Genomic DNA, 288,358 nt, shown 5'->3' on the forward strand with positions numbered 1-288,358 from the left:
ATATTCGTTAGACATGTTTCCCATACAAGGTTTTCCTCTAGATACATAGATACGCACAACCATTCTTTGGAATCAACTCCCAGCAGCAGTATACGACATCATAACCTTCAAGAAGAGAGCATATTTCTTTTTAAAAAGCTGGCAACACACCTGCAATGCTTTTGGTGTTGTGGGTGCATATGGGCGGCGGTAGTCACTTACCATCAGGTGAGCCGCATGCTCGTTTGCCTACTGTATTATAAAAAAAATGTAAAATTTTCTACTTTTCAATAACTGTAATCGACTGTACTACATAAAGTAAATCATTATTTACTTTCTTTTTCAGTCTGGTAATAAGTAAATTATACGTTATAATAGACTTTTTTTATGTACCTACCTGCAATACAATATAATACAATTAAGTGTACTATAAAGTTATAAAGCTTTAGGTGAGTCTAGCGCTAAATGATACAGTGCATTATGGCTGCGGCATGGCAATTACAATTTTTATAGCATGATATGGTATATTTTTATAGTAAATAATGCTAAGTGATAGTGGCAATAACCTTAAAATATTGTAATTACTCAGACATCACGTGCAACCCTACGACCGACTAAATTCTAATTAGTGACAGTTCACCTAAGTCATCTAAGGAGATAATGTATACAGTTTATTATCTATAAATATTTATTAAAAGGCTTACTAATGTTTTAATGATACCGTCCATAGTTACTCGTAAATTAAGTTAATTGGGTACTCTTTTCTATGTTCGTAATGTTTCAAATTCCATCTAGGAGCAGTTAGGAAGCCACTAGAGGTACTGTCTAGTGGCACACAGATAAAATAATAGTAGATATATCTCGATCTATATTAACTATTACGGTTGCAACACCTTGAAATAAAAACACATTTATTGCTTAATATTATATTTTTGTTTACAAATCAGTACTTAAAAATCTAATATATTACAAACCCATGATGATGCCATCACAATGTTGTAAAATCTTTATAGGAGACTCTGAAACAATTTATATTATTACCAGATAGTTTTAAGCATAACAAACTTTACAAAATACTATTTCCTTATATTTGAATGGGTTTATTAAGAGAGATTTCTATAAATAAATAGCACGAAAGCATAATATTTTAGACTTCAGAGATGATAACGTAGGAGGAGAGAATGATACCATAGATATAATACTTAATTTTGTAATATCCATGGTGTTATTCATATCTATAGGTGAGGATTACCACTGTCCACCAGAGGGAGACTTTGTACAAAACTCGATTGGTACCTCTGTCCCATTCGTGTTTCAACTGTGAAGCAGTTGTGTTTGCATGGCTGTGTTTCGGTTTGAAGGGTGGGATATGGCGTGAATTGACTGGGTACAGAGGAATAACACCTGAGTCCTCAGGAATGGCAACGCGTGGGAGATATCATGGGCGAAACAGTATACTCTGTTATGTCCATGGTACCGCTCATGTCTATATGCGACGGTTACCACTTTCCATCAGGTGGGCCGTCAGCTTGTTTGCCATTCTAAGTTGTATAAAAAAAAAAAGCTGGACCGTCAGCTTATTCAATATTCTAAGAATGATAAAAAAAAATAGTTTTGGTAAGATCAATAGGTAAGAGGCATGTAGTTTAATAGTGTAATGATTAGTGTTCATACAAATTGAAGTACTACTTCAATTTCTGTACAAATATGCATCACTAATTCACTTACCTCTGGGCCAACGTGTATGGCCAGTACAATATCGTATTCGGTGGCACCTACAAAGATGTTCGCTCGGCCATCACTGCCTACCGTCACCGATTTACCCTGACACGTGTTGTTCACCTTGTCTCCTGATATCACATCACAATATGTACCAGCTGGGAGACAAGTCTGAGGATATTAGAAATTAGAAAAAAAAATCAAAATCCTTTACATCACTTCAGAGTGGTCAGTGTTTTAAAGATTTACGTCACTAACGACTTTACGTCTTCAACAAGTTTATATGAAAATCGTAATATTAGAAACCATCCGTTAGAGGTGCAATTAAGTTTTTAGTACAAGACAAATTTAACTAAATATAAAATAATGCAATTGTTCCTTTCTTTCATACACAAAACACAGACACACTATTAAAATTTTTATGAGATGTAGTGATCTCTTTTAACATGTAAAAGCTAAACATAAATGTTATTATAATTAATAGCTGAAGGAAAGGTGCGCCGCATATACATGTATATGGGAACTTATATTTTTACTGATCATCTTTTATAATCACAGACATAATGAATACTAATTGTATAACACATTCTATAATATCGATTTTTAAATTGCTACGATTAGATATGATACAATACCTGAAAAAAAATTAAAAAGTTACGAACTCACTTGTAAGTTTTGATTCAGATCCCAGTAATCATTGTTAATGGCGATGAACGCATTGCTACCGCGACAGAAAGCTATTTGGTTGCTTCCGTTATCCCACCAGTTATTAAGGCCCGTGCCAGAAGCCACATTCCTGAACGCTACCATGGCGTAAATTTGCCTCCAGCGGTGCTGGCATATCCATCCGTTGCCACAAGAACCATCCTAGGTACAAATAAATAATTATTTAATTCTAATTTTTCTAGATAAAACCTCCCAAAGCCAAATATGAGAAAGTAGTGGCCCACAGTCTTTTGGTTCAAGACTGTTTCTTATGGTAGTCTTTAGGGGAGGCCTATGTTCAGTAGTGGACAATTAACGACTGATATAACGATGATGATTATAACAAGTTATTCCCTCCACTTAAAAATAATGCACAAACATGGCACTGATATTAAAATTTTCTATAAAAATTTGCTATAATTTTTAAAAGTATCAAAAGTTTCTCTAAATCCTGATTAGAATATTATATAAAAGAATGTTCGAATTTCTGAACTTTGCTTCAACTTACTGAATTAATGGAGGGCGAGATGATATTTCCTTGTGCGTCCATCGGTGGGCCAACCTCGGAGTCGACAAACCCAAAACTACTCATAATCTGTGGCTCTCCATACGGATGAGCCAATAAGAAAGCAATCGCCGCTTTGTAAGGTCTTGGTTCTTTGTATGTAAGAATTCCACCACCACCGCCATGACCTCTTTCATTATCATGATTGTCAATAAAAATTAAAGCGTCTTCATGGGCCAAGAGACCCCATTGTGGACCCCAAGACTCCAACCACTTAAGTTGATTATTTCCCCTAAATGCATTACTAAGTTCCATGCCAACTTTGAACTCCGTAACAGCACCTATAGGAGTATATTCATCTCGGCTTACGGCTTCACCACCGTAGTCAATAACTTCTTGGTAGATGTACGGTCGAGCGTTTTCTGGGAATCCGTGATCAGTGTTCAAGTTATGAAGCCGATTGTAAATAATCCTGAGGTCTTCTGGCCACATATGTTTAGCTGCGTCGATTCTGTAAATACGCTAATGTCAAATTAAAATTCTAGACTTACACAGTATTGAAATTTAGAAAATCAATTCAGGAATATGATTCGAAGTAAGATATTCTACAAAACGGAACACTGAGCTGTTATTTCATGATAGAAACACAACAGTAAAAGCAGTACGAGACCAATCGAAGCACGCCCCTACTAGTTTTACCATCCTAGTATAAAAGAGTATTTAACTTTTTTTATGACTGATAATGGAATGGTAACCACGCCTGCGCTATCGCGATACACTGACGAGGCACCAGTGAGGGATGACAGATGAGGATGAAAAGACAGGTCAGTTAACCCATTGTGACGAATTCTACTAGAATTAACTACGACGATTTCCAGGGGAGCCGCGTGGAGGTCGACCTGATAGGGTGTATTGCTAGCAATGGGACAATTGGACCTTACTAACATTACTAACAATCCCTTTCCCCCCTATTTAACTTTATTAGTAGCTTCAATGACCAACACATAGAGGTATCTATTACCTGAAACCAGCAACACCCAAGTCTATCAATTTATTCATGAAGTCTACTATCATATTCCGGACGTGCTCGTCAGTTTGATTCAAATCCTTCAATCCGACGAGTTCACAATTTCGTACCTGTAATACATAATATGTAAAAATGTATACTTATTATTAATAATAACGAATATATTTATAAGTGGATTTGTCACCTATTGACATTAAAGGCATCATGCACCATTGACAGAATGCCATGTAATACCCGTGATATAATAATAACCTAATATACTGATCATGCCGTTGTTGATAATATGGTTATATAAAATTTATACTCAAGTAGGAAAATTTAAATTTTCCCAGTCAACAAGAAATTAATAATCAGTAACGTTGGATATTGTTATTTTCATCTTTGAGCTAAATGCCTTGATTTTCATTATTGCGTCGCATTTTTACTACATGGTATCAAATTTTTACTATATACTATATAATTTTACTTGGCATGTACGTGTACTAATTAAAAGTATATAAATGTTCACAATGTTTACCCTAAATGCGTTATTCACGTAGTCCATACCATCGATGACGCAATGCGGCCAGTTGAAGTGATCCCGTGTGTATGGAACCCCTGGATAGTACCACTCTCCGAACACTGCTGTGCTGCCTGCGGTACCCACATTCTCAGGAGGCTCGCCAGTCATATGGTTTATTACCGCATCCACGTATATCCTGCAATAATAGCCTCTTTTTAAGCGACTTCTAAAAGTAGGTTCTCGATTTTATCTGTATTTTTAAAACTTTTTTAGGAGGTAAGGTGTAATTAGAAGAATTGGTGCTATTGGTTTCCACAAAGACTTCTCCATACTTGAACGGATCTTTTTTCTTTCTTTCTAATTATTCATCATCATCATCTCAGTCGTTATTCGTCCACTGTTGAATATACACCTCCCCCATAGACTGCCATGAATGGTCCTGAGCCACCTGCACTGCATTTAATTATTCGTTATTAATAATTGTTGCAATGAGATAACAATTTGGTAAGACCAGGTGAATATAATATTCTACAGATATTTATTCGGATTACTTTAAAGTAATTTAATATGATGAAGTATGACATTCTCGTTTGTCCTATATTGAAGCATCCATTCAGAAAGCAACCCCAATTTACGTACATACAAGTACATTCGTGAAGAATAAACGAGCAAGACACACGCACAATAGTCGTTTGTCACATATCTACTCATAAAAATGTGGTCGAGCCATAATAAACTTTAGCTCTTTGACAACAAAATACCGTCTAGTTAGGTATAATTAATTTAAATATCGCCGTGTGGTCCCAGTATACAATAGGCCACCCCTTCCTTCTCGTGGGTGTTATATGAGGCGACTAAGGAAGTGCGAGGGATAAGCAGCAGTGTCCCTTTTAAAACATCGCCAAAGCCTAGTTGCGGTTGCCATGCGTGGCAACTACTGACAAACCTCCCCAAGGGGGAAGCTTATGTTCAGCAGTGGCACAATTAAAGGCTGATATGATGATGATAAAGATATAATTACCTAACTCCAGCAGCGTTACACCGTCGCAACATGTCAGCGAACTGGTGTTCATTTCCTGATCGTGTCACCAGCTTATACGACATGGGTTGGTAGCGTTCCCACCACGGACGGTTATACGTCCATAGTACTACGTTTTCATTCGGTGGTGAAATCTATCCAAAAACATGTACTAACTCAAAAGCTATAGAAGTATATAAAAACAATAAAAGTCGTACATTTTTATATGTGTGTATAGATCCTGCTTTGAAATTTTGAATCATCGAATGTAAATACAGCTTCAAATAAGAAATACCGTAATAGATTATCGGTAAGTCGAATTTTCAGAAACGAACTTTTCTAAATTACCTCCGGTCAAGGTATTTTAGACATAAACTTAGTATAACGTACCTCGTACTGATTTTAGAAGTGGCCATAAACGTATTGTATCGTATTGTAAAATCTTTATTGTACATATTTTACATTGGACACATTAACAATTGAACGTTTGTTGTCTCATCGTATTTCAGATTGAGCACTAGGTATGCCTAATTGAAATAAATAAATAAATAACTTTATAAATATTAGAAATAGGTAATATTTTGTATTAACAGAATTTTCAAAATAACATTTTGATTTTTTAAAAATTATCATCATTTATTTCGTGCTCTGGAGGGCACGTATACCGATTGTCAGGTAAGTGGCTTCGTGTACAATGTAGACAACTTAGACACTTGTTACACAAAATAATCCTACTCACATCAGCTAGCGTATACCGTTAGTGCAATTGGGGTTACCATTCCATTATCATCCATTAAAAAAACCCCTAACCACATGAGTTACAAGTACCTATATGTAATTATAAGCTAACCTGTATACCGCCATATCCCCTAGGGCCCAGGAAGCGCTCGCACTCATCCGCGATGTCATCCCATTTCCACTCGAAGAGATGCACGTTGACTGACCGCCCGTTTTCATAGTGTGGATTCTTATAAGCTGACACCACGGTCAACACGGCTGTCAAGGAAACAAAGATCGTTGCCTCCTAAAAAATAAATTATGTAGTACTTACCTAATATTTTATTTGTTATGAACATTATAGGTATATAATAAGGAATAGTCGTTCTTTTTTTTTTTAAATGTTTGTTGTAATACAAATATAAAACAACGTCTAATTTATTTTTAATATTTTTTTTTCCATATGAAAATTAGGTATGTACCGTGCTAACCATGGTGGTAACCAAAATAATCAGCCACTTAATGGGTTGTACTAATTAATTATGTCTTAATCATTAATATTAACATATAACTGAAACACAAATCTGATTACAAAACCCCACTTATGGAATCTATGTAATATGATATTTGTATTGTTATTGTAGGTACGTACTATCACGTAGATACCAACTAATAATCAGTATTTAGATATAGATACATAAAAAACCAATGGTGGTGGGGAATTGTACGTTGACCACTTAGCAACTGTTCAATGTACCTTTACAAATAAATCCATTTATTGAGTACATTTTATTTATTTATTAAACATTGATAAATTTTTACTGACTACTTTAAATACTTATTCATACTTCAGATTCTTAATTTATTGACCAATAAAACATGAAATAAAAACGCGAGTTTAATCCTTTTTTTATACAACTTAGAATGGCAAACAAGCTGACGGCCCACCTGATGGAAAGTGGAAACCGTCGCCTATAGACATGAGCAATACCATGGACATAACAGAGTATACTGTTTCGCCCATGATACCCCCCATGCGTTGCCATTCCTAAGGACTCAGATGTTATTCCTCTGTACCCAGTAAATTCACGCTATATCCCACCCTTCAAACCGAAACACAGCCATGCAAACACAACTGCTTCACGGTTGAAACACGAATGGGACAGACGTACCCAAACAATCGATTTTTGTACAAAGTCTCCCTCTGGTAATCCTAATGGCATTCTCTACAGGCCAAGCATTGGAATATACCTACAAACCACAGTATGGTGTCAAAAGTTACGAACACAGTTTAAATCAGAAAGAAACACAATGTAGACCGCAAGTCAACTATATAGGAGGAATCACAAATAGAAGAGTTTTTTTAAAAAGTACGAATGTAATTGTCAGGCGCTGCTCTCCAACAGCCTATTTATTGGTTAATTTGAATGGTATCTATCGGTATACGCTGGCGGGGCACCTGTAACTGACGATAGGTTAGGTAGATAGGGATTGGTTGATTATAGATAACAAAGTACTTCATCAGGTATTAAAAGGAATAATTTCCAAGGAAGAGACCGTGTGAAGGTTGTCCTGGTATAGAGCAATATACTCTATATTGCTAGTAATGAGACTGTCGGACCCTATTACAAACAATTTCGTTTCCATATTTAAATTCACAATTGAAACTTAACAGATGGAAATTTTTGATCAACTAATCCCTCTCTCTTCGGTAGTCTTAGACGAAAAAAATCAGTGTCGAGCTAACTAAAATGAAGAAAACTTAGATCAATAATGTAAGTCATCACTTCGCTAACCGATCTAAGTGTTTACCCTATTACAAAAACAAATATCTATTATAATCAATTGGATAGGAGTTAACGGAAGGGAAATTTTGCAATCTATTGATAATGTAGTATTTCCAAATTCAAGGTTACACAAGGGTTACGCCTTTAAAATATTGTTACCTATACATATAAAAGAGGATGCTAATTAACTGACTGAAATATCAATGCAAACACGTTCTTTAGCGTAAGTAAAAGATTTTTCTTATTTTTACTATTGAAGGATCCCATGATTAATCACGATCTCACCTGATCGAAAGTATTAATTTACTCTAAAATAAAGCTCGCAGACTCACAATTAGCCTATTCCCATTTGACTTAAATTAGTCTAGATTATATGTAATAGGATAGGAAAAATATAAACATATAAATATTTTATACTATATATTGACTGTGTACAATAATTACTACGAATTCTCTTTTGTCACTTGATCTCATATAGCGCTATTTGTAAAGTGATTTAATGTTTGTAACAATTGGAAAGTAATTATACCATGTAATTATTTTTATTTATTGGCAGCGCTTGCTGTTATAGAGAATTAGTCATACTTTATCAATTGCATAATTTAATTGATAAAATTTTATTTCAAATCAAACGATTAATCGAGTAAAAATCAATATAAATTTGATATCCAATCATTATTTTTTTGGCAACACTGTCATAGGCTAAAGTAATATTTTACAATCTTCCTTCCAGGTATGTATCACTATGAAAAAAATAATTCTCTATTTTGTGTAACCAGTGAAATAAGTTTGCAATTTTTTTACTTTAAAATAATTAGATACTTTACAAGATTTATGAACGTAGATTTTCAAACAGATGTATATTAGAGATGAAATATTGTAAAATACGGTATTATGAATATTTATTTATTGTTTTGATACTTCTAAATGATTGCATAGATTTATTTTCTAGAGTCAACAATATAACGATAGTGTCGAGTCCTAAATAACGTAGTGATTGATTTGATTAGTTATTTTTGCGTTCTTTACCTCCTCAACTGACAAGCTTCAGTAAACATTTTGTTTTATTCTGTTTTATACTTCGTTTCCAATTTACTACGTAATATATGGTTTTTATTCTGTTTTATATATTCCACCGGAAATGTTTTATTACTAATTATCAACAAAGTACTACTTCTAAAACTTTCTTATAATTATTACCAAATTGTAAAATTTCTATATTTCTCGTATCAATCTGTATATTTTAGAGTTTACGAGTTTGTAATAATTTGAGATTAGAATGGCTTCTAAATTTTATTTGATTTATGCATTTTTATGTGTTATACCTGTTATTTACGCGTGCAACGAAGCAATATGTGCTAGTGTAGTGTCCAAATGTATGTTAACACAATCATGTAAATGTGATTTAAAAGATTGCTCTTGTTGCAAGGACTGCTTTAACTGCCTCAGTTACTTGTATGATGAATGTTGCAGCTGTGTGGGTAAGTTTCATTCTAATATTTATTATTAAAAATAATATTTTTTAAATTTACAAAAATCAATCATTTCACATTTTTATACCCATATTTTGTGTACTTATTTATTTTGTACTTAGTTTATTAATTGTCTTTATATTTATTACTAGCTGTTCTTCATGACATTGCATAAATCAATATATAAAGTACCTTATCTGTTAGGGATAACCTACCTGTGTACCAAATTTTATTCAATCAGTTCAGTTGTTTAAGCATGATTAAATTACAAGGTTACATTATTATAAACTTTCATATTTATAATATAAGTAGAATTTTGGCTTTTTTTAATAGGTAAAAATGATATGGTATCCTCACCTGTGCTATCGATATACGCTGGTAGGGCACCAGTGAGTGTTGATAGGTGAAGATAAAAGTAGATCAGCCCATTATGTCCATTATGATTACATCCACAAGAATTAAACATGATGGTTTCTAGTAGAAACCATGTAAAGATCAATCTGTATATATTTGTATACTTTGTTTATAATTTGCATATTATTAATAGTTACTTTATATGTATGTTAGTAGGTATATAAATTGTTATTTGTTTTACCACATACAATAATAATAGATTTCTTATTGTGTACAAAAGAGATTTATATAAGGACTTTTTATATAGAATATATAAAAGGCAGCCTTATCGCTAAAAGCAATCTCTTATAGACAAACTGGTATAAATAGTAAATAGGTACAGAAAGGTGGATAGTACAAGTTAGACACAGTAAATATAAAAAAAATATTATTCTAAATATCATGTATATAAAAATAAGACTAAATTACATAAACATATATATATATATATATGTTTATGTAATATACTCAACAAATATCAAGGCAAATTGGAGAGATAAGGACTTAATGAGATTTTACCTGCCTCTTAAATTAGGGGTAAGAAGTTCCAGAGATGGAATATATTTATATATATACTTTTTATAAGACTAATACTTGGGTTCCTTTGTCCTAAGTGTTTTGTTATTTTGTGTAGTTTCTGTGCTTGCATTACTGTATTTTGGTCTGAAAGATGGAATAGAGCAATTAAATAACAGGGTATGGAGGTATAACAGGATATTCCTCAGGAACGTTTAGATAATCAACAAATGTCTTTAACTATCAAATTATAAATTTTGTTTGTATATACATATATATATATTTTTATTTGCTACAGACATGTGTCCAAAACCAAATGATACACACACCGAGCTATCCAAATCGTCCTATGTGGAGGAACTGGTTGATGGTGTGCCTGGACTCTTCTCAGCTTTGACAAGTGAAGCCGATCCTCGGGAAAGGTGGTTATCCATAACTTACCCTGTGGACTTTGACCTGTCAAAGTTCAGGCCTGCTTCTGAAAAACAAGTGGTGTATCATTTGCGTAAGTAATTTTATTGTATTTTTCTTGTATTTTTCATAACTTCGAAAAGAGAGAAGCTTCTCAATTTTGTTTAATTTTTTAGTGTTTATCTTATGCATTATCAATTGCAATTTTTTTTTATAAAAAGAATTTACTCCTTTAACAAAATGTATAATTTACGTAGATATTGTTTTGTAAAAAAGTTTCTGTCAGCAATAATAAATTTCCACTAATTTATAAACCAGTAACTAATTTATATCAAACTTTTCTAGAAATTGCTTCTGTTCATCTGAAATGAAAATGGAGGATTTTTTTCCAATTCAAACATTAGTATATTTTTTATATGTTATACAATACAAGTATTTTTTGAACCCTGAATTCAGTTTTGAAGACTATAGGATCAAAATGAGCAAATTGATATTTACAAAATATGTTTAAATTGTGTTAAGTATATTAAATTACTGTCTGCCTATTCAACAAGAAGCTTGGCGTGAAGTTAGGTTAAATTACTGTTAAATTATATAATTTCTCTTCACAAGCGATAAATTGCAAATTAAGTAATAAATTTAACAAAATATCAAAAGTGACTCAGTGAAATAGTTGCAGTCAAACAATATAGTTCTGTGTAAAAATATAACAGTTGATAATGCAAACTAATTTCTCAGTACTGATAAGTTATAGATAAACTCAACAGCTGCACTGTTACATCTATTATGCCCTAACAAATACGAAAGCTCACATCATTGGCAGAAAAAGAAAAAATCAGTGATTGAATATAGGCACCACAGAGTAGAGTGAGTCATTCTTTGAGAATTTATTACCTGCTCTGGGATGGGTTTAACAATACGTTATAATCTTGTTCCTGTTCTAATTTTAGAGTTGCAATTTTATAAATATTATTAAAATGCTATGAGAGAGACTACTATATTAATATAGAAAATATGAAAGTGAATTTGTCTCTTGCTTCTTATTGTGTACACAATTCAAGCTATTTTAATTTAGTATACATCATATTGTGTGCATATTTTTTTCTTACAGCTCATATCCTGGTCACGCACTAATAGATATATAACAATAGATTGTCCCAAAATATATCCAATAAAGATGTATAATAAGCTAAATCATATTTACTTGTATTATTATTTCACTTCTTGATCTCTTATTTAAGACCATATTTCTCAGGAGTACCACTCTCTTTCTCAGGCACATTCTAACCTGTAGTATTGTTTATGCCTAAAAGCTATGAAAGATTTTATTATATATCAATGACATTATAGTGGCGTGATTTTATCAATTGTAAAAAACATTAGCAACTGTATGTTGAAGCTTATTAGATCTTTAAAATCAATGATTATGAAAGCCCCCAAACAGATCGACCGTGATTTTCCATTCCGACTATAAGTAGTCATTATCAATAGAATTTAATGAAAAGCTAACCAAAATTTGTAGAGATTGTCACAGAAACAGTCTCTAAATGAAATTAGTATGAAATGGAAACATTCAATCCTTAGATTTATATAAATAGAGCCTCAAAAACGGGTAAATTTTTATTAGCTAATTGTCAATTAGCTGACATGTTTTATTTATCAGTATTCTATATTTTTACGCTTAAAAAGTATCCTGACATATTATTTAATAAATAAAATGAGTGTTTAGGTAATAAAAAGATACAGAATTTATAAGACAAAGTAAATATAGAAGTTATAAAGGAATCCTCATAACTATTTATCACGCAAAATTGTATGAAAAAGTTGACCCGTTTTACTCGAAGTATTTCTGTAGAGACACTCTTTTTATATAATCTAAGATTCAATAATTTAATCTATCTTTGATTTGTACTACTATTGGATATCAGACCATGTTATCTTCGGTTGAATATTCGTTTGTTTATGTTTTAAGTTCTAGAACAAACTATGATATAATTACGTGATGTTTAATAAATAAACAATCATTGCAGAGAGTATTGAACAAGAGCCGGAGCCAATCAGCCGCGACATCATCACACTGAACTGCACTGTCGCGTATCTCTCGCAGTGCATGTCCAGTGACAAATGCCGCGCCTCATGTCGCTCTATGGGCGCCAATAGTTTACGGTATATGTACAAATATTATTGATATTTATTATTAGTATCTATCCAATATCTATATATATATATGTAATGTGAAGTTAATGAACTCACTATGTTTTTGTTGTTTCCGACAATTGTTTTGACTTCAACCAGACGTGACTTCAGGGGGCGTTTAGCGCCTTGCGTCACAGCGTCTCACCTCGTCTTAGACATCGAATAAAAAATGAACATAAGTTTTAAAAATAGTGTCTATCCAATTCTTATTTATTATTATTTTTTTATATTAAATAAATCTTATTTATAATCATACACAAACAATATAAACGCGAAAGTTTTTGAGGATGTAAGAATGATTGTTTGTTACTCTTGCATGCAAAAACTACTGAACGGATTTAAATGAAATTTAACACATAGTTTAGTATATAGGTTATATTCTAACTTAACATATAGAATAATGTACTGTTTAACACAAGCAAAGCCGCGGAATTGCAGTATTCCTAGTTTTTAATAAGTTTGTTTGTTACCTTTTGGTGCCTTAACAGCTCTATTAATGAAATTATAATTACATTTATTATATAAGTACTATTTGAGATAGAGAAGGACATATGTTATTAGTTATTCCGATCGATCAGCGTATCTTAATCACGTGGGCGATGTTGCAGGTAAAGGCTACTAACATAATAAATGTGAAGGTGAATTTATTACCTCTTAGCACCTAAAGGGCTTTTCGTTTTGTTGTCTTTGAAAAAGCCTTTTTAATTTGAATTGCTCATTAGATGGAAATTTAAAAAAAATAAGGTTATCTCTGTCCCATTGATGTATTTAAGATTATTCTCCAGGGCGAGGCCTATCCTCTTAAATAAGGCAAGGTACATATATACGCTTAAACATATTTGCAAAGCTTCGCTCGCATCTCTCATCTGAGAGTGGGCACCGTACAATTCCGGGGTGGGTATAGCCTGTAGCCTAATGTTATATTTGAATAATTTCAGATGGTTCCATGATGGATGCTGCGAGTGTGTTGGCGAGAAGTGTTTATATTATGGCATTAACGAAAGCAGGTAAATAAATATATTTCATTATCTAAATAATTATTTTAATCGTATTATTATTATTTATTTATATTTCTACCGCCACGCTTGCATGTACAATGTTGTCTTTCGGTTTTTTCTTGTTCATATGTATAGAAGATTGTTACTACTTTCCATTGATTTAGCTGTTAGTTATTTACCGTTCCATGTTGTAGAAAAACATAAATATATACGTAATTATAATATAAATTATGAATAAATATATAATTAATTATCTTTTACGCGGATGAAATGACGTCAGTGTATATTTATTTATTTAAATTGTGATACAAAGGTAACAATGGATGGTAAAACAAGATAAGTCCTCTATGATCAACCCCATATAATTACATTATTTGTTGTTTTACACACAATTAAATGTTTATAATTATATATATGTAATATTATTTATAATATATATATATATATATATATATATATATATATATATATATATATATATATATATATATATATATATATATATATATATATATATATATATAAAATTTGTTGTGTGTTAATAAGTAGAAAATAATTCAATCTGGTAAACTTGCCAGTAATAGTATAATACTAAGTATAATTTGGACCATAATTGTGACAATCTTATTTGAAGAGTAAAAGTTGTTTTAACATACACGTTACCGTAATAGAAACATTAAATATCGATCTCAAAATATCTTGTTTATCAGTTAGCCGGTACTGCGTAAGTGAACATCTGCTTCGTCTTAAATGTACTACAAACATTACCTATATATATAACTGTGTATATATATATACGCGTATGTTTTGCACGTACACTATTTATTGATTGAATGTTTTCTATCGATTTATCATCTAAAAAAGTCGGAAGATTGAATCAAGCTGTTGCAAAAATTATATGACAATTTAAATTTCTCATTCGACTATCTAAAGATAATTAACACTGTTAATTAACTAAATTGGAAAGAATCTCAGAAATAATTATAAGATCGTCCCCTAATACGTTGGATGTAAAAGTTTGATAAAAAAAATGTGGACGTATGAAACTGTTCACAAAATGGTTCTGACGTATCTCAATATAAGCGTTAACATATTTTAAGCTATAGTAATATGTTTTAAATATTACGTGATATTATAAGGGTGTTCACGTAAGGAAGATTTTACCACTGATATATACTATATTAGTCCACATTAAAAGAATTTTAATGTAATCGTATAATATTGCATGCGATTACAAACAGGTATAGGCACCTGCGAGACGGCCTCTACAGTCAGCAGTGGTCATTAGCATAAATATTATTAATATAATATTAAGTGTTCACTGATCACATATCAAATAACTTGCACGTGTTATAACAATGCAAATCATATTATAATTACCATTTATTACGGATATTAATAACATTACCGTCTTAACATTCCTATTTTAACTATTAGTTTTTTTTTTTAATGATAAATTCTCAATTACAGGAAAAGTGGATTTTCTGTAATTAAAAATTTATCGCAATAAACAAAACATTTCATAACAATTTATGAAGTCTTTGACATTGGTTATGAATAAGGAAGACTTGATTTTTTCAATATTCCATACTTCTAAGTTTATTATTTTTTATTTTGTTTGAAAATATGTTACATAATTAAGTCATAAAGTCGTTCAATGCGCCGCATCGCGGTTTTGTATTTTAGATACTGGCATTGACTTAATTATTGCTTCTATATAAATTCTCTAAAATGCTTTTTGTGATTATCATTGTATCTAATTATTTATACTTTGTAAAAATTTTTCCACATTCTTCTTGGCTGATATTATTGCATTCCGAATTGTACAGTAGAATAACGGAGAAATATAAATGACTATTCAGAAATGGTTAAAGTTTAATTTACTTGAATAAATATAATTTCTGTTATTATAAAAAAAATATATCGTATCACATGTTTCATATGTTTGTTTCTATTGCTTTCAGGTGTCTGGCGTGTCCTAACGGCAAGGGGTCGCCAAGTCTCATCTTGGACGACGACCTCAGCTACGACGACCTTGATTACGGCGAGGAAGTAGACACCCAATCTGTCTAACATTCCCTATTGTAATATCTAATTTTTTTCTTCTCAATGAAATCGTTAACGCTTTAATATACATAAACATAAGCATATGGTCACTCAGCTGTTTAGATACCACCGTTATTCACACTACGAATCGTTATGAATGCTAATCGTTTTCATGAACTTTGACCTTTTTTACACGCATGTAAAATTATGGATACTTCCGCCTTGTCCAGCAAGATAAGTCGTTTTTACTTTTTATATTAAAGGGAAATATAATACGTAATTTTTAAACACTATTTCCTTTAGAAATTCCATTAAATTATAAATTAATTTACTCGTAGAACATTAGATCTGGATCAAGAAAGTTATGATTACACTCATATGTTGTAGCATGATGCAAGTGACAGCTTACAGTTTCTACAGTAAAGAAACTGTATTGAGTAAGATTTTTGTAGTAAAGGTCAATGTAATAATCATAACTGATATTTCAAATCAATTGAGTCGAATATAGTGAATATATATTAATTGTGTTATTAATTATAACTACTTGATTGAGCTGTTCTTTGATATCGATAGGAACTAAGCCGGACATGTATTTGTAAACTTAGACTTGGCTTACAAGATGACAGCTTTACATACCCTCCATGTAACAATCGTTTTTAAATTAACTACTTAAATGTTTTTTTTTTAATGGTTGCCATAGAGTATAGTAATAGTAGGATCAAACCAACAGCAATTATACCTTTTATAATAGTACTTCCTCTAATAGTACTCATGAAATTGGACAATAAACAACGATGGCATTTTCATTGTGAATGTAAAATCGTGTATCTTTTTTTTTATTTTTAATCATTAAAATATTTCTTTGCAATTAAGCAGAATTTGTTTCAAAAACTATCATTCATAATGAAATAATATAACTATAATTAAATAACCATATAAATTTGTTTATAACTATTGTAATAATAAGTTAATATTAGATGTAACATCACAAAATGATCTGCCATATTTTTTAAAACAATATCATGAGCCGTGCATTTTAAGAGAAAAATATTTACACAAATTGCTGAATACTTTTAAATATAATATTAATATATTCTACTTTTATACATATAAATTAGTGTTAAAGCTAACATAAGTCTTCCATCTATTTAATCTAACGACTACAAGTTTAGAGAATGACATCAGAATCTATTATTTTTTTTACAAGTAATAGATGCTGCAAACTGTATTATTAAAAATTGCCTTATTTGTCTAGAGTTAATTAATAATATAATTATAAGTATAATGGTTAATTCTGAGGTGTTATTCCCTACATTTATCTCTCAAACTAAAATTTTAATTTTGGTATCACGGATCATCAACAACCAGATATAAAACAATTATAACTGGATACTGTTGCAAATATAGTGTATTACCATAACAATTTCAACATAAGAATAATTTTTAATCAAGTAATTTAAGTATAAGCAATTTTTAAATTATATTTCTTTTTTTATAATTCTACCATCCATTCAGGATACCATTTCAGCTAAGAAGAATGGGCAAGAAACTAAACTGTAGCTTTTTTCAAATCTATCAATATCAAGGTCAATAGAGACGAAGAATTCTTTGAAATATTATTAATGTAATATCAAATGAAATTTTAGTTTTAGAAATAGGTAATGTAGACATTTGAATTCAGAATTGATGCTTTAGTTGTAATTTTGTAACATGGTAAGGGAAACTTAATTTAATAGGAGGTATTTAGCAATTTTAACAATTATTATGCTTAAGTTTTTTTTATACAATTTTTGAAATTATATTTATCTACTTATTTTTAACCAATATAATCGTAACATAGACTTTGTTGTACAATTAAGAATCATTCAGTATTTTAATTTATATTTCTAATATCATGAATAGTTTTCAATTTATAATAATGTGAAGCAATGACATTATATGTGTTGGGTAAAACCTGTGGCGGCTGTAAATTTCCTTAGAAACTATAGTCGTAAAATTATCTGTTTGATCAAGAGAAAGACCACATACTATGTTACGAATAATTATATATCAAAGAAATTGTATTTAAAAGAATGTCAGAAATACAGAATTGGCTGCCCGATCTGCTTATAGCAAGTCGAAGAATGCAGGTGTCTCAAAATACTTTCTTGTGGTAGTCAAAAAGTGTATAATGAATTGTTTAATTATTTTTTCAATACTCAATAACAAAATTTCCTTTAAACTTATTATTGGTATCCGTCCCTTTCATACCTACTAAGTCGGTATTAAATTATTGAGATTACATCTCTTGTATTGTAATATTAGATAGATATATTTAATATTAAAATTTAACGTATTATTAGATAGAAATAGTTAAACATAAGTTATTGTTCTTGCTGAACACTAGATAAGAGTAAATACGCCGCGCATATTGCGGCAAGGTAGGAAATAATCCAGTCTCAAAGTGCCAAATGTTCGAACAAAAGTATTGCCAGTTTTGGTGGCTTCTAATGACATTGCAAAAATGAATTATTATGACCCATTCTCATTAAAGCTCTTCTCTCATTATGTGATAATTAAAAAAAAAATTGTGTTAAAATATATTAAAAAAAAACAAAGTCTGCACTAAAAAAAATTCGACATTGTCGCGTAGAAACAACGTGTATATTTTTATTTATTTATTTTTGATAATCAAACGTTACATAAATCTTATATATAAAAATCTCGTGTCATGTTGTGGTCGAACTCCTCTGAAACAGCTCGACCGATTTTTATGAAATTATCAGGTATGAGAATAGGTCGTAAAGTATATTTCATATCACCTAATGATTACAGTATCCTTATCCAGAAAAAATAATTTATATGGCAGGAAAATGTTTGCCTGATCAGCTAGTAACATATAAGTAGTTTAGACATATTGAAGCCATTAATAAGTTGCAGATAAGTTTATATCTAGATGATCTAAATCTAGATCCATGAACACTTCAAATACATAATATAAATATAAAATTGCTGTATATTCATATATTTGTGTATTCATTACGATCACATACTGATTTAGTGTTGGGGGAAACATCAGGTGGTTATGAGTCAAATCAGCTCCACTATACACTGGCTTACTGTGTAGAAATTTTATTCAGCTTCTTAAGTTTTAATGTCTTATGCCACAGTAAATAAATAAGTAAATAATAATGTAACCATTTTATACATAACAGTAATAATGTGATACCACAAAACCCGCACGATATCTTTAACATATACAATGTATTAGATTATATTAGCAGAAATTAGAAATACAGTTTGTTGATATGAATGATAAAAAATGACGGTTTAAAAGTATTTGTACAAGTTTTATTTTAAGACTTGCTAGCACGATATTAGCATTCCTATTTAAGGGCCTCTTAACGTGAATTGACTTCCTCACTTGAGATAACTTTGGAGAACGTCTCAAAATATATTTAATTGTTTGTCAATATTAGTCACCAATGCGATTTTAAGGTATCGTGTTGAAACAAGCGGAATCTCAATTTTGATATTGCCATAACATTATTATACAACTTATGAATATAGTGCCTTATTTATGATATAAATTTTTCAATAACTTTTAGCTTTATAAAAGGAAATATATGTTTTTTTACTCTATGGATTGTTTTATTTTTATACCTTGTTTTCGTAGATTTTAATAATTAGCAACTAATTTCGGTTTAATTTACTGCATTCGTTTATTGTGTTCTTAGAGTTTATCGCGTGAAATATGACTGATAACTTTTATAACTCAGTCCAGATAAGATCTTATGTTAAGAATATGATTGCAAAATGCTGGCCCTGAGGTGAGAAATGATGTACTCAGAATTTATATACCACAGAGGACAAATCTCCCAAATTTATGAGCATTTTATATTTTATTTTGGTCAAAAAAAGATCTATAATTGTAGTATCTCGTTTGCACCACCTTATTCCACTTACAACTTACCTATTTTTTAAAAAACGGTTAATAAGATCCTGATATTTTAATTCTTTTTTTTAATATGCTTATTCTAAATTTATTACCTCGATTGAGTAATTTCTGCTTTTTAAGCAATCTTGATTTTTCCAAAATATGAATGCAATATTATATTTTTATAATATTTTGATATTTGTTATAACAAACGGCATGCAAAAACTATTGGCTTCTTTCTTGAGCAGCACGTGAGTACGTCACACTATGTTTATGTTTCCTAGAAAGTATGAAAACATAAAATGTGTTATTTTCACCAACTGCAGTTATAAATCATTATTTTTGATTATAAATAGGTACTTACGTCCCATTCCCATTTATCGTTTTTATTAACACGATATTTATTAGCAATTTAAATCTGTATTTAAATATTAAGTGTATTTGGGTTCATTGTAATCACTGGCATCAGGGCCAAAGGCGGGCATTCATTACAATATTTAAATACCATCGGGAAAGGACATTCTACTTTTTTATTTCTCTTGTAGTTTTTATAAGGGACTTTGAATATAAATAACATGGAACTAAGCAGTACCAATTCCAGTTCCCGTAACTAAATTGGGAATTTGAAATCATTGAGAAAATACAAATAATTCAGCCAAACACATGTATCTTTGTACAGAATTTTTTTTTATACAACTTACAATGACAAACGAGCTGACGGCCCACCTGATGGAAAGTGGTAACCGTCGCCTATAGACATGAGCAGTACCATGGACATAACAGAGTATACTGTTTCGCCCATAATACTCCCCATGCGTTGCCATTCCTGAGGACTCAGGTGTTATTCCTCTGTACCCAGTAAATTCACGCCATATCCCACCCTTCAAACCAATATAAATAGGTACCTATGTCTACAGTATAAACATCAATTAAATCAGGGTATATTACTAGCTATGGAACTGGTAGTCAACATTACTAACAATTCCCCGTCGCACCACCATGGCTGTCAAATAAAATGTCTACTTCACATAATATAGACTAAACACATGTTTAGGGCATGGAGTTATTATTATCTCATATGTATTAGGTAATAAAATTAAATATTATCTAAATAATTCAGAAACCTATTAATAGATTATGCAAAGAACCTTCGGTGTATGAACATAAGAATAAATATCTACCTACACTTTACACTTACTCGATTTTTTTTTTAATTGACGTCAAAAAGAAGAAGGTTATCATTACAGTTGCGTATATTTTTTGCGTTTGTATTACGTGATATTTGTGAATAGATTTTGATGATACCAAAAGAAGTGAAAAAAAGTCACATAATGCATAGGTAGCGCTGTTGCGACTCGTGTTTCTGTTGTCAAAAAGAAATTGACATGAATTTATTATAAAATTTCCATTGCATGGGTCGTCAACTTGTTTGCAATTCAAGTTGCATAAAAGGTCCTATATTTGCTCATATTCGAAGTCATGTGTTCCAGATTCGTTCTGACAAACTGTATTAACTGATGATCTTGGCGGTTGAATGGCTTAAATTACCGCTTTACTTTCCAATGGTTGCGGATTCGATCCCCGCACAATACTGTTTGTATAAGCATATAATATTTGATTCATGAGCATGTTTGTTCGTATTAGTTTGGATATTTTCTATAAATAATTTTTATGAAAAAAAAAATATTACAGATAAGCTCGCCTTTATACATTATATTTAAAATTAATCGTTTTTAACATTATGTTTGTGTACCATAAAGAATAATATATACGTATTTACAAAAGAAGGTAGTATTTTTATTAGTTATATGGTGCGTTTTAACTAGAGGGAGACTTTGTACAAAAGTCGTTCCCTTGTGCATCTCTGTTCCAATCGTGTTTCTACCGTGAAGCAGTTGTGTTTGCATGGCTGTGTTTCGGTTCAACGGTGGGATATGGCAGTGAATTTACAGGGTACAGAGGAATAACACCTGAGCCCTCAGGAATGGCAACGCATGGGCGAAACAGTATATTATGTTATGTCCATGATAATGCTCATGTTTGTAGGCGACGGTTACCACTTCATCATTCCATCAGGTGGGCTATCAGCTTGTTTGCCATTCTAAGTCGCATAAAAAAAACGTATAGTAGTATATTATCTGTGGTATTATACTTAGTACAGTCTCTTTTTAGTTTGGCGCTAGATGGCGGTGTGTAACATCCAATTGCATTTATATATTATTTTATTTATGAAAACAGATTAAATAGCTGCATTCAATTATATCTAATGGGTAATTTAAATCAATTAATAATACGTTTATTATAATTAGTCACAAACAAGTAATTAAGGCTAAATCTATTAGGTAAATTGATATTTTCATCTAATTAGAATATCAATAATGAGAATGACTTTGAAATAAATTTCTATTTTATTCTTATTAGTACTTAATTATAAATAAGTAGTTTATTTTGATAGAATTTGTACTGATTGAGTTTGCGCTGTGGTTTTGTTATAATAAACATCACATAAATATTTTAATTTTTTAATAATGGTCAATTTTAATTATACTCGTGTTAACTATTTTACCAAACCAGAAAGAGAGATGTAAATTTTTCTAAACCAAAAAAAAATATAGACAAGACAAATGTTACAGAATATATAATAACATATTTAATGAATATACAGAGGCAAAATCACAGTTTTGTTAAATGTTCTTGTTAAACATGATCATAGATCGATTATCCCAAAACACTAGTACAGCTGCTTTGTGGTAAAAATATAAGTAGAACACCCATAGACAGTATTTTCAACCAACTTCAAAAAGAAGGAGTTTCTCAATTCTGTTGTATTTTTTATGATAGTTACCTCAAATTTTATCAAAATCGGCTGAGTAATAAAGTCTCTTTCGGATAAAATATACCATACCATATCATATCATACAAAGTCTCCCTCTTACCAGAGGGAGACTTTGTACAAAAGTCGATTGCTTGGGTACCTCTGTCCCATTCGTGTTTCTACCGTGAAGCAGTTGTGTTTGCATGGCTGTGTTTTGGTTTGAAGGGTGGGATATAACGTGAATTTACAGGGTACAGAGGAATAACATCCGAGTCACACTCAGGAATGGCAACGCATGGGGGGTATCATGGGCGAATCAGTATACTCTGTTATGTCCATGGTACTGCTCAAGTCTATAGGCGACGGTTACCACTTTTCATCAGGTGGGCCGTCAGCTTGTTTGCTATTCTAAGTTGCATAAAAAAAAAGAACATAGGTCTTTCCTATAAGACGGGTTTTGCCAGTAATTGCCACGCTTGGCCGGCGGGTTGGCAACCGCAGTTAGGCTTCGGTGATGTTTTAAGAAGATGAGCATTGCGCAGAATATAAGGATGCTGATGGGTTGATTGGTTGATTGATTTTTAAATGGAATAGTGCATAAGCAAGTTGGTAAGACAGACTGTATAGATGTAAAAATGAGAATGGGACTATCAGTGTTACGTTGACACGGGCATCTGAAAGGAATATTGAATAAAAGAATGAGGAAAGTATACTTTGTGTCTTATATTTCAAGAATCTACTGTAAAATACGATGTTACAAACAATGCGAAAGTGAAACGATGTAAAAAGATGTAACAAAAAATACAATTAAGGATTAATTACAAGACTTTGGCACTCGAATCGGTTATTTTTGTTTACCCTGTAAGCGACTGGACATCAGTATAAAGTGAAATTAAATACCTACTACTAAAATTGTATTATTTTATTCAAATTTCGAACATAGTCGCTACTAGTTTGTTCTGATATTGTGTTGGAATCCTTTATCTAGCTCTAAATTAGTACAGTGATAAGACGTTTAGTTCTATTATAATTATATTTTTAAGATAACCACATGACAACGTCTAAACATTTGCCGATAAAACTTCCAAAGTGGATTTGATTATCAAATGTACAATTTCTGCAAGTCATATTACAAAATTTTGAGTCCGGTCCGTTCAGAGTTCATTATAATTTACCTACTAATTAGATATAGGCACAAAAAATATTCTTGGAAAATAGTAAGTTTGTCAGTGTATTGGCTATCTATGTGTCTAATTTATCTATAATCAACCCGCGATCGTGAATATTATATAAGTATTGGAGACATCAAGATAACTTATCTTTACTATGAAAAATTTGTAAAGGTCCAAAATCTATAAATATTTTTTTAGAATATTAAGTGAAAAAATAACAGAAGTCAGATCAGCTATACGAGTTTGGAAACACACCACATCTTGGCAGTTGTCAAGAGATGATTTTTAATTCGTTTGAATTTTTTGTGTATATATTACGCATTTATCAATTCTAAGCCACCGTCAATAATTCTTTTTGCATTCAATGGGATTTTATTCCTATTTTGGATCCATATTAATTTTGCATGTATAAAATATGTAAACTAGAGATGTAAATATTGTGGACATAATATACAGCATATTAAATTAAAATATTTTAAATGTAATATGTCATCAAATATTTTATCGACTGCTTAAATGCTCTAAAAACACGCAATAAGAACAATTAAGAGTAGATAAACTGCTAAATGCATAACCAAATCCGAAGCATCGGTATTACGACTAAGAGGTAGGACACCGTGGGGTTTTAACTAGTAGAAGTCCGATAATATCCACTCGTATCCGCCGGAGCGAGTTCATGACGAATTTCTCCATGAACAAAAGGGGTCTTACAAGATTTATATATTACACAATGACACTTTTTTTTAAAGAATTTTGCAAAGAACCACGGGAATGGAAAAAAACCGAGGTCCATGCCGCAATGCCGCTACTGTTATATAAAATTTAAATTACGCAAGAAGACTGGTTCAAGTCTTTTATTTCCAGATCTACGTATTATACCTAGAACTGCAATCTTACATTATAATTACCGCTTTTAAGAAGAGGATAATATTTAGGAAACTAGACGACTGGAACAACATATACAAATAAATCTGTTAACACTCTGGCAATAACAAATTAACAAAATGTCAACCGCAAATTATATCAGGGAGTCAATGGATGCAGGTGGCTCTGAACTGTCCTTTATTGAATTCTATGGGGAAGGCATATGTTCAACAATGAACAAATAATGACTGAGATGATGATGATGATGATAATTTCAATCACAACGGCGTAACAGGGCCCGTAAGTATTTAATGAGAATGGGGAAAAATTTATTTGTAACTTGAAATTTTTCACGCCAGTCTACATTATGTATATGAACAAATAACACGTAGCTGTGTATTTAACGCTATCCAGCGACTCAATCCACAGACGGCGCGATAGGTTCGTGGCTCGGTTGTTGTTCAGTCGCACATTTGATTCAAATACGTTATTATGCTAGATAAACTGAGAACTAATTAACGAAATGCTAAGTTTATTTTACATCAGCTACGAACGACTAATATCTCAGATTACTCTGTCTGGGATTGCGGTCGTGAGCATATTTTAGTTATAAATTTTAAAAGTAAATTTTATCCCAATCTAGATATTAACAAGCTTACGGTATAGGGCCTCTTAAATTACTTGAGTATGTGAATTTTAAACATGTAAATATGTTTTTAAGAATAATAACAATGATTAGGTATTTACAACGGTATAATCATGTACACATAGACCTTGTGTACCTAAGCGTTGATGCGTTTGTTTAATAAGACATTGATATTTATCCTTTAGTATAGGTACAAATTTAATCAATACGATGGATGCTGTGACATCTGTGCGGCCCGTAATGGACACCGTTTTATAGAGTACGATTCCGTCAAACTGCATCCAAATATTTTCGTATATTTATAGTGGGCGAATCAGCTGATGGCAGCCGCGACGACGGGCGCAACACGACGCCCGCTGAGGGCAGAGACATAACGCGGACGAGTCCGCGGCGCGCACGCATTTTCTCGCCGCGTTATCATTCAGAATAATACTATATGTCAACCGCTAATAACCGGCTTGTTGTCCCGTTTACGTTGTACGCGACCGCACGATTACGAGACACGCCAAATTGAACCGACTTGCCTTAGTATTTACACCGACAACTTTCAGTTTAAACATTTTATTTATCTGTGTTTTTGTGATGTTACTAATAGGGAACTTTCATAATACAACGAATATTTTAAGTGTGAAGTTATTGTGTAATATTATTTTAAAAGTTATCGCACAAACAAAATAATGTACGTCCATTAATGTTTCGGATGTTGTAAATTGGACTTAAATTGTGTGCCAGTAAGTGCGATCATGAGGAGCGACATGTTGGCACCCAGCGAGCTGGAGGGGACCGACTACCTCCTCTCATCTACGATGAGATTAGAGGACAGCTTTCTGCAAATATTGGGTGCGTATTGTATATTTATACTTTTATTTATTTTAAGAATTTATAATTTTGTTGCGTAAAAAAAAAAAACAACTGGAATAGTGTCAAAAATAGTACGATACAAACAAGTAAGTAAACTGTATCGATTGCAAAAAACATTCAACGAAATCAATGCAAAATTTACGAAGATATCGCGTTACGAACACGAAAATACAATTTAATATAGAAGCCCATATTTTTCTTCTTTTTTAAATTGGTTGAAGATTTAGGTAAACTCCGCTTTTAAATATAATATTTACAACTTTTGCAGAACTTCATCCGCTCGAACTTGTTCTTTGAATAGGAGATCCATTGAATTTCAATACCTAAAGACAAAAAAAAAAGAATATTTAAAGCTGCTAAATTTTCATCACATAAATGATGAATTTTAGATACTTACTGATATACGTATATGATTCAATTAATCCTAACTTCGATTATTAAAACAAATACCGATACTGGTATTTTTAAAGTACCTTCGCTTTTGTTAAGCAAGCGTAGTGGTTATATCAGACCCATCATTGTGGTAATGATAATGCCGATGTTGCTATTACCCGGTAGTAAGTCGTGTTCTAATGACTATGAGGTTTAGACAGACGCCCACAATAGAATTGCTACATGTATCGTATTTTACTTGTTACATGGTTTTTCAAGTTATGACAATAAATACATAAATTCATTTTTGCGACGATAAAGTACTGGATAAAGCCGCTTATTTATTACATATTCAGCTGGGACTGGTGCCATGTGTGCTTCCATTTTGATAACTTATATTAATAAAACACTTCTGTCTGCTGCTCCAAAAGAAATACGTTTTAAAAAATTTAAAACCCATATTTTTCATACGTAGTGGCTGTTAGTCTAGCTCTCGAAAAGTGTTTTATATATCTCGCGTAATCTAAACCTGCCTAGTTGCAACACATCCTTTCTGGAGGGAAGGAGATTATTATTAATGGAGACTAGCATTCCATTGCTAGCAATATACCTGTCAGATAGATTTCCATATTGCCTCGTTTCGTCATGGTTGGTTAAGTATTGTTAAATTCATCAAGATGGGCCAACTGACTTGCTTCCATCCTCATATATCATCACTTACTGGTGCCCCGTCAGCGAATACCGATAGCGTAGGCAGTGTTACGTTTCCATTACTTGCAAAATATATTCATTATCATCATCATTTTAATCTTTAACTGTCCACTGCTGAACATAAACCTCCCCCTTGGGGGGTTTTGCCAATAGTTGCTGCTTGGCAGGCGGATTGACAATCGCAGTTGGAGATGTTTTAAGAGGGACGATGCTGTTCATCCTTCGCCTTCTCTTAGTCACCTCTTACGACACCCACGGGAAAGGAAGATATTAATATCTATAAAACTAATGTTTAAATAGCGGAACCAAACTTAAATATTTCATTTGTGTTAGTAATCCAAGTTTCGGTTGTACGAATTACGTAAGTTACGTCATATAATGTAAGTGGATACGCAAAGTTTAGGTACACAATTAATAGCAAGAAATCTAAAAAAGGTTTATTGTTTTCAGTGTACGTATGCCTTTTACGAGGTCTGTCCGGAAAGTTCGTATAAAAGTGTTCTGGAATGCGAGAAAGAGGAGTGGGGAGGCCAGGTAAGCGCAGGACCCCTTCCTTATGTCCCTAACAATGCTTCAGTTCTGGTCTGCGAGTTCTGCGGTGCGAACTGGCTTGTCACGCCATCTGTGAAGTTACCTCTTAACGAAACCCCGTCGGCATGGAGCCCGCTTCCGTTGAAGAGCAGCGCGTCGTAATCAAGTTTCTCTCGAAACTCGGCAAGAATGGCCGTGAAATTTTTGCCGATCTCAGAACAGTTTATGGGGATGATGCTGTGAAGGAACCAACCGTCCACAAGTGGCTAAAAAGATTCAGAGAGGGCCGAGAAAGCGTTCAAGATGACCCACGTTCAGGACGTCCTTCCACTTCACATTCCGACGAAAACGTGGAAAGAATTCGAACTTGTGTTAATGGGGACCGTCGTTTAACGGTCAGACAGGTGGCTGAAGAGCTTAATTTGGGCAAAACCGTGGTCCACGAAATTCTAAGAAACGAACTTCAAATGAAAAAAATTTGCGCCAAGATCGTTCCGTGAGTTTTTGAGTAAAAATTCCATTACGGTGACCGAAAACACCCCCTATTCGCCGGATTTGGCCCCGTGTGACTTCTTCTTGTTCCCAAAAACCAAATTGGTACTTCGGGGGCGGCATTTGGGGGACATAAATGAGATAAAAAAAGCTACGACGGGGCAGCTGAGAAACCTACAACCAGAGGACTTTCAAGGAGCCTTCTCACAGTGGAAACGGCGTTGGCACAAGTGCATTATGTCACAGGGGGAGTACTTTGAAGGGGATAAAATTGATTTACCTGAATAATTGTAAAATAAAATTTTTAAAAAACTTTTATACGTACTTTCCGGACAAACCTCGTATTGTACATTCAACAATAACACTACCTTTTTGACTTTGACATACATGTATTTACATGGTGTTTTTACGTGTATACATCGACCGCGTAAACTCGTTTTTCTCGTTCTTGTATTAATTTCAGATATATAACGTCTGTCTTATATTATCTAAAACGTATAACTTCCTTAGAACTTTCATACAAAATTATTAATATTACTTATACGGTTTAACATACGTACACGTTGACATTTCTAACGTTGATACTTCGCTACTTTCCTACGTTTCCTTGGTAATTTTAGGATACGCAATGTTTTTATTATTATTATGAGGCGTTAATTGTCCACTGCTGAACATAGGCCTCCCTAATAGAGGGGTTACTAGAAGTCGCCATGAAGGCAGGCGGGTTGACAACCGCAGTTTAGCTTTTGGTAATGTTTTAAGAGGAACGCTGCTGCCCATACCTATACCATTAAGTTCCCTTAATCATCTTTAATGACACCCACAGAAAATGAGGAGGCCACCTTATTCTATGTCAGGACCTACACGGCTATATATTACGTAAGAATACGGAACTCCCGTACAAAATTATATGCCTCTAGGGTCACCTATTATAGCTGTCACAGAGTCTTAATTGATATTTACGGATCTACACGAGCCGCTAATTAGTGACGGAGTGTACATGTATGATTACAAATCCTATTTATTGTTCGTTTAACACTCTGATCACGATGTTCTTTTCCAATTAAATAATCCAGTACGTATTGTGTAAACAAATTATTAAATGCATTAAGAGATTTACACTGGCATAGACATATTTAAGGAGTGTTCAAGTTCAAGGCCGTGTCCATTTTAAGATCAAGAGCGCAGCTTTCAGCAAAAGCAAGGACATATCTAAGAGCTCTTTTTCATGAGGCCAGACGTCCAAGCCTCTGAAAAATTATTTCAAATGGCGTGAATGTCTGGTCCCATTTTAAATACGTCAATGACCTTGGTAAGAATCTCACCGCCACGATTAAAGATGAAATTTAGCTTATCATTGGAAAACAAGTAATCCACTATGCTAAAAGTATATGCAGTAATAGTTTTATATGTGGGTTATTCCAACATGGAAACGTATTCCTCCGGAGGAAGACAAATGGATACTCCCAAACTCATGTTGATAAATCATCACGCTGTTTATTACGTCATATTGTCAGGGTCACGGATCCTCTTCTGAAAACAAACATGAATTCAGCAGCGATTTCCGTCCTCTTCACGTGGGAAGAACTGAAGAGTTGGAAAGCTGTCTTTGTCTGCTCTCCACTTCTCGGTCTCCTATAATGGTAGGATTCTTACTCGTACATATCATTCAAAAAGGGCGCATTAAAGTTTCTTAAGGGTCAACAACGCTCGCGTGTCGACTCTAGTGTTACAGGCGTCCATAGACTACGATAACCCCGTTAACTCTCAGACGAGCCATATACTTGTTTGCCTGACTTCTAAAACTAAAACAATCGATCAGCAACGAATTAACTAATAATATAACTAACATTAAATATTACTACACACCTGCAATTTTTACTGCGGATTATAAACCATTTATGACTTCTGCATTATCGGAATAACTACTTAATTGCATTGTATCATAATTAATTCATAACTATTAAGTAACTACAACTCTATATTAGCTGTGACTTCGAGTTATTTCCGTCCATTCGTTGCATCTATCTTAGTTATTTACCTATAATATGAATATGTACATAATAAAGTTGACAACTATGGCGGTGTAGCAATTCACTGCTTCACCTTCCGGTTGCATGTTTTATACCCACACAATACGACTATATATATATATATATATATATATATATATATATATATATATATATATATATATATATATATATATATATATATATATATATATATATATATATATATATATATATATATATATTACAATATTTAATGTTTAATATGTCTATATTACACACAGAATACCCATACCATTTAATGCAATCATTTTCATTCATTCATTCAATCAATTTTTTCATCAATTTTCATCAATTTTTCCTAAACACAGGTGTGTTTAGGAAAAAAGAAGATAGGTACCTAATTAATTATACTATACAGGATATCACAAATTTAATGAAATAATGTGTTAAAAAATATTATTATATTTTATTATATTATATTTTATTATATCTATCAACTGTCTTGTGTTCTGTGTGGTGTTGTGTTTCTGTTTGAAGGGTGCAATATGACAATTAAATTCAAGATACAAAGGTATAACACCTTAGTCCTCAAGAATGGCAACGCATGAACATGGGCGACATAATATACTCTGATACGTCGGTTAGCACTTTCCAACAGGTGGGCCATCAGTTTGATTGTCATTCCATGTTGCATAAGAAAACACCATAAAACAAGATCAATTTACTAACTGGATGACACAAATTAATACGAACGTAGGTAAATGCAATTTTGCTCCGCCAAAATCATCGGCTTCAATCGTGATAAAATTAATATAGGGTGCAACACTGATAAATCCTGTAGATTACAAAAAAAGAATAAATGAAATTGTTCTTTTTCTAATTAACTAACCTGCCTTTTCATCCTCACCGATCATCCCTCACTGATGCCCCGCCAGTGTATACTGATAGCGCGGGCGGGGTTACCAATTCATTATCATCCATTAAAAATAGAAAATATAACCGACTGATAATTCAGTCTTTTCTCAATAAATGCTGAATATCATAAGCGATCGGATTATAAATATAATATCGGTAAATTATTTTTAAATCTATTTTGAATGTTATTATGCGTTATATATATATATATATATATATATATATATATATATATATATATTATTTTTGTTTATATCTCAATGTGCTCAATGTCATCAACCATGTCAGTACATATAATAATAGAAATAATAGACATAATTACAAACATAAGCTAGACTAACGCATGACCGCAGGCATATATGGAATATTATTACCTAAGTATTTAATATAAGCAAAGTCATGGTTGGAGTCACCGAAAAGTTAATTATTACGGATACAGTGGTTGAACAAGAGACCGTTGGCATAAGGTGGATGTTACACATACCGACCGAAGGTGTTTACGTTGGCAAGCAATATGTGCATTCTTAAGTAGCATTTCAATTATTCTAAAGTACATACTATAAATAGCAATTAACATAGCGCTATCAAGAGTTCGACATTATTAGATGTGGCCCTGTGCGATATGTCATTCTTTAGATCCAGTGCCGGCTTTAGGGGGTGGCGCAGTGGGGTAGCGTTCGGAGGTGCCGAAATTATAGATAATAATAATATAGCTGTAGTAATAAAGGGACGCCGAGATCAAAGAGAGGTGTTATATTATTAGTTGATCGCATCCAATTCGACGTTGAAATGAAGATCGTGGATTTCTGATTATCTTTTTTTAACGTGGAGCGCCAGTTAGGCTACTGTCTAGATAGCCGGTACTATCTAGATTCTTATTAATATTACAGATAACTTAATATTATCTAATATTTTAAATATGAAAGTGAGTTTGTTTCGTTACTATATGGCGTCTTAATGACTCAACCTACATTTTTTTATGTTCGGGGTGGAGAAGGATATGAGTAGGCAACATTTTATGTGAGACAATCAGGTCATCAAAGTCGGTTAAAAAGTAGTATATCTATAAAAAGTAGAGAATGATTCGAAAATATTTAACAGTATACCCATACAGAAAGGGTGTGATGATCTCTGTGGCATCGACTGCCGTTTCAGGTTCGCTCCTCAATCAGTTCTTTCAATAATTTAGTAATTTTTTTATAACTAACTTTTACCTGCAATCTCATGGATGCGCGTAATTTTTGAATATAGGGATACTTAAATGAGATTTTAAGTCCGTTCTTCAAATCAACTGTAAAAATTAATTCAATTCGGTGCAGTAGTTTTTACGTGATGCCTAAACAAGCATACGCTACTGACAATAATTATAAAAAGATATTATTTTGGTTTATATTGTTCTAATTATAACCCTCAATAATTTTTCATATAAGTTACTTATGAATGTGTACCAGATATAATCTAGTTACAATTTTATTATATTAGTATTTGAGATATATACTTAGATTATGTTATGATTACTTATATAAATATACCTGCAACTATATTATACTAACAACTAATGCCAAATGAGAATGACACTAGTATAAACAGCAAAAGCTATACAGATATATAGATTTACAATTGTGCGTCGTTTTGATTTAAAAAAAAATTGGACAAGCAAATAAATTGAAATAACTATTCAATATGTTACGTTCAATATGTATACGTAGAAAAATATATGCAAGAATTCGAACTTATACATATTACAAAAGTTTAAGAATATCAGTATAAAAACTGAATAGGTAATATTTTTTATTTAATGTAAAATTATTATTACAAATGTATTATTTTCAAACCTTGAGAGCGCTGGCCTTAAACAGGGCGCTATCAAAATATTATCCAGGGCGCCAGATAGGTTAAGGCCGGCCCTGTACAGACGGCATCTAATATAAATCATTGTTTGTGTTATGACTTTTTGATAGAACTTCATTATATCGATTATTTGATATTATTTAAAATTAGCTTTTTGCGCGCTACTCGTATGCGTGGATTTCGGAAGTAGAAAAACCAGTGAAATAAATCATAAATAAATATCAAGATAAAACATATACCAACTGCATCCAGTTTGATGCAGTAGATTTTGCGTGATATAGACAAAATTTGTATAAAAAACATTGTATTGGTTTTATTAAGACCTCTATATTATTATTTTTTAAATTTTCACCTTGTACAGACATCATTTAGTTACAATTTTATTATGTTAGTTAGATAAGATATTTGTAGGTACTAAATAATAAAAACATTGTAATATAGATTATACTTACGTAAATAACAACAGTGGAACTATAATTTGTTTTCCTATAGGTATTTGATACAATTAGTAAACAACCTCAGCTTATTTGTTTTTATCTGATCATTTAAAAATAATAGATGTATGAATTAAAAATAGTAATAAACAAATATTTCTCATAATAATATGCTACATGTATGTCGCTTTTAACTGACTGAATTTATCAAAGCTTGATATTTTTCAGTACTGCAAGTCATTCTATTAAAATAACGCCTAATCAAGTGATTTAATTTAAAAATTTAAATTCGGAATTATTTTTCACATAATAAGTATAAATATAAAGATGTACGAGTACATATTCGATACAAGTTGAATACATTTTATTAAACAAAATAGCCACATTATATTTTAACTAAACTCTTTCTAAACAGGTACGTGGAAGGAATATATACTACCAATTATGTATGTAATATTACACACTTTCCACGTAATTAGGAATAACTATACATTTCAGTATCTCTATTCACGCATATGTGAATAAAAAAGTTTTTACCCATATCGATACTACTACCCGATGATATCCGCAGAAGTATAAAACTGTGTTGCGAATATCAACGCCCTCCTCCTCATTGCAGGATTCCAAAACAGACATTTAAAATGTATGGTAGCTATTTACATCAATGAAAACATTTTGTTATATTTAGCAACCAACTACAATACTAATAAACTACAATAATTAAAAAAATATGTATATAATTTAAATACAGTAGCCTACATGTTAACTTAAAAACAAAAAGAAAAAAAAGTGTGTGTGCGTAAATGTGTGTGTGTGTGTGTTTGTGTGTGCGTGTGTGTGTGTGTGTTTGTGTGTGTGCGTGTGTGTGTGTGTATGTGTGTGCGTGTGTGTGTGTGTATGTGAAATATGTGAAAATTTAATAAGATCTTCTGTATCATCATAAGATAAGGACTGGAGAAATTTTAAACATTTATCTTTGCATTTATGGTGAGATAAGGGATATATAATTCTTTCTAATATATATACATCGACTGACCTCACCTGTTTATTTAGTAGATTATGCCATTTTTCTACGAAGGGTGTGATAACACTCAAGAAAGAGATAATTTGAGATAATTTTAGATTTTTTTTCTAAACTTAACGATTTTCAAAAAACAATTTTATAATCGGTTCTACAAATCCCAGTGTACGCTCTAACGTCATCAAAAACACCACTTCAAATAAACTCAGTGCACTGTGATGACGGTGCAGTATCAGATACGTAATTTTAGTGCTAACTAATAAGTTCTTTTTTACGAATAATGTAATGTAATAACAATTTAGACTCCCATTTCCGTTTTTTATTAGTAAATACTAAACGTAATGTTTTAACTACGGCATATTTCAAAAAAAAAAGGTTCAATCTTTTTAACTAATAATACTTGATACTATGCACTTACTTATATATGTATTGTATATGTTTATATATTATTATTTATTATGTTTTTGTGCATATACATATATTTATTTACAATTTTTGTATGCTTATTTTGTTTGTGTTCTATTTACTTTGTATTTACGCTAAGTTCCTTTTTTTCTTATACGTTTCCTGCACTAAATTACCCCCTAATCATTTTCTCTCTCACTACACTGGGTTGGCTGAAAGACATCTCTTACAGAGATAAGCCTACTCTTGCTTAAGTCGTTAAAGTAAACGCTGTATCTTTTTTTGCAAGTGCAATAAAGATGCCTCTAACTTGCTGGAGTTTCGTCGGATGACCACAAAGTGTTTGTATTCTGAGATTTAAAACATAGATATTATTCTTGTTATATGATTTCAATGTAATTAATATTATTACATTATAATTATACATACATATTACTGTACTGATGTTTTCCTGAGTGAGCGTATTGGGAAACTGTAAAGCTCACTCAGTTGGTGGAATAAATAAATATATACACACGTAATTACTGCATTTAATTTTACAAACTGTGGTACGAAGCGATTAATAAACTGAAGCCAATAACGCTATCTATAAATAAGTATTGCAATATTACAAGAATTTAACCCTCATTAAATAATAAGGAAGTAGCAATCGGTGTTTCTCAGTATCTTTGTCCCAAGCCAGTGCTATTATTACATAATATTGATACAGATTTGAAAATAATATATAAATATTAAATAATATATTGTCTTCTTAACATTTTATTTCTGGGGGGAAAGGGATTGTTAGTAATGGAGACCGAGTATCCCATTGCTAGCAATATACCCAATCAGGTCGAAACTATCATGGTTAATTCCTGATGAATTCATCATGATGGGCTAACTAGCCTGTTTTCATTATCATCTATCACCCTTCACTGGTGCTCCACCGGCGTATCCCGTTACCATACCATTTTCACCCATAAAAAAAAACACTTTGTTTCTGAACTTTCATTTAGATTATTTTATAAACCACCACAAACTAATTACATTTATAGTATTGTAGTTCTGAGTTAAATCTATTATAAATTTAATTTGTACTGATCTTTAGTATGAATAATTTCGCTATAATTTGACATCGAAATTTTTATTTGAAATATAAAGAAAAGCACTTCAAAAAAAATTCGTATGATATCAACCATAAATTCTAAGTTACATTAAGTGCTACGTGGGTGTGTCTGATTAAATAGTCACATCGTTTACACACGGTCCTTCGCTGATAATGAGTTAAATTTGTGATGTCAGATTAATTACGAGTATTATTATTATATAAATTATCAATGACAAGTTTCTAATTAAGAAGAACTATCATCATTGTTAGAAATAGATTTATCTTTATACAACTATAAACTACTGGCCGGTTGTAAATTAAAAGGATATGATTTTTAAAATTAAATGCGCACAGGTATAAAATGTTGCTTTCTGTATTTGATCTTATATTAAATTTTATTGTATTTTTATATTGTGTTCAACCAGTTCTCTTCCACTACGAAAATATTAGTTCGTGTCACAGGCTAAACACCAACAGATGCATTACCTATTGATTTTAATTCCGTACTTACTACGTAATTTTTTATTATGAAATATTAATAACTTTTTTAATATCTATAATTATTGAAATAAAATATCATCATTCATCATCTCAGTCATTATACGTCCATTGCTGAACATAGACTTCCCTACAATAAAATAAGTAATTTAAGTGTAAAAAAGGCTTTTTAATTAATTTAATATGTATTATTTTCTGTTTTGTTTCGCTTTTGATAAAAAATAAATAAATAACTTTTCGTAGTAGAGACATTGTAAATGCTTAAGTGTTTTAATATTACTTGTCGGATGCTAGTAATTTTTTTACTACTATGGTGGCAAACAAATATCAAAATTTACATAAAATTCAACAATAATATTTTTGAACCAATTTCAATATACCAAATTTGTAAAAATATCTAGCTATATTTCATAATTTCTATTTTAAGATAACATTTATCGACAGTTCAAAATGTTTATCTGTTTATGTATTAACACAAGGAAATATATATATATATATATATATATATATATATATATATATATATATATATATATATATATATATATATATATATATATATATATATATATATATATATATATATATTTGTTTGATAAATTTCACGAGATTACCGATATTAAAATTTGCGAATAAATCAGTAGGTTTAATATTATCGAAGATTAAATTATTAGGAACCACACACTAGTCATCCATATATATATAAAATAAACTTAATATCGTTATCACATATAATACCAATATCGGTTTTAAATGTGACTACGATATCGAGATATAATTTTATATATCTATTTATTATGTGTCTACAATTTTTATTTCATTTTAATCGACTTTCATCGTCATTTCAACTGTTAACTGCCCACTATTGAACATAAGCTTTCCCCATAAAGAACTTCTGCGAGTAGTTACCACGCTTGCGACTTACCGCGGTTGGTAACCGCAGTTTTTTTTTGATGGGTGAAAATGGTACGGTAGCCCCGCCTGCGCTAACGGGATACGCTGACGGAGCACCAGTGAAGGGTGATAGATGAGAATGAAAACAGGCCAGTTAGCCCATCATGATGAATTCATCAGGAATTAACCAGGGGTTTCCAGGGGGAACCGCGAGGAGGTCGACCTGGTTGGGTATATTGCTAGCAATGGGATTCTCAGTCTCCATTACTAACAATGTCCCTCTTAATACATCACCAAAGATTAACTGAGGTTGCCAACCCGCCTGCATAGCATGGCAACTACTAGCAAATCCTCTTTAAGGAGAGAGGCGTAGGTTCAGCAGTGGACAGACGGCTGGCTTTGTGCAAGCATTTTTAGTTACTCGAATACATTAGCGAATAATCAAGAGTATAATCCTCGTTGTTCTTGTGTTGCTCTTTTATTCGGAACTATTTATATCCCGGATTTGAAACAAGAGGGAGAGAAGTCTGCCTTGTTTCAAAAGCTTTTATTTATTAAAAATTTTCTATATCTTTGAATCTTCTCAGACCACGAACACAATAGCTACAAATTAGGGTCATGTAGGGTTATTTATCTGTATGACTAACCTTCGATATGTCAGTGATATCACCAGTCATATCATAGTTACCGTCAGCGGAACAACGATCTTCTGCGTTGTTGCCCAATAGTTGTACATAATTCAGATGTTCTGCCATGGTAACTACGCTTGATGTGTCGTTAACTTAGTATTTTTGAACGATACATTTGGCACAACATCGACAGAACTAATTAATAGAGTCCTTACTAATTGGCACGTCAATAAACGCAGTTAGTTAGCTTAACGTGAAGACAGTTTGATTCTATAGATTATAGGCCAAATCTCTTGAGTTCTTGTATTCGAAATTCAATAATTTAAAATTCCGATCAATTTTAAACAATGATACGGAGGCATATACATGAAACTACTAAACTTGAGATCAATTAAATAAGTTTTTTTTCTTTTAGGATTCCGTATCAAAAAGTTAAAAGGAACCCTTATGATGCAACTTCAACCATCTATCTGTCTGTCAGTATGCTACTTCTGTAGCTATTGCTAATGCTATCGAAAAGACATAGCTTACATAGTTTTAAATATTGTTGCTCTACCCTCATTATAACAAATAGTAATTAAAAGAGATTTTTCTCTTTCTCTTAGGGTTTAATCGGAATGAATTTTCCCTTTTTCTATTATTAGCTTTGGAAATTTGTGAAAAAAGTAATTACGTATTTCATATAAGATACGCAATAAACAATCAGTTCCTCTCATATCTATATAAGTAAATTTCATCTTAAGAAAACTAAAACCTTTTTATTGATTACTTTATCTACGAAATCCTTGTTATATTCGTTAAAGACTGAATTTTTTGTACAGTATCTTTGAACAAGTAAAATCAGAATATAATGTGTTCTACGCAAACAAAGACGCGAGATGTCTCTCTGGCTGGAACGTTTAATATTGATTGACTTCAGAATCGATGTTTATAGTTTTATAATGATTGACCATAACAGCTCATACGTAATGGATATCCGGGTCACGGCACGCTTGTTACCCACTGCCTTATCTTAGTTTCATAACTTAAACATACATGTATAGTTACACCACATTAGTATTCCTTTTTGTTTTAATATAATTTCAACATAGATTCAAAAAAAATATTAGGAAACATTTTACTGGTAACTACTTTAATTCCATTAAAATTTATATGAACAAATAGAAGCGTACTTAAATCCTATCGAATTCAAAAGTATTATATTAATCAGTTTAGAATAGGCGAAAATATCTCGTAAACTAAGCTAACATACCTAATAAGCTACTAAGCTAATATACATTATGTCTTTACCAGAGGGAGACTTTGTACAAAAGTTGATTGCTTGGGTACCTCTGTCCCATTCATGTTTCAACCGTGAAGCAGTTGTGTTTGCTTAGCTGTGTTTCGGTTTGAAGGGTGGGATATGGAGTGAATTTACTGGGTACAGAGGAATAACACCCGAGTCCTCAGGAATGGCAACGCATGAGAGGTATCATGGGCGAAACAGTATACTCTGTTATGTCCATGGTACTGCTCATGTCTATAGGCGACGGTTACCACTTTCCATCAGGTGGGCCGTCAGCTTGTTTGCCATTCTAAGTTGTATAAAAAAAAATATATATCCACCCTTTAACACACATATACAAATAATACTGGCGGCATCCCTTTTATTATTTTCTTCTAATGAATATGTCAGCCAATTTTATATTTTTACATAAGGTATACTAAAACCATAAATGTAATAAATATAATATAAATGGATAAATATAAATGGATATCGATTTTAATAATGACTTCTTACCTAAAATTGTAAAATATTACAATATTTACGATTTTATTATATTTTACAATAGTAATTTTGTTGCCAGCATTTATAAATATGGCCATATGGTCCCGGCATAGAATGGACCACTACTTCCTATCCCGTGGATGTCGTAAGAGCCGACTAAGGAAGGGCGAGGGTTGGGTAGCAGCGTCCTTTTTAAAAGATCTTTAAAGCCTAACTACGGTTGCCAATCTGCCTGCCAAGTGTGGCAACTACTGGCAAAACTCCTCAAGGCTGATATGATATGATGATGATGATTTATAAATAGAAATTATAAAAACATTACCAAAACATTTGGAAAAACACAGACATATTGGATAGATTAGATATATCTAAATTTCTATCGGGAAATAGAACTTATTATAAATATTTTTAAAGGTATGATTACGATAAATTATATAGATGTCTATTATACTATTATAAGTAGTATTTAAACAACAAAAGAACAATAAAAGCTATGACCTCAGCATAATAGGTAATAATTGTTATTTATACCGATTGGCTGTTACTAACTTATGTTTAATATCTTATCTCTACTTGTTTATATTCAATATACACTGGGTGAATTAGAGTTGCAACATATATTTTTTTTTCCTGTTTAAAACTAAAACTGTTTCTAAAAAAAATGTAAATCTAAATTGACAATAAATTTACGATCCTGTACTAACTTGACAGCTAAAACGCGCCATAGTGTTATAAGTTTTTGGCCTTTTTTCGACCGACCTGTTTCTTTAAGAAAAATATTAAGTAAAATGTTAAACTAAGATTTAAAAAATTAAATTATAATAAAAAAAAAAATATTTAAATATTAAATTATTTCGATTTTACCACGTAGATAGTCTACAATTTAGGGTATAGCCAGAATTTTATTCAGGGCTTTAATCTAAACATAGAGTTTAAAAAATCAAGGTTCAAATTTTACATATTTAAATAGGTAAAATTATTATGTTATTTATTCAAGTAGTTTTAATTTCATTTAAAAAGAAACTGAAAGACCGGCTTATCGAGAATAGCTTCTATAGTGTTGAAGAATTCTTAACATATAAATAATATCTAATGCTTAATTTTATTAATGTAATAACAATTTGCAGTGCCGTGATTATTATTATTATAAATTACTATTACTTTTAAACACTATTATTATTATTAATATAAAAAAAAACGCTATATTTTCAAAATTAGAATAAAATATAACAAACTTGCAGTGGGAATGACATAATTAATTGAAACTGGACTTGTAATTTTGAAAATTATGAACAAATGATCTGTGTCTGTATTTTTTAACTTTAATTATATTTTTTTTATATTTCTAAGGTGGCAAACAAGCATACGGCCCACCTAATAGTAAGCGGTTACCGTAGCCTATGAACGCCTGTAATACCAACGCGCTCATTGCCGATCCTCGCGCGTTGGCGACCCTATTATATTATTAATCAGCATTTTATTATTTATTGTTATAGTAATTGTACTTTAATGAGCGCTTTTAATGTCTATTAATTACACTAATAAATCGAGAGCAAGAAGTGGTTTCTATTGACTTTAATTTGCCGAGACCAAAACACTTCACTAATTTGTTCTATCACATCTAGTTTTAAAGAAACATTCATTTAAATAAAACTCTGATATTGATGTATTTAATACGTACTTTTTTTTAATTACTTCTATGATTTAAATTAAAATAAATATTAAAATTACCAACTATTTGTTAGATCGCTTTCTCATCAGCATTCATTCACTGAGCTTTGCTGAGGTCCACTTGCCTTATATCTTTTTTCCATCTACACAATATTTTGGTGTAACTTCTCACAGACTCATCAGACACGGCAGTAAAATTTTCTAGGAAAAATATCTAAATGCGAATACCAAATATATATTTTAAATGATATACGAAAAGGAGTTCTAGTTGTTTATAATTTTCACTCTTTATATTTTCAACAAAATTGTAATATATGATTATAAAAGCTACCCTTACTCTTGTGGGGGAAAGGGATTGTTAGTAATGGAGACTGAGAATCCCATTGCTAGCAATATACCCAACCAGGTCGACCTCCTCGCGGTTCCCCCTGGAAACTATCATGGTTAATTCCTGATGAATTCATCGTGATGGGCTAACTGGCCTGTTTTCATTCTCACCTATCACCCTTCACTGGTGCTCCGCCAGCGTATCCCGTTAGCGCAGGCGGGGTTACCATACCATTTTCACCCATCAAAAAAAAAAAAAAAAAAAAAAAAAAAAAAAAAAAAAAAAAAAAAAAAAAAAAAAAAAAACACCCTTACTCTTGTTTTTTATCGACTGACTTAAATTTGAATAATTGGTGATTTGTCTTATTTGGGGACTAATAAAATATGTCTTCCATCAATTTGACCTCACTTATATGTGAAAATTTACCTTGCAAGTATTTAAATACCAAAACTGGACGTGCTAGTTAAATTATATTTACATATTTGAATCCAACGTGCCTATATTTGTTTTATAATTGATTTACTCTTATTTGAATGCCGACCAGTGTTGTCTATTAGATTAACTGCAAAGTCATAAAATACTCTATCAAAACTGCCATACATGCACATAAAGATATTGGCTATAAATATGTTACGACTACAATGTAGTTGATGTACAGAAAATACAAATTGCATCTTATTGAGAAACTAATAGGACTGAATTACCAGTGTCAACAAAAAATACCAATGAGACGGTATTAATATCTGGATCCCAACGTTGCAGGCATGTGATTTAGCTGCCAGTGCTACCTATGCCAACTGGGTCTGGTTGTCCACACATGTGCTGAATGCAACACAAGTCAGAAACTGATAATTTTTTTTTAATTAAAAAACAAACAAGGCCTCATTAAAAAAATAAAAGTTCCTATATAAAGATTTTCTTTACGCAGAGCCTATTTATTTCTTTAAAAATCCCGAACACTGAATACCAAATAAATATGGGGAATGCAGATAGAAGTGAACATAGGTACCTATTAGTAAGTTTTCTGTAATATACAAGTTTAACTTAAAGTCCTAAGGTGCAGTTAAACATAAAATTTGTTTTGTCAAATGAAAATTAATTTATATAAAATACATTCGTAACCTTAAATAAAATTATCGAGTATTATACTTATCATATTCGTTGCTCGTTTCATTTCTATCGCGTGTAAAGATAAAAAGTTTTTTTATTATATTTTAAAATACCTCTGTGATACCGCATTTGACAGCAACAATCATCCTTCATCATCATATCAGCCTTTAAACTGTCCACTACTGACCATAAGCCTCCCTCCCCTTGGGGGGTTTCGCTAGTAATTGCCACACTTAGCAGGCGGGTGGGCAACTGCAATTAATCTTTAGAAATGTTTTATGAGGGACGCTGCTGCCCATCCCTCGTCCTCTTTTAGCCGATTCTTACGACACTCACGGGAAAGGAAGAGGTGAGCTATTCTACGCAGGGACCACACAGTCATACACACGGACAACAACAATAATATGACAGAATCTATATAGAAATCTGAAAATAAAATAATATAGACAGATAAACTAAAAATGTATTAATGTAAAAAATTAACTCATAGAAAAAGCACTTACCTACTGGCATATATCGACGAATACTTATATAACTATTTATGCAAACAAAAAATTCCGAGGTCGTAATTATACTTATTTATCACGTATCTTCTCGTATTTATGATCGGTAGGTGTAACTACACTACAAACATAGATAAAATTAAATGATATCTCACATCGCGAAGATAATGATGGTGTAGGTAGATGTTCCATTGTTTTTCAGTTAAAAATTCAACTGAATTTATTATTTTAACAATATTTCTCATGCATAAGATATCAAAATGTCGTTTACCTTTTATCCTGAAACATACATCAATGTCGTGTCGTGATATTGAATAGCTTATAACCTTCCTCAAAAAAAGATAAGAGATTCCTCATAAAAGGATTTTTTCAAATCCACAACAATTTTTTTTAATCCGAGTTTAAGAGATTAGCGCGTTGCTACAAATTAGTTTTTTCAATTTGTTATATTAAAATAGATTGTTACGGTTATTTTCAATATAAAAAATAAATGATATAGAAAAATAATAAACTCAATTGAACTTATTTATTTTTTCCTTCTATAGATTCTCTATTTTGATATTATCCTCGGAAGAAGAGATATAATCTTTTATAACTGTGCTCTGCAAACAGTTTATCAAGTATTAATCTGTTTTATTAAAAATTCTTAATTACTCTTCATTTAGTCACCTTTATTATAATCTGAGGATAAAACAAAGTAGTGACACGTATTTTAACTGCGTCACCTTACGATTAATCCACCCACAGATACTAATTGTAATCGCGTTCCCAATTACTGATACCAACTCTATAAGCGTTAATCGTGCAAGATAATACATCTTCTACACATGTATTATACCTATATATCGAATAATGAATAATAATTATAACACTTTAATATGTCTTCAATAAAATTATTTGTTGCTGTAAATTTATATACTTGATGTCACGTTTAGTCGTAGATGGAGCGTGTTATCATTTAGTGACAAATCCTAAAGGAGCAATTAGACAGTCTCATTTGTAGACATAACAAAAAACACTAATTTCAAAGTAAACATATTTATAAATATTTGTACTACTATGTAGTTACTGTATACAGTAAATAATATTATTATGATTACTTTCATTTATTATATAATTTCCTTCCCTTCACTTACTATTAGGCTTTTAATGGAAGACGCTTTAATCCTTTGAAGTGACAATTCAGTACTGAATCGTAAATATATTTTACTCATTATAACTATATAATTTAATTATTTTAATGATTATCAATAAAATAATTAAAATATATCTTTTTTCACTGCTAAGCATTGTGTTGGTGAATTTACCAATATGATAGGTCACATGTAACCAAAACTATTTGTTACTGTGTATACAATAAAGAAGACAATAGGAAGGAAAAATGTATCGTCACCATAACTATTCAATTAAAAAAGACCTCTGCCCTCTAAGTAACTTTATGAAGTTACTTACAAGGAAAAAGTCAAGTTATAGTTCATAATTTGCTCGACTTTTCAGTAAAATACACCACATTTATTTATTTAAATACACAATCGAGACTTTTATAGCAGGAACTCGCTTGTAAATTAATTCTTGAAAAGGGTCCCCTGTTGCGGATTAGATGCATAAATTCGAAATAAGAACAATTTTAAAATTACATTATAAATGATCTAAAATACAAATTTTAAGCTTCGTGCTTCAGGAAATAGCGGTAATATCTCTAAAACCGAATAAACAGGGCGAAACTAAAGTAAGCATTAACATTAATACGGGCCTGGTTTACGATAAAAACGTAAAAAGAAGTATTTCTAAAGTATGATTAACTAGATATAGAACACACTAAATATAAATAAATATTAAAAATATTTATGCAGACTAAAAGTAAACTATAGTAAACATATGCATATTCAATTAAAATGCAGCTACTATGCTCCACGATGTCAGTGGTCAAGGTTCCAAGGTCTGTGCTATACGGTAGAAACAGTGCGGCGGTGGATGACTGTCGCCTGTTACGTAATTTTATATCTACTTATGTATGCTCGTGTGTAGGGCATACCTATATAAAACATTACCTCATTAAAATTATCTTTTCTCTATTCGTGTATAATGAAACTGAAGGGAAAATAAAAATGAAGAAAAGATGCTTTTTATATAGGCGTATACAGAAACGATAAAGTAAAAAGAAAAATTAAATTAAATTATTTATTGTATATCGAATAAATTAAATAACGAAAAATATAATTAAAGTAAATATGAAATATTGATTGAAAAATATAGTTTTTGTTTATTGTTAATTATATTAAAATAATTATTTACCATATGTGCATAATATTTTAGAGAAAAAATGACAATAATAAAAATATTAATAAATAAAAATGAATTTCTTTTAATTTTATTGGGTATTGAAGTATTCTTCGTTATCAGTCTGGGACGCAGGGCATTGATCCACTAATGACATGAATGTACTCGTACAGTGTCTATTGTTCAATTTATTGCAGTTAATAAGCATTTTTACGGTTTATTATAGTTTAAATAAAAACAAAATGTTTCTTCCTACCCTAATCGGAGAGAGGCAAGACAATTATGTATCTATGTCTATATGAAAAAAATTCAATGTAGGCGGGGTTCGAACCCGCAACTCCTACGCTATGCTTCCAGCAGCAGTATTTCCGAACCGATACAACATCATAACCTTCGAGAAAAGAGCATATTCCTTTTTAAAAGGCCAGCACCATACCTGCAATGCTTATGGTGTTGTGGGTGATCATGGGCGGCGGTGGTCACATACCATCAGGTAAGCCGCAAGCTCGGTTCCTCGTGTTGTAAAAAAAACGCTGAGGCAAATACTCTTGCCCTTGTGGTTATTGCTTCATCAGTTACATATATACACTTATTTGTTTATTCACTTATCTATGACAATCTACAATATATAAATCTATTTCAACCGTAAAGCAGTTGTGTTTGCATGGCTGTGTTTCGGTTTGAAGAGTGGGATATGGCGTGAATTTACAGGGTACAGAGGAATAACACCTAAATCCTCAGGAATGGCAACGCATGGGAGGTATCATGGGCGAAACAGTATACTCTGTTATGTGCATGGTACTGCTCATGTCTATAGGCGACGGTTACCACTTTCCATCAGGTGGGTCGTCAGCTTGTTTGCCATTCTAAGTTGTATAAAAAAAGAAGAAAATCGTACCCACCCCAGAATTATTCTTTTTACTATACACAAAGAAATATGTATAACCGTCTTCAATTGTGTCAGTTTTATTCAAAAATTTTAAACAACGGTTATATAAAATTTCTATGGGACCAATCTGTAAGTATACCTTTTCAGAGAAAAAAAAATGCAAATCCATTAACCACTGACGGAGTTAAGAGGTAACAAAGATAAAAAAATACGACCGAATTAAGAATCTCCTTTTTTTTTTAATCAGTTGAAAAGTATGTAATGGCTTTATTTCAAGGTAGCAAGTCCCCCTGCAAAGTAATCCTATTAATATTCAGCGAAATGCTAGCGCACCGTGAACGTTATAGAACACACTGCCTGTATACTGTGGCTTCATCCTCGTTAATCAGTAGATAGAGTCTCCTACGTGCTCAATTAAGATATGACCTACCCGTTTACCAAATTTCATCCAAATCCGTTTAGTAGTTTTTGCATAAAAGAGTAACAAACATCCGTCTATCCATCCGTCCTTACAAATTTTCGGATTTATAATATTATTAGTAATAAATATTTATATATTGATGCCCAAGTAAAAAAAATAAAAACAAATTATATTGGTATTTACCTATCTCTGTTTGTTAAATTATCTATTCTTAAAGTTGGCGTTAAACATTTGATGTTTATAAGATACTGGTTTGCCTTGAAGTAACTAAACAAGTGAATATTATAGATATCTACATAAGAACAACAAAATATTAATATTTAGCAAGGAGTACTCGATGATTTATTAATTTATCTATTTTATAATTAATTATCTAACTAGCATAACGTAATCCACTGTATGGTCCAGGTTTGTTAGCAAGGGTAAACTTATCTCTAAAAGAGATCTCTTCCAGTCAACCAATGCAGTTGGAGAGAAAAAAATTTGCGGGTAATCTAGTGCAGGAAAGATACAGCTAAAAAGGTATACAAGGTACATAGAATACAATTAAAATAAACATACACAAATCATACATGCGCATTAATATAATAAATAATGATATACACACACATATATATACACATATTACACATATTTCTTGTAAGTGCACAGTTACACATACAACATAAGTTACATATAGTTGTAAGTGCATTATTATTATTAGTCAAAAAGTAGGATTTCAATCTTTTCTTGAAGGAAGTCATAGAGGGACTATCCTGTATGTTAGAAGGTAGCCTGTTCTATAGGTAATAGCATCATGAAATGAGAAGGAGTTTCCAAAAAAAATGGGTCTTACAAGTTCTAATACTTTGTACTGGACCAGGGTGTAGAATTCGAAACCGGGAGCGGAGGTAAGATGGAGTGTTAGAATCATTAAGTATATTATAAAGAGTGGAGAGTATGTGCATATCAGGTCGAAGTCGGATTGGGAGCCATTTTAACTGAACGCGAAAAGCAAAGACATGGTCATTCATATCTAGACCGAAGACAAATCTGATAGCTAAATTTTGAAGGCGCTCAAGTTTCTTCAGTAGCTTCTCTGTCATATCCAAGAAACTAACATCAGCATAGTTCAGAATAAGAAGTAGGATAGATTGACCCACCATGATTTTGGTTCTGATAGGGAGGAAATATTGAATCAGTTTAAACAATTTCTTACTAAATATAATTTTGACGTTTATAAAATTTTCCAAACAAAATTGACAATATGGGGATTCAGAGACGTCATCACATACACGTATCAACTCATGTTCAATATAAAATAATGACCTCCGACGCCTATTTATTTATCAGTGTATGCTATCTTTATTTTACTATTTCGTAATAACAAAGATTGTCATATCTTAATTATTGCATGATACTATACAACGATAAGTCCACAAGATATTTTATGTTTTAAGTTTTCTAATTGAAACACCAATAAGACATATTTGGTATCTATTGAACCAATATCTAACCATGCCAATAACGTATCGAATACGCCTAAATAAGATTCTATAGCTACGATATACTAAATAGGTAATTAAAAAAAAAAAGTCAAATTTAGCTTCTTGATAATGCATTATTGATAATGAAATAATGCCTTACATTCATATCATTATAATTACATACTAAGCATAAGGAATGTTTTAGAGTATATAATTATAGGATACTTCTATATAATTTACTGAAATTATAAAAGAATTTTTTCTTTACACAGTTCTGTGAAGAGCAGTTTACAATTAAAATTTAAAATAAATCAATATATTAATTAATTAAGATATTAACAACATATAAAAAAACAGCTGTCTACGTTGTTATCTTTGCTTTCATATAAGTACACCATAATTGTGCTTTTAGGATAACATTAAATGAGTATAATATAATTATTATAGCCGTGTGATTCGTGATCTTTATATTACAAGGCTCAGCCGCGTGCCAAAAATATCTCCGTCAATACCTTTGCTTCCAAGCTAGCCATGTTTCTGATTGCGGAGAGAGAAAGATAAGGCAATGAAATTACTGTGTAAAGTGACTCAAATTCTTCATCTCACTAGATTGGTAATGCCTGTTTCACACTTTTTTTTATTCAACTTGTAATAAAAAAACATGTCGATGGTACGCAAAGTGTCATCAATAGACATGAACAGTACCATGGTCATCTCACAGTGTACCACGTCTGTAATACCCCTCATGCGTCGCTAATTCTGAGGAGAGCCGTGCCTCCTTGCCTAGTTTCACATATATCCCATAACCACCAGCTACACATTTAGAAGATATCTAAACGATTCCCTCTATTCTATTGAAATTCTTCTAGTGTTATAATACTTAATATCCGGCAAAATGTATGTTAATTGCCGTCCACGTTGCATTCTTAAACCCTCGGCATTAGATCTCTAGTTCTTCTGCAGGTGACTCGTGGAAGCCGTGGACAGAGACCTTTCGGAGTGGCATCGGTATGAATGGATCGCGTCACAGTGACAACAGCACTGGTATAAATGAACCGTGTCATTGAACGACCGATGCATTCGTACATCGTGCCAACTGATGGTGCTTGGGCACTGCCAATATCGACGTGACGTCACTATATACCTATCTACTTGTGATTCATTTGTATTAGTTACGTAAGAGCACCTGACTAACGTTTTTAACAACATGTTGAGATAGGCCATTAGATAATAATTAAGATTGGCTTAATTTCATCTAAATATAAAATACCTAACATACTCATTTTTATAATTCTTATTTAGGTGATCATACGCATTTAGATGGAGCGTAGTGTTAAAAACGTCCCATTCAATAATTAACCAGCTATAGACTGATACGTTGTCTATTGTCTGTAAGGTTTTAAATGTTTAGTAACTTGTCAAATTAATATTCATAAGCAGAGAATCTCCCGGCTCAGCACTGGTGCAAACACTACATACAAATCTTCCATAATAAAAAAAAAATATTTAAATCACAATAAAACCCGTAATAAAACCCATTGTATGATTTAGAAATAAACTAAGTAACAGATAATCGTGGATAGCAATATTTTGTAACCATTAAGAGATAATCATAATAATATTACGATAATAAGTCACCTGTTACAAGAGTAACACAATTTTAAAAGAGCGTCGTAAGAAAAATACACAAATATTTATAAAAACACTCCACCTACAGCTACAGCACAACTGTACAAAAACAACTAGAAAAGCTCTAATCGAAAGCTGTTTGTAGAATCGCTATGCGTTGTTTTTGTAATATAGAACATATTTTTTTATCTACTGTTAGTGTCTACTTTATATTTTATCTAGAAATATTTATGAGTGGAAACTTAATTTAACAGTGTATATAATTACTGTTAAATTGACCTTATTTAATTACTGTTTTTCCAATGACATACAATTCAAGTAAAACGTACTGTCACGCCCATGACCCCCTCATGCGTTGCTACGTCAGAAAAAAAAAACTAATTTATATCGTACAAATATCATAAACACAGTAAAAAGATTATAATGTGTAAGTTTTTGTAATATAACTTGAAATGGTAAACAACCTGACAGTTTACTGGACTGAAGGTAGTAACCGCCGCCTATAGACAGCTCTATGGATACCACAAATTACACTATGATGCCCTGGTACCTACACCTCGTGAATTTACTGGGTACAGAGGAATAACATCTGAGTCCTCAAGAATGGCAACGCATGGAGGGTATCATGGGCGAAATAGTATACTCTGTTATGTCCATGGTACTGCTCATGTCTATAGGCAACGGTTACAACTTTCCATCAGGTGGACTGTCAGCTTCTTTGCCATTCTAAGTTGTATATAAAACAAAAAAACCATTACTGAGGTCTTAGTTGCTATGCCTTCTTAAAGTTTTACCAGAGGGAGATTTGTACAAAAGTCGTTTGCTTGGGCACCTCTGTCCTATTCGTGTTTCTACCGTTAAGCAGTTATGTTTGCATGGCTGTGTTTCGGCTTGAAGGGTAGGATATGGCAGTGAATTTACAGGGTACAGAGGAATAACACCTGAGTCCTTAGGAATGGCGACGCATGGGGAGTATCATGGGCGAAACAGTATACTCTGTTATGTCCGTGGTACTGTCTGTAGGCGACGGTTATCACTTTCCATCACGTGGGCCGTCAGCTTGTTTGTAAAGATTTTTGATAATAAAAATGTTTGCTACTTAATCACACATAAACGTCTTAACGAACTAGAATTAAATTTGATATAGATATAGATAGGACCATATTAAATATAAACACATAGTATAATTTTATCTGTAATTCATGGGGGCTGCAGCTAATTGTATTAGTGAATAAATTGTTTTTATATAGTTAGCATAATTAGTAAACAATAATTAGAATTTATTTTCAATCTACTATAGTACTACTTGTTTAGATATATCGGCTGATATAAATTCACCTAATACTTAACAAATACACAAATACCACGCCTAGATAATAAAACCCTGTCTGTACCTGACTAACCAAATATCAGTTCGTTATCTTGTATTGCGAGAATTTCGACTGTGTGTATAGTGTAATATAAATAAAATATAATGTGACTATTTCAATGGTGTCACTGATCTATTAATAATTGGCCACTACAAGTATTTTAGGGTTCCGTAAACGTAGATGTAAACCGTTACTGTACAACAATGACGGTTTTTACCACTGAACATTCTGTAGTTTTCTTTTAACTTCTCAAATGTTGACTGTAAGAGATTCCTCTATAGAATAAGTCCGCCATTGTATATTAAATCTGTTTAATGTATCCAATGTAAATTATGTACAATAAAGATTATATAATACAATACAAAACAATGGTAGTTCGTTTTCTTCTTTGTTGTGCAGGTCTATGAATCCTCTATTTCCACTATTTAGTTCAGGTGTCCAATCAAAAGACCTTTTTCTTTTTTTACTTAATAAGTTCAAAATAATATTAAGGTATAATATCTATTGGAAATAGAAACGGAATCGCTCGGAAAAAATCGGTTATGTGCCAATGATTCTGGAGTATTATTTTGAAAATTTCGAATAGATACTAAATAATAGGATTTTTTATGCAACTTAGAATGGATAGATATAGATACCTATAGACTGTGTTCCACAAAAAGAAAGAATTTCATTGTAACAGAGCCAGTTATTTTGTTTTAAAATCTAAACTACTGAATCTTTTTTTATAAAATTTCTATGGTACCAGTCGGTAAATATGTATATCCTTTCCGATTTTTTCGAAAAGAATTCCCCAAATCGGTCTACAACTGACAAAGTTAATAACAAACATCTTTCTCTTTAAAGTCGGTTGAAGAATGTTTATAGCGATTTTTAAATTCCTAAAATATTTACAGGTTTATAATATAAATAATGCACCTAAAGAACTATTACAATTAAACACAATATGAATTGGTCATGGATGATGTAGTTTAATAACAAATTACTATTTTTTTTCCTCTATTTATCTTGCCCTGAGAGTTATCTACGGGCGCCAGTTCTAACACGCACTTGACCTATATTTGTTTGTCTTTACTCAAGGGATTCGAGTATAATAATTTTAATATGTGCATACCTATAATTTTATTTATTGCCCTGATTCCTGAGCAGACGTAGAAGAATTCATATTGTTAAATTAGATATATTATTTAACAATCTCCATAATCATTTTTGCAACGGATATAATTTATTCTTATATTAGTCTCGAAATAATTTTATCACGATTGAAGTGCTGTTAGTTTTTTTATAGAACAATGTTTTAAGATATTTGTTTACTTTTAAATTAGCTAATTATCATTATATTAACCGTTATTATATTATATATATATATCCACTGCAAAACATAGACATCCCCCATAAACTGTCATAAAAAACGAAGCCATTCCTTATGGCAGTTTACAGTTGGGCGGAATTTGCTAGTAATTATCACCCTTGGCACATAAGTTGACAACTGCAATTTGGATTTTGGATTTTGGTGATGTTTTAAGGGAGACGCTGCTTCCTTAGTCGCCTCTTACGTCACCCACGGAAAAGAAAGGGGTTGCTCACACTATACTACAACCACACGGCACTATAGTCTAGCCAGATACATGCATGACAAGAAAAAATATCAAATTATTATCTACGAATAAAAAGTATTATTCGAAATTTATGCATTTGAGAAAAAAAAACTAAGAAAACATGTCAAGATAAAAGTAGGAATGTTTAAGTATACTTTTTTATAACTATACAACTAAAAACACAGACAATAGTTATTTACATTTTTTCTAAATAAAATAACATGGATTTATTGCTGAAAGCAATCTTTTCAAGGCAAACTTTTATGGTTTAGTTTGTCATTTGTTTATGCTTATACTTAGACTATATATATTTCATAATATTATAATTTTTAATCATTTTTTGACTATAATTTATCTAGTTGGTAGGTAGAGACCACAGCATGGGGTTCTCCAAAGACGGGTAAAGTGGTTTCTTCAGGGTTGACAACGCACGCGTAATGCCCTCGGTATTGCAGGCGTTTATGGGCTACGGTAATTGCTTACTGCGGTGAAATGCATATTTGTTTGCCACCTTAGTGGTATAAAAACTCTAATTGTTAAAAACGTAATTACATAACAAATAATAAGCACGTATGTAAGTTTTATTATATAATACGGATGGTTGACACTCGTAAAATCTCCTTGACTTGTTTAATTAAAAACACATCTACAATAAAAAATCTTATATATATTTCATGTACAGAAATAACAGTATAGTTTTATCTTGGATGAGTTCCATCTGTAAACACGTAGGCAGTTTACGATAACGCAATCTACAATAAACAGCCCGTTATCGATTAATATCACATAAATAATAATTTGCAAATAGGACTATATTGGCTTGTAAAAATTGACAAATTTGTGTATGTTTATGTATGTATTTGTTTATGTATATATATGTATATACATATATATGTATATATATTTGTTTATATATAATAGTACTAATATAATAGTGCGCCACCTACCCTTTATTTTTCTTTGTTTTCTCAATGTTCTCTACCCAAAGGTTGTCTGGAAGAGATTGCTTAGCGATAAGACCGCCTTTTGTATCATTTCTTATTACAGTTAAATGTGTTCACTATTCTATAAATGGTGCAATAAAGTGTATATAAATACATAAATAAATTCCGACGTATATAGTAGGCTAATAATAAACAGTTCTACCAATTGTGGGGAAAGAACTACAGTTCAATACCTCGAGCCAATAGATAAAAGATTCAACTTTAAAAAGATAGTAAAGAGAAATTATTGTTAAAAACGAGTACTAGCAGTTCTATTGCTGCGAAAATACTGGTAATTTTTTATAGGATTCCCTCTTGAAACCATCCAAATTAATTCCCGGTGAATTCGTCACGAACGATCAACTGATTTGCCGTGTGATAAAATGAGCCACCACTTCCTTTCCTTATCTTACAGTTTCTTTTTCTTGTTGAGGTATTATGCTATATCATGTAAACATATTACACATACTGAGGATGTGAAAAAATTTTAATATATTGTATTACTCTTATTACGTTAATTTCTACATCGTACATCTAGGTTATGGAATAGGCTCCCATCTTCATACATACATATCTGTCACGCCTGTCTCCCATTAGAATAGGCAGAAATAATGGAACGCCAAATGCTTCGATTCAAACAAACCTCTTTCGCTTCTTCCACATTCATCAAGCTTTTTATACACACTCGCCGGTTACGGGTACTTTTAATTCCCATCTTCAGTTTTCTCTTTACAATATGGGGAATTTAAAAAAAAACATGCCAACAAACCATTTAAAAGATCAGCATCGCACAAGCAATTTCTCTCGTTTTGCAGGTGTTCATGGACGACAGTAGACGCTTTTCATCAGGTGGACCGTCTGATCGTTTGCCTCCCTAACAATAAAATTTTTTTTTTATAATTTTTATAAAAATTGGCAAAGTTTTTTTGCCTGTTTGTTGTTATGAAATAGAGTATAAAGGATTGATATGCCGAACAAAATAGCGGTTATCATCTTCAAGTACTTATATAAATAATATGAGTAAAAAAATACTACTTTACTGTTACATGTTTAGTCAAGCACGCATTGGTTATCTTTGCGGGGGTAGTGAATTTAATCTGTTTCCACAGATTACACTAATACCTTAAACCTTCAGTATCTGTATAATGCACACATCTTCAATGATAATCGATAAGCATTGAGGTTATCACTGGGTTCTATTAGTTGATGTACTGGCTTGAAAAAAAAGAATTACCTCTTGGGGTTTATCATAGGAATAAATCCCAATTGCGGGTTAAGTTCTGTGTTACTTTGAAATCAGAAAAAATCTTAAATATTTTTAATCGATTTCAAAAAAGAGGTCTTCAATTCGATTGTAAACCGACTTTTTTATAGGTGTTGAACGAAAACTACTCACTTTTTGTAAAGAGATTTTGGAAATTAATAATCTCTTAAACTCTTTTAAATTTCATTCCAACAAATAGGCCATAAGATGATGTTCTTAATTTGATTGTACGCTCGATTTGGCAGTTGATCAGAAAATAAATATCGCCTCAATCTGAGAAATCTGATTTCACACACGAACAAATATATCGCATCTTATTTGTAAATTCTAGTTGCAAATTATTTAAAATTTGAGCCATTCACTAGATCTCTATATAAGCATTAGTAAAAAAAAAATTCATTGTCTGTGAGTATCAAAGCAATTCCATATATGATATAAAAATAATGAAGCTTATAAAAAACTTTCAGCAAAGTAACATACATCTGATGTTTAAAAAATATCTTCTAAATAACAGAATAGCCTGTTTAGTTTAGTTAGTAAAATAAGTCTTATCTAGTTTCTACCTTATGACAGATATACTCACAAATACTAAACTGAAAGAATTTTGTAAATTACCAAAATAATGGAAAATTACTAATATCAAGCTGTTAAGTAGAAATGTAACAGATACCTATACTTATTATTCATGATTTTGTTACGTAAAATTTGTGTCATCGGAGCGTAAAATGAACCAATATTATGGACTGACCCTTCCAATTTCGGCTGCGGACGTGAATGTACACACGCACTGGACCTCAAGGGCTCTGTTGACCCTACGGAGTGTAAAGATAGGTATAATAAATCGGAAAGTAACATTACATAAACCAATGTATGTATTACGTAAGTGACTTATGTATATTTTATTGCCTATTAAACTTCATGTTTACTATCACAATTATGGCTTATTAGCAGAGAAAGAGAGAGATAAAACTGTATTGTGTAATTTTTCTTCATGGGTACCATACGAATATTCGACGGACAGAGAGATAATCTCCATTTACTGGCAAATTAAGAATAAATACAGTAAGTGAAATTAGTGAATACCGAGGCCATAACATTTTACTCCTCAGAAATGACAATAAGGAACACACAGGTATCAGAATGTCTCCTAGAAAAGACCGGATTATACATTAGACAGAGAAAGGCACTGCCAAAAATGTTTTTGATAAAGTTTCTGTTACTGAAAATTACATTTGAAAGTTTGCATTTAATAAAATGTCAATGAAAATGTTATTGCCTTGTTTTTTTTTTATTTATTGCCTAGAGATGACGACATGGTTAATTCAGATTTGTTTCTAGGCTATGATGCTACATGTTCATAAGCATAATTTATAGGTAAACCGTTAGCTTGACTATACGTCCAAGCGATTTTTGTTCTAGGCTTTTACATTTTTACTCTCTATCAATAAATATATTCTCATTATACCTATTTGTGACAGAATTTATAGCTTCAAGTTTAAATGCTATACTATGAATAATAAAATTCTTTGTAAATATATTTACCTTAGGAATTACTTATGGTGTGACTAATTAGTTAGTTTCAGACTCAAATTTAGTGAAAACACGACTAAGTAAGAAGATCGAAGTAGTTATATACTTACCATATAAAATTGAAATGAACGCATATCAAATATAGAATAGACACGTAACAACTGACGAACAGAAGTTACACTTCTTTTATCTTACTCAAAAACCAAAACTGCCTTTTTTATGATACTTAGCGTTATCCTTGTGCGTTAATATTTCCCGAAATTATAATGTTATGCCTACGTGTCCTGTAATTTCACTGCAATATCCCGATTTTCAAATCGAAACACAGCCATACAAGCGTTAGTTACAGTTGTAGTACTTAGTTTATTGTGATGAATTTAAGAATTAATCACTATGGTTTCCAGTATTTTACTTTATATTTTAATGCTTTAATAATTATATAATATTATTTGTGATTTCAATGTAATATGTATATCATTTAAGTAGTTTAAAATAAATATAAGTATTTCTTAATACATTACACTATACAGTTCGCAGCCTTACCTAATGAGGATGTAACACCTTTGCATTTAAAAATCCTATGGAATCACGTAAAATGTACTTGACACCGATTCTCCCATCTATAAATGTCATATTCACTGTTTGTGTAATCTGTGATGGAAGCAGATACAGGAATAGATCTCTATTTTAATATGCGTCTGGTCTTGGGACACTTTAGGCAGCCCGCATAAGGCCTTACTCAAACATAGGCGGTAATAATCAAGGAATTTAGTATCTACTTAAAGATAACATCGTTGCGTAAAAATTTCACGCAATCAGGGCTGGCCTTAGCTTACCTGGAGTACCTGATGCACTAAGACATGATTTTGTATGGAATCGTAAGAAAGATAAAACAATTTTGTGTTCAGATCTTTATGATTTTGACGACCTAGTAGTTTTATACATTGCTTTACCTTCCAGTAGTGGCGAGTTTGATGCCCGGACAACACCATTTCGTCTTCATCAGATATAATTAATGTATACCAAATATCATAGTCATTAGTTAAACAATTAAATTGTATTTTCCGCACATGAACCGAAGCCTTCATAACCCATTAATAAATCCAGCACTATTTGCTGTAAAAATGTATTATCATATAAACATGGAAGTTGTGCGTTCATATTTAGTTACAATAGGAAATTAGACTTACAAGGTAAGTACTTATCTCAGTAAGATCAATTATAACAACACTATAGAAGATAATTGGCAATTCTCGAGTTCAACTTGTTATTAGCTAACACGTGCACAAGATTGTTGACAAGTGACACAAGAGACGCAAAGCAATAAATGCATTTTGTATAGGTTTCATTGTGACCTAGTATTATTTAACTGTGGACTTACATTAATCTCTATATATTTTGCAAGACCTACAATAAATTGTAATCATAGATATAATAGTTAACTTTGTAGCATCTGTGGCCGTGACCATCCGTCTAAGATTTTGATTTCTACAATAATTAATTAAAAAAAAAATACTATTAGACGATGTACTCCAAAATGATACCACTTTTATAGTTCCACTAGTGTTTTTTTATATTTATTTACATAACAAAATATAGTTACAAAACATTACATGAAGAGTTACAAGAATGGTATGAAAAAAATTTAATAATTCTTTTTCTTTTTTCAAATATACTATATGGCTTCTTTCCAGCCATGACCAACTATACAGATATCAAATAAAGAAGCAAAACTTTTTCTTTTTCATATATTATTCCTATCTGACTGTGTAACTAAGAAACTAGACTAAATTTTAGATTTAGTATAGTAAATGATGTAAAGATGTCAAGTATCTAACTGAAAATAAGTCATGCTCACTGTAATATCCAAACTTGAGGCGCCGTAGTAGGTTGAGTGCTTGTAAAAACAATTCCTTCTTCTTCTTCTTTCGAGTCAATAGGCAATCTAAATATATTTGGACTTCCACAGCACAGTTACTTGCCTTATTCAGGTTCTCTTTCGTGCAAGATGAAGAATATAAGAACAGCACAGAAGGTAAGATATGGTCTGCGATTACACTCTACAGTCGCAGGCCTCCTGAGATATAACACGCCATTTCACCAGAATGTAACTGCAGCGGCAAACCTGGGTTCTCAATCTTTTAAAAGATTTCCAGAATGGCCACTGTAAGTCACCTAAGCAACTGTAAAATAAAGAGATATTTTGTAGACAATATAAAGTTATTTAGTATATTTTGGTACAATAAGTGTAATTGATAAATTTTCTTAGCATTTAACAACATTCTGGACCCAGCATTGGAATCATAAAAAAGTGACGTATGTAAATCGTCACTTAAAAGTTGAGTTAAAATATAAACAAGTCTCTATGTACTGCTTATGTCCGCCATGAAGCAATAATCCACGAGTACATTGCTTTTTCGATCGGCAGGACTATTTCTGATGCAAAATGTTTTTTTCCTGAGAAGCGTCAGTGATGTCAGTGATGGAGAGGTATCATGAAAGATACGAAAAATAAAAAGTGAAATTGAAACCATTAACAACCTTTTAAGAAAACTTTACTTTTTCTCAACGAAATACGAGATGAAAAACGACGAATCCTTTTCTCAACGGCATAAACCAAAACTAAACTAACTGGAAAAAACTGCATAATAATCTTGAGCCTTCCTTACTAATATAGCACCGCTTTCAAAATCGGAATAATTCCGATTTCGCTTTTCCTCTGTAGGTATATAGGTACGTACACGGTAACCACAGTGGTTACCACTTACCAATAATACCTTCCACCCTGTTTTTATTGTTCATTTTCCCTTGTTATACATACATTACTTCTAAAAATAACTAAAATCTTATATAGAATTCTAAGTAATAATCAGAGTAATTAGAAACTTTGAAAACTAAGCGAGGCTCAGTTAAATTTTCAACATAAACGTAAACGCAGTCGTATGTCTTTATATAATAAAAAAAAATACTTAAACCGAAAGGTAAATATAATAGATAAAACTACTTCATACAAACACTGAAAAATGCATATACTTATTGCTTCGAGTTTGTGACTATGAACGCCATCTATCGAATAGATTATGCACTAAAAAGAAATTTCTATATTAGCAACACCGTGTTATCATTCGTACATTCGATTATAGTCGATGACAGCTGTCATATTGTATCTAATTGTACCTAGTATAGAATAGATAGATATGAAATTAGAAATGTCATGTCTCAATAAAAATTTGTGTTCAAGAAATGATATCTAATTATTAAGAATCCCAAAAGAAATTAACTGTAGAAGAAACACGAAACTAAAATGGGACTTTGTAATGAAGGTGAGTAAATAATTTTGTCGTAAAATAGCTTTGTAACCGCCCACGTACATAGAAGTAAACAAACTAATTACGAATGTATATAGAACTTATTGGAAGACTTCTATCCAACGTAATTCCTTTATAAAGTGCCGCATCAAATTCTAGATGCAATTTATTAATTAGCTTACTGACGTTATTCATTGAAATTGATGTTTATTTATAAACCAAACTCGTTTAACTTGTCCCCTTGTTGTGTTGAGCAACAAAGTTATTTTTTGTTTATTCAACTAAATGTATTTACTCTAACACTTATTATCCTTCTACGCCGTTGATCGCGGAACTAACAGAACTGTTATGACCTCTACATAATGTTACTAAATCTGTGGAAGTATATTGAAGGGTTATCTGACCCTGTTTTATAGGTCAACAAAGTGATACTAGTATGTTAACATTTTTGTTGACAAATGAAAATTTGTCTTTGATTATACTAACAAAATAAATTTAGTCTTAAGACTGATAGTGTTTTATATACATCCTATTGAATTAATTTTAAAGCATACACCATCTGTCCTGTTTCAAGCCCTTTACACAGTGATTATCACCTTTTTATATGAATCAACTTTTAGATTAGATAATAATGGAAGTTGTTAATGTATTTTGAGCTAACATAATCATTTAAAATAAAATTAACTTCAGTCTTCATAAAATGTAATAAAATATATAACAGTAAATACATATTATATAAATTACAAAATAGTACAATAAAATTTTTGATTTCCCTTTTTATAAAGATTTAAAAAACAGGAGATACTCAATTGAAATGTGTATTTATCATTATTTTCATGATTAATATATTATGCAGTCTCTATGCTATTGTGAACTGCTTCATTATTATAATTTTTTATATTGAAATGTAGAGGGCATTGTGTTAATCTGAATATATCATTTACAGTATTTGTCTACTTTTATATTTAAATGAGCTAGTATACTTACCCATTGTTTTAAATCAGTTGAAATCCTAATATGTAATAATGTAACTGTCCATTTAATGTTTCTCAATATTAGCTAGGATTAAACTTGCTACATCATTGTTTTAAGTCATATTAATAAACCACTAAACTAAAAATGCTTAATTTGTTCAATAAGTTTTACATTTTTAGGAAAATTTAATGGGACTTTTTGGAAATTTTAGCTATATTATTGTTTTTTATATAGTATGAATATGTATTATAAAGTTTTTTTTATAAAACTATATATTAACAATATACATCACAGAATACACTGTAATACTCATAGTACATATTATATTTTTCTATCTAGATATATCAAAAATGGAAACTATGGATAAATATCATAATATAATAATGGGAATAAATAAGAGGTATTGTGCAAGTAACTATGTAGAGTACACAATTAATTTCAATTGTGTGCTACATTAGACCCAGCAATTGAGTTCAGTCTATTTATTTTCTATCACATAAATGTATACATAGTGTTTACTGTAGGGCGACAATGTATGTATGTTATGTTACATGTATTGACTAGGCAAGTATAGTTATGTAAGTTTCGCATTGGAGAAAGAGATATAGCAGTGAAATATCAGGGTACGGAGGCAAAACACATTAGTCCTAAGAAATGGCAATGCATTCCTATATAATTTATCTGTGATATTCATGCTGTTCGTGTCTATAGGCGACAAATACCACTAACTCAGTCTCAATTAGCACAATATATAAATATACAAAATAAATATTAATCATATGCATATTTTGCTCTTTTTGATAAATCATATGTGTACGGAATAAGGTTCAATTTGACGTAATTTTAACTTGTTTATTATATATTATTGTTTGATTCTGTACTTTACTACTCTACTCTATTTCACTTGAATTTTTTTAATAATTTAATTGTCATTTTATATTTTTATTTCACTTATCCCTTATCTTGAACTATTCTTAACACAAGGGTCCTCCCATAGCCTTGACATCGTCAAACCATCTTTTTCTTGGTCTCCTTTTGCTTCTTTTTAAAGAATTATCAAAAAAAAATCAAAGAAATATAGTAGCCATAAATTGTCAATAACTTACAAAATTTAACAGCCATGCTTTTTTTTCAGTCTTGTCCACTATTTATGAAATGTAAATTTAAATGTGCATATTTTGCAATGGAAACTGTGCTCCACTAAAAAATTTTTTTACCTTTTTAGTTTTGATTTCTTATTTTACATTGTAATACAGAGAACGGTATGCGAGAATGATTCACATCTGCCCCACTTTTAACTGAACAATATTTGGGATTTCTATATTGTTTCAATAAGATAGTACAGTTATTATCGGTTAAATTTACCCTTAAGTAAATATTCTACTGCTTGTTTATCTGTGGTACATTAATAAATATTATACATTCTTTACTACTGTAATACAAATCTTATGTCATTATTTCATGTAAGATAACTAAGCAACAGATAATACATGTAATTACAAAGAAAATATAATTTTTCCAATATTGTAAAGACATGCGTACTTATAGTCAATAATCTTATTTAGTTTATTTGCATATAATACAAATATTAGTGTATTAATTTATAAAGAAATAAATTAAATTTACTTATAAATTTTCTAAAAACAACCATCATCAATCGTGATAAAATTAAAACTACACAATAGACCAATTATTATGGGTTAATGTAACATAACAAATGATATAAAAAAATCATTAATTGAATACTTCCTACTTTATAAAATCGTTTTATGTGTCACAGGCGGTCCTTTATGCTGAGATTGGTTTAAAACCGAAGAGTCGGTCGCTCACACAATCCTGGATTGTGTTTCTAATTGATTGATAAATGTTACATTGAAAAACTTTAGTGTTAAATTTTGCCCATTTATTTGTCAAACTTCTTATAAACCTATTGAAGTGCTTTATCCTTTTCTTTTGCTATAATTTCTCAATTTAGAAAACAGTAACGAAACACTTTAATAACTAAAATGGATGTCTATGTTTGAGTTTTTTATGAATAAAGGGATAATATTATAAAGAGGAGAGTTTTGATTATTTGTTTTTGTATAAAAGATAAATTCAAAAACCTTGTATCCACCTTAACGAGTTAACAAATCACTATAAAATTCTACTTTCTTGTTATCACGGTCAGTGAACATATCCCGGTCACGTGGACGTAGTCGCGGGTAAAAACTAGTCTTCATATATATTGATGTACATGCTTTATCTGTCTCTCTTTGTCTGTGACTGTGATCACCATGACAAACATTGTTATTGTTCACTTAGAAATCTCGTATGACAGTAATATTAAAATTATTCTCGGGCCAATCATCGTGTAATTGCATAAAATTATTTCTTGCGTGTCACAGTGACTCGACTTGTTTTATGGTACACCTCCGGTAGGTACGAGTACATAATACTTATTCAGATTACCTATTAACTGTTTAAGAAACAAAAAAATAGTTGATCATATGTTAAATTACCGTATAACCTACGTGTGGTGACGAAGTAAGAATACTATATGTCAAAATGGAATTTCATCCTCCTTTTCGGAATACGGGCGGAAGGTTTAACCTTCTTACCTTCGGATTTCATCCTTATTATTTAATGGTAATAGTAAGCTATATTTTTGCTCAGCATCACCTGTGCAGCACATTAATGGATTGTTAGATAAGTTGAAATTATAACTGGTGCATGCAGCTATAGATAGCGCTTAACCTTTTTTGGATAAATTGGTCCCATGCCACAAAATAAACAATTATGTTACATTTACTATTTAAACCGATTTTTTATTAATAATTTAATTTATTTAATTTACAAAGTAAAAATGGAATTTAGATCACACTTTCCAAATTTATTATAGAATCATCACAGGAGTAAACTCAGATCGACGGTTTTGACTACAAAAGTAACACTTTATCAACATTTTACTGATGAAATAAAAATTATTAGCATCCTTTTAAGAGATTCTTCTACCCGTAAAATTGCATTTTTTTTTTTCATATTTTTGCATATTCCCTAATAAAGAAATTAGACAAGAAAAAAAATTATTTCCTAGACTTGCCTTATTAGTATGAGAGGTTTAAATTTTTCTAAAGCCTAAATAATATGTAGTTCCACAAAAAAACACTTCAATATAATGCTCAAAAAACAATTACAAATATTTATTGGTATATATTATTATTGAAATTCTCTCTTTTTAAAGTTGGTTAACCACTTACATAAATCATTTTCGTAGACCTTACAATATGATTGTATTATCAAAAATATTTATATCATAAGTCATAAAAAACAATCGAGTAATTAACTTACACGTACGTGTGGACTTTGGCCGATCATTATTGGACTTTGCCCCCATCTGCAATCTTATACATTCGCTCTGTTAACAAATTAATAAAAAATAAACCGTATGTCTATAGCAATACAGTTGAATAGATAGTATACTTTACATTGATTTATTTTCTATCCAGCGAAGGTACAAAGTCCAACTCATCGTGACACAACAATGATTACGCATCTACTCTTATATCACACAACACCTTTTTAAAACTTGAAAGAGTAATTTAATAATTTCTACATATAATATATAGGTACTTAAATCCTATAAACCCATTTTATTAAAATCACTTCATTACACTATATTTTTTACACACAAAAAATAAAAAAAAAATTATATAGACTTTAATGTGACCGTTATCACAAATATTATGACTTCTCAGTTATAAAAACAATGTAGCAATTAACGTGCGCGTGGACTTTGATCACTCAATGTTGGACTTTGCCCCCATCTGCAATATACAAATTTAATTCTGTTAATAAACTAACGTAAAATGTACCGTATGGCTAAGGCAACACGATTAAATAGACAGCACAGTTCAAAACAGCATAGTTTCAATCCATTGAAGGTGCAAAGTTCAACTCATCAATGACACAACAATTATTACTAATATCTGGAACTATGTATCTAATTTCAAGACGTTTACAATTTTAGATATATAAATTCTTAGCTGCCTTTTATAAAATAATCTGTAATCTCGGTGGCAGAGGTCTTCTATCGTTATATATTATACGAAGGCCTCTGTCATGACCTATTGAAAATAGTTTTACTTATATGACCACTACCGGTGCCTTACGAAGCGTAATGCATAATTTCATTCAATCATAATCATAATAAAAGCAATTAAACAAGAATATAATCCAACATTAATGCCGTTAAATATATATAATGAACGATTAAAAATGCTGATCGAAATAAAATTTTATTCAAAAATTGCCAACAAACAGATAACATATCATTTCTTATCTTTCCACTGCTTTCATGCCCTACATGTTAAAAATTGCAAACCACATATTATTATTTTGAAGTCCGTATATAATTTATATATCTAGCCCCACATCACATATGCAATCGTCTAAACGTGATTCACAAGCCAGGGATGGACTTAACAAATCAGAGCCAATCTAGATTCCAATTGTAAATTAATTAACTATGCCTGTGACCTCGTTTTTTTTATACCACTGAGGTGGCAAGCAAGCATACATCCCACCAAATGGTAAGCAGTTACTATAGCCTATAAACGCCTGCAATACCAGGGGCATTATGCATGCATGGTGTAAAGAGGTTTAGTTTAGAGGAAAAAAAACCACGTTACACCTTTTCACAGGGGTAAATAGAATTTTCGAAAATAATATGTAGCACATATTACTCGCTAAGAATGTAGCTTTCTATAGCTTTATAATATTAGTATAAATATATCTCGCTAAATGTATCACTAAACATAAAACTAGAGAATGGCTGGACCAATTCAGCTTTTCTTTTAAATAGCCATTGAAACAAAATAGAAAAACGTAACAACCCCATATCTTTTTCCAATATTAACTGTTCCTAGTTGCTTATTATCTTTAATGATTCTTTCTGCAAGCCTTCATTTTTAGTGCATTTTTTGGATCCAACTTTCGCGAACTAAACAAATGATAATAATTAGAACATTAATAACGTATTCGTAGCACTCACCAATCTAAAGACATCCGCCCTGTAGTTCGGCCCTGTATTTTCTACTACTATCAAAGTCCAATACTAGTTCTTGCCGAGGTGCAAAGTCCATTTCGAATGCAACTGTAACTGGTTTACTTACTTCTCGAATTCATGTAATATTTGCATTATTTGGTAACACCTAAAACTACGAGAACATCATATTGGGCTTACACAATAAATATTTTGCTGGAATTGAATATCAATGCAAAAATAATAACCAAAAACTCAAAAACCAGAGGGAGACTTTATACAAAAGTCGTTTGCTTGGGCATCTCTGTTTCATTCCTGTTTCTGTCGTGAAACAGTTGTGTTTACATGGCTGTGTTTCGGTTTGAAGGATGGGATGATATGGCAATGAATTTACAGGGTACAGAGGAATAACACCTGGGCGAAACAGTATACTGGGCCGTCAGCTTGTTTGCCATTCTAAGTTGCGTAAAAGAAAATCATAACTCTGAAAGCGTCATGTACAGCGCCATCTAGGCTTAAACTAAACAGAGTTTGTACTAACAACATATACAGCAAAATATCTATAATGAATAAGCAAACAAAACATGTGTTAATGTGATTAATTATTGCCATAAAACCTGTAAGTAATAAATTTTGCTCACAAATTCCGTTTAGAAACTAGTATTAATTTCTTCAGAAAAATATTAATAGATACAATTAAAAAAATATTATTTAAATATTAACACATTGTTTAAGTACAAGTAACACTGTACTTAATAAATACAAGTTATAGTAAGAGTAGTTTAAAACAAATCTTAAGAAGTTAAACCGTAAGGAATTCTCTAGAAATGTATAGGATTAAAAAGATCTATTTATTACTCGTAAGTATGTGACCCTAAAAACATAGTTTGCATAATTAACCCGTTTACCTACAGTAACCAAATGAAATCATTTTCATCTGATTATTGTAAATGGATTTAGGATTTACACCTTTATGGCTGGTCCTAATAAATTATTTCTGAAAGTCGATAAGATAACTCGTTGGTAGCATTTGATAAATAGGTATTTATTGGTATTTGGTGATAGAATTTTATACGACTCGTTGGTATACTACAACATTATCTTCAATTTACGATCCGTACGATACGTGTTGTTACCTCTCGGCGGTCTAACGCCTTAACTAAGGAGGGAATGGGATTGTTAATAATGCGGACTATCAGTCCCCATTGCCAGTAACATACCCTGTCAGCTCGACCTCCACGTGGCCCACCCTGGAAACCATCGTGTTGAAATCCAGGTATATTCATCACAATGGGCTAACTAACCTGCATTTTCATTCTCGCCTATTATCCCTCACCGATCCGCCAGCGAATACCGTCAGCGCAGGTGAAGTTCCATGCTATTCCGTTCCATTATTATTCATAAAAAAACTCAACTAATTATGAAATTTATCATTCATATTTACTATTCAGCATGGAAAAATCTACTTTTTATTCCAGTTGCGGACAGGTCTAGTAGCGTATGTAATAATTTATGTTTTTTTTTTTTCGCTAAAAACATCAACTTAAAAAAAGATGTAAGAGCCACAAAGTAATTAAACCCAAACTGACTAAGATGTCATGATGTCGCGTAACACAAAAATATATTTAAATAAATTATCCCAATGGTAGCCAGATAAATAGCCAATCGTCAGTTACAGACATTATATAGTAGGGGTCGTGAAGAAATTTAATAAGTCTATGACAGTTTTCTTTTATCTTCAACAGTTTTTGTAAGAAATAAAAAAAACAACGTTTAGAGGACACAATTTTGAGTAACAGAGGGCGTGTTACTCAACTTAGATATGATGTAAACCTACACTAAATCTAGAGAACTTAACAACGAAATAAACTTGAGATAGATATAGAATAGAATAGAAAAAATATAAAACTACCTAAATTATGCTGTCTCATATATCTGTACAGATAATATTTTCAAAATTTTAAATTCAATACATTATTAAATATTTTATTATCGCCACCTGTGACTGACATTTTGGGTATACTCAATTACGTAGACGTCGCAAGCGCAACTCAACATAAACACGGTTGCTACGTCACAGTACTCACAGCCACATTAACCTCGTAACTACCGCAATACAAAACCCGTATAGATGTCTCTACTGTTTTATTATATTAACATGTAATGGCCATAAATTGCTCCGTGTATTTCCTCTGCTTTTATGTAGCTCTAGATCTTTGTAGTCATGGAGAGATAATGTTTTATGTTACATCTATTGCTTATTATAAAAAAAAAATTGTTATTCTTGCTAATATATAAAATTAAATTTGTTGTTTGCTAAACTACCAAGTTTTAAGGAAATCTTTAACAAAATTGACTGAATCTCAAGGTCATAATGTTACATCGTTATCAAAAATTTCTTGTGGACAAGTTCACAGATATCATCTAGTTATCATTTTCTATCTTTGTCAAGATTTTTTCCTACTAACGATGATAAAATCGGCTAACGGCCAATAATGATAAATATTAAACATCTCCAATAGATATTAAATCATGCCAAAGAGGGGTAAAGACTGCAGTGTATGGTGACTATAGTGCTGTTTCTACATTTCTGAAAATGATTATGTTATTATGTTTATGATCACGATGTAATAATCTATTAGGTTCATATTATTCTTGACTATAAGCGACAATTACCACATTTGATTTTTTTTTTTTATTTAGTATTGCAAGGTCTCGTGATTGACCACAATCTTTGCTGAGAAACGATGATATCGAAAGTAAAAATCTCGAGCCCATAACTATCAGACAGAGTGTCAACTTCTTTACTATTATAATAATATAAAAAAGATTATGTGAAATAATAATTATTTGGCATACAATTACCATTGGCTACAAGATTGAGAAACGCAGAGGTTCCATCTATCATGTCAGTCAAACTCATTTTTCAATTCCAGTTTCTTTGGGAATAAAACTTAGTTTCATTGGTAAAACAATTCCTTTAAAGTATAGTATGATTTCGATTTAAATTTGTTTGACAATAAAGTTACCGCTAAGTAAAGATGATCTGAAATACCCACGAAATGGTATTCAAACAGTTAACAGTAATAGATAATGGTAATAAACTACGGATTGTTTTCACGTATATGATTCTTCTAGTATGCTATGTACATGTACATACACAGCAACCTGTTTTCCTCGGCGTCACATATTTTTGACATCTCGATGTCAAGGTCTAGGTTACGGAGACGTCATGGCCATCATACACACATAATTTATTTATTGTAAAGTTTTACCTGCCGGCTTATGCGCTTGACGTCAGCGCAGCAATGACTAGACAACTCAACGACTCTGGTTGTTGTTAAGTTGCCACATTGAGTTTGTGGTAATACAAAATTATTTACATGCTATCATTTTAATAGTTCTAAATGTTATTTACTATTATTTCTTGACATTTCAATTATTTTTTATTTGATTTAAACAATCAGCTCCCCTAAACAAGTGGCACACGAATTTATCAGTAGATATGTTATCGCTACCACGTGTATGAGATAGAACGAGATAGCAAGGTTCGGCGTCTTTTTTTATCTCATGCGTTTGCTAATAACAATGTTGCTGTTACTACCGATGGATTCGTTTACCATTTGTCTAAAAGAGCAAGCCAATAAATGACAAGCTATACTGATGAAAAGTGGTGACCATCGCCTATATTCCAGTGAATACGAATTACACCATGTATCACACAAACAATGTGACGACCATAGTTTAACGTTCCTAAGAACAAGTGCAACAACACATAAGCCTTATGACACTAGTCCTATGCCTATAACTCTAGACTGATGTCTATAAATGATGGTTACTACTTTACATCTGGTAGGCCAACTTGTTTACTAATCTAAATACTAGTTAATTTTTTTTAGTTTTTTTTTTCATCGCGTAAAGTCCCAATTATGTATTTAATATATATAAGTATCATAAAAAAGTATAAGATTTTTTTGTCGCATAAATTCTCATTAGAACTTTAAGACAAGTGGGGTGTAAATGAATCGCTCTATGGATATATTAATACTGCTACATACATGGATAAGAGTTATTTATTATTATTATTATTTAAATTTTTACAAAATTCACATCTCCCCTCTCAAGGAGAGAAGATGGCAACTTATTATTATTATTATTGATATAGTAACCTCCAGAGATTTGTATTTTTTTCTTACATAAACTGAAACATAAATGTCGTGACCGAAAGGTTCTGTTACCAGTCTAAATTAACTTTTCTTGTTTAAATCAATATCAGACACATAAATTGTATTAATGTACCTAATCGTGATTTTAACCATAATGCAATTATGCTTGGCAAGAAACGTGCTTTGTGGGTTTTCCTTGTTTTTATTATCTGTAAACGTCTGTATTAGTAATATCCCATCTCATTGTAGGTAAATATTTTTTAGATGTTATGCTACATATGTATACAATATAGTAACGTATGTATTTAGTGACAAAATAAAACTATAATATGTCTAAGATTTCCTAAAGCTAGACTTCTATTAACATGCTACAATACAAATCATCTAACCAACGCGGCAGTAGTAAGCTATATCTATTTCTTTTTTTTTTCACCCAACTTCCGCAAGCAGCATCCGTTTACGAATATGACGGATAAATACGTTAGGGATTTAGTTGACAGTCAACATTTGTTAAATAAATGCATTCCTCACATTTAACTTGCTGTTCCTATGTAAGCCAAAAAACTATGGTAGAGAAGTTGGAACATTCAGATTATAATTCAATGATTCACTACATTCCCGGATCCCGGTACGTCATACCATGTTTTATGTCTGGAATTGTATTATTCTATTAATTTATTTAAACTTTAATGCACAATGGAATTGTATGTACATTTGGCGGACTTAATATTGGATGGTATTCTCTGCCACTCAACCTTATACGATATACCAATATTTATATGATTTTTGTTATTACTAATATTCAATAGGCTCTCAATATTTCACCTATCACAAGTGAAATTACATATGCTACGCTAAATCACGGGAGCTACGTCACTTCACAAAAAGTACTACAAATCACTCTAAATAGAAATAACTACCTGTGATTTTATCACAGGTAGTTGTTGCGTTTGGATTTATTCGCAAATCATCGGCTACGCTCGGTTAGTAGTGAAATGAAATCGTATCAAACTGCCGATTGGGCCGTATAGAGCAAGCAATAGAGGCTTTGTCTGTTTGCTTGCTCTTCTTATAAAAATTGTAATTAATATCTTTCAATAGCAAACGGTAGCAACATTGTGTTATTGTAGTAAAAATCACTTAGTGATTTGTTACATGCGATATTACTGTAAATAAAAATAATAATATCACTAAATGATAATGAATTCAATATACAAATTCAATCCTTCAAAACCACTATTTGAATGTCGCATTTGCTTTAGCATAGACTCCTAGTTCTAAATTGAAAAATTATTAATGAGCTCTTAAATTTGATGACTTTTCTATACAAAAAGTAATATCTTCATAACATTATAACTACTAGTTAGCTTCTCAGTATTTATGGTCTAAGAACCGGTTTCACAGCGGGAATTTCCTTTATATATCTACATGATTGTAACATTCAGCCTTGATGCACGCCCAGATTTATTCCAATTACTCACAAAAAAAATCAATTCAATGTAAAAAAAAGTATGTAAACACGTATTAAATAAGATCGAATACATTAATTATGTTCGATCTACTCGTATTACGATCGAAATATTTTACGAAGGAAAAAACTTCGCTTTTGGACATTTTCACTTTTTCCGCGAGGAACTAATTTTTACCAAAAACCTGGATTTTGTTTATATTACATGAGAAACTTTTGTACATAATTTAAAATTAATACAAAATTGTATCCAAAAAGTCTTTTTAGAAAAAGACTTTTTATAGACTAGACTAGGAAATGGGTTTCGCTTAGAAGTAAAACCCATTTCCTCTCATGATAATCATCTGAGCTAAATTTCAAGCATGTACTCGTATTTCGACGCAACTGGAACAGACTTTGTACAAAAGTCGTTTGCTTGGTCACCTCTGTCCCATTCGTGTTTTACCGTGAGCAGTTGTATTTGCATAGCTGTGTTTCGGTTTGAAGAATGGGATATGGCAGTGAATTTACAGGATACAGAGGAATAACAACTGAGTCCTCAGGAATGGCAACGCATGGGGGGTATCATGTACGAAACAGTATACTTTGTTATGCCCATAGTACTGCTCATGTCTGTAGGCGACGGTTACCGCTTTCTATCAGGTGGGCCGTCAGCTTGTTTGCCATTCAAAGTTGCATAAAAAAAAGACTAGTCTAGTCTGTTTTTGATTCGTGTGTGTTATAAGAAATTGCTACATTCGCTTATTCTAAGGCGGAAGTGAATTTATTTGTTAGAATTTTTATCTCAGTCTATCAACGTATCCTGGTCATCCGAACGGTGTCGCTGGTAAAAACTAGTATTATATATAATTAATAACTTAAAATAGCTTGGTTTTGATTGTAAATTATACTTATAATGCGTTGAGATTGTGTACATGAAACGCACGAGATACGCAATACACGAGTGACCCGAGGTGCCCCGGCGCGCCGCCCCTACTGATAGTACGGCCCGACACTGTTTGTATCTTATATCTCAACAACCAAACAAAGACTGAAGCTATATAAGCATATGATTATATGTACAATCTGTATTCTATACTTGGTTCAGTTAGTAAACACTCTTGACATGTCTTTTTATCAAAACAGTGCATAAAATAAAGATATAGCAATTATTTTATGTATATCAGAAGTGATACTTCTGATTATAAAAAATAAATTCATTTTTTATTCTATATATTTACATATGTATAATATATAATAAATAGATCGAAATATTTTACTTTACTGACGTTTTTTCTTATTATAATTTATATTTAATAATTTAAGAAAAAGTTGCTAAAATATAAATACAAATTGTGTCACAAATAAAATATATGCTGAGCATCATTTAGCAAAATTTTATTATTTTTCGCAATGAATGAACAGGGTTATTAATAATAGAAATATACCATTCTAAAAGTGTGATCATTATTTATAACTTATTCATTATTATCTCATAATATCGCACCCTTATCCTTCGAATCAAACATATAAAGTCATAGGCGTATTTATCCGTACCTACCCCAAAATTGGCTGGCGCCTACTCTAGGATACGAGCGATATATGTATGATACTTACCCCCAACAGAAAATAATCATTAATATATAATTAATATATTTTTTTTACTTTTCATACAAATCGTACTGTCACATGATATGAAATGGCATGCTATGGTGTGATTAATATAAAAAGTGAAATTTCTTTTCATATTTTGACTATATTTGACTCCTTTTCTACTATTAATTGTTGATTAAAAAAGATTAGTTTATCGTGACCCAAAAAATCCTTAAAGGTCGTAAGTACATTTTACTTAATAGTAAGTTCGGATTTGGTCAATATAATGTCCTTCAATTTCCAATCAACTCTCATGGTAATTATTGATTAACCTAATTAATCCGAAAATAGGTGTTACACTTGCACAATTGATTCCAACCATCATCATTTTCCTGCCCTTGTTCTAATTATAAGTCGGTATAGTATGTTTTTATTTATTGTACCCAAGATTTTGACTCTTAGTTTTACTATTAGCCGCATGCATGACGTTAACCCTTTTCTGGGCAATGAAATTTCGAATTTGGATTCTAAAACGTTTGGCAAAATATATCTAAGTATTAGCTATATTATTTAAGTTACATTAACCGTAAAGATAACATTCAATAGTGTGGGTGAATCTAATATGTCAATCTCGAGCCTATCTCTAAATTTTAATAATTCAATAGATAAAGTTAGATAAAGATATTTAAAAATATGGTAGGATGAAATCTAAAACATTATATCTTATTTTAGATATAGATTTAGAGAGAAACTACAAACTCCAACCCGAGTAGCGACTATACGAAAACATACCGGCCGCCTACAGACAGGTAGTAATGGAACCTAACGATAAATACGTTATCGCTACCATGAAATACAAAGAGACAGCAACGTTTTGTGTTTTTTTTTTTTATACGTACGCTAACGAAAACTATCCATAGATAGATTGGTTTAGCTTTTATCTGGGGGATTGGTAGGACAGGACTATAGCCTATTACAGGCTCATACTTCGTAAAAACTTTCAACTCATTGTATAGAGTTGAAAATTCACGAGACATGAATCTGTTTGTATCATATTCTAGATATAATTTTAATGTAAGTTTGCAAATCAACCCCAAAAAACTGCATTCTATAAATATATTAATACGTACTTAAGTGCTTAATCATTAGCATTAGTAATAGGAGTAATTTACTTCATTTTCATGTAAACAAGTAATGTAATACGAAACTAAAGGTGCCTAGTAACAAAGAGACAAAGAGTGTACACGAGACAATCAATTAGTCACCAAACATGTATTGTTTAATACTATAATATGATGTTTATGGTAAAAGCTTCGATCGTCAGCTGCTAATGAGTCGTATGATACAAGCACATTCGATACATCCGCTGCATTTCCGATAACGGGTGAGTCAGCGCAGCGGACTAGCATTGCTACTAGCGACCACGCTGCACTCCTCGATCCTGCTGATCTCAGTTAATATCGAGCGGGTCATTCATACGCCTCGTAATCGCGCACTCAGCGAGTTGTCACTGAAACGGATGTTGTTAGGCATTGTGGTCAACACTCGTCCGTCACTCAGTCGAAGCCGCAGCGCGTACGAGGAAGGCCGCGAAGCAAGTCGATGCTCGCCACCCGAAACCGGCGTGACTGTCCGCAAACAACACTATCGCAAACTCGTTCCTATACAATTAGTGATAAAAACGAAAACATCACCCGGAAGACTTTCAGTTACTGACATCGGTCGCTCGTCACCGCTTTTCACTTGTGATACTCATAGCACGATACAGTGACATTACGTGTATTAATCGAAATTGATAAAGATTGTGCGATAATATTTATTTTGGGCAAATTAAATCACCTGCACCCTAATGTGAGAGTTTATCAACAACGCCACGACGCTATCGAGGCCTCGTGTCAGTTGTTACGGTCAGTAGTCGATAATACCAAGTCGTAACACATCGTCACGTGGCCAACGGAAGATGCCGGTATTTGGCTACGAGAATATGTCGACTCAGGAATTGTGCATGATGGGTTTCTCTGGAGCGCCACAATACATGACACCAGCGCAGCAGTTCCACAATTGGGACAAGCCGGCTGCGAACTCGTACCCTGGATATGAACAAAGGAGCCCACCAGAGACCACGGACGTCCCTATGGCACAAAGTGGAGAAGGTTTGTAAACAACACTTATTCTCGTGTTGCCAGTTTTAAATTTCCCTATATTTGCGTTTTTAGCAATAAAATGTATGTTATGCTAATAAATCACGATTTTACACATTCGTGTAAGTACTATCATTTTATTTTATGAGTATCAGCGAATAATGACGATAACAACTTCGAATATATCTTACGTGTATTATTATTGATATTTTTTGGGTTCCATAGTCAGTGGGAAAAACATATTGGAGAAACTTTAGATGTAATATGAATTTTTATGGAATGATGTAAAAATCGACCTAACCATTGACATAGACATTTACAGAATAAATTTCTTTGGATTTATAACATCACTTTTTAGAAAATAGGTTTTTACTTTTACATAACATAATAAAAAATCTAAATTAAATCTTCACTTTCAGTATACACAATGTGTATTGAATATTTTCATTAGTAATTAGAGGTATGAGCAACAGTTTTAGTGAATAAGTTACAACCTTTCAATATTTTTACGGATTACTATATGTGCCGATACGCTCTTAACCGGATTTCTGTTATCTAAAACATATAACTTGTTACATAGGTACACGTAAGTAAGAAGCTAAGAGAAACTCTGGTTATCTATCCGGCGCCACAAATAAATAATCGGTAGTGACAATTTAATATAATTTTCAGTTTTAGTGGCCTAAGTATGCTACGATGTCGTGTCTGTCATTGAAATTACATCCTCTCTCTCTTTCTCTCAGTGCAGTCCTAACATGAAGATAGAAAGCCAAAAAATCCCCCCCCCCCACACACACACACAAATGTATAACCAATCCCCCTCCCCCACCTCACCTCCATCTCTGAATCAAACCCCAGCTTGACTTTATTTTTTACCATTATATAAGTTATTACTACAAATTAATCTAATTATTATACACTTCATAAATTTATATTATTCATTATTTTATTATACCGATGTGGCCATTTTATGACTGAGTTGTCATATTTGACCTCTCACTTATCTGACAGTAGAGCTCATATATTTGTATACACGAACAAATAATCAAAATCTCTTCTTCATCAAAATTGAAACGTTAGAAATCCTTATTCCAAATGTATCAACAGTTAAGGTATTTTCTCATGTTGTTAAAATATTTTGTATTTTCGATTATTCTTTTATCTATTCTAATCGACAAATAACAATCTTTATTCAATTTTAAATTGGAACTATATTGCACTGTTGCATTACGATTCCAACGCAAAAACCCGTAGCTGTTGCGGCGCAATGGTTGATATTTTTTTTATCAACCATGAAAAAGTATTGTAATATCCTTCTTTATCCCATTAATGCATTTTCGCCCAATTCCCTTCTATTGATATAAATAAAAAAAAAAATACTAAGTATCAGTATTTGTTTACATGATCTTTAAAAATGTAAATATAAAACTATGTAAGTAAAAAAAAAAAATGTTGGATAGAAGTTAAAAAAAGGTTTGCGATATTGATGGCAGACGATTCAATTTCACCCACACATTATGCCACATGTTTTTACGTACGATAAAAATAACTGAATTAGTATAAATACATCTATGTACATCGAGAACAGGTATTTTCTTGTATTTTCATTGAATCTGAGATAGACAATAATCTTGTTATTGGGATATTTGAGATCATTATGATCCCAAATTGCAATAATTACAGCATCAAATTCTGTAATTTTATCTTCAAGTACAGTTTGCTACGTAAAAATTAGGAACACATCGATGAAATATTTCGTAAACACTTTTAGATTTAAAATATTTGAATTTTGGAATTATCGGGGTTAAGTGTCTACTAATTTTTTTTTTTTTGGTTTATAACAAACAGTTTTTTGCTCCGCAAAGCAAAAAACTTCATATCAGATATTAATATGGGACTATCAATTGCAAAAATAAGTAACGAAATCAATTCAATATTGTCGACTTGATCAAGAAACAAACCCACGGAAAAAAATAATCGAATTAAGCCTTTTTAGCGGTTATATTATAACCGTTAAAAAGAAGACAAATATATATATATATGACTACAATTGGGAGTTATTCTAAATTTACCACGGTCACCATTGTAAAGAACATTTTCACCTATGAACTTGAACATGTATGTATAGGCACTTACATTAGTTCCTTTGCCTCAATACAATATGACCTCGCAAGTACAAATGACTACAATCTTAAAATTATTTTTACTGCAATAATATTCAATAAATTAATAAAGATGAAACAATTTCCATTTTATTTTTATTTGACAAAGCTTACAATTAGAATCCACAACTTTGAAAACATAAAGGATCTAATTTGCCAATGAGGAAATCTAAACGAGAACGAAATACAAAAGTATAGTGTTATCATATGTAGCATAATACATATAACAGCTTGATATCAGCAGGGATAGCAGGGACATCATCTATCCCTTTAAAAGAACAAAAATAATAAAATGTCTTAATGATTTAAACAGATTCACTTAGTTTTTATTATTATTAGTAGTATTTTAAGTAGCAGTTATTTTAAATCAGTTGAAATAAAATATGACAAGTCTAGGCGCATTCATTTAAAGTAATGGAACAACTGTAAATCTTTCTTATTACCACATATGCGAGTGGATTATGATACAGCGGGTCTACCACGAAGTGAAATTCCGAAATTTCGGACTCAATTTCGTGTTCTTGTTTATACCAAAATCGGACCAATAAATGGAGTTTAACATTTCTTTCACATACATCCTATCATAAAATTCCAAAGGAACAATATTTTAACATTTTTAATATTTCACAACGGCATGTATTATGTAATTTTAACATCAAATTTCTGTTTCGTTTGGCTCCGAAAATTCGGAAAACATTTCATGGTAGGCCCTCAGATCTCATTCGATCTGTGCTCTATATTATTTTAAAACAAATTATCATCCAGCAAGTGTTTTTTCGTCAAATAAGACTTTTCGAAATAGTGAGCGAATTATGTAGTCTACAGATTTAGCAAACAAACTCTCCCAATCTATAAAATCACAGTCCGGTTTAGTATTTTGATGTTTGCTGATTATTGTTCTTCAGTCTAAATTTTGATAACCTATATTAATCTTGCACTAATGGATACTGATCTCTTCTCATAGGAGGAGTACATAATCTATTACCAAGCATCTTGGTGTATGATAATATTTCAATTTTTTCTTCTCTTGCACTACTGTATTCTAACTGGTTTCCTTAATCGCCTCTTACAACATCTTTGGGTTGACAAGAAACAGTGACACGTTGTATTCTTACTTTGCTACCATACACATAATTTAATTTTTGTTATTTGTTGTTACAGACAGTGATATTCAACTAGAAACAAGTAGTAGTGAAGCTAGTGCGGGAAGTTCTGTGTCACTCTCACAACATTGCGCAATATGTGGAGACCGGGCGACAGGCAAACACTACGGTGCCTCCTCATGCGACGGCTGCAAGGGATTCTTCAGGCGAAGCGTCAGAAAAAACCACCTATACACATGCAGGTATATCGTCAAGTCTGATCCTATTGTTGTTATTTAAAACACACACTTTTATCACATCATTTACTCCTATCTTAAATATATGTTTGCTAAATGATTTAATAAATGTAACCAAGCACTGGTCTCTCTACAAGATGAAGGTGTTAACCTACTATTACTACGCTGCCTAGACGTCGTAATTAATTCTTTTAAAATTTTTAATTCCTTTTAAATACGATGAAGCAACTGTCCTGACTTCATACTCATTGTTTCGTTCTTTACTGATGTAATGCCATTATACACCATTGGCATAAGGTCTACCATTTACATCTTCATCCATTACAAAAAGTATAGCAATTTATTTCGAGTCTTCGAGTATTGGTTTATTGTGCTTTATGCCCTTAATCCCCCTTTGTGATATCCTATGGATGACCCAGATTATCGCAAAACATTCTTGATTCATAACCACAAAACGTTTCTATAATTCTTCAGTTTAGAATATTCTTACTTTGCATCGTTCACTTTAAAAGTGCCTATGAAGTCTGAAATGATTGCTTTGGTGATTCGTTATATTCGATTCTATTGAAACAATTATCATGTTCTTCTAATCTAATTGTCAGACTGCAAATAGAGAAAAATGGAAGAGAAACAACCTCAAATAATAAGCTAAAGGTACAAAGATGATAATGGTGCTCAGTTTTCAACGGTAGTCATTTAAAATGTAATCATTTATATCTCTTGCTGGTAATGGTTACGTCAAATTGCAGTATTGTTTAAAGTCAAACTCCTCTAAGTGGCCCCTTACTAGCACTGTTTTTGCAGATTTACATAGAAAACCTGTCTAATGTAATTATTATGATAACTACGGTGACTAATAAAATTATTCCGAGATTAAATTAAATGTTTGGGTTAAAACTATTATATAATTTTTTTATTTATTTTTTTATGCTACTTGGAATAGCAGATTTTCCGTCAGATGAAAGACACAAAATAATAATAATTGCCTATAGATTATATGAAATGCACCAAGAACAACAATTAATTTCAATTGCCACGGTATTCTGCATGCACTGCCATTTTCAGGTGTCATTTTTCTGTGCCCTAAATTTCAGTGGCACATCCCAAGGTTCAAACCGAATCAGCCATACAAACAGCCACTTATTGACAAATATACGAATGGTATTATATACCAATACAAACGACGACTGTATAATTTCTATTTTCTAATTTCTCTTTGATACCTTATGAAGAAGAGCATTTCATAAAAATATATGAAAAATTGTCACTCGAAAAACCATAGATAATACAAATTAAGCTGTCAAAGATTCTTGAAAAAGTTCAGAAATGTCCAGAATTTAACCTCGACTAGCACGTAATATGTAACCTCGTTATATGACTTGTAGTAAATACAAACGCATTGAAATTGTGATTATAAATAAATTAGATCTGCTTTGATACCTATATGCATTAGAGTTAGCACAATGGCGGTCGCCGTTTCATGTGAATACCTTCTCAATTCACTATTAAGTGGACCGTGCTTTATTCGCTGTTTTAAATGATTATAGAGATTTTTTTTTCTATTTCAGATTCAGCAGAAATTGTGTAGTAGATAAGGACAAAAGAAATCAATGCAGATACTGTAGGCTAAGGAAATGCTTCAAAGCCGGCATGAAAAAAGAAGGTAAGAAGACATGCTATTACACATAGACTTAATTCAACTACCATCTACATTATATTCTATTTGGCACTTTTTGAGGCATTTGTAGGCAAAATATAACATCTCAGCATCGTCGTTGTCTTGCCTAAATATACTTTAAAATGATTTCCTTTGTCACTGATTCAGAAACAATAGGAACGTAATTTTTTCCAGTAACCAATATATGGATTTTCCATATAAAAAAGTGTGTTAAAACTGCTTAAGAATTGGCGACATAATCGTGTAACGTAGTTGCAAAAAATTCAGACCAAATGAGAACTTCTTTCTTTTGGGATTCGTTTGAAACAACTTGCCCTTTATTTTTCAATATTTAATACTGTTTAATAAACAGTAACAAAACAAAAGGGCTCTATCAAATTTTATCTACATTAATCTACTGGAAATATTTACTAAATGTTTATTATTACTTTATTTAATAGATAAGATTATTTTATAAATCCTATAGAGAATTTGCTAATAGATTGTACTGTAATACTGTATTACACATCACCTGTAGTGGATACCTGTTAAGTTTTAAACATGGATTAATGCACTTATTTCATAGATAGAATTTTTTTACAAAACATAATTTTTTCTTTTACGTGCAAGTTAGAATTATTTCAATGGCGTGCGCTGTATCTATAGCTGTATTTTCTTAATATTGTGACGTCACAATGCACGTCAAACTGTCTACATAATACATTTTATTGATTTATTCTTGTATCTATTCAATCTATAAATGATATTTAATCTTATGATTAAATATGTTGTATATCTACATTGTACGTTTCAGTGCTTTTAAATCTTTAGATAAGTAATATTTGATAAGTCGGGAAAATTTTTAATTAAATAAATAGCTGCATAATGAAAAAAGAGCTGCATATGTCATATGTCATAATTGTATATGTCTATGATACCAATGTTCTAAAATGAAAAGCATAATTAGGCATAGTATAACATTCCAAGTTTAAACGCTACTGACGTAACGACTGTTTACCTAGCACATTATACGAGCATAATAATCACTTAATCAGGTACCTACATAATGCGCTACACAATCTTTACATTAAACAATGATAAATTATATTTTCGTTTATCTATGTTCATCACGAGTATCGGTTATAAAATAATATTAATCGCGATGTTCAGAAATACCTAAAAGATACAATACTTGGTTACAGAAACGGTTTATTTTTATTTTTTTCTCTATATATGTTATATTTTAGAAATAGATCCTGATCCCAGTCAATGTACGTACACTATATATAAAAAAGCGAATCCTAATCATATTCGGATTTAACACATATTTTTCTGGTACAAAATTAATTTAAAATAAATACTTGCAAGACAAAAATATACGTAATGGTACATCAATGTCATGTTGATTGGCATTTTAGATATAACGTGTAAAGTAAATAACTCTAATAAGTGAAATTATTGATGATGATAATTTACATGATTCTTCTTCCTTTTATATTTTAATAGCAGATGACATAAGCAATAATATAAAAAATAACAAATGTTTAATGCAAATAATCTATTTAATAAATTAATTTTGTTCTATTTTTTTCCATAATGCTCTTATTTTGCTGAGCCCAAAATGAAATAACTGTTGTTTAGATATTTGTATAACTACGTCACTAAAATATAGTATTACAAATACAATTATTTTAGTACTTTAACTTAATTTTAGAGTTACAATATTTGAATAGCCAAGATATCAATATGGCGAATAAGCAGACCTATCGTTATTTTGGTTACTTACATTGAAGTCATAGTAAGTCTCTAAAACCTCGATCAGTCATTATCATAAGTAATATTATCGCTATCAATTACGGAAATTTTCCATTTACTAATAAGTATCTATACTTCTTTATTCGATAAAAAAAGGTCAGCCACACCCACCCACATTTTTTCCGGATTTTTTCCACTATTTGGGATTAGCATAGCATATTTTAAGCTTCCATTCTGATTATTGTTCAGTTATTTCGCTTGTGGCATTGCTTTGTTACAAGCAAATGACTGAGCACGCTTGTTAAAAAAGATATTTTAAACGTGATAACGCTTGTTAAAATATCTTTTTTCACATAATCCGTCTATCTTTTTTTAAATTCTTTTATTATTTATTTTAATATCAAGAAGACAAAAAAAAAACTGACAGCCCTTAGAATAGAAAATGGTATAAGAATCTTATTACTTTATTAATAGTATCGTGGAAACGGTCTAAATAATCATTCGCAAATACAAAAAGTGACAATATCTATTGCAGACATTGTGACTTTACTAGGGTACTGTACTATACCAAACTATTATAATAAACTTGCAAGTAAATTACATTTGAAATATATTTTCTCAGGTTATTTCATCTTTATACATTTATATATAATATATCACTAAACTCAATATGGAAAAGATAATAATACAGTATTTGAAGATAATTTCATTATTTTTATCGTAAAACAATAAATATGATTACTTATCGTTTATTTATCTTATCAATAAAAAACAGCTTTACCACCTACAGCTGACCAAGTTACACAACAATCTATATAGTACGTACGTACCACTAAGTACCTACCACCAGCAGTTTATTACCTTGGTTGATGGTTTGATTTCAATATACCTATTCAAAATATATCTAACCTCAATTTCTCTAACAGGGAGGGTACACAACGGAAATTACCGAGTGCCTAAGATCTCTATCTTACATATTAGTTCAATAACTTTAATAACATTTTATGTATATACGCAAATTCTAGACTCTTGATTTTTTCTTCATAACACGTGATTTGTCTCGTCATGATAGGTCGTCATAGATGTTGACCAATAAGCACATAACATGCAAATAACTATACCTACATATTTCTGAACACAAAATTAATATCAGACCGTCCTGAAAATAATTCTAAGAATAAGAATCTTGCGAATCAGCCTAGAGATTTAAAGAAAACTCAGTGTTCGTATAATTCTGTATTCAGTTTTCTTTTTTTTTTTTTATTTAGAGTCGTTTAAATTAGTCATAGAGCAATAATTATCTGATTGCTCTATGACTAATTTAAACGACTTATTGATTAAAATACAAAACTATTTTGTTTTGTTGACTATTATTATCTAATGCCGGATAACAGAATTAGATAATAATAAGGTTGGAAAGATAACTGGGTTAGATAAATACATAATATCTTTATTCGTCAATGCAACTACCATGAGTAACCAAATAAATACTTGTTAGAGGCATACCTCCTTATTCATAAAAACAAACCTAATGTAGCATAAAAGAAAGAGATAAAACAGCTAATAGCTAAAATAAATTAAAGTAAGTTTAAAAGAATAATGATATAATAAAAGAAAAAAAAACAAAGCCTACAGACGATGCTAATTAGTAGTAGTACATTTGCATACACTTCCGCACGAATGACTAGCACTTATCATCTTATTTTTATACTTATTGTTGTAATCCATTCCTTTTGAGTTAAATGTCAATATGATGGAATGCCTATGCATACTGTCGCTGTATTCAGAACTTTTATTCTGTTTTCTGATATGTGCTCAGAAAAAAGAATAAAATTAAATATTATGTATTTTCTTTAAAAAGAATTATTATATAGAAAATATTTTATTTTGACCAAATCGTGTGTGTATTTTAAAAACTAAGAATTAAGAAACAGATTAAAAAAAAGTTCCTCTCAGAGTCAGTTAATAAATAATATTAACAGCATTTACTAATAACGTTGACTTAATTTAAATTTAATTATCAATTTTAATTATCTTTAACTAATATCTCATTTATATTAATTTAAATGAACAAAATTATCAAATATATTTAATAAATATATTCATATTTATATGTTCTATTGCCTTCTAATAGTGAATTAATCAAAAATTGACGGCAATGAATTTTCATTATACAGATAACAACATATTAACAGCATTTACTAATTACATTGACTTAATTTAAATTTAATTATCAATTTTAATTATCTTTAACTAATATCTCATTTGTATTAATTTAATAAATGCAGCAAGTACGACGTTTAATTTCAATAAATTTCAAACAGTACGAAGATGAATTGCTAAACAAAAACAACATAATCAGAAAAATCTGACTTGTTTGCATTTAATTACCGACTTTAATACATTAAATGTCAAAATTATTATTATTACAATACTTCTAATTGATCTCAGTACGTAAAAACTATCAATCAAACCAATAATAATATGTACAGTGTACACAGTTGTCCAAATATCATTCACTCTACTTTCCAATCATATACTCATGTTGTTATCTGTATAATGTAAATTCATTGCCGTTAATTTTTGATTAATTCACTATTAGAAGGCAATAGAACATATAAATATTTATTTATTTATTTATAGGATTACCAACATAAGATACAGCTAAACATTTTAGTACAATACACTGGTAGATTAAATCTAACTGTTCTTACATTTGTAGGCAACCACAGCATGCCTTGTGTTTGACAAACATTAAACATTAAATATGAATAAATTTATTAAATATATTTGATAATTTTGTTCATTTATTCCGTCACTACCTGTATAATAGATATCTACAAGATGTTTATTATTATTATGTATCTACATATTTAAATTACGTCCAATTGTTTACCAATAGAATTCTCATAAATGATAATGATTCTCTATAATTATAATGACAAATGCTTGTGTATTTAACATTCATAAATGAATGTTAACCTTAAAATTAAAGTAAATAATTAGCGAATTTAAGGAAATAATTAATAGTGATAAAATTACTAGCTGTGATGTGAAATATATTAGTAATACATAATTATAATTTATTTCAATAAAACTTAATGAAAACGTAAACAAACGAAAAATAAACCATAAGTAAAGAGTTATTAAAATTGTTTCAGAATTGATAAGATATCGACTATCTAATATGCATAGAGAAAGTTCTTTTTTATCTAAAAGGAAATACAGATTGGTCCCATCGGAATTTTAACAAAATCAATTCAGTAGTTTAGTTTTTGGACCAAAATAACTGATTTTGTCACAGTTGAAGTCGGTATTTTTTTTTTACACAATCTAATAGTTATTCTACAAAGTAATAAAATTAAAATTGTCGTTTTATACCATTCTTTAACAAATGTTAAATTTTAATGGTAGGATTTCGCACTGCATACATGCAATATAGTAAGTGTTGTAATTATAGATTGGTGTATGTTACTCTTATATCTCATAATTTGTTCCAGCCGTGCAAAATGAAAGAGATCGCATCAACTGCAGAAGGCCATCATACGAAGAGCCCTCACAAGCAAATGGTCTCTCAGTGGTGTCACTGCTCAACGCTGAACTACTAAGCAGGAAGGTCGTCGATGAGGTTGGTATAAGTAATCGATTTATTTTCATATTCAAGGATGATGTGATTGGATATTTCTTTTTTTTTCCTCGGGTTTAATTGTTTTGGGTAAAATAGTTTGTACTCACGAAATTTTGGAACAATAAAATTATTGAAAATTAGATTTGGAAATAAAATTAGATATATAAAATGGATGTGGGAAAATCTAGATATTTTATTGACATAAACCCTATTTGTGATTGGATAAAAGTTAAGGAAATCGTATCAACTTAAAGAAGTAACATTTCAAATTTAGGTAGAAATGTAAAATCGCATCTGGCAACTCTGTTCCCAACAGCGCCCCGTAGATAAATCGCAAACGAATCTGCCGTAGATACTTTATCTCTATCGTATCGTGCATTAGATAGAATGAGACAGCAACATCCGGGATCTAACGATAGATTCCTTTGCCTAAAGGGCGGAGCCTGTAGATAACAACGTTCAATAGCAATATCATCAGTAGAAAATCCCAAATATTTTTAAATGAACATAATCTAATGTTTGCGCGTAGGTTCTGGAGATTTATAAAAGGGGTAAATATTTATTACGCAATCAAATATATATAGAACACACTGCACGAATTAAATGGAACCCTAAATATGTATGTCTCTTACCCAATGTTTCTTTTATTTGGGTCAAAAATCAATCACATGGTAGATAATATACAACAATGGACATTTAAAAGTTAATTAATCGTTAATTTATCGACATTATTTAGATAACGGCTAATATTAAAGATACCCTAAAAATTATATGCCAGTATGACAACGCAGCCTGCCAAAAAATATCGGGCACCGTTTTAAGGCAATGGCCGACATAATTATTTTATCAATGGTCATGCAATTGAGAACTTTAATTAATTTCAATGTATCTGATTTATTAAAAAATGCAAGAGCAAATAAATGAAAAACTATAATTTTACATGAACGTATCAGTTTTTAATTTTCAACCAACTTCAAATAGAAGGAGGTTCTCAATTCGGTTGTAATTTTAAACCGTCAACTTTAAACTGATTTGGAAAATTCCTTTTTTATCTGAAAAGGTTTACTTTCAGATTAGTTATTTTTTATTATTTAGTTTAGTTTTAAAATCAAAATAACAGGTTTTGTCACAATTGACGTCGGTTTTTTTTTGTGGATCACAATCTTATATCTGCTTAAGGTTTTTAAAATCTTTAATTAGTCTTACGTATATACATATGTATCTGTTACGCCTGTCTACCATTACTTTGGGTAAAATAATCAGTTTCAACAACAGAAAATTCCAATAAAAAGATGGCAACAATTTTGAATACATCTATATTAACGAATACAATTAATTAACACAATGTACTAGTAAAATATTAAACAAAGCACATACATAAGACCACATTAATCATATACAATATGTAATTGTTGACTTTTGATCTGAAGAAATAATATCATTGGTTAGTTTACAATAATTTGTTTACAATAATTTGATAACTTTAAATGCTAAGATAAAACGAAACTTTGCCTCCAACATATTTACGATCCTGTCACTAACTATCTTTATGAAGCTGACTGTACTATAAAAAAAAAACGTTGTTTGCAACAATTATATGGCGACTATTTTATTGTAAACACAACTATAAATGTTATAGCTGTTGATATTGTTTTATGTCACATTATAATGATGGAGCATTACAAAATGAGCCTAGATGGTCGCGTACAACGCAATTTCTACATGATATGTCCACGAACGCTCAGGTTATAGAATTAACTCACTGCCAAGGTTTTTCCAAGAGACTATAGCATGGGATTCTTCAAAAATCACCGAATCGAACATTTATATATTATCCACCTCTTAGCCTTGTCACAATTGTGTTGAGCTAGGCACCTATTTATTGTCTATATTTTTTACTTTAAATATATCATCTGTGTAAACACATAGCCATCTAGTCCTAAACTAAACAGAGCTTGTATCAAATACCAGATAACTAATAGATTTATTTTATTTTAAATACACATTTTACATAGAAAAAACAAACTTTTTCTTTCCACTTTATCTATATATCTTATCACTGATTAATATTAACAGACGATCAACGTAAGCGACGCCGAAATCAACAACAGAAAGTTGGCGAAGATCAACGACGTGTGCGAGTCGATCAAACAACAGCTGTTAATTCTTGTAGAATGGGCAAAATACATACCCGCATTCACAGAGCTCCATCTCGATGATCAGGTCAGTATCTAATGCATTATATATATATATATATATATATATATATATATATATATATATATATATATATATATATATATATATATTTTTTTTTTTTTTTTGAATAATTTTAAAAGAATAAAAAAGTTTCATTAACTAATTCAATTAGAATAGCAAGAAATTCATCTGCATGTTTATTTATCTATCTCGCGTATTATTTTTGCTGCCATCCAGCTTATTTGCACTCTGTGTTCTGGTTAGAAGAATAAATATAGCAATAAAATTACTAGGTACTGCGATTCAAAGATCTTATCACCAAGGCTCCAGTGGTGATTTCCCTTCAGACAAACTGCATGCTTGATTACGTCATTTAGTTGTAAAAAGTCTTTTGCCATCTAAAATGATGTACGTCAATGAAGCATAATACTTTAAAATTTAATATGTATAATATCAATTCCTCTCGTTTGTCACAAACATAGAATGCACCCTGCTCCATGCATACACACATTTTGGCATGTAAAAACATCACATGTTTTACATCTTTTTATATATGTATACGAGTATGCAGTCAACATTAAATAAAATTTTCAAATTATGAATAATTCTATAATTGCTGCATGTAATGTTTCATAAAAATAATTTATATTATAAATCATTTTATAAACATGACTCAAGTAGGTAAATTGAGATTGTTACCTAGCTAGCCGACTCATCTGTCTGTTACATTGACCTATAGGTTATTTTGATAAAATGCCTATGACACTAATAAGGTGACAGTAAACTCAATAATTATAATAAATCTTATTACATATACGCACAAAATTCTAATTATGATAATACTTACATATAGTTAATGCGAAAATAACTGGCTGTATATTACAATGACTGAACTACTAGACTGATTTGGATGAACTTAAGCAAATATTTGGCCTAATTCCAAAGATAGACATAGTTTTGGGGGTGTCGTAAAAGATTTCCCACTGTTTCCTGTAATAGATATTAGGTACCTACCCACTTTACTATTAGCATGAGTATTTATATGTTTTGTTACATCGCTACCCAGGCATATCAAAACGGCTGAAATAATTTCCATAAAATTAGATACACAAATACATGCGTCATCGATAAATCGATTGAATTACAAATAAACCAAACAACTTTACCAACTTTCATTTGTTATGATGTAGCATTATTTGGCAGAGTGAAAGACGGACACCTGTGTTTGAATAGGTATCTAATGTCTACGAATAATCAATCCATGCAATCCAAGGACGCCCGAGAACGTAATCATGTTATATGAAAATAAAAATAAAAAAAAAAATTGTCTGCACACAGGTGGCGCTACTGCGCGCCCACGCCGGTGAACACTTACTACTCGGGTGTGCGCGTCGCTCACTCCACCTCAAGGACGTGTTATTGCTCGGGAACAACTGCATCATCACTAAACACAATATTGGTACGTTTCTTCTGTTAAGTCATAAACAAAATTCAAACGTTTTAAAGGTGTATCTGTGTGTGCGTGTAAAATGTGTAGAGCCTGAACTTGAAGTATGAAATCGAAATCATTAGATATTACTATAGAATATGTTACAATAAGGGAGCTTATGGTGGAGGGATGCGGAGCAGCATCCTTCTTAAAACATCACCAAATGCCAAACTGCGGTTACCAACCCGCTTGCTAAGCGTGGTAACTACTGGCAAAACCAGACAGACAGTTAACGGCTGTTACAATAGGTTACAATAGAAATTTAGTAAATAAAAAATTAAAAAACGACAAAGTTGAAAACAGCTGACCGCGCCGTTTAGTTGTAGTTGTAGCTTAAAATTATTTGCTGTTTTTCGATCTATGATTCTTTAATGAATATGATTAGTTTCACTGACAGAACACTCCCTTAGAAGGTAGCTACTGATTTTAACTTGATCCTGTACGTTACCTTTTCTTACAATTTTAATTTTTTTGCCCCAAAATTAATATCGAATTCAAAATAAGTAAGTTGATAATTCAAAATAACATGGTAAAACGTCAATATTATTTTGATTGACACGACGTGTAAGTACAAATGTTTAATGAGGATCTCTAAATAACTGTCAAATACATGATACTTCCTGACTGAATAATTGTCGTGTCTTAAGAATTTGTTGTAAAGAAAATGTTTCTAACAATATTTTTGGATAGTCTACATAACATCTTACAGTTCAGTTTACGCAGTTTATGCAAATAATTATGTAAATACATATTTATGGCTATTTATTTTTATATTTATATGACTCGCGACGACGAGAAAAAATTGTTCCAATAAACTGAGGGCCTACCATGAAATGTTTTCCGAAATTTCGGAGTCAAAAGAAACACATATTTGATGTTAAAATTACATAATACATGCCGTTTGGAAATATTAAAAATGTTAAAATATCGTTCCTTTGGACTTTTATGATAGGATGTATGACGAACGAAATGTTAAACTCTATTTATTGATCCGATTTGGTATAAACAAAAACACGAAATTGAGTCCGAAATTTCGGAATTTCATTTCATGGTAGACCCGCTGATTAGTAAGTTAATTTTTTATTTTTCCCCATAATCCTCATATTTATTAGATTTTTAGAGATACTGTACAATGAGGGCCTTAAACATCTCAAAAAGTTATAACTCCAGTAGTGAAGGCCATATTGAATATTTTTTAACATATTCAAATTTATTAAAGTCCTCTAAGATTATGATATACTAGCATTCCGGCCTATATACGTACGAGAAGAATTTTCGAAAATAATACATAACCTATGTTGCTAGCTTTCTATAGATGAAAAAATTTTTAAAATCGAATAGGAAAGATTTGTTTGTTTGCAATGAATAAATTCAAAAACTTTTAAGTTTTTTCATTGCAAACAATCAAATCTTTCCTCTTTATAGTATATATAATGTGAAGCCAATTACATCGTTATACATATATTTCTGTCATTGAGATTCTGAGATATTTCTCTAAGCTTATCTCTTAACTAAAACATTATAATTTAATAGTTTCGCAAAATTACTGTTTTATCTCTCATTACTCTACCCATCATAAACTAAATTTATAATAATACTAACTTAAGTCTATTAGAATTTTTATTCAAACTCGTCTTTTGAGTAAAGATTTCGCTGTAATATTAAATTGTTATTTTAGACATAAATTTAGACAAATAATGCCTCAGAATCAAATAGAATAATATTATTAAAATATAAAAATCATATTTCAATTGAATTATTGAATCATGGCTGATTTAAAGCGTAAACGTATTTATAAATCCATTGTCACTTGTCTACAAACTACCAACGTATCATTAGATAACATTTGAACAAAGACGGAAAAATTCCTTTTTTTTCTTTACGATATCTCGACTTGGCAATAACATATAAGTCACGTGATTGATTAAGCCGTTACGACATTACTTTTTTTCCCACTTTCAGGAAGTCAGCTTTAATTGTTCATAATTAATTGTTTATAACTTTTTTTTATATACTTTTGTTGATAAAATGTTTAATTGGTTACAGACGGCCGCATGGACATAGATATCAGCATGATTGGTGTGCGTGTGATGGACGAGATCGTGAAGCCTCTGCGAGAGATCGATATTGATGACACGGAGTTTGCCTGCCTCAAGGCAATCGTATTCTTCGATCCCAGTTAGTAATCCTTAATTTTATTTATATATTCACAACTTGGTCCACGTGGGGGGGAAAGAGAATGTTAGTAATGGAGACTGAGAATCCCATTGCTAGCAATATACCCAACCAGGTCGACCTCCTCGCGGTTCTCCTTGGAAACTATCATGGTTAATTCCTGATGAATTCATCATGATGGGCTAACTGGCCTGTTTTCATTCTCATCTATCACCCTTCACTGGTGCTCCGCCAGCGTATCCCATTAGCGCAGGCGGGGTTACCATACCATTTTCACCCATCAAAAAAAACTTGTTCCACGTGCCCGAGATAAATAGCAGCCTTTCCTTCTTCATTCCAAACTGTACGTGTATATCAAACTTAATGACTATTGGTTGAGCCGATTTTTCAATCGGATCGTTTTAATGATTCATTTCTTATGATACACTAACTAAAATTTAAACTCCGCAGATGCAAAGGGCCTGTCCCAGCCACAGAAGATCAAGCAGCTCCGCTACCAAATCCAAATCAACTTAGAGGACTACATAAGTGACCGGCAGTACGACGGTCGCGGACGGTTCGGGGAACTCTTGCTGTGTCTACCGCCCCTACAGAGCATCACCTGGCAAATGATCGAGCAAATACAATTCGCGAAGCTCTTCGGGGTCGCACACGTCGACAGCCTACTGCAAGAGATGCTGCTCGGTGGTAATAACTCCAAAATATTTTGGTACTAGCGTTTCCCGCGGATTTCGCGGCATATATCGTGATACCCGTTTGTCAAATTTCACCAAACATACAAACATTTTTGCAAAATTTCTCATCCTAGTTATAATACACATGTAAAAATTTGTAAAGTCATTTGGATGTTTGTTAACACATAGGATACTTTGTGTATTATTTATTTTATGTATTTATAACCGCGGGAAACGACTAGTTAATAAGATTAGATTAATTCGCAATATATAAGACTGGTTAGTGCTGCAGTTTGAATCTGACAAACACTAACTTTTGTAATTTTAATTCCCAATTCTCTGACAATGGAAGAAATTGTTAAACTCAATTATCACAGACACTTGTTTAGACTCACCTCTGTTATGCAACTTTTCTGACTGCAACATTATGAATAAATGAAAACTTTATTGTTCCCTTTAAAAAATGATACAGATTATAAAGATTAACAATTCCTACACAAAATGAATGCTTAATTACATAAATGCAAGGTAAAGAGGCAACGATTCGGGACCTTATGGCGAGGCGAGACAATAATTCGTTCCTATGGTTGCCGAAATAAATCCCTATTTAGTGATTAAGGCCACCCATTGTTGCTCTTTGTCTTGCTCCATCTTGTAATGCCTTTTTTCTACTTATGTTAAGTACTTTTTTTGTAAGAAATAATAGTTTTTATTCATTCATCATTCGATATCTCAGAATTCAGTAAATTATAATAATGTTATTCTTAAACCACCAGGAGCATCCACAGACGCAAACATAGAAGAGCAGCCAGCGGAGATGGCTGCGGGCGGATCCCCTATGTCGGCATCATCACCACCTCTAGTGCCTCAACTACCGTTACCGGAGCCCGCCTTCCTGGAGCCAGTGCCCTTCAAGCAAGAACCCAACATGTGAGCAGACTTGCCTTCCGGGTATAGGGACTAATAGAGCTCACGGTTGTTGTAAATTGACCATCACAAATTTTGATATTTGGCCATTGTGACAATAAATGTGCCTTTTGACAAATCGTTTATTATAAATGACGGTCGCAATACTCGTATAATATATAATAGTATGTGATATCAATTTACAACACTAGTTCGCAGCAAACAACTTGACCCATAAAGAATGTAATTCGCGCAGTTCCATTGTACGTAAAATGTTATTACACAAGTCGCATTGTGTTAGAGAAATACTCAAGTTTTTTGCTCGCATCTATACATGCGTTTAGTTTAATTCTCTAGGAAAATCACTGGAATTTGGGACTTATTTTCTCGTAATTAATCTATCCAGTAACATCATCTATCGACAAAATATATTTTCCTGTATCATTTTATTTACTACTATATTATTAAAAAATAATATGTTGATTATAAAATGGAAGTATACCAACTACATATACAAGCTGTATGTGTAGTTAATACTTATTGCATGCATAGAATTATTAATAGAGAACAGACTATAATGTGTGCCTTAATAATTAAATAATGTATTTAGGCATATTTACGTTTGAAAGTAAGACTGGATTATCCAATGTTTGTGAAATTGTTTTTGAGTGAAATATGAATGACCTAATATATAGAGTAAAATTTTAATTTTAATTTTAAATAAGTCAATATTCCTGAGGTTCCCAAACTTAACATTGTAGTCAACCTTATTTATTAGGCTCTGTTCTTTTTTTTCTTTCTTTTATTCCAAATATTACTTTTGTTTATAGAACTTATTGTTGTTTGGGTTAACCTTCTGAACTGTTATGAACATTGGCTGCTAATTTTTATTGCCGATATTGTTATCATAGTAATTTTATACTTGATTACAAAATTATGAACTATGGATTTTTACAGATTTTATAATATATATTTTCATTATACATTCATATCTAATGATGCTAACAAAATGACTTTTATTAATGGACCTGGACCCCGTTTGACATAACTACAATTGCAATCTCAAGATTTTCTCTACCAAGTTTTTAAGCCTACGCATATAGTGTAGTTTCTAATAACATATATAGGCAAAATTTCATGACAGATTAATGACAACAAGTAATAATATTGTAAAGACTGTATTTCTCACAGCATACCTGACGACAAGAGATTTTATAACGAAATAATTTAAATTGGTATTTTATAATTGATGTATATTTTAAAAATAATAATAACAATTTATTTAAATAATAATATAAAAATGTTAACTATGGGTATATACCTGAAAATAAAGAGATTTATTATTATTATTATTGTTTGTGACCATCTATATAGCACAATACTGTACCAAAGACGTTTTATTCGTCTTTTTATAATTAACACAAAAATACGTATGTAATTTTGTATGTGACGCGATGTCGCTAATTCTTTACCTATTTTCCAATTTTGCAATGAATAAGTTACACCCGTGTTGGTCCCATATTGTCACAATTGAAAGCGATTTGGCCACACACATATTTTGCGATATAAAATTTTAAATAATTAAATGTTATCGTATTTATATAAAGATCTGTAATTTTTACTTCGCTATAAATCTACACGATAATGAAAGGCCACGAATTGACAAACAATTCTTAGTTTGACTTTATTTTATCAAACGGGGTTCCAGTTTTCGTAAGTGCCACATACTCCACTGTCTTCCATTTCAAAGGTGACCATAAAATAAGGTGATAGTAATCCCATAATCATCACTGTAATGTAGATCTCATTATCATTAGTCAACATTTTGTAGGTACAGTAAACATTGTATACCTAGCCACCTACTGCAATGGTCATAGGTAACTAAATGACACATAAAAAATCATGAACCATTACCTTTAATGTTTAAATATATAAACAAATCTTACGATAATTACTGCATAAAGTAATTATCATTATTATGTTATGATAATTAACATATAAAAATATTATCACTATTTAATAAATTATTTAACTACTAATATGCACTGGTGGAATATTCAAAACTGTGCCCTGGCATATTGTCAGTGTATTCTGGCATACAGTTTCCTAACTTCAAGATCTACAGGATTAAAAAACTGCTTTACTGTAATAATAACAGAAAATAAAATAATAGAATTTCGTGTTTACAACAGATGAACTTTCTAGTTTCATCTGTAGTTATATACTGTTAATATTATTCCCAAACAAAAGGCTTCTAATTTCAGCGAGTTATATAAATAATACAGAGTATAAAGCGGTTTTTTACGCCTTAAATAATCTATTATAGGTGGAATACTTATAGTTTTAAAAAAAAGTACTAGAATATTCTGCCAGAACGTGTATGTTATTAGTTAATTGGATTTGGGTTCAATATGGAATTATAGTATAATATTATATTAATTGTTTCTGACCAGGAGCCCTGATCCCCCAACACCAATGAAGAGCGCCGAATTTATGTCGTTATAGTGAAAACAAGGTGACTTACGTTTGGTAAATCTTCATTGCGTCCAAATATATTATAGTATTAAAATCATTGTATATTACGTACATATCAAATCAGACTGCTTTTATTATTTGTCAATTTAAATTATATAAAATTGCATTGGCAATTTCGAATACTAAAAGATAATTCGTTCATTCGACGACACATAATTATGATGTACATACCAATGCCATAATTCTTTAGCATTTTTGTATCACATCGAGTACTAGAAAGTTATATATCTGTCACGTCTGTCTCCCATTAGGGTAGGAACAAAACGCGAAACGCACGCTCTGGTGGGCAATAAATACACTCATGTCTTTTTCTTTACAGCCACCATTTCTTTCGCTTCACCATCCCACCATACGTCCATTCTCGTCTTAACATCCTTCGTCGTCCAACAAAAATACCTACAAATAAAACCAAGTTCAATCGTATCCAAAGAAGTCTAGGACTCACAAATTCAAATTCTTTAACAGATTCATTCATTCTCTCTGACAAAATTAGTTATTGACTCCAGACCAGTACCCAGTATATCAGTCATAAGTAGGAATCGAGCAGCCTTTCAGCAACTCTTCTCTCATTTATCATCGCAATTTGTCATTCCTTTGCCATCTTTTTACCATTTGGGGAAACAGGGGAGACTGACGTGACCAGTGGCATAACGCAGCGCCGTCTAGAAAGTTACATTTGTATATAATTTTTGGTTGAATATATTTATCCTTGTATATTTATTATTTTGTTTAAAGTAACACAACCTTGTCTTGTTTGTATTATTCGCCGGTTTTGTAATCATTTTTACCGAAGTGCCTATAATTATTGAAAGATATATATATATATATATATATATATATATATATATATATATATATATATATATATATATATATATATATATATACATACATAAGTGTAGATATAAATTTGCCAATTTATATTGTATATTAACTATGAGAGTTATTTATACAAAAATTAGAAATAAGTTTTAGGAAACTTGTAAGTGTAATCACTTCCTTTGGCTGTGTGAAAAGGAAATCGTGTAGTAAGAAAAATATCATTTGCCAACCTGAAAAGTGAACTTTTTACGAGATATTTGCAATTGATACCGTTTCTATTGTATCTGTAATCATAATATTTTGTGTTTGTATATAGTATTTTGTATTTCTAAGTACGGTAACGGTGGTCTTTGAAATTCATAGTCGACTAAATAGTCTTAAAGTTTTAGTTACCAAACGTATAACGTCGTTTTGTAAAATGTATTTTTTGTTCATACGTTTTTGTATCCATATAGGTAGAATGTAAATTTTTAGGCATTTATCCAAATGCGCGCCTTTACTCGCACCGAGATTTCTACGTCCCACGAATGAGCGTGTAATTTTTAAAGTGACAATTTAATTAGTTTAATATTATAAGAATTTATTTACTATCAGTTTATATGATTATTGTAACGAAATGCTCAACCTTTACAGCTTGTTTGATGTTATAAATTTACCATTGTCGGTGAAAGTTATTTAAATAGTAGATAAGGAATTGGTATGTTATGGGTTTTGTAAAGTTGAAAGTTTTCATATATTATAGATAAGTCTTAATAGGTGCCTTATTTTCCTACATTTTGTAGGCTGGGTGTATTGTTGACCTGTACATACTATGTTATGATTTTTAGTAGAATATATTTTAATAAATAATATGTTACACAAGCGTGTTTATTTATTTATAAATTAATTTTAACGGAACACCATTAAATATAACTTCTACAGATCAAAATACGTACTAGAACATATTCCTTAAATATGTTGTAATGAAACAACTTTCATATTGCACATTTCAAAAGTCGATTGCTTGGGTACCTCTGTTCCATTCGTGTTTCAACCGTGAATCAGTTGTGTTTGCATTGCTGTGTTTCGGTTTGAAGGGTGGGATATGGCGTGAATTTACTAGGTACAGAGGAATAACACCTGAGTCCTCAGGAATGGCAACGCATGGGGGGTATCATGGACGTAACAGTATACTCTGTTATGTCCATGGTACTGCTCATGTCTATAGGCGACGGTTACCATTTTCCATCAGGTGGGCCGTCGGCTTGTTTGCCATTCTAAGTTGTATAAAAAGAAAAAAAGACATTTCAAAGCTAAATTACGTATTTATATTAGAACAATAGCCAAAATAGGATCAAATTCATTACTCGTCCGGTGTTAACTCGGATGGTTTCTCTGTCACATCCATGTAGCCTTTTCTTCTGTTGACGCGGTTCTTGCAATACAAAAATATTACAGATAACGCCGATACTGCTGACATCGCTAATATCGGTATGTACAAGGAAAACATGTGTATATTTTTTATTTACCTATATATATAGTTATTGACTAATAGAATCGGTTTTGTTTAAAAAATAATTACATTAACATTAGTACTTATTACAATGTCATGAACTGATAACGTTAAATGATATGACATTCATGACACAGATAACTCATAGTACCTATTTACTGATAAACGTATGCAAAACATCTTTTTTATCGTTGAAATTGAAACTAAAGAAATTAAAGCATAAGTCGTAAACAAACACGATGCAATTATAAGGCGATAAAGCGAGATGCCAGACATACATTAGAACATAAATGAACTCCAGTAAATTTCTAGATTTACCAGTTTCCGTTTCTTATTGTGAGAGATCCTTTGCATTTAATTTTTTTTTTCTTTTTTTTTTATACAACTCAGAATGGCAAACAAGCTGACGGCCCACCTGATGGAAAGTGGTAACCATCACCTATAGAAATGAGCAATACCTTGGACATAACAGAGTATACCTATTGTTTCGCCCATGATACTCCCCATGCGTTGCCATTCCTGAGGACTCAGGTGTTATTCCTCTGTACCCTGTAAATTCACGCCATATCCCACTCTTCAAACCGAAACACAGCTATGCAAACACAACTGCTTCACGGTAGAAGTACTAATGGGACAGAGGTACCCAAGCAATCAACTTTTGTACAAAGTCTCCCTCTGGTAAGTCGATCAACGTTTAAGAATGGGTTACGAAGAAAAACAAACAATATATTTTACATATGTTTATTATAATGTAATAAAAATAACAAAATAGGTACATAATATAAAGTAATATTGCATACATTTAGCTTTCTTGTCGTGATATTAAACTCGTTCAAACGGTCAGTTACAAAATGTCTCTAACAATAAAAAAGAATTTTATGATACTATTTCACCTGTACTATAGTGTCTTGTATAAAATACTATATATTTACTATTATTAGTAAAGCTAACTACCAATACTAGTCATATTAAAAGACTCTGTATAGGCCAATGGCTATATACTTCTATAACTGTATCTGAACACAGCATTCTAGAATTAAAATATAAAAATTATACTTTTATCTCAACAGATTTTAAATCCGTACCTATCTAACGTACGTAATTTCTCAACTCATTTAGAGATAGATAAATTTTGTGCATGCATATTATTAATGATTTATCACTCGCATTAATATAATAATTTTGACTTATAACCACATATACTCGCATATACAAAACTATATTTTTTCTTTCCGTCTTCCAAATAACAAATATCACAGTTAACCAACATTTTGCCAATTGAAATTTTTTGGCATCGTAATATTTTACAAATAAGTACAAATATATTTCTATTTAAAATTTTTTTTAAATAACTTTTCAATTTAATTTATGGCAAACATATTTAAATCAGCAAACGTTTTTCCTGCTACCACCATCTAAGTGAATCAGAATCTGTTAACTATCCTATCTTTCAAGTTAAAACAAACAATACACATTTCAAAATTTCATTAAAACAGGTTTGCGGTTTTAGAGGTTAGCGCGAACAAATATTGTGACATGAGAATTTTATATATTACATAAACATTTTTGCACATTATCATATTAGCTATTTATTACTTTAACTGTCCATAACGAACGATAATGCTCCCTTATGCTCAAAGCGTTCAGGAGAATAAAAAAAAATAATAGTTTCCAATAAGAACAAAATTTTCAAAATCGGTAACAAGTATATACAAGCCTTGGCCACAACTAGGCATTGATGGACTCACGTATGTGTGCCTCGACTACGCGTCGGCCCACATTTGCACGTTCGTCCATCAATGCCTCAGTTGCTGGCTGCTGCAGTAATGTACTATATATATAACCAAATATAGATAATATATTTGGTTATTAAAAATATCCACAAAGCAAATGATAGGCGAAAGAACTTCTAATGAAACCCTTCCATAGATAGAAAATTATAAAAATTACATTCAATAAAAATTACAATATTATTATTAAAACCGGACAATCAAATATACTGTTAATAACATTGTCAATGATTAAAAACAAAGAGCATCACTAACTTACATATTATACAGATCTTTAACCTAAACCACAAGCCTATACCTAAAAGTATTCGAGTATGTTTAATAAGATTTTTTTGTTTTATAAATTATTAGCTGGCTCTAGATTTACTCCTAGTGGTGTTAACTCCAACATAACAGAACTCAGTCTCAATACCGTTTTGTTTCAGATAATGCATCCACTGTATCTGCTTCATAGACGGTTTGTCTGTATCTGTTTTCACTTCCACGAACTTAATCTGTGTTGATGAAAAAATGAGGTCAAGCATTTATTATAACAATTCATGGAAAAGTACAAATGTATTTGTAATAATATTTATTTATTATTACATTTTATTTTGAAAAAACAAAGAGGTATGAGTAATATCGGTACAGCTCCATTAGCTATATATAAAGTTCTTCAAGACAGATGGAAGAAAAAAAAAATGTTATATATTCGATAGCCGATATTTAATATATCCCTTATTGAGCCAATATATAGATATTATAACCACAACATATAGTTATTGCAATATATTACGCACTTTTACAAAAAGTATATAACAACAAGAACATTCGTAATAAATATTACGATTAACATAACCGATTAAAGTCTCTAAAAAGAGAAAGAATATACCCAAATATTGTCAGACATTTTTTTTTTATACAACTTAGAATGGCAAACAAGCTGACGGCCCACCTGATGGAAAGTGGTAACCGTCGCCTATAGACATGAGCAGTACCATAGACATAACAGAGTATACCGTTTCGCCCATGATACCCCCCATGCGTTGCCATTCCTGAGGACTCAGGTGTTATTCATCTGTACCCAGAACATACAATAGATATATATTTATAGAAATCAATAAATATTTTATTGACTAAACAAAAATGAAGATAAACATATCAAAATTTAAATAACCTAGGCAATGGTTGGTTTCCAAGAAAACCACATGGAGGTTGACCTGAAAGGGTATAAATATATATATATAAGCTATCAATAGAGCTGTTAAACCCCAATACAACAATTCCTTTCTCCTTCCTCCCACGAGTAGGGGTGGGTACTTTTTTGAAACAGCTCTATTGCTCCTTGGGGGGAAAGGGATTATTAGTAATTCGAACTGCCAGTCCCACTGCTGGAAACCATCGTGCTGAATCTCAGGTGTATTTATCACGATGGGCTAACTGACCTGCCTTTTCTCTCACCAATCAATTCTTTCAATCTCACCTGTCATACCTTACTGGTCCCTTGCCAGTGTATACCGATAGCGCGGGCGGGACTGCCATTCCATTATCATACATTAAAAAAAATACCCCTCCAGGCCGACCTTCACCCGGTTCACCCTGGAAACCTTTGCGGTTAATTCTTGTTAAATTCGTTACGATGAGCTAACTGGCCTGTTTTCATCCTCATCCAACATCTCTCACTGGTGCCTCGCCAACGTATACCGATAACGCAGGCGGTGTCACTATTCCATTTTCACCCATCAAAAATACCTTTACTCATGAATACAAATGTGTATGGTGGTATTTGCGCGTACCTGGTTGGTGTGCACGTTCCACAGCGTGAGGTCGGGGAAGCCAGCGCTGCAGTAACGGTAGTGAACGGCGAGGCGTTGGCAGAGGGCTGCCGCGCCGGCCGGCTGCAGCGCTCGTGCCGCCGCCGTACACGCCGCCCGTTCCGCACCAGCCAACCACACGCCCGACACCTCGCCTCAATACACATGGCTCATATAATACGGCTTCACTTTATTATTTTTGTGCTTTAAATTGCCATTAGCCATTTTTAAGTATAATTAAAAAGCAGAGAAATCTACGCGAAACAAAACAGAAGCGTGGCTTAAATTTTTTAAATGTTTAGAAAAAGGATGAACTTTTCAATTCTGCGTTGCCATTCGTGAGGACTAAGGTATTATTTCTCTGTACCATGTAAATACCATAGTCCACCCTTCAAATCGAAACACAGCCATGCAAACATAACTGCTTCACGGTAGAAACACGAATAGGGATAAGACAGAGGCAAACGATTTTTGTACATAGTCTCCCTCTGGTAAATATTATTATATATAATATTTAGATAATATTGGTCTTTAGGACAAAGATTTAGCCGTGATATCACATATAAATTTTACGGATAAGTTTAAGGAAATGGCTTCTTAGAATCGACGACAATGTGTACGTATGTATGAAAAATTTAACCACCCACCAGGATCTGTAACAGCGTTTCTCAACTATACGATCCGAATGAGTTTTCTTGTACACCACGGAACACTAGCGAGTTTAGGTGGCAAATAAGCTATCGGATTACAATCAAATCAGTTACCGACTCACTCAATAAATGTAACGCAGCCTTATCATCGTTACTTGGGATTTCACCGTGAATATTGAGGTTTTTAACCGACTTCATAAAGGAAGCTCTCAATTCGGTTATTTTTTTGTGTTTGTTAACTCATAATTCCCTCAGTTTTAAAACTGATTTGGAAAATATCTTTACATTTGGAAGGATATACTTACAGACTGGTGTCATAGAAACTTGTTTAAAATTGATTCAGTAGTTTAGTTTAACAATCAAAATAAATGGTCTTGCCTCTATTGAAATCGGTTTGAAAGTGTTACACAATCTTTTATTACGTATAAACATTATGCCAAACTTGTCGGCGATTAAATATATACTCGTTAGGTATGAGCGCAGCCTTATGATTGTACTTTGAAATTTCATTTTTACTCTTCGATCGATCGACTCTTGAGTTTTTTTTTTTGTATATAAAACTTTGACCTATTAATTACAGGAATTTTAATTAATGCAAAGATAAGAAAAGAGCCGTCCCGGATCGAGACCGACCCGTATAGCTAGTTAGTAATAAAAATAAATAGTGAATAAAGACGAATAATAATATAATATATAAATAAAAAATAAATAAAATAATACTCTCGAATAATAAATAAAAACAAAAATTATATTATTATATTATTTTCTCTTCATTAATACATATTACCATTAGTGCTAAGAAATGTTTTAAGAAAAGTAAATTAAAAATAAAACAAATTAACGGATGTCTGGAAGAGATTGCTTGACTGTATTTATTATTTTTTTACTTGATGTAATAAAGTGTAAAATAAATAAATTAAGAAAAGCAAATGTGTTTAGTTACTTTTACCGCTTGTCATCTGTAAATTGGCCGTAGGCTTAAGTCAGCAGGTTTTATACATTTATACGACATACAAGCACGATGCACATTTTGTCACTTAGAAAATAAGAAATATCTGAGGGTCCCGGTGGCTTCGACTAATAAATTTGAGGATTTTTTTAGTTTTTATGGTTAAAAGTAAGCTCAAGCGTGACGCAATTTATACAAATTGCGTCTTTACCAGAGAATGTACAAAAGTCGTTTGCTTGGGTGCTTCTGTCCTATTCGTGTTTCTACCGTGAAGCAGTTGTGTTTGCATGGCTGTGTTTCAGTTTGAAGGGTGGAATATGGCAGTGAATTTACAGGGTGCAGAGGAATAACACCTGAGTCCTAAGGAATGGCAATGAGGAATATCATGGGCGAAACAGTATACTCTGTTATGTCTATGGTACTACTCATAACTATAGGCGACAGTTATCACTTTCCATCAGGTGGGCCGTCAGCTTGTTTTTTTTAACGGTTGATAATGGAATGGTAACCCCACCCGCGCTAACGGTATACACTGGCGGGGCACCAGTGAAGGATAATAGGTGAGGATGAAGCAGGTCAGGTAGCCCATCGTGACGAATTCAATAAGAATTGTTTACGACGGTTTCCAGGGGAAACCACACGGAGGTCGACCTAATAGGGCAAATTGCTAACAATCCCTTTCCCCCCTCCGTCAGCTTGTTTGACATTCTAAGTTGCATAAAAAAATGATTGATTGTGGAATACATACTGTGCCGGCTAAATAAATGAAAAAAGACATAAGAATGATGATGTATAAAGCGATAGATACACTTACCCTCCGGTCTGCTGTCCCAAGTGCAATTCATGAGATTCAACATATCTTCTGTAGTGCTGTGCTTTATCAACTCCAGTCTTTTGTCTATCAACGCCTTTCTATTCATATAGAAACTGTCACTGAACATATCCAACGGGTACATTTGAAAGCGACTCAGGAATATGCCCACTACACCACGTGGCTTCGAATATATGATGTCCCAGAAGAGCAAGAAGAAAATGGTGATGGCAAATCTGCCTTCCCAATGTTTGCCTATAATACAATAAAATATAGAATTAGTTTTTGTTTTAATCTCATTTGTTCTCAGTTGTTTTTCATACAGCTTTAAACGGAGAACATGGGGCTTAACTTTTTTTTTTTCTACTAACATAGTTTAAGTCAATTGTTACTAACAAAAATGGATCTTTGTAATCTATAAATAAAGAAATATTATTATTATATTATTAACGGATGGTAAATAATAATTGTTACCTATAAATGTGAACAGCACTATGGATACTATATTACAGAATATATCACACATGCGTGGAGCCCTAAAGTTCTAAATTAGTTTCTCCATCATCTTAATATTTCTCTTGTCATCACTAAATTCACAAAGGAGAAGGTTGTTAATTCGAACATACTTTTTTACGTTCGACTACATTTTAATTTGTAGTCTTTTATCGACATTGAAAATTATTAAATATATATAATATAATTACCGTGCGTATATTTTCCACTGTCTATGTAATGCGTTATGCAGTAATCCTCGGCATCCTGTACCGTCAACTCACCACCCACACGAGTCTTAAACTTCAACTTGCCGCGTTGTTGAGCACGTCTGAAAACATACTCTTTTATTTATTTACTCTTTATGAATGCAATGTGATGAGAACATTGAACTATATACACTATGTAACAAGTACTCTATTCGAACAGCAGCACCACGCAATCCCCCATCAAGCAATACTAACAAACTGTTGTTGTGTTTGCATGGCTGTGTTTCGGTTTGAAGGGTGGGATATGGCGTGAATTTACAGGGTACAGAGAAATAACACCTGAGTCCTCAGGAATGGCAGCGCATGGGGGGTATCATGAGCGAAACAGAACACTCTGTTATGTCCATGGTACTGCTCATGTCTATAGGCGACGGTTACCACTTTCCATCAGGTGGGCCGTCAGCTTGTTTGCCATTCTAAGTTGTATATAAAAAAATACTACAATCAATGAAGTGCGCACTCTATCTGTCACTTTCGTCACCAATTGACGACCTTAGAATATAAAAAGATCAATAAAAATACTTCCTAGGTAATCCTAGGTAATAGAACAAATTTGGAAAAACTGTCATGAATTCGGGTTGTAAGATTTTAAACATTAAACTATAAATAAATAGAAATATTAAAAAAACATAAATAGAAATATTTGTAAGATCTTGTAACTTGTAATTTAAATATGTCTTATCTATTACAGTGTTACATGTATAAGAATAACAATAATGATTTTACGCTACTATTATATTTTATTATATATTTTAAAAAGTGTACAATATTTGCATGATACTTATACCATTGTCATTTTAACAACCCAGTCAACCATGTGCGCTTTCCGCGGAACGCAGTCGGTTAAGCTCTAATTTTACAAAACGTCTATTCTACTGCATACTGATACGTGCATATTGAATGCAGTCGAGTTTTTTTTTTTTAAAGTGGAGATGTAATATAATCCCCGCCTGCGCTATCGGTATACGCTGACGGGGCACCAGTGAAGAGTGACTGATGAGGATGATAGCAGGTCAGTTGGCCCATAGTGACCAATTGAAACAGAATTAACCACTATGGTTTCCAGGGAGAACCGCGTGGAAGTCGACCTGATAGGGTGTATTGCTAGCAATGACGTTGATAAATTTCATTACTAACAATCCCTTTTCCCCCCAATACAGTTAGGTTAATGCGTATTTTGCAGAATGCCAAGAGCTATATGCGCTTTCAGGCACACCACCACATCAGTCACTGCGACCTCATTTCGTAGATATTCAATAAAAAATACTCAAGTCAATTTCTTTTTCAGACGAATGGAATCGAATGTTCGCATATCCATAAAAATCTACTGAGAAGCTTAAAGATTATAGTGTCTGTGTAATAGGATTTTTTGGGTCTACCTTTAATACGTTTATTAACTGCTATAAAAATAACACTTTTTGAACAAAGCCTATTACGCGCTAAACGATTTTTTTAATGGGTGATAATGGAATGGTAACCCCACCCGCGCTATTGGTATACACCGGCGGGGCACCAGTGAGGGATGATAGATGAGGATGAAGCAGGTCAGTTAGCCCATCGTGACGAATTCAACAAGAATTGTTCACGATGGTTTCCAGGGGGAACCACGTGGAGGTCGACCTAATAGGGGCATATTGCTAGCAATCTCGAACTCCATTGCTAACAATCCCTTTCCCCCCGCGCTAAACGATTAGTTACTTGAATGACAAATATACATGATGTTAGTCGATCATGCACGGGCTTTTAACGACCATGTAAGACATAGTACATTTAAAATAAATGCACATAATGTTAACAGAGATTTAAAAGAGTAACTGTTGAGGCTCTTCTCAACTGATAACAACTTTCCGAACCTTGCATTCATAAAAAAATTACTATTTAAAAGTGCTCGTAAATAAGTCTACAAATATAGGATAAAATGATGCAAAATACTCAGTTTTATCACAGAAACAATACTTACTCCATTGGTTGTTTGCAGATATGATTGGCAGGCAGTTTATTCTCTAATATAGTCTCTTTATCGGCTTGTCGCAATAGATCAGACTTTAACTGCTGGCTAGCTTGGTTAGCTATATTCCGAGCTCGCGGTCGTAAACTATCTTTAGCATCTTCTGGAAGATCTGAATTAAATCCTTGTAATAATACTTCCGCCGCCTGAAAATTATGAATTGTATAAAATTTTCAACGCCACTAATATATATATATATATATATATATCTTTGTTGTCTTCTTTGCAGTAGTAACAAGTATAAATAATACTTAAATACATATTAAGTGTCATATATATAAAGAAGATGGCCTACATCTTTTGACATCAAAGAGCTACTCCATACCTTCACACTAATAATAACATTAATAATGCTTTTCAATATTATCATAAATAAATGATCCAGGATATGTTAATGAATACTTTAAGAACGTACCTCATCATTCCTACCTAGATAACGTAATATTATCGCTTTCTCCATGTACCATTCAGCTTTTTTGTGCTGTCTAAAAGCAATCTGTGATATAAGTAAATCGAGAATTTCCACAGCAAGCTCATAGTATTCTATCGATTTGTGTTTCTTTAATTCTTGTATTCCAGCATCTAATATTTTCACGTATATATTGCTAGGTGTAAATCGACGCAACCACGGTGGAAGCGACTTATAGCTGTAAGGAAGAAAGTATATTAGATAATACAGAAAGTTCTTTTTAATACATACACATATTTTATGATAACAATGTTATGTTTTTTTTATACAACTTAGAATGGCAAAATTGAAAAAAATTTCAAGCTGACGACCCACCTGATGGAAAGTGATAACCATCGCCTATAGACATGAGCAGTACACGTAAGATGTAGACATAACAGAGTATACTGTTTCGCCCATGATACCCCCTATGCGTTGCCATTCCTGAGGACTCAGGTGTTATTCCTCTGTACCCAGTAAATTCACGCCATATCCCACCTCTCAAACCGAAACACAGCCATACAACTACAACAACAACAACTGCTTCACGGTTTAAACACGAATGCGACAGAGGTGCCCAAACTATCGACTTTTATACAAAGTGATCTGGTGAGGGATAATATATGACATAAGTAAGTTTTTCATTATTAATCATTATTACAATGAATCAATTCTTTTTTTAAGTAGGTAGTTAGTCTGTATTTGAATATAATAATGTGCTTGATATAAATGGAAACTTGACAAATATTTGTATTTGAGATTTATTTTTGGGGTTTTCTAGTTATGAATTTGACCCAGACCACAAAATTAAGTCTAATTCAAATATTCGTCTAACTCTCTATTAACAACAGAAATATTAAACAATTGAAATTAATTATAAATTTACAGTATGAACTTGCTCTTGTGCTACATTAAATTCTAATACCGTTGGTGAAATATGGACAAGTAAAATAGAATAGAAATAATCTTTTTATACAAATATAAATTTTTACAATTCTATCTACAGCTTGAAATTTTACTTGCCAGGAAAACGCTCCAAAAAACAAGAGTAATGCAGCAATTTGTTAGCTTAATATTGTTTGTTATAATAATAGTTAACCAGAATACTAATCAATTATTGCCATTGTGTTTTAATATAATAAAATAATAGATAGATAGACAGATACTCTTCATTGTTTCCTTCAAAAGGTATATTTTATTATAAATAATTAATTATCAGTACAATGCTCTCTCTCTGTCTCTATTTAAATATCCCAACAAAAAAATTAACAGGGAAGATGCATAAATATATATTATAATTATATATTGTATGCATGTAAGTATGTACTCACCGTAAAATTTCTTCCTTGGAAAAATCTTTGTATAAGCTATACACATTTGTAACAATGGCACACTTTTCATTCAGATCTGTTTTCTCCAAAAAACCTTCATAAATTAAATGAGCTACCATATAACTAAAACAAATATAATAATATATAATAGTAAACAGGTACCCAACTTTCAACTGCAATCAGTCATTCAAAAATAAAAGAAATACTACAATATATACTGACTCAAAACACTATTTGCCCATGGTTTGAAGTCTATTAAAATATTTTAAAACTTACAATGGCAATAAAAAGCAGGGAAATCATCTAATAAAAAGTGCTAACCATCACGTAAATGTGAATCACAGGATACACTGTGCTGTCAGCACAGGACATCTCATGATTTATCACTCCTAAAGACTGGCTACTATGCCTCTAAGTAATTTCATACTCTTTTAAAACAAAAGCTAATCATACAAACATTTTGTCTTCGCAGTCAAAACATATTTCCACAATATTTAATTAAAATCTCCCTATAATAAAATTATTTGACGCATTCTAATCATACTAATATCATCAATATGTAAATATAATGACATATATAACATAATATGATACTATTTCAGCCATTAACTGTCCACTGCTGCTTCTCAATAAAAGGAGTTTTGCCACTCTTGGCAGATGGGTTGACAACAGGAGTTAAGCTTTTAGAGATGTTTAAGAGGGACGCTGCTGCCCATCACCCGCCCTCCCTTAGTCACCTCTTACGACACCCACGGAAAAGGATAGGGTGACCTACTCTATGCTTGGACACACAAGGTGAAGAATATGATATACACAATAATAATATATGGCATAAGTAAATTTTACCTGTCAAATTGTTGTTTACTTTCAAAAACAACACTAGCATCATCCAATGACATATCTGCATCCACAGGGTAAGTTTCCCTTTTTATTTTGTCATTTATAAGTAACAGTTCTAGTTTCTTGTCCCTTATATGATTGTAATCTATGCCTAAGTACATGAGAACATACAGTCGGTACAGTGTACTCCTAGTAAATTCTGACAGTCTATAACAAACTCCTGCCTTTTCATTCATACTGAAAAGAGAATAAGCTTGCTCTTTTATTCTATTTATTCAAGGATTTTTTTTATACAACTTAGAATGGCAAACAAGCTGATGGCACACCTGACGGAAAGTGATAACCGTCGCCTATAGACATGAGCAGTACCATGGACATAACAGTTGTTTCGCACATGATACCCCCCATGCATTGCCATTCCTGAGGACTCAGGTGTTATTCCTCCATACCCAGTAAATTCACACCATATCCCACCCTTCAAACCGAAACACAGCTTGAAACAAATTGAAACATGAATGGGACAGAGGTACCCAAGCAATCGACTTTTGTACAAAGTCTCTCTCTATACAAAATTTACAACTTTAAAAAAATTTTGCAATATAATAATATTGATACTCATTTTATATTTATATTCAATGCTAATCTTCTACCTCATTGTATTTCTGAAAGTACAGAATTAATTCTAAAGAAAAATAGACATCTGCACTATAGTAATGTCATAATTTATTAAAATAAATTTGATAATGTTTTTGTTAGTTAATATTAAATATTACTAATTATACAATCAGTGTGCTAATATATTTTTTTTAATAATATTGTTATATTTTGCTTCAAATTCTACATGGATAGTCAATTGTCATAGATAATGTAAAAGTAAACCTAATGTAGTAAAAATCTATACATAAAAAAACAATTCCATGCAAAGCAAAAATATATTAATATGTACTTACATTTGAATAACTCTCTTGGAGTTTGTCTTTAAATTACCTGTAAAATAGTTACTGATAGATTGTGATTGACAGAATTTCTTAAGCATATCCACAACATCCTGTTTTGATTTTGATTGTATTTTCAATTTTAACTCTTTACATATTTGTTTCAGTTCATCAGCTTTCAATAGAGATATAAAATCATCAAAACTGAGACCAGATTCTGTAAATAAATTGGAAAAAATATTTACAGAAAAAATAGAGTACAAAAAAAATTATTTCATGCATATATTAACTTTATCTTTGACATTGCAAGTTATAAGACTAAAACTGGAAATATCATTAAATAAAAATTGATATTTTAAATTAACGACAAATTATACAGAATAGCATTATATTAATTACATTGTTATTATATTATTACATTACACAAATTTAGATGATTACAGGAAACATGTTATTAGTTTGTTTACATACCACCTGGTATATTTTGATCAAGTAGACCAGCTGATACCAGTGAATTAATCATCACCTGAAAACTGGACTCATCCAACTGTTTAACTTTTAAAGTCATATCTTCAATTTGTTTACTCCTGTACCAGCCTCTCTTTCGCCAATATAGACGACAGACTATCATCATTCCAGGCTTTATAACTTTCATGCAACTTGAAAGAAGAAGCTGGCTTTCCTCCGACAACAATCTTTTTAAAGATTTATTGTTAAGGAACTTGTGAATGATCTCAAGAAGAAATATAGCTGAAAATATATTAATGATAAAGATCAATATTAATGTTCTCTTATATTAAAAAAAAAAAAGATACTTTGAAGACTGTGAATAAAAACCGTGAATAGAATTTCCAATTTCAGACAGAAGACACATACCCATCAAGTTTTCTAAAAAAATATTGTATAAACTACTTTTGTAAGTTGAATAATTTATAATATTAAAGCTTACTTTTGTCATCCATGCCATCACATGCTTTAAAATAATCATCATTATCAGTAACTTGAGCAAAATCTTGATCCAACTTTCTCTTCACAGGACTTCTTTTGACAACTGTGCGTTTTTTAGTAGGTGAATAAAACTTATTTTTGGAACCTGGGCTAGAAGTACTGGAAGTTGTTGGAGTAAGGATATGACATGCAGGAGTTCTGGTGGGTGTAATTGGAGACTTTGTAGGTGTAATTGGTATTTTACTAGGTGTCACAAATGTTCGATCAATAGATTCAGATGAGATATCATATATTACAGTTCTCTGTGAGGATTCAGACACAGCACTATCACTAGCACTCGATAATTGTGATGAATTTAGTACACATTCAACTAAGTCAACTGCATTCATAAGATCAGTATCTTCATCGTCACTAATCAAATTCACAACATCAACATTTTCAGTTGGAACCCATGTATTTGTATCTGTAGTCATATTAGATGATTTGGAAGGAGTTGTAGGCTTTTTTAAACTAAAGCGGTTTTTCTTCATTACACCACCATGATTAATACCACTAAATTGTCCGCTTACTCCTCCGTTTTCTTTCAAAACATTTGTATTCGTTTGAATTTTAGAAAACTTAAAGAATGTATCTATTGATAATTGCTTACTCATCGTTAATTAAATATTAATGAAATTGCTACTTTCATAATTTACAAACTATTAAAAATTTTGGTATTTACGAACCAAAACAAAGACCATCACATGTAAATAAAAACACAGGTTCGGTCCGGCTTCTGTCACTAGTGTAGAGTACTAATAGATAGATAAATAGATAGCGAGCCCCTAAAATTGCCAACGCGCAACGGCCGCGAGTACTGATGATGTATCTTTCGTCCTCTTTTTATTAATTACGTTTACATAAGAAGAAAGGAGGCAACCATATGATTTACAATTTTTATTTTATCATTCCTTCTATGTATTTCCTTGTTCTTAGCACGTAATAATTATGTCTGTGATAGACTTAGTGCATACTTAGTATAACGCTATTATACAACACTAGCTGTCACAAAAAGATTGACATATAGCTGGCGATAGCGTCATTATTAAATATCAAACAAATGTCAACAGAACATAAGTATTATTATTATTATCATAATATTTATAACTTATTCTATGTCTCTGATGTATGAAAAACATAGACAAAGAATGACATGCTATTTAAAACCTATATGTAACCAATGCTCAAAAATAAATGGTTTCTATCATACAGCTATATCTAAATGACGATAAGATTCATACAACAAAGACGTGACCACATTGAAGCGGTCAATTGAAAAAAAACTGACATATTACTTGCATGTTATCTGTGAGATGTTTTGGGGGTATATAAAGATCGATATGAATCATATTAAAGAAATAGACAAGGAATTAAAAGTTAAAAAACTTTATGATTCATGAACAAAGCTTATTTTGTCTCATATGAGAGACCTGTACATGATTTGCGCAATTTCATTTGAGGATTAAAGGAGTGCTAATGTTGTTATATGCCATTATTTGTTTAACAGTAGGTAAACAAATAAAAAGGGTGAGAGAGATGATCGAAAAGCTGCGTCCTAACTTACTACGTCCTGTGTGATAACTTGCTTTATTGCTTCTCTTTTACTTACGATGATAGGTAACTTTTAATCAGCAAGTGGAAAACATACCCTCATATTATCATTATCATGATCAGATCGAATAAAATAAATGTAATATTTTGATTTTAATTTATTTTATTCTTAAGTTATACAAATTTTCAGTGTACCTACCCTACATATTAGTTAATTTCTCAACCAGGACCTAAACCGCGCCAGATCACAATTATTAATTTACTTAATATGCCCTAAAAAGCCCAATACCCTAACAGGGAACTAACAGAGTTGATTCTTGTCCAATTCATCATGGTGGGACAACTGACCTGCATTCATTCTCATCTATCATCTTCCACTGGCGCCTGTCGTCGGTGTATACCGATAGCGCGGGTAGAGCCTACCATTCCATTTTCACCCATTAAAAAAATAGCTATATTAATCTAAAAAATCACGTATAAAATACTTTAGAACAACCGATCAGTTGAATTAGCTAAAACTTTTTGAAGATAGATTATATATCATATTTTAACTTATAGGATATTTTATATATCGATTCATTTTTTCCGCTAATATATTTGTTACCTCATAATTCTGTCGGTTCTAAACTGATTTAGAATTATTTTTTTAAAGACAACTCGATGGCTTTGATTTTGACAAAATATCGAATTAAATAACGTCTGTACTATTGTTCCCGTATAGGTACAATTCTGTAGTAGTAAATACCTATACCATTAATTCATAATTATAATGTCTAAAGAGTACAGAAGGTTTTCAATCAGAAGCAATAACCCACGGCAGATGATCAACAGTCAGAAACTGGTAACTACGTCAATGAAAAAAACAACAATACATATGTATACAAAATACAATTCGGTTTCAATACATAATTTGTACATACAATTACACGCAAGCATGATAAGAAGACGTCTGTATACTATGATAAGTCCGCCTGTGTACCTAAGTACTTGCTTTGTGGGTCTTTTCTGAATCTGATATCTATCTTAAAATGTACAAAAAAAAATTAACTACTTACGAGAATTGTTAATAAATTATTTTAATAATAACTTTTTGCAACAAAATAAAATCCGGTAAGAATTGATTAATCTACTGTAGCTAATGCTAACTACTATGCTTATGGTCTCATTTTGGTGAGAAGGGATTGTCAGTAATAGGGAATAATAGTCCCATCGCTAACAATATACCCTGTTAGGTTGACTTCCGCGTGGTTCCCATGGATATCATCGTGATTAAAAGGTTATAGTTATAAATTATATTAAATAGATGTACCTATTGATATTGGCCGTATGGTCCCGGCATAAAATAGGCCACTCCTTCCTTTTCTGTAGGCGTCGTAAGAGACAATTAAGAAAACTTAATGATAGAGGGATTAGCAGCAGCGTCCCTCTTCTCAACTAATTGCGGTTGCCAACCCGCTTGCCAAGCGTGACAACTACTGGAGAAACTCCCCTTATAGAGAAGACTTATGATCAGCAGTGGATAGTTAACGGCTGAAATTATGAAAAAGATAAAATGTAAAGAGGTACCTGAGCACCTCTAGATCTTTATAGCTATAAAATAAAGCGGAATTCGTATTGATCAAACTAAGTTGACAGTGCTCTGTGTAATCATTTTATATCTAATTTTATTATTCTTCCTGAAACGCCTTTTAACGCGAGAATTGCAGACGCATTTAATCTTTTTAAAATCAAGTGCACATATTTAAGAAATCTAGTTACATAAATACTGGACAAGATGTCGGAAAGTAAACCTACTGCAGCACCTCCGCCGAAACAGGTCACTCAAATATTATGGTTATACTGCATATATATTTGCTAAATTGATATTAACACCGTTAACATCACATTATATAACAAAATTGTCTCCTTTCTCAATTATCGATTAATATTGCTGGTGTCAAAAGGACCAAATTTTAGCCAAGCAGTCAGTTCACTATAATGTTACTCGTGAATCAAAAATAAAGCTTAGTATTATTGTAAAGATTGTATTTTGCTCTACGAAACGGTTTTAATTATTCTTATGTATTCTAAATCATTCTATTCTCTTCTATATCGGATCCACATTAATTTTGTTAACTACAACAAAATCCTATGATTCCATTTTTACTTTTATTTCTGGTTTTCGATTTTAGCATATGTACGTACCTATACCAATTTACTCCATACTTCTATTCTATTCTTTCTAAAATTCACCTGCGGTTCGGGAACTGATACAAATAGTATAGATACAGCGCACGCCATAGACAGAACCCATGTAGTTTTACTCACATTTATTTCTTAATTAGGTCAGAACTTACCAACCGACTTATCAACTCAATCCTAAGAAGCGTTTCGACGCGGAACAAATACAGAAAATATTGCAACGAGTGGTCTCATATGAACTCAACGAGGTCGAATATAGCGAGAAACAAATTCCAGAACTTTGTCTCAGCTTGGCTGAAACTCTACGTAATGCTATCAAAGAAGAAAATTATAACAGGTAGGTAATATGTCAATAATATCGGCTTGGCAGGTCCTTGAGACATACCTAAAGCATTGATAAAATCACTCAAAATGTAACACGATTAAAAAATGCTGGAAGTTTTGTAAGGAGTATGATGTACATTCTGCCTTTTATAGCCGGAGTATCGGCTTTATCAGCTTTATACTGTTGTTGTTTTAAAAAAAAATGCTAACAGCTATATACAATTAGGAAAGACTCGTTGGAATATGTATGATCTTGGCCACAATTTATGTATAGTAAGTTGTAATTATCGACTTGGTTCAGATTTCTAAAAAAATTCTCAATTCATCGAATTTTGTAACTATACGATATCTTCGCCAATTCTGAGTTGATTTTGATAATTCTATAATAAATTTTTCGTCCCCCATGTTTTACATTCTGTTCATTTTGTCGCGACCGAAGTAACTATTTTTTACGCGATAGCTGTTTCTCGCTGTTTATTCTTGTGCATCAGTTTATAAAGATCCTGTCTTAAGATATAACATCCATATAACAAATTTAATTTAAATCTATTCAGCCGTAAAGCGTGATTGAGTAACAAACATTCATCTATTCAAATATCTTCACAAACTTTTGTACTAATTTATAATGATAATAGGACAATAGAAAGGATAAGATAAGTAAGATATTTATTACGGTAAATGACCAAGTAACAATTCAATTCAGGTACAGGATAATAGTGATGGTGAGCATTGGCCAGCGACGGCAGCAGAGCGTCCACATATTCCACTCGTTCCTGTGGGATCACGAGCGAGATGCCTTCGCTACGTTCAATTACGAGAATTGCCATTTATTTGCTAATGTCGTCGTCTATGGTGTGTATTTAGATTAGATGTGATTAAATAAATTTTAAATTTAATTATTTAAGTGATTTTCTTTGATAGATAACGTGAACGAATGTAGGTATGTTGTTTAGCGCAGTTAGCTATCTAATAATATTCTTATTAACTTTCATCTAATTTATTAGGTAACATAGAAAACTACCAATCGCTTTTACTTCTTAAATACAATAAGTAGCATAAAAATAGGATTCTATCCACTTTTTAATATAAAGAGTGCTTCGATACGGAAAACAGACTTTTCTCTTTGCTACTTATAGTAGAGGTGCTCCTATAAATTACAATAAATTTTATCTACCTACATAATTCAGTAAATCGATCTCAGCTATATTACTACCTCTAAATTCAAAAAGTGGTAGAATGAATCATCCTCTCCACTGTTTAATTATAATTATAGGGACTGTAGGGATAAAGGTTAAGAAATAATAAACATCAGTAAGCATTTTTACAGATCATACATATTTATTTATCCATTTCATAGTATAGATATCACACTGGCCCGCCCTTATAAAAATAAATGTGTAGTACAATAACGACTCAGAATACGTGGAGTCCGCTGGCGTGACGGCACTGGATCTTACGACCACTTCGATGTTTCCACGAAGCTTCTAAATATTGGCATCAATTTATAGACACTAAACCTACAACAATTTGGACACAATCACAACGGCGCGGTCACACCAGCCCTCCGAATCACTATTGGAATACCATCATTAAATTCTTATAGGTAGAAGAAAATTCAAAGATAATTCTAAACCATTATACAGGTCGATATACACAAGATTTAATATATGTTTTACATTACAAGAAATTCGCACATATTTGACACACAAAGCGAAAGAGATACCGATAAGAAGACTAAAGTAGCTTTAAGATATTGGTCCGAGACACTGAAGCGAGTTGTATCCGCGTACAATATGAACTAGCACCAAGCCACTGTACGATAAACAAAGCGCCTTACATAGTATCCTGCCCTGCAACTGCCACTCGTGTTATAAATTTAATAATACAAAAGCTATCTACTTGTGTTCACCCCACAAGGGATGCAGTCTGGTCTTCAGGTGCTTACCTTACCTTACGTACCTCACAACCTATGGCAGACGGTACCTACTCACACTGGGACATGGTGACCTGTGACACGTTGGTCGGACGACGCGCACTGTGTGTACGCAAGACGTGCTCTATCAAAAATGTTCCAAAAGGTAAAAAGTTTATAAAAATCCTAAGAATCAAATGAGTTAGGCATGTTTGGAGCACACATTGCGTCCGCACACTGCTTAGTTATTTTATTTGAGCAGTGTTTAGGAAGTAAATTATCTTTTTCACTCCGACGATGCCGGACTACTTTCAGCCTCACAGGAATACATTTTACATCCGCATGATATGTGTAATACAGATAAAACATTTAATTAGTACTGTGTACATATATACCTATAACCATACTGTACACTATGGCGGTAAACATTACTTACAACCTTACGAAAATAAACGTAGACAAATATATGCTAGGTATATCAAAAAGAAATGCAGTGAATATTGGTATCAAAATATTATTATTATTCCTAGTACATATCGTGTGAAAATGCATGTTAGATTAGATATGTGATATTTGTGTTTATAAATACAAAAGCTTTATTTATACGAGATAATGTTATAGTCATTTGGTATATAAAAATATGACTTATTATATCGTGATTGTCATCGACTAAGTATATATTGAATATGAATGACCTTAAAGTTAGCCACAAAAATAGTTCACAATTTGGACTCAATAAGCTCGTCCAGTTCAGGCCCAGAATCCAGTCAGAGGACGCGTTCGAGAACACGATTCCTACATCGACACTGTACCACACAATGACTGGTGCCTTCAAATCAATTCAGGAACTTTCATCCTAACTAGAAAATAATGTACAAAAATTCTAAGTATAAAAATATAAAATAATTGTATATTTAAGCTCAAATAAAAAAAAATATATCATGTATAGGCAGCATAAAAATATCTACTGCAAAACATCTAGCATACCTACTACAAAATATCACACGTAAGGTTTATCGTTCGTTTGTTTTTGTTTAGATTAGGTAGTTTGGAGAAGGATCGCAGCGAGATGTGATGTGAGCGAGCGCTCGACCCGAGGGCGGGTGTGGGTCTCGTGGGGCCAAATTTTAAACATTTACTAATAAAATATTAAAGCTTAACATACATAAAGATTAAGCATCTCTGCACCTTAGATATATAATAGCCATTCAAAATAACTGCAGATTAAAATATCTCATCTTAAAAATAAAGTCTTAAACATTAAACTATAATAAAAGACTCGTAAGTTTAGAAACAATTACTAACTTAGGCCAAATTAGGTAATGTTTATAAGAAATGATTAAAATATAAATTCATTGTAATGTTCGCTGTCGTATATCAAATTATTTAATTAAATTATGTATTTCTGTCACAAAATATAAAATGTAATGATCGTCAAAAAATAAAAACTATAAAAAAGACGACATGGTTCGATCCGTAATAAGGTATCTAATAGTTACATTTAAAACATGAATAATAATGAATGTAAGTAAATGAGATCGAACGACATCGTATTCAGACTTAAACGAAACATAATAAAAACATCGGGCAACATAGTATTATATGCGAGCGGCGCCGGCGCCGGCGTGGTACGAAGCGCGAGCGGTGTGCCGGCGCGGGCGCAGCCGCTACGGTAAAACGAGCAGCTTCAACTCTAAAATAATCAATCGGCGGTGGTTTATCTGGTTCAGTTCTCAACGGAAACAATTCAGCTAGACTCCTTCTCCTTGTCCTTAGACTCTGGAAATTGAAACAACATATTAAGCTTACATAGTATATATTCAAAACATATAGATAGATTTATAAATTACCTCCTTAGGTAAGTGAAATTCAGAATGTAATAAATTAAAAATAACAAAATTATTTTCACCTAGAGTTACCTACTACTTTCATATTTTTACTTAATATATAGATAAGCCATGAATGTGCCTAAAATACAGGCAATAAAATTTTAATACAATTTATTACCGATGTTAACTATACTAGTAAGACATAATGAATACATTAAAAATAAAATTATATATTATAAAAATACCGAGATATCTGAGATTCTAATAAAAATATGTTAAATTATCTGTCACATATTATAATTAAAACCGTAACTACAATAAAATAAAATAAAAATAATATTTTAATAAGATTAATGCCGCAAACTGTGGTTTTATATGTGGCAACGGCAGTGCATTGTGGCTAGGCGGTTACGTAATTTTTGTCCTAATGTATTTCAATTTCAGTAAAATACATCTTTTATTATAACACATATAGTTTATGTACATAAAAGCGTAAATACTGTTATGGTAAAGTCGACTCACTAATGATTTTCTAGTGAGGTCTCAGACCCGACATTTTATGACCAAGTTGGCTAAACGTATATTTTGTGTAGCAACCTCTAGACTTCGTTTATATGTAGTCTCCTTCATGACAAATTCACATTATCTCACATATAAATTGTAAATATACAAAAAATCCTCAGATTGAAATCCTGTTACATTTTAGTGTTCCAAATTAAAAAGGTACCCAACATTTCAGCACGTTTGACTACAACCATTAATGACTGATTCCAAATGGGTGCATATTTTGGGTCAACGCATTCTACTTTTAGTGTATCTTTTGTAAATCTTAGACGTTTTTGTATATCAACGATTTAAATTTTATAAAAAGTAATATAGTTAGTAGTAGTATATAATAGGGGTAGTAGGTAGGCAGTTCATTTCTATTATTCATATGATCGCGTTAGCCAAGCGGCTTGATATAGGGTATTATTTCGATAATATTATCATATTCGCAAAATGAAAAGCCGTGATCTATTATATTCTCATTTCATCATTATACAGAAAAACTTATACCAATAAGAATGTCCCTCAAAATAATTAAAATATTGTTCTTTATAAGCAAGTAGGTTTACGTACTTTTAAGTATTTATAAAATATCTGCATATAATATCTAAAAAGCGAAGGCTTATGAAAATGAAACTGATAAAATAAAAAACTATCCCCGCGCTAGCAGAAAGTAGAATGTAAATAAAAAAAATATTTATTAAGCAACAAGTCTAAAGGCTGCGTTGATATGAATATGTATAATTTTGATAGATATTAATATACTCGTAAAATACAAACCATTCATTTGCAAAATCAAAACATTTTCAAAACCAAATGCGTTTAGCCTTTACGCGTGCGTAGTTACTTTGAATATCAAATCCAAGCAAAAAAATTATACTTACGTATACAAAGTAAAGTTAATTAAAAAAGATCGGCATGCTAATCATTTTTAATTTTTATTATTATATTAAAATAAATAACTTTTATTTAACTCTTGCATAGACAGGTGTTCCTCTGCGATATATTGTTTTCATGCAGATGTAAAAATTTAGAATTAAAATCAAAAGTCATGAGCTTTAGAACATATATTTTTCAGTTCTATTCTATAATTATATTTCATTGCATAACTATAGCGACTTAGAGCAAAAAGCATGCCGACATTCTTTAAAAGACCTTAATCTTTGTACACTCAATGGACAAACGGAAGCAGCTACGCATCTATGCATGCCTGGTCACAAGAATTCCGAGACTGACCTTCATCGCTGTTACCATTAGTGAGTGGTTCTTCACCGTTCTTCTCACCATTTTCCTCTGGCTTTTTCTCCTCTTCCTTTGTCTCCTTATCCTTCTTCTCTTCTGAACTCTCTTTGGCTGGTTTCTTCTCCTTCCCCGACTTGCCCTTAGCAGGCGTGGCTGGCTTCGGCTTAGGCTCCAGTGACGGGTCTAACACGAGTTTCCCAATGTTCTTGCGTTCGTGCATCTTCTGCATTGCCTCGACAACCTTAATAAGAAAACAACATCTAAAAATTTATCTGTGCTCTAATAACATCTGTGCTAAATAACAATTGGAAAAAAGAACTTTATTATAGCCAAAACAAAATTTTTGTGTAAATTTCGAACTCTTCTATTGTAATTATAGACGCTCTATATAGACCACAATGAGCTTAATAACACCACTACTTTCACCAAGACGACTACATTCTCAATATCTCTCTCTCTCTCTTTATACCTTTTCAAGGGGATCCAAGAAAGATAAAAAATTAAAGTTTAATGTACAAAATTGTTATATTAAAAAATATAATTGCATGCACATTGCACGCAATGATTTCTAGGAGGAAGCCTAAGTCCACTAATAGGCTGATATAAATAGACTAATAATAATAAATAGGTAATGTGGCATAAACTTTACTGCAAACATTATTTATTAGGTAGTAAATAAACATAGAATACATTTTAAGTTCATCTATGATCAATTGGTTTGTTCATTTTAGTTTGCAACATTGTCTTTTATTTCTGTCTGTTAATTAATACAGTGAATGAAGTGACTTATTAAGATAACAATACCACTACAATGAATTTATTTTATGCTCGGTTAATATCAATGACCATTTAATACTGATAATGGATGTAAATACGTTTCTTTATACATTAACTTATATACACTTTCGCAACTTGTACATTACAAAGTAATTGTGTCACTTTCGTTTGATATTGGATGGTAAAATTAAACGAACAAACAACTAGGACTATAATAACATATAGTCAATAAATTATTGCAAATATCTAACTAAAATACTAAGCATTTGAAATAACTTGACCTGCCAATTTGAGAAGAGTACACACATTATTAGGTTTCTCAATCTTAATATAGCAATAATATTACGGCCTTATTTAGTTTAAAATGTTTTTAACATCCCTTCGGAAGTATTTGGTCTTTGGATAGATTGGAAGGGTGGTCAACTCATTTCTAAATAAAATAATTCTTCTCTACACAATACTGGAGTACATAATTATTTATTATTAGCAGGTTATACCTACAACTGTGTAGGATAAATTGATTGACAGGGAAAAGTAACTTAATTAACGCATGTGGCAAATACTATACGCCAACTTTCATAACAATTGCGGCACAGAATGTTCCCAACCCCCTTCCTTTTCCGTGGGTTTCATAAGACGCGACTAAGGGAATTTAATGGTCAAGGGATGGGTAGCAGCGTCCCTATTAAATGTATCAAAAGCCTAACAACGGTTGCTAAACCGTCTGCCAAGCATGGCAATTACTGGCAAAACTCTTCTTATGGATGAAGCCTATGTTCAGCAGTGGACAATTGAGGGCTGGTATGATAATGATGACGATGGTAACAATTCCTTATACGGTGATGCCACCACCAACAAATAAACTCGCTTTCACACTTATATTTATTACTAGGTGTATATCTGTAGTGTATGAAGTATCCTATGTTCTAAGGTACAAAATATTCGCGTGCCAAACTCCATTTTTATTCATTTAGTAGTTTTTATATGAAAAAGTAACAAATGTTCATCCATACGTCCTCATAAACAGCATTTATAGTAGTAGTAAAATAATAGGAATAGATTATACTTACATCTTCCAAAGCCCATGTGGAATCAACCAGGGGTTTGACTTTCCCTTCGCCCCACAATGCGAATACGCGTTCGACAGCGCGGCGAACATAGTCGGCGCGTCCGTGTTGGAAGAGCAAGTGTCGCAGGTTCAATCCCGCTAGGCTCTTGTTTTCGACGAACAGCTTCACTGGCGACACCTTGTCTACTTGCCACCACTGAGAATTAAAAAAAATGTATTCTTCTCATCGCCATCATTTCAATTCATTAACGTCCTTCTAGTGGAACGGATTTCTGCATCATAGTATGCTAATATCATTCGATATTGGCATACTAAATAATTTTATTTGTTATTTATACTTTTGCATACATTAAAACATGTCTACAGGGCGGAATTAATGCCTGATAGCATTCTCTACCAGTCAATCGTTACGCAAAATTTAAATGTAAAAAAAAAAACAAATTCAAGACGTTCATGTAACAAAAAATGCAACGTAATTTAGGCCAAAGTTATTATTAACAGGAAAGTAAACCCTATCGATTGCAATAACAATCATCAAAATCGCTGCAAAATCAGTGGAAATTTTACAAAACATACACAAAAAAAAACAGATTTACTATATTCTGTTATCTTTTAAAAATATTAAACTAACAAACAATGCAAATATATACCTCTTGCTAATATAAATACTTATTTGTATTGCAAATATACCTATGTACCTGTACAATAGCTGTTATGCCTTGTTTACTTTTAAAATTCATTAAATATTAGACAGATGAGTAACTTACGGCACGCACTGCACTGAAGAAGCTTCGTGTGTCACCGGTGACGATGTTAGATGAACCTGCGATAAAATACCATTGTTTTACAAACGTGTGAACATGACATGCAATGTAGCTGTTGAATTAAACTTTTAATATCTTATAATTATATAATATTATTTAAAATACTTGTACTCAGTTCCACCGTTTTATTATACAAGACTTTTATTATCCATATACGCAACTAGTTTCGAAACGCCATAAGTATCATAAGTTATTTACTTAAGTTTATTACATATGCCACATGCCTGTACATAATATAAAACATAACCTCGGACCCTCGGTATTGACACCATGAACAAACCAACAGAGAGAATAAATAAACACTATAATGTCAGACCTTCAAACTAAGTAGGATACTTTAAGAAATCATAGACAATAAGTATATGTGCTCGTATGTCTGTAAAGACATAACTCATTTTTTCATATGGCTCGAAACTGGGTAGTCTGTCTTCGTACTGAAAACGTGTTGGCTCCTCTGATTTTCTTATCTCTAATAAACGGCACACTAAATTAAAGTCTTCTTCTTCTTCTTCCTGCCCGTTTCCCTTATCTATTTAGGGTCGGTATAATATGTTTTCTTCTTTCATTCATCTCTATTTGCAATCATCTCAATAGTCATTTCCTATCTGGCCATGTCATTTTTCACTAACTTGTAACCTATTTAGTTCTAATTATAAATTTGTAACACGGTTCCTTCGTTGGAAGTTTTTAAACTAAATAAACAAATCTATACTCCGTTGAGTTCTTTTTGCTACATGATTACAATTCTTAGAGTACCTATTAAACAGTGGATGACTAACTACTACTTTTAATGGCAAGACATAATAAAAATATAACTGAAATTTATCGATTCAACTGAATCTATAATCTAAAATTGTAACTTTAACTCCTGGCAGAAAAAGAAAAAAAATCGTATTAATCACGTCTTAAAAGATGAACAGTAACAACAAGCTACATAGAATATAATCAAAATAATGGAAGTACTTACCATAAAGGACATATCGGCCCATGGTCTTGAGAAGAGAGTACCCGCGGTTGCATTCCTCTCCGCAGAGACAATCCAGCACGATATCCACGCCTTCGGGAGATACTCTGACAAATAAATCAATTGTTAAATAAGTTCTGAGAATACAGTGAGGTTTCTTTAGACATCGAGTCATAGATAGAGAGTTATCAATATTATCATGAAACTATTCGAAAAATTCAGCCTAACTTATGTGTTGTGGTTAAAATGGTGCACTTTTAAATAATTATTAACTTTTCTTACACAGACGGTCATTCCATAAACGTGTACATTATCAATATTATACCCTCAACAATTTGTACATACAATTCCTAAAGGTGTTGGTATTATTCATATTTAAAGCAAAGGTTTATCATTTTTATGTTTATGAGCTATCACGGAAACATAGTTGCTTATAGTGAGTTGCTTCATATGATTACTTAAATCTACCCCCATTAATTAAACTCACCATATGGCTATAACAACCAATACTAAAAAATAATGTAAGATAAGGATTCTAATGTCCAATTAAATTCATTGTCCCAATGATACTAAATCAGGCAACAATATTTTTTATTTTTTTATTGTTAAATTCCAATGTTTAATTTATTTCCTTACTTTCTTTTAAATTAAATATTTTAAAATAGATTATTTAAAATCATTTCTTGATAATAAAGATGTTGGCTAATATTATGCGAAACAAGTTTTTAATAAAATCAAAGTAACATCTATGAAGAATTTTTTTTATTTAGGGCTCTTCTTACATAATACTATGATAATTTAAATGTATAATAAATAATATACTCGTATTATTGTTAACTCTATATTATTTTTAACTTATTATGCATGAATAAATGTGTCTTAAATTACAAATTCCGAAGTACATATCCGCCCACATTTATTTACATTGAACTTGTGTGGTTCCACTGTTTACGCGGCGAAGAACTCACCCGATATAAAAATATCTTTGTCTATTTATGAGAATTAAATGCCGCTGCTGTTACGAACCAGCTGCCCTAAGCAGCGGGTTATAAAGCGAACAATTAACGCGCGATCCGACCAACGTAAGCTGACCATAAACTAGTACCGCTCAACCTTACAATACCAGCGAAGAGAGAGTCGAGAAAGATCTTCTTACACTAGAAGATTTTGTATCACACGAGTCAGGCTTGCACTGAAATATGTAACTGTAATAACCGGCAATTAACAAAGCCCGGGATAGAGAACAATTTGGTTTATTCACTGAGAAACTGGAGTGAGACGTGCATCAAGATAGTGTTAGGTATTAAATATGGCGGATTCGATTTATGGATCGTAATTTTATAGTTCAATTGACCGTTCATCTTATGTCTATTTTATTATTTATGTTTCCTTGCACATTTTATAATAGTGTTGTTGTTTAGTACCCACAGTACAAACATAGACGTATTTTAGAGGGGACCAGGAAGGCCCCACTCTAAAATTATCTGATGCCCACCCAAGGATACGAACAGAGATTTTTACTGTATGCAAAGACATGTCTGAGAATAGGTAATGTGAGTTGTTTTAAGGGTCATATTCCCGCTGGAAAATAATCTTAAATACGTCAATAAGTAAAAAATTTGAATGACTCTAGGAGACGCTGTGTGTTATCTAACTATTATTATTTAAACATGACAAATAAGGTTAAATTAAGATTTTGTTTCGAAAAAGCTACATTAATCTTGACCAAATTAGTATGACGTTTCATAACATACAACAACATAACACGAAAGTGTAAACTGTTTCAATAAAAATAATAATCACTAAAATCGGCTCACAGTTACAAACAAATGGCATAACATATATTTATACACATGTGAAATGAAAATTTCATCTTTTCAACTCGATGGATAAAAATACAGATTAAATATACAGAAGATAAAATATAAGCACATAAACATTAGAATTGTATATCTCAATAAAATTCTTAATATAAAACAAATATGCGAACGATTTATAAAATTTCGTATGGTTCCGTAATGCGTGTGAAACGTAAACAAAGATACCTATTAAGAAGACGAAGGGCCGCTGAGTAGATGTATTTTTAGCGTTTCTAATACTATGATTTCATCCCTACATTTATAGAATTCCACGGCCGACCGTTACCGTGCACCGTTACGGGTATCCTTTTATTTATCCTATTCATTTAGAACAAAATTAGACGAAGCAATAATAATATAAGAAAAAGGACGACAAGAATGACACCAAATTTTATCTAATTAGTGGTTACATCATAAGAGATCTGGCGTGAATGTACATAAATGATTTATAACCCAAATATTATAAACAAACTTTTTGCCTGCTACTTCATACGCATGGATTTCAAAAGTAGGAAAACCAATTCTTTTAGATAGCGTATGAGCGTTTAGGATAAAACGTACATCAGGTTTTAAGTTAAACCTTCAGGATTACAATTGTAAAAACCATTTCCAATTTGGAGCAATACTTTTTGCGTGATGCAGGAGCAAACGTATAGATTTTAATACTATTATGTATGTGCATTTAAAAGGCTTTATTCGCAGTCAAGTTTCCCATAACATCAAGTTTAAACTTTGTATTTAAGCTTGGATAATTCATTTGATTACATATTATTAAAAAGAAATTAATGAATTCACTGTAGTTATAGATGGCATAGTCAGAAGCGAAACATATACACACACACAATAATAAACTTGTTTTATCGACAGCGGATTTGTTAACTCAGCAAATACTTACTTCCTAACTTCACTGGTGTAGTCGCTTCCCCTCTCGAGCAGATGATCAATATTGTTATTGTTGGCCTTGAGAGCCTCATGTTTGCTCTTGGAACAGACACCAAACACCGTCACGTTGTCCACAGTCTTCGCTAACTGCGCCACAGCTTGGCCCTGTGCGTGATTGTAATAATTAATTTGAGACGCAGTAGTCATATTGATCTTTACAAATAATTTATACTGATTGACAATAGGTTTACCTCAATCTGGTAAACATACAATTATGAGTAACATCGCGTCTATGGGTACTTCTGCCACGCCTAATTCCGCCAAGTAAGCTTGCTTGCATGCTGAGTTTCAGGTTGAAGAGTGAGATATGATATTGAAATTAGCGGAAACTATTTATACCGCAAGGATTAGCAATCCCTCTGGACATAATTCGCGCATTACTCATAAATGAAATAATCTGATAGCAAACATTCATGGGTTGCAGTCTACCCTCGTTATACGTCTACTGCTAGTAATATCCCACGAGGCCTTCTTCCACGCGATTCTTACTGAAAACCATCTGGATTAATTCCTGGTGAATTCATCACGATGGGCTAATTGACCTGCGTTTATCCACGCCTATCATCCCTCCCTACATATACTGATAACGCACGCAAGGTTACCATTTCATTATCATTCATTTAAAAGAATCCTACCCTTGTATAGCGAGAGTGGCAGTGTAATAAAGTTTAGCTTCTAAGTAATGGAATAAAATTACAATCCAAATCTCAGTGAGTGCGCAATTTGTGTTCTTGGATGGATACCATCAATTTCAGTTTAACTACTAGAAGTTTTGCAAGTAGTTCCGCAACTATGTAGGTAAATACCTGTACTAGTGCTTTTATATCATAGATATATATTTTTTGCATTGGCGGATGTAAGGTAGATTATAGGATTTATAAGATAGGTACATAAAACAAGCTGAACTATAGTAATTATACCATTCACAATACAGTTAAAGCTGGTATACGTATATTCGTGGTGTACGATTCCTTTATTCACGTTTTCACTATTCGCGAATTAAAAAATTGCGACCCAATTCCTATATTCGCGATTAAAGATTTCTGTATTCACGGATCTAATGGATACATATTATTTAAAAAGATTAGATATCCTTTGTAAACAGACTTTATTACAACTACGCCTAAAGTATGTTGACAAATGCTATTGCTGTATAAGTGGTTCGGTTTTTCATATTCACGGTTTCTGTATTCGCGGCATATTTACAGAACGTATATACATCGCGAATAAAGAGCTTTTACTGTAATAGACAGTTAATTCTTCAAATACCCGCCAGTAGCAAATTAATTTCCTAAATATTTTTACGATTACTTACATTTATTATTATTTATTTTCAAGAAAAAAAAAACTTTGATTTTATAAGCTATCATCCTTAGATCTGAGTTATGGTGGCAAATCAGCATCAAAATGTAAATGTGTGGAAACTGCTAACAATACCTGTTGATATTTACAGACTTGCATGTCAATACATACAACTGTAGAATTTCAATACAGCTCTTTTAAGTGACCTCTTTCCACATTTACCCTACCATTTACATAGATGTTTAAATAAAACCAAATCATACTATAAAAACAAAGCAAGACTTTTTAATATACTTTTTATATTTATATACAAACCTGAATCTAATTAAAATGCATCAATCAATATTTTAATATTACAATTACAGTTCATTGACCACAACGAGGACGACTGACATCAGAATCGGAAACATAGACTGCGGATTCCAGAACAAACAAGTTTTTCTCACCCAATCTATACGACAATTAGTAGCCTCGTTACATAGTTAACAGTCTCATTATGAACTAAACGTTGTTCATAATCACACAGAAACATATAGTCAGACAGTTCTGAGAAGCTTTTAGATGTGGATACTTAACAGTGCTTTGTAGGGTCAATGCTACTCCGCATGTATTTTTAGAGTGGTGTTACACATTGCCCGCTCTGTGTACATATCATCCGATGCCAACTTAGCGAAGATTAATATTAATAATATCGTTTCATATTTGGAATATCAATCATAAATTTTTGAAATAGGTACATTTTTTAAATAAATGATAATGAAATGTTTCTGTTATACACAAGATTTATTTATTTATTAAATTTTTCTTTAGTACAGGTATATGTACAAGGCGAAGTTAATGCTAAAAGCATTCTCTCCCAGCCTACCTTAGGGAAGTGTTAGAATTCTTTTTTAAGATTTCTTAGCAAAAACATCCTCAAAATAAATAATAACAGGAGATCGCGAAGTCACATCGCGGGACCTCTTAGTAAAAATGTTATCTTTAATATTTTTATACACATATATAATATGAAACATAACGACAGAAGATGGAGACGTTATCTCGCGAGACTTCTTCAAAATGTGAATGTCCTCAATTTTTTAATTAAATAGTATATATAATGATAGAAGATCAATCATGTCGCGATATTTCTCAGTAAAGATGATTTCCTTAATATTTGTATAAAATATAATAAAAATATGAAATATAATAACAACTCACCACGCCACCACCAGCGGAGTGCACCAACAGGCTCTTGCCAGGCGTTAAGTTGGCTATTTCGAAGAGCAGCAAATAAGCTACCACGTAGTTTGTAGTGATAGCCACGGCATCTAATGCAGTCATCCCGGAAGGTAGGGCATATACATACTGCGCCGGTACCGAGACCAGCTCAGCCCATGCCTTGTACTCGGGAAGAGCCACCACCTGGTCCCCAACCTGTGAATTATAATAAGTTTATTTAGTTACAGGATTTGTAATTACTATTTTATTTGGTTACTAAATGAATCAAATTATGTTTTAAAGAAAACAGTTAGTATATAAAAAGAATAAATAGTTTGTATCAGCAGTGTCTATCTACAGTCTACGATCCAACTACCTACAATTTATAAATTGTAAAATATTCATATTATTTAAAAAAAAAACAAACAATTTAAACTGGGTAACTATCGAAGCACCTATGTAAATTAATAGTATAAAGGTACTATAAATTGAAATTGAGTTAATCGTGTTATTTCCAAATTATTAAATTAGTTTAGAAATTTAATCAATCGTACCGTCCTTCCAGATTCAATTACTTCATTAGATTAGAGGTGAAACTTATAATTAAATTTAACAATAACGAAATTGGTTACAATCAGGAGATGTTAAGTTAAAGGAAAAAAGAAACTGGTTCTTAGATTTATAGTTTTTAGATCATAACAATAAATGTCAGTAGAGACTGGATGTCTAACACTATATTAGGCATGAGTAAGCACAAAGTACCTATATTGGTACTACTTAGCTACCATTATACTGTATCATAAATTGTAGAAGTTACTAAATTTGTTTGAATGTTTGTAACTCAATAACTTAATCCGTTAAGACGAATACGAATAGAAGTTGGTACACAGATGGGCCATATTCTAAATTAACACATTTTTATTTTTATATACAAATTTAAATGGAATAGGACATAATATTATCAGAAATCAGTGTTTAGACGTTTATATCAATCGATACACATCAATTTATGTACATATACATAGGTAAGATGTATAGATACGAGACTTACTTTTTCGGACTTGAAAACCAATACACCGTAGATTACGAAAATTACCCTATTATAAGGTCATTGTTTAATATACATAGGATAATAACTATATAAATCTATAAGGTAATGTTCCACTTTTAATATTACTAAAAGGTAGGGGTTGTATATCAGTTTTCAACTTGTATAAAAACCTATCTAGTTCATAATTATAAACATATGTACATAATTATGCAATAACCCTTTAAAATATTAAATTCCTAATACCTTGAAATTGGTCACACCCTCGCCGACTTGTTCAATCTCGCCGGCGCATTCGAATCCAAGAATGAATGGTGTTTTAGGCAGCGAGTCGATAGCCACTTGACGCACGATCAAGTCTTGGAAGTTCAGCCCACTGTAACAACAACGGAAATTCAATGTTAAACAACGATCATTGAAAACGAAACGTATGAAATGTCTTCCGGCAGTTAAAATGTATTACTGTAGTAATCTCTAATTAATATAATCCTACAAGCTTTAAATAAGTTCATTAGTAATATACAAAATAATTATATTTTAAAATTATGTTAAAGAAAAACGTTTCATTTCATCTATCAATCAATTTAAAAGATATCTTGTAATATAAAAAACAATGTAGGTAAAACATAAAAAAATATAGAGTTGAGAATCTCTTCCTTTTAGCAGTCGATTGAAAATAACGGTATGTACGAGTAGTGTTAAGAATTTTCCGAAAGACAAATTGTATATTTATAATTCACTACAGAAACAAACCATATCTTATAAAGACAGGCGTGAAAATATGTAACGAATATGATTATATATAATCATGTCATACAGTTTGTTATTACTAACAGTTATAGACGTTATTGCTGTTATTACAGTTGAAATATCGTATATCATTTCGCGGTAAGTGTGTACATCTTTATATTTGCAAAGTCGTATCTACTGAGATATCTAACTGGATTTAAATTATATTGGAGCTATAAATCGCGCCGCATTTTTACTTGATGATACGATAAAAATCATCCTATCAAGTTTGACGGATACGAGCACTTCAATAATATTATTTGTAGGACCGCAGCATCACAATAGCCAATCCGAATATTGAAGCAGTTAGAAATGTAACTAGAATATCGAGCACCGTCTGCGCATACGCAACAAACGATTCGTAACGAATCAATAATCGAAATTTAATTAACGATAGGGTGAAACTAAACGTGAGTTGTTTTTATTATCATTTTATTTTATATTAATTAATCGCTTACAATGCCATAAGTCGTACAATCAACCTACTTTATTAAACTGGAAGATATCTAATTAATGTGGTGGGGCACGGAATGCGGTAGTCATTTGTTATGATGCTATGAACGAACGCATGGACAGCATAAAGAATCTCATATTTAAATATTTAAACATGGTGATGTACCAATCAACAGCAATACGTATATTATGGTCGTATGGTGCCCCATGACGCTGACAAATGCCTCTCTATTGTTATGTACTTAACGACCCACAAAGGAAAGATTCGATAATATGGGTTAATTTAAAACATTTGTCATGTTCAGTGGTCAGATTTGTCTCGGGCTTCATTTCACATTCATTTTAAGCATAACGTCGATTTTACGTTATAACTACCATCTATAGGAATACTTATTTAACGTAATGTATTTTATAAAGATATCAAGAAAGAAATATACGAAGATCAAAACCAGATAAGTAATGTACCTATGTCATAGGAGTTTTTGTTGATTGAAAATACATTAATATCGTATTAACAATTATAATAATAAATAAACCCATACAAACCTCACGTAAAAAAAAATAGTAAATATGAAACAAAAACCATAAGTAAGCAGGCTGGATTATTTAATCTGGTTTTATTTGTCTGTTTCTTAAATTTTTGCAGACGATAGTACCTGATAAAACCCAAACTAAAATTACAACAGAAACATACCTAGAAACTCGTACCTAGAAGTGTACTTGTACATGACCAATACATAATCATATGATGTGTTCGCAGACTTGATTTTCTGTTTAGAAAATAATAGCATTATGCATCATAAAACTGATGTTGAATTGTATATAGCCGCGAATACAATATAATTAGGCAGGTATGTAAATCATTTGGTACGTGCTCGAGTTACAAAACGGCGCATTCGTTCGCAAGTGTCGTCGTGCCGGCCGTCCAACCGCTGTATAATCGATATTTTGCGATCACCCTTCGATGGTAGCATAATAGACACAATCATTTTGTTAACACAATAGCTGCTCTTTGTTATGCAGATATGATAACTTCATATTTAACGTGTAGTCAAAATTCCCTAGTAAAAGCATTATCTGACCGGGTTTATCATTTATGAGAGGATACAGGTGCAATCTTAGTTGTTCAACTTAAAGAAGAATTAATTAATTACATTTACGAAAGTATCTAATCACACTTATATTTTTAGAGATTTCAGAGTTGTGACTTTTATTTCTTTCATTTCAAAAGTGACCTGCATGATGTTATTTTATTTATACGTGACGATTAGAAGATGAAATGCTGGCTTTCCTCAAAAAATATGGCTTAATTCAATTTCATAAAATATTGGATATATCAATTTACTTATAATGTAATTTTTTTTGCACTTTGAATATTCGAAATACCTGTTTGAAAGCTCATAAAAAATAATCATTATAAATATCTCACTGTAGTAATATAAAATTATATTTTAATGTAAGCCTGAGCTAATAACCTGGAAACTCTTAAATAAATCTTCATAAATTGTAGCTAAGAACCATATCAATCATGTCAGCTTTGAAACAAAAAACCGCATCATAATCGGTTAATTTTTTTAAGACCTATTATGCCACAGACAGAGACACAGACACGTCAAACGTATAACACTCGTCTTTTGCGTGGAAGGTTAAAAATAATGCAATGATTTAAATTTACTTAGAAAATAAAAAAAAATTATAAAATACTCGCAGGTATTTTTCGTTTGTTTTTTGGTAAACATGAATTTTTTTAACTTCAACTGTCAAGAGGGAGTCATTAAATTCTAGTATTAAACAACGTTTTCCGAGCCTATCGTATATCTAAACAAGGAAATGCCATTGAGTTAGCTAAAACAACGCCGAAAATACTCGTGCCTTAATGCAACAAACGTTGTAAACCCGCTCATTAAAACAGAGTAGCACAACATTAGAATTCTACACCAAATTAAAAGCCTCTATTAAGTATGAAAGACTATTTATTACATATTACATTGCATTACTAGAGACATACTCCCGTCTAAGCTATTTCCATCAAGTTTCTAATATATATAACGATATTCCATACATCCAAATATGTTTTAGCATTTACATGTCACGATGGAACAAAAAAAATACATGATATGAACACTGAAAATATTACACTCCTTTTTTGGGCACTCGTGTAAAAACTACGGAACTCTATTGGTGTAAAAAGCTTCCGAGTTGTCCAATTTATTTTGAAACTACATGTTTACGATCAAATCACGGTACTCTGCTAATGGAGAATTTTGGGGTTAATTCACAGTAAACAATAACTCCACTTGCCACTTTTGTAAGTGCCGGAATTAATCAATTTCTTTTAAAACCAACTTTAAACAAAGTTTAGGATGACCTAATTCGTTGTGTAATAACAGCCATAGGATATTATATAACAAGAAATAGAACAGTGGTTTCGAAAGATTTATAATCTTTTGGATTAGGCTGTTTTGCATAAGTCTATCACTAGTTCTATGAAGTAATGTGTTTAGTGAACGGAACTAATTCTATCATTATTTAATATTATTGTTAGGAAAGTCCACCAGCAATTAGTAGAGACCCCGTATACATATATTCTGACCACCTAAAATGCTATTCACACAGCTGCGGGTCTGGGTTCCGACAGTGTTTGTCAGGGACGGGGAATTTGTTTGCATATACATTGCATGAACTTGTTTACATGCATAGTGCAGAGTAAATTGAATACAAAAAGACAATACACGAAGACTTATATTTGCAATGTTCAAGGACAGTGTGATATGTTCACACTAAAACTCTATAGAACAAAACATTTTTTTTGTTAATCAAAAACTAAACGATTTGTTTAATAACAAACTCACCATCCATCTGATAAAAAATAATAACTGTCACCTACACCTAGATAGAGATATAACATACACCATAACGCCCATGGTACTCGTCATGCATTACCAATCTTAAATCCAATGACTGGGGCGTTATGCTTCTAAAATAACATTATTCAAGTTTGTACTTAATTTAATAAATCTTTATTTTTTATAAAAACCACTTTAAATAGTATTAATATTTTTTAATACTAATAATATATAAATAATATAACTATAAAACTACAAATGAAAATGATTATATAATATCAACAACGAATATTTATTGAGCAATCACGGAAACCTATAGATATTTCCTCGAATCCCTTAGGTACTATTTTAATTTTATCTAAGTTTTACTTCTTTATTGTCCATCGCCTTTTTTGTTTTACATTTGTGTTGTAATTGTGCTTTAGTAATAAATTTATATACCTCTATTAGTTATTTTTTATTACTATCATTACAGTCCCATAACTACTTAGTAAATTAAAATAAATATTCAACTGGGTACCTTCCCAGTTGATTCAATCGACTTCAAAAAAGAAATTTTACGGCTGTATTTTATAAACTGTTTTAATTATTCTGTTTTTAATCAAGAGGGTCTGCTTTTATGATAGTCTCATATAATTATAACAAAATTTAAGATGTTTTCTCTTATTTCACAAAAGTCACTAAACTTATCTGTCAAAAATTAACAACACATTGTGCGGTGTGAATCAGATTGATTGCTCTGCGTATTTGTCGACTAATTTATTCATACGCTCTAACTTCCTGTACATTATGCACATACCTTACAATGAATGAATCATAGCCGCTCAGTTTAGCATGTTTTAAATTGTTTACGCATTTGTAAATTGGTAGACTATGGGCTTGTAATGCAACGGGGTTGAAAAGAACGGCGTTTGGTTCCCCGCCGGGCGAGGCGACCGACACAATGCCGATATTAATACATTTAAGCCCCGTTATACTGAATAATTACAACGACATGGGAATGGGAGTGGAATGAGTCTATAGTCGCCACGGTGTCGCCCGACGCCCGCATACGTTTTATTGGATAAATTGGGCGCGGGTGATATCGTTTTATTAAGAAAAAAGCTTTGTCCTACATTACCAAGGACCAAGGAGCGCTCCTGGAACCCATATCGGTGGAAAGGAATGTTAATCCGAGATAATCTGTACCCACAGAGTTCGTGTAACGAATTTTACGCACGCTACCTGACCGCTTATTCAACAAACTTAGATGGTTTCCATTAACAATGGATTGTTACGTGAGCTCTGAGCAGGTAGGTGAAACGTTATTTGTATACACACACTTATCTATTTCATAAAATATACTTTATATAAAAATTAGATCAAATTACAAGTTGTAAGCTCTAAGCCATTTAACTTATTTCAAAATTACAGCTGTGTTCTTTTGTCTCGTATTGTTTCTGAAAGTAAATAGAGGAAATTGTTAGTAGTCTAACCTACCAGCACCTACTACGCATTTCCCCTTCCCCTGTAAACTGTCGGGGTCCATTCCTATTAAATTCGGCACGATAAGCCAACTCACTGATTATTATCATTACATCAGCATTAAACAAAAAAAAAAAAAACAAGTGGAATTACCGATCCACTTTCATTACTTAAAAAACCGATTTTTGCAAAGTAACTAAACAAGAATGCAAATTGTTAACCCTGTCCTACTTTATTTATCTTACCCTACCTTCCTTATATTGACCGCACGTGTATGCGTGTGCGTACATTAAGAGTGCCGAATGAATTTCATGTTCTACAGAGGACACGAATTAAAATCACGTTTCACCGCGGATTTAGTGCCCTTTTCGATGGTAAGACGGCAAGGGTCGTAATACAAACAGGCACACCCCCACCAAAGCGTTAATGCGATTAATGCATTACATACAGTTTCCATTCACGCAATTTAAATAACTTTTCGGTTTAGTGAACAGCAGCCGAATGATATGTTGAGAATAAATTTTAATAAATTATTCTCAGTATTACAGATCACCCTTTTACGTGTCTACTTAACATTTAGTATTGGACATTTCAAATGGACGAATGATTGAGTGAATAGAGTACACCCTCAGTTCGAGGTAATTTTAAATTGCATCGGGGTTGGAAATGGCGACCTGATGGCGCGGCGTCGCGACGCCGGCGGTGACGCGGTGTCGTGTAGCTATATAGAATAGTGTAAGTTATTAAACCTACGTGACTACGTAGACAGTAGTAAGTTCACTAATGACTAAACCAAGAATTCAACTACCGTGCCGAGCTGCTTAGTAACAGTCAAGAAATCGATATGACAATATTGAACGCCAAAAATCCATAAAGCTAACCACAGATTCCGGCTCGAACTTGGTACTGAAGGTGATAAGAAATAATAAATTACTTAAGAATATTTAATAGATAGTCACAGACAAATGGTTATTTTAGGTTACACATTTATAAGGATTGTAACAACACTGATCTATTAAATTATACTTTAGTAATATAAATACTCAGCGGTGTGAGTATGCAGATAATTAAAATAAGTTATAATAAATCAAGTTATTAAATGAAAACTTCAAAATGTATTAAAACAAACTACTCTAAACATAGAAATTTAAATCAATTATATATATTTTTTTCTTGTATTTAATTTGATATCATCATCAAAATGCCATAAATATTAAAAATACAGCCCATAGCCTAATTTATCCTACCTTGAATGTTTCTATTTAGCCTAAACATGGTGCGACTATTTCCGACCATAGGAACTTGCTCAAGAGTCAAGTAGGAAGTCAGCCGACACGTTTCAGTGACTTTAAGTGAAATCCACGCGGCTAAAGAATACCTAATAACACAATGACGCTGCGCGTCAAATACCTTTAAAATTTGTATTTTTGTCATTTTCGCTTTCGTTAGCTATGTCAACGGGAAGTTTAAATTGCTAAAATAAACAAGACCCATGTACATTTGTAGATAATAAAATATCTAATCGAAAATATATTATTCTCAAGACCCGTATAATTTAAATGCGTTTTGAAACCTTGAGGTAAAAGTTTTCAAAACGCATTTATTATATATATTTCCTATTTTCAATATATAATTAAATTACATTTTTATACTAATTTTGCTTTTAACAGTATAATCAAACAAATTAACACTATCTCATTTTAAGCCTCTAAGGTACAATTTTTTTTCAGCATTTACGAGTAGGTACTCTTAAATTTAATTAAAGGACAATTATAATAATTCCAGAACAATGACATCAGAAATAGTGCATTAAACATACCTTTTAAGAAAACAAAATTGTCATTGTAATGCAGGGAGTGTTCCGCAGGGTAAGTAAACTCCATTCACGCGAGCTCATATTTCATATTCCGAGACAGCCTCATACTGAGTAAATGACTCAAAAACTGCTCTTTTATCTCATATATCCTGACATAGACGTCTGATGTTCCAGTGAAATCATATCCTTATTATGTTCCCGATTTCATATATTAATTTCGATCACGTTTCAATACAAAAGTGGACAATGTATAATTATATATTTCAAAATCTACGTGCAGTTATTATAGTGTTACTCAGTAACTTACAAAAACAATGCTTCTTCGTAATAACATTTCTAAACTTTTAAAGTCATTATTTTAAAAACATGTGCCATAGACGAAATATTAATGCCATAGACAAATAAAATGACTTCGATAAATACATAGGCAGAATTTTTCAATTATCTCAAACGCCAAGAATTCATACTAATTAGGCCTAATTAAGCGTTAAAAATGATGAACAGGCCATGGAATTTATTTGAGAGCCATTTATTCGCTCATTGTTATATTAATAAATCTGCACAATCCTGTGGTAAATTTGTAGTTCCAAAATTATACCGAACGTCACGCTTACAGAATGCGGGTAATAAGCTGGGCATGACGAATTAAACCGCAGTTATTTTTACAACCTCCCTGCTTACAAAGCGTTTTCGTGTCCTTTAGCGTGAACCACATTTACAACATTGTAAGTTCCCAACAAAGTAATGGAAATAATATAAAACTTAATCGTGTCTGATCAAAGTTGGATACTTTATAGTAAGTGGGTATCTATTCATATTTAATTTTACGAAGAGAGCATTAAAAATATAAAATTTATCATTTAATATAAAAGTATAAAATTAAATTTTATTGGATAATTTTACGGTAGTATTGTTATTTCGCCTTATAATTTTTAATGATTATAACTAGCATGATTATGAAATTATTTTTTTATTAATCTGGAATTTATCTATAAAGATATATAATATATAAAAATACTTTACATATAATAGTTCCAGCCCTGTTTAGATTAGAAATGGATGACCGTATGTGGTATCTAAAATATATATCACACAAAGCCATTTATATTTATTATAATAATACAATAATAAATAATAATCATCACTAGACATAAGACATAGCGCCAATCGGCTATAATTAATTTAGAACTTGCAAAGATGCTTACAACTTGTAAATATACTTAGCATACTAATAAAAATAAATATTCGTACTTTGCGGGGATGAACTACGTAACCATTGAATAGTTAGGCAGTGTGTTAAAACCACTATGCCCATAAAATTCTGTAAAACTTAGCTGCATATAACCAAGAGGTATTTTAAACCACTCTGTACCTATAATTGTATGCTTAGCTCTTACGAGTATTCGTATTTACAACTGCTAGCGTGACTAGTGCTATCAATCGTTAACCCAGTGGCTAATTGCAATATGAGTTTCTACATTAGTCATAAACTTCGTAGTCATAGAATTATCGACCTATTGCCAATACGAATGTCTCATTATGGCATTAATTCATACACTATCAGTACATTTGTACTCGATGGAATTTCCTCATTCGCGGAATGAATCACTTATATTTAGTATTGACACCTATTCAGCGAGTGAGTGAGGATACAGGAAACTAGGGGCATAACCGATAAATATAATAAATGTTTTCTCTATGTGTTATAAATACCATAATACCGATGGATATTGAACGCAATACTTCATTATGTATCATACAAATGATTCATGACGTGTTCACTAGCAATGTCAAAGTAAAGTAAACTACATTCTATGCACTTTAATGTTTATCGCGTTGTTTCAAAGGAATGTGTCCAAATATGTATAATATGAAAGCAAAACTAGTTAGAATCTTGTAAGCCAACGTAACTGTAGACTATTTAGTGGTTACTAGAAATGAACATCCAATCCTAATTAGTATTTCTAAAAAAATTAAGATTTAAATACGTAAAGAATTAAACGGATAAACTGTTCCTTAATGTACTTACTCTTATTACATGACCATAATATATGCCATATTAAGTTAGGAGGCATTTTATTAAGTGCGTATTAAGTACTATTGGCTGAATTTCAGTTATATTAAAATACATATTTATAACAAGTACCCAAGTCAAACCCAGATTAATACTTATTGTATTTAGGTCATTCCATTTTCCAGTCCTAGAAAAAATTCAATGTGAAAGTTTGTAAAGAAAGTTAACTAATAATAATATTTATGTTGATTATAAAACTGTTTAATTATACAAGGCGTTCCGCGACTTTGCCAATGTAAGTTAGAATAAAAGAAACGAATAAACATCTTTTATGCTTAACTAGGTATATTCGGCGGCGTTACCGGTGTAAATCAATACACAAAGTATCCTATATGCTAAGTTATCATAATTATCATCTACCCATGTACCAAATTTAAATCAAATCCGTTTAGTACTTTTTGCATGAAAGAGCAACAAACATAAAATTACTTAATAAAACAATTGAGGCAAACTATGTTGTATAAACTCTTCAGATAAATTATATTTAAAGTAAGTCATTATAAAAATAAAAAGGAAATATATATATATATATATATATATATATATATATATATATATATACTCGTATATTTATCGTTCATCCAATTGAGCTTTTTATTTTCATATTTACCTATTTCCAAAATCCTACTGTTTACCTACTCACTAAAGGGTTGCTAGAAGGAACAGAACTCTAAATGAATCCTCACTATTTCATTGAATGAAACTTAGAACAAATTCAGAATTTACTCCTTGACTCTTATGTGCACATTTGACTCTATTCTACGCCTATGTCGTCTCTAAATCCTGATTTATGACCGATGAGCACGGCGTGGCTACGCGACAACGCGACGTGCGATTAGGTTTCGGGAGCAACAATGCATTGCTTTCTATAAAATGCCCGACAATATCCGGCTAGCGGTCCACAGCACCGGCCAGTGTTAATAGTAATACAATGACACGCACGTATCGGCTTCCGATCTGTCTGCCGTGATTAGCCATAACGGCTACCGACCATATACTTATAAACCGACGGCGCCGACGACTGTCTATATGCGGCGTTATTAAATGTGCTTAGTGCCATTAAATTAAATAGCCATAAATACGACTATACGCTAGTAACATAATATAAACGCATTTTCACTAAGCACGCTCTTATTTTTAAACCATTGAAATAATCCTCGTATATATAGAGATCCTATAGGCCCCTAAAATATAAATGGGAGATGGTGCATCAATTACCCTTAATCTGAGAATATGCTCGACTCTCTTATAATAATTAATGAATCAACAGAAATTCGCCTTCCGGTTTATCAACGCAACACAGTAAGTTGAAGAGACTGCAATTTCATTTGAAACACTAATTTCCGATATAAATAATTTCTGTCATAATGAACCGAAGATATTTGACAGGTGAATCCTAACATGTAAAAGACCTCTTAGTAAACTAAGGCAATTACGGAGTTACACACTCGAAAAATATAAAACGTACAAAATGAGGTCTTGCCACACAGTGTGAAGTAGCACAGCTAAAACCAAAAAATAAAAGCATTAACTTATGGGATGTTAAACTAACCTTACACATCATATTTCTAGAGACAACAAAATGAAACATTCAAGTAAACTCGTTTAAATCTTTTATTTCTATATATTAATAGAAAATACTATATGTCTAAAACACAGTCTTCATTAAGTATTTTATCCAAACTACCTAAGTATGAATCATATCGAGATAATAGGCTTCCCGTGTTAACCCTTGTATTACAGTGGTCAGATCGCTGTATTAAAACATCTGGCAAAATTATTAGTAGCCATTCGAATTGAATCACGCAAGAATTCTACATGATGTACGGACTGGCGCACGCGTCGCGAAGTCATCCTCTGTAATTGTCCACTCAGGAAGTGAACTTGCATTCCACAAATAGCCGTAGATACGTTTAGTTTGGGGTGCCTGAATGGCTTAATGAAACCAGTCAACACGAGTCATTCCCCTCTATACGTAGTGAACAATGAGTACACAGAACATTGTTAAGTACACTTTACAATGTACGAGTAATATAAAACAGACAAGAATTCGATTGATAACCGAGTAATTATCGCGTACGGAGGCCAGAGGCACGATCTTCAATAATAGCCCTTGATTTTGTAGCGGGACTGGTACAAATAACTTCTCATTCGTATCTACTTAGAAGCTTGCGTAAGCTTAATATTGCTTTTTGTGTCTTATATTATTTTAAATTTTCTATGTATTTCTTTTGTGAAGCTAATGGAAGTAAACTGTAATTTATGGGATTGAATAGTCTTTTGCAGTAATTTAAAATTTTGTTAGCGCGATCGTGATAAAAGCGATCTATCACGTTTCTATATAATTTAAATTGTTAATCGACAAAAAATATACAGGAGAATAAATTTTATCGGATATGAAAAAAATATTTACAAAATGAGTTGAGAATTAACCAAGATATCACCTCTGACTAACACATTAAGGATTTACAGTTGTACATAAGTTGTAAACATATTTGTTTTCGAGAAGGTTTTTTTTTTAATTAACTATCACTTAAAGCTTTAATAATAGTTTACACTTGTTCGATTCCTACACTTATGAATACCTTTTAAGTGGACGTAGGTACTATTAATAGATATTTATACAAACACTATATAAAATGTAAGTAAATACCTTTTGAAATAATAATATTGGATGGAAATATATTAACTCAAACTTGATCGAATACCTATACCGCAGTTATTCTACAACAATGATCAGCATCATATATGTAGGTTATTTTTTGTACCTACTACCAACACTCACATAAAAGTCATTGTACAAATTGATGATAAACATTATGTAATATCATTATTATCAAGTTCTCCGAAAACATACTTGTGAGAAATATTTTTTGCGCAAAATAAAAGGAAAGCTTTTGTTGTTGGTTTACAAGTTGTGGACATTGGGAGGTTTACATACCTTGGGTCTGTTTTTTGAAAATACCCATCGTTTGTCTTATCAAAGTGAGATAAAAGAATATGGGATGTCGTCGCTCAAACAGACGCTGGAAATAATAAAGTTATCTACTTATCGAAGAATGCGTTTGTGGTCATGCTTCAGATTATTTGTACAATAGAATTCCGTCTTCAGCTAGTTTCGTTATCGAAATGTCTATAACAAAGCACACTATTTCAAACTTAATGGTTTTATAACGATTAAATACTATGAACGATTTCAAAACATGAAAATATATTTAAACATTTTATTATGTTGGTAGTAGATGCTAACTTTGATTACTTTAAAATTGATTGATTTTAAATTTAAATACTTTTAAAATATCTATTAGAAAGATTAATTAAAGTACACTAGCTATTATCGCCATCACATTCAGAAATGAAAGCAATGAAAATAGCTGAATAATACCGTTAAAACTAAGCTAAACCCGAAAAGTCTGCCACTGATTCAAGGATACAAGTAACAGTAGTCGGGCCCTCATATTAACACATGCGGGCGGCAAAAAAAAGTAAACAAAAAATACCCTGAGTCGCGCACTCGGTCTTAAACAGAACATTATTAATGAAGTGGGGTATATACCTATTAACAGTGTATCGATAAACATTGAAATATAAAACAAGAAAAATATGCTATTAAAGTTGTTATGCTTATTAAATCTTAAATGTTCTGTGTGCCTTTTTCTTCCTTTTTATTTGTATTATTTATTTTACTTTATAACTACAATGAATTTTAAATACCTATGTACCTATATAAACAATTATCAATAAAATTATACGGGGGAAATTTAAAAAAACATATGTGATATGTACTCTAATGAGCGTTAGAATAAATAAACTTGTGAAGTTTACCCATTAGTGAATTTTGAATACCTATCACTATTATTATTTATAATTTACTTTTTAATTTTATTATTATTTAAAATACGAAATCGAATTGACAAAATATCGACTATCGAGACTAAAAATTTTATGTCGCATCACTACACGTTATTGGATGCGGCAAATGTTGGGAAGAGCAAAAAAAGCAGCGGAACACTGGAGTATTGAAGGTGACAGGGCTCGAGCAAGAACGAAGCACTCCAACGAAGCGGCTATATCACAATAATGTAGATACGTAATATTACAAATATATAGATAAAGCATATTGCATATTATTATTAACCTAGCGTGCGAACCTCAACCTTAATTATGACCAAATTACAGGAAATAGGAGTATCTAAATTTTATCAACAATTAACGAAGATGTTACTTAACACTTCACACAAAAATATAAGCGAATTGAAAATTTATTACTTTATTGACAAGATAAACCCACAACATAACTAAAGCTGAGACAGCTATACAGAAAGATACTAAAAAAAATCTTAAATAACACAATCGAGGTTTTCTTTAAAAAATTAAATAAATTCATACATAATCTAAGAAATTCATATTAAGAATTAGATTTTGTAGACATTTTATAGACCTATACTGTACAGCTGTATAAACAGAAGTTGCGAAGAGAATGAAAGATGATTGTCTGAAGTATCTGATTCTTCAGACAATTCGTTTACGAATATAAGACATCACAGCAAATCTATTTATACAGAAGCTTAATACCACTCAACTCACCTTCATTTGATTATTGCCAGATTTTAGTTTACAAATTAGAAATTAGTTAAGGAAATTTCCTGAACCGTAACGCCTACAAAATTTATATTATACTAGTACATGTTAATTTTTACAAGTTTCGATAAAAAATTACGTCTCGTTAATGCATCTCAATGATAAATACAATGCAAATAATACTAACGTATTGAATAAAAATAAAACAAGAATCACATAACGCGGAATACCAGGGTGTTATTGACTTAAAGTTTAAAATGACAGAAAGTGAAAGACCCTAGTGGATCTTAGAGTATTACAGAAAATAATCTGACCTTAGAACTTGATACAGAAATTGTGTGAAATCATAAATATCTTCAAGTTCCCATCCACAATCTTATTAATATAACAAATGCGAAAGTTTGCAACGATGGGTGGATGGGTGTTTATTACTCTTTTACGCAAAAACTACTAAACGGATTTGAATGAAATTTGGTACAAAGGTTAGTTATATCCTAACTTAGTATATAGGATACTTTATATACTGATTCACGTGGGTAAAGTTGCATGATACAGCTAGTAAACAATAAGTGGAAGTACACATTATGTACATAGAAAAAAAAATAAAAATGTTAGTACAGTAAAGTGACTTCTCAGTATTATTAGCCACTACCACTATATTTTGGTGAGTACTTATAATAGAAGAGATTAACCTTCGTTTACTTTTATAAACAGTTAAAATCAAGTGGTCAATGGTCACATAATTATAATTAATTTCATTGACTTCACTCTCGAGCTTACAACGTCAATAGCGAAGAATATTTTTTGCAATTTAAATGCAAAATAGGACCTCCACATACTTATTAAGATTCACGAGACACTTCCGATTATTCGCGCATGACATAGCATAATCCTTTGACAAATATAGGGTTCTCTAGTTATCACATGTAAAACAATTCATACCTATATTAACTACGTTGTAAACCTTAACTTTGCTTGCGCAGGTTAGGTGCCGGTTATAAAATTTCATATTATTAGTCTAACTTCAAAAACTACAGAAGTTTACAAACTTAATCTATGCACACATAAGAAAAATATTTGAAATTTAATCACAATAAAATAAAAAAAAAATCTGTGCATTTATCAAAAAAAAAATCATCTATGTTTATTCAGTAGTCTGGCCAGCCTCATGTTTTGTCAATGAGAATTAAAATAGAAAATTGATTTTTTTTTTGTTTTATCACAATACTTGATCTTTGATAGCTAGCCACATCTTATAGCCTATTCTATTTATAGGATGGCTTTAAAATGTAGCTAGCTAGCTATCATAGACGGTAGATCACCAGCGCTCCAGCTGGTAGTCTTTCACACGTGTCCGGTGCTCTGATACTTTTATTATAATTTTATTCTTCCCCTGAAGAACCCTGGTCTTGAATAAAAGAACAATATACATAGATGTCGATTTTTTTTATTTTTACAAAAATCATTTTATATTATATAATAAAATGTAAATATCTAACGATTGTCATTATGGTGAAAAAACGGTTCAACCGCAAACATCAAGTACCGTCGTCATCATTAAATTCCAATACCACTACGTTTGGTACCTACGCCTCGCTTCCCTAGCGATAAGTAGATTTGTTTATCGCTATATTGTTGGACATTTCAACCCTCGATAAGATTTCAAACAGTCAAATTATTTGCGTTGGCCCTTCGATAGCAGTCAAGTCAAACCGTAGAACACACAAATATTAAACAAAACCTTTAAAAAATACAATCTGAAAATTGTGCTAGAACGTCGAAAACATGGTTTTATTCATTTATCGGAGAGCATGTTTAATGGGTGCTATAAAAAAACAAGCATTGGCGTCGAAAGACGTAGGGCCTGCGGAGATTGGACAGGCGGCGGCGGCGGTGGCGGCGGCGGCGATGCGGCGCGCGGGTTGGGGACGTGCCGTATTGATCTGGCGTGCCCTTCCCCCCGCCCGCCGGAGCTCCGCCATCGCGCCAGACATTACAGAAGCACTCGCAACCCTCACCCCCGTCACACAACTACCCGACACCCGGCCGTAACGCAACCACACCCCTTTTTCATGCGAGGATCGAGTCACGGGATTTTCCAATTCAATTTATCCATCGATTGAGAAAGCAAATAGATTATTAGAACGTAATGAAACAATAATACGAAACGCAAGAATATTAGTCACGATACTATGAGACTCAGAACTAAACGATAAAATAATAAAAACTATATAAATAAGTACGTAAGATGGAACGCTTGTATTTCAAAATGTGGGAGCTGAATATTCAGGAGATTTGTGACTTGTCATGCTCGTTTCATTGGCTAAAAAAGCAATAAGGTTTGCTACATGTTTACTGCCATATAGAGTAGCGACTTGATTCGATTATGGGCACAATAAGCGAAGGAACATTTTCGTAAGTTCATTGACTCTGCGAACAATGTGCCCGCAAACGGCTTTCGGACCGGGCGCCAGGCGGGACCCCGCCTGCCGCATCTGCTGTCTGATGAAGGATTTTATACGTACTCTACCACGGCATGTCTCCACAGCTTCCTTTATGTATATATCTATTCCGACTAGCGTTAACTGTCAACGTTACACAATATATTTAGGTAGTCGTTACAGCTGAAAATAATTATTCTTTCAACTAAGTACTTATTAAGAGTGCATTTTTATTGACGCATATAGTAGCAATAAACCCTTTTTATTGCGTCTCACTGATAAGCCATTAATTGTGATCACTCAGTGTGACTATCAATTTATGTTGTACCGATGACAATGAATGTTTACTATGTTATCGCTGCCACCCTCGAATAACTATAGAAATATTTAGAGATAAGCTAATTGAAAATTAGTAATAAAAAGAAATTGCAGTTTTAAAATAACCATTACTAAATACTGTTAAATATTAACTAACGCAAAATATTTTTTTACTACATAATACTCATAGCAACTCTAAAATCCTTGTGCAACAATATTCGATCAATTAATGCAAGGAAGTTGCAAACGCAATCAGAAAATGAACAAATCAAATTATATTATGATCGAAAAGTCTAAATTATCACGATATAAATATCTTAAATGCGTTGTAAAATATAATGCTTTTAAACCTATACCTATACATAAAGAACGTATTAATGGTTTCAGCCATTGTACAATGAGTCATTGGCGATAGCCCTACTTGGTTACTCATCAAAGCCGACTGCAAAATATTCTATAGGAATAAGGTCATGACGCATCGTTTATTGTCGTACTAATTGTAAGACAACAATATCAAACCATAAACTAACAAACGTAACTCTAAAATGAAGGGGAGACGCAACTAGTGTGCACATACAATAATATTTCATGATGATTCCAACCCAAGTCCAAACACGCTTGAGCTGCCAACGTGATTGATTGATGGATGGATACACGGATAGAAGACCGTTTCAAGTAGAGATCAAGTTAACGATAACATGTTATTATAAAAATATTACAACTGACATTGTTATTGTAAATTGTTTAAGACAAATAATATCTACACAATTTAGTGAACATCTGAAATACATTACTCAATTTATTTATATTTTGTATAGTTAATTAGATAGGTATAAATATACAAGAAAAAATTAAATCAAGTTATAAATACTTCAATATTCTTGTGAATTCAAAATGTGGATAAATAAGTAGGTGCGTTGGGTACATATTTTAATGGAGATGTTATTTATGTTGAATAATAACTTCATTGAACTATGAATACTATGATTGACATTCCGAAGAGCTCTACAAGCCACAACGTGGCAGACAAACTGAATATAAATTACTTGATGCGTTGATATTTTTATATCACACCTAATACAACTTACAACTATTATTTCACTGGGGGGAAAGGGATTGTTAGTAATGAAGACTGAGAATCCCATTGCTAGCAATATACCCAACCAGGTCGACCTCCTCGCGGTTCCCCCTGGAAACTATCATGGTTAATTCCTGATGAATTCATCATAATGAGCTAACTGGCCTGTTTTCATTCTCATCGATCACCCTTCACTGGTGCTCCGTCAGCGTATCCCGTTAGCGCAGGCAGGGTTACCATACCATTTACACCCATCAAAAAAAAAAACTATTATTTCACTTTATTTATTGAACTATCCCGTGATTCTCACTAGCACGCACATAATTATTTAATAATAAACAGATATGTGCATAAGTGGATGTTTTTTTTAAACTTAGAAAGGAGCCTCATATCAAGCCATTTACTTTCATTTCAGTAAAAACACTACTTTCTTTTTGCAACAAAATTATATGAACCTTAACTGATTTTAGTGCCAAGTGATATAAAAAATTTACAATTAATTATTACAACAATAATTCTGACCTATCATTTTAAAGTTAAGGGCTACTTAAGAATACTTTGTACTGTGTGTGTGCAGTAATACAGGGAACCCCCAGTGAGATTCATACTCGCCCTTTTCATTTCCCTTACACGCTTTCTAACAATATTCTTTTCAATGCATTTAATTCGACCCATTCAGCCACTCAAGCGTGTAGTTATTTCAACAAATAGCCATCATTTTCTTTACTACTATGTATAAAATTGACAATTTACTTAAAAGCCGTGTTGAAACAGTTATTTTTATTCAATATACGAGTATATCTATCGAAATATATCTGAATAATCCTAATTTATATTAGAATTGAAGGAATTTATCCTTTGGAAAAAAAATTATGGAAACCTTTGAATAACCATTGACTAAATTGAATAAAACATAATATACTGGACCATCAAAAACAGTTTACTATTAATTGCATTTGTGTACGCAATGTATTACAAAAATAAAATATTTAATTATTACATTCAGAAAAACATAAAATTAAATAGATAACCTTTATTTGTAGACATGTTCCTGGAGAGTCCACCCACTCAATTGTTGCAATCAGGTACACCAACGAAGCGAGATATTCGAATCGAGTTAGCTTAAGAACATAACTTTCTAGTGACTCATAGGAAGAGACCTATCTCGCGCAGACGCTCTCAATAAGGAAGAGGGTAATAAACAAATTCATCTCTCCCATCTTATGTGGCTTCGGAGCCCATTAAAATGCACAATACTGCACTTTATACCATGAGCTTGAGCTCAGGGCTCGAGGGGCGCCGCTATTTTTAGGTTTTAAATTGATACATCGACAAAGGAAAGGATGTAAGTAATTAACACACACTTTCAACATAAAATTAAATGCAATTATATCACGGATACTACTCTTATACGTACTGAATTGTGCATTTCTCGATACAGTTCGTGAGAATGCTGAATAGTGTCTGCTCAGATTGCATGAGCTTAAATTCTGGCGTGCTACCAGAACTAAAACATCGAACATCTGTCATCACTATACCCAGAACCAGTAATCGAAACTGAATTAAACCGAACCAGTGTCTACTGCCCACCACACATGCTTCATAGCCGGCACCTCATCAATGGAAGACATTGACAAAAGATGAACCTATAATATTAAAATTAGGAGTAAATTATTATATTACTTATAAAATCGTTTATTCTGATTATCTATCAACACACAAACAACTAAGTCTAGAAAACTAAAATTTAGTAAATAGGTTTATTTTATAACGTAAGCCTCTGCTACAAAAGAATTTTCGAAAATTTCCATTTAAAGGGGAAACAACACTGCCGCGGGCAACATCTAGTGTCATATATAATTATAAAAATACTAGAAACACAATATTAACAAAACAAGTTTCGTTATGTGTGATACTACTAATGATAATCTTTATCAATCACTCTTCTCTTGGACACCACTCGAAAATATTGTACTTGGGTATGGGGCCCACAAAAAAATAGACCGCCCATTATATTTCTCATCTTCCGCTCATCTTTACATATAATTAAGTACTCTTGGTATAAAAAAGAAAGCCACTTATAAGAGGCGTGAGTACTTCGATTGTTCTCGGAAGATGTCTGTTGCCGACACTGACTTTGACCTAATTGATAATAATGGTGCTTTATACATTCATCCAATCCCTGGTGAAGACTTTCAACAACGTTAACCATTCCACTGTTACACGCAACATTTTTGGACGTAAAAAATTATACATAATATAGCATTGTTAAGTAAAAAGACCTTCTCTATCATAATATCTAAAGAAGAGAGAAAGATATACAATTATAATAAATTGATTCGCGGAATAATGTTAACTTTCTTTGTACGCGTATTAATCGACTTTAAAACGAAAAAGGTTTGTAATTTGACTGAATTTTTATAATATATTGTACCCAATTACGATGTTATTTTATAATATCAAATTGATTAAAACTTCATATATCAAAGTTACCTATATTTTAATACCAAAAGAAATTCCGACGTCATTCGAAGTCATGGTGATCCTAGCCTCACTGCGTGACTGCCACGCCACGCTAGACAGGTATTATTTCAAACATTCGGCGGCCTTACATAATGACCATTTAATTGTAGGTCAACACACTCTAAAGATATCTAGTCTGTTAAGTTCAAGTTTGAATAGTGCGTGATGAACATAATACGAGTATTATATTTGTAACATTAGATCTATTATTAGATAAAGACGATCTCGTAGCACCTCTAGGGCAGTGGTAGGTGTGTCGCTTTATGCATATGAGATCCCACAGGTTCAATCATCAGTCGTGCCATATTTTATTAGTCAAGAAAATTAAAATATTTCTTATGAATACCTACTTTATATATTATTAATGACATGAAAACTGAGCGTCTAAGTAAGAAGAAAGTGAATTTATTCGCCACATTTTCACATAGGGTTGTCAACTTTTTTTTTATATAGAAAGAATTGTTTTTAATAATGCAATTTTAGCTTAAACTTAAACAAACGACTCGTCTTTAATAAATTTGAAGATGTTCTGTTTCTATATTCTCACTATTTTGTAATACATAAAAAATAGTTTAAAAATATACAGTGGACACTGCGGGAACAGAATGCATAAGAAAGTTGATATGAAATTAAGTATATTTTATGTACTTAATTCCTAAATATTTATACAGATAATGATATGAAATAAGAGTATGTTTGACAACCCTATTCACGCCCCCAACCAATGATGTATATTCGATATTACATATTCATAACAACGGTATGCTCACACATCATGCAAAATAATTTAACCATTTTCTAATGAGTTTTCACTAATAAAGAGTACTTGCTTCAGCATATAAACAGTATTTATATACCAATAGTACTAAAAATAAAACAAAAACCAATAGTAAAAACTTAAATTACAAAAACCTCTTCTTATTAAACTAGATATACTACTTATATTTATTGATATTTTTTCTTTATCTGCTGTATTGGACGAAACGTGAAAAATCACCTATTCAGTTAAAGATACGGTAAATAATAATTTAAAGTGGTTATATAATATATATATTTTTTTTAACTAAATTAGACGTATGAACCCCGTTAAAGTCTTTTATTTCCAAATTTAATATCATCACGCTACGATGCGCTACAACTAGGTTACTACAAGCATAGCTACTAGTTTTGAATACTAACCAAGGACAGTTTATCTCGCATGCTAATTTAAACATTAGCAAATTATTCTTATGAAATATATACTAGTCGTTGCCCGTGACATTCACCGGATACACATTTTTTTATTATTATCTGCTCAAAATTAATTTCTTTCCGTAGAACTTTCGAATAATTCGTTCTTAGTCGTCTTCACCCATTATAACCTTAGAAAATTTTACTGTCAACGTACTTTAAATATAAAGTACAAAACAACTTTATACAATGGAGAGGATCAAGCTGTAGGTAGCTCATGATATGCTTGACTGATTCAAATAAAATATACCTATTAAGTTTTTAAGTTGAACCAAACATATTCAAACATATAGTTTAGTTTGACTCGGAACAGCCATTTTCTCGTGTTAAAGTAACAAACTGACATAATTCTATTTTTATATTTATTCGTAATGAAAAAAAACAATGAACGAACAGATATAAATTACAAATTTATTATAGTATACATATTAGACAATACACACGGGAGCAATGAACGACGTAAAAAAATATGTAACACTCGAGATCTATTGAAAGTCACGAACAGATGTTATTCATATACACATGCCTGTGATGTGAGGGAGTTATCTACCGCGATTGTAGAGTCAATTCACAAATCTCTAGTTATAAACGACGCAATAGACGATACAGGTACCTACCTCAATTTATATCAAAACTACGCGCGTCACTATAAAACTTGCCGTCATATTACAAAAGCTATTTCATAATAACGCACCCCTCCTACCTAAACCCCTCCGAAAATACCATGTATAATACTGATCTTTAAACTATTTCAAATCTAAGACCAAGTATTATACGCACTGTGCAAGTAGTTGCGGCGTCTATTAAAATCCATATCTGTGAGTCAATCCGATCGTAGCTAGAGCGAGTGTGGGCGGAACTCACACGTTTTTGCATTGCCAGACTAGCAGAGGGAACTTGTATCTTGTACCGGTCGAGACGCAACCAGTCAGTTTATATTTCGCGGCAGCTGGCATCCAGTATGTCGCGGTCATTTACATAGTAAGTCGGAGATAAGCACACTATATTTAGCACGACCGGGGATGCGCCCTGCACACCTCTCGTTGCACCCACAGGTTACACGCACCCCGGCTCGTTTATCGTGACCGTTTGGAATCCTATAGATGTGATATTAAATCAATATCGGTATTTGGAAAAATATTTGAAAATTTATTACTCATTCACTTATTTGGAGAATATTATACAGTTTTATAAATACTTTCTCTTTTTCTGATTTTGACTTATTACACTTTTTCTGCTATGAATGAATTCACAAGTACAAAATTCTTAAAGAGTATCTTAAAACCAGCTATAATACGAGTCATGAAAGTGATCAACTATCATACTCATATTTAAAAGCGTTTTGAAAGATTAATTATTAAAGCATTTAAATATCCTTGCTAATATTACAATTACAAGAGCCGACTGTCTGTCTCTCCGAGAGTCTATTTGATAGTATAACTTGTATATTACTAAACTGATTACAATAAAAAATACCGAAAAATCTATTATCAAGAGCCACAATTTGACGCTCAAAAACAGACTATAGCATATAAGACGTCGACGAAAAATTCGTGATTCTCATCTAAAAGGTATATGATACAAAAATAATGCCTATTACAACACTGATTAATATAATTTAATGAAAAATAATTTCAACGGCAATTTTTTAACCCATAAGTACCTAATAGAGAAAGTGAAGAATGACCTAACGGTGACGATTTATAACTCTCATTTATTTAAAGCCATAATAAGGCAAAGAAACAAATCTTTCACAGTTAAGTGACAGTTTTGTTATGCCTGCAACAGAGAGCAGTTAACTTTAACGAGAAAAGTGGCAGATAACTCATGTGTCGTCGCAAGTAGCGTGTTGATGCGACTCGTCCGCTCGTCTGTATTATCTGAAGCACTGGAGCGATAAAAACGAACAAAGAACAATGTCAGTCGGCGCTTAACTCCCTTTCGCACGAACCGAGCTCACTCCGGTTTCATATGACAAAATAACATCAATTTGTTGTAGCCGTCCATGCAGCAGCAGCGCAACTCCGCGCTTCGGTGCACGCATACATGCGTGAACGCAACTTTATCGAAAACAATATTCCATATTCTAATGAATAAATAATGATCTGGCGAAATCGAATGATTCGACACGACAACGTATAAATATTAACAGAGTTTTAAAACGATAAATAGCTACGACACTGGTGGGTGGGTGGCTACGGTGGTAATTGCTGGAGTGTAAATCCGCTCAGGGCGTGTCGCACGACCGGCAATGGAAGTGAGTGTGCGTGCAGAATTTTCAACCCGGTCTTTGCATTAACACATTGAAATGAAGCAGATAAATTTCAATAAATTCTTCTGCACTCGTCCGATGTTGTTTTGGATAGGCAAGGCTCTGACCGTATCAGACTAAATCAAACAAATTTAATATCCACTTGTTACATTAAGATTTATATTATGCCCATCTTGTATTTCAATAGGGCGATTACGATTCAGACTTTTAGAAATGCATACTAGTAAAAATCAGTATTATAAAATATTGCCCATACCTAACAAAAAAAATAATAATTAAAAAGTATATTATTTTATGTAAATAGCACATCGATATTACTGATGTTATGATTAAATACTAGTCTTCATCGAAACTTATCTGGACACTTTCCAGTTAGTTTGTGACTTATGAATCCTCGAAAAGGATATTTAAAAATGAGGGTAGTGTAAAATAAATTAAAAAGGACTTACCAGGCTTTGACTCGTATGAGAACTTCGCCTTCTCCAACGGTGGGCACGGGTTTCTTTTGGATTTTGACAGTTTTCAAACCGACATAGCCTGTGAGTACGACTGCGCGCATTTCCTTGGGCGGCTCTGCCTCCTTTTCTTTTTCCTCGGTTGCCTTATCTGGAGTCTCTTCTGGGGGTGTCTCAGTAGTGCCATTCTCGGTGGGAGTTTTCTCAGGCGCGGCAGCCGCGGGGGTGTCCGTGCTTTCCGTCATGTCTAGATCGGTTAGGGTGTAATCGGAGCGGTGCGGCTAACGGACACGGTGAGAATGAGCTTGGGTGAATATAACGGAAGCCGACCGGCTAGACGACGCGTCGCGGAACGAATGAGTGGAGGGAAGGGAGAAGCGCGCGCAGCGAGTCGACAAGGGTGCCGGGCGCGAGGCGCGCGCGGGGCGACAAGACGACCGAGGGGGTGATGCATCAGCGAAAGGGCGAGGGAAGGAGAGGGGGCACACGCGCGCCACCGCGCGGCGAACAGGTGGCCACCGCGCCGGCCGGTTTCCTTCCCTCACGCCGCTCACCCCGCCCGATATTACACTACATCACATGCGAAGCGACTACATGGGACCTGGATTAACTTTATTACTCACATGCCGATATAAAAAGCAATATTAGTATAAATCAAACCATAGCTAGCACGTTCTATACTCTTATCCGATACGGAGTCCCCAATTTTCTCTAGACGTGACTTGGCAACTAGATCGATATATATAAAACTCCAGACTGAATCATATAATATCACAAACATGTACACATATTTTTTATAAATAAATATATGGGAAATATATAAATGCCAAAGTTCTGTGTTCACATGCTTTTACTAGAAATTTTTCAAGTACAACTTTATAAATAAAATATTAAAAAAAAAACTACTTACCTTCTTAACCTTCGAGACTTTTTCTATTACTTATAATGCTTTTAATTAAAATTAAAACATATTGAAGAAATTTAATAATTTGACATGGTTCGATAGAACCCTATTATTGTCTAACTATTGATTAAACTATTGATTAAATGTCCGTCTGTTTGTCTATCCCTGATGAGCATCTATTCAAAAAAATTAAGATACCTAACACGATACGTAATCCTTTTAAGTAGACGATGAATGTTTTAAAAGATTTGAACTATTTACAAAAAAGTAAAATTTCAGTTCCCTAGCAGTCAAGTTATAATAAGTATAGGAAGCTCTCAATTTTTTTTTCATTTCTCGACCCATGCTTTTTGTGATAAGTATTCAATTTCACTGAATACCTTGAATATGTGTATTTTAATACACATTAGTGTATAATACACATTTAAAAGGATGTCACGAATTTTATTCTGTACATTTCACTTAAATTTCATATTTTATACACAATATACAGTGTAGACATATTGACATATCTATATAGGTACGAAGTAAGATAAAGATCTGCTATAAAAATAGATGCTCCAAAATAATAAAGTCATTATTTATATAATCAAATGGGAAATATTTGTTTAAATATTAAATGTAATTCAATTAAATAAGTGCTACAAAATAAATTGAGAATAGAAAAAGTTATTCAATCCAATATTTCTGTTGAACCTGTTTTATACAAAATATTTATTAATTTTAAAGATTTTTTACTATTTAATTACATTTTATTCATAATTAAATATTGTCTATATACATGCACAACGGAATCTTTATGAGTGTTTGTCATTTCCGACAATAAATATAAAAATAATTATTACAAATACAAATAAATATTATTAAATATTACAAATATTACCCTCTTATTTACAAAAACAATCGTAAAACCTCTCATAAATTTCTCTCAATTTGAAACAAAGTAAAGAGGAATAAGGGGGTAAATGTTTAATTTTATTCTATTTTATTGAAATTGCTACGATATGATGCTCGAGGCGCGAGAATCACTCGCACTTTACCAAATTTTATTTTTATTCGACCATGTTTATTTTACTGTGCACCGGCGCACGCTTTTAGTTTATTGATAACATTGTATGTATGATGTAAATGGCGTTATTATCAATCAATATGACCTTTATTTTAAAAATAAAGCTGCCGCGTATTTTATTGTAATTTTCTTTCCACAACAGTTAGTATTGAGTGAAATCGAGAATTAATTGTAAAGCAGTTCTGACGCAAACAGTTACAATTTTTGGAAATACTAAATGTTATTGATGCTATTTTTTAAGAATTATCATTTCGTTATAATTGAAATTTTAATTTTAGAAATAGATAATAGTGCTTAAAAATCTATTGGCATACTTTTAAAAGCATATACTATCTGTAATAAAACATTTTAGACAAAATTGTGTCCAGATGTCATGTTACTACGTGAAGTTAGAGATTTTTTGTTGACTTTCTATTCTATTCGTGTTTCTTAGGAAAAAAGTTCAATTTTTCTCGTAGATTTTTCAATATGTATACTGTATAGTATCAACAAGTAGCAATAACACATGGAGTGATGAATAATTAAGTACTTATATATTTTTAGTTATAATACAGAAATTTATTAATATTGGATTACTTAAATTCATTTATGTCACTAGGCAACGGGAAATAAACTTACTATATTTGCCGATTTCGACATTTATTTCAACTTCATTCGAAATCTTCAAGGTGAGTACAAATGTAGCTAACTTTTAAAAAATCGTAAATTTGATTTTTTTTTTTATTTATGATTAGACTTTGCAATTTACTAATTGGGATTTCATGTAATAATATTATGAATATATGTAAATTGGAACTTGAAAAAATGCGAAGTTAAATCATTATTGATAGGGAAGGCCTCTTAACAAATACTTCTACTATGAGTGAAAGTACTTGTCTACGTAGTCAATGAATTGACTCATTACAAATATTTATAGATTTTACTTATGATTCTACCTACCATCCTACTTACTCATATATTTATCGGTACAATAATACTTATTACTGAAGTCATTGATCTTTTTATATTATTATTATCGATCGATAAATCAGAAAGTAAAAGTATTATGTCTACTTTAAACGGAAGGCAATCTAGCCCCTTTACACTAGTGGCAACGAATCTACCTAAAGAATCGTTTTCTAGCGTGTTTTTCTTACATGATATGTAAGGTAATGCAAACATATCAATAGATTCGTACTACTTGTCAAGGGGGGCAGCTTTTTTCTCTGCAGATTTTACTTTAGACATTTTTATTTATCAACTTTATTGCTCTTTCCTTTTCTCTATTAATCTTTACTTATGCTCTATGAATAAATATGGAAATATTGTCCTGCATAATGAAAATATAACTAAATAATTGTAGAAAAAATATAAGTTTCTCTTTAGTTTCGTGAAATATTGGTCATCTTACCTCTCTGTAATTTATCGTACTTTTCTACTAACTTTAAAATGCTGTTGTTATTATTGTTTTACATTTTTATGTCTTTTTTATATTATTCTGTTCCATATACTCGTATGTTTCTTGACACTGTTTTCTGTGCAGTTTTCCTAAACATACTTCAAGAAGTATTTTAAGTTTTATTAAATAGGGACCTTTCAGCTACCACAGAGATTACCAATTGTATATGTTTAGCGTATGACACGTGATATTTTCACTAAATCTAAATCTGAACTGAACACGATGCTCTTTTTAATCGAAATATTATCATGTTGGTGATGTACTAATTTCGTCAAGACTAGAGGATTTCTGTGGAACATAATTTAAGACTTTATTCTTAATAATAGAGACTAAGGACCCTATTGCTAGCAATACAGCCAACCAGGTCGACCTCCACGTGGTCTCCCCCCTGGAAACTATCGTGCTGAATTCCAAGTGTATTCATCACAATAAGCTAACTGACCTATCTTTTCATCCTCACCTATCACTGGTGCCCCGCCAGCGTATACCGGCAGCGCAAGCGGGGTTACCATTCCATCATCACCCCATTCAAAAAAACTGGTTTGGCCAAAATTGAAGTCGATGTTTTTAAACAGACTTCTTTTTTGTGGAACACAATTTGAATTATTTTAAAAAATATTGTCTTAATTTAATAAAAATTATTAATATAATTATTAAACTACTAAACCGATTATGATAAAAATCCAAATATTAATTTTTCCACGTTCGAGGTCTCTATATATACTCATTGATGACCAAAGGACCAAAATTTCCTTATATTAGATGTCATATAGTAGCTATGTAAATTCAAATTCACAGTATCAATTGACCTAAAACAATCAGTCTTACATATCCTATGCCAATTAATGGGTTTTTCATGTCTCTGTTACAGTCATTTTCCCCTTTAAAAATAACTCTATACCTATGGCAGGACAAGACAGGACGTTTAGAAACAAAGGGACTTGCCCGAGAATTGTTCTTGGTAGTCTTATGTCATTGTTGCCTATCATAAATTATTACTCCATTATTATAATTACAACACTATTAATTATTATTACTTACTTTAACTAAACAGTATTCCGTAGCTTCGCCTGCATAATCAATCATATATAATAATAAAATAATAAAATTCTCGTGTCACGGTGTTTGTTACCAAACTCCTCCGAAACTAAGGTAAGGTAAGGGTAGGTCTAAGAATCGGCCAACATCTATTTTTTATACCCTTCAATGATAAGGGTGACTCTCCCCAAAAAATTTTTTTTTTATTTTTGTATATATATATGTATGTATGTATATATATATATATATATATATATATATATATATATATATATATATATATGTCGGAGACGTGTTATTATAATCGTCATAGTACATATTGTTTACTTTATAATGTAGGTATTTAGATGTATGAGAAGAATGGGCAAGAAATACAGCTGTTGCTTTTTCAAATAAAGGTTAAGTTTACGACAATAAAAAATATTATGAGTGGATTATTACTATCACAAACTTTGTATTGATAAAAAGAAACAAATCTATACTTTTAATAAATCTGTAGAGGTAAATTCTGTACATGAAATATATTTCCAAAATAACTATCAGGGGGTGATTAGTGATCGTTACTGGTGCCAAAAATGCAATCAGTTAAATTTTTGTCTGTCTGTCTATCTGTATGTTCGTTATAGAAACAAAAACTACTCGACGAATTTTAAAACTTGGTACAATTATTCTTCATACTCCTGGGCAGGTTATAGTATACTTTTCATTACGCTACAATAGGAGCAGAGCAGTGAAGGGAAATGTTGGGAAAACAGGAGAAATTACTCCATTTTTAAGCTTCCGTCGTGTGTGCAGCGCTAATGGCCACTTTTTTAAATATAAAAATATAAGCTGTAAAACAATTGGATGTCGCGAAATTATAAAAGTCACGCTATTAAATTCTGTAAAAATTTGTCAGTAACATTTAAAAGCAACATTTTTGCGATTATGCATGTATTATTGTATGATATTGTATAACAATTTCAGCTACAAACATTTATACAGCCACTAAACTATCAGTTTCCATTTATTTTTAACAAGAATTCTTAGCAACCAAATTAGATAGACCAGTCGCCGTTTTTGTTATTAGGTCACATGAATTTAAGGGACAAAAAAATATATAGCCTTATAAAATGGAAAAAATAAAAACGGTTATTTAAACATGAAAATAGAATTTATTAATATACTAATAAACAATTATACGCTAGTGTGAGTGTTCTTTTCTGGCGGGATACTACTGTCGTTATATATATCTTCGGCGTCATTGTAATAATCATCTTCGTCTTCGAACTCTTCGTATGCGTCCTCGTCATCATCATCACCTTGTACATCTGAGAGCTGCCAGGCCTCTGATTTACGCAACTGTTTATGAAGCTTGTTTTGTTCAATCTACAAATATTTCAAATAGTCACATGAATTGGTTGCATATATTTAAGGATCCATTACACTATCAAGACATAAATTATTATATATAAGGTCATATCATGATCATCCAGTTTCACTGAACCCATGACAGTATTTTCAGATCCAGTGTCTCTAAAGTTCTCTTCACCGCGATTATTTTTTTACAATTCTATTACTATATAAAATTCTGATACTTTAATACTATAAAAACAATTTTAATATACCTAAATAAACTTAAAAATACCGCTCAAGAATACCTAAAATCCTACAATTGTAAGTAAATCTTTGACATACGACATTACTGACTTACTCCATTTCAAATACGACACTATAAAAAATAATAAAAAACTTTATTTAAAAATTTTGCACATACAGAGTATAGATCAGTAAGACAAATCGACTGTTGTTGAGCGTTGTGACCAAATATACTTTATATTCGACTTACCCATATTTGGGAATTCGCCGAGCATATTGAAATTCAACGTGACTGGCGGGAGGCTTACCGCCGTCACAGGTAATGTAATACCCGTCGACTTTTAAAGATTGTAAAATTCAATTCGCACAAATACAAAAAAGTACTGAGAATTCGTCCAAATTCAAATGTATAAACACTAAGCTTTAAAGTTCAGTTGTCATCGAGCCACTACTAAGTATATAATACTCTCATCTGTTCTGTAATCCATTCAATCTGACTGCTAACAGTAAAGAGGGTAATATTTTTCATGTCTATATATAAGTGCGTAGGTAACAAATAACCAATACAGCTTAATTAAATGAATAATGAAAACGGCTTTTAATTTTTTGTCCTTAGATTCGTCTCAATTATAAAAAAAAAAAACAAGTGCTATCATAAGCTACGTGGCGAGCCTACGATAGTATAAAATAAATATGACAACCCTACTAGAAATTTCACTTAAAATAAAGTTGGAATTTATCATGTTCTTTTATTAAAATATAAAAATATACCTTTCTTTTTTGTAAGAAATCAGCCAGCTGTTGCCTCTGCTGATCTGTGTCCAGCTCAGATGGTTTATATTCGGACGTTCTATAAGATATAATTGCATTATCAGAATCTAAATTGCTCCAAGCATCTTTACTTCTCTTCCGCGTTGCCAACAACCGACTCATAATCTTCGCGTGGTCTAATCCATAAACGTTATGGGTCATTTCCGGTATAGGCTCCTGTGATAATGGCGATTCGTCTTCTAATTGTTTTATTTTCGCCTAAAAAGATTAAAGGATAAATAATGGCTTTCTGAAAAATTTTAAATAGAATTTCTTTTTTGAACTACTGCAAAAACTTTATGTAGTGTCAAAGTATATGTGAGCCCTAGTTTTTACTGATACCCCTAAAAATAACGACATTATTACATCCAAACCTTGTATGTTCGAAAATATGTAGCGGACTTCAAACGATACATAACAAATTTTAACTTTATTATATATAATCATACAATGTAATATGTCAGTTAGACTCGTGCACCCGTCACAGTTATAGTTTATATTTTTTCATTAATATATGTACCTTCATTTCAGGAGATAATTTTGTATCAAGCGTGAACTCTGTTTTCAATAAATGTCCTAGTTCTGTAGTTTGATAGTCCTCCCCGTAGTCAGCTATCGCTAATCGACGATCTAGATCTGTGATCAGCGCTTCCTGTTTATCTGTTGAAAAAAGCCAGCTAAGTTCGAATGGAGCTCGCGTTTGCAGAGTTTTAAAAATATCGCAAATAGAATATGAATTAGTAATAAATAAGGTGAGGAGGTCATCCATTTATTACGTCAGCATCAATAACGAGTATGCAAAAATCTTATCAATAAAAAACCAAAAAAAATTATCCAAAAGTTAATAAAGACTGAACTCTATCTCTTTTGCTTTATAAATAAATGAAGAATGTTGCGCCTGCTTAAGCTAACGGTATATATCTAACTAACTATTTAACTAACGGCCTTCCCTCCCCTAGTACCCAACCATTGGGCACTAAGGGAGAATTTAGTCAGGTCCGTTAGCCCATCGCGATCCATAGCAAAGGAATGAAACACGATGGTTTCCATGGTGGACCGCATCGAGGTCAATCATGTAAAACAAGATGTTAATAAAAAGAACTGACATTCTAATTACTAACAATCTCTCTTAGCCCCTTATTTTTGCCAGTAAAGTAGTGCTTTACTGATCAGGTTTGAAGGGAGGAAATGGCAGTGATACTATTTATCAACACTGTAACTAATAAATCATAACTGATCTTGATTAATGATCGAAATATTAATTGATGATATAAAATTACAATACAGAGGATACTGTAGTTTTGTTTTCGGAATTTTTTAGAGGAAAAGGGATTATTAATAATGGGGATAAGCGAACAATTTACTAGCAATATCGACCTGATAATATTGCTTATCAGGTCGTCTTCCATGCGGTCCGTCTTGGAAACCATCGTAATTAATTCCAGATTAATTTGCGTTGATTAATTCCAGATGGATAACTGATCTATCTTCACTACCTATCCTACCCTATCTATTTATATATAATACTATCCTAGTTCTTTATACAGATAGCATAGGCAGTTTTCAATTCGAAGGAGAACTAAATGGTTTTCAAATAAAAGTATCTTTTAAAAAGGACCTTTACGTATAAAGATTATTACTTTAGTAAACAAATGCATAGAGGTTGAATAAAAAAGTGAATATTGGTCTATCAAACTTGTCCACTGCAGTATACTAATTTTCTTTTTATTATTAGGGAGTCAATGAAACAGACAGTCCACCTAACGGGAAGCGGCTACCGTTACCCATGCAACACAATGGGCGTTCCAATACTGTTAATAAAACCACACCCGTCCAAGGGTGTTATACATGTACATTTCTTGCATGTAATATATGATAATAAATAATGTTATATTAAAATATATATGTCAATAATCTAACCTTTAACAAATACTATATATGGCACTTCCCCCATGACTCTGAGGGTAGAGAGTTCATGTCGCAAAACACCTGCAATTTTCTTTAATGTGGACTCTGTCTCATCATCTGTGGAATCGCCTTTGCACACCCAATAAACATTAACAGTTTGCAAATCAGGTGTAATTTGTACCTAAAACATATTATTCCTATATTTTGTATTGCATAACTAAAAACATAATTATTTATTGTTATAGACCTCTAAAGTCGATTGCTTGGGTACCTCTGTCCCATTCGTGTTTCTACCGTGAAGCAGTTATGTTTGTATAGCTGTGTTTCGGTTTGAAGGGTGGGATATGGTGTCAATTTACTGGGTACAGAGGAATTACACCTGAGTCCTCAGGAATGGCAACACATGGGGGGTATCATGAGCGAAACAGTATACTCTGTTATGTCCATGGCACTGCTCATGTCTATAGGCGACGGTTACCACTTTCCATCAGGTGGGTCGTCAGCTTGTTTACCATTCTAAGTTGTATAAAAAAAAAACTTCATTGAAATAAACAAGTAGGTAAGGTACTTATAAGTTTTCTATTTGATAGCTTATATACTCTAATGCCATTACACTATTATTAAAGTTTATAAGTATTTTAAGTTTAGACTAAATACAGTGATGTTTAAAACAAATGCTCAAATAATATGCTATAAGATGCCTTAAAAACTTTTGATAACAGAAGATACTGTTTTCACATGATCATAGATGTTTTAATGGCAGGTCAGGTAGCCTACTCCAGAGGTAACAGGTTGAGAGGGGGGATTGTTAATAATGCAGACTACCAGTCCCATTGCTAGTAATAAATTGTCAGGTCGACCTCCACATGATCGTCCCTGGAAACCATTCATCTAAATTTTAGATATATTCATCACCATGGGCTCCTGACCTACCTTTTCATTCTCACCTATCATCTCTCACTAGAGTATCCATTAAAAAACCCCAGAGTTGTCAGGAAGATAGGCATTGTTAATAATGAGTACTAATATTAATGTTCCAATCAACAGCAATATACCCTATCAGGACAATCTCCACACAGTCCCCACCTTGTGGTTCCTTTCTGGGGAATTTTCCTCAATGGGCCAATAGACCTAATTTAATACTCATGATCCTGCAATGATACTCCATTATTATATATTATTAACATAGGTAGGTACATCATTCTAATGTGTACCTGTGATGTCAAGATGTTATATACAAAAACCTGTGATGTGACTTTCTAGACAAGGGTTTCACATGTGGCCTCACCCCTGAACCATAAAATGAATGACAATATATTTTTTTAATGATCCAAACATGAGTTTGAGAATTTAAAGTTTTAGACTCAAGTTTTACTTTAGAAATCCCAGACTAGTCAAACATTGTCTTACTAATTGACTAATACTAACTTTTTGACTCCTATACTTACTTTAGATATTTCAATACCACGTCCAACAATATCCATTGAAACTGTGCCTGTCGACATAATGTCAGTAATTTGTTTCATAAATATTTTGTTTAGCATGGCCACCCTGCGTACTCCTTGTTTGCCAGGTTCCCTTTGAGTCTTTGTTAAACTTTTTATGCTTGGCATAATGCTACTTTCCATTGGAAGTAATGGATAATATTGTCTAGAAGAAAAAAATACTCGAAAAATTAAATAACCCATAAGTAACCTAAAAATTATTACACTGCAATAATACTAATACTTACTTCTTATTTTTGGGATTAACCATTTTAGACAATTTAATTCCTAGTTTTTTAAAAGAATACAAAGTAGTAGAAACATGATAAAATCGACGAAATGTTATCATTTTGTTTTATGAAACTTTTAGTAATGAAGAAATTTTTAGGTTTAAATTAAACTTTTTTGTACTTTCTTTCATACAAACTGTAAGGTTTTGTTATTAAAAGATTTCTCTAATTGAATTATCACGAAAAGATCAAAATTTGCAATTTTGTAAACAAACCAAAATTCTAATTTCAAAATAAATAATTCCAAATTCAGAATAAAATTCAAACTGTTCTGTCATCTGTCATTCTATGTTTTTTTTTTTTTTTTTTTTTTTTTTTCTTCTTTTGTGGCGTTCACCCCGATATTAGGGTATTTTGCCAAGAACAAAACGGGGAAACGATAATAGTAATAAAAATACCTAACACAAACGAATTTAGAAAGGATAAGGATTAGGTCTAGGATATTTATAGGATATGAAGGATATACTTGTACATATGAGAATATACTTATAAATATATAGGAAAAGCAATTGATGCAACTATAAATGTATTCATGTAATATAACTAAATCTTAATATTGTTATCATATATATATGAAGATAGTATTTTATAGATAATAGGATCATTGGAAGAAAGTAGAGTAAGAATAGAAGTTGGGAATGGAACACGGATGGATCGGAGATGATTAAAAAGGGAGGTGTGGTCAAATTTAGAACATGAGAAGAATATATGATTCAAGTCCGCCACTTCAGCACCGCAATTACACGACGAACTTTGTACAATACCAAGCTTGTATAAATGAGAAGGTGTGCATACGTGACCTAGACGCATACGAGTTATAATAGTTGTTGCGGTCTTTCCAAGCTTTAATTTACAAAACCATGGTTTGAAAGGAATATCGGGTTGTATAAGGCGATAAAATCTTCCTTTTATTGTACTTGTTTTTTCCCAATATTCCTTCCAGGCATACCTTAAATATATTTTTGGGAGACAAGCTAGGTCACTACAGTAATTATGATACGGATACATATCACCACAAGTTACAGCCTCTCTTGCAATAAGGTCAGCTTTGTCATTGCCGCTAATACCACTGTGTCCTGGTAACCAAGCAAAAGAAACGGAATACCCTCTCAACATGCAAAGATAAAGACTTTGTCTTATGTCACAAATAATGGGATAAACTGGTTTTGATTTAAACGGATATTTGGCTAGAGCTTGCAAAGAGCTCATAGAGTCAGTGAAAACTATTGCCTTATGTAATTTCATTAAAAGTATATATTCTACAGCTTTTAAAATACCATAGCATTCCCCGGTAAAAACTGAAGATTCCGGTGGAAGTTTAATTTTTTGAACGATATTAAATTGTGAATGAAACACACCCACACCTACACAACCGCTATTGTCTGGTTTTGATGCATCAGTAAAGATGTAGTGCCATTCATTCCATTCAATGTCAGTTATAAACATAAATTTAGCATTCAATTCTGAATCATTTTTTGATAACCCAAAATCATATTTAATATTAGGAGATAAAACTAAAGATTGATATGAGCATTTATAAATGGGAAAACAGGACGATGTAAAAGTGGGAGATTCTATGGATTTATATTTTTCATAACTTTGTATTAAACATGGAGGTTTTTTATGTTTCCAATAAGATGAAGACGAAATAAAGATATATAGTTGAGATAACTTTTGAATAAGCGGATGATCAGATAATTGTAAACAACGAAAAAAGAAGCGATCAGATAAATATTGCCTTCTTAAAACCAAAGGTGGATCACCGACTTCGAGCTGTAAAGCATTGATTGGACTTGATTTCATTGCTCCAGAGATAATCCTCAAGGCCTTTGATTGAATTAAATCCAATTTCTTAAAAGCAAATGAACTTCCTGGAGCTAACAAAAAAGTTCCATAATCAATGACACTCCTTATAAGACCATTATAAGCAAGTTTTAGTGAAACGGGATGTGCTCCCCACCAAACTCCAGCAAGGCACCTAAGAATGTTGAGGTTACGCTCACATTTCGTGGAAATATAATTACAGTGGGACAGACCTGTTAATTTATTATCTAGCACGATACCTAAAAATTTAATTTCAGTCTTTATAGGAATGTATGAGTTATCATAAAGCACCTTAATTTGTTGCGGTGATCTCATTCTTGAAAACAAAACTACACTACTCTTGGTTACAGAAAGATTAAGACCATTTGCATCTAACCACGTTTTTAACAAATCTAATGAATCAGATAATTTGGCAGAAGCAGATTCTATGGACTTCGCAATAAAATATAATAAGAGATCATCAGCATATTGTAAAATTTTGACGGATTTATCAAGGAATGATTCTAGATCGTATGTGTATATATTGAATAAAATTGGACTGAGAACAGATCCTTGTGGAAGGCCTTTCCATACTGTTCTAGATAATTTGGTATCTTCATCTAGATCCATATGTATTGTTCTTTCTGATAAAATATTAATAATGAAATTAGAAAGCATTACCGGTACATTTAAAGCTTGTAATTTAGTTTTTAAAATAGAAATTATTACATTATCATAGGCAGAATTTATATCTAAAAAGGCTGAGAGGATTGACAAATTTTGTGAGAAAGCTATATGAATATCTGAAATAAGAATGCTCACATTATCTAAGGTGCTCTTACCTTTCCTAAAACCAAACTGGTTCGGGGATAGTAAGTTATTACTTTCTAAAAACCATTCTAGACGGTTCTTCACTAAATGTTCAGCTAGCTTTAGTAAGACAGAGGAAAGTGCAACAGGACGGTATGAAGATGGTTCAGAAGGTGGTTTATGAGGCTTTAGAAATGGTATAATAATCTGAGACTTCCATGAAGTAGGTATATTTCCCGAAATAATTATGGAATTAATTATATTTAAAAAGTAAATTAATGTCGCATCGCTAGCATTTTTAAAAAAGGAATACGGTATACCGTCTTCTCCCGGTGCAGAGTCTTTAATACAAGCTAGAACACCTTTAAGTTCTACAAGAGTAAAAGGAGACTCAAGTTCGGATAATTCGTCAGAGACGGATAGAGAAATATTGTAAAGGCATTCCGGCACATAACTAGGAGCAAGGCGATCTAAAAATTTATTCGCTAAAGTTAAATCGAGTGCAGAACGTGATGTATGATCACTAAAGGCAGATCTGAATCTTTTAATATTATTCCAAACGACTGATGAATTAACTTCTGGACAGATAGAAGAACAAAATCTTCTCCAACCTTCCAATTTCTTTTTTTTTCAGTAGTTTTCGAGAAGAACGTGAAACTGCGGTGTAAATTTCAAAATTTTCTGATGTCATGTAATTATTATAATTTTTTTCAGCCTCTTTACGATTTTTAATTGCTTCCGTACAATCTTTGTCCCACCAAGGTGGGGAGGGAATTTTCCCTGAAGCACTATTTTTAACAGGAAATAAATCAGCAACCTCCTTCATATTAATTATCAAGTCATTACAACATTGATGTTCATTTCCATGATAAACAATAGGTAACTCCGATATTTTATTATCTAAATATTGTTTGTAAATATTCCAGTCTACATTTGATAAATTATATTTAAGTCGAGGACCACTCTTTCGACTTGAGGGAATGGAAATTGGAAAAGAAAGAATGAGGGGAAAGTGATCGCTTCCGAAGGTAGAGGAATGAGGATACCACGACAGTGAAGAAGCTAAATCAGAAGAACATATTGAAATATCAGGAGCACTAAACCCTTCATTCGGTGCAGTTCTACGTGTCGGTACATCTGAGTTAATAATACATAAGTTGTAAGTGTCAATTATCGTCAGGAGTTTTCCACCATAAAAATTAGAAGTAGAACTGCCCCACGATTGGTGCTGAGCATTAAAATCGCCCATTACGAGAAAAGGTTTAGGTAAAATTGAAAATAATTGTTCTAGTTGTGAATATATTTGGCATGTAGGATCAGGAATATATAAAGTAACAAAACAGATACCATTTATAATTATAGCAGCTGCATTAATGCCGCTATATACAGGAAGCGAAAAAGAAGAAAAAAGAAGGGAGTTTTTGACCAATATGGCAACACCGCCATATCCGTCAGCTCTATCATCACGGAGACTTGTAAAGCCTGAAATCCTAAAAGGATATCCTGGCTTTAACCAAGTCTCTTGTAGAGCTATTATAAAAGGATTATATTTATTAATCAAATAAAATAAGTCTGATTTCTTATTTGTTATGCTACGACAGTTCCACTGAATTATTTGGACTTTGTAATCCATTGTGAGAAGTTAATAATTGAGAAAATACATTGTACATGGCATCGTTGGACGGTGGTAAAGTTGTTTGTATCATTTTTGATTGCGATAACACTTTAATAAGCATGAGAATAATATCAATGATGGATTGATTATTGTCAATATTATTTGATGATAATGCACAACCATTAGAGGGAGCAGGAATATTATATTCCTTAACTATGGCTTCATGGGCAGAACGATCATATCCTTGTTGTATTTTTTGAGGAGAGCGTGGTTTAAGTGTAACTGTTTTTTTATATGATGATTGTATATGTGGTAATGATGATTTCTCTTTAAGGAAAGAAGATTGAAAATGAGATTTATTGGAAGGAGATGATGATGTTAATACATCTGAATATAGTTTAGAAGTTGGAGGATGAAATTTTGATGCTTCAGCATAAGAAACACAACTATGGGCCATTGTTTCTTTAATGGCTTTCTGATGTGCATATTCAGGACATTTTTTACTAATTGCTGAATGAGAACCATTACACAAGATACAAGAAACATTTTCCTCATCTACTTCACATTTATCACCTGTATGATTTTGCCTGCATTTATAACACCGAGGATTTGAACGACACTGCATCTTGACATGTCCGAACCTACAGCAGTTATAGCATTGGATAGTAGGGTAAATGTACAAATCTACAGTTAATGATGTGTAAAACATAAATACTCTTTTTGGCAATATTTGTCCATCAAAAGTAATAACAATGGTTTCAGTATTAATAAAACTTGGTTGTCCTTCATTAATTGTCTTTTTCTTTATTCTTCTGGTTTTTAGAATTTTCCCACAACCTATCGGTACTGATATATTGTGGATTACTTCCTCTTCTGTCCAATCTTTAGGAATACCCCTCACAATTCCCATACGGGTTACATGGAAAGAAGGTATAAATGCCTTAAAATTATGTGTCTCTAAGTTACTATTATTTAAAAATGCATTTGCATTTTCAAAATTTGAGAAAGAAAGCGATAAACGGTTTCTTCCTATTCTTTTGAGGCTACCATTCACTATATTATTTATCTTATTAGTATGTAAAAAGCGACCAAATGCAATAGGATGTAATGTAGTGTTATCATTAGGATGTGTTTCATTTTTTTGTACATGAACGACATAAGGTGCTATATCCTCGGCATTGTACAAAGTTCTGCTTAAAGTACTGGGTGGAGAAGCAGGTTTAACAGACTCGGTATTGTTTACAACTGGTATTGATACTTGAGTTTGATTCTCATCTTCAATACATTGACAATCACTATCTTTAATTTTAGATTCAAGACCCTTGGTGTGCCTCCTTCGTTTTTTATTGCAATGTTTGCAAATGCGACGTTCACCACGTACTCGCTTACGTTTAGAACTTGCAACGCTAGAACCATCTGTGTCCATACTAGATTCACCCAATATATCAAAACTATTATTGAATGGAATAGTTATATTTGCAGACACCTGGGGGTTGTCCCCCCAGGGTCTATAGGTGGATCCATAATGTTAATATAGGTAATTTACTTACCAATATTTACAGCAACAAACACTATTACTACAAAATATACAATTAAATATACAATCTAATACACAATATATAAAAAAGACTAATCCTTATATAAATAAAAATAAAATTAATTTAAAGAAGATCAAAAAACACTCCCGCTTTTTTAAACGTTTCCCGCGCTTTCCCATTCTATGTTAAATATTTCATATTTCGGTCAGTGGGAATACAAACATCTAGCTTTAGCATAGATATAGGTTAGACAGTTAGTCTTAATCTTAACAAGTGGCAATTAATAAAATAAATTCATAATAGAGATTTTACTTTTAAAATCGCTACGTTGGTGCAGCAACATTTGCTAGTCTTAGCTTTAAAGTAATATACAAATAAAGATTGACGACAAGTACCATACAATTTTTATATTTGCTTTTATCACAACTTATATAGAAAAATAATCATAGACAAGTCTTGTAGGCGTGGAACTCTATAGAGTTAAGCGTGGGAGTCTAATTGATGGATGAGCCCATTCCCGCCAATAGATTGTCAAATTTGTCAAAAATAAGGCCAAGTTGTTCTTCTTCATCTGAAGTTGTTTTGTTTGTGTAAATAATTTAATAATTAATAAAATAAAATACTAATCCTCATCATGTCTAGATCAGAAGATAACGAAGAAAATATTATAACGAAAATAGATAACCTATGTTCGAATTTAAATATAGATCCTGCATTTGCAAGAAATTTCAAGAATTCATTTATAGAAACCAATCGCCAATATACGCTAGATGTAAGTAAATGCAATTAAATTTAGTTTTTTTTCAGCTTAATGGTGTATATTTTTATTTAGTTAAATGTTTATTTCCAATGAGACACTTTCATAACACACGCCTGAGGTAAATGTTACCTCTTAGCACAAACATTCTCCTTATAATGGAATAAATCGTGAATAGATTATTAACTAAAACATTTAATATCCTACATGACAGTTTTCATGTGAAACAAACTAATGAACAAAATCATATGTCTGTTGCTCTTATAATAATTTTACATCATTTTATATAGTGAAACTACATTATTAAAAAAGTCTTTCTTAACTTTGAACATATTTAAAGTACTATAAATAGTGTTATACTCAATAGTCATTAAGGAATGCACTTTCATAGAAGCCTTAAATATAAAATAAAATCATAAATACTTATAACATTTTAAATTTCAGGGTGACCTCTTACACTGGATAGGATGTGCATTATATGCAGCTTGTCACACATCTAATTCCAGTGGTCGATCTGATAGTGACTCTGAGGACTACACCATAAATATAAGCCTTACAAACCTACTTAGGCTCTGTAACCTAAAGTATGTATAGCTATATACATATATGATATTATTACATTTACATATTGCAGGTTTATCCCTTATTCATAAAAACATTAACATCTATAAAAATTTATGTAATTTTTATTTGATTTAAACTATATTCTTAATTCAAAAAATAGTTATAAAGCACTATAATTAAAGTTGTTCTATAATTAGGTTTGTAGAATGTTTTAACTTTTATCAATAAGACTTATTCTTTCTATAGATATTACTTACACTGTATCTATATGAGCTGGAAAGATTAAATATATTTTTATATTTGATAAATAATGTACATCAATTTTTTATTGAGATAATGGTAAAAGAAACAAATAAGATAATAATATTTTTGTAGCAGTCAATTATATGTAATAATATTAGATATAAATAATATTAGACAATAGTCTAATATTATTTTTTATCTGTGTTTAAATAACCATTTAAGCGAATTTATGTCTAAATTCGCTTAAATTTTTACCATTTAATAATTTAAGCGAATTTAGACATAATATATTCTGAACTGAAAACCAATGAAAGCTGGAAACCAATAGAAAAATTTGAATTGTCCTGCTTTCCAGGACAATTAAAATTTTTCTATTTTTTTTTTTTTCATTTAAAATCATGTAATATTATTTCATAATGTAAATAAATAATAATAATCTTTAGTGAAATACCATAAAACAGTAATGTATTGTTTGTATTAAAAGTATACAGCAATATGCAAAATCAGCTATGTGAGGTCAATGCCACAAACATATGAAAAATACCTATGAAGAAAAGTATTGTGTAGATATCCCCTGTCATGTGGAGCACAGTAGTTCGTAAAATTTCAAATACATTGAGTGGTATTGAAACTAATAATCATTAATTATATGGGTGTGGTGCATTCCCAATGGGAAAATAATCTGCTATCTGATGTAACCTGTCCATTCCGCCTTGTATATTAAACAGGCAACTGTTTTGTAAGATTGTTCAAAAATATTTTGATATAAAAAAAACTAATTGGCTCAAGATTAATCATAAAATATTTCTATAAATTTGTTATCACTACTTAATATAAAACAAAGTTGCTGTCTCTGTCTGTCTGTCCCTATGTATGCTTAAATCTTTAAAACTACGCAACGGATTTTGAAGCATTTTTTTTTTTGTAATGGATAGAGTTATTCAAGAGGAAGGTTTATATGTATAATACATGCATAATATTGTAGAGAAACACTGATTAATTTAGAAGTTTCTAATGTGATGTCGTAAATAAACACATTTATTTGCGCTTACATTTCAAATGCTGGCTGAACCCCACGAGATAAATCAAAATAATGTACTACAATAATAATAATCTATCTCCTCAGAATAACATAGGCTATTTTTTTTTTTGTAAAGAACCAGTGCGAAATTGGGGTGGTTTTGCTAGTTAGTAATAATTTTAAGATGTCATACATAAATACATTAAAAGAAGTATTTACAGGCTTATTCAGTTTTTTAATAAAATAAAATTGTGGAGTGATGTTGCTTCCATGTCAGAGGATTTCAAAAAGAAGATGAATGACCTAGAGGTCAAGTTTGTTGTAACTGCGATGTTGTCCAAAAAATATAGATCCATATTTCAAGAAATCTTTACAGGGTAAGTTATTCTTACTAATATTATGTGAGACTGTATTTGTTACCTTTTGGCATGTGAAAACCATAATATTTGACATAAGAATTACCACTTTCTATTAAGTGAACTGTTGGTTAAACAAGAATAGCACTAAAGTTTCTTGCCTGTTACTCTTGCTACAACCTAAATTTCCATCCCAACCATCTGGATGAGGTGGTCTTCCACCATCCGTTTTTCAATGCATTCTCTTCTATCCACAACCACACTTTAGAATAGACTATCAGCAGCAGTATTTCTGAACCGATACAACATTATATCCTTCAAGAAAAAGCATATTCCTTTTTAAAAAACTGACAGCAATACAATGTGTTTGGTGTTGCGGGTGATCATGGACGGCGGTAGTCACTTACCATCAGATGAGCCGCATATTTAGTGTTATTAAAAAAAAGCAACCTGATTTATGAGCAAAATAGTAAAATAATAAGTAATTAATATTATGAAATTGGTGCTGCAGTAGTTTTACAGATAACCACATTGTATTGCCATGCCATGGCATAGGTTGCAAGCTCTCTTCACGACATACAAAGATTTTTATTTATGTGTATGTATATAAATGTCTATTGTTTACATAGTATCCATCCATAGTTCACACTGTTTAATTTGGGCTAGATATGAGAAGGAGCTCTGTCCAGAAATCTTAAATAGACTATTTATGACAACTGAGTGACTGTAAAATTTTTTTAAAGATTGTTAATTACATACAGTTATACCAATTCAACATGGTTTATATTTTTATTATATTGCAGGTCAACCAGTACAAGTAATACTTTGTTCACATTTACATGGTATCTTTATATATGTGTTAAAGGAGAGTTTCAGAACTCTGATGACTTAGTCGATATGTACCATTTATTATTGTCTAGTCTTGACTATGTTTATGCCAATGCCTTTATGGCCAGACGGACTGATCTCATCAATCCTAATTTTAAAGGTATTGTATTTTTTTAATCATTATCTATCTTTATTTCATAAAAATTTAAATTATATTAACAATTTCAGTGTAATTTCAATTACCTAAATAAACAGCAGTCCTAAGTGTTTATTTTTAATATTGTAATAGACTGATTTCTTTACCATTCTTGTAATTTTATGATGGAAAAAAATATTCTGTTAAAGGCCTGCCTAGCAATTGGCAAAGTGATGATTTTGAGTTACCAACTAATCCACCATGTCTAATATCAATCCTTCAAGAAATCATGGAGGACCCAACTATGAAATTAGCTAAGGAAGCATTAATCATGAGAGAGTACAGCTGGACACCTGTGATAAAATCATTTTTTGATAGAAAGGTAATGTCATATCTTTGTTTAAACTGACATCAAATATACCTAAAAGAATTTTTAATTCTTTTAATATATCTTTTCATATTTGATATCAATAAAATGTTAATAAATAAATAAATATATTATTGGAAAGTTTAATGGAATTGATTTTTAAATCCTATTTGCTAAATTTAAAACTAAAATTTCAATTTGATATTAAAAGTTTATTATTCTAAAGAAATGGCAGTGTAATTACAACATACAGAAGCATAACACTTTAGTCTTCAGGAATGGCAATACATAAGGAGTAGCATGGGTAACACAGTTATATCTATATGCAATTGTTACTAATTTTCCTTCACACAAGCCATCAGATTAATCGCAATAGAATAGCATGGTTGTATAAAAAAAAAAAAAACTAGAGGAACATATTATTGAAAGAAATGAGGGATGGTATATCAATCTTCCATAATGTCTTGCATAGGGTAGAAAGTATATAAGATTATGGTTCATATTTCTGACTGTAAAATGTACACATTATCCTACATTTTTGAAAAAGAAATACTTTAATACTGAGTATCTGAGCTAGATATGTAGTTAAAATACAATATGAACTTATTGAGTAAATACAATTTTTTCTACATCAAAATTATAATTATTTCAGATTTTGAGAGGAAACAAGGAGCAATTAATGGGCATATTAAACGTCGGTAACTTCGAGGCAAACATAAATTCTCTGAAAAAACACTTTGAGACCCATGTTTTCAGTATTATGGAATTTGACGAAAGAATTTTCTTAAGTAAGTATTTGTAAATCAAGTGACAAAAGGTGTGTGAACTTAGAATTCCCCAAATTAATCGGCTGGTTAAGTCATGTATGCCATTACAATATTACTAGCTTAATTTTATGTAGTAAACAATTATTTTATTATGGTGAAACAAACACTAACAAATTTTACCACCATCACTGAAAAACTAGTAGTACTTATTTTAATTAGCAACATGATGTTGATGAACATTATATTGATCAGAAATCACAGTCATTCGAGTTCAAATCCTTATTATTAATTAATGTAAAAGTATTTTTTATTGTAATATATAAAAATCAACTATACTTTTCAGATGACGATGCTAAGGAACAGTTTGGAATCATGAACAGAGATGAAACTATGACGCCCGAAGTCAATTCTACATTTCAGTCGGTTAGTTCTCTATTAAATAAATATTTTTTTATTATTTTTTACTTAGGCACTTCTGTATCGCTTATAGTTCTATCGCAAAACAAAAAAAAACAGCTGTCAAGTGTGGATGCCTGTGTTTCAGTTTGGGATATGCTAACCAAATTTCTTAATTTGGATAACTATATATAACGGGGATATGTGTAATTTTAACACAGGCCTCATAAAGAATTATGAATGAAAGATACCATATGTAATATGGCGTATTCCTTGATATGCATAATACTATTTAATTCTGAAGATGAGGATTACTACTTATGAAGGGTTACTTTTTTTACGATAAAAATGGAATGGTAATCCCACTCATGCTATTGGTAAACGCTGGCACATACCACGATGATGATATAGATATATATGAAGCCAGGTCAGTTGAATCGACGTGACAAATTCTCCAGGAATTAATTAAATGATGGTTTGCAAGGGGACCGTATGTAGATCGACCTGATTGGATATATTGCAAGCATTGGGGCTGTTAAACCCAGTTATTGATAATTTCCATATTTTTTAAAAGCTACTAGCTTGTTTGACATCCTAGATGTATAAGAAAAAATTGTGCACAGAATGGACGAGCATGCCCAGACACACCACTATCAGGGCAGCGCTACTTGCCGCAACAGGAACTGTTCTTGTCACCAGTCTCCGAAGCAGCCAACAGCTGCGCCCACCTCACTTCCTACCTACAGGGCTCCAAACCACAGCCTTCTTCTACTCTTTTAAGACTCTGCTCGTAAGCTATATTTTTTTTTATATTATTTTATTCAGGAAACAAACAGTATGATTATCATAAAGTATTCCGTAATAAGTAGTTAATAACCTATAGTTTCCTCTAATTATTATACATTCGATGACAACTACAAACCACTTTTACTTCTATTTAAAAAATCAACTTCATGTACGGCGCTTAACATATCTGCGGCGCCTTCGAATGGATGACTGCAGGCTATGGATATTGATAGAGCAGCTCTAGCAGGCCATATATAATAAATTTTAACCAGTACTAGTAAACATTGATGACTATAATAATCAAGATTAATGACAATTGTTAAAAAAAAAATAGATGTTTCTGCGTCCACATTTTTGTCTTGCGAAATTGTTAATAAAATCCTTATAGTTTCAAGATAACAAGTACTAAGTTTGATTCAATATTAAGTCTTGTTAACGAATTTAATCTTTAGTCTGTCATGGTTAAGTGAACACAATTTTTCACTCTCTTTAGACAGAAAAATCTCCACTCACTATTGCAATTGCTGACTGCTGTCGATACGCACATTCTTAAGACAATTTTTTTTTTCGAGTTTATCCATTACGAACAAAAAATAAAAATCTTTCCTCTTTATATTTATTTAGATGTAGTTTTTTAATATATTGTTAAAACATTGCAGTGAATGTGGAGTAAGTGAAGAATCTATTATTACAAACGTAATACAACCATGTAATGCATGGATAACGCAGTTCTCGAACCGACTCAGAGAGCTAGATTGCAGTAATGAAATCATCGTGTACCGGTGTAACAGGGTCACGTGCTTGTATTTTAAAATTCTCGAACACATAATCACTGAAGAACACAAAAAGAAACCTCAACTTTCATTACAAGTATGTTTTTTTTTTTTTATTTATATTTAGTTTAATATTCCTCTATTCCACCCAACAAATACTATAATAATAAATAATTTGTTAATCTGAATAACTGCGATATATTATTGTCAATATAGATTTTACATAAAAATACAAGTGAGTTGAGAATTACATTCTTTTTAAAAATTTTTAGAGTGCTTTACATTACATCTTTGTATAATACTAATAAATAACTACAGTCAAATAAATACAATACTTATGTGAACTGTAATCATATATTTGCAGATACTGCTGAGTCAAGATACTTACCAGCTGGCATTATATGCTTGTTGTACTGAAGTCATACTCCATGTATATGGAGTCCATTCACTAAGGTTTCCTGAAGTTCTCAACATTTACAAACTCAGTGCATTCCACTTTTACAAGATCATTGAGTTGGTGGTGCAGGCTGTATCTGATAAACTCAGTAGGGATACTATTAAACATCTAAATACGGTAAATATAAATTGAATTAACCACTTACAATTCAATATTTTTTGTCTGGTAAGATACTCTGTTCTTAATTATTATATATTCTTTATAGGTTACGGATATTATTCACTATTTATAAATTTATGTCTGTGTATTCAATTAATAAAATGTGTTCTTTTTTATATTACGCTTTTAACCGCCCCAGTGGGATTTATCTGAAAGAGAAGCCATTTTTTTTTCTGTTTAACTGCTCACTACACTGACACAATAATGAGATAAGGACTGAAAATTTACAAAAAAATACTCATCAAATCAGAAATACTAAAAAACCCAACTACAATATTGTGCTAGGCCCACAGCAAAAGTAATACGTAATTAGAATTTCATGATCTGTCATTTTTTATTCTTTGAAATTTATTCTAACTATCAATATTATTATACTACATTGCTCTTATGAATATAAGAAAATGTTCACAGTAATTATCCTTTAATGAAATATCTAGAAGTATAATTTGCTATTAAAATTCTTGTTAAAATTGCCTCTATCATAGTTCTATTTGCTGATATAAAATCTCTTTTAATAGGTCGAAGAATTAGTACTAGAATCCAAGGTATGGAAATCTGACAGTCCTCTGTGGGAGCAACTGCAGCGAGCTTCAGTACCGTCCTCTGCAGAGGTCTCTTTATCAGAATCGCCCAATCGCCGGAATAGTTAGTATTTGCTTATATTGTATTATAGAGTGAAATGTACTGACGCCTTTGTTCCATGAAAGTCGTGTTTTATACGAGTAATCTAAGCTATTTTTATTTTATTGTTTATCACATAAAATATGTTTTTATTGTTTTTAGATTTACTTCAATCACCTGCATCTAATGTCATCGATCGCTTTCTTGTGCCATCGGCTGAACATGCCAAAAAGCAATTGTTCAGAGACAACATAAAACCTGGACAATCTTTACTAGGTATTAATAATCTTATTACTTGTATGTAAGAACGTATGAGATATAAGCATATATATACTATATACCTGCTTTTATAATTTAAATTATTTATATTTCCATGTCTGTCTTTTTGATTTTAGTGTCAACAAATAACATAAATGTTAAAGAAGAACCGAACACGTCGCAAGCGGGACAAAGTACAAGTAACGGTGATTTGTCTATAACATCAACAACTCCTAAAAAACCTAATAACTCATTGATACTCTTCTTTAGAAAGGTAAAACATAGTAAATCCTTACTAATATATATGTGATAGTAAGTTTGTTTGTTACCTCTTAGCACTTTAACGCCTCAACCAAAAATCATGAAAGATAGTAATATAAAAAATAGAAGTAATTTTGATTGAAATAAACTTATATATTAGCACTTTTAGGGAATAGTCATTTTTTATTATTTAAACTCACAATTCGTAATGCAATTTTAATGATAGAATATTTGTTATAAAGAAGGACATAAACTGTTTTTTATCTGGGGCAATTTCTCATGCAAATAAAGTTGTAGATAAAAACTAGTCGTTGTCCGCTAAGTTGCAACAGCGGACTTCGTGTTTTTTTTTTCTTTTGTTTTTTTTTTTATACAACTTAGAATGGCTAACAAGCTGGCGGCCCACTTGATGGAAAGTGGTAACCGTCGCCTATAGACATGAGCAATATCATGGACAAGTATACTGTTTCGCCTATGATATTGGTGCCCCATGCGTTGCCAATTCTGAGGATTCAGGTTTTATTCCTCTGTACCCTGTAAATTCACGCCACAATTCGTGTACAATGAAGGTAGCTTAAAATAAAATGTAACTTTATATGATTAGGCTTACACAAAATAGAAACTAGCGGAACATCTATAGATTCATTTTCCACTAGTCTCCTGAATTAACATACGGGCATGTATATATTAGAAGGAAACTACATATCTTAACCTTAGATTCGTATAACAGTTCTACAGTTTGGCGGTGTTACGTATAAACGACTTGTGTAAACGACTGGAATTAAGTGACGAAGAGCTGAAACGAAAAATATGGACATGCCTCGAGTACTCTATTATGCACCAAACTCAAGTGCTAAAGGACAGACATCTTGATCAACTTCTATTATGTGCTGTCTATGTCATTTGTAAGGTTAGTGTCATGTATTTAAAAAAAAAAATCTATTATACAGTCAAGATTCTGCCTCTTTCAGTGTATATAATTTCGTTGCTCTTGTTCTTTTCTCTTTTGTCAAGTAAGAGAATGCTTTTTAAAATATACTTAATAATCTCTACTAAGTGTATAATTTTATGTGACTTTTCAAAGAAAGAGGTTCTCAGTTCATCTATATGTTTTGTAGTTATATTTATTCATTTATTTATTTGTCATTCTTTACTTATTACATATACTTTTGTTTTTAGGTATCTAACACACAAAGCAATCGAGTTGAAAGGACATTTGCAGACATCATGCGTTATTATCGCCAAAGGCCTCTAGCAAATAATCACGTTTATAGATATGTATTGATCAGAAGAGCAACAGAAACTGGTAAGTATGGCTTTTTTATTTTACTAGCTTCGTAGAGCAAAACATTTGTTGTAAAAATTAGATATAGAACTACTTATAAGCTTTTTAAATCATACTTTGTTTTTTATCCGCAGAACCAGAGAAAAGGGCAGATTTAATTACGTTTTATAATGCCGTATATGTGCCATGTATGCAGAACTTTGTTCTAAGATTCGCCGACGGAAAACTAAGAAATGTAAGCTTTTTTCTTTTTTAAGTTATTCAAGATTAATTTACTGATACTTGCAATCATTTAAACACTACAAAAAATTTACTAAAAACGATAACATTGCAGTTTCATATATGAGTAATTTTAAAAATGTTTTTATTTGAATATTCTAAGTATTGTGATATGTGCTTGAAATGAACATTTTGAGACTTGCTTTGTCCGGCAGTGGACTATTGCAGTCTACTGATAATGATTGAATCAACAGTGATCATACTTATAGGAAGCGGGAATGCTTTCGCCACTGCCGGCCACACGTGGCGACGCTGCCAGTTCGCCGCTGGGGCTGCGAGTGTCGGAGCGGCACCAGCTGTACGTGCGGCCACTCACCTCGACACACCTGCCGTCTTGCCAACTCACGTACCGCTTCAGCCGAAGTCCCGCCAAGGTAAGAAAGAATTTCTCTGCATAGCTGTATGCGTACAATGCTGTCGCCACTGAGACTTCGCATTTTGGAGTGATACACCCATAGAAAAATAAAAATTACTAATACGATAGATAATGTATGCAGACAGCTCGGAATCGCTCCTGGCAATATATAAAGACATATCAGCACTAGTTAATGGGATGATGAACATGATTGTAGCCACTACAGGTGTTTTAAACTATTATAAAAATTGTAAAATATTTTGCACACTTTAAACGGCTGTACAGATTATATATAGTACATGGGTAGGTAAATTTGCAATTAAAATTAAACTCCTATTCCCGCATTCAGCCTCTCATTTAGGCTGTTGTAAATGGGTAAATTTATATCCTATTATATATTATTACACTGATGCATTCATCAAATCCATAGGAAATAACTAGTTACAATTAATAGAGAATATTTTTTTATGGATGATAATGAATTGGTAACCCCGCTTGCGCTAACGGTACACACTAACGGGGTACCAGTGAAAGATGATAGATGAGAATGAAAAGGCAGATCAGTTAGCCCATCGTGATGAATACACCTGAAATTCTGTACGATGATTTCCAGGGGAATCATGAGGAGACCGACCTAACGGGGTATGTTGCTAACAATGGGACTGGTAGTCCGCACTAACAACGAATGATTGCAGAAAATATAATAATGATGATAAATTACGAATATTCTGTATACTGTTCAGGATTTGCACGCGATAAACAGCATGGTTTCGAGTGAAGTAGGCGGTATTGGTGGTATGAAACGCCCCACTGACACTATCGGGGCTGATGTACTTAAACGTGCACGCTACTCCAACCCCAGCGTCACGCGCAAACTGCAGGGACTCATGAGCGACCGCCAGGCTGTTTGAAGGTATTTATTTATTCCAACCCTTTAAAGGCCGCCTACATAAAAAAAAATAGAACACCCCATAGTAGCAGCATTTAGGTAGAGATATAGGTACCGTGTGATCCCAGTATGAGATAGGCCACCCCTTACCGTCCCGTGGGTGTTCTATAAGACAACTAATGGAACTTAATAGTCCAGAAGGTGGGCAACAGCGTCCCTCTTAAAACATCACTAAAGCCTAACTGCAGTTGTCAATCCGCCTGTTGAGCGTGGCAACTACTGATAATACCATGCTTCTGGGGGAGGCCTATGTACAGCAGTGGACAGTAGACGGCTGATATGATAATAATATGAGATTTACCAGAGGGAGACTTTGTACAAAAGTCGATTGCTTGGGTACCTCTGTCCCATTCGTGTTTCTACTGTGAAGCAGTTGTGTTTACATGGCTGTGTTTCGGTTTGAAGGGTGGGATATGGCGTGAATTTACAGGGTACAGAGGAATAACACCTGAGTCCTCAGGAATGGCAACGCATGGGGATATCATGGCCGAAACAGTATACTCTATTATTTCCATGGTACTGCTCATGTCTATAGGCGACTGTTACCACTTTCCATCAGGTGGGCCGTCAGCTTGTTTGCCATTCTAAGTTGTATAAAAAAAAAATTTACTAATAATAGTTTCCCGAAATAATTTCATTATCTGTAACTATTAAGACAAAGGGTTTTAAAAAATGCTCACCATTGTAATCCAGCATGGGTAGTGAGAATTGTCGACTGGTTGCTGTTATGGTGAACGTAACACCTAACATCCTCACATTTTTCCGTAACATATTACACTCCTATGTGACAAGAAATAAGCCTACCATACACTTGGTTTAATTTATATGTATATATTTTATTATTTGATTTTCAGGTTCCAATTGGAGTCGCTCAGTTATTATTTTTTTTTTATTACTATTCCATTTTACTAAAAAAATATTGCTTTTAGCTCTCTAGCCGCCTTCTTTTTTATTATTTAAATTATTTGACAATACAAAAAATGAAATCAATTGTAATTAATTTGACAAGACGGTAAAATTAATGTTATGTGTAAAATGCTATATTTTATACATAAATCAAAATATATTTAAATAATTATTTAAAACCATAGATTATAGTATATATATATGGTGACAAAGTAGAATTATAAGATCATTGAAAGTGAACATTGATCAAGAATTAAATATTTGTACTTTAAATTGATTATTTGACTATTAAAATATTTACTTCCTAATAGCACACCTTAATTTAAAATCAATGTTTTAGTTATTATTGTTTATTAAGAATCCAGCTTCTCTAGACAAGTAACAAACTAATTATCTATATATATGTTATCGCTACGTGCATATACGTCTTGTTTTAACAACACTGCATTACTGAAAATGTATCCAAATAGATTAAATTCGTTTGGCACTTGTCCAGGGAGGCAAAAAAAGGTTCTTTCTTGTAACTGAAAATGCTATATACAACATTGATCTCAATTATCTCAAACAAAGATACGCCATATTATTATTTTAAATAATTATGCTCATTGTTTTGTAATTTTGTTGTAAGTGTGTTAGTAGGACTGAGTTTAATTAAACACATTAAATATTTCGCTTTTATTTTCTCTTTATTAGTTGCGAGGGTACGAGCGGAGGCTGATAAGTTCGCGGCCTCAGGTGCTTTATGAATGAAAAGTATAATTTTATATTTTCCAATATAATTCCCCTCATAGGAAATACACTTTTCATATCGTGAGTACAAAGATCCAAATCCTTTGAAAAAATATTCTTTGGGTTTCTCCTCGAAATGGTTTTCTACATCCGCCTTCATCTTGCTGTCGTCATAAAATCTTCGTCCTTGTAACTCCTTTTTTAAACTTGAAAGAGGAAAAAATCACTGCGAGCCAGGTGTAGACTATAGGGTGGGTAGTTAATTTCTATGAATCCCGTATCATTTAAAGCATCTCTTGCAACCCGAACTGTGTAAACGGGCGCATTGTCTTGCAAAAACAGCACTCCGTGCGCTAACTTGCCACGTCTCTTCTGTACAACTGCGTCATGTGCCTGACCCAGTAATTTATCGTAGTACTGTTCGTTCATTGTAGTTAGAGAATACAGAGATATAATAGACTGTTTTTTTTATCCCGGGATTTCGGGATTACTGAAAGATAATATCAGGATCCCGGGATCAATTTAGGAATGCAGTAGCAATAAAAAGTCAGTAATTTTAATGAACTAAGTATGAAAAAAAAGTATTATTTATACTTACAAAGAGTCATGCAATTTTATTATTAGTAGTGAGATAGTCATCGCTAAGTACCTTAAGTCGCAAACTTATCAGCCGCCCTTCTCAATATAAAAAAAATATATATTTTTACATTGTATTACTTTTTATTGTGCTTCCTTAAGCCCCGAGTATATCACAGTGCGAGGGCTAAATAACTATTGTTTTATTTTAAATTTGTTTAATTTGGCTGTATGTATCGTTTCCGGTACGAATTATTGTTGTGTATTGACAATCATTAAAAAATAATGTCTGCGCATCATAGTTAGCGTTAATAACTCCTACCGAAAATTATGTACTCTCTGGATACAGATAAATGTCGAATTTATCAGTATTGAGACCAGGAAGATGGTATTGAAAATTATATTTACAATTGTCTTAAAAGTCAACCGTTATAATGCAGTGCGCCGCATTTCTATTAACTGCCAGAAAAACCTATATAAGAAAAACGAACCTTTTTTTCTTACTGTGATAAGTTGATACACGATACTTTTAAATCTTCTGAAACATTCAAATAGTATCTTTAAATTCAGTTTGCTCAAGTCACCAATTATAAGGGTTCTATTGAGCATATACCATCTTCATGGATACTGTTTATTGGTGTTTATGTAAATTATGATTTCATGTAATGAATAAATAGGTTTTAAATAATTTATCTGTAAATATAAGACAACTAGGCTTCTTATTTGTATATTATTGAAGCAACATTAATCTTGTGTTGCCTACAATCGTAAGTGGACCAAGAGTTTTTATTTAATTGAAAATTATGTATAAAAAATTGTTTTAGTTAACACTTGAATAGTTGCGTATTCGAACTTCGATTATAAGAAATACATATTTTATTTTCTTTCATTAATTTTATCAATATTACTTTAATATACCGAAATAACTAAACAATCAATTTATTTTTTCTTTAAGTTTTATCATGTATTCTTTGTGTAAACTTATGTAATTTTTCTATGAACAAGACGTTTCAACAATTTTAAATCTATTAAGTAATAATCTATATTTAATTAAAAGCTTTTACAAAAAAAGACTTGTTTATAGAAAAAATATTATATTGTCTTGTATGAAAGTAGGTATATAATTATAAAATAAATACCACTTTAAAATTTATTTCATTTTATTATTATTAACTTGCGTAATAAAAATATTCTAGTAGACTGAATAGACCAGAGTTACGTCAAGTTTAACAAGATTGACTTATCTACGTCCATTCTTCATAATACGCATTCACCAGTGCTGCTTAAAGGTTTTGTTCTCCATCAACAAATCCCTCATTTGCTCGACTTTCTATTTTCTTTGTACATTCTATACCAGCAGTCATAATTTTTTTTTTTATATCATATGACTGATCTCTATAACTAGTCATGTGTTTTTATATACTTTACATTTTGTTTAAAAACATGAAATATTTCAATATATTTCATATATAGTTTTTATTATCATAAAAAATTTAGTATATCAATGCAGTTCACACACTAAAAAAGTAATTTTACAATTCTTATAAACTGAGCACTTATAACTAACAAACAAAACGGTAAGACCTATATTTTAATTAGTAAACCTGCCATATTTTTTATAGTACATTAAAATTTGTATATAAACGTAATAAAACTACATAATGGAATCGGTGGAGATAGGGGAAGATCGCGCGGAAGAAGACGGAGCGGTGGAGGCGCGCGAATGCGAGTAGGGTCAGGTGGCGCGGCCCTTGCCTTCTTTAATCGCAATCACGTAGCGCTGCGCTACACGTTCCGGCGGGGAATACCCGTCCGCGTACGAGGAATCCTGGCAAACGAAAAAGTACTTTCTATAGAACACCTACTAAGTAAAACTCAAATTGAGATTCCAAATTCGAATTCTTATAAAAAAGTTTTACACAAAAATTCTAAAAATTATTAGAAAAGTTATAGGTTTTGTACGAAATAGCGCAGAAGTCCTATAGTCATCAATGCACTTATAATAACAATATTGAAAAATAGACTTTTAAATATACCTCGAATAAAACTTCATAGGGATCGGCAGCACTAGCAGGAAGCCGATTGACAACCGCTCTGTAGAAACACGTCGTCTGCGGATAGAGTGCCATCACGACGGCGCCCTTAGGAAACAGCGCGTGTTCATCGGTGCGAGGGTCCGCGCGCATTAACGGTAGCGGGACAACCCGCCGCTTACTCAACACATGTCGATTCTTCTGTTCTTCATCTATATCATCCACCTCGTACTTGCCTTGTGCTGGCAGCCAACTTACAACCTAACCGACATCGAATATATTATTAACTAACTTAGCAAACATTCCATTTTTTCTTACCTAGATAAACTGTTTTATCTCTTATGTTAATAAGACACATTTACCAAATTTCATTAAAATCGATTGAGTGGTTTCGAACATTAGCTTACACGGGATTTGTAATGTTAAAATTTACATAGAAATTAATAACTTTTTAATTTTTGAGAAAGAGGAATTAGGTACGTCTGATATAGGCCGCTATAAAGTAAATTTTACTGGATTTTATAACCTTATTTTATCCTATTTCCCTTAAATCTAAACTGGAGTAAGTAATAAGAGATCCATCCATTAGCGTATTTAAAATTATTTTCTAGGGGGCCAGACTGGTCCCTTAAAAGACGTCTTATTGCACACTTGTCTTTACGAATAGCTGAAATCTCCGCTCAGATACTGGGCCGGTCATCACACAATTCTGGGGTGTAAGAATAACCTAAATAAAAGTATTAAATAACAAATTAAATTTTGTGTTCATGTTGGTCACTTTGAACACAGACTTATTTAAAAAAAAATTATGAGGACCGACCTCGGCTAGTATCCAGTTCTCCTCCTTGTCAGAGACGCGCACGAGCGCGGCGACGGCATCGCCGGGACGAGCGATATGTCCGGGGTCAGCAGGCGCAGCACCGCACAGCGGTGGCGCACGCTCGCCCGCTGCGCCCACGTGCAGCGGCAGCGTCTGCGCCGCGCTTAGCAGCATCTTCATCAACGCACCGCAACCGATTGTCTCTTTGTTGCCCGCGTGGCGAGCCTGCCGTCACACACCGCATTTCATCACACCTATTTCTCGTATATAAAAGACGGAAATTAACACAATCATTTAGGTAAAACCACTAGCCGCGATCACAAGTTAACTAGTGTAAAGATATTAAGTGTGGGCTGTGGAACCTAGTCGAAACGTCAAGATAATTATCATTTTGTACCTAAACGGTCACAATGGTCAAGATTAATAAATGTGGAAGAAGCGAAAGAGGTTTGTTTGAATCGAAGCATTTTGCGTTCCATTGTTTCTGCCTACTCTAATGGAGACAGGCGTGATAGATATGTATGCATGTATGGTCACATTGTCTCTTATAAACTATAAATCAAACAAGATGAAAATATAAAAGTATAATTTTAGCTTTTATACCTTTATACATTAGTAATCTTAAAAAAATTACCTGTATCCTTCTCTCATTCTTTATAGCACGAATATCATAAATGCGCGACAAGGCGGCCCGTAATAACCTCTCTTCTTGCTCAGCAGCCGTTAGTCCTGATTTGTAGAGATTTTTTAACTGCATTTGCTAGCAACAACAATATTTGCATAGTTGAGATATCTCATATGTATATAATTATTGAATCAATATTAAATATTTATCTAAACTAATATTATAAAGAGATAAGATTTGTTTTCTTTTTTTATATGTTTGCAAAAACTACGTAACCAACTTTAAAAATTCTTTCTTCAAAATACTACTTACATTTCAAAACCAATAAGTAATTAATAAATATAAATTATGTAATTTTTATTTTTAGAAACTATGCTAATAAATACCTGCTGTGATGAACTTGAGGAATCATCAGTATTTGATGGCGACTCGATGGCCTTTTCTGCTCTTAATATGGATTCAATGCATTGCTCATTACGACCTCTCTCTGCTTCTATGTCATATATTAATTTATGTAGAGATCTTAAACGTTCCTGTCAAAAACCACAAATAGAAACAAATTAATTACGCAAAAACAGAATTCATACAAATAAAATCGAACAGTGAAATATTTAATGAGTTTCAGTCAAATGGTTTACTTGTAAGTTTATCACATCTTTACAAATATAAATGTAAAGTTGTTAATAAAAGTTGTTTGTTACTTTGTGATGCCTTAATGACCCAATAAATTGTCAAATAATTTCTCATATAGACAAGGATATCTACTATTCAGTTACCCATAACAGGTGTAAAGAGATTTGAACAAGCAGTTAAAAATTTTTACAGCTAATAAATATTCCATCTATAAAGTATTTGTAATGCACTCGGTAACGATAGCTGAGCAATGCCTGTTTGATTCTTATCAGATCAAACTGTAAAAAGGTTAAATTTTTCAATCTATTTAAAATTCCCAAATTATTATTTATTACTATTTTAATAATTCACTTGTCTATTTTTTCCACCATTGTCAAAATCATGTCTTAAAGACACACACATATCTATGACTATACAGGGAACTATATGTAAGAAGAAAGTAAGAAAGACTCTGTTTTCCGCACTTAGCCTCCCATTTGGGCCGTTGTGCGTAACTATATGATCTCACATGATAATTCTTAAATTTTACAAGATATCGTTCTAGGTGATTCTGATGTGTTAATTCTCTAAACCTGTCTCTTTCCCTAATAAATTTAAATTGATGTATTCCTGAAATTACTATTGTATGCACTTATATAAACTAAAATTATAATAATTTTAACTGTATTAAAAAATTTGTTCATATTGGTCTTTACAATATAGATTTCACTGTGACATCAAATTGAAATTTTAATGTTAGAAATAGGCATAGAAAAATGGTGTCTCAAAATCGACCCCATTGTGTAAAGCTATCTACTAATGAAACTTTTTCCTGTTATTGATAAATGTGATAATGTTTACATGATAATCAATATAACGACCTCAACATTATATGAGTATTATCCGCTAGCTTTCAAATGTGGCTTTGTCAGTGTCATTGGCATATATCTAATGAGTAACCTTCCTTCTCCATTGTATATAGTATGCGTATAACAAATTTCATAATAATTGATGAAGTTGTTAAGGTGCTATAAGGTAACAAACTAACTTTTATATTTATATTATAAAGACGTATAAACAATTACCATATTTCATAAAACATAAATAATATCCAAAAAAAACTCTTAGTTTCTGAGTTTATTTGACTACGTACTTGCACTTGTTGGGCAGCAACGTCAGCGGTGAGCGGCATTGCGTTGTAAGGTATCCGAGAGTCTCCAACTCAAATATAGGACGTGAACCCAAGTTACACAAACGAATATCTGTTTAAAATAAAATAGACAAGATAATTTTTGTCAATAAATATAATTAACTGATAATGGACAATGGCTTTTACATACAAACACTGATATCTTAAACCATGTAGCAATAGAAAACATAAGTATTAGTCTTCTAAAGTATCCTTAATATAAATAATTAAATCTTCGACTTGGGAATTCTAAATTTCGACCTGGGCAAGTATTAAAATAAAAAAACGGAGATAATTGAAATTTAATAAAATTAAAAATTTTTGTTTATTTAATATTTATATAAGTGACTATAAGAGAGTAGTATAAACTAAGTAAAACGACTTGATCAGGAATATCTTACCAATCTACACAAAATCCTGTATTTCTCGTTATGTTGGTCAGCTTGATGTTCAAAATAGAAACAAATAGGTTATAATTATACTATAGTTTGTTAGTAAAAACGTGTTATAAAAGAATCATGTGATAAGAGAAATATATAAATGTTATGTCAAATTGCATGTCCCGATGAACAATTTTTAGCAAAAATAAAACAAAAGATAATATTCTTAAATACATTTATTATTTTACACAATATTATCTTGAGATCTAAATTTCGTAATATTATTAATAGTAAAAAAAAGTTTTCAATATTTCCTGTAATATTTGGCCAATTACGAGAATAGACCTCGTAATAGAGTCAATATTAATTATATATAGTCCTAATTCCCACATAAAAATAAAAAGAAATATGAAAAACAAAGCTAAAACCGTTTCACAAATAGTTTAAATGGCAGCCATTTCCATTACATTTGACAGTATTTTGTTAGTTAATTGGCACTATTGTCATTTCATCATTTAACTTAATGTTGGCATGATGTTTTCTGACCAAATATATATATATAGCTAGTATGAAAGTTATGCAAGACTGATGATTATATCTACCACGAAATATTTTGTTTGACATGATATAAAGGTTGCCAGATGTAATTTTTTATTTTTTTCTTAAACGTTAGGTATTTTGTCTCCAAATCAATACGATTTTCTGAACATTTATCTAATCTCTCTAAACTCGCATTGTTTTTCACTTCATTTTACTATTAGAAAAATTTCATTACAAAACTTTAATTTTTCCAAAATATCGCAATCAAAACTTTTTTATCCAAAATCTCGAAAAAATATCCAATCTGATAACGCTGCATAAATTATATACTTCTACTAGGTACTTCAGTATCCGAATCATAATATGATGTCCCCACTTGGATTCAAATAAAGCTTCGTAAATACATATCTAAGAGTAACATATGCATCATGTTTAAGAGGCAAAACCCCGCTCCATGTAAATTAATCTTTTTTTTTACAACACAGAGGGAGGGTGACTACCGTAATTTGTGTAAATAATAGTGTACTCGGGGGGAAGGGATTGTTAATAATGCGGACTACAAGTCCCATTGCTAGCAATATACTCTTTTCAGGTCAACCTCCACGTGGTTCTCTCTAGAAACCATCGTGCTAATTTCCAATTGTATTTTTTTTTTTGATGGGTTGAAATGGTATGGTAACCCCGCCTGCGCTAACGGGATATGCTGGCGGAGCACTAGTGAAAGGTGATATATGAAGATGAAAACATGCCAGTTAGTCCATTATGATGAATTTATCAGAAATTAACCATGATAACTTCCAGGAAGAACCGCGAGGTCGGCCTGGCTGGGTATATTACTAGCAATGAGATTCTCAGTCTTCATTACTAACGATCCCTTTCCCTCCCTAAAATTTCCAATGGTATTCAACACGATGAGCTAACTGACCTGCTTTTTTTATTCTTTCCTATCATCCCTCACTGGTGCTCTGCCAGCGTATACCGTTAGCGCAAACGGGGTTACCATTCCATTATCATCCAATATAAAAACAATTACAGCCTGCGTTATTAGTATATGCTAGAATTGGGCTATTGTAGGCTAAATTGCAATAAAAAAAATTTTGGTTACTTGGAGTAATATTTGGCGAAATCCATTTTATTTAGTAACTGTTAATTTCAATCTTCTTGAAAAATGATTATATTTTGTTTGTTGTCTCATAACTTCGTAATTTATAAAGATTTGGAAAATTCTTTTTCTATCTAGGAGGATTATTCTTTCAGTTAAAAAAGGGAATTCCCCATAAAACTTCCAAAATCTGAAAGTATTTAGTAGCTTAGTTTTTGAAATCAGAATAACCGGTTTGGTCAAGTTAGTGGTTTTGTGGAAACATTATTTTAATTATGATTCAATAGCCAAATATATAAAATTATAGCAATATTAGAATAGTAGTGATCCGAGGCCGGTTCGCACTTGTAGATAGAATTTTCGAAAATAATGTTTAACTTGTGTACTAAATAATAACGTAACCTTCTAATCCTATAGGTGAATTTTTAAAATCGGGCGTGTCGTTTTTGAGTTTATACCTTAAAAACAAAACAACAACCAAATATTTCCTCTTTATAATATTAGTAAAGAATGATATTCCGATTTAAGCAAGAGATTCTGAAAATAAAACAACTGCTTGTTCTTAAAATTATTCTTACATTATCTTAATCCTTCACATTTTATTATTTCCCTCTCGATATTATAGTCTTTTTTTTTTTGACATTTAAATAACATATACACTGAATCATTTTCTTTTGTAAAAGAAACTAAACAGGAAATATAAGACACAATTGTTGTACTTAATTAAACCTGGGCTACAAAATTTTAGACGGAAACATCATACTTATTAATTTCAGTGAGCAAAATGTTTTCCTTCTCTCTTATAAGTAGGTAAGTGGTAAAACCTACAATATTTGCTATTTGCAGCCAAGATCCATTATATTGTACATCCTAGACATTATCGATTGCAATATAAAATTCTGTGAAAGAGTTATCAACGATAAGTTATCACTATGATTTTGAAACAAATTGAATCAAACAAATCGTCGCCCAACTTTATGAGGGTAGGTATGTAATAAATTTAAATGAAATGATGATATATGAGTCACACATGTAGTTCCAGATATGAATTATAGTGCACCCTTACTTATAGTCTAGTGTATTAAACATAATATGAATGCATATAATTTGTACCAGGGACATAACATATATCCATGATATATAATAAAATATTTGCATTTATTTCTTTACATATAAAGTATATGTACAGCACTTATCATTTCCAAAAGTATGTTTCAACGTTAAACTATGGATTCAAACCAAAGTCTACCAATGTTTGTGGTATCTATCTATTTTCAATGATCTTATATTTATTTGCAATATAACAAGGTAATAAATAAAGTTAATAAATAAAGCACATAAATTTTTTATTAAAAATTTTACAACTACCTATTTCACATTTTAAAATGTACAAATTTTAATATTTTCAAGTCGATGATAGTTTAAAAATAATTTTATTAGATGTTTTACTTTACTACGAGCATAAAAGCACTTTTAAATAAGAATAAAATACATTGAAAATGGCTTTAAATATTGACAGTTAACGTAGATGTTATCAGACTTTGGTATGAAAACTTTATGATTGCGATTAGATCAGATGAATATGAATGGGTACATAATTTAAAGTTTTATAATACTTTTCACACCCAATGGGTGAAGCCATGAGTACAAGCTATTTGCTCTCTATATTATCAAAATATCCTCAATTTACTACTCCATAACACCATCTAGTATTAAAAATACATTACATATTGGGCAACAGCATACAAAGGAAATTTTGATTGGATTGTTTTTAGTGAACCAACCAAACTGAAATAGAACTGTTAATATTACTTACCTACTATTACAAGAGTAAATGTTATACTTGATCTAGTTATCATTACTTTAGAGATCTGTACAGCTGTTTTTATTATTTGACATTATATATGAATATGTTCAAATGAAGTGTTTCAACCGACACACAAGGCATTATATTGTCACAGGTCTTGTCCAGTGTCCTCCCAGGATGCGAGAGACGCCTTGCAAAGAACCGTGTGAGTACATACGCACCTTTTTAAGGAGTCAAGTCCACTTACAAAATAATCATTAATACTCCAATGTATATCGTTTATGTAGGTGGGGTAGGTAGCTTTGCACTAGGTGTAGTGCTATTCTTGTGCAGGTCATGTCTGTTTACGAAGAGGCAGTGTCGTATGGGTAGTTTAATCTACACTGCATTGTGTAAAAACTCGCCTATACTTGTTTAAAGGCACGAAAGTTAGCGTCGTCGTCGTCATAATCAGCGTTGTCATATTAGGCTTTTTTTTAGCTATTTTCGGTAAATAACGATTTTGTTTGTAAAATTTTAGAGAAATGAAATTTAAAAAATTTTTAAGAAAAGTGAAATATACTTGGAGGAAAATGGGTAATTTTTTTGACAGTTTTGATACTTGTGAACCATACAAATACAATAAGTACAACAAAATATCTACCAGTAAGGCAAAAAAACAGGGTAAGAAGTAAGGGGGACAGATATTATTCATCACTCACTTTGTAAATTCGTGGCAAAACGTAATGAAAATCAACAAAAATTGTTAATTGGTTAAAAGTTAACGAAATCATATAGATTAGGAGAAAAAAATGCCACAATTTGGTAAAAATCAGAAATAGCATCTGGTAACCCTGGTCATAATCATTGTCTAAATTGTTACCTTTCCGCCAATACAACTCTTGTCTACACTTCATAGAACATATCCATTAGAAACTAGTTACACTATTTTACAATATCTTTTATTTGCTTTTATAACTTTGTATTGTAGACTCAAATGTTTCAACAATTTTTACGACTCAAGTTATTACTATATTACAGAATTAAAAATCAATATATTTTGTTGGGTATTTAAATTTTTAATATACCTTATTAAGTATTAACATGCTCAAATGTTCATATTCAGTTAATATTAACAGAACCTACAATTTCCATGCAAATTTAGTATAACGAGTGAATAATTTCCTATTGTACCGTTTCATTTACAAAAAAACGCACATATTTAGAACATACAGTTCATTATTATAAAAAATTAAAATATGAAATTCATTCAATCAAACTCTAGGTTGTCTCTAGTGCACGAAGTCTGTAACAAACAAGTTGGGGATACCTATATTAATTTATAGAGGTCTAAAAGTAGAGCGAAGGGTGTCTCGCCAGTCGCGGAGACGTCGAGACATTCTTGTGGCAGTCGGAGTGGGCCGGAGCTGACTCGCTGACCGCAGGCACCGCTCTACGCGATTAGCGCGCGGCCGGGGCACGGGCGCCCCTCTACCGCACTCAGTATGGAGAGTAGTACATGCCGCGCCTGTAACCTCTGCAAATATTATATACATCTCATCGTCGGCGTCCTTCAGGCCATTCCCAATTGTTTGGGGTCGACACAGCAGGGCTTTGACTACTATTGTTGAATTAATATAGGAATTTACTTGGGTAATACACAAACACACACATGGCTATACTTCTTTCTATAGTACTTTAAATTTAATAACATATTTATGTGACTCCTGGATGCGTAATTTACTATTACCACAATTACCAAATAGTTTAATATGTAGCTTAGCTTTGAGTATTCTATCCACTGGTGTTTTGTACTTTATTTTGCATCGATGCCTTGTACAATATTCTGATAATAAAAGAAAGGGCTGACATATTGTTTTCTACCATACAGATATGGGGGCACATATCTGAGAAATGTATTTATACATTTTCAAATCCTGGAATAAAATAGGCAAACCCTTCCTTTCCGATGGGTGTTATAAGAGGTTACTAAGAGATCTTAATAGGCAATGGATGGGTAGCAGTGTCCCTCTTAAAACATTAATAAAGCCTAAGCTTGCCAAGCGCAGAAACTGCTGGCAAAACCTCCCAATGGCAAAGGCAGGCTATGGAGGTTTATCTTCAGTAGTGGACAGTTAACGCCTGATATGATGATGACTTTTAAATCATGAGGATTTCTTTTTACCTACTGTTTTATATAAGTATATCCATACCCACATTATCTATCACCTAATGTTAGTTTTTAATATTATTTTTACCTACATACATGATAAATAAAATGTAAAATTACTAAAAAATGTGTGGTAGGTAAAAAATATTTTAGGTAGATTAAAATAAAACGTCATTTAAAGTTGGCTACACGTACGTGAGATCTAGCATGTTGCACAAAAGGCAGAGATAGAAGTCACAAGTAGCTCAAATAACATCTAACAAATTTGTGGATTAGTTAAAAATTACTTGTATCGATATGTAAAGATTTCAAGTACTACAATAATATTTTAATCTTACGGATGTGATTTCTTGACCCTTTCTCTCATACTAGGCCTTTCGAAAATATCACTTAAAATGATGATTTTATCAATACCCACACGACACAATCTAGTCGAAGAAGCCCAACAATTAATATCTAGTTAGTTAGTTAGCTTTATTTTTTTTAAACATCATACATATAACACAGTAAAACGCCCAGTTTAATACAGATACACAATACAAAAAAATACGTGCGCATTTACCAGAGGGAGACTTTGTACAAAAGTCGTTTGCTTGGGCACCTCTGTTTCATTCGTGTTTCTGATGTGAAGCAATAGTTTCTGAAGTGAAGTATACTGTTATATCCATGTTACTGCTCATATTTATAGGCGATGGTTACCACTTTCCATCAGATGGGCCTTCAGCTTGTTTGCCATTCTAAGTTGTATAAAAAAGATTAGGGGAGCAGTCGCGCAAACGTTATAAGGTAGAAGTGCATTTAGCGTTACACAGATTATCAAATAATAAGTAAGTATGTACCTGCCACGACGTACGGGCCGGTAGCCCGAATAGTATGGTGAGAAGCCACCACGGAAGGAGCGACCGCGGCCTCGCATCGCTCGCGGCGGCCGGTTTGTCGTCGACAGCCCAGGTTTGTTTGTACGCTTTGGCATTACCTACAATAAATCAATAATGTAAACAGTATATATAATACATCATATTCACAATTCTTTTTTTAAAGTTAACACGCTATTTAATTTAATAATAATTTAATAATTAAGATGACTCTAATAATTTTATAATTAATATTTCCACATCTCAAAACAGTCAGGTTTTTCTGCAATACAATAGGCTCTGGAAGCCTAAAGACTGTTTGTTTTTTGTTGGGAGCAAACTAAAATAAACACAAAAATGACAAATAATAATAAAATAAAAATAATATATACTTTTATCTGGCGTCCCCTGAATAATGAATCATCCATTGCCATTGCAGTCTGTACACTGTCTTTGTCACCAAATTCTATGTATGCAAATCCTTTTGGATGGCCATCAAATTTATTGCATAATATTGTAACCCTAAAACAAACAAAGATTGTAAAACTTAGTAGTACAATTAAATATTTATTATATATAACACCACAGTTATAAACGCTAAAATTATTTCAATTTATATGAAGACTTAAGTCACATTAGCAACAGTATATGACTTATGACTCACCTGATGATATTACTATTGATATTACAAACTGCTGTACTGATATCGTATATTATAGAACGGACATTGACGAAAGTTTATAGATAGATTCCAATGCCACTCAATTTGTGTTTTATCACTCCAGAGGAACAAGATATTCCTCGTGTTAGAGCTTGCACTGATTTCACCCTTCAGACCAAAACAATATTTGCTTTGAATATGGATTGGAATAAAATTAATGGAATTAAAGTGTGCACTCACCTGTTGATGGAACCACAACCATGGAAATGTTGCTCTAGTTCCTCTGCAGTTGCCCCATAATCAACATTCCCAACATAAACTGATCTGTTATCAGCTTCTATCTTCTCCTCCAATGACATATTTAGTGGACTTGCTGCAATAATTGTTAATATATGAACAAACTTATAATAAATGAACCAATAACCATTTACAATATTTTATATGTAAAATTTATTTCTTCTTTGGCGGTTGAAACATTTAAAAACAATCTTGGCATATCTCTTTTATTAAAATTTATGAATTAAAAGTACCACAACAAACTCTGACTGCTTTCGGAAATAAAATATTTTTAATAAAAATTTTCAAAAGTTTTGTCATATTAATTATGTACTATCGTCATAAGAGTGTATACAGCACTTCTACAATTAACACATATCCAAAGATATCACATTCATTGTATGACATTAATCTGTTGCAGTTGTATGTTATATATAATAAATACATAATTAAATATCACCCTCTTTAGCAATAGGGTAAAATGAATAATAATAATTTGATTGATATGTTTATACCTATTATTCTAATTAATTTACATAAAAGATAGAAAAAATAAGAAAAATACAATGGTCTTACTTAATCCAGGTGGGCTACCCATACTCATTTGCTTGTCAACTTCAGTTTGCATTTGTTTGAGTTTCTCCGCCTCTTCCTCCATTTCTCGTACCCTAGCTTTGATAGCTGCTAGGTCCGGTACTTCAGCACCTGCAGCCTCATCACCACCCTAAGACAAAGTATTAAACTAAATAGGAAACACTTTTCGTTATCTATAAGTTAGGCCTACAAATTACTTCTAATTCTAAATGCCATATTCAGAGAAGTTCATTAAAAGAACACTAATGAGATATTACTACGTTAATTATCCACTGATGACCATAGCCTTCCCCTAATGGGGAATTTTGTCTATTGTTCTGTTTTTAATGAGATATTATTTAATGATAAATAAAATTGTTAATTTACATACTAACAAAATTAGTAATTATCATTAACAGTCCTTAATGGATGTTTTCATATTTTTCCATGGAACAATATAGTATGATTTTACTGTCACGATTCAATGAGGGAGCAAAATGTATGCATTTATATGGAGACATTTTAAGCATTCTCTAAGATAATAATGTGGTTGTGCACTATCATGGTACTACCATAAACTTTACATGGCAGACCTAGGCTCTACTGTAAGATCATCGCGGCATTTTTACATGTGTTTTTTGTACATGTGGGGTGTGTATATCTACACTGGGGGGAAGGGGCCAGGCCCATCGTTAGCAATGAACCTTGCCAGATCGACCTTCACATGGCCCCCCTTGGAAACCATCGTACTGCCTTTTCATTCTCATCTATTATCTTTCACTGGTGCCTCATCAACATATATCATTATGTCCACACTGCTTCCTACATACCTCTTAGTGGGATTCCCTTTACTTTAAGAAATTAAATGTGAATGTTTTAAAGCAGGATATATACTCACTCCAATAATTTTAACTTTTTCTGTTTTTGGAATAGATGAATAGTGGACTAGTTGAGAAAATAGGGGATATTTATTTTATAATACTAGATAGATAGATAGATACTCTTTATGGTTCCCTCTAGTGGGGTATACATAATTTGTACATAAAATAAATATATGTATATAAAATGAATATGTTTATTTTTTATATATTAATATAAAATATTATTGCCAGTAGTTGCCACACATGGCAGGCAGGCTCTTATTAAGCCATTTATTAAGACCCCTGAAATTCACTTATAAAATATCTCCTATATATAGATATTGTCTTTTTTATATAAGTAAGATTTTGATTTTGTACCTATATTGTATATTATCTATTATCCCTTTATATTATAATTTCTTTTTTTTTCTTTTTAGAATCAATGTTATTTATCAAACTAGACATATAAAAATAATACAAAGCACATAAATCATTTAAAAACATTACTTAACACAATACTATATTTTGAGTAAGTTGAAATTTTCACAAGTTTGTATGTTTAATATGTATCAATGTATATACCTATCTATTTATTATATCTGGGAATACTGAACCAAAATTAACAAATGACATATCATTCTTACTCTTTGGCTTAGGTCAAAATGACTTTAGTTAAGTAGGTTATGTACTGTATAAGTTACTATAATTTTTTAACTACCCCACAGGAACTCTTCAATTTTCTGTGATTAAAAGCATTTAAAGTGTTGACCAGGGATGTAAGGTACCACCATGCAAAATTTCTTTTAAATTGGTCCCCCAGTTTCTGAGATTTGCCCACACAGAGAAACAAAAAATTTTAAAAATAAAATTGGTATTCTATTTCATCCCCTAGACTCAGTTTTCAGCATTTTTTTTTTCTATGTACAGAAAGACATATAATATGACCTCTACAGTCTAATTATATGTATACATATGCCATTGCATACTTACATACATCTTATGCAATTCTTAATATGCAAAATAAGATTGTATTCCATAAAAAAAAACTTCAATTGTGGTAAAACCAATTATTTTTAATTGATTTTAAAAAATCTCTATGGGACCAATCTGTAAGTATATCATTCTAGATAAAAAAAAAAGAAATTTCCAAATAGGTTTACAAATAACAGTTATGAGGTAACAAACAAAAAAATTACAATCAAATTGGTAACCTCATTCTTTTTTTATGTTGGTTAAAAAAAATCACAATCCCAATAATATATATTAAATTGAATTTATAGATTTTAAATACAGTATAAACAACACAGAATATGGTTTTAATAGATGATAAAGGAAAGGTGACCTCGCCTGTGTTACCTGTGTATGCTGGCGAGGCATTAGTAAATGATGATAAACGAGAATGAAAAGACAGGTCAGTTAAGCCATCATAGTGAATACATCTAGAATGCAGTATGATGATTTCTGGGGGAACAATGTGAAGGTCGGCCTGACTGGGGTTTATTGCTAGCATTGTGACAAATATTCAGCATTACTAACAATTCAATTTGCATTTGGCACCCCTTACAAGATTTAAGGTGTCATGCTTCTTGAATCTTCACTAGATATTTCACTATTCATAAAGGTTGACTGGTCGATAAGTATTTTATCCACCTTTGCACCATATTATAATTTAGTCAATAAAGTTAATTAAATAAATACTAACAAGCTTATTTTCTAGAAAACCATTATAGTAAGAATGGTATTTATGAATGTTATATGAATGCCAGAAAAAACATATAACCATGCTATCAACGAATGAGTTAAGGAGAAAAACGAAACATTTAGATCTTCTGCCTAATCTAAGGAAGGGACCAGACAAAATATACACAACAAAAAAAAATAATAATAAAAAATAATAATCTCTGATGTAAAAGCACACGAAAACATAAAATTAATGCTATGAAACTGTAATACGCAATATAATAATAAATAAAGACTGTTTATTACTTCAATTCTAAAAATATTGTGGTAATTAACTAGATTAAAAAAGAAGTATGAAAACTACCCATTTAAAAATATTTATTTTATAGTAATTTAATAATTCATTAAAAAAATAATTACTTACTCCGAGGCTGTTGTCCGTCATGTTAAGGGAACCGTTGGTGCCGTCTATGTGATTATTATCAAGCGAATCTAAATAGTCGTCATTTTCTGCCATGTCCACTTACACGGGCGATCATCAATTTCAGCACTTTGTAAATGGAAACACTAGTTAACCTGAAGAAAACGTCTTTTCGTTATTATCATTATATACAAAATAATTTTAATAGATACGAAGCCGTTACTGTTACATATCTGACCGACGTACCGGTAACCAAAATCTGCAAAGCAAATGACCTACTTGCAAAATATGATTGGCACTGTTCACTTTCACACACTCAAATTCTTTATCTTTTATATAAATTTCATTATCATCTTATTTTAATTATGATATTTTGAGATTTGTTTTGCAAGAATATTTAGAAAATATACGCTAAACAAACGTTTGACAAATGATTTGACAATCCAAGCAAACCAACAGTACTTTGACAATTAAAAAAAAAACACTAACAATTTGTCTATTTTATTTTATCTATGGTTGTACGTTCAGGAGAGAGAAAGAGAGAGAGACATTGTAGTATGATGGCGCCATCTAGATGTTTTAAGGTTTTCGTATCGGATTTCTTTCCCTATTTAATTTAAGTTAACTTAATGTCATCTTCGGGATATTTCCTAATTTGCTTCATTCTTCAAAGATTTATAATAAAAAGAGTTCATTATATTTAAATTGTATATTGTCATGTCAACTGTCAATGTCAACACCAGCCTTACAGCAGAATTGAAACTTGTCAATAATTTTTATGACAAAAATAAATAAATAATTCAATTTCATTGAATGTTTATTATTATCATAAATTTTAAATAATTGGCTTCTAAACTTTGATGCTTTTTACTCAAGCAGGTGGAGTATTATTCTAATTATGTCTGCAGTCAGTCCCGAATTTTTAAATTATATCAAAAAACTTGAAGACAATGGTGACAAACTTACAACTGGAACACCAATAGAACCTCTGCTTGAATTCGAATTCAATGTATGTATGTTTTAACTTATTTAATAGTTTAGTCTAAAAGGTTATATAAAAAATGTGTTTTATCTTTCAGAATTCTACATGCTACGTTTGCAACGGTTACTATGGCCCTAGTTTCGGGGAACCGGTGTGCGTAACTTGTCATTCATTTTTGTTTCCTGATTTTCCATCATATCTTCCAACTTCATACTTCTATAGTGAGAAGACTGATGACGGTGACTCTGGGAATGATGAACCATCTGATTTAAACTACAGTTCAGATAGAAGAATCAATAGAACTTGTCCACTTCCTGCATGGTGGAATTACAGAGTAAGTACACATATGATAGTCATTTGTACCAACTATGATATTTACTAATATTATTTGAATTATAATACACTATTTATATTTATGCTTAGACTTATAATACTAAAGCATTAAAATTTAAATAATTTGAAACTAATATTTATTGAGTAATGGCATTATAGATTACAGGTACCTAGTGTTACAGTCTTCCATAGGCTATGTATATTATCAGCTAGGCATAGTTTAAAATATGTTAATAATTATAAATAAGAACTTATTTTTAGAATATTTGGTGATATTAAATCAAATAGATTTGATTCAATAACATCAACTAAATCTTTGATGACCATACTTTGTGCAGTGCTACAATCTGCACCTCAAATTTCCTGTTCATTCTTCTTCCTTTTATTCTAAATACTTTACTGTCTAGGTAGTTCACCAGTGGAACTCACTACCTGCCTGTATTCTCACTAGCACTCAAATTTTCACTAGCTTCAAAACCTCTGTTTAATTGTACTGTCTCTCCCTTTAGTACTATTTTCCTGTGTTCTTGCTTCATCTTCCTCCATCATACTCTCCTGTTGTGTTTGTCTGCTATAAAGTATGTATATATTTATGTTTGTATATATATATGTTTGTGTATATATATGTACTTGTATATTTCTCAATGTCCATTTTATATACTTCTCATTAAAATTTACTCCACTTATTATTTTTAAATGATCCTATAAAGTGTAAATAAATAATTAAATCACTACTCTATAATTATATGTATAATATAAAATATATAAATTCAAAACGATTTCTTAGAACTCATTAGATAGTGAGACTAGTCCTGAAGATGAGACTAGTCGAGCAAGTGGTCAGGGTGCAAGTGGCAGTGGAAGTGGTGGTAGTGGTTCTGCCAGCGGTAGCGGTAGCACGCGGCATATCGCCGATGGAGGTGAAAACACTGCTGGACAGGGCCCCCCACCGCAACCCCCCAGCTTGGCACGATCACTGCAGGCTCTATCTACACCACGACCACCTGACAACCTCGCTCCGGGGCTAGTTGAACAACTACCTTCTGAAGGTTAATATTGAATTTCTGAAAGTTATATACATATACAATAAATACATACTAATATAATGATAAGACATTTTGTCATAATTCAATTTCAATCTTTGCTTTTTTAGATAATTTCTGTGACTGATTACTTGTTACATTTACCTATTTTCTTTTTATAAGGTCCAATTAATTTTTAAACAACTTAAAACAAATGAGATTCTCATTTTGGTTTTAATGGTTAAAAATTTGATTTTTTTTTTAAGTTTGTTATCTAATAACTCTGACAGTTGTAAACCTATTACGAAAATTATTTTTTATTTAAAAATTTAAAATTGAAACTTAAATTTCTTTTTTATGGAACACAATTTAATTATAAGGACAAAAACCATGTTTAGTGTATCAATAATAAAAACCTATTCTTGACATTGTTTTTGAAATGCTATCATAAAGATTGCAAGTTGCATTAAAAGTGGTTGTATGATATTGCAGTGCTGCTGTGCATCTTCAGTTACCTGGACGACATGTCGCTGTGCGCGTGCGCGTGCGTGTGCGCGCGCTGGTGGCGGCTGGTGCGCGCGCGCGTGCCGCCGCCGCGCTGGGCACGCTTCGCCGCCGCGCGCTGGCCGCTGTTCCGGCCGCTGCTCGCCAACCAAGACTGGCACAAGGTATGTATATACACACACGGTATATATATACATTACCATGTGCTAGCTGCTGATTGGTTTTCACAATTGTCTTCCAGAAGGGCTAACTTAAAATCTAATGTGTTTTATGTTGTGATGCCATTAAAAAGAGGCCTGTTTCATAAATCCTGATTCAACGTGTTCTAGTTGCAGACAAGGCTAGTAATATAATAGGACATTGAATCAATTTACCTAGGTGAGGGAGGGGGAATTGTTATTAATGTGGACTACCAGTCCCATTGCTACCAATATAGTCTGTCAGGACGACCTTCACACGGTCACCCTGGAAACCATCATGCTGAATTTAAGATGTATATATCACGATGAGCTAACTGACCTGCCTTTTATTTTCACCTATCATTCCCCACTGGTGCCTCGCCAGCGTTCGCCATTATCATTCATTAAAAAAAAAAACTTTTCTATCAAATTTTAATGTATTTGTGTAATTAAATTTAAAATATAATTTAAAGGCATTTGCTTGAGTACCTTTTTCCTATTCAAATTCAAATTCAAATTCAAAAATCATTTATTCATGTAGGACATTTTAGCCGCTTATGAACGTCAAATTTTTACATTATAATTTTATATTTACCCTACCGTCCAGTTCGGTATATAGATCCAATTGAGAAGAACTGGCAAGAAACTCAATTGAATTACTTTTTTTTTTAAAGCCAGTTTATTTACAATGTATATTTATATAGGTGTCTATGTCTAACATTAAATGAAAATTCAGTGCATGAACAACTATTGCCATGCACACTCGTCATTCAAGTAATCGTTTAGTGAGTAATAGGCTTTGCTCAGTAAATATGATTTAACAGATGTTTTGAATTTATTTAAGGGTAATTCCAACATATCCTTTGGTATCTTATTGTAAATTTTTATACCTATTCCCATAAAAGACCTATTAACTTTTTCTAAACGATACTTGGGGACAGCAAGTTTGTCTTTAAATCTAGTATTAATATTATGAATATTGCTGTTTTTTGGAAATAAGTCAAGATTTTTATGAACATATAGAATATTTGAATATATAAATTGAGAAGCAACGGTGAGAATATTTGCCTCTTTGAATTTCTCTCTTAATGAGTCACGACTCTTCATACAGTAGATCGCTCGAACGGCACGTTTTTGTAATATGAATATATTCTTAATATCTGCCGCTTTTCCCCATAGTAATATTCCATAAGAGAGTAAACTATGAAAATAACTAAAATAGACTAATCTAGCAGTATCAGTATCAGTGTACTGTCTAACTTTACGCACGGCAAAAGCTGCTGAACTTAGTTTCGCTGCAAGGCTTTGAATTTGTGCACCCCATTGTGTTTTATTATCTAGTGTGATTCCTAGAAAGACAGTAGATTCTATAAATTCGAGAGATTCGTCATTTAATTTAATATTGCAATTAGTATTAAAACTTTTAGATAGAGAGAAATTAACACATTTTGTTTTTTTAGCGTTTAACATAAGATTGTTAGTTGTAAACCAGTGCAGGAGACGCCGCAAAGCACTATTTACATCGTCATAATTATTAGTCATTCTATTAACTTTAAAAATCAATGAAGTATCGTCTGCAAACAATACTATGCCGCATCTATCCTGCATGGCATATGGGAGATCATTAATGTAAACTAGGAATAAAAATGGACCGAGAATAGATCCTTGAGGTACACCCATTTGCACAAGTGACCCGTCAGACGTAGCGTTGCTAATCTTCACTTTCTGTATTCTATCAGATAGATAAGATTTTATTAAATTTAAAGCATTGTCTTTGACGCCATAAAAAGCAAGTTTTTTTAGCAATGTATTATGATCAACGCAATCAAAAGCCTTAGAAAGGTCACAAAAAACACCTATCACATCCATTTTAGTTTCCCATGCAGCAAATACGTGTCTAAGCAACTCTGCACCTGCGTCTGTAGTTGAACGACCTTTGGAAAAACCGAATTGACTATTGTGGATTAAATTATTTAAATTGAAATAACTGACAAGTTGCATAAGGATTATTTTTTCAAAAATTTTACTGAGTGCTGGGAGTATGGATATAGGTCTATAATTTATTGGGTCACTCCTATCTCCAGATTTAAAAAGCGGTATGATTTTACTAATTTTCATTATGTTAGGAAATTTACCTTCATCTATACATTTATTGAAAATAAAAGCAAGAGAGGGCGCAATAATTTCCATTATACTATCCAGTATTTTAACAGATATACCCCATAGATCCTCTGTTTTTTTATTATTAAGTTGTTTGAATATTTTCATTATTTCTACTGATGATGTATGTCTAAAGTTAAATACAGCTGATGACTTGCTAACATTGTCTGTTAGTAAAGTTTCAGCAGCAGACGGGGAAGATTTTAGAGCCTGTGTCGTAATTAATGGAATATTAGTAAAATAAGATTCGAATGTATGCGCGACCTCTGTGTCGGAATTTACCAATTTGTTATTAATATTTAAAGCTATTTTGCTATTTTGAAAATTAACTTTTCCAGTTTCGCTATTTATTACTTTCCAAGTGGCTTTTATTTTATCTTTAGATTTAGTTATTATTTTACCTAAATAGAGAGACTTAGCTGTATGACAAACCTTTTTAAATATTTTCGAATAAGATTTTACATGTTCATGAAATAAGGGATCGGATATATAGCTTCGTTTTTCGTAAAGTTCGTAAAGATTAGCCCTAGACTTATAAATACCAAACGTGGCCCATTCACAAAACTTTGATTTTACACTAGTTGAAAATGTTTTTGTTTTAAATTCACTGCTAGCTTCATGTTCAATTAAATTAAAATATGTTCACATACAATGTCCGGGTCATATTGAGGTACTATGACACTAGATATTTTATGTTCAATTTTATTTTTAAAACGTGCCAAATTCTTTTGTGTTATTTGTCTGCATGTAATTGTTTGAGTCCCTTTGGATCCCTTAGTTTCAATTATAACTTTTTGTCCGTAATGATCAGATCCAAGACAGTCGAAATTCATTTTCACCTTTACTTCACAATTACAAAAAACATTATCTATACAAGTGGCAGAATTTCCTGCGACCCTAGTGGGTTCTAAAAAAAGATTGTGCAAATTAAATGATTTAAATAAGTTAATCAATCTTAAGCTTATTGAGCATTCCGATAATAAATCAACATTAAAATCGCCACATACAAATAATGTTTTATTCCTCCGTGCGACTCGTCTCAATGCTTCCTCCATAGCCAGTTCAAAAGAATCAAAACAAGCCGATGGCGGACGATAAACGCAAATTATTATACAAGTAACTAATTCTACGCAAGATAGTTCAATTGTTTGCTCAATAGAAATATTTACAATGTCTTGACGGTTTTTATATTCTACATCATTTTTTAAAATAATAATTGACCCGCCATGAATGGCATTGTTCCTAGCAAAAAAACTAGCTATATTATAATGTTCAAAAGGACAAATTATTTCATATTGTTTAAGCCAATGTTCTGTCAGACATAACACCTGTACATTGTTAGATTCTAAGAAAAGACTTAATTCTAATTCTTTGCTGGAGAAGCCACGAATATTTTGATGAATAATGACCATATCCTGTGGCTTAACCAATGTCGTAGATGTTAGTTTAAATTAACACATGTCACATTATTAGTATAATTACTAATATTACTAATTAAACCCGTTATACTACTTATAATGGGATCATAAATGTTATACGCTAGTAAACTAGCAATAGTCTTTTTTTGTTTTTTAGGAAGATAAAAATTACCTCCCGTCATATAATAATTTGTAACAAATTTGTTACTTTCAAAATAAAATATATCATTACAATGATATGTCATCGAATAAATTAAATTATTTATACTATAAATGAACTTATTCTGTTCATTAGTCAGGGATTGAGAGTAGGGAAATGCGCATAATAATATTTTACCTATACCAAGCTCCACTATATTATATAATGATTTTATTAAATTAACTATATCAGATTTGCGCATATGCAAACAATTCCCTAACGCTATTACTAGGGTCGTGTGAATATCATATTTTTCATTTACTATATTTTTTATAATCTTATATATACCTGATCCCGGAAAACAATTATTTATTACTTGTTGCGAGAGGCAGTTCGATAATAAACTACCTAAATCCTTGCCAAATTCATCTGAATAAACAATTGTTCTCCTGATGGTTTCATGTACAGTGCTGCATTTATTTACTTTTGTACTGTTTCGTGTGGGTAAACATGAAACGTCTGGCTCCGTGACGGATGAGATATCAATGTTCAACTGATTATGGTGGGACGGTTGGATATAGTTATCAGACTCTGGTGAATTACAGTGACATCTATCCGTAAGAGAAACAAACCGCTCCATGTTGTAGTTACCCAATTTTATTAAATTATCCAACTGATCAGAATATTCATGTATTTCATTCTCAGCTGATTCGTATTTCAAAGATAAATTGGACAACGAGTTCTCTAATAGTTTAATTTTTTGTGATAATTCATCTATTTCTAAATCTTTGTTATATATTTTTTCTTTACAATTATTTAATTCTATTGATAAGTCAATTTTTTGCTTCCTAGTAATAATTGATTTTAAACACTTTTTATGACTTTTCACTAAATTTTCTGATTTTCGAATAAATTTATTTAATTTTACATATTTTTTTAACTTCTTACTACTATTAATAGGTACTTTATTAGAACTATAGGAGCTTGGTGTATTTGTCAAATCTATGGTCACAAGGGGCAGAGCAGATGTTTGATCACTAGTAGTATTTAACATTTCTGTATACAGATCCATGGTCTCGTTATAACTACTCAACCGCCTGTGATCCAACAAAGATTTATTTTGTGATTGAACTTCCTCAAGGTGCCGCTCTAGATGAGTGATTTTCTGCAATGCTGACTCATATGTGTCTCTGCACAGATCATATTTATTTACAATTTCTTGAAGTTTTTCTTTTTCGATATGTAGAACTTCAAAGTCTGTACTGATCTTCACTAGGTCATTCTTCAGAGCCACATATTTATCAGACATCAACTTAATTTCAATCTCACTTTCATCTCGTTCCTGTAATAAGGCCTTATTTAATTCATTGGATTTTTTTAACTCTAAGAGTGTCACCTTGAGCTTAGCATCAAGATCACATGCTCTGCGGGACATCATTTTTAATTATTATGTTAAATATCTATGAAACAAGACAACAATGAATATTATTCAATAGAAGAAATACAGTGTTGAAAGTGCGCTATTTCCCTTCAATAAAATAATACAATAAATAATTTAATAATAAATAAATAAATAAATATTGTTAGTAAAAACTTTAAATACCAATACTGTTACAAAAAAAAATAATTAATCTTATATATTACCACTACAGTAAATATGTCTTAATTTGTCATATGATATCTAGCAATGGCTATGGATTACTAATATTGTATTGTTATTTAATAAAATACATAAGTTTAGTTTCGTACAGCTATTTGGAATATATTATCAATATGATAATAAATAAATTTTATGAGCTGTAATTATTGCAATAATATTTTATGTTAGTGGGTAGTATTTTTTTTTTTTCCTCTCAACAACAACAACCGATCTTCACTATCGAATATTTGACTTTAATATTATTGTTTATTTGTAAATGGATATAGTAATAGTGAAGTGTAATAACTGTATTTAATTATTAAAGGAGTCAATAGAAATCCAAGACTTCTATTGTAAATTACCAATACTTTGACAGTTGGCGGTCCCACAAATTTTGTAACGTAGATTTCTGTCACAAAGAAATCACAGATTTACACACCAACAACAATCGACGTTACTTATGACCAAAACTCACTGATTATATACACTAGTATCGTTATTTCACAAGTAATAAATTAAAAACAATAAATAAATAAGAGCCAACTGACAAAGACTGTTATCGGCAGTGTTGCCAGAGAGAAAAGTTTTCTACCGTGAAAGTACCAGTTGTGTTTGCATGGCTGTGTTTCAGTTTGGGGGATGGGATATGGCAGTGAATTTACAGGGTGCAGGGGAATAACACCTGAGCCCTCAGGAATGGCAATGCATGGGGGTATCATGGGTGAAACAGTATACTTTGTTATGTCCATGGTACTTACATGGTTCACGTCTATAGGCGACGTACCACTTTCCATCAGGTGGGTCGTCAGCTTGTTTGCCATTCTAAGTCGCATAATAAAAAAAAATCTGCCCTAAAAATCCAATGTTGTAAGCAACTTAACTGAATCATATTACACGAAGCTCAGATCTATTGTTCTTGTTTCAGAAATACCAATCACTGGTGGAATCATGTTTCTGTCGTAATTGTCTTGTGCAAATGTGTGTACAAGCACAACCTGCTGGCGAAGAGAATGCATGGCGGAGGAACAGGCTTCGTAACGAACTTAAGGTGATTTAGAAACATATTTGACTTATATAACTTGCTGTAAATAATATGTCTGTATATATAACGAATTTTTTGTCTTATATTTTAATGTATTTATTTATACTTCATTATACATACTAATAAATACATCAAGATATATGACAAAGGAAAGAAAATAAGCAAATGTACAAGGGTGAGTTGAACTCTGCTAAAGTTCTCTTACTACAAACCCAAAGTGGAAAAGAACATCAGTGTCATTATATAATATACACTAATGAAAACAGTCGTTATTTTTAACCATATCTGTGGACATATATATGCTATTTTTTATTGTTACTTGCAATAAATTAACATTAGTAAGAAACTCAACATCAATGTTTATAAATTTATAATTTCATAGATGTTAAGAAATGATCCCCCAGAAGGTATAGCAGCAACACCTCTGGACCCAAAATGCTGTCACTGGCAGGCCAGCGTCACGGGACCTGTGGGATCTCCTTATGAAGGAGGAGTCTTCTATTTATATATTCAAGTACCCTATTCGTAAGTGTGCCTACAACTACAAAATTAATAAATTTATTAATTAACTAGCGGCCCGTCCCGACGTCGCGCGGGTGGACATTTTTACATTTTAAAAAGTGGCCATTAAGGCTGCACATGCGACTGAAGCTTAAAAATGGAGTAACTTCTCCCGTTTTCGTGATGAAAAGTATACTATAACCTGCCCAGGAGTACGTACAATTATTCTTCGTAAAGAATAATTGTACCAAGTTTCGTTAAAATCCATCAGGTAGTTTTTGTTTCTATAACGAACATACAGACAGACAGACAAAAATTTTACTGATTGCATTTTTGGCATCAGTATCGATCACTAATCACTCCCTGATAGTTATTTTGGAAATATATTTCATGTACAGAATTGACCTCTACAGATTTATTATAAGTATAGAAGATTTAATAATTATTTATTTTTTAAAGTCACACTAGCTGACTTGACAGACATTGTTTTGCCTCCTACCTGATCCATTATTTTTTGTGAGATAAAAGTATTCTATTTTTCAAGTTGAAAGACACCAATGCACATTTACGAAACTTTATTAAAAATGGATAAGCGGTTTCAAAATTTGCGTAAGTGAATTTTTTATAAATTAAGAAGATAGTAGTCTTTGTTTTCAATACTGTAAATATCCCGTTGTAGATAGAATATGTAATAGATGTGACTTAACAATGACGTGTGTGTTACCGCCTTCTTCCTTCCGCGTGGTCCAGGTACCCAATGAGCCCGCCGGTGGTGCGGTTCCTGACGCGCGTGCTGCATCCGAATGTGTCGCGGCACGGTGACGTCGGTATCGACTCCGTACACCACAACTGGTCACTAGCTCTTACTGTCAGCAAGGTGCTCATCTCTATACAGAGCCTACTCACCGACCCATATACTGCTGTGAGTTATATAATTATATATTTCTTTCTTCCATTCTCTGAGGAGGGAGGGCATCAACTTCCTTAGGTGCCAGAGACCCTTTCCTGACAATAGGATGGTAATTTTATTTGTGACATGATTTCGTAAAAGTCTACTCTTAGTCTAGTCTATTAATGTAAATGAAACTAATTTTTCAGGTATCGTGTTTCTATAATTAGTTTTAATCATATTCATACTTTTCACAGAGGATTTGTGAATTTATACTTTCATACAAGCAGATCAATAAGTAGCACCAAATATTTTTTTTAATGGAATGGTAGCCTCGTCCACGCTTTCGATATACTCTGGTGGGGTACTAGTGAGGGATGATAGATGGGAATGAAACAGGTCAGTTAATTATTATTTAATCAAGTTAAAATTAATTATTAATTAATCAAGGTACGACCTGATAAGGTATATTGCTAACTATGGGGTTGTTAGATCCCCAATACTAACAATCCCTTTCCCCTCGGCACCTAATATTAGCTATGATTGAATTTCAGAATTTTCAAATTACATACATTGTTCGATAGGTATGCATGGAACCAGAAGTTGGCGAGATGTACGTACGTAACCGACCACGGTTTGAAGCTCTTGCGCGGCAGTGGACCTGGCGTTACGCTATGCACGATATACTACCATATTGAAATACTATGGAATCTATCCGACCTTACGAGTGATCTTATTTGAATATAAACTGAATCAGATGTAAATATAAGAATAGATGTTGGAATGCGACTATGGAGAGCGGTTAATAATTCCCTGTGACTATATAATATTTTGACCATAAAATGTGTTTATAAAAAAATTATTTATTATATACATATATATGTTATATACTGTCTGTAAAATATACGTATATTGTAACTAAAGCTCAAAATACAATAATATAAAACAATGTAGTTTTTTGTATTATTTTTCATTAAGATTTTTACTTGCTTTTATTATGTAAGTTAACTTCCTTGTAAGTTCCTTTTATTATGTAGAATAACAGTCAAGCTGACGGCCCACCTGATAGAAAATAGTAATCCTTTGATCATTAAATTCCTTTAGGCGCCTCTTACAATATAGCGAAAGGGGTAGTCCAATTCATACCGTGACCATAGAGCAGTTTAAAACAAAAAAACATCACCAAAGCCTAACTGCGGTTGCCAACCTGCCACCTGGGGGTGGTAACTATTGGCCAAAACCACCCCCTTTATGGGTGAGGCCTATATTCATCAGTAGACAGTTAACAGCTGATACGGTATGCTATTGAGCTGTAAAATAAAAGTAACAATTAAGTCATATCATTTATTAATAAAGAAAGTCTAACACATTTCTTAGTATGACTCCTAAATAAAAAAGAAACCGTGAATAATATCCATAATGTAAGGTAATGTCAAAATTTATGGAGAGTTAGAGATATCCATATTATCTGGTGAATTCTTTTCTTCGCCTATATCAGGAGCTTTATTTTCTACCACCGAAGTATCTTTTTCCTCTACGGTTGGGAGATTAGGGCTTTTGTCTCTGGTTCGGCGATCATGAGGAGTTTTGGAGTCTCTATGTGATCGGCTCTTAGATCGACGGCTCCTGGAACGAGACCGTTTTCTATCTCTTGAACGCGATCGCTTTCTATCGCGCGACCTTGAGCGTTTTCTATCTCTGGATCTGGATCTCTTTCGGTCCCGCGAGCGTGACCTCTTTCTGTCTCTAGATCTTGACCTTTTACGATCTCTGGACCGGGACCTCTTTCTATCACGAGATCGAGTCCTTCTGCGCGACCGTGAGCGTTTTCTACGCGATCTGGATCTTGACCTTCTAGAACGAGAACGATCACGTTTCTTCTCACGAGACCGCGACCTGTCCCGTTTTTTAGAAGGTGATCTTTCTTTTTCTTTTTCAGTTTCCTTTTCTTTATCATCTGCTGGAGTAGATGCCTTTGATTTTTCTTCAGAACCATGTCCATTGGTTTCAGAAGTTTCGGTTTTAACTTCCTCCTTTTCTTCCTTTTCAATTTCTTTGGCAGGTGACTTGGATTTCTCTTTTTTCTCTTTATCGTTGGAGTCTTTCTTGTCCTTGCGATCGCGATCTTTATCACGTGAGCGATCTCGCTTGGAACGAGTACTACGGTGACGAGACCTGGAACGTGAGCGGCGAGAACTACGATGACGCGAACGCGACCTGTAAAATATCGCATTAAGTAAATTTAGTTTTCCATAACTATGGTATTTTACAAATAATGATTTGTCATATTCAATAAAAATAAAATAAAATTACAATAAATTTATTATATAGTAAATAAGAATGGTAATTTGAAATAAGAAGACAGGCCATGGTAACAATGGACTTCTTTTGTCTATGGTAAAAAAACAGTTTAATTAATTTTACGCTTTCCCGATTTTACCACAAAAATATGTACGAATCGTTATTATTATATTATTATTATACATTTTTGAGAAAAAAAAAACTAGATATATCCTTATACTTTTTGCGATTAAAAGAGTTTTTTTAATTACCTGGTACGGTGTCTATGGCGAGATCGCGAGCGCCGAGATCTGTGTCGGGAACGAGATCGGGAGCGCTTGCTGCGGTGTCGCGAACGGGATCGGCGCGAACGCGACCGTGACCGGCGACGCGACCGCGACCGGGAACGTGTTCTAAAACATTCATATAACTCATATATATTTCACACAATCAAATAAAACAAAAACTGTACTTAAACCATAGTTTACTTTCCATCAAATAAATGGCAAGTTATTTAGCACTACAACTACTGGTGTAGTTGTACATAATCTACTAAGTTATTATCAAGTTCTTATCCATTATTATACAATATAATACTTTAATTAGCTAACCTGACTTTACAATATACAGACAAGACACACAGACAAAAACCAGGGCCTATTACAAATTTTTGTTTATACCGAAATTGGTCCAATAAATATAGATTAACATTTCATTCAGCTTTAATGCTACCATAAAAGTCCAAATGAATAATATTTTTAAACAGTATGTATTATGTAATTTTAACATGAAATTTGTGTTTCCTTTGGCCCTGAGATTTCAGAAAACATTTCATGATAGGCCCTCTGTTTATTGTAAACTTCCTAAAAGAAATCTATCATATAAATGAAATAATTTCTTTTGTCTAGCATGTGATTATCAGAAAAGTAGATAAAATAATGTAAACCAGGAAACAATATAGTGTTAATATTTTGTACAGTAAGGATTAAAAATGAATTGTTAAGGAGGATTGAAAAGAGGAGAGCCAATCTGTCACTAAGATTAAACAAGATTGGTTACATTTACAAAAGGAGACTCGATACAAACATCATGTGTATGAGTACCTGTTTCATTCATAATTCTACCACTGAGAACTTGTACTCGCAAGGCTGTGTTGGTTTGAGAGGTGGTAGTGAAATTACAGTGTATTGAACATGACATAATAATTAGAAATAGTAACACATGAAAGTCATCATGAACAGAGTGTTCTGTAATATTTATAATGTAATTTATAAGACTAACCACTTTCGAACAGGAGGGTCATCCAAGCTGATGGCCCTCCTATCCTTTGACATTTCCAGTTTCATAAAAAAATTATATACCTTCGTTTGTCTTTAGAAAGCAGACCAATAACAGGATCTATAGCAGCAGAAATAAGGTTCTGGGCTTCCTTTACACGGCACATTGCTTCCTCAATTTCTCGCTGTGCTGCTTCATTGCTCTTTGTTTGTGGTTTAGAAATAGCCTGAGTTGCATGATGAACCTAAAAATTAATATGCAAAATGTAAATTACCGTGTCAGTCCAGACATAGAATGGGCCACCTCTTTCTTTCCCGTGATTATGGTTGAGGAATGGTCTACAGCTTCCCTGTTAAAACATTTCCAAAGGCCAACCTACCCACTAAGGATGACAATTATTAGCAACCCCCCCAAGGGCGAGACTTATGTTTAGCAGTGGACAGTTAAAGACAGATATGATGATGATGATGAAGAAAATGTAAATAATATGCACTTCTTTTTTCTGTGAATTGTTAACACATTTTATGCAAATTATTTCAGAAAGTGCTGCAGTGAATCTCTAGTAAATTTTACATGCATGATAAACTGGTTGTATTTGTATCACATGACTTGATTATTTGATAACATAAAAAGGATTTTTTATAAATATGATTATACTGCTTGTGATTTCATACAATGAAAGGATTAAGCTATATCTATAGCTTTTATTCCTTAGAAAACATAGTTTATATTAGCGTCATAGTTAAGCTAATACTATATAATAAATTATAATAAAATTCAATAATAGTACTAGAATTGTTTATTATTGTTACTCATAAACTTGGTGTAGATTTTAGTTGTGACATTTATAAAATAACCTTTATAAATAATCTGACCTTAATAGTTTGACCATCCACAGTAGAGCCATTCAGTTGCAGGGCCTTAATCACACTTTCTTGCTCTGACATCTCTACTAAAGCATATTTAAGCTTGTCAGCATCTCGTTCACAGAATCGCAAGTACTTCACTTCCCCAGCTTGGCAGAAGTGGTCTATCAAATGTTGATGGGTCAAGTTGCCTAATTCACCAACTAACAGTGTTCTTCTAATCTCTTCAATTTTCCTTGAGTCATAAGCAGCTGGAAGTGGTGGGTACGGCGGTAATCCTGCCGCTACCATTTTAGGATCATGAGTTTGAATAACCTGGTTAGGTGGTACACCCTCTAAAGCATTGATAACATGTGCTGGGAGACGCGGTTCCACGCTGCTCAGGCCGGGTACTAGGGTACCATTGCTTGACATCTCTAGAGCCTTATGTTCATCTGGTATCTCTCCTGACTGCATCGGGATTACAATCAATGCTCTATCTATGAATACAGTATTGGTCATATGCTGTGCAACATTTACTGTTGCAGAATCGTAGTATTTTACATAACATATTCGCGATTGTACGGGACAAGATACGTCTCTAATAGTTGGATAAAGTCTTATGTCGTCTATTTTACCTAAATAACCAAAGAGGGTTTGCATCTGATCCTTCGTCGCTTGCGGCGCGATATTGGTTACTTGTATCACTCTTGTATTTCCGGAAACCATTTTGTAAGGATTACTCACAAACAGTACTCATATGTTATAATTGAAACTATAAACACTAAAATGGGCGATTAATAAAGTAAAGTTCTACATTATCGTAACAATAAAAAAGCGTGGATATCGCGAATAGATTTGCACTGGATATTAAAAAAAAAGTAAGCATTCTGTCTACAGACTAAATTATATCACAGATTAGATAGACTATCTATAATTATCTAAGAACAAGGAATTATATAGAAGGAATGATAAAATAAAAACTGTAAATCATATGGTTATCTCCGTTCTTTTTATGCAAATATAATTAGTAAAAAGAGGAAGAAAGATACACCATCAGTTGCTTTTTTTCTCAATTCATAGCAGGCTAGTGTATAGAAAATGTTTGACATGTCAATTATTAGTCAATAACAAATTTTACATTACTAAATTATATATTCGACATAATACATACATACATATCTGTCATGCCTTTTTAAGCATGTGAGAAGTACTCTATCTATGTCTCGCGGACTCCCGACATAAAATAGGCCACTCTTTCCTTTTCAGTGGGTGTCATAAAAGGCGACTAAGAGAGAGCAAGGGATTGGCAGCAACGTCTCCTTTTAAAACATCTCCAAAGCCTAACTGCGGTTGTCAATCCGCCTGCTAATGGCAACTACCGGCAAAACCCCCCTTATGTTCAGCAGTAGACAGGTAAAAGCTAATATGATTATGAAAAGTAAAAAATATTTTGTAGATGATGACTTTATCTATATAATGTAAAACAGTACGGTATACTAAGTCTATGATCACGATGGGCTAAGGGACCTGCCTTTTCATCCTCACTTATTATATCTCATTGGTGCCCCACCTGTGTATATCATTAGCGCAGGTGGGATTATCATTCCATTATCATCCATTTAAAAAAAATACCTAATCTATTCAACAGTTAGAGTGCAATCATGCAATTATATATTTTTTTTCCAATTAGCAATTGATTACAAAGTGATTATGCATTGTTTATGAGGCATAAAATTTTGTGTGTAAAAACTCTGTAGATCAAGTAGATTTAGGTCCTTAATCCATGCTAAATAGGTACATAGATAGATACTCTTTATTATTTCCTCCAAAAGATTATAATAATAAACTTATTATAGATACTTATACTCTTTGATAGATATAAACAATTACAAGAAATAATCACAGTATGAAAATATATGTAGATTTGTTTTTAGCGGACGCACTTTGTGGCGTGCCATATGAAGAGAAAAAAAAACATATGTAGTAATTACGCGCCAAATCAAAAATCTAAGGACTATTGATTTATTATTAACAATAAAGGTGCTCAAACCTAATTAAATGTTTGTATTATAAATAATTTAAACAATATCTAATTGAAATGTCTACTGAGGAGAATGAATCTTTAAAATTAAAACTATTATCTGGTTAGCTTAAAAATATTTTCTACTAACTGGTTCCCATGACTTCGCCATTCGTGCATCCTTACACTATTAATATAGTAGTTTTTTTTTTATTGTATTGATATTATATATGTGAAACTGAGTTTATTTTTGTTACCTTCTAACGCCTTAACAAGTCATAAAATTTGGTATACATATATTACCTGTATGGATAAAAAGTACCTATTACTTTTTGTCCTGGTCAGGGGATATATCCTAGTCACATTGACTGAATCGTTGGTATAAGCTAGTCAAAATAAAAATATTTTACATGTTAGGTAAGGTTAGGATATAACTTACACGTGTATCAAATTTGATTCAAAACCATATAAGAAATAGTTTTTGCGTGAAAGAGTAACAAACATCTATATATTTATTAACTTTCGCATTTATAATATTAGTATGAATTAAGTAGATAGAGTTAAAATCTCAGAATATATGAGTATTATATTCGAGTCTAAGATATGAGTTGTTCTGCTATAATGCTGTGTCCCATATAATCCACTAAAATGGTAAAACATTAAGAATAATATATGTCACAATGTATTCTGGGATCCATGGTGCTGATCATGTCTATAGGTGAAGGCTACCTCTTTCCATCAGGAGGTCCGTCAGTTTGTTTCCATTACAATTTTTTTTAAAAAAATATAACTTCAAACTGTACAAATAAGTAGAGTCCTAAGAAATTTCAATTAAGAGAAAGGCCAAAGATATTATGTAACATAAATATAATTGATTTTACAATACAAAAAATTATTACCTCCTCCTTTTTATAATCAGTTAGGTAAATAAAAAAAAAACTCGGAATATTTAAATATATAACTAAACTTTGTTAATTGTTAAAAATTTGATAATTGTAAGCAAAAGACATGACACAGAGAATCTTAGTGTAGGTAATATCTTGTGAACAGAATATTATAATATGGCATATCTTTTGGCCTCAATAATTTTTTTATTGATAAAAATAACTTGCATCTCACAAAAACTATTAATAAATATGTATGTATCATTATTTGCTTAATTTATACCCGTAATGTACAGTGCATATTTACATACAGAGGTAGTCGTTCGCATTATTTTACGTGTTTTGCAGCAACAAAGCGAAAATTATATAAAGAAAAGGAAGTTTGTAAATTACGCAACATGGAGCGTTGCTATTCTGATGAATTGAACACAGTAAACACCGATATAAACATTTTAAAACAACAACTGTTGGTAATAGAATAATATATTTTCTAACAGACCTTATAATTAAAGAATGTGTCCTACAAAAACTGGTTTCCATTGTGACAAAACCAGTTATTTTGATCTAAAAATTAAACTACTGATCTGATGATGATAAAATTTCTTTGGAAGCAAGCTGTAAGTAAAAGAATTTTTCAATTCAGTTTAGAACTGACGGAGTTAAGAGGTAACAAATATAAAAGGTTACAGCCGAATTGAAAACATATAGATAGATTTTAAATGTTTCTACAAACCATATGGTCACATGATCGTTTAATTAGATAGAGCACAGCAAAAATAACAAGTAAGAGATATTTATGGGTGTTTTTCGGGGTTATACTGACAAGAAAATCTAATGTCTAATTTAGAAATATTTGCACAACTTCTTTATAACCACATACTTAAGTATATGAACATCTTGATGATTATAAGAATAAGGAGTACCTAAGCTGACACTATCTCACTTTCTAATGTTTACGGATTCGAACCTCTCAGCCATTATCATCTCAGTTTCAAAAGATATTGATTAATATTATTTGTTTGTTTGTGTGTAGATAATAAAAAATAAATTGTCACAATATAAATATCAAATATCCATGATCGACATATGCAGAACATCCGAAATGACCAAAATAGGATCGCAAATTGATAATGTTCGTTGTCATACAAAAGGTTTCGAAGAAATGTTTGCTAAAGGTTTGTGAAATTAGTTTGTAGACTTGTTGTAGATATAAGAGGTACAGAGAAATGAAAATAGCAGAGGTAGATAGTATTATTTATAAGCACTAAAACGCCTTGAGAAATGGCAACATATATTATGTATTTTATATTTTATGATATTCATATGTTTCAGCAACGATTACCATTTTAAGGAAAATAAAATATTAGATTTTCTGGCCCGTAAAAATGATGGATGAAATATGACTTCATAAAACTAAAATGATTTTTGAGATGGATGTGTGATGTGACAAGAATGGATAATTTAAAAGAATAAGCATATAAGAGGAAGTTTGAAAGTAGTGCCAATAATGGAGAAGATGAGAAGTAGTCGTTTATCATGGCATGGACATGTGATGTGAAGGAAAGTGGTAGGAAATGTATGAATGTGAATAGTTATAAGTGCAAAAGAAAGCCCAAATAGAGGTGGCTGCACTATATGAATGATGACATGGTCAGAAAGGGAGTGACTAGTGAGAGGACAACATGCAAATAGAGATGAATGGAAGAAGAACATATTAAGAACATATTACGTCGACCATTAATAGACAAGGGAAAAGGGCAGAAGGAAGAATCATTATGTCCTACATCTTTGGTTTAGGGTCATCTGTCTGCAATATTTTTATTTAACAAGGCATTGCTTTTCAGAACACAATATTTTCGAAAGTTACAAAAAAGAACTGAGAGAAAAGGAAGCTGTAGAACAGGAAGTCGAAAAACAAAAAGAAAGAGAGGCGGCTGAAGAAAATGAACAGCGAGCTAAAGATGTCGCAAATGTTGAACTTGAATGCGATAATATTGAGCGCGAATGTGTTGTCTTAAAAGTACGATTATTTCTATGTGATAGTTTTAGCTTTACAACGCGCAGAATGTAGTCAAGACATAGATAAAATAGGCAACATTATTTATAATGTATGATGCATGACTATTATGGTCATTTTCTCACGTGTGGTCTTACTGAGACATACATTTATCTGCGTACTGAATCGTCCAACTTTTTTGTGGGCTGAAAATACTTAAAATACTGATCCCGCCTGTGCTAGATACGCTGTTGCAGTACCAATGATGATGGATGATAATTGAGGATGCAGTTAGGTCAATTAGCCCATCGTGGTGATTTCATTATGAATTTACAACGATGGTTTTCATCAGTTTTTTACGGTACCTGATGAAAAGCTATAACCGGCACCTATAAAATATGAGCAAAGTCGTGTAAATTACAGAATACACTGAAATATTCATGTTACTTCTGATACGTTAGAATTCCTGAGGACTATGGTGTTGCCTCGTACCCTGTAATTTTGATATAGGTACTGCCAATCTCCCTGGCGCAGTGGTTGTTGTTTTGTGTTTGCACAATGAGGTTCCGGGTTCGATTCTCATTACAGCCAATTCATGAAACGAACTTTTTTAAATTGGCTCGATTCTGAGTGCTTTACTCCTAGATGTTCGTTGCTTTGTCCCTCATAATTCAATATATATATATCACTGTATATATGTCCCCCATAATAATCGTGTGGTACTTATTATTACTAGCAATGGGGTCGTTAACAACTTTACTAAAAATCCCCTCCACATCTTCTCTTGAACATTTTGTCTTGAACGTACAGAAACATTTTTATTTCGGATCCATACCTTTATCTTAATTTAAATTACGTACGCATTGGATTCTGAGAAACCGCCAAATTTCAGTCTATCTTTTCGATTGTTTCGATATTATATTATACGATAGGTATAACTTTATTTAAATAAATCTTTTATTCTTCAGAAACGAAATAATGCTGTAATGCTAAAGCTACGACGAAAATTGATTCAAACAGAAAACATCAGACGTGATTTGTTGAAGAAAAATTAGAGAGTAACTCAATTTTAAAAATCTGTTATTTGTCTATATTAAAAATATTGATTACCTGTGTATATTAACTTCCTTATCTAAATAAAACATATTTGTATTAAATCAATAATTTAATTTCAATATTGACTATTAACTATAAATTAAATAAAATAAGAAATAAGTATTATCACAATGGACAAAGAAAAATATTACAAACAAATTAAGTTTGCAACAGAAATAAATATTAAATATTATACAGTTCACAATATTATTATATATCACCATATGTCATATTGAAAGCGTCCGATAAATTTATTAATAAAGACGACCCAGTAACACACAAGTACAACAAAGTAATAAACATTGCAACAGAAGGTAAGATAAGTATGGAAAGAGGAGAAGTGTTAGATATTTTTCACTTAGGTACATCAGAAGGATTTATATATACATATAAATTGGTTTTATGTCGTAACAAGTAGAGACTTGTCAAAAATCATAGTAAGTGAATGTTAAGAGCTTCACTGATAAATGATCTCAATGCGATTTCCTCTATTAAAAAAGTGGTGTAACTGAAAAAAGATTAAAGATTAAAAGTCCAGATATGTCCGAATAAATCTAGAATGATAGGTAATAACCATAGCTCCGTTATCGATATAATGTACCTAATGACAGGTTGTCTTATAAATTGAATCACGGAATCAAAATAAATATTACTATCTACTATATGTAACACCTGTATATTAACCACACATAACTATATTCTTTAAGATATATAAAGTTAATATAAGAATATTCAAATATAGGTCTAGTAGGGATTATAATTTTTATTAAAAATTAACTATCTAGCTGAAGTAATAACGCTACACTTCTTTTTATCCAGTGTGCAGAAGGTTTATCAGAAGGCAAGAAAAAGGCCAACACAAAGTTGGACGAGTGTCCTGTTGTCGCAAGTACACCTTTTCTCTCTAATGTTTTATATAAAGGACATTTATATCGCGTACCCTCTTGAAATTCTTTCTTCAACTTTGGATACAGCCAAAGTGCTGGCATGCTATCATTTAATATTTTTGGATATTGTTCTCCGATGGCATATGTTTCTCTATCCCAACGTCCTCCATCCATAAATAAACCGTGGACATACACACCCCATTTTGGAGGAGTTATTTCATAATCAACTTTACGTACTTCGAAATCAAATGTGAGTAAATCTATGGGGATTTTTTTAGATCTAGCAAAGTTTTGAACTGAACCTGTAAGAAACGCTTGGGTGAAAAAGAAACCAGATAGCCAAAATGTTGGTGGTTTGCCATTTTGATACCAGTCTTCCAACATAGCCAATCGTTCAACAAAATCTGTTACATAGCTTGGCAACGGTTTTAAACTAGGATAAGAATTTTTACGCCAGTTTTCCGGTATCTTGCCTAAGAGCATTGCATTTGACTGTAAATCTAATGCAGGTGACATAACGATAAGCCCTTTTACTGCTTTTTGAAGATCCATCAGTGAATTTTTAATTTCATTCAATAATTTGTTAAATCTTTCCATTTCTTGAACCAGCACAGTATTCATTGATTCATTATAATCGACCGGATATTTTCTTTGAGCAATTTCAACATCAAACTTTGGAGGTAATTTCGACAAAATCTCTGATGCCATTTGAACGAGAATGATTTCTGTATTTCCACCTTCATCACCAGATCCAGTTCCTTCTACGAGAACCAAAGCAGCAGTAAGTGCCATAGAAATGGAATAATCACGAGTTATTCCAGCATTCATATGTAACCCAAATACTTCAGGTGGTGGATTAACAGGTACAGATTCAATATGTTTGAGATAGTCTTGATACTCGCATCGCCTTGGTAATCCATACTGTGAACCTAATTCACAGAATAAATAATTTGGGTCATTAACAACATCTGTATTTACATAATTGTCAAGTATTGTGACTATTAACCGCCGATCCCAATCGTCAGTGACGCGACCACCGTAATTACATTCACCTGTTAAATATTTTATAGCCACATATTGAATTTCTTCATACTGATTTAAAAACATTTGTAACTGCATAACTGATATTTGAAAATCAGAGTCATTGAAACCATATTGTATATTCCATCCTAGTGGACCGAATTTTTTTCTTTCTTGCACTACGGCATGAAAGTAACTTATGCCATATAGCAATTTGCTAAAAGGCTTGTCTTTATCAGGGCATCCTTCATAAAACTCAGGTTCCTTTAATGGTTCGGATATATATGACCGATTCAAATTATGTCGAAGGCCCGTAGGGGGCTCATTTGTCATTTTTACTCCAACTTGTAATATAGATTGTGGAAATTTATCAGATGGGTAACTAGTTAACCATAATCTGAAACTAAGGTCAGTATTTGTTAAATTAAATCCTTCAACAATTTTTTCGAGGACAGAAAGCCAAGAGACAGCTAAGTGACAATTTTGTAGGCATACCCATCCACCTTCTAATTGTGCTCTTTCTATCATTGACCTAGCTATAGGCCCTTGTCCTTGACCCAACGATATCGAATTGAATCTATGTAAATAACCCATTCTTTCGCAATATTTAATCAGAGCTCCCATTGGATCTGAACCAGGCGATAAGATAAATATTAATGGTGCAAGACAATTTGAGTCCCCAAATGATTTACTAATATCAAATAGAGGAGGTGTAATATATTTTTTGCCCATTTGCTTTTCTACAAAGTCGGACAATGCAGTAGTTAGTTTGTCAGGTCTCAAAACTCTAATAACCAATAATTTTTGAAAGACAGTTAATTTGTCATCCCATCCACCAGGTAATGCTTTATTGTGAGGTTCTAAATCGTCATATACTTCCTTCCATTTAATAACGTCTCTTATAAATTGGTCTTTAAATCCTGTAAAAGCAGGTAGGTCACTTATCCTACATATTTCATCCCAGCTTTTATCTGATAACCATTCGACTGGCTTCTTCAAAAGATTTTCTACAGCTATACCACCTGTTATAAGAAATAAATATTCATCACGATTCATTTTATCTGTAGACAGCATCATTTTCGAACACATGATAAAAGAAAACATCAATTTATCTTTGTCAAAAAGTGATCGACAAACATTACTATACAAATTATATGTAAAGGTTTCTTTTAAAAATTTTAATCTTTTATCTAAATCTTTGGATTTATTAGCATTTTCGATTGATGTGATATATAAATTAATAAACCAAGTCAATGAATATTGATACATGGGATCTACATTCGGCAATTCAGTGACACAATAATAGAGCACTGCAGAATGAGAAGCAATTGGCCTATAACCGAGTCTAAATTTCTCTATTATGACTTCTGTTTCTAAGCTTGCTTCTTGCTTTTTCATTATATCTATAGCAAGTAATTTAGAAGAGTCTAGAATTTCTATTGCGGTTTCGTCCTCTAGAATATCACCCTTGGATTCCTGTAAAGTACGTAAAATATCATCCTCAACTTGCTTAAGTGCTGCACGATTAGCAGCTCCTTGAATAATCAATTTTTCTCTTTTCTCTTGTAAATCTGGTCTTTCTTTAGCTACAACTATGCCTAGTAATTGATCTTCTAATCCATCTTTAGTTAATGCAAAGTTTATGAGGGTTACTTTATTGAATACCTCTGGTAAATAATGAGGATTTCTCAACTTTGTGGTCATATAAAGTCTAAAATTGGGGTGATATTCTATGACATTTTCACCCAAAGCTATAAATTCTTTACTCCCTTGAACATAAGTGTGTTTAAGCAAAACTGGGTCTAAAGGAGCTTCAACATCTTCTAAGATACAATCTATCAAAGCGGGTTTACCATACTCCAAACATGTTTCTATTACTTTCATATAATTTTCATCAGTAAATTTAAGTACTTGTAAATCATTTGATTTTTCCATAGTTTTAATCCATTTATTAGCTTGTCCTTGTGGATCAACCAATAATGACCATCGCATCGAATTATCTAGAATTATTCCGTTATCAATTGAAAAAGAATCACGCGGTAATCCTGCTATACACCAATTCTGAATTTTAATATCAGACCCCAAAATATCTTTAAACAAAAATACTTCAGAATGTGGCATATCTAATTTAATAACGAGTGCACGCCATTTATCAATCATTTCCATCCTCACTGGTAATGTATAAGGAGCTAAATATGCAATTATACCACAAGAAACTAATATATCTCCAGCCAAATTATCATATAGTAATTGCAAATTTTCAGCAGCTGCAGTCCAACGAACTTTTTCACTGCCTAAACCACCAATCAGTTTTTCCGCTCTATATAATTTATCTATACATAACTGTACTTCATCTTCTAAAGCTTTCTTTTTAATATTAGCTTCTTCTAATGCTTCATTTAATTCAGCTAATCTAGCTTCTAAACGTGCTACAGTTGCTTTTTTTTCTTCTAATATTGCCATAGTTTCAGCAAATTCCTTTTCCGCAGCCTCTAATTTGGCCTTTTTTGGCGCTACGACTTTAGCAACAGCATCATACATGTCCATAGCTATTATCCATTTACACAAACCTTCAGCTGCTGCAGATGCTTTAGCAATTATATGAGGTTTAAAATCTTTGTTTGATAAATATTCTTTTCTAATCTTTTGCATTGTGGCTACAGGTATGTTGTCTTTGTCAAAATTTCGTAAGGAATCCAAGAACCCCATATCACCTAAAATTCTTTTACTTGGCCCCCAAAAATCGAATATCTTTTTTCCTGGATTGTCTGGATCTGGAATCTTATCAGGAGGGATTCCTTTCATAACACATACAGCAGCCATAACTAATTTAACAGTAGCTGGTGGGTTTTTCATTGATTTTACAATAGTTATATCACTAGGTTTTAATGTATTTAATGCTGCTATTGCATCTTCTAAAATAGGTAGAGCTAGCGCTAAATCGGCCTCACAATCTTTTTTTAATTCTTGAGCTGCAGCTGCTTGTACATTTGCAACTTTTTGGTCTTCCCTTACTTGCGCAGCAGCTTTATCTGCTGTAGCTGTTTCCACTTCTATTTCTTCCATCATTTTTGCTGATTTAGCTGCCATAATAATCAGCTGTGGTTTTAACGCATTAAGATCACGCTGCATAATTGACACCACTTCTGCTGCTTGCCCTAATTTATCTAAGCCATTTGTATATCGTAATTTTGCAGCTCTTAATTCTCTTTGTCTTCTATTTGTCAAAGTAGTAAATGATTTTATTAAATCAAGATATGAAGCTGATGTAATGTATGTTTTTCTTCCAAGTTTACTATAAAAGTCAGCAGAAATAATACGTGCATCCACATGAAACTGTTTACAAGCTATAACAGCGGATAATTTTACTATGTCCGGTACATTCACGTTCACCATGTAATGATGGGCTACCATTTCTAAAGCATCTTCAGGCCAACTATCGTACCAATCAATTGTACAACAATTAACCAAGGATGGATAAAGCCTTAATCTTGTTCTAAAGGAGCTCCCAATAGGACTAAAACATAATACAATATGTAACTTAGCTTTACAGCGACCTACGAAAAAGGACAAAATTTGAAGCGGGCTTATATCTAAATTTCTATTTCCTCCTTGCGCAGCTAATCGAACCAATTCTAAAATTTCTTGCTTCTCGTCTAGACCGTATAAATTAGGTACCTCTCCAGAATTTAAGAGACTGTCTAAATTTTGAATAAATACTTCTTCCTTAATTTGACTTTCAGTAAACAAAAAAGTAGTGTCTTTATTTAAACCGCCAGATTCACGAAGAACTAATTTTATGTCATCATGCCAATCTTTAACACTATAGGATTTTGTGATTTCAGGCTGAAAAACTTGCTGTCCTAAAATGGTACTGGCTAATCGTGTAAGCGATTGACGCCCAGAACCACCAACTCCAACTAATAAAGCATTTCCAGAGGGCATGGATAGTAAACGACATATTTTAGATAAATGCTCTAAAGCATAGTCAAATAAAACTATTGTCATTTTTGCTTTGTGCATGGAGTTGTATTCAGTTAACATTGATATGGCTACGTTCAAAAATAATTCTTTAGAAGGCAATTCCTCATAACGTCGTTCTCCTTCTAAACTCTCAGTATCTAAGTAACAACCAAACATCATTCTTTTTATACTATCTTGTGTAACTTCTCCATTATCCTCTTGATAAGTATCTAAAGCTGATTCAAATGTTTCTTTCATGAAATCACGTGTAGACTTTTTGAGTATTCCAAAAAACCAGCTACGATCCTCCTCATCAACTAACCTGTCATAAAATACTCGCATAATTTCATGAACCCAAACTCTTGTAAAAGTTTTTTTGTTATCAGCTGATTCTTTTCTCAATAAAGCGCAACCTTGTATAACTCTTGAAAAATCCCTTAAATTGAATATGTAATGTGATTTAGCAGGCGTTGGTCTTAAAGTTTCTGTTGCTTGATCATATATTTCTATTGTGGCACTGATTATGTTAACTATTATAGGTTGTGTATCCTGACCAAATCCATTTCTTCTCCAACCAAGTTGTAATAAAGATGTAAATATTTTAGACATACATTCTTTTGAAAATTCATTTATAGAATAAATATTATAATGCCGTAACATTCGTGGATATATCAACTGACGACTTCCAGCAACAGGGCCTATGGCACCATAAAAAAATGTATCGTATATATACAATTTTTCTGTTGTTTTAAGGTCATACCAATATTTATGATCAAAATACAACCGTAATAATTCTATTGCTGGTTGTGCACCATACACTTCCTTAACCGGCATATTCATATCATCAATAAAAATTATGGCTTGTTTACCTTTAGTGGGGCCGTAATTATTTTTTCTCCTTTTAATGAGTTTTGAAATAACTAAATCCTGTGTTTGATTAGCAGAAGTAGTAGTCGTAAATGTAATGAAACCAGGAGTATACTTATCCATATCAAGACTATTCATTAAAAAATTTTGAACATAAAAGCTTTTGCCTGTTCCAGTGGGTCCGATCAGTAACAGGGGTTTGGAAAATTTTGTATGTAGTTTCAAAAGGAATATGTATTTTTCAGTTTCTAAAGTAGGTATTACAGTTTGTAGGAGATTGATTTGTTCTTTTACTTGAACAGACTTTACAGCTTCAGACCATGGTTTCCAACATCCTTTTCCTTTGTACATATAATAATGATCAATTAACATGCCTTCAGAAGGTATTGATATATCCAAGCGGTCTAGGTTATCAGGAATACCTTTTTCTCCTTTGAAATATTCTTTAACTAAATCATCAAATTTTTCACGGGATTCACTAGTTAGTATTCCTCCAACTCCCCACACCATCGCAGTCATAAAAGATGCTAAAAACCACGTCCTCGTGTATTTCGTATCTTCTTCTCCTTCTATTGCATTATCCATTAACATTTCAATAAGACGAAGAGAGCTAATAATTAAGTTTACTTCTCCACCAGTCACTAGCTGACTACAATATTTTCTAATGTAGTACACTAATGGATCAAATAACCATTCACACATGTTAAAAATAAATTCTTCATTTTCTTCTAGCCATATTGGGTTGAGAGTATTAATCCATGATTTATAAAACGGCATAAAGCCAAGTGAGGATGACTCCATGTATATCATACCGCATCTTGATACTGTGGCTGGAGATGCTTGAGATAGATCCATTACTTCAAAAATCATTGACATAACATTTGACATAGCCATAACCTCTCCCGATGTGAGACAAAGCTTTTTATTATCATCTAAGACGGTATTCATATTTTCAATCCACACAGCATCCACAGGGCCATCAAAAACTATCCATTTTTTAACAGGAGTATCTTCAGACGCGAAATCTCTAAACATAGTAGCTACAATCCCATCTGTCCATTCATAAGAAATAGGGTCAAAAGCGCCATAGAGCTGACCCATCGTAACAGCTTTTGGATTTAAAACTTTATAAGTGCATGCACATCCATCAGGTTGTTTTCTTTCTTCCATTAAAGTCAATGCTTCAGACAAAATTTTTAAAGTTACCGATTTACCAGCAAATGGATCACCGACTAACATAAACCCATGTCTAACAATCATCATTTCATATGTTTGAATAATTTTAATTAAAAAGCATTCCATTAGTTGCAAATTATTTTTTTTACAACAATCATGACAAGCATTTAAAAAGTTTAAATAATCTGGCTTTGGCAATGTAATTCCAGGAAATAAATCAGATATAATACCTTTAAATAAAGGCACATCAAAAGACTGAAATTTGGGCAAATTAACGTCAGTAATTGATCTAAGTAATAATATACTTTCACTTTCATTTGGAAAGCTTCTTTTTAAATTACCCGCAGCAGATAGAACTGTTTTAACCGCACGCATACCATAGTCATAGTGATTTTGCGATGATAACTGTTCGGAACAAAGACGATATGTAGTCACTATTTTAATGGACAAATTTCGAGCATCAATGAATCCAAACGAGTACAATGAAATTTCGCCAATCATGGCATAATCCGGAACCATCATTGCAACAGTACGAAACAATACTTTGAGATTATCCGGTAATTCTGAACGTCCTGCATAACCTGGGTTCATTGTAATACAAACATAACAAGCTGGATTCAAAGTTAAAATAGTACCTTCAAAATCAAATGTTTCTAAATGTTGTCTTACTGCTTGTACAATGCATAAAATTTGTTGTGCTATGACGGATAAAACTTCGACTTCGATTCTATTGAATTCGTCAAAACAAACCCAAGCACCACAAGAAGCTAAGCCTTTAAAAAATTTACCCATTGCTTTATAATCTAACCCATCGGAACAATTAAACACGACACATTGTACAGCTAGAGCTTTGGCTAAATCTTTTGTTGTTTCAGTTTTACCGGTACCAGCTGGGCCTTCAGGAGCGCCATTTAAATGTAGATAATATGCACCAATTAGAGTACGATAACAACGATCTGTTAAAGGTGTTATTACTAACCGATCTGAATTACCTAAATATTCATAAGCATAATTAACAGTAGCATTAATAATTTTTACAAATACTCTTTCTTCTTCCCAATAATACCGTAATTGTGCTAGCCATTGAAAATCAGTAACTTCAGTTACATTTTTTCCTACTAGTTCAAATATTACATCTTTCGCATGTACATCAATAACAATAAGAGCCTTGACAGTAATACTGTTAAGTTTAGTTAAATCTGTACGTCTAATAACAGCAACTGTTTCATTAAGTTGTTTAGTCAAGTGCACATGAAACGCTTGAAGTTCACTTAGCTTATGAGTACTTAATGCTTCATGAACATCCACAGCCCAATAAATTTGAGATACCCCTAACACCACCATGCCTTCCCAAGAAAGTATCCATTCTACGCGCCCCATATTTGGATAATCATAATAGGACAATTCAGTTTCTGATTTAACTGCAGCAAGCATTTGTTCTTCTACTTGAACTAGCCATTTTTCTACAGAACCACGAGCAGCGGCTACATTTATAATATCTAAGAATTCTACTTGTTCACCTTCCATAGATATCATGGCTGATATATTAAATTCTTCATCGAAAACTAACCTATTAATACCCTCAAAACATTTTTTTAGATGTGGTTGCACTTTTAGAGGATTTTTTGTTTCAGATAAAATTTCCAACATTTCGTCATTTGACAAAAAGAAAAATCTAGGAAAATATAATCGCTTTTTTTCTAAATAATTATTAACACCATCATTGATCTTTTCTAAAAATGCGGAAGCAGTTTTAAATGACTCCAATACTCCAGTTCCACCTGCAATTTCTAGAACATGAGGGTCTTTATCAACTGAACCCATATACCGACGGTAAATATTATTGACTTCCATAAACATCACTCCCTCTTCTGGCATCTGAGCAACTATATCTTTGGAAGAAAATATAGGTAACAAATACAACCACTGACTTTGAACTTTGCCCCATTCGTCAATAGTGGAGTTGATTCTCATAATTTTGTCATACCATGCTCTTACTTGAGCTTCAAAGGGCTTGACAAATGCAGAACCACGCATACCAACTGTTTTAACAATATGCTCATCCAGAACACTTTGAATATCGTCGAGACCCGATAATATAAAAATTCCAGTGTCTTTATAAAGGCTGGTTTTAAAACATATATCTGTCCATTCGGTTATCATTTTATTTAAATTAGTTATCAATGCTAATTCTTTAGTTGCAGCCACGCTTATAATTTCATATTGATCAATGTCATCCCACAGGTTGAAATTTATAATTTTACGTAATGTAGTACCTGCTGTAGGAGTAAGATCGAAACCTGCAATGGTTGACATTTCATCCCAATGACGTTGCACTAATGCTGGATTACACATTATGTGAGCCATTTGAACATTTGGCCTCCAACTTTTTATTTCGGCAATAGCTTGGGCACAAAGTTTCATAGGAGCGGGAAGATTATTAACATCGGGATCATCGACAAGACCCTGAAATCGTTTCTCGATGCCTTCAGCTATTTGTTGTTTAATTTTGTTTTTATAATTCTTCGATAATTTCAAAAATTCTTTATAGTAAAAGTCATGATCTTGTTCAATTTGATCATGATCCATGTATTCGAATGGTCCATCCATCCATGTGTAGTAACTTCGTTTCCAGCGATGGACTAAATAAACGAGACTATGAAATGGTAAAATAAAATCTTTTAACTCTTCTAAATCAGGGTAATTTGTTAATGGAAATTTAAAAGTTGCTTCTTCGTTGTTTATCCATGCTACAAGCTTATCACAGCCATCTAAACGATGTACAAGTTTTCTCAAATATTCTAAATATTCAAGGGTATGATCAATATCATCCATGTTGTCTAGAAGTTCTAAATAAGGTGTCATTTCTAAAACTTCTTTATTGAGATATGCAATCTTTGCTAGAAGATTTTCTTCCATTTCTGCTTTAAATGTTTCATAAGCCGCAGCATTTCTTTCAAATATGGGTTTGATATCCGTCAGCCAATTTACAGTTCGAGTATTACATGCAACATGTTCTGGAGTTAATGAGGTCATTTCTAAAAGATTAGAAATTATATTGATTTGAGATAAAATTCTTTCTTTTAAAGCTTCGACTAAAACAGTTTTAGCGTGTAAAATATACAAACCCTGTTCTATCAACTCAGCTGCATTTTCTGGCTCTTTTAAAGCTTTTGCTGCTATTATTTCAAACTCAGAACAAATGCTATAATTTTCTTCCATGTGTGTCTTCACTATGCCCGCTATTATATCATTGACGAATTCTAGGACTTTTCTTTTTAAGCCATCAACCATTCTTAGCTGGCAAACTACAGCGCAATTAAAATATTCATTTTCTAAAACTGCAGTTATATGAGAATCTATGGATTGAAAATACTTTATTTTGTCTCGGCCCAAATTAAATTCTTCAGTTTGTTCTATAAATTTTATAACAGTGGCTTTTGCTGGAGCTCCATAAAGCATGTTATATTCATTCCTTAATCGTTCTAAATATTGATTAAGTGGGGTGAACACTATGTCTAACTGTTTTCGCAATCTTTCGTGACCGTCTTTGTGTAACCATTCATTATACTGTACAGGTAACGCATCGTAACTGTATGATATTTTAAGATATTGCTCTATGGGCATTAGTCTTTGAGAAATATGACAGATTGCATCTGCAATACTATGATATACACTATACACAGTTTCAAGAGATGGATCATATATGAACTCCCCATTAAAATCTAAAGCAATATTTAAAATGGGTACTGAGTCGGGATCTTTTAGTGACTCTATAATAGCGTCAATAGATCTACGCATTAATTCTTGTATTTGCATGGATATCATTTTAGTAGCGCATTTTACGAATTCAGGTACTTTTTTTGGTCGCATACCTTTAAGACATCTCGGATTTTTTAACCAATTTATCAATATCGAATACCAAGTACTCGATACTAAATAATCAGCACGTTTGATTACTTCCATTATATTCAGTTGAAATTCTTCTAAATCCATGGGCCCTTTAGCTCGGTATTTTGCTAAATCAATTATAGCGTTAGGAAACGTCTTTTCTGATGATTCAAGAACTAACCGAATGAATGGATGCAGAAAAAGTGATCCATCCTGAAGTTTATTTCTATATTTAACCATTTTGTCATAGAGTTCGGTGATACCTCTAAATTTGAAATAGGGTTCCTTGTAACGTTTGCGAGGTACTCCAGGAACTTCGCGAATAATAGTTTTAACAGCAAGGTCATGAAGGTTGCGATTCCATTCACTTTTACTTTCTTCAATTAATTCTTCCATCATAGAAGGAAATGTCTGACGTAACTTTAAAGGTATTAGACTACATATTTTCCTTTCCCATGATTTGAGCATTGGGGGAGACCGTATCTTTTCTGCACATTCACGCAGAACAGCTATATGGCGTGATTGTGAAATCTCAAGACGGTCACGTTCACAGGGCTGCAGTAGCGGTCGAGCAATTTCCACCTTTCTCTGACATGCTCTCTCTTCAAGAACTTTACGAAATTTTGCTTGTTTGTCCTGTAATATTATAAGGGTCCTTATTGATAAAACAGATTTTATATTAAAACACAAGTACGAAAATGTTGTTTTAAATATTTATTATCATCATAATAAAAAATAAATAATAGCCTTCCAGTTACAGTCTCTCAGAGGGAGGGGGGATTGGGAATAAACCCCTACAATCATGCTGGTCGTATGGCTTAGTACCTACCTATAGGGTTTTATTTTTCAAGTACCTACTACCTAGTTAGTACCTAGTAGGTACCTACTTAATAGGAGGAAGGGATTGCCAGTAATGGGGATCTAATAGCTCCATTGCTATTAGATCCCCATTACTAGCAATATACCCTATCAGGTCGATTTCCACGCGGTTCTCTCTGGAAACCATCTTGGTTAATTCTAGTGAAATTCATCAGGATGAGCTAACTGATCTGTTACATCTTTACCTATCGTCTCTCACTGGTACCCCACCAGTGTATACTGATAACGCGAGCGGGGTTACCATTCCATTATCACCCATAAAAAAGTACCTACTTAGTACTTAGTGTATTGTATTTTTTTTTTTATTGGATGAAAATGGAGTGGTAACCTCGCCTGCGCTAATGGGATACGCTGGCAGGGCACCAGTGAAGGGTGATCGATGAGGATGAAAACAGGCCAGTTAGCCCATCATGATGAATTCAGCAGAAATTTGTCATGATAGTTTCCAGGGGGAACCGCGAGGAGGTCGATCTGGTTGGATATATTGCTAGCAATGGGATTCTTAGTCTCCATTACTAACAATCCCTTTTCCCCCCTTGTATTGTATATATTTCGTAATCCGTAGTCGTCTCTTATGTACGAAAAAAGTGATGACACATGTATTCAAGCCATGTCATCACATGAAATTTTTAATGGATTAGTGTCATTTAGTTCATACTTACGTTTTCTTTTCGCAAGTTTTTTAAATATTTTGAATAGCATATACTTTGCAAGAGATAATTCTATAACCGAGAAAAACCTCAACAAGAAACTCATTTGTCTGTCCCTGCGTCCAATAGAGGAAATCCCACTGAAAGTGCACATGCATTTTCAATGATATTTTGGGTAAATGCCTAGGCTTACAGGTTTCCATTTGGTGAAATCTCAGTAGTAGATAAGTACCTACCTATCTAGCTAGAAACACTGAATAGCTTACGTGTCCAATGTTTGTTTGTCAGTACTTATGGTAGTTTGTATTTAGTCAATATATCACAACTCGAATATTACCTTAATTCTGTTGTAAGGTGGTAGCGGTATAAAGGGCAGTTTATCCATCTTGTGAACATCCGGTATAGGTCGCATGACGGGAACCCGACACCCATTCTTTGTTTGTAAAAGTTTCCTCAGCTCACTTTCATTCATTTTCTAAATTAACAATAATACTTGCAACTAAAACATAATTAAAGTTAAGTAAACGACAAACTCCATCAAATATTGCATTCAAATTTGTAATACACAAATGCATATTCTATTGAAGAACTCAATAATATAACCATGGCAACGTGGTGATTGACTTGTAATGTTACTAAAACAAAATTAAAATGAACAAAAGTTTGAACAACCTACCTGTAACCTATTTATTGGACTGACAACTTTCGATGTATGGAATTTGTTCGATACCTGTTAAAAGTTCATTATATTACGGTATGGGCTAGAAAGTTGAGTCGAACCATACACTAAGTATAACATATTTATGCACTACGAGTCGAATAGTTCAAAATGAATATACCAGCGCCGTGTACAGCAGTTTTACGTACAATCTAGATACAATGGATTTCTATACATCGTTTTGCAAATATTTTCTTTTAACGTTTAAAAAATATTGTATTTTATTAAATACAAAGACGAGCCCGCAGCTCACCTGCGGATGAATGACTACCGCCGCCCATGAGCACCCGTTACACCAGAGTAATTGCAGATGTACTGCCAGTCTTTTAAAAAGTAATATCTTTTTCTTAAAAATTAAAATGTATTGGTTCAGAAATACTGCTGTTGGCAGTGGATTCCATTGATTGTAGTTTATTTTCTAAATCGTTCAAATAAAGTTACCTTAAGTTAGAAGCTTAGAAGACAGATACTGTGGTATATTTTTTCAATACACAGCTTATTCAGCCTACAATTTCTCATCATCATGTCGATCTAAATAGAAGCCCCCATAAGCTTCAATTTACTAATGAAGTCAGACCGGATATAATTGTATATTTGGTTGAAATATGGTGCTCTTTATTCAAAACTATTGAAAAATTAAACAACATATTAACGTTTAGTGAATTTATATTCGCACAAACAATAAATAGCTGCACAAATATATAGGTATATTATGTACACTTTTATTTTTTACAAAACCTGACCTTACCCACATATATTTACATTTCATCACAATAACCAATGAGTTCATTTACATTTAATGGTAGACCCATGTTCCAATAAACAATGTTTTTTAATTAAAATAAAAGTAATATAAAATCTAATCATCACAAAAAGTTGACTTGATACACTGTCTTATATTGTTTTAAATATCGAACTAACTCGTTGACTCGAAAAATATATGTATAAAGATACATAAAAAGTCAAAAACCTTCACAAATCCATTCAGAATACAGAGACTATGTATTTTTACTTTACGATAGTAAAATATATAGTTTCTGCTGGACTAAATATTAGAGATAAAACGGATAGCAGTTTAGCCGGATACCGGATACCGGATATTCAGCTAACCATGTGGCCGAATAGCTGGATATCCGGCTGTCAGTGCGAATTGATCGCAATCGTGACCCTTATACTTGATGGACACCTAATGCAAAACAATACCCAAATTTAACAAAGTTTGCCATAATCTATCTTTCAGCACCTTGCAGCAATGTGTATAGCGAAAGACTTTTTTCTGAAGATAGCCTTATTTATAAAGACAAGCTAAACCGCTTACTACCTCCAATGCAGAGAAATTAGTATTTAATCACCATAATTTGCCTTTAGTGCAGTATGAGTACTAATTAATTAATTTTCTATTTTTTTTTTTAATTTACACATTAATTTACTATTGTGTGATTAAAAATTTAAAACTAAAACTAATTATATTTCTTAAGTGATACTAAGACTAACTGCACAAAGCAAATAAATAATTAAAAATATATTTTTTTATCAATTTTTTTTTAATTCAGCGGCGTGACGAATACCGGATAACTACTATTCGGCCGGATAGTATTAAGGCCGCCAGACAGGCCGGATACCGGATAGTTACCGGATATCCGTTTCATCTCTACTAAATAAATTTTTTAAAGTATCACATTAAACATCTTCGCATATTAACAATGATAGTGGAGTCAATTCAGACATTAATTAAACAATTACGTCTGAATGTTTCAAAAATAATTTTATCTCTCAAGTGATTCGAGGGTACTTAGTGAACCACATTTTTAATATACACATTGTTGGAAGATAGTTTTTTTTAGACTGATCAGTCTTAATTCGATGTGTTAGTACATTTTCAAATTAAATCAAATCAATACATGGCACTACTGTGAGAATCTAAGTACTTATACCATTTAGGAACGTTTACATTTTCGTTTTAAAAATAAATATATAAAAATATATAACAATTTTTAATTAAAAATGGCTTTGTACATATTTGGGTTCTCGAACAACATCAAAAATATTCCAATTCCTGCTTCTACCATTTTTTTAAATAATAACCAGTGGTTCCATTAAATTATAAAATAAAATTTATCAATGGTTAATTAGCTGAGTAATGTACTTAACAATGATTTTATCGTCATCATTAACGGAATGGAGTATTGCTATTTTAGGCTAATATCTTTTTATAATACTAATTTTCTTGTGAACACTACAAGACGGAAACATAGGTATTTTTGTACTGTTTCATTTCTAAATTTTATTATTAAAACCGATAAGAAAATTAGGTACAATAACAAGGATATCACAATATTTTTCTACGGATATACAGGAATATAAATGAACACTTTTGATATAAAAAAATGTATATAGTATTTACATATAATAATATATTGCCTTATTCAATCAATAGGTACAAATAAAGGCCATTTTCGATATAACATATTAATTGCCGATATAACTATACATAATATACTTTACAAATGCATACAAATTATGCCAAAGTCCTGTATACAGCAAGTTAACCATATTCCATCTCCTAGAGTGCACATTTTTTTATTACAACCAGAGATTTATATTAAGTGAAAAATCTAACCTTTAGCTCAACCGGATGACCGACTGTGTTTTCAATTAGACTACAGACATTCTAAATACAGGGTCAGTATTAAAAAATAGTTTTAAACCAGAGCTTCACTATGTTATAATAGGGATACCAGACTTAAGAGCAAAGTCATTTTGTGAGGTGGCTAAATTTTAGAAGAGACAATAATATATTTTATTATCTTAGTCAAAAAAACCTAATGGGAATCAGGATATTGTATGCTAAAAGCTAAATTTCACATTGTGTTCTTCACAAGGACTTGTTTTCTATTTTAACGGGCAAAAGATTGACATAGCTTTTTATCTCTCGTCTATTTATAGACGACTTAAATACCCAATTGACATGAAAACCAAGGGTGTCACTACACTAAACTATATGCCAGTGATTTCGAAAAACATTCTTGTATCTTTCTTAAAAGTTGGTACTCATAAAAATCAATGTACATTCTAAAAGATCGAAATTAGTTAATAGACTATAATTATTTAGCAACATGCTAGATGTTTTTCTAACCATTTACATGATATTGATTTATTTTTTGTTCAGTGTCCCACTTGCCTTCACTAAATTAACATGTCAGATATTGCATATGAACAAATTTGTTTGATACTACGCTACGCATGATATTTCATGTACCGAAAACTCAATAATTTTTAATCATTTATATCAATAACGTACAAAGAAGAAGTGAGCAATCGATAAAAGACCTTAAAATATATAACCATAAGAATAAATATACAGGTAGAACTGACACATCTTATTAAAAGTTAAATCAGTCAGGGTTTGCAAGCAACAGACACAATGAGAGCATCTCTCTTGCTGACTTAAACATGTGACGCGTGCGTCGCGTCTAGTCTTAACATAAAATTGTTATATGTGAATAAATTTGTAGCACTTCTTACAAACTAATATAGCCTTCTTCCCTTTACATTCCACATAGTGTGAAGGGTGAAGAAGGCTATATTAGGAGGCATCGCCAAACTCACAAAGGAAAGCATATAAAGCTCACTTCTGCCCATTTTACTTATTCTTATAACAAAGATTTATTAAGGCGTTTGATTTAAACAGTATTTTTCGCTTCAAGAGTAATTCGATTTTTACACACAAAATTTTATTACGGACAATCTAATAGACTCATGACTGTAATTCAGATAGCAAAGACAAGTGGCAGTTACCTACCTACATAACTAAGAGATTACAATGGTTATGCCCGGAAAACAGTGGGCCGGCTGTAGGGTCATACACTAGCACCTAACAGCCTTTCATCAGCAGAATGCTCCTCTTCGTCAGAGCCAGATTTCTCTTTCTTTATAGACTGATATCGCACCTAAAAATATAATAATAATTTATTGAAGTCTATTGAAGATGATTAATATTTATTAAAGTGAATTTTACACACAAGTTCCACAAGATTACAGTATATGGACTGTCCCGCCTACATGACATGAATGAACACTTTTCAGTTTTTCATAAGTGATACAATATCAATCATTTACACATTTAAGTCTTATTGTATCACCTTATAAATATGTTAAAATTACATATGTTCACAATTATTACTAGTAACAGTCAAGACTCTAAATATTACTTTTTGTTGTTGTTATTATACAACAGTTACCGCTAGTGAATCAATTTATTTTTCACTTAAAATATTTCTCAGTTTACATTGGATATAATTCATAAACCAGTCCAGTTAAAATGTTCTGTTCCTATGTATTAGATACGTTATCATGTTACTTTATTAAAAGTCAGTCACTTTAAGATAACAGACAAAAAGCGACTTATTTTCTAATCTAATTATACATGTCTTAGGTCAATTTAATATTGATAGCTACATACCTTCGTTTTAATTCTTGAGTGAACTCCTCTCGGATGATACATTAGGAAGTTGTCTGTTACCCAAAATATTAATATCTGAAATAAATAAATACAGAAAAATTATAAGTAGGTTTAATTTCAACAAAAAGACGATTCCAAAATTCACAGGAATGGAAACCTGTAGTCTGGGATACATCCAAACTCTGGGAGTAATCTAATACATTACTTTTATTTGTCCCCTAGTTTAAAAAAAAAATACATAATTCGGCATTCCGGAAAGCTAAAAAAGAATTCTAATCATATTTATTTATTTACTTCAAGCTGATTTATTTTAAACGTGATCGTAACGTAAATATGATCTTTGTGTTACATATATGTACAGGATATTTTAATGTGCTAAGAAATTAGAATACAATGTATCAACATTCCTATTCATTACCAAAACAGATTAAGAAGCGTATAAGAAAACCAAGTACTCTACACTAGTGCATTAAAAGAATAATTCGAAATAAAACTCTATACCAAGATGATAAAAGTAGGTATTCTTATGAACAAACAGCCGCCATGTCTCCTATCTATCAAATTTCAATTATATATGTTTTATGATGGCAGAAATCGAGTAACTAATCAATGACAACGGTTATGAGAAACATAGAATACTTGTACATAAGTATATCAATTATCTACTATTTATACAATGTACGATATGGGTAAGTAACACAACAAATGTGTTGTGACGTAATCATGTGGCTTTTACGTCAATTTAATCTCATGTGTTCAAATAACTTCACTTATTACTAAAGTGTATTTGTACAAATGTTCAAATATTAACTATGATATACACACATACAGATTAATGGAATACATAAATGACGCAAATATAAACAAAATTGAAATATTGTTTTTACTGTGCAACAACACCTTATTTTATTAGATTTTTTATAACATAAATTAATGTGTATAGTTTGAATTAAACTTTTTACTGCATATGCTCTACTCTTCTAGACTTGTAGCAATCCAGTGACACATACACAGCATATCATCATAGTCGTAGAATACTGACGGGTCTGACAAATATTAAATATATATATCCATCAGTATTCTATGACGATATTAAATATGGGTATGGAGCATAAATTTTCTTAATAAACTACAGCACTTTCTTTAGTGGTGACAACAAGTACATAATGGCTCTAGTATTGCAGGTTTATTACTTACCAAGTGGATTACATGCTTGTTTGGCATCTCAGTGGTATAAAAACTACTAAAGTTTAAATAGAGTGTAAATTCGAATTTCAGTATTCCAATTTAGAACAAAAACATAAGTTTTTTGTCTCTATCATATTCTCTAGTGTTGCAATAGGTTTTAATTTGTTAGTAGATAATGTTCCTTGTTTTTATACTTAATTAATAAAAACTTACATTAACAAAAAATGGAATGATGAGAAGCACAACTGCAAGTTCTAGCCTTGGATCAGAGACAGGTGAGAGTGGCAGTCTTGACAATACTGTTACGACTGGTGGCAACCGAAGCACAAGGGCTAGCACCGATTTGGAGAATGTTGCAAGGGCAGCATATAATATGCACTGGCATATCCAAGCTGAACACATTGGTGGTTTGCCTATAACACAATTTATATTGAGTCAATAATGTTAAAATAGTAAACCATAATGTATAGTTCAGATTATGCTCACGTTAAGCAAATAAATGTCAGCATAAAGTCTGCAGACTGCATTTTTTAGTCACATCAATGTTTCACTAGGTACTAATACACTACATAATTGCAAGACATATGTAGAGCGGCTGATAAAAATTAGAAATAATGATCATGCTCAGCATGATCATTATTTCTAATTCACATTAAAATATATTGCTAAAATATATTACACAGTAAATAATATGTTATATTATTATTTAAACCATCATCGAGTATCTCTGCACATCATAGAGGTTGACTGGTACAAAATACCTATATTAAAGGCATTCTTTAATTTAGGAGTGCGCTGGGAGAGGCCTATGTCCATAATAGGCTGATTATGATAATGATATAATTTTTATAATACAGCTATAATTATATTCACCTACAAAGCTTACATTATATTATGACATAATATTAGGTTATAGAATGTATTAATAAATACCCAAATTTCTGGTAAGTATGTGTAGTGAAAAATGAAGCTAAAATAAGTACTAACTTCATTCTATTTGACTGCCACACTATTGGTAGTATTATAAGTACCTAAAAACATGTTCAGTACATGAAATTAAATCAGTATACACTAATTAAGTATCATGAAACAAGTACTAACCATATTCTCCAAAGTTTATGAGTGGGATATCATATGTTCTAGCACAATATTGAGCTAAACGGATGCCTGCCCATATTATTAGCAGGCCCAGTGTTGAATCCAACATGAAATTTAAAATATACCTGATAAACAAAAGCATTCTGTTATTATAACAATATATTATAATTATATAATAATAAATACTACATTAAAAGACTAAATAAAGTAGAATATGAAAAAATAAGATTTAATTTTAGTAACAGTGGCGAGTTATTAAACAATAGTATCTATATACTGTTATGCAATTTAATAAACAATACAATATAATAACCATATAATATTGATGGTAATTGATAAATTCAATAAAGTTCTTATCTATTTATTAAACAAACCAAGTGCAAGGGTTTCCTAGAAGGTGTGGAGAGAGCCAAACATTAGCTGCGTGTATAATGAGAGCACCAAGTCCTTGTTTAGACGTATCATAGAACCAAATCAACCATGGTCTTCTAGCATAACGGGGTTCACAAAACCTTTTACCTGAAATACATAAATATTAGGAATTTACACAAACAGTAGTATATATTTATTTTTTAAATTGAAATACATATTTTTTCGAATTAGAAAGCAATTACAAATCAAACACAATTTTCATGAATTCATTTTTATAATAAAAGGAATACCTTTCAATTTCTAGAAATTACAAACAAGTAGCCTTGAACTCAGCTGTTTGAAGGATATAGTCATAATAATAACTAACCTATTAAACAAGTGAATGCTAATACAGCCAACAAAAACTGCATGAACCATCCATAATAGTCTGTGAGGGCACCTTTAGAACAGTGTAGTTCTGACCAATTAATATAATCGGAACTGTTATTATTCATTTTTCATTTGACTATATAAAAAATATACAAATCTTTACAAATTACTTAAGACACATTCTATTAATGTTAGAATTAATATATAAATGTAAATCTTTATAAAACATAAACAATACAAAATAGAAATAGTGCAATTTAAAAACTGATGACAGAATATTAAATAAAACTAGAATTTTCAATGGTTAATGACAAGAAACGACATAAAGAAATTAAAATTTGGCAGTCTTAAATGTCACAATGACATAGTCACACTTGACATTGACAGCTTTTAATTCCAAAGCCATAGATAAAGACTCATAAGCTTTAAATAAGTAAAAAAAATTAAATTCACCTGAATGACGAACATTTTAAAAATGTTACAGCGCTTTTCCGACTATTTTTGTAGAAAAAGTAGCTGGCATGTGTTTGTGAAAATAGATGTAGTAAATATACATATACGGTAAATATACATTCTTCATACAGTCAGTAACATATTTTCTTATAATAAATAGTTGAGATTTTTAATAGGTATAAATAGCTAATAACGCGTTACGCTAAATTTTATACTAAACTTATAAAACAAAAGGAAAATTTAAAACAACACTTTAGATTTTATTTTTAACTAAATTTTAGAAGTATTATTCTAGAATCGAGTCAAGTGATTGACATAATAGAGTTTGATACATTTATAAGTTTGTGTCAGATCGTCTCGATATTATACATGACACGGGCAAATGTGGTAGTAAAAATAGTTTCCGATTGTCATTAAATAAAAGAAGATGAAGCTCGATAATAAAATCTGTCTAAACTTAGATTTGGGCATAGGTATGGTATATATATTTAGGTAAATATAAAAATAAATTTTTATATATATTGGAATATAATAAAGTATTTTATTTATAAGCATTTTTTAATCTAACTAATAAGCAATCAAATAGCCATTATAATTGCAGGCGCGATGTTACATATCGACGGTTGAAAGGCAACCTTAACTAAGCGACATTTAATAAACTTTACAGGAGAGTGGTTTAAAGTTGAAATTTTTCGAAAAAAAATCATAACTATTTACCTGATTGACATATCGAAATAATTTTGACAGTTACGGAAAATATATTTTTTTTGTTATTTTTTGATATCAAAGAAAGTTATCTCGGACTAAAATTTAAAGTATTTTATGTCGGTTAGATAAAAAATACCTAGATTTGGTTACAGGTAAAATTATATAAATTTATCTAAAAAGTTAACAGAAACGAGTAAAAACATCGTTATCCTGATTCATCTAAATCTCCTTACAAGTACAATTATATAAAGACATATATTAGATTAAACAAAATCAAGTAAATTTTTCTAGGTAAGTTCTTGTATGATTGTTGTGTTAGCAGAATATGTATCTTTAGTTAATAAATTTTCCTAAAATTATCCCAAACTGATTTTCAACTAATCATTTTTAATTATTTATACTTAATGTAATAGTTATAAATAATACTATAAAATTAACAAAAAATATTCACAATAAAACAAGACTAATTTTGCTTTTACATAAGTTTTCTAAAACCTCTTTGTAAATGTACTAAATGTCTTTAATTTTCGGCTATTAAAAATAATAAATGTTTGTTAGAGTTATAATAGATTATCTGGTTTTTTATTAAAATTATTATTAAAATAGCAATCTTTAATGTCTGATTTAGAGTTTCATCATGCTTGTAATGGTAATAAACACATACACATTTTATATTTCGCGTACAGGTAAATTTATATAAGCGCCATTCGTACTTATTTTAACGAGTCAAATATATGCAGTAAAAATATATACAGCTAAAAGCAAACATATTTTTATACAGGTAAAAATATCTAAGGTATAATTTACTTTAATTTTATTTTTAATTGAATTATATAAATTGCAATATCATAAAATATTACATCAGGTAAAATTTCATAACCAAATTATTTATATTTTTTTTTAATAGGTACAATATACTAAAATAGATAAAAACGAAATTTCATAACAAGTAAAAATTCCTACTTGCAAACAAAAGTGAAAGCAAAGATATGAAAAATTAAATAAATCCATATTTCAACTTTTAAAATGGCGTAAGTAATAAATATTCTTTAAATGACATTTTTTTTGTCGCTAAGTAAACATAAAATTGTAAATTTGGCCAAAATCACACAGTACTTAACCAACAAAAAAATTATCGTAGAATTTTAAAACCTAGACCAATCGACGCAGAAAAATCAGGCGATTCGAATGGTATATAAAACTCAATTTAGGTATTTTTGTCGCTTAGTCAATTTTGCCTTTCAACCGTCGATATTATTTCACTAAAGAAGTTTAATTCAAAACTACATCTCATTGAAAATTATAATAAAGTTAAAATTTAATTTAATTTACTTTAAAATTCATTATTTGTTGTATACTTTATAACAATATTATAGAAATACGTCTTAGAATCCACTCTATTTATCCCATCCATGTAAAAAATGCGAAGGTTTCTAACGGATAAATGGATCAATAAATAAATGGATAGATAAATGTTTCTTTAATGAGAAAATGTTGATAGAATTAGTCAAAACATGACAGGTATTTATTATTTATGTTAGGTTATGTACAGGACAAAAGAAATTTCTTGAGTGCGATTGTAATAAATAGGCATTTATTATTAATATAACTATTACAATTAAATATTGAATCATTCACAAAAGGTAAAATAAATCCATATGTACTGGCAACATTTTTAATAAACTACCAAACATCTTATTAATATTGCCGCCATTTTTTTTACTAATTTCATCTTTGCGATTTTATTTGTAAAAATAAAGTAATATTTCATTTGCTTATTATTTTTATATTGTAAATAAAATTTACGACGAATATTATCGGTAAGTACTAATACCATTCTCTTATTGTCTCTTTTAATGTTCTAATTCTAATGATCATAATAAGTACACTCATGTTATCGATTAATTTCAACCGGTTGTAATGGAAATATTTTAATTTAGTCATATAAATTCCTTTATTATTTTTTTTTTTATAAATTGATGAATATTGGTAATCTATTGAATACGTAATCCGTTATTTTCTACCTTCAAGCTTTTCAAACTTGACACGTTTCTAAATATTTTGTACACAGTATGTACCTCGTTATGTATAGTAATATATTAATGAAATAATGGAAATTCCAAACGTCCACTAATTCTGATTACGTCTTAGTAATGGTATAACGCAACATTTTCCGCAGTGACATACACCTATAAACATTAGGTTAAGGAATAGCATTAGAAAGATTATTCACTGCCCAGATTTGTAAAAATAATTCTGTTAAGTAGTTCGAGGCAGCTAATTCAAATGACTCTTTCGAGATTTATTAATGTAAACTTTGTCTATTTAAATTTGAGCCAAGACCTAATGGCTACAGATCACTTTGAGCTAAACATATATTTTACATATTAGAAAACAAAATTCTGACTTGGCTCATGTTTATCATAAAGTGCTATCTGCTCTTCTGAGAGCAATATATTGTTGACTTGAGATTACATTGAGATATGGCTAACTTGATGGGAAACTTGGACTGGAGGAGAAATTATTATCACTAATGCAAATGCCAGTTTTTAGATACAGAATTGATTTTTGATTACATTATCAATAAAAGTAATTCCAATGTAGGTTCTATATTAATTTTTGTTTGTATAGTGAGATCCTGCCCATCTTATTTACAATAGTTTTCCAGTTTTTTATAAATAAAAAAATACCTCTACTATTGATTTGTATTGGTGGAATTATCAATGAAAGATGATGTGTTTAAAAGATGTTGGATCTACTGACCTGATGTAACAAAATGAGCTGAAAATACTTATGATTATTTATTATGATAATATAGAGAAAACCCTGAAAGTGCTTAAAAAAATAATGCTTATATTGGGTATATTCTTTTTTTATATGCAACAGACTTTATATTAGAATAATAATTATATAAAATAGTGATTAACAATGAAGTTATCTCTAAAAGAAATTTCTTCCAGAAGATCCAATATATATACAGGTAAAGTGACAATTTATTATTTAGTTATATGTATTAACTAACATAGTTTCCGGCATACCCATCTACTTAAAAGTTATTGTTAAAAGTAAATATCTGTATATAAAAAGAAAAACATAGATAGGTACAAAAAATTGTCCACATTTCATTTATAATCATTGGTAAGGTTAGCAGAGAATAGTTCAACAAATCAATCTTAAAGTTTATTTTGTGAAATTAATTGAATGTCTTAATTTTAAAACTTTTCATATAGCTCTTTCATCTATGGGTTACTGTGGGTGAAATAGTATACTCTGTTATGTGCATGGTACTGTCCATGTCTATAGGCGATAGTAACCACTTTCCATCAGGTGGACCATCAGCTTGTTTGCCATTCTAAGTTGCATAAAAAAATTATAATAATATTTTCATATATTTATATCATAGATAAGCATAGTAGCCGACAGTGTTTTAACAACTACCAGCAAAATGCCCGAATAAGAGAAGGCCTATGTTCAGCAGTAGACAGTTAATGACTGATATGGTATGGTAATTAAATACTTGTCACATAAATATAGCATATATGTATCACTTGTATGCAGCAGACAGTATGAGAGCATGTCCAGCACATATGCTCTTTGCAGCACATTTTCTTTTTGTTGCTTATTTATACAATTTGTCTGCTCTGAAGTTTTTTATTATTCATCATCATCATAACTATCTACTGCTGAACATAAGCCTTCCCTAGAAGACTTTTACCAGTAGTTGCCTAGATTGACATGCAAGTTGGCAACCAATCAAACTTAGTGATGTTTTAAAAGGGACATGAGGGAAGACCTTAGTTGGCTCTTACAATACCTATGAAAAAGGAAGGGGTGGCTTATTCTATGCTGGGATCACAAGGTGGCTTTTAGTTAATATTAGGAAGGAATATGAGTTGACGGTCCACTTAATCGAAAGTGACTACAGTTACTCATGAACACATAGGATATGGAGTTTGTTTTTGCTTGCTTTATTGGAGATTGTAGATACTATTTGAATTTTCTCATATTATATTGTAAAGGGAAATGAATGAAACCTCAGAGGTTGTTTGTTTTGTAACCTAGAAACATGCTCTTGGAAGAAACAAACATGATGTATGCATAGTGGTTGCTTTTGTGTGTTACACACCTAAAAACATGCATTAATTCTGGCTTTTTAAGTACAACGACGATTGTGACTCGATTTTGACGATTATTTTTTATTCAAAAGAGTTTGTTAACTTGTAAGGGTCTATACTTATTTTATCGAGGTTGTAGTTAGTTTCTTGGGTTTTGTAAAAAAACAAAATTAATCCTTTAACTTTTTATGTAACTTGTACGTAACTTTGTCTTTTCTAATTTAAATAAAACTTGTAGTTTTAATATGTATACAGCTTATAGGCATGTAAATGTATTTATTATGTTTAGTACTAAAAGTTAATTTTACAGGCGGGAAGTAGGACCCTTATATGTTGCGTATGTTAAATCTAAACAAAAGGATATAATGTTTACATCATACATAATTTCGTAGTGTGCTATGTACTTTCATACTCTATAGTACTCACTTCTGTCTCCTTTATCCCTTGTGATTTATAATAGGTAATATACACGTTTTTTTCGACGGATAATAATACGTAGAATGATAACCCGCATTCACTATCGGTATTCGATACAGTCTATCCATTGTAACGACTTGGTCAAGTATTAACCAAGATGGTTTCCTGGAGTACCACGTGGAGGTCGACCTGACAGTATATTGACGTCAATGGGCTCACTAGTCCCCACTAATAACGATAATTTCTCACCTGCTGAGAAAGGATTGTTGCAATTTATCATCATCATATCAATCCTTAATCATCCATTGCTGAATATAAGCCTTCCCCTTGGGGGGGGGGGGGGGGGGGTTTGCCAGTAGTTGCCACGCTTGGCAGGCGGATTGCCAACCGCAGTTAGCGGCGGGGGGGGGGGGGGGGGGGAAGGGATTGTTAGTAATGGGGTATAACAGCCTCATTGCTAGCAATATACCCTATCAGGTCGTCCTCCACGTGGTTCCTCATGGAAACCGTCGTGATTAATTATTGTTGAATTTGTCACGATGGTCTAACCGACCTGTTTTCATCCTCACCTATCATCCCTCACTGGTGCCCCGCCAATGTATACTGATAGCGCAGGCGGGATTACCATTCCATTCTCATCCATAAAAAAAAACGTAGTTAGGCGTTAGAGATGTTTTAAGAGGGACGCTACTTTCCATTCCTCGCCGGCCATTGTTGCAATTATAATGATAAAATCATGCATTGCTTGATTTTGTTGTTACAATATAATATAAAAGCAAAATGTATAAATTGTATAAAAACGCTTTTTAAATTTTCAATCACGTCTATGATATCGTCATGACGTTATTGTCGACGGAAATTGCGGGTTACAGTTAGTAAATAATAAGTGAGCTCACAATACCCTCAACTAAGTCAACCTCATAATAAAGTACAGTGGTACCTCGACATACGAGTTTAATTCGTTCCGTAACCTTGGTCCTATGTAAAATTGCTCGTATCTCAATTTTCCCCATTCAAATTAATTGAAATGCCATTAATCCGTACTCTTAAAAAACCACCTCAGTTGTTTTTGTTATTTTTTTTATACAACTTAGAATGGCAAACAAGCTGACGGCCCACCTGATTGAAAGTGGTAACCGTCGCCTATAAACATGAGCAGTACCATGGATGGACATAACAGAGTATACTGTTTCACCCATAATACCCCCCATGCGTTGCCATTGCTGAGGACTCAGGTGTTATTCCTCTGTACCCAGTAAATTCACGCCATATCCCACCGTTCAAACCGAAACACAGCCATGCAAACACAACTGCTTCACGGTTGAAACACGAATGGGACAGAGGTATCCAAGCAATCGACTTTTGTACAAAGTCTCCCTCTGTTAACTGTTAGTCTGAGATGGGAGAAACTGTTAGACACCAACTCCACCCCGCATGTTGGGGTCGAGTGCAGGGGTGTAGTGTGCCATTCCTCGTATCTCAAATTTTGCTCTGTCGTTCGGCGGTTCGTATCTCAAAACGCTCGTAATATTAGGGCACTCGTATTTCGAGGTACCACTGTGGTTATAATTAATCAATAATCACACATTTTTAATTTAATCAATCAATTGAAAATGTGCGATTGTCCGAAAGGTTTTTGTTTTACTATTTTGAATACGTCGCCAATTCCGAACCGATTTTGATAATTATTTTTCTATTTATCTATCTATATACAATTTTGCATTCTAAATTTAAATATTTAAATCGCAGACACATTATAGTCTGTTAGTTAACTCGCATTTTTTGAGGAACAAAATTGTGCTTGTCGGGTATAAACTTATTACCATAGTATATTGACGCTGTAAATCGCAGCAATGATAGGCAATATCGACGTACCTTGATGTAAAAGTTTTGCATTTCGGCTTTTACAAATGTTCGCAAATGATTGTACAGTTTCTTGTTTTAAAAAAAATTGTAGTCGGGGGCCGTAATTTAGATGCCAATCTGTTTGCTAAAGCTATTGTACTCAATACGGTCACATACTTATATTCATAGAGCTATGGGTAACTTCTGATATTACCGTCTTGGGATTAAATCGAATTCTGACTTATTAATGTATTTTATTGAATTATATTCATGTATATATTTTTTAATATATAATACATGTATTATTATCATCAGCATTTAACTGTCCACTGCTAAACATAAGTTTTCTCCTTGGGGGATGTTGTCAGTATTTGCCACTCTTGGCAGACTTGGTAGGTTGGATTAGCAATCGAAATTAGGCTTTAGAGATGTTTTAAGAGAGACGCTGCTGCTCATCCCTCGCTCTCCCTTAGCCCTATTCTATGCCGGTACCACATGGCCTATGTACATAGTTTGCCTTAATAAATAAATAATGAATGGCGTACTTTAATAAATATATAATACGTTAATAAATAAATAATGTCCATTTGGCATTTATCGAATATGATTTCGATTTGGTCACAATTTGATTTTGTTAAGTCACTGCTGTAGTATATTAATTTTAAGAATGCAATGACACCCCATTTATATATAAATAATATATAATAATATCATGTCTTTAGGTGACAGTTACAACTTTCCATCAGGTGGTCCGTCAGCTTGTTTGATATTCTAAGTTATATATATATATATATATATATATATATATATAGGCGGAGATAGACTAAGCTAACTTACTATTTATGGTTCATCCCTTATTGAGTTCAGATTTTCAAACTTTCTAAAAGTATTCTTTCGTTGGACAATTGCACTTGCGGACAATATAGAATATTATTATTATGTTGTTCTTTTAGTCTAATTTTAACTGCTACTTTTAATTAATTCAATTTTAATTTGTGATCAATGATCCCATTGTTTTCTCTAGCTAGTTTATGTTGGCTAAGCAACCTATCACAAAGTCAAATAGCTTTAAAATCTTTCAAGTAATCTGTCTGCTACAGTTAGTATACCGACACTAGAGAATAAGTAATAATACAAGTGTCTATCTTCATTTTTTTTTCAGATTATCTGATGATTAATGCGCATCGCACGTAATAATTTGCGATAATAATTTATTTAATTATAAACATAAAAGCTTCCTTATTTTTGTAATTGAACAAATTATTGCATATTATTACGTGCGATGCGCAATCTTATGTCGTCTCATTTCGTTTGTAAATTTTTTTTAATCAATTCTGCCATTTAATTTAGCTGATGTTTAGCCAATTACCTTACACTATATGTCGGTGACAGACAAACGTAGAAATTTTATGAGATCTCAAGGAGTAGTTGGCTGACTGATGTTAATTAGGAATTGATCTGATGAGTATCTTCACAAGATAATATACTATTATCTATTAAAAATATCAAATCGATATTTATAGGAACTTTAAAAGTTGGATGATGTTATTCAATAGGTACCCCATGAGTTGACTATCTATAGGGACATTAAATAGAGCCATGTTATTTATTGGCTCGCGTGCGGGCACCGGGCTTATGACTGCTTTTACGGTGTCCGCCATTTAATTTGAACGTACATGCAATACACACTACATGGTCATTACATGCGGACTATTGGAGAGAAACGGGAATCTAATTGTTGCCTCATCCCTCCGCTTATAAACAGTATAGAAGCGTGGTGGTAGCACGGCCACCAGCCACCAGCCACCACGGGGCGACTGTCCCGGGGGGCGGTGCCAATAGCCACCACAATCGAAAGTAGAACGTAATAATTATCGGGGCTGTGGGGCCGATGGTCGCGGTTCCCGCGGCTCGACCGTCAACAAACCGTCGCACGGCAACTGCTCATGACATATGCATGAGAGCGGTACGAACGATGCCGCCGCTTAAATATACAAGGACGGACGGGGAAATTACTACAGAAGCAAATACATACAAGATGTCTCCCGGCCGACTGACTGCGCCGCCGTAGCGTGTGGCACGCCCACCAGTCTCTCCAATTATACTCACGAAACGTCCGACCGATACCTTTCTTACGATTCTCAACTATTTTTGCCCTTTAACCACCACGTCGTCTTTCATAAGTCATGAAGACAACCCCCGTCCCCGATACAAAGTTAAAAAGTACAATTGTAAATTCTTTTTGATTTATAGCCTCACACGCAAATGTTAAACACTTCAGGAGTATATTCTGTAGACAATACAATTTTCGTGACAATGCATACCTATCTCTTATAACTTCTTTCACTTATTTTCTGCATTATGTATCTATATTTTTTTAATAAATGCGTGTAATGCAATGCAATATTAATAAATGCATACTTGTATCGGGTTCTTTTTTTATTGATTGAAGAAATTTTTATTTTTCCAACTTTCCTTCGTAATATATACTTTTCACAATTTTATATTCTGGCTGTATCCCGCGGATTTTTCTTTGTTCTTCCATGTTAATAATAAATAATTCATTCATTCCGTGCTTTTATTGATGGTGATCATGCCACTTACTATTTTTGTCAAGTCTTTTTACCTCTTCGATACGACATCAATTTTTCATTAATCTGCCCGATGTGTCTTCTTTTCCTACATTCCAATACAACATTTTTAACAATTGCATAATTATGTTTTGGATGAAGACGCTAAATTGATAACGCAATTTAAGCGCGAAAAAAATTAACTTGATACAAGAAAAAAATCTTGACCTAAGAAAATAATTTTGAAGGATTTGACTGTTTTACATCAAGAAAAAAAATCATGAATCAAGTAAAGTTCATTGAAAAAAACAAAGTTTAGATTCAAGAATTTTCTTTATGCAAAATAAATGAAATTCTTCAAAATTACTTTCTTAGGTTAAGATTTTTAAGTTAATTTTTTTTTATCTGTGCATGGAGGAGTCATAGTTTTTTATTATTTTTTTTTTTTTGTTAATTTGTATTAACATACAAATATTTTAATTATCATTATTCTTAATAAACCTATCTTTATAACTTTGTTTTCACTTAGGTAGTTTTCGCGACGCCCAAGGGGGCCACCCACACGTTGAAAAACACCGTTCTATTTTATAGATATTCTAATGTTCATGGGTTTTCCATGGTCGTATCATAATAAGTATATAAAAATATTAATATAAAAATCTCATGTCACAGTGTTTGTAATCAAACTCCTCAAAAATTGCTCGACAGATTTTAATGTAATTTTATTTGATAAATATGAGAATAGGTTGTATATTTCATATTGCTAAATGATTAGTGTCTATGTGCAAAAAAAAAAAATTATGGCAGAACGACGTTTGCCGGGTCAGCTATTAATAATAATATAAATGATAACAGTAACAGTAGGTAAAGATTTACGTTAGTATTTTTTCTCAACCGGAGGGGGGGGGGGTCTGTTTGTTATTAAAGAAGGTCGTAAGCTGTTGAAAAACAATAAGAACTCTCGTTTATTAAAGGAATCCATTTTAGTGTAGTGTTATAAAATTAAATATTATACATTTGGTTACTTTAGTTAATTAAAATTGCGGCAGAACTCATTTTATCTACTGCCATTGATAATATCAATATTTTGAGTTAAATCCAGAAGATACTAAAAAATGAAAAACTTTCAAATTATACAATATCGAATGAAATAATATAAAAAAGGTAATTAAACATAAAAATAAACTATTCATTAAAATATTATTATAATTATACAGTGACGGGGTCGCAAGAGTTTTTACTTAACTTTTTTGCTTTTTCGTGGGTCGCGACATAAAATGGTTAAAAAACAATGCGTTAGTATGTGCCAAAGACTTACGTATCCTTTGCATACTGTGAGAACAGTATGCAAAGGATACGGATAGAGGATGATAGAGATATCATCAATGATTTTTCTCCACCTTATTTGTAAGATAGGTTTCAGTTCATCAAAGATTTCTATTTCTGGTCATCGTAACCCCATTACATCATTTTGGATTTATGTCCAATTCGTTTACCGTCACTGCCATCAGTTTTTGGAATAAAATGCCTGTAGATTTACATAGAGTAGACATTTATTATATTAAAAAGTATTGTTTATGTATTATATGTATATTACCATAAGTACATTATAAGTTCTTTACCACCATTACCCTTTATACGTTTTCTATTTTTACCTAATGATAAGTTGGTAAAAAATGCCATATGGCATTCTTTACAAGCTAATCAAGCTTTCTTCTTGTATAAAGTTTTATTGTGCAATAAAGAATAAATAAATATATTTGTTTAATGTTTTTAATCGTTATTTGCATAAATATATTATTATTTAATATTGATTCACTATTATTTGGGAGATGTGTCTAAGCGGTGTGTTCGCATATGAAGTGGCGAACGATCGCGTTAAGGAAAAATGTTTATGCTTGGCATCTCATCATTGTGGAATGTTATCACTCAATGGTTTAATTATCTAAAACTATGAAAACAATACTCCTGCCTGCTATGTCCTTTTTCAAATGATTTTTTGATAGTGAACATCACGGGAGTTGATATATTTTGTTGATAGTATTCGTGGGGGTTATGTGGTAGGCTGAGGGCTGACAGCGGCCCGCCCGCTGCTCGATGGGGCGCCGCAAAGAAGTTATGATCGATAGAAGCATCAAATATTCACGCATACTGCCTGCCCACGAGGAAACGGAATGGATAACCGTTCTCTGAAAGGCCACAAGGGGCGTACACGTACTTCGTATTTCCCTTTTTCCCTAATTATATCTTGCTATCTACGAATAAACAGAATTTTATACATTGAATATGTACTTGTGGATGAAATTATTTTGTATGCTTATATATATATTATACGTAGATACATCAAACTATACAAAGTTAATTATACCTCAGCTTTTCCTGAATATGTAAATATTTTATGCTATTTCATATCTCGTTAATTACTTTAATAAATATATAGTACATCATTATCATTTCCACTACTCAACATTGCCTTTTCTCATAAGGTCTTGAGCCACTTGCATCCACTGACAGCGTGCAATATATTTGAGGTCGCCGCCCTGTTAGTAGAGATGTTTTCCTGTACGGGGTCGCCATTTAAGAACCTTCCTAATCGTGGTCCGTTTTTAAAGCCACTTAGCTTATTTATCCTTTAGACTACATCGGTCATTTTGAATCTTCTCCAAATACTCTTTTATCCATTATTTTGGTTAAAGAAATAACTCGCAAACTAAAGTTCTTGTTTTCCCTACGTGAAGTTACGAGTACATCGATCACTTAGAATAATCTAATAGTAGGAGTATTGTTTTATTTTTATTACCGATACAATACGAACAAGTTCTTTCGGAATAAAGTGTAATAAAATATATACCTGTATTTTTGTTGTATTACGTTTGTTGTTCATCGGTGCAATATTTTTTATTTAAAATTAGAATTAGTGACATTATTAATCAATATTACTCTTTTATGCCTCTTCTTTTTTATGTGCGCTGATTTTTTTTTTTTACTTTACAAATTTTTTACTGTATGTATTTAGTATTTACCATTTAGTATTTACCATTTAGTATGTTGTCTTATATAATAAATTGGCTACTATCCAAAAAAAAAGTATAAGGAAAAGTTTATTTCTTTTCTATGTAGTCCTTCGAGTCTAAAAATAGACAAGCAAAGCAGTGTAACAAATATTAGCAAAAAGGAACTAAAATACATTATAAGTAAAAAAGACAAATCACTTAGCGAAGTGTATTTGAATATAAGAAAGAACAATGGCAAACTAAAATAAAAAATAACCAATACATTAAGGGTTTCGCCGTGTTTCCTTATGAAATCTACACTAGCGTCTTTGTTGACACTGGTGCCTTTAATATATTGTTAGTTGACCAATTTTTGACCAATTATCAAAGTTAGGGGTATATACTTTATTACTTTATACGTTTTTGGAAAATGGAGATTGCAATTCCAAACTTTAAAATTATTTTTCTATGAAACTATAATAGATATTTGAATAAAACTAAAGCAATATGCTCCTATCTTTACATTATATATATTTTTTATAATTTTCCAAATAATTATAAGGTCGCAAAAAAGACTACTAATCGATAAAGACTAAGAAATGCGAGAGTTAGTTGGTGTTAAATTGTTGCGTTAATGAAAAAAGCCGGTCAAATGCGAGTCTGACTCGCGCAACGAGAGTTTCGTATAAAATCATCAATATTAAAAAAGTTCTTTTTTATGACAATTACAAGTTAATGGTTTTCGGATTTTTTCTTTTTCTTGTGCTGCATGATATTGTTTCTTGTCAAATTTCATGATTCTAGGACAACGGGAACTACTCTATAGGTGTAATTCCCGTTGTCCTAGAATTTCCTTGTCCTTTTATTCTCTTTGCGAATATTAAAATAAGTATACGATATAAATGGAACACAAACGGCCGTATCTGTTGATTGCGCCGATTTAGGAGCTTGTTTTTTTCACTGCTTTAAGAGATTCCAGACTTGAGTATATGATATTCAACTTGATACCTCCACGCGTTCCTAAGAAAAAGGGTCTGGACAGACTGATGGACGGACGGACGGACATCGAAGTGATTTCATAAGGGTTCCGTTTTTCCTTTGAAGGTACAGAACCCTAAAAATACATAACAGTTTATAGTGTGCTTTTGAATTTATAAGAATATTTTTAAAGGAATTGGAGAACTAGAGATATTGAACTACATTTATTAGTCTTCTTTATGTTATTTAGAATGACAGAAAAGCTGATGGATGACCCACCCGATAAAAAGTGGTAATACACACCTATATACATGAGTAGAACTATGGACATTACAGAATATTCTATTATGTCCATGATACCCTTTATGGGTTCCCATTCTATTACTATGTTATCTCAGGCCATATATATAAATTACTAATTAAATGTTCATAAAAACCTTCCAAAAGTCAAATATTAACAGAGTAATTTTATTCGGGAAATGTTAATGCCAAAGATGAGGCTCTTAATGTCGTAAGTAAGGTTGTAACGTTTTCATGGCTCGTTGCGCATTATCCTAGTCCTAGAGCGTTCGAGGGTCTCGGTGCCCGGGTGTCCCCGAGCGTGAAATAAGCACGGTCGCTTATATTGACTGGCAGATACGAATGCCATCGCATCGTCCTAAAGTAATACTTTTTATTTTTGCCTTTACTAATATTCTAAGCGAAAATATGTCCGTCTTTATTTGACGTTTTTGTTAAACCACGAACATTTTGTTTGAAATTTAATATGGTTGAAACCCTCTCGAGGGAACAAACTCTGAGGGTTCGATTCTATTATATAAATAAAACCAATTAAAAAACTTTATAATCTCAAACAACTTCTTATCGGATCAATTAAACATTTACGACAGAAAATGTGGAACAGGGAAATTTGTTCATTAAATTTTATGCAGTTTCATATTTAATTAAATTCCCTTTTCCATAATAATGTTAAAAATATTTATATCTACTACTGCTGTATGTTTGTTTGTTTTAAGGTTAATTATTAAGTAACACCATATTAAAAAAAAAAATATCTTGTATAAAAAAACAATTTTGTATCTCCTATTTATCTACTAATAATATAATAGATTTATATTTTATAGTATATATATTATAGTAAAAAATAAAATATAAGTATTATTTTAAATATTATAAAATATTATTTTATCCACACCATAATTTAGAAAGGTTGTTGAAAGTTGCACTATCCTATTATTACTATTATTGGCAATCCGAGTTGGCGATCCAACGTGGAAATGCCGCAAGTGTCATGGGGACCTTTGGGTCGGGTACGGATCATGAATACGACTGATCATTAATTTAATATTTTTTTTTTGTGATTGAAACAATATTGCATTATTGAAATTAGAAGTTATTAAAGAATTAGATAAGTTATTTCCTAACTTAAAATATAGAATATATAGAGATCCTTGCGGGCGAAGTCGCGAATTACAGCTAGTTGTATATATTTTCCGTGCTTCAAGAATACTATCGCTAGATTATGGATTTACTTGATTCTTGTTTAGATATTGTAAATATGCTTACAAACTTTATAGTTCTTATGAACAAGTTTGAATTGAAGAACCTTGCAACTTAAAAATCCCTATTTCGGGATGAGTAATTAGTTATAATGATAAAATAAAATTTATCATATAGATAATGACAACTTGTTCACAACAGTACATATACTATAATTGAATTTCCCTTTTACCAAAGCCTCTATCAATAATAGATTAGGTCCTTGCCAACCTTTGCGCAGACCTCGTTTTCTAAATGTCCCCAAATTTATCGCGTAAGAATCGTTTTAGCGAAATATACGATACGATCGTGTACTTTCTCGCTCGTAGCTACCTGCCGCTAGAGCTCCATTACTGAGAAAAACCGCATATTTATTCCATGAATTATCCTATACATCCTCAAACAAAATACGGTAAAGCTATACCCTGGAAACATATATGTTAGACGAGACAGCTCGTATTTTCAAGTTTGTCGAATATGCTGCGTCATTTTCCGAATGAATTATTCACATCGTCGAAGGACAAACTGCTACAAATAATAACATCAATTTTGTTATTAAACTGTATGGAGCCATTAAGGTATTTCAAATACTTTATAGCTTATTAGTTTTGCCGAGTTTAAACAAAAATCGTGTAGGTATGTCGTATTTGAACGCATTAATTGTCCGAATTTTAGACGGTGTCTGTACACAAACTTGAAAACAGCTATTTAGAATTGAAGCAACAAGATAACCCTAATTTTGCATCTGTCAATATTTTATATAACTTATTTGGTGTAACTATGTATTATGGATGATTAAAATAGATATAGAGGTTTTCTAGAGGATTATTCCTTTTTTCTTTTGAAACATCAATATCAGCAAGACTTCAAAATGGCATTGATTATATCTATAACTCTACAATTAGTCGGCTTTTATAATAAACAAAAAAAATTATATTAGAATTGATTCCACTTTATGTATTTTATAACATTATTTTAAATTAAATCTTGATTTGGGTACTCCGATTCAACTTATTGAGATTAATTAGAAAAGTAAAAAATAAATTTCAATTCTGTACAAACTTCGAGTTTCGTTCGTTGCGACAGGGCAAACGTAATATATAATTTCTACTATAATTGTGTTTAATTTGATAGACGAATAATTAGTTACTAGTTAATAACTGGTATCTGTCGATTCCCTATCCCATAGGCTCTATAATAGTCTTTCGGACCAAGCTGAAAACCCCACATGTCCATTCGAACGGGTGGCGTGCGCTCCACGCGTTCTCATAGCTCTGAATATTTCAGCAGCCAGCGTAGAACAAATTACAGACTTTGTTTCAAACCCCCTCAGTTTCTACAATTACCTATTTAAAATAATGTTCTTCGAAAAGAAAAGTAAGAACAATTAGGTCAACGCTGCTTGATTGTTGTTGCAGCTGGTTGTTCTCACATACGCCATGACCACACCTGATATCTCACACAGTATGTACCTAAAATATGAACAACAGGCCCTTAATGTTTTCTATGTGACCTACTTCTCTGTACATTGTTACATGACAATATTGCCACTAATATCGGACAAGTAACATTGTCGTATGATTACATGAAAATGATACGTAATTACAAAGTGACTCTTAATGTAATACCCATTTATTGATTACTGGTGATGCGTATTTAAAACCATATAATAGAATATATTAATTGATCGAACTACTACATCTTTGTATATAGCGACTGGTAAAGGAGCATACTATGTAATTTCGAACTAGCAATTAGAACATTGTTGTCTCTTAATATTGTAACAAGCTTGGTTCAGCAAACAATTTTGTATGATTTGTCATTCGTTTAATGTGTAAGATAAACATGGGCTTAGTAAACGAGCTAAGAGCTTTTTGATTATTCACAATAGTGACCTGTAAAGCTAATATGACTGACAGTTATATAATCTCGTCTTTTAACAAATAGTAGTCCGCATTTGTTTTGTTGTCTCGTCGTCGGGGCAACGATTGTCTTCGATATCACCTCGTGGGTTAGCTATTAGCTATCGACAAATAAGTCCATCCATCCATAATATAAATATAAAGCAACATTTGTATAATAAGAAATTTATTCCAGAGACAGGTGCGTGTTTGATCGTTATGATTATTTTTCAACTACATCATTTATGTCGAACAACTGTTTGATATAAATGATGATGATACAGAGTTACAGACCATATTTCAGAAATTGAGGCTTTGGTTATCCTTGACATTTCCCCTAATCAAATTTAAAAAACAGATGCACGCATAGGAATAGTTTAAATTTGTAGGTGGGCTTGCATGGCTGTTTTGGTTTCATGGTAGTGAAATTATAATGTATGAAGACATAACACCATAATCTCTTTACAGAAATGATAATGGCAATGCATGACAGGTACTATAGTTATATTGGTCCTGTTCTGCCTACAGGCGACGGTCGCCTCTTCCTATGAAGTGAAATATTAACTGTTTACCATTTCAATTTTTTCATAAAATTCTTGTTAAAGTTATTATACGTATAGATTTTGAGATTTTACGATATACTTGAATGAATTATGTACAGTACATGGTGTGATAAAGACCTCCAATAAAAAAATGTGACGGTCTGTCACAAGTTATAATTAGATGATGGAAACTCATCTGTGATATGATGATGAACACGTTTTATCAAGTTAGATATTAACAGGCAATCGTTTACAGTTTTAGTTTTTTTTTTCCGGAAAATATTTTCTTTTTTAATAATAAGAATGAATTGTAACGATAAATTTGACATCCATTAATTTGGTCAATTTGTTAAGTGAAGTTGTAGGTGGACATTAGCGGCACCTAACGACTCCGTTGCATGCCATCGGTTCGGATGTTTATTATTTATATTACTCTCACACTATCGGCATTTTAGATGATATTACTTTAATAGCTATGCATGTTTACGTACCTAAAACTAGCTTATTTGAAGCAAAAAAAAAGAAATATACATACAATTTTCTTTATTTAATATTTCAGTAGTTTACTACCTTGATCTCATGAAGATTTATTGGTTTACTTACAATGGTAGAGTTTAAATTAGAATTGGTTGTGTCATTTTAAATTTTCATTTACTGTCCAATGAGGGTATTGCTACGCTTACAGCCCTAATAAATGAGAAATTTGACTGTAGACTTGTTGCCCCTTGCCACATTCAATTCTAATTGCTTGGTGAAATGTTAGTAAATCGATTGTTTCGTTTGCACAGTACTAAACCTATTACAATTTTAATATTTTCATGCAGAACCATAAATAATACAGTATTTTTCTTCCTCCTTCCCGTCATTTACTATTGATTATTGATGCAGAAGTAACCATCATCGTCATTTCAGACATTAATTGTTTCCTACTGAATAGTTACCTATCGCATAAATAGTTACTCAGAACGGTGCTAAGCATACATTCATTAAAGCCATTGTCTGTGCACTGAGGAACATAAGCCTTCCCCATAAAGAGGGAAGGGGGATGTCAGTAGTTGCCATGCTTGGCAGGCGGGTTGGCAACACCTGTTAGGTTTTGCTGATGTTTTAACGGGATTCTCTAATCATCCCTCACCCATTAAGTTCCCTTAGTTGCTTCTTACGACACCCACGTGAAAGGATGGGGTAGTCCATTCCATGCTGGGTCCACGGGGCTATATAACTTCTAAACGCCTTAATAGATTTGCTTGTATGATGTATTGTTAAAGTCTACATCATCGCGAGTGACATTGACTATATATTTTTTAATATTTATTGAGTAATCCTATTTTTTTTTTATTTGCGGACCAAAATGTACTTTTTTCTCCACTTGATAGGAGAGTTTAGTTTGCTGCTCATGACACAGTCGAGAGACGTACTCTACTCTTTTGACTCGATATGTAAATTTATTTTTATTGTACCACATCTGTACCTGTTGAACAAATTCTCATGCGATATATTTTCCTATTTGATTTAAAATTATAGCCTCTACTGTGAGCTAGTGTATCTTTTAGTATTTAACAAGAGTCAATGTAGAAAGCATCTAGTTTAGGATTCAAGAAAGTCAAATTGAAACGATGGGTTACATTGTATAGAAGTGATATGTAGGTTAGTTAAGGCACGAGGCTGGGTGTCTTGCGGTGTGACTCGTTAAGTCGTCGTTTCCGGGGCACAATGAGAGGTTGGGTGTTGTTATCGACAGGGCGGGTGGTGCGCATGTGCACCTCCGGCGCCCCGGAGTCTCGGGGGTGCCGTACTAACGCCCGTGCGAAGCCCAACCGTTGCCAGTTCTCTCGCGTTCCTCCACATAAGCGGTCGCGATACGTCTTTAAACATGATGAGCTCACACGCGCTAACTATCTCCAACACACGTTATAAAGTAGGTTCAAAATGTTTAAGTGTAACACATTCTTTTGGAACTCCAATTCTAATTGGTATCACGTCTCTTGTTCTAGGTCTAACCAGCCCGGTCAAAACGCCCGGACAAATTGGTGAGTGTTACAAAATCACAATATTTTAGACTGTTTTGCGATCTTTGTCTTTTTCGTTTTTATGATAGGCTTTTGTTAAAATTGAAAGAAACCCTTATTACTTGCTTGATCGCTTTCTGCGAACGCACCTTTTCATTTTCATCTCTTTCTAAGTTTATAAATTTATAATCACATTATTAGTTGTTATTGTTTTATTAACTATTTTTGCTTCCATCTTTTGTTACATTTCTCTATTCTATTTAAAATTATGTTACATTAAAATGGGGAAGTAAACTGACCAAATTGATAACATATAGAGGATGATATAAAGAAAACGAATATATCTAGTAACTATATTTACGATGGACGACGCGTATTATTTTTTGTCTGATTTCGCATGGTGGTGCGTATAAGCATGGTACGGCGTCTCCTTTGTGCCGCGAACACCTGCACCTGCCTGTCTAGTGCCGCTACCTACCGCTCGATGCGGCGCTAAGGCCCGAGCCAGTCATGCTGGTTCTATTCATACACCATACATTATTATACGTTCTGATCGTCCTTAACCTCGTTCAGATGTTCATAATCATAAAACTTTTTGCAGTGAAATCAATTGCTTTCAAATGTTTATTACTCATAAACTTACCGATTCAATAAACGGGTCCGATTGGTGTCTTAATTAATGATGGCTTGTACTTTTCACTTTATGATTTCGGCGAATACTAATCGGTTATTAATGCGGTATACATAATTCGAACTTCACAATAGGTTTTATTTGTTCTTGAATCAAAAGTACCGGAAATTAAGAAAATTGAGCTTTTGAAACGTTTGCAGGGTAGCGGTACCCTTTTGTGTCTCGCGCGAATTACCCGCGACTTGAGCGTTGGCGTACACCTGCGAGGGTGTCACTGACCTCGTTCACCTGCTGTCAGGCAGACGACTCGTGTTAGCATACACTAGGGTTTCATGTGTCTCACTGAATTTATTTTTGTACCATGTTTTTACATGGCAACACGACGTAGGTAACTCTTTTCTCCATAACTCTTAAACCATCAACATCAAGTTTTGTGTAGAATGTAGATAGGTGCATATTTCATGCCGAATATATGAGAACGATGTTATGCTTTCTACTTGAAATGTACTTAGCTAGTTCATGACTTACAAGTACTTACTCGTAAGTACCGCAGACGTTGTGTTATCAATCAACAAGCAAGCACTAACCGCAGCACGCTAACTTTGCAATCACGACAGTTAGCAAAATACGGAATCGGAATACCACTACACCACACGAAACCGACTCGATCTAAAATATTCAAGTGCCCCGGACATGCAATAATATGCTCTATGGAAATTTTTAATATTACAATAATATTATATTAATTTATGGAATGTGTACTTTTCAAAATAATAATAAGGGTACTGAGATATCTGAAGAAATCATTTCACTGCCTCCTCAAGATACATTGAGCGTGTCTGAACCTATCATTTAATGAATTTTCCACAGCAATAGGGGTCCTTATTCCTTTCCTCAATTAAGTCAAATGTTCTTTGAATGAATATAAGAGAAATTTTTTTAAATGGAAACCTGAACAACATGGGGTCACACGTCATAGTTGCTAGAAAGTTCATATTAAGTATTATGGAATTGATATACGAATAGGGCGTTAAAATAAATTTATATCAATTATATATCAATCCATCATAAGTATTATTAGCTACCATTTAATGAATTTGAAAAATTAGGATTTTTAAAACAATTTTGCAATATTGTAATAAAACGTCTTATTTATTTAAATAAGTCGTGTCAGTTTAACCGAAACTTAATATTTTCTCGACCTTTAGAAATGTTCGATAATTACGATCTCAATATCAGCAGACATTAATAACAGTTTCTTTATATACAGAAATTATGCTTTTGTAATTCTATAATAATCAGTCATCATCATATCAGCCTTTAACTGTCCACTGCTGAACATAAACGTCCCCTAGGGGGTTTTTACCAGTAGTTGCCACGCTTGGTAGGCGGATTGGCAACCTCAGTTAAGCTTTGGAGATGTTTTAAGAGGGACGCTACTGCCCATCCCTCGCTCTCTTAGTCGCCTCTTATGACAGCCACGGGAAAGGAAAGGGGTGGCTTAGTCTATGCCGGGACCACACGGGATAACAATCAGTGATGATACGTAATTGTATGTTTTTAATAAATCATAATGAATGGTAACCCTGCCAGTGCTATTGATAGTTATATACTATTAGAGTACTAGCGAGTGAATATAGATGAGAACGAAACCAAGTCAGTTGACCCATCATGACAAATCCATTAATTGACCATAATGGTTTCTAGGGGAACCGCGCGGAGGTCTACCTGACAGGGTATATTGGGGGCGCTTGTTCTAGCTACTAAAGATCTGGTCCACCCACGTAATTGTATTAGGTACCACGTAAAAGTCTTGACGAGTAAAATACAAAAATATGCATGAATTTTAGAGTTACGCGTGAACGGAGCCGCGGCAAAAACCGCTTGTAAAACTGTAACAATTCTTGGTGATAATGCAGGTACAGCAGTATGAAGCGTGACGCATACGGTGATGACGGCCCCGTCCACAAGAGGCAGCGGCATACAGATAATGAAGTCACTTTCTTGATACCCAGCAAGGTGAGAAATATTTGTGTTGTAACTGTAAGCTCTCTACGAATGTCACAGAGCTCCAGTCCTGTTACTGACTCTGTTTTGATTTGAATGATGGGATAGCTTTGATATTACAGGATACGGAAACATAACATACTGTATTCAATTTCAAAATTTTCAAGAAGACCAATGCCTGAGCGCTTCACAATATATTATATAAAATTCATGATATTGTTTATAGGCGACGGCTATCTCTTTCATGGGCTATCAGTTACTACTATTTCCAGTTGCATAGAAAATGTCCACGTTTATTTTGATTGGCATGTCTAAAGGCAAATTACTCAAATTAACCAGTCAAACTTGTATGAATGAGTTTAACTTACCAATTTAACAATGATTTGGTTTGCTGCATGTGAGTAGTATGCCAAATCTTGAGGTTCGTGTACAGGTATAAAATTGCATACAATTATCAATTAGGTAGAGTCAATACTCTACCTTATATAAACTTAAACTACTTAAATAACATAGTAGAATTAATTAGACCAGTCAATGTCATGGACAGTATATTGTTGATAGATGTATACAGCTTGCAATGGTAGAAGTCGCGTAATTCACTTTTAAATTATTAAAGTGTTTCTACTTTTATAATTTCTGGTCAATTCGGCTCCCATTTTATTATATTATTTATATTAAGTCCACGTGTGTTAACAGGTATACATGATTAATATTCCACAAGTCTGTTATTTTTCGATATTATAAATTTCAAAAATTACAGGTGGCTGGGTCGATTATTGGGAAAGGTGGCGCCAATATATCAAAACTCAGGGATCAGGTCAGTGTTTTATAATTTATACAGCTAAAACCCTAGTAGGTACTGAATCTCAAAATACAATACAAAATAGAATCATTATTTACTAGATGTGTCACGAACATACATTTATATTAGTTAAGTAATTAAATTATAAACACGTATATCTAAATTAATTGTTATACATTTAATCTACAGGTAGAAAACGAAATGGTTTCACACTAATTGGTATTTGTTAAGTATATTCGTATTTATATCAATAAAAAGAAAGTAATTCTATAAGTAAATTTTAGTAAGTCGTTTCTATAATTTTAATGTATTTTATTAACATTTTTCGCTTCAGGTACGTCTACCAATCTTATGTTTAACTAATAATTGTACTGCTGAGCCTCCATCGGACCCTATTAGAAAAAAATATATACAAAACAATGAAACCTAAACTTTCAGCGTTTTGCTATGATGGTCGCTAACATTCTCAATCTTGTAGAATGGAAAAGAATTAAATCAAGATTTTGAAAGAAGCAAGTGTGAGTTCCAGTGGTTTTTAGCCACCAAAGCTCACGCCAGCGGCCGGTCCGTAGGCTATAGACAGATTAACCCCCCGGCAGCCAGTTACAGGTCATTAGCGCCCCCGAGACGCCTCTGTGGCTTGTAGCGTGATGCGCCGCGCGCCTCCACGCCCGTCACTCCCTTGACCACCTTCAACAAGCAATGCGTAAGTTACTATACATACTACGTGAACGGAGAACGGATGGGCGTAGCGAATAGGTACAATGAAAATTATCCTTAATATTATATCAGTAGAAATCGTCGCTATTTCGCCGTTTGATCTGTCCAGGCGCAGAGGAATACTACGTATAGAATTATAGAGTGCAGACAGAGTTTAATTCAGCCAGTGCCATTATCAGTGAAAATGGTAATCATCCCATTAAAACAATATGAACAATGTGTTAATATTACCGTCCCATAAATGTTGATACCTAAAATAACGTTCATATTAATCATGTTGCTATGAGACGTTTACAATTTTCCAAATTCAGCACAGGCCGATATGTTTACACTCTTTCGATTTCTCTGTGTATGGGTCTGTACGAACGGGTGGCGGCTGTTAAAGTACTCAGTATCCATATAATGTCAAAGTATATATTACACTGCCCTCTCTGTGGTCGTTCGTTCTCCGGCTATAGTAGTATGTATAGTGATGACGTTGGAGCTGGTGAAAGGGAGGGGCACGGCGGTAGAGGTAGTGGAGGCGCGTGGCGCCGCTACAGCGTGTCTTGGTTGCCGGTCCCGCCCCGCCGGACGCCGCTGCCCCGCACTCGCCGCCCCGCCACGCAGTACAAAGCCTCTATAACAGTCCCAGATTGCCCCGGCCCCGAACGGTAAACTATATCGCCAACATCTACTCTCAATTATACATCCCGAGTCGAGATCTTAATACTCTGTCAACAGTCAGGAGTCGGATCGTGTTTGAACTGTCATCAACTCCCGGCGTTAGGCGCTTTATCCCGTATGTCGTATACCCGTCCTCATCACGACACTTGGCAGGACGATGCACTCTGTCGCACTAGACGACCCTTTATCTTGTATTCTAGACCTCGGTGTCATCATATCTCACTCATTAGTCGCTACGAGAACTGCTCTCTCAGGACTGTATCCTACCACTCAGTTTGTCCACCCTGGACATTTCCGTCAAAGTAATATAAACGCGTTCTATCGACATCACTTCATCGCCATCATGCTTTGAGTACAGTCTGGCAAACAGTCCTCCCTGACCGTTGATTTTTACCGTTATCAATATTGTGTTGTGATTTTTTATCCATATATTTCACGATCATATGTGTGCTAACGCGTTATATGTCTTTCAGTGTACTCTCGATAACGGCATCAGATATCGACACGATTTTGGAAATCGTGAAAGATATTCTTCCAAATTTGGCTGATGTAAGTATTTATATACAATCTTAATTACTGTAACTTGATTTTACAATAGCTTCTAAGATGGTCACAAGTTAAAGATATGCAAAATAAACATTTAAAATAAAATGTAAAATTTGGATAGCGTTTTGTGTAGATAAATAATTACATACAATCTGAATTACTGGTTGTGTTTACATTTGAATTAATTGTATAATTATGGTCAAAACTATAATAATATCTGCTTATAGGCTGATGTATCTTTTAAAGTATTGAGTAGATTTTTAAATGAAAAATAAATGCTCACTACTATAATTACTGAAGAGAATCGACAAACTCTATGCCGTTGTGATAACATTTAATATGCCCAATATTTCACCGAGCATATCTAAATGTAACTTTGAAGGGACCGATAATATGTATGAAAGAAGTCTAAGGAAAAGTAAATTAAGCTTACTTATTTTTTGTTAGGGAGGACCTAATAAAGGAAACAATGATGACCTCGATGTCCGTCTACTGATTCATCAGAGTAGAGCAGGTTGCGTTATCGGCAAAGGTGGCGCCAAAATTAAAGAACTGCGAGAGGTAAGTTCAATTATATTTGTCTAATTGTTTGCAGATCATGCCACGATGGCGGTTTTGATATTATTTACGACAGGTCTTTCTTTTATTTTCTAACGACACTGGCAGGTCGACCATCGAGGTCTGACTTCATTCTCGCCTATCATTACTCGTTGATATCCTACCAGCGTAAACTGAAGGCGGAATTATTCCATTATTATTCTATGTATAAAATGCTGTCAATTACTTACGAACCTTCACGAACTGTCAACCTCTAAAAACCCCATTGTACTGGCTGGCTACTTTATCGCCATGCACAGTTTTTCATGTAGAAACAGACATTAAATTAACAAGTAACAACTCTACGTCTAGCAAGCAGATGGAATAGGCTTTTAACAGCATGTTACAATCATCTGCTGCGCGGAGATACAGTTAAGTCAAAATTATTTTTTATAGCAAAGGTATTCAGGCCACGTGGTGCCGCGCGTCATTCGGGGACGAAGCGCAGATGTGAAAGCAGCTGCCGCCTCGGATCTCTCGCTTTATATTTTTATCGAACGGATATTATATTTTAAGCGATCAACCTATTTTTTATCATTATCATACTGCTATTTTGCATACTCGTTCAACTACCATATGTTTATATACATCAAACTAATTATATCAAAGCATATTCCAGTTCACGTAGTGTAATTTGCCATTGCCTGGTTTCAGAGGAGCAAAAAAGTTAAGCTCGCATTACTGTAGAGTGCATCCAACTTGGATCAATTACTGGCCGCCCAACTTCATCGTAGAAGTTTTAAAATGTGTTGCGGCGGCCAGTAACTTTGCAATCATACCAGTAGGGGTGTTATATTTCATAACTTGAGTTAGTCCAGGTCACTTGGCGCTTTACTGTTTTGTGAAACATTTTGTCAACGAATGATGTTGATATTTCACCAAAATATAATACAAAAAATTGTGTTGTACCTCTATCATTATTCCAGCAACAAGTCGAGGAGTTTGGGTTTGAATATTATAATTAAATTACCAAACATAATTTAAAATACAAAGTGGCAGAGGACGAACTTACCACCTTTAATCGATTTTAAAGCTGTTTAGGGTAGCAATAATATTGAAATCGACTCGCAAGGTTTTGATATCGGCTAGAAACGGACCCACAACTGTCTTGTTGAATCTTGTAAACTAAGTTAGTCGTACGTATGAACTTACAATCCGGAAATTCTAAGATCGAATTCCAACTCAAGGCCTTGAAATTTTCAAATTCGATATATATTCATATATAATTAAAAAGTTTTGTAATAACGCAGCAAAATATAATTGTTTTCTTTTACAAATTGTGAGGGTTTCGCACTTAGAAGACATTATTAAAGGATTATATGGATTATGTTATTATTCGTAAAAAAAAGTATTCTTGTGCATAATTTCAATAATAATTCATAATAAAAAAAGTAACCAATATCCTTCTCCGTCTCACAGTGTGTATGTGTACCAAATCTCATACTTAACCATTAAGTCGCTATAAGGTACCAAACGAACAAACTCACTTTCACATTTATAATATTAGTGAGGATTTCTTTTATTGTTTAACATAAATAACAAAAAATATTTTTAATAACGTACTTCGTATACAGCGACAATGATTTCCAAATATTAGATTTAAATAAATAATTAATTATTACTTACTGATTTCATCATCTCTATAACAGTAAAAATTGGAATTTAAACTTTAATTATTTTGACGCCCTTCCTGCCCTTTACCAATATTATTTATGTACGATTTTTCAGTCGTACTTATTCAACTAAACACTACAATCATGTTTTAAAATTATTATCTACATCTATATATATGAATATATAGAGGAAATGTCTACCGGGTACCGGTTACCGGTTACCTGAAATGTTCTGCTTAAATTTTTTTTTTATTTCCCTTTTTATCTTCGATCAGCTGTTTTCTCAAATCCTTTGTTTGATATTGTACATATATCTAGTTTGTCGGGTCAATAGCCGGTACCTGGTGTGGGACAGAAACACAATGAGCGCATCAAATTCACAAAATTTAATAGATATAATAAAGAGTTTCATTGTATGTCAAAAACCTTTCATACGTGTTTTTGTCATGTATCGTAATACAACGGCTTACATACGGTTTAGAACATTCATTTACTCTAACCTTGCACCTTTTTCTATTATCTTAGATATCAAATAATAATAGAATATAGACTTGCCTTAATTTTAGAACAACGATGAATTTGTTATGTATTAAATCAAGTAGAACTAACGAGAAAATGATTGTAACATTTATACCAAACGATGTGAGATATAGAGGAACAACGAAAATTCGGCGCGAATTTTAAAAGTTCACTTTTAAAATTCGCGCTAACTACTTACCTTCAACATAACAGTAATAAATTCTTCTCATCACATATTTTGCGCTATTTCAAAGTGATATTTGTACTTAACTGTATAATTTAACAGCCAAAAAGAAATATTTTTGGGGAACCCTGCTAACTTTTCTACGGAACCCAGTTTAGGAATCACTGGTCAATAGGATGCCATTATGACTCTTAGGATCTTATTGGACTCCCTTTGATTATGATAAACATCTCTTGTGTCGTCTCGGGTCACACGCGGTGTAAGTAGAGTGTAACTATCAGCCAGGACGAATGTTGTACTGTAGGTATGTGTGCGGAGTGCCAAGCGGCGCGTGCGCAGCGCGGGCGGCAGCTGTCGACGGGCGGCAGGTGCGCGCGCAGCCGCCGGAAGGCCGCACAAAAAGCGCGCGCGCACCTGGGCCTCACCCAACCTACCTACTTGCACAATGCTCGCCCGACGCGAGGGCTTCTTTCTTATATAAATAGAAATTTTGAACATATGGTTCCGACGGCCTTTGATTACCGTCTCAGCGCGGCTCCCCGCACCTGCGGTCGCCAGGTAGTATCGAAAGTGCAGTTGCGCGCCTGCTCTGCGACTGCGCCAATGCAGTCATTAAAAAATAATTCTTATGAGTCGTTGTTAAAGGTAACATCACCGTGATAGTGATAGATCTAGAACCCTTTTACATCTTTACATATGTCTTATAATGAAAAGTCTACGACTGGTTACACCAGTAGGAACTTTACGTGAAACTGTTTCAAGCCCTACTTGAAATTTACGTAAAATTAATTTTATAGGGGAACAATGGGAGAATGTATTGTTTTTGGTCACGTGGTGATAGGGTTTCATCCGTCGGAAGTGAACGGCGCCGCAGCTAGGTTCGGATTACAGGAGTTACGCGCACGTGACGAGGGAGCTTTTTGTGAACCTCTTTCCTCTATCAAACGGATAAACAAAAAATCTAAAGCGGATGTACGCTGCGTATCATTCTCGGATAGGAAAGATTTTATATAAATAGGTAACGCTGGATTTATAGTTAGATCACTGTTTGCTTCATCGGTTATCAATATTTGGCAATAAATTTTGTCGTTCTAAATAGCGTTTAGCTTATTATTAACATAACGTTTAGACTTCTGTTATTTCTATTCTATTTAAATGAACAATACCTATACATCTTAATCACAGAAAATTAAAGACATTTTAGTCATTCCTAAAGGGGGGAAATAGGGGATGAAAATTTGTATAAGAATTCTGTTATTTTTAAAGCTGGAACTATGAAAATTTGTTTTTGACTTTTGAATAAAAAGAGAACGTTTTTAGCAGTTTTTGGAAATTATATCCTAAAGGGAGTGAGATAGGGGATATCATAGTGAGATATGATTTAGATAAAAAAAATTATGTAAATTTGTTTATTTTATGTTAGAAAGACGAAGTTTTAAATTTAGTCTTTTGCTAAGAAATGAAGTGTTTCATTATTTTTGAAAATACCGTTCTCCTAGAAAGGTAAAGAGGGTGAAATATGTAAAATGGGGGTTGGCAGTATAACCGAACTCCACGGACAAAGTCACAAGCAACGGCTATAATTTAAGACAGAAAAGTGATTCCCGCGTGTAATCGAGTACCACATGCGAGCGTAGCCGCGGACAAGTCACTATTCTATAAAACAGGACAGCGCAATCATATATGTAAGCGTACAAAGTATTGATTTTTATATCATCATCAATACTATTTAAATATGTATTAGTAGTACATATCAGTACAAGCAAACAATCAATTGTACAGGCCACGTATATATATATATATTGGGCGACTGCGTGTAATTCAAGGTGCGCACATGTCGTCCATATAGTGTAATTAGCGGTGGCGGTGGTGGAGGGCGCAGGGCCGCGGTGACACCACAATTATGGTAGCACGCGAGCCGCTTCCGTTTCCGATCGAACCGCCGCTCGCTGTATGGCTTCGTGGGTATCAGGCTGACGATCTGTCTGCTACCCTCGCAGAAATCGTCATCAAATGTGAATCAGCAATCTTGTTATGGAATTACGAATAGGATTGTGTTTTTTTTAATGAAATATAGTTTAGACTACACATTTTGTTGCTGGTACGGTTTTACTGATAGGTAGTTTATCAAACTTGATTCACCTTTATGTTAAATACTTTTTAATCGTAATACGAGTACATTAATTATATGTGCAGATACTGCCACCAATCAATTCGTCGTCACTTATAATTTATGATATATCACGCAGACACGTCACAAGAATATCTTCGTACGATCTGTATAGATGATACTAAGTGTGATGACCTTTGTCCTTATGATGTTGATGAACTATAACATATCTTACTAATGTAATAAAATTGTAATTAGACAGTGTCTGTCCATGGAAGATATTTAAAAATATGATGTAAGGGATTTTAAAGGATCTGTTTGTATATTTGTTTCGGCATCATGCAAAAACTACGGCTTCTAATTCAATATGGTTTTCACTGAGAAATTGTTCAGATTGATACCTGCTGGTGTTTTTCGCTCCCGTATAATCCGCCACAAACTAAAGTTCCATCCCAACTGTCTGTCTGGTGGAATGGCAGACCTCCATCATGCATTTTTCAAGGCACTTTCTTCCACGCGCAACCGTGCTTTGTAATCAACTTCCAGCAGCAGTATTTCCGATCTGATACGATATCATAACCTTCAAGAGCATATTCCTTTTTAAAAGGTCGGCAGCACACCTGCAATGCCTCTGGTGTTGCGGGTGCTCATTATGAGCGGCGGTAGTCACTTACCATCAGGTGAGCCGCATGCTCGTTTGCTCCTTGTGTTATATAAAAACTGTTAACTGAAACTCTTAAAAACTGATATGTATTTTATATCTATGCGCCATCTAGAAGTAATCTATTTCATTTATTTTCCTCTTCTTAAATTCACGTGTATGAAATAGCGCGCTAAAAACTAGTATACTAGCTAGTAAGACTTTCCTAGAGAAAGCTGTAATAGACCTCCTTTGTATTTTATCATACGCGCTTATATATTGTCTTACAGTAAAATAGTACTTGAGAAATCTTTGTTATTAAACTATTATAAATACAATGTAACATCACGATTACATGAAAGATTCTTTGAAGATCGAGTAACTGTTATATATATAAAAAAAACGCTGAATTTTTAATGATTACGTACTTGCATGTACACGTACGTTGTAGCATAAAATAAATTCGCGCGTACTATCTAGTATATAAGTACACGGAGTCCCTCTGGGATTGCAAAATCGCGATCACAAAATTTCATGTGAAAACCGCATTTTATCAACTAATAGATAGTTATATGATAATCGTAGCAATACAGACAGAGCGTTAATGTCAATTGGGTTTCAGGTATTCGGGGCATAAAAATAATTGGCATGAATTGTACTTCAGGGCTGTATTGAATACCAGTCGTCATTGTGTTGACAACAAAGACGGGGGTAGGTACCTACCTATCTGTATCGAAAATATACTTCAGCAAATATATTCATGACGTATGTGTAAAATGAACTCTCCGCGCTTTACCATAGAGTAGGGTGTACAGTATTTGGTGTGCAATGTAGAATTTCGTAGCGGCTTCGTAGCTCAAACGAGTCGTACAGTCGAGGCCGGAGCCCCACAAGTGCAGGGAGGGCAGGTGGTGCAGCGGGCTAACAGTTTCTTTACGGCTCTATCGTAGAACGCCTCACTCCGTCACCGACCACCAACGGGTGTAGGTCTCGCTCGCGCTCCACACTTTACGTGTACTTCTGGTAATAGTATTTCACTTAGTAGTGCACATTGTGATTCTGTCGTATATGCGCCGAGTCGCAGTTGTGTCGTGTCGCTCAGTGGCATTTGTGGCGGTGCCGGTGTCGCTGTAGCAGTATGTCATCGTCGAGTCAGTGTCCTCGCCGTCGCCGCGATGTTGTTTGTGCGTGTCGGCGCGGCGGCGGCGACGGCCACGTGCGCCGGTCGATTCCTTCGCGCATGCGCACCGCTGCGCTGTCAAACGTCACCGACAAACGCCCTGCTGGTGCCCGTGGGCGAGTACTCGCATCACCACGCTCAGGATACTGTGCACGATGAAGGTCCCCGGCGACGGTAATATATTTTACATATTATTGCAAATCAAAATTAAACGAGAGTTTACAGTTGAGACTAGTGTTTATACTATTATGTAATACATAGGTGCCATTGCACTTTTGAATTTAGGTCAACTTGTGCGGTTTTTTTTTTTCAAATAGCGGTTTCGGTAAATACGTATTATTGATTCCACGTATTCCCTTGTACACTATCCATATGTGATTAATTTGCACAAAACTAAATTGGTAGATTAATATTTATCATTTAGTGCTATTAACAATACAAAGACATTGTAAATGTATTAATAAAATCGATTTCTGCACCTTATTAGCTTTTTGTTGAAATTTGATTTTTACTTTGTTTTGGTATCATACTAATCTAGTCCATAAGTGTGACACCAATACATAAAGACAGATTTTGTGGACAGATTTTACACCAAGAAGTTTTTTATTGTATAGAGTTCTTAAATAGCATAAAATAAAGATCGCGTATGAGACCCCACCCAATTGTTATTAATTATTATTTAGAATTTGTACTAAAATAAATAAATTCTGCTTTGAAAAACCTTATTTATTTATTTTAAATTTCTTTATTTATTTTAAATTTCGAACTCTTTTGAAAAAGTCAAAGTTGTTGGAATTATTTGTGTTAATGTTATTTAATAAATATTGTAAAAAAAAAAACAAAGATTATTAGTCGTGTAATAGTTTGCTGTTCTAGCAGGATTCTCTTTAAATCAGTGACTTAGAACTACTAAAACTAGATTTTTTTTCTATCAAGTACAGTTTAAATAATCTGCAATTTATCTGAATTTAGCTGTTTTTTTTTTAATATTGTGAGAAATCAAGTGATAAACATCTTAAAATAGGTATTGTAGCTCGACAGTTGTCGTGTTTTTATTATGAAAAATGTTCTGCCTTTTTAAAATTATGATGTAGAGCGTACTGCATTTGCCTTCACGGAGACAATTTACTTTGTTGCCGGAATGTAAAATTTGAATTTATAATTATGTATTACGTTACAAATTTTTACACTGTAGTATCATGTCTTTATTTCGATAAATGATATTGAATAATTAGTTTTTGCCCACGGCTTCGCTCGCGTAAGGTATACCATTTGTTGCAGGAGTCATTTTTCCGTCTCAATCTTATAAATTATAGACGTTGCCTGCGACTTCGCATGGAGTTTTATTGTAATCTCTCTTTCAAATGTAAACGTTTTAAAAATAGAAACTCATAAAATTCACTTTCTCAGAGGGTAGATCCAGCAGTGAATTTTTATAAATGTTGGAACGCAGAATTCTTATAGATGAATTCTTCAAGTCAACAATAAAAAAAAAAAATAAACCCTAAATATAAATTTCAAGTGTCAAAATTCTAAACTTAAAGTTTTTACACATTTTAAAGCCCCGTTTTACCCCTGTAGGAGTGGAATTTACAAAATTTTTATTGTTCGCCTATATTACATAAATAACCTATTTACAAAATTTCAAGGTTCTAGATTCAGCGGTTTCTGTTTTACATTTTATAGAGGCATATGACATGTACGTGTTATTATTTTAAGCAATTTTTAAATATTTCATTAAAAAATATCTTAATACAAAAGTTGGAATTATTACCATTTTATATTTATTTCTAGCTCCACTGAGAACTGCAATTGCTTTTTCAAATTTAGTACTTCTACACTAAAGGCCTTCAATATAAATTGTCATTTAACAACATTACTAGCAAGCATAAGCAGGATACAAGTGTAAGACATTGTTACAGAAAACTGGCGCCCGTCTAAAGATATTCTCGAACCCGGCGCCTCAAAGTACGGAACGGGTGGTACAGCTGGTTGGCAAGGCTGATGCTACAGCTGCCGGAATTCGAGAGGTGCTGGAACTGATACGACAGGTATTGTGAAAATCACAGCAGTAATTTTACTACGAAAATTAGATATTTTGTTAATATAATTTTTTCACACTTGGACTTAAACTCATATTTGAAACATTTAAAATTGTTGCTTGCCTCTTGTTTCGGGGGCACGTAAAGCCTTTATAGGGTAATCTACCTTAGAAGTCTTTTTCGATAACAAAGGCAATTCAAAAAGTCTTGATACCCAGAGGCCAATATCCCGATGTTAGTAGTAATGGCAAATAAGCTGACGGCTATAATGAACATTACAATATAGGTATGGCGTATATGCCTCATGCATTCCTGAAAATAAATACCTTGAAATTGGCTTTATATATAGAGGTTCATCACCCTTAGTCATCCTTTAAATTTAAACAGTCAGAAACACAGCTACTTGACGTTACTATTATTGTTCTAGTACTGGTATCACCTTTCTGTTTAATAGTCGAATTTACTCTATCATACTTAATATTTTCATTCCGAAATCCTTAAGAACAAAGATGTGATATTTTTACATTTACCTCCAAAAGCGGTTGCTTATAGCAAAAAAAGAACCAAAGCTAGTTGTAACTAAGTATACAAAGATTTTACAAAATTCATTCAAGAACACGAATAAATACGAAAGGGTTCTGCGTAAGCACAATCTCGCTGTGTATACTATAGGGAATAGATTTTAAATTTACAATGTGATACAATTATTATACCGTTACTTACTGTAACTTATTATCGTCTCTACAAATTTCAGGTGCCGATAAAAGGAGCTATTGAGAACTATGATCCGCACAACTACGATGACTTTTACGCGGACGAATATGGCGGCTTCGGTGGTGGGCAGGGCGGCGGCGGCAGAGGGGGGCGCGGTGGTCCCGGGCCGCGCGGTAACCGGCCGCCACCACCTCTAGGCCCCGGCGGCCGCGGTCCTGGACCCCGAGGCCCCATGTCCCGCGGAGGGCCCCCTGGCCCGCCACCGGGTCCACGTAGCAACTTCAACGACTTCGGGGGTCCCCCGCCTCGTGGCAACTTCGGCGGGCCCCCGCGTGGCAACTTTAGCGGCGGCAACTTCGGTGGCAATTTCGGCGGCGGTCGTTCCAGTGGGGGCGGCGGTAACTTCAACAACAACAGCGGCAACCAGCAAGAAACTTCCACACAAGTCACCATTCCAAAAGATGTAAGTGGTGTTTTTAAAGGAAATTTAAAATTTTTCAAAAAAAGAAAATATAAAAATATCTATAAATTGTAGTTTTACAATATTACAAATAAATCATAAAGATATTAAATTGTAATTTCCAAAATCAAGTAGTACATTTTGAAAGTCCAATTTTATATGAATAGTCTTTCTAACTTGATGTTTGTTTGAGAATCAATATTCTGCAATTTATGTACTTAGTAGTAATGTGAATGATTTATTTTATTTAGTTAGTTAAACTTTATTTTCAATGGTAATATAAGCAGACAATACTTTTTAATAGAATACATACATGTATTGATTTATAACTCATACTTCATGGTTAGTCCATACGGGGTAACTTTAATAAAAAAAAAAAAATATGTAACTGTTAAAAATTTTATTTATAGTTGGCGGGTGCAATAATCGGCAAGGCCGGCTCCCGAATCCGTAAAATCCGCGCGGAAAGTGGCGCCGGCATCGAGATAGCAGAGCCGGTGCAGGGCTCTAATGACCGCATCATCACCATCACCGGCACTCCGCAGCGCATACAGATGGCTCAGTATCTCTTACAGCAGAGGTAATGAAACACGCCGCTAACTGTTATACTATTCCGTATATTATTACTTACAATAACAAATACAATTAAAGGTGACGAATCAGTTATAAATGCATATGACTATAAAATTTCAAATCAACAAATTACCAATTTAATTGTCACCTCAAAATTATATTTTTTATTAAATTTAATATGTGCATGTACTTTCATGGTTGACTAGTCATTCTATAAAGTCACCGCTAAAATCATCGATCTGTTGATGTGTTCAGTTAACATTGTATTTGGTTAAGGATCCTCATTAGGTATTTCGTTATCATTACTAACACAACATTATTTTGACAATAGAATGTTTGAAGAGTTCCCTGACTTGGCACCAAACAAAACTAAGTTATAAGTAGCTTTGTTGTGACCCCCTTTGACTGTGACGTCGATATTATTATTGCTCAGGTAAAACTCGAAATAATTCTTTGTAGATTGTTCTCATTTCATAGTGGTGTATATTTAACCTGTTAGTAGTAACCACTATTATATCGTATGGTCTCTTCTTGAAACATTTATGTCCAATACAATATTTGTATAATTTAACTACGTATTAAATGCAATGGCAATTTCTATATTGGTTTTAAATAAAATTCTTGTATTATCATTACATGTTAGATGTAGTTTTAGTCTCCATTTAATCCATTCTATATTTTCATTAATTCATTAAAACATTTAGAATTCATTTTTAAAAAATAATTGCTGATCAAGTTAATATTGTTTTTCACTATTAAAAATAGGGCACTTTGACTAACTTTATCTTATTGTATATGTTCTGGTTTTGCTAACAACACATTCTGTAAATAACATTTTTAGGTGGTCTACAACTAACGGGCATCGGTAGCGGCGCGTTGTGTGGAAGACTAGTGATTTTGTTGTTTTGGTTCATTAACAAGGAATCACTAATCTGCCTACAAAGCACCAGCAAACACTTCAGATCAAGATAACTCTCTCTTTTACGTTGCTGTCTTGTCTGTCTGTCACTAACTTGTATAACAATTATATATACAATTGTTTTATTAAAATTTTTTGGTGATATATTATTAATAAATGGTTATCTGTTCGCAGTGTACACGAGAGCAACCCGAATCTCGGCCGCGGAAACTTCTGATTCCGGTAACGAACTGAAAATGAGATAAAAATTCGTAAAGTTTTTGCAAGCCACACCTCATATAAACTTCCTGTACATTTTTAATATACACTATAATTTATATGTGTAATTCTGATAACTAACCAGAAAAACGAAATGCTAATTATAAAATAAAAGTATGATTTTATTTTGCAATCTAATTAGATAATTAAATAATATACAATACATATTACATAGATATGTAATACGGAAAATATATGTTCCTTTTAAGAAGCTAATAAAAACATTCTTGAAAATATTGTAAATTTTAATCTAGATTATATAGATAGAGCATAGAGCCTCGAAAACGGGTCAACTTTTTGTCAGCTAATTGTCAAATTAGCAGACTAGTTTTTTTTTTTTTTATTAATGTTCTATATACTTACACTTCAGTGTATTTTGACGTGTGTGTATTTAATTAAAATGAGCTTATGCGCATTAAAAGGAGCAAAAATTATAAGAGGAAATATAGAATTAATGAGGAATCACTTATAACCGGTACCTATCTTCAATTTTAAGCATAAATGTAATTATAAATATTCACATTTTTTTAAGAGCTCGCGCCATTTTTAGTTGTTGCAAGTATGCGAAAAAATTCGATGATTAAACTCCACCACTACAGGTAATTACAATTCTTGTACATGTCAAGTTATTTACTATAATTAATACTAATAATTAATTATAAAAGATATGATTATATTTCATTTTACATGAAATGTCAATATCAATTTATATAGATATGTACATAGAGATACTAATGAGTAGGTATTATGTGACTATTGGCCGATTTGGCCGATTGCTTTCAAAATCGATATCTAAGGATCCTTATACATTTCAAATATGAATCCGGTATAACAACTAATAAAAATTGCCGCCATTTTTATTTCTTATTTGATCGATTGCTTTTAAAATCCATATCGGAGGATCCGTATACACTTCAAATATGGATTCGGTGTCAGAATTAATCAAAATTGCCGATATTTTTATTTAAAGTGATAAAAGTATTTATTTAAACAACGATTAATGAAATAGCATTAAGAAATTAAACTTAAGATAATATACATGATTATTATGTAATATTTTTTTATATTTAGTCAATTACAATTAATTAACTCATTTTCAATTCTCATATGTTGGTATTTCCAAAAACTCACATAAAATTTAAATTAATCCTATTTAATTCTAACACCAATACATGTTTTTAATCTACAAAAATTCTGAGATATTCGTATATAAATCTGTTAAGTCCCTGTAAATCTGTAAAGTTGTCCCTTTTTTTTTTTTTTTGAAGCATTTGTATGGAGACACTATCTATATAATCTATTTTTTTAATTGACAAAATTGTTTTTCTGGTCCGAATTTATACTAGCATAAGAATGCATTTATCATTGTAAAAGAAAGATTTAAATAAGATTGTATCAATAATTTACTGATTATTTGTTACATCGATGTATTTTTAAGTAAATAGATGATAGATTTGAAATAAATAGTTTATTTTACGAAGATGTGTTTTATTGTCAAAACTAAGAGAATCGATATAACAACAAATAAGGCAGACTGTCAAGTACAGATTGTCCCGTCCTCTACGTGTACGCACGTGTGTATCCACGTGATAATGGATTATTCTATCTTATATAACCATACGTTTATGAGTTTACGTAGAACTTGACTACGTTTCGCCAAATACCTACTATCTAACATGAGACGATTTTGCCAGAATTCTGCGCCAAACTATAGTTTTTAAAGGCATTGATCATAATTCGGAAGATTTTTTTTGTGTGGCCCTTGATATTTAAATATAAGAACAAACCGATGGATTAGGCGCGAAAGAAACGAATGTTTTTCCCGTTTCATTTTTGAATCGGCTGTTTGTTCAATTCCGGATGAAATTGGAATAATAACTGAAAACAAATGAAGGGGCGTAGAACCATAGTGACTTGACGAAAATGCATGTGCCATTCAATTTATCTGCGTAACTCGGGATGTATTTTGTCATCTTAATCTAACATTCAAATAATATGAATAAAACGAAAAATCATTGTTTACTAAATATATAATAATTTTGTTTATGTTGTAACTTTTATTGATATGTGCCAAATAAATATTTTTCTTTCTTTCTATTTGTATAGGTGTTTTTATGTATAATATGTATTTACCACATAAAGTATTATATCTTATCAAGTCGGCTTTCGCGAGGTTCCCTCTGGAAACCATCATGACTAATCGTTAACTTCATCAAAATGGGGTAACTGACGTGCCTTTTAAACCTTACTGGTGTCCCGCCAGTGTATACAGATAACGCAAGCGGGGTTACCATTCCATATCATCTGTTAAAAAAAACCTATTAGTTATCCAGTACTCATAATTCAACCTTTGCTAAATGCATAAAATGTCCAATGGTATTTATATATACTTAGTATAACGTACTAAGGGTATTTATTGTTATAGAAATTGCGTATTTAGTATTTTTCAACAGAAAAATCTTAATACATTGCATATAATTCTTCTGGTTTTTTTTTTGATGGATGAAAATGGAATGGCAGCCCGCCCCGCCTACGCTAACGGTATACGCTGGCGGGGCAACAGTGAAGGGTGATTGATGAGAATGAAAACAGGCCAGTTAATCCATCATGATGAATTCATCAGGAATTAACCATGATAGTTTCCAGGGGGAACCGCGTGGAGGTCGACCTGGTATGATATTGCTAGCAATGGAATTCTCAGTTTCCATTACTAACAATCCCTTTCCTCCTAATTGCTCTGGTTGTAGCCTAGTCACAACACCTACCTTATTATCAACCCTAAAAAATACAAAGAGGCACTCAATACGGTTAAATTTTTTTTAGGTGTATTAAATCATAACTCCGTCAGTTCTAGAATTTTTTATGTAAAATGATAATACAGATTGGTTCCATAGAAATTTTATCGAAATCAGTTCAGTAAGTAATTTAGTTTTGAAATTAAGACTGGTTTTGTTACAATTTGCTCGCAAATAATCAACAAAATAGATACTTCTAGAGGGTGTACCAAAATGAAAGATACACCAAATTGAACTTTAGAAAATAATTGTGGAAACTATAGACGTAATGAGGCGAAAATGTTAAATGCCAGAACAAACATACAGACAAAAGCCTAAATCTGTCATATATCATTCTAAAATACGTATTTTGTAACTGCATCATCTAGTTTATTGTCTAGTTGCATTTTTATTATTTACCTATAGATTAAAACCTAGACATTAATTTGTGGGCACTTTCTAATTTTGCCTACTAGTAGAAATAAAAGAACTATACATATACAATGTTTTATTACAATTGCTGTAAAAGCAGACAAGTCTGATGTGGTCTGCAATATCTAAAAGATTTTTAGTTCTCAGAGAATATCATGTATTGTTAATAACAAAATGATATAATAAATAGAATTTGATTCTATTCATTAAAAAAATATTTTAAATTGATTCAGTATAAAATTCCATATTAAAAATTCCATCACCATTATTTGTGATAGAACAAAATATTGCAGTCATCGATTTGAATGAAACGATTCTTCAGTGTGGTCTGGTTTGTCTAAATAGAACATAACATATACAAGAGGTATCACAACACCTAAAATGAGCATAAAACCCACTAAGTGAAACCATTTCAGTCCAAAATCAGCACCATGTGATGTCAACTCCTTTACCACTACTGCTTCTACTGGTTCCTTCTGTTTATTTGGCAATAATTGTGTACCTTCAGATACTGTTTCATTTCCTTCCATATCTGTGTATGGGGTCACAGATGGTGCTACGGTGCTATTTAAAACAATGCTATTACAGTCTATTGTATGATCACCATTCTCCCCAGGATTTATACTCTGACTTTGTAAAATATTATGCTGTGATGTAACATCATTTTGTACCAAATCTTGTCCATCAAGATTTGCAGGTGAAGTATTAGAATTAGATGGCTGATGTTCAGGAAGTTGTGATGGTATTATTTCAGTTAGAACTGAATATGGTGTAACAGGCACTTTAATGGTCCGTCTTGCAAATATTTCATTATCTTTATGTATCTGATTTATCCTCTTTAGTTCTGAAACCTAAAATGGTATTTCAAATTATTAGATTTATATATTTATTAATTATTAATAGATTATGATAGTAGCAGAATACTAAATGTATTGCTGGCCTTTTATGAAGATATAAACTCTTTTCTTAAAGGGGACAGTTTATTTCACAGTTTTACATGTTGTAAGTCTCTAAGTATGTTATAGGAATGTTATTACAGTAGTGAATGCACAATTTGTTAAGGTTACATTCTATTTTTCCTCTTAATATTAATAATATTTAATTGTTTTCAATTAATTGTTTAGCTAATCTTTCCTCATGGAAGAAAATTGATAGTTATGGGGACTAGCAATCCAACTGCTATCAAGATACTTAGAGATCATCTTCAATACAAACCAGGTTGGCCAACTGACCTGACTTGATCCTCCTCTATCATTTCTTACTGCTACCCCACCATCATATAGTGTAAACGGGGATACTATTCCATTTTGATCCTATTAAAACTCCACTAATATAAACTGATAACACATAGAGTGAGGTAAAGAGGATTGCAAGTAATGAGGAGTCATAAACGCATTGCTAGCAATATACCTTATTAGGTCAACCTTCATGTGGTTCATCCTGGAAATCATATTCAATTCTTGTGAAATTCCACAAAAATTAACCATAAAATAATATTTAAATTCCAATTACTTACAGAGCAATAAAATCTTAGGGCAATGGCTTGTAATGTATCGCCTTCCTGTACTTGGGCCTCGATGAAATGGTCGCGTGTTCTTATTTTATGTAACATAATATCGGTAGTGCCATCAGCGTCGTCCTTTTTATTATTTACAAAATTGTAATTAATTAAATCATCTCCGCTGTGCATTATTCGTGTCCTATAAAAACATACTGATGAGTAACACGTAAACAACAATACACAATCTACACGTTTCAAATGAAAATGACACTACACTTACCTTTGTTTCATTTTCAAAAACAATACTACAATGAATATTTTCTAGCATGACCTATATAAATAACTTAATTCTACCTTTACTAACTACTTCTGACGAATTTTTCTAGTTCTTAGAATAAATTTAAAAGAAAGAATATATAGTAAAACAAAAACAGCTGTGGAAGAACTTTATAATCGTATTGTAACTTTGATCGTAACAAAGAATTTTGACAATTACAGATTAGAAGAAAAGATAATCTGTTCCTGTGTCAAAAGATTACGTAGAAAAGTGACGCAACATTCTTAATCTAAGAAAAATTGATAATGTAATTTAATTTTTTGTAATTTATTTTACGGCTTTGGATGTTAGCCTTTAGCCCACAATTGATAAAGTTTATAGTTAGCGCGGGACTTTACCCAATCTTAAACTTTTATTATTCTTCACTATGTTTGCCATATGGTTTTGTCACAACGAAAGATATAAAAGACAATTCCTTCTGTTTCTACTTTTACCTTATCTTATATCTTCTTATTCTGTCATCTATTTTGCTACATTGATGTATTTGCTACCCTCATTCGATATTTTATTGTATTAATAATTTTTATTGTATAATTTAATACACTTTACTAGTACTTTACCCAACTAATATTTATTACTAATATTTTAATTTCATAAAAAAATTAAAATATTAGTATTAAACTAGTTTAAATTAAAATATTAGTGTCATAGTGAAATTTTTATTGTAAGGATCAATATGAACTAATTTTTTAATAGATTTTAGTCAAAATTAATAAAATTTTATTTTATTTTGGCCCATAAAATACTACTTTCGTAAAATTATCAAATAACAAATATTAAGAGATAAGTTTAGAAAAATGGTGCCTCAGAATTGGCTCCTTTGGTTAAAAAATCTAAGAACAAGGAAATCTTCGTAAAAAATAAAATTGGTAGCTAATCCTTAGAGCAGGTAATCACTTTGAGCTGAAATCGTTTTAAAATATGTATTTTTTACATAAATTTTTATTTGAAACTAAAATGCTTATTCATTTTATAAAATTGCAAATGTT

The 288,358-nt window shown here is 32.2% G+C and overlaps 17 protein-coding genes and 2 long non-coding RNA genes across 32 annotated transcripts; 7 read left to right on the forward strand and 12 right to left on the reverse strand.

The window, feature by feature from the left end:
* Nucleotides 1-889: 889 nt before the first annotated feature.
* Nucleotides 890-6,831, reverse strand: LOC113521995 (alpha-amylase 2-like). Of its 2 annotated transcripts, none has more exons than XM_026907707.3 (9): nucleotides 6,655-6,831; nucleotides 6,306-6,479; nucleotides 5,459-5,610; nucleotides 4,453-4,633; nucleotides 3,930-4,045; nucleotides 2,912-3,419; nucleotides 2,365-2,565; nucleotides 1,708-1,869; nucleotides 890-998 (listed from the first exon to the last, which is right to left on the reverse strand). In XM_026907707.3, exons 1-9 carry the CDS (start codon nucleotides 6,664-6,666, stop codon nucleotides 987-989), a joined length of 1,518 nt encoding a protein of 505 aa, XP_026763508.2. In that variant the 5' UTR covers nucleotides 6,667-6,831; the 3' UTR covers nucleotides 890-986. The 2 variants fall into 2 exon arrangements, with proteins under 2 accessions (XP_026763508.2, XP_026763509.2); XM_026907708.3 differs by having other exon boundaries at nucleotides 6,664-6,830.
* Nucleotides 6,832-8,967: 2,136 nt separating this feature from the next.
* On the forward strand, nucleotides 8,968-19,612 carry LOC113521997 (protein twisted gastrulation-like). Its single transcript, XM_026907709.3, has 5 exons — nucleotides 8,968-9,440; nucleotides 10,639-10,845; nucleotides 12,782-12,917; nucleotides 13,886-13,954; nucleotides 15,910-19,612. The coding sequence occupies exons 1-5, from the start codon at nucleotides 9,239-9,241 to the stop codon at nucleotides 16,016-16,018; spliced, it is 723 nt and encodes a 240-aa protein (XP_026763510.1). The 5' UTR covers nucleotides 8,968-9,238; the 3' UTR covers nucleotides 16,019-19,612.
* A 6,172-nt stretch (nucleotides 19,613-25,784) lies between these two features.
* On the forward strand, nucleotides 25,785-97,785 carry LOC113521949 (transcription factor HNF-4 homolog). 4 transcript variants are annotated; one of them, XM_026907629.3, is made up of 10 exons: nucleotides 25,785-26,244; nucleotides 78,907-79,090; nucleotides 80,653-80,747; nucleotides 85,997-86,124; nucleotides 88,201-88,347; nucleotides 89,662-89,782; nucleotides 91,859-91,990; nucleotides 92,438-92,674; nucleotides 93,438-93,591; nucleotides 96,021-97,785. In XM_026907629.3, the coding sequence occupies exons 1-10, from the start codon at nucleotides 26,148-26,150 to the stop codon at nucleotides 96,070-96,072; spliced, it is 1,347 nt and encodes a 448-aa protein (XP_026763430.1). In that variant the 5' UTR covers nucleotides 25,785-26,147; the 3' UTR covers nucleotides 96,073-97,785. The 4 variants fall into 4 exon arrangements, with proteins under 4 accessions (XP_026763430.1, XP_026763431.1, XP_026763428.1 ...); XM_026907630.3 differs by lacking the exon at nucleotides 25,785-26,244 and adding an exon at nucleotides 60,094-60,253; XM_026907627.3 differs by lacking the exon at nucleotides 25,785-26,244 and adding an exon at nucleotides 74,940-75,595.
* On the reverse strand, nucleotides 57,423-60,794 carry LOC128201804 (uncharacterized). Its single transcript, XR_008253434.1, has 3 exons — nucleotides 60,425-60,794; nucleotides 58,312-59,113; nucleotides 57,423-58,046 (listed from the first exon to the last, which is right to left on the reverse strand). It is a non-coding gene; the product is annotated as an uncharacterized LOC128201804 (long non-coding RNA).
* Nucleotides 63,334-66,788, reverse strand: LOC128201803 (uncharacterized). Its single transcript, XR_008253433.1, has 3 exons — nucleotides 66,246-66,788; nucleotides 64,544-64,610; nucleotides 63,334-63,671 (listed from the first exon to the last, which is right to left on the reverse strand). It is a non-coding gene; the product is annotated as an uncharacterized LOC128201803 (long non-coding RNA).
* A 1,358-nt stretch (nucleotides 97,786-99,143) lies between the features above and the next one.
* On the reverse strand, nucleotides 99,144-112,494 carry LOC113521726 (fanconi-associated nuclease 1-like). 3 transcript variants are annotated; one of them, XM_026907365.3, is made up of 11 exons: nucleotides 111,682-112,490; nucleotides 111,204-111,482; nucleotides 110,748-110,949; nucleotides 109,804-110,034; nucleotides 108,958-109,080; nucleotides 107,594-107,825; nucleotides 107,131-107,324; nucleotides 105,114-105,232; nucleotides 104,413-104,664; nucleotides 101,982-102,154; nucleotides 99,144-100,700 (listed from the first exon to the last, which is right to left on the reverse strand). In XM_026907365.3, the coding sequence occupies exons 1-11, from the start codon at nucleotides 112,331-112,333 to the stop codon at nucleotides 100,554-100,556; spliced, it is 2,604 nt and encodes an 867-aa protein (XP_026763166.2). In that variant the 5' UTR covers nucleotides 112,334-112,490; the 3' UTR covers nucleotides 99,144-100,553. The 3 variants fall into 3 exon arrangements, with proteins under 3 accessions (XP_026763166.2, XP_026763167.2, XP_026763169.2); XM_026907366.3 differs by lacking the exon at nucleotides 108,958-109,080 and having other exon boundaries at nucleotides 111,682-112,494; XM_026907368.3 differs by lacking the exons at nucleotides 99,144-100,700; nucleotides 101,982-102,154 and adding an exon at nucleotides 102,196-102,253 and having other exon boundaries at nucleotides 111,682-112,493.
* A 1,479-nt stretch (nucleotides 112,495-113,973) lies between these two features.
* LOC113521982 (dynein light chain Tctex-type 5-A-like) lies at nucleotides 113,974-116,674 on the forward strand. 3 transcript variants are annotated; one of them, XM_026907684.3, is made up of 3 exons: nucleotides 113,974-114,111; nucleotides 115,595-115,788; nucleotides 116,479-116,674. In XM_026907684.3, the coding sequence occupies exons 1-3, from the start codon at nucleotides 114,040-114,042 to the stop codon at nucleotides 116,642-116,644; spliced, it is 432 nt and encodes a 143-aa protein (XP_026763485.2). In that variant the 5' UTR covers nucleotides 113,974-114,039; the 3' UTR covers nucleotides 116,645-116,674. The 3 variants fall into 3 exon arrangements, with proteins under 3 accessions (XP_026763485.2, XP_052755796.1, XP_031765892.2); XM_052899836.1 differs by lacking the exon at nucleotides 113,974-114,111 and adding an exon at nucleotides 114,794-114,832; XM_031910032.2 differs by lacking the exon at nucleotides 113,974-114,111 and adding an exon at nucleotides 114,913-115,086.
* A 413-nt stretch (nucleotides 116,675-117,087) lies between these two features.
* Nucleotides 117,088-156,000, reverse strand: LOC113521980 (synaptic vesicle membrane protein VAT-1 homolog-like). 2 transcript variants are annotated; one of them, XM_026907681.3, is made up of 9 exons: nucleotides 155,624-156,000; nucleotides 131,536-131,665; nucleotides 130,242-130,457; nucleotides 127,693-127,844; nucleotides 124,942-125,045; nucleotides 123,918-123,973; nucleotides 123,152-123,346; nucleotides 121,299-121,545; nucleotides 117,088-119,466 (listed from the first exon to the last, which is right to left on the reverse strand). In XM_026907681.3, exons 1-9 carry the CDS (start codon nucleotides 155,872-155,874, stop codon nucleotides 119,435-119,437), a joined length of 1,383 nt encoding a protein of 460 aa, XP_026763482.1. In that variant the 5' UTR covers nucleotides 155,875-156,000; the 3' UTR covers nucleotides 117,088-119,434. The 2 variants fall into 2 exon arrangements, with proteins under 2 accessions (XP_026763482.1, XP_026763484.1); XM_026907683.3 differs by having other exon boundaries at nucleotides 121,347-121,545; nucleotides 155,624-155,999.
* Nucleotides 156,001-161,209: 5,209 nt separating this feature from the next.
* Nucleotides 161,210-166,422, reverse strand: LOC113521853 (putative ribosome-binding factor A, mitochondrial). The gene is made up of 6 exons (XM_026907509.3): nucleotides 166,107-166,422; nucleotides 165,823-166,024; nucleotides 164,387-164,555; nucleotides 162,987-163,126; nucleotides 162,428-162,685; nucleotides 161,210-161,446 (listed from the first exon to the last, which is right to left on the reverse strand). Exons 1-6 carry the CDS (start codon nucleotides 166,205-166,207, stop codon nucleotides 161,255-161,257), a joined length of 1,062 nt encoding a protein of 353 aa, XP_026763310.1. The 5' UTR covers nucleotides 166,208-166,422; the 3' UTR covers nucleotides 161,210-161,254.
* Nucleotides 166,423-172,403: 5,981 nt separating this feature from the next.
* On the forward strand, nucleotides 172,404-186,892 carry LOC113521682 (retinoblastoma-like protein 2). The gene is made up of 19 exons (XM_026907301.3): nucleotides 172,404-172,686; nucleotides 173,116-173,255; nucleotides 174,721-174,876; nucleotides 175,659-175,843; nucleotides 176,029-176,201; nucleotides 176,839-176,974; nucleotides 177,297-177,376; nucleotides 177,973-178,139; nucleotides 178,795-179,005; nucleotides 179,273-179,482; nucleotides 180,043-180,169; nucleotides 180,308-180,421; nucleotides 180,541-180,677; nucleotides 181,395-181,574; nucleotides 181,844-181,970; nucleotides 182,084-182,184; nucleotides 182,438-182,602; nucleotides 183,327-183,496; nucleotides 184,387-186,892. The coding sequence occupies exons 1-18, from the start codon at nucleotides 172,549-172,551 to the stop codon at nucleotides 183,492-183,494; spliced, it is 2,715 nt and encodes a 904-aa protein (XP_026763102.1). The 5' UTR covers nucleotides 172,404-172,548; the 3' UTR covers nucleotides 183,495-183,496; nucleotides 184,387-186,892.
* Nucleotides 186,886-191,442, reverse strand: LOC113521715 (SAGA-associated factor 29). Of its 2 annotated transcripts, none has more exons than XM_026907350.3 (7): nucleotides 191,424-191,442; nucleotides 190,987-191,095; nucleotides 189,608-189,754; nucleotides 189,231-189,356; nucleotides 188,597-188,821; nucleotides 187,780-188,037; nucleotides 186,886-187,571 (listed from the first exon to the last, which is right to left on the reverse strand). In XM_026907350.3, the coding sequence occupies exons 2-7, from the start codon at nucleotides 191,023-191,025 to the stop codon at nucleotides 187,479-187,481; spliced, it is 888 nt and encodes a 295-aa protein (XP_026763151.1). In that variant the 5' UTR covers nucleotides 191,026-191,095; nucleotides 191,424-191,442; the 3' UTR covers nucleotides 186,886-187,478. The 2 variants fall into 2 exon arrangements, with proteins under 2 accessions (XP_026763151.1, XP_026763150.1); XM_026907349.3 differs by lacking the exon at nucleotides 191,424-191,442 and adding an exon at nucleotides 191,174-191,382.
* A 2,158-nt stretch (nucleotides 191,443-193,600) lies between these two features.
* On the reverse strand, nucleotides 193,601-202,790 carry LOC113521693 (polyadenylate-binding protein 2). The gene is made up of 7 exons (XM_026907317.3): nucleotides 202,572-202,790; nucleotides 202,329-202,480; nucleotides 199,368-199,515; nucleotides 198,756-198,888; nucleotides 198,247-198,376; nucleotides 197,840-197,976; nucleotides 193,601-196,367 (listed from the first exon to the last, which is right to left on the reverse strand). The coding sequence occupies exons 2-7, from the start codon at nucleotides 202,419-202,421 to the stop codon at nucleotides 196,331-196,333; spliced, it is 678 nt and encodes a 225-aa protein (XP_026763118.1). The 5' UTR covers nucleotides 202,422-202,480; nucleotides 202,572-202,790; the 3' UTR covers nucleotides 193,601-196,330.
* Nucleotides 202,791-203,067: 277 nt separating this feature from the next.
* LOC113521740 (uncharacterized) lies at nucleotides 203,068-214,086 on the forward strand. The gene is made up of 8 exons (XM_026907388.3): nucleotides 203,068-203,334; nucleotides 203,405-203,641; nucleotides 204,428-204,689; nucleotides 205,155-205,330; nucleotides 211,627-211,749; nucleotides 212,126-212,268; nucleotides 212,995-213,166; nucleotides 213,718-214,086. The coding sequence occupies exons 1-8, from the start codon at nucleotides 203,224-203,226 to the stop codon at nucleotides 213,829-213,831; spliced, it is 1,338 nt and encodes a 445-aa protein (XP_026763189.2). The 5' UTR covers nucleotides 203,068-203,223; the 3' UTR covers nucleotides 213,832-214,086.
* Nucleotides 214,087-214,463: 377 nt separating this feature from the next.
* LOC113521603 (probable splicing factor, arginine/serine-rich 7) lies at nucleotides 214,464-218,423 on the reverse strand. Its single transcript, XM_026907180.3, has 4 exons — nucleotides 217,567-218,423; nucleotides 216,775-216,935; nucleotides 215,686-215,826; nucleotides 214,464-215,350 (listed from the first exon to the last, which is right to left on the reverse strand). The coding sequence occupies exons 1-4, from the start codon at nucleotides 218,263-218,265 to the stop codon at nucleotides 214,573-214,575; spliced, it is 1,779 nt and encodes a 592-aa protein (XP_026762981.1). The 5' UTR covers nucleotides 218,266-218,423; the 3' UTR covers nucleotides 214,464-214,572.
* A 2,372-nt stretch (nucleotides 218,424-220,795) lies between these two features.
* On the forward strand, nucleotides 220,796-223,501 carry LOC113521854 (uncharacterized). The gene is made up of 4 exons (XM_031909903.2): nucleotides 220,796-220,913; nucleotides 221,477-221,618; nucleotides 222,288-222,463; nucleotides 223,408-223,501. The coding sequence occupies exons 1-4, from the start codon at nucleotides 220,842-220,844 to the stop codon at nucleotides 223,492-223,494; spliced, it is 477 nt and encodes a 158-aa protein (XP_031765763.2). The 5' UTR covers nucleotides 220,796-220,841; the 3' UTR covers nucleotides 223,495-223,501.
* Nucleotides 223,502-223,759: 258 nt separating this feature from the next.
* Nucleotides 223,760-238,162, reverse strand: LOC113521975 (dynein axonemal heavy chain 12). The gene is made up of 2 exons (XM_026907672.3): nucleotides 237,205-238,162; nucleotides 223,760-235,974 (listed from the first exon to the last, which is right to left on the reverse strand). Exons 1-2 carry the CDS (start codon nucleotides 237,337-237,339, stop codon nucleotides 224,308-224,310), a joined length of 11,802 nt encoding a protein of 3,933 aa, XP_026763473.2. The 5' UTR covers nucleotides 237,340-238,162; the 3' UTR covers nucleotides 223,760-224,307.
* A 71-nt stretch (nucleotides 238,163-238,233) lies between these two features.
* On the reverse strand, nucleotides 238,234-245,398 carry LOC113521651 (store-operated calcium entry regulator STIMATE-like). The gene is made up of 6 exons (XM_026907256.3): nucleotides 245,073-245,398; nucleotides 244,708-244,852; nucleotides 244,337-244,458; nucleotides 243,449-243,648; nucleotides 242,048-242,122; nucleotides 238,234-241,535 (listed from the first exon to the last, which is right to left on the reverse strand). The coding sequence occupies exons 1-6, from the start codon at nucleotides 245,197-245,199 to the stop codon at nucleotides 241,446-241,448; spliced, it is 759 nt and encodes a 252-aa protein (XP_026763057.1). The 5' UTR covers nucleotides 245,200-245,398; the 3' UTR covers nucleotides 238,234-241,445.
* Nucleotides 245,399-247,904: 2,506 nt separating this feature from the next.
* Nucleotides 247,905-283,805, forward strand: LOC113521659 (heterogeneous nuclear ribonucleoprotein K). Of its 4 annotated transcripts, none has more exons than XM_026907269.3 (11): nucleotides 247,905-248,055; nucleotides 265,130-265,165; nucleotides 267,695-267,794; nucleotides 268,543-268,599; nucleotides 269,914-269,957; nucleotides 270,444-270,519; nucleotides 270,964-271,077; nucleotides 279,282-279,410; nucleotides 280,156-280,578; nucleotides 280,986-281,155; nucleotides 282,242-283,805. In XM_026907269.3, exons 3-11 carry the CDS (start codon nucleotides 267,705-267,707, stop codon nucleotides 282,282-282,284), a joined length of 1,146 nt encoding a protein of 381 aa, XP_026763070.1. In that variant the 5' UTR covers nucleotides 247,905-248,055; nucleotides 265,130-265,165; nucleotides 267,695-267,704; the 3' UTR covers nucleotides 282,285-283,805. The 4 variants fall into 4 exon arrangements, with proteins under 4 accessions (XP_026763070.1, XP_052755749.1, XP_031765613.1 ...); XM_031909753.2 differs by lacking the exon at nucleotides 247,905-248,055 and adding an exon at nucleotides 264,921-265,053; XM_052899789.1 differs by lacking the exon at nucleotides 265,130-265,165 and having other exon boundaries at nucleotides 247,924-248,055.
* A 1,789-nt stretch (nucleotides 283,806-285,594) lies between these two features.
* Nucleotides 285,595-287,550, reverse strand: LOC113521585 (lysM and putative peptidoglycan-binding domain-containing protein 3). Its single transcript, XM_026907159.3, has 3 exons — nucleotides 287,313-287,550; nucleotides 287,048-287,231; nucleotides 285,595-286,382 (listed from the first exon to the last, which is right to left on the reverse strand). Exons 1-3 carry the CDS (start codon nucleotides 287,321-287,323, stop codon nucleotides 285,825-285,827), a joined length of 753 nt encoding a protein of 250 aa, XP_026762960.2. The 5' UTR covers nucleotides 287,324-287,550; the 3' UTR covers nucleotides 285,595-285,824.
* Nucleotides 287,551-288,358: the final 808 nt, after the last annotated feature.

The sequence above is a fragment of the Galleria mellonella genome, unplaced genomic scaffold (assembly GCF_026898425.1).
Source record: "Galleria mellonella isolate WM207_F2 unplaced genomic scaffold, CSIRO_AGI_GalMel_v1 utg63, whole genome shotgun sequence".
Lineage (NCBI taxonomy): Eukaryota > Metazoa > Arthropoda > Insecta > Lepidoptera > Pyralidae > Galleria > Galleria mellonella.

What these genes read in the sequence shown, in the direction of transcription:
- LOC113521995 (XM_026907707.3), bottom strand. An exon ending in TGTAACGCTGCTGGAGTTAG is followed by an intron (nt 4,634 to 5,458) that starts GTAATTATATCT and finishes CTATTATTGCAG; the next exon opens with GATATACGTGGATGCGGTAA. An exon ending in TCTCGCCCTCCATTAATTCA is followed by an intron (nt 2,566 to 2,911) that starts GTAAGTTGAAGC and finishes ATTTGTACCTAG; the next exon opens with GATGGTTCTTGTGGCAACGG.
- LOC113521997 (XM_026907709.3), top strand. Translation starts at nt 9,239, where the DNA reads ATGGCTTCTAAATTTTATTTGATTTATGCATTTTTATGTGTTATACCT. An exon ending in ATGGGCGCCAATAGTTTACG is followed by an intron (nt 12,918 to 13,885) that starts GTATATGTACAA and finishes GAATAATTTCAG; the next exon opens with ATGGTTCCATGATGGATGCT. An exon ending in TATGGCATTAACGAAAGCAG is followed by an intron (nt 13,955 to 15,909) that starts GTAAATAAATAT and finishes TATTGCTTTCAG; the next exon opens with GTGTCTGGCGTGTCCTAACG.
- LOC113521949 (XM_026907627.3), top strand. Translation starts at nt 75,403, where the DNA reads ATGCCGGTATTTGGCTACGAGAATATGTCGACTCAGGAATTGTGCATG. An exon ending in GCAAGAGATGCTGCTCGGTG is followed by an intron (nt 92,675 to 93,437) that starts GTAATAACTCCA and finishes TTAAACCACCAG; the next exon opens with GAGCATCCACAGACGCAAAC. An exon ending in TTCAAGCAAGAACCCAACAT is followed by an intron (nt 93,592 to 96,020) that starts GTGAGCAGACTT and finishes GTTTCTGACCAG; the next exon opens with GAGCCCTGATCCCCCAACAC.
- LOC113521726 (XM_026907365.3), bottom strand. Translation starts at nt 112,333, where the DNA reads ATGAGTAAGCAATTATCAATAGATACATTCTTTAAGTTTTCTAAAATT. An exon ending in TGATCAAAATATACCAGGTG is followed by an intron (nt 110,950 to 111,203) that starts GTATGTAAACAA and finishes ATTTATTTACAG; the next exon opens with AATCTGGTCTCAGTTTTGAT. An exon ending in CAGTGGAAAATATACGCACG is followed by an intron (nt 104,665 to 105,113) that starts GTAATTATATTA and finishes ATTGTATTATAG; the next exon opens with GCAAACATTGGGAAGGCAGA.
- LOC113521982 (XM_026907684.3), top strand. Translation starts at nt 114,040, where the DNA reads ATGTCTAAAGAGTACAGAAGGTTTTCAATCAGAAGCAATAACCCACGG. An exon ending in TGATCAACAGTCAGAAACTG is followed by an intron (nt 114,112 to 115,594) that starts GTAACTACGTCA and finishes TTTCTTAATTAG; the next exon opens with GTCAGAACTTACCAACCGAC. An exon ending in AAAGAAGAAAATTATAACAG is followed by an intron (nt 115,789 to 116,478) that starts GTAGGTAATATG and finishes AATTCAATTCAG; the next exon opens with GTACAGGATAATAGTGATGG.
- LOC113521980 (XM_026907681.3), bottom strand. Translation starts at nt 155,874, where the DNA reads ATGACGGAAAGCACGGACACCCCCGCGGCTGCCGCGCCTGAGAAAACT. An exon ending in CTCATACGAGTCAAAGCCTG is followed by an intron (nt 131,666 to 155,623) that starts GTAAGTCCTTTT and finishes TTGTTGTTACAG; the next exon opens with TGGGCTGAACTTCCAAGACT. An exon ending in GGGCCGATATGTCCTTTATG is followed by an intron (nt 123,974 to 124,941) that starts GTAAGTACTTCC and finishes ATTTTATCGCAG; the next exon opens with GTTCATCTAACATCGTCACC.
- LOC113521853 (XM_026907509.3), bottom strand. Translation starts at nt 166,207, where the DNA reads ATGATAACATTTCGTCGATTTTATCATGTTTCTACTACTTTGTATTCT. An exon ending in GTTAATCCCAAAAATAAGAA is followed by an intron (nt 166,025 to 166,106) that starts GTAAGTATTAGT and finishes TTTTTCTTCTAG; the next exon opens with ACAATATTATCCATTACTTC. An exon ending in ATTTCTTACAAAAAAGAAAG is followed by an intron (nt 161,447 to 162,427) that starts GTATATTTTTAT and finishes AAATATTTGTAG; the next exon opens with ATTGAACAAAACAAGCTTCA.
- LOC113521682 (XM_026907301.3), top strand. Translation starts at nt 172,549, where the DNA reads ATGTCTAGATCAGAAGATAACGAAGAAAATATTATAACGAAAATAGAT. An exon ending in ATCGCCAATATACGCTAGAT is followed by an intron (nt 172,687 to 173,115) that starts GTAAGTAAATGC and finishes TTTAAATTTCAG; the next exon opens with GGTGACCTCTTACACTGGAT. An exon ending in CAGAAGAGCAACAGAAACTG is followed by an intron (nt 181,971 to 182,083) that starts GTAAGTATGGCT and finishes TTTTATCCGCAG; the next exon opens with AACCAGAGAAAAGGGCAGAT.
- LOC113521715 (XM_026907350.3), bottom strand. Translation starts at nt 191,025, where the DNA reads ATGCCGCTCACCGCTGACGTTGCTGCCCAACAAGTGCAA. An exon ending in TTGCTGCCCAACAAGTGCAA is followed by an intron (nt 189,755 to 190,986) that starts GTACGTAGTCAA and finishes GGTTTTTGACAG; the next exon opens with GAACGTTTAAGATCTCTACA. An exon ending in CCTATGAAGTTTTATTCGAG is followed by an intron (nt 187,572 to 187,779) that starts GTATATTTAAAA and finishes TTCGTTTGCCAG; the next exon opens with GATTCCTCGTACGCGGACGG.
- LOC113521693 (XM_026907317.3), bottom strand. Translation starts at nt 202,421, where the DNA reads ATGGCAGAAAATGACGACTATTTAGATTCGCTTGATAATAATCACATA. An exon ending in GGTTGTGGTTCCATCAACAG is followed by an intron (nt 198,377 to 198,755) that starts GTGAGTGCACAC and finishes TGTTTGTTTTAG; the next exon opens with GGTTACAATATTATGCAATA. An exon ending in CGGCCCGTACGTCGTGGCAG is followed by an intron (nt 196,368 to 197,839) that starts GTACATACTTAC and finishes TAATATTTGCAG; the next exon opens with AGGTTACAGGCGCGGCATGT.
- LOC113521740 (XM_026907388.3), top strand. Translation starts at nt 203,224, where the DNA reads ATGTCTGCAGTCAGTCCCGAATTTTTAAATTATATCAAAAAACTTGAA. An exon ending in TGAACAACTACCTTCTGAAG is followed by an intron (nt 204,690 to 205,154) that starts GTTAATATTGAA and finishes ATGATATTGCAG; the next exon opens with TGCTGCTGTGCATCTTCAGT. An exon ending in GGCTTCGTAACGAACTTAAG is followed by an intron (nt 211,750 to 212,125) that starts GTGATTTAGAAA and finishes ATAATTTCATAG; the next exon opens with ATGTTAAGAAATGATCCCCC.
- LOC113521603 (XM_026907180.3), bottom strand. Translation starts at nt 218,265, where the DNA reads ATGGTTTCCGGAAATACAAGAGTGATACAAGTAACCAATATCGCGCCG. An exon ending in CTTTCTAAAGACAAACGAAG is followed by an intron (nt 215,827 to 216,774) that starts GTATATAATTTT and finishes TGAATGTTTTAG; the next exon opens with AACACGTTCCCGGTCGCGGT. An exon ending in CGCCATAGACACCGTACCAG is followed by an intron (nt 215,351 to 215,685) that starts GTAATTAAAAAA and finishes GATATTTTACAG; the next exon opens with GTCGCGTTCGCGTCATCGTA.
- LOC113521854 (XM_031909903.2), top strand. Translation starts at nt 220,842, where the DNA reads ATGGAGCGTTGCTATTCTGATGAATTGAACACAGTAAACACCGATATA. An exon ending in TTTTAAAACAACAACTGTTG is followed by an intron (nt 220,914 to 221,476) that starts GTAATAGAATAA and finishes GTTTGTGTGTAG; the next exon opens with ATAATAAAAAATAAATTGTC. An exon ending in CGAAGAAATGTTTGCTAAAG is followed by an intron (nt 221,619 to 222,287) that starts GTTTGTGAAATT and finishes ATTGCTTTTCAG; the next exon opens with AACACAATATTTTCGAAAGT.
- LOC113521975 (XM_026907672.3), bottom strand. Translation starts at nt 237,339, where the DNA reads ATGAATGAAAGTGAGCTGAGGAAACTTTTACAAACAAAGAATGGGTGT. An exon ending in CACCTTACAACAGAATTAAG is followed by an intron (nt 235,975 to 237,204) that starts GTAATATTCGAG and finishes ATAATATTACAG; the next exon opens with GACAAACAAGCAAAATTTCG.
- LOC113521651 (XM_026907256.3), bottom strand. Translation starts at nt 245,199, where the DNA reads ATGAATAATAACAGTTCCGATTATATTAATTGGTCAGAACTACACTGT. An exon ending in CTAGGAAACCCTTGCACTTG is followed by an intron (nt 244,459 to 244,707) that starts GTTTGTTTAATA and finishes TTTGTTTATCAG; the next exon opens with GTATATTTTAAATTTCATGT. An exon ending in ACTCAAGAATTAAAACGAAG is followed by an intron (nt 241,536 to 242,047) that starts GTATGTAGCTAT and finishes TTATATTTTTAG; the next exon opens with GTGCGATATCAGTCTATAAA.
- LOC113521659 (XM_031909752.2), top strand. Translation starts at nt 269,587, where the DNA reads ATGAGACGTTTACAATTTTCCAAATTCAGCACAGGCCGATATGTTTAC. An exon ending in TTCTTCCAAATTTGGCTGAT is followed by an intron (nt 270,520 to 270,963) that starts GTAAGTATTTAT and finishes ATTTTTTGTTAG; the next exon opens with GGAGGACCTAATAAAGGAAA. An exon ending in AAATTAAAGAACTGCGAGAG is followed by an intron (nt 271,078 to 279,281) that starts GTAAGTTCAATT and finishes ACATTGTTACAG; the next exon opens with AAAACTGGCGCCCGTCTAAA.
- LOC113521585 (XM_026907159.3), bottom strand. An exon ending in CCCTAAGATTTTATTGCTCT is followed by an intron (nt 286,383 to 287,047) that starts GTAAGTAATTGG and finishes ATACCATTTTAG; the next exon opens with GTTTCAGAACTAAAGAGGAT.